The 288,358-nt window shown below is 39.3% G+C and overlaps 2 protein-coding genes across 4 annotated transcripts; both read left to right on the forward strand.

The window, feature by feature from the left end:
* Positions 1-23,199: 23,199 nt before the first annotated feature.
* Positions 23,200-186,962, forward strand: TMEM131L (transmembrane 131 like). 3 transcript variants are annotated; one of them, XM_007496214.3, is made up of 35 exons: positions 23,200-23,515; positions 24,518-24,588; positions 32,769-32,812; positions 101,034-101,102; positions 107,087-107,210; positions 108,730-108,846; positions 110,134-110,244; positions 115,532-115,609; positions 116,753-116,906; positions 119,116-119,174; positions 121,023-121,131; positions 122,196-122,295; positions 122,891-123,044; positions 124,021-124,191; positions 125,122-125,191; positions 126,792-126,909; positions 127,177-127,318; positions 129,337-129,446; positions 131,044-131,116; positions 133,611-133,753; positions 135,137-135,279; positions 137,851-138,037; positions 140,660-140,845; positions 143,568-143,717; positions 144,310-144,938; positions 157,559-157,713; positions 162,029-162,147; positions 165,193-165,350; positions 166,863-167,048; positions 170,034-170,112; positions 173,576-173,661; positions 175,509-175,629; positions 176,876-176,964; positions 181,199-181,362; positions 186,549-186,962. In XM_007496214.3, exons 1-35 carry the CDS (start codon positions 23,392-23,394, stop codon positions 186,825-186,827), a joined length of 4,872 nt encoding a protein of 1,623 aa, XP_007496276.1. In that variant the 5' UTR covers positions 23,200-23,391; the 3' UTR covers positions 186,828-186,962. The 3 variants fall into 3 exon arrangements, 2 of the variants coding, with proteins under 2 accessions (XP_007496276.1, XP_007496277.1); XM_007496215.3 differs by having other exon boundaries at positions 23,259-23,515; positions 173,579-173,661; XR_008912917.1 differs by lacking the exon at positions 176,876-176,964 and having other exon boundaries at positions 23,258-23,515; positions 186,549-186,687.
* A 33,641-nt stretch (positions 186,963-220,603) lies between these two features.
* On the forward strand, positions 220,604-236,651 carry TLR2 (toll like receptor 2). Its single transcript, XM_016423165.2, has 2 exons — positions 220,604-220,784; positions 229,137-236,651. The coding sequence occupies exon 2, from the start codon at positions 229,153-229,155 to the stop codon at positions 231,508-231,510; it is 2,358 nt and encodes a 785-aa protein (XP_016278651.1). The 5' UTR covers positions 220,604-220,784; positions 229,137-229,152; the 3' UTR covers positions 231,511-236,651.
* The last annotated feature ends 51,707 nt before the right edge of the window (positions 236,652-288,358 follow it).

A 288,358-nucleotide genomic window follows, 5' to 3' on the forward strand; every position in this document is an offset into this window, starting at 1 on the left:
GATGTTTTAAGGTTGCAAAGAGCTTTAAATCTATTATTTCACTTAATTCTTGAAACAATCCTATAAGGGATGTCCAATTAATTTCTCACCATTTTTTGAAAGAGGAAACAGATTAATTGACTTGCTCAAAGCCAGACAACTTAGTAGGTATCTGAGGGAGCATTTGAATATGGATCTACCTGGCTTGGAATAGAACCACTTATCTGACTTGTGAGAGTTTGATAGAGAACAAAAAAGTAAGTTGACTAGGTTCTTCTACAGCCCTTAGAAAAGAAGGAAGAAAATTCCTTGGGCTTATAGGTCTATTCATGCAAAGTTAACAGGCCCAGGAGCCTAAAATGTACATTTCTATCTCTGCATGGAATGACTGAACTGAGGAAATGCTAAGATCTAAATCTTAATATGATACCTGCGATTTGAGGATCTTAGAACTCATGGAGTTTGGGAGTCTGAAGGAGCCTTACAGATCATGTAATGTACCACTCCTGGTTTTTCTCCTTCATTTTACATTTGGAGAAACAAAACCCTGGGAAGAGGGAGGGAGCTAGACAAGCATTATTATCCCCATTGTATCCCAAAAGGTTAAATGACTTACCAAAGGAACAATTAATCATTCACATAGCAAGTGTTTATTAGATACCTATTAGATTCCAGAAACTATGGGGATAAAAAGACAAAAATAGAGGTCCTTGCCCACAAGAAGCTTCCATTCTATTTAAGAGGCTTAGTAGATGAATTGCCAGGTTTGGGGTCAGGAAAAGCTAAGTGCAAATCCTGACTAAAACACTTATGTGACTCTGGGCAAATCTCAACCTCTGCTGGCCTTAATTTCCTCAGCTGTCAAATGAGAATGATAAAGAAGATCAATCCAAGTGATATATGTGAAGCACTTTGCAAACTTTAAAGAACTATGTAAGAGGGTAACTAAGTGGCTCAGAGGACTGAGAGCCAGGTCTAGAGATGAGAGGTCCTGGGTTCAAATATGACATTGGACATTTCCTAGCTGAATGACTCTGGGCAGGTCATTTAACCCCCTTTTGCCTTGAAATTTCTGCTCCAGTTGCTTAAAAACCTTGAGTTGCAGGATCCCCAGGCACTGAAGCTACACTTGGCTGTGGGGGGACTGTGGAACCTCAGAAAGGGTGAGGCCTGGCATTCCCAGAAAGAGGAGACAGAGTTCTGTGGAATGGTCCACTTACCTTACATGAGAAGTGGCTGTATTTAACCAGCAATGTATACCCTGTAGTTTCCTTCCTGCCTTTAATACATAGACTCTCAGAGTTGGGAAGGACCTTGGAGTCCTCTGGTCTAATTCATTCTTGAAGAGTATCTTCTCCACATAAAACCTGATAATGTTTTTTGCTTGAAGACCTCCAGGGAGAAATAGCTTACCAACTCCTGAGACAGCCACAATTGTTAGGAAGTTAAAATTTGCCCAGATTTCCTGATATCAAACCTAAATTCTACATTTTACTCATTGCTCCCATTTCTGCTCTAGAGTTTGGTAGCATAAGGAACATGGATCTTACACAAGATATTCCTTCAAATATTTGAAGGCTGATGTCCTGCTTTCCCTTAAGTTTTCTCTTTTCCCAGTTAAACATCCAAAGTTTCTTCACCTGATTCTTATTTGATATGGACTCCAAGTTGTTTCCTCTCCTCCAGATGTTCTCCAACTTACAGGTTCTTGTTAAACTATGGCACCCAGACCTAAATAGAATACTTCAGATGTAGTTTGAACAGGACAGAGACTATCACTGCTCTAATTGTGGACACTTTGGGCTAAGGACTTCAAGTTCATGAATTAAGTGCAGGTCAGCTCTTGCTTCTTTCCTCAGAGAGAATACAAAAAATGTATATTTTGGCAGGGGGGTATGAGATGCTCAGGGAGGGGTAGTATCTTGGGTATGGAGGGCTTGTCGTGCCCTCCTAGGGCAGCTCTCCAGCCTCTGACCCTCACCTGACACCCAGCTCTCACTTGTGGCTCCCAGTAGCTGCTAGCATGCGGCAGCGGCCACACCCCGGGCAATGGCTTCCACAGGCCGGCTAAACCTTGTGAGGGTAGCCATCGGGTCGTCGACCCCTGGTGAACCAGAGCTTTGCTCTCCCAGCATGTGAAGCCTGCTTCGGCTGAACAGGCAGAAGAAACCAACAAGAAAGTTCAACGGCTGAGATGGCGACGCAGCAAAGCACTGTGGAGTGCTTAGGGCGTGTTGGAGCACAAAAGACAGCATGGCCATCCAATGCAGCTGAGGAAGTCTCCAGATGTAATGACTTTTTGTGCCACTGGACCCAGGCTTCCAACGCCGAGAGAGAGTGGGACTGTCTCTGTGCATCGACTTCCACTTAAATCTCCTTCATGCACAAGTGTTTTTGTGCACACTCATCTATCATAGATGAAAACACAGAAAGATAATCATCATCCTCAGTTACCGAGAGACTACTACTACTACTATGTTTTGGCAGGTACTGTGAACCTTTTTGGGCCTAGAGACAGCTAGATATCACAGTGATAGAGTATTGGATCTAGAGTCTGGAAGATATGAGTTCAAATCTATCTCAAATGCCTATTAGTGGTCACTTAACCCCTGACTGCCTCAGTGTCTTCATAAACTGAGAATAATAATAGCATCTATTTCCCAGGTTTGTTGTGAGGCTCAAAGAGTCTTTGTAAAGCACTTAGCACAGTGTTGTCACTGAGAAGCAATACTCATTCATGGAATCAATCAAGCAATAAGCTGTTAGAAATCATATAGTCTAAATGATCACTTTATAGATAAGAGAGATTATGACCTAAATAAATTCAGTGATTTGTCTAAGGACATACAGGGAGCAAAGGAAGTGGCAGGGCTAGGATTTTCATTTTGGTCCTTCTAAGTTTTAGAGTTTCCTTCCCCAGGAGTTCACTGTATCAGTGAAATCACAAATCCAGTCCCTATCTTCTTGACTCCAAATTCAGAGCAATTTACACAGTGTTCTCCAGTTGGTTAAGTGGCTTCAAATCTATCCTCTCCTGCCAGTAAACACAGAACTCTTTTTAAAAAATATTTTATTTTTAAAATTGTAACTTAACTGAATGAAATGAGCATTTCTTTATATAAGGTAGAATAGAAAAAAGTGTTATGTATGAGGCTATGAATCTCCAATAAAGACATAATTTGCTTTTCTTTTAAAATGTTTTGTAAATTCATAATAAATAAGACTAGAAGCTGGTATTTTGAAAAAACAAATAAAATAGACAAAGTACTGGTCAATCTAATAAAAAAAGAAAAGAAGAAAACCAAATTAACAGTATCCAAGATAAAAAGAGAGACCTTACTTCTAATGAAGAGGAAATTAAGGCAATCATTAAAAACTATTATGCCCAATTATATGGCAATAAATATGGCAATCTAGGTGATATGGGTGAATATTTACAAAAATATAAATTGCCTGCATTAACAGAAGAAGAAATAGAATACCTAAATAACCCTATATCAGAAAAAGAAATTGAAGAAGTCATCAAAGAACTCCCTAAGAAAAATCCCCAGGACCAGATAGATTCACAAATGAATTCTATCAAACATTCAAAGAACAACTAATCCCTATACTATACAAACTATTTGACAGAATAAGCAAAGGAGTTCTACCAAATTCTTTTTATGACACAAATATGGTACTGATTCCAAAGCCAGGCAGGTCAAAAACAGAGAAAGAAAATTATAGACCAATCTTCTTAATGAACATAGATGCAAAAATCTTAAATAGAATACTAGCAAAAAGACTCCAGCAAATGATCATGAGGGTTATTCATTATGATCAGGTGGGATTTATACCAGGAATGCAAGGATGGTTCAATATTAGGAAAACCATCCACATAATTGACCATATCAACAAGCAAACTAACAAAAACCACATGATTATCTCAATAGATGCCGAAAAAGCCTTTGACAAAATATAACACTAGAAAGTATAGGAATAGAAGGGCCTTTCCTAAGAATAATAACCAGTATATATCTGAAACCATCAGCCAACATCATCTGCAATGGGGATAAACTAGAAGCCTTCCCACTAAGATTAGGAGTGAAATAAGGTGCCCATTATCACCTCTACTATTCAACATTGTACTAGAAACACTAGCAGTAGAAATTAGAGAAGAAAAAGAAATTGAAGGTATTAAAATAATTAATGAGGAGACCAAGCTATCAGTCTTTGCAGATGATATGATGGTCTACTTAAAGAATCCTGGAGAATCAACTAAAAAGTTAGTGGAAACAATCAACAACTTTAGCAAAGTTGCAGGATACAAAATAAACCCACATAAGTCATCAGCATTTCTATATATCTCTAACACATCTCAGCATCATGAATTAGAAAGAGAAATTCCATTTAAAATCACCCTAGACAATATAAAATACTTAGGAATCTACCTGCCAAGACAAACACAGGAACTATATGAACACAACTACAAAACACTTTCCACACAAATAAAACAAGATCTAAATGATCAGAAAAACATTAACTGCTCAGGGGTAGGACAAGCTAACATAATAAAAATGACAATCCTACCAAAACTAATTTACTTCTTTAGTGGAATAGACTTGGCATAAGTGACCTCAGCAAGACCATCTATGATAAACCCAAAGATCCCAGCTTTTGGGACAAAAATCCACTATTTGACAAAAACTGCTGGGAAAATTGGAAAACAGCATGGGAGAGATTAGGTTTAGATCAACATCTCACATTGTACAAGATAAACTCAGAATGGGTGAATGACTTGAATATAAAGAAGGAAACTATAGGTAAATTAGGTGAACACAGAACAGTATACTTGTCAGATCTTTAGGAAAGGAAAGATTTTTAAGACCAAGCAAGAGTTAGAACAAATTACAAAATGTAAAATAAATAATTTTGATTATATTAAATTTAAAAGTTTTTTGTACAAACAAAATCAATGTAATCAAAATGAGAAGGGAAGCAACAAATTGGGAAAAAATCTTTATAACAAAAACCTCTGACAAAGGTCTAATTTCTCAAATTTATAAGGAGCTAAATAAATTTTACAAAAAATCAAGCCATTCCCCAATTGATAAATGGGCAAGGGACCTGAATAGGCAATTTTCAGATAAAGAAATAAAAACTAGTAATAAACATATGAAAAAAGTGTTCTAAAGCTCTTATAATCAGAGATATGCAAATCAAAACAACTCTGATGTATGTCCTCACACCTAGCAGATTGGCTTAACATGATAGCAGAGGCAAGTACTAAATGTTGGAGGGGATGTGGTAAAACTGGGACATTGATGCATTCATTACTGGTGGAGTTGTGAACTGATCCAGCCATTCTGGAAGGTAATTTGGAACTATTCCCAAAGGGCACTAAAAGACTATCTGCCCTTTAATCCAGCCATAGCACTGCTGGGTTTGTACTCCAAAGAGATAATAAGGAGAAAGAACTGTAAAAGAATATTCATAGCTATGCTCTTTGTGGTGGCAAAAAATTAGAAAATGAGGGGATGCCCTCCAATTGGGGAATGGTTGAACAAATTGTGGTATTTGTTGGTGATGGAATACTATTGTGCTCAAAGAAATAATGAACTGGAGGAATTCCATGTGAACTGGAATGAACTCCAGGAATTGATGCAGAGTGAAAGGAGCAGAACCAGGAGAACATTATACACAGAGACTGATACACTGTGGTACAATCAAATGTAATAGACTTCTCTACTAGTAGCAATGCAATGATCCAGAACAATTCAGAGGGACTTATGAGAAAGCATGCTATTCACATTCAGAGGAAGAACTGTGGGAGTAGAAACACAGAAAAACAACAACTGCTTGATAACATGGGTTGATGGGGATATGATTGGACTCTATGTGATCACCCTAGTGCAAATATCAATAATATGGAAATAGGTCTTGATCAATGACACATGTAAAACCCAGTGGAATTGCATGTCAGCTATAGGAGGGGATTGTTGGGAGGGGAAGGAAAGAATGTGAATCTTGTAACCATGGAAAAAATATTTTAAATTAACTAATTAAATAAAATTTAAAAAATAAAATATTTCATAAATTCAACATGTAACTTTCAAAGCTGTCCTGTTTGTGCCTCCTTCTGGTTTACCTTCTGTTGTTCTCTTCTGTTCATTTAAAAAAATGCTCCAATGACTGACCCTCTTTGCTTTCCTGTCTTTTAACTTCTCTTTGCCTTCTGTTCAAATTCACTGATCACCCGAGACCATATCCAGAAGTAAAAATGCTCTGGTATTCTAGGCACTAAAAACCAGTATGTGACACAGTAATGTCATTTTAGTGACTATTACTCAAGTAAATTGGTCTTACATGCAACACTGAGGCTACAATTCTTTCTGGCAGAACTCTAGCAATTTCAGTGAACTTAAAGACTCCATCTTCCCTCTCTCCCCCCAGAAGTGAACTTTAGGCTTTTAGATAGTTTATCAGGGTTTCAAGTCAACAGTCCTTTCTATTTCCCCCTCAACCTGCAACAAGTTTTTAGTATCAAGATCGAATATTCTGTATTCTTTGCTACTTATTACGTTTTCTTCCTAGGTATTAAGGGAATCAGTGAGGAATTTCTGATATTTTTTCCTAAATTACTAAAATTGTAATCTCTCATTAAGCTAGCAATTCTATAGAGCTTTAAGTTTTGCACAAAAAAACCCTTTTTATTATTGTCTCATAGTCTCCAAACCACCCTGGGAGGTAGGTGCTGTTATTTTGCCCATTTTACATAGAAAGAAACTGAGGCTCAGAGGCATCAGATGTCTTACTGAAAGTCACACATCTAGTGAGAGTGTTGGGCTACATTTGAGCACAGTTAGGTTTTCTTTTCTCCAAACCCAGTTGAGTACCATCTCTTTAAATATTATTTATTAAATAATATGGTGGAACTTCTTTCCACATATCCTTTTACTTGGAGTAGTATTTCCTCTTTGCATATATTTCTTAGATTATTCCTTACAACTTCCTTATTCTGCATTATCATCCCAATCACTTTATAGTTAATGAATTAGTGGATTTGCTTGAGGTTGTTCCTTGGTGGCAGTAGGACCCAGACTTAGAAGAATGACTGCCTCCAGGCTAGGAATCATCACATTTTTGGGTTTCATTGGTAACTTTTTTCTCTTTAAGGGCAACTGGCCTGTTTGTTGGTTGTACTCTTCTGGGTTCTTTTGAGTCGAGAACATTAGACTAAGAACCTTTATATAGTATGAGAGTCATGACTTCCAGCTGCACTGTTACCCTGCCCAACAAAGTTGACTTCTCTTGTTCTGATTTATTTAAAAAATGAAAACAATCTCTTTACATGTTCCAAGGAGCTCTTTGGAATCTTAAGAAAAAATATCCTATGTGTAAAAAGTATAAGCAAGTATTGTTGTTTGCCATCTGTTTTCAGATAGGATTAATGACATCATAAAGTGAAGTTTTGACTTATGCATAAATTAGATTGAAGTGAGGCAGAGTTGCACAAAGTCTTCAGCCGCATTTCCTCTTCCAAAGCCATCAAAGCCCAGTGGCCAGACAAGTCAGGGTGACTGTCCATGACCCAGGATGCAGTGGAATTGGTTTCTTTGATGTCTGACCCAGCTCTAAATGCCCCACAGTGCCTGCCTCAGCTGCATTCATGGCCACTGGAATGAATTGTTTTCATCTGTCCATTTTACCAGGGGAAGTCTTCATGGGCTTGGAGTAGACATTCTCTGAACTCACCTTAACACTACAAACAAGTATATACATACAATGTCAGTGCAGTCACCTTTTGGGGCTTTGTAGGCTTGGCTCTACCATTCATATCTAGGAGGCAACACCAAATAGCTAATAACATGAAGCTGTTTCATGGTACATAAGAGTTGGAAGAGCTCTCACAAGCCACATATTTTAAATTATATTTTGTTTCTCACAAAAGAATTTCAAGTACTTGAAGAAAAGGCTGTTTCCTATGTTACTTTGTATGCCCAGCACCTAGGACAGAGCCAGGCACAGCACTGGGAATTAATCAAGGCTGCACACACAATTGCTTGCTTGACATAGACCTAAACAGAAGTCCTCTTTTCAACCTATTTGCCAATGTGCAGACACTCCTTGAAAATCTTTGATGAAGAGATACTCATTACCTTCTATTCTACTTCTGGATAGCCCTAGTTGTTAGGGTCCTGGGCTAGGCCCTTCAGGGAGAAATGTTCAACTTGATAGGGCTTACAGTCCATGTAGAAGTGATATTAATAAACTGAACCAAATCTAATGTATCTGTAAAAAGAACAAATAAATAGTCTACTGTCTACTGCACATATCAAACATGAATGAATAAATGAATATTTATTATCAACATTTATTGAGCACTTTCTATGAGATTAGGACATGACTGAAACAACTAAGTAATGACCAAAAATGTGCCAGGAAATGTGCTAAGTACCAGAGGGACAAATATCAAACTAAGACAGCTCTCAAGGAGCTAACATTTTAGTGGGGGAGACAACACACATGGAAGGCTTTAGCTGCAAGTCAGATGGAAAAGTCCCATGATCCTTTGTGTGTAGCAGCAAAGTAGATGGTAATGCCTCTTATTTAATGTCATTTCCACTGATAAATCATTACTGGTGTATGGTACTAAGCTTTTTTGACAGCGCCAAGGTCTTTGATGGCAAGAATTTTCTTTTTAGAGTATATTACGTAATATGTAGGTTCCAAAGGAAATGATAAAATAATTTGGAAACGTTACTGATTTATTTAACTGTAACTTTGGAGAGGTATTGAGTACTTCCTTCACTTAGATAGTGTAGCAATCCATGGGCAATTTAAGGAGCTATCTTGGGTGCTGAGAAGTTTAAAAAAACAAACAACTCCTCCAAGGTACTTTGTGTCAGAAGTAGCAGTTGAACACACCTCTTCTGGACAACAAGGGTGGCTTCTTATTCACTACCATAGTTCTCAAATAGTTGAGGCTTCTTAGATTTCTTTTGTTTCCCCTGGAGTCCCTATTGTTCAGTCATATCCAACTCTATAACCCCATTCGGGATTTTACTGGCAAAAGATACTAGTGTGGGGGCAGCTGGGTAGTTCAATAGAAAGAATAAGGCCTGGAGATAGGAGGTCCTAGGTTCAAATCTAGACTTAGATATGTCCTAGCTGTGTGACCCTGGACAAGTCACTTAACCCCCATTGCCTAGCTTTTACCTCTCTTCTGCCTTGGAACCAATACATAGTATTGGTTCCAAGACAGAAGGTAAGGTTTTTTTTTTTTTTTTTTGGTAAGGGTTTTTTTAAATGTGTGAGTGGTTTGCCATTTCCTTCTCTAGTTCATTTTACAGATCAGGAAATTGAGGCAAACAGTGTTAAGTGACTTGCCAAGAGTCACCCAGCTGTGTTTGAGGCTGGACTTGAATTCAGGAAGATGAGTCTTCCTGACTCTTGACTTAGTGTTTTATCTATTATGCCAGATAACTGCCCTTATACTAGAAACATACTGAATTAAAAAAAATACAAATTATTTTATTTTTATTTCATAATAAATTGAGGTGAATAATCATTAAATATTCTTTAAAGTTTTTTTTAAATACTTATCTTCTGTCTTAGAATCAATACTAAGTTTTGGTTCTAAGGGAGAAGAGCTGTAAGGGAGGTAATGAGAATTAAGTGACTTGCCCAGGGTCACAGCTGGGATATGTTCAAGGTTCATTTGAACCCAAGAACTCCCATCTCCAGGCCTGGCTCTCTTTGTATTGAGTCACCTAGTTGCCCTGAACATTTCTTTAAGTTACAACTCCAACTTTGGAAAACCTGGATGTGTGGCCAGATTTAATTTGTAAAGAAGCAACAGGGAAAATGTGGAGGGAAGAGGGATACAGATTTGGGGTGGTGGGAAAATTGCAGTATTTGGTGTTAGAACACTTAGCCATAAGCCCTAAATCATTTAATAGTTATGTGCTGATGGGCAGGCTACTTAACCACTGTATGATCATTTCCCTAAAGTGGAATGAAAGTGCCTTGATTTCAAGGATTCTGTTGTTTTAATCTTTGCATCCTCAGTGCAGACTGTGGTGTTTTGCAATAGTAAGTGCTTAAGAAATGATTATTAAATTGAATCTGAAAATTTATACTATCTACTTCACTAGTTTATTAGAGAGAATAAAGGAGAGGCATTTATAAACAGTCTTAAGATTCATGAGGCATTTTACATATTTATTTATTTATTGGTCAAAACCTATGATCCACTGGTATGAGCAACTCCTTGTTCTAGGCAGATAACTCTTCTGCAATTCTGTTAAGAGAGTTGCTTGGGTCTCTGAGAGATCAAGCAGCCACCCTGGGATCATGAAGTCATTATTGGTTTGTTTTTCCCTACTCTGGAGAAGTCTCTTTCTACAATGCCATTGGATTGTTATTATCATTATATATGTTATTGAGTCAGTGAATATTTCTATGGATTTAAACCTTTTTTGTGTCATAGGTCTCATTTAGCAATCAGTCTGGTAGGGCCAGTGGATCCTTCTTAGAATCACGTTTTTAAATGCATAAAATAGTGTTGTAAGATATATATTTCATATAAAAATATTCTATTCTATTATTTTATTCTATTATATAATAATACATAACATATTTTACAAAATATATAAATATAAAATTAAATGCACAAAATTATAAAATATAAGTGCAAAATAAACAACTGATACTGAAATACAGTATTAATACAATGTATTTTTAAAGTCTTTCCTTTTTATTTTTTATTTTTTTCTTTATTAAAGTTTAATTAAGAATATTTTCCCATGCTTACATGATTCATGTTCTTTCCCTCCCCTTCCCACCTCACTCCCGTAGCCAACCTGCAATTCCACTAGGTTTTACATGTATCATTGATCAAGATCTATTTCCATATTATTAATATTTGTAATAAGAGTGATCATTTCGAGTCTACATCCCCAATCATATCCCCATCAAACCATGTGAACAAGCAGTTGTTTTTCTTCTCGATTTCTACTCCCACAGTTCTTTCTCTGGATATGGATAGCATTCTTTCTCCTAAGTCCCTCAGAATTGCCCTGGATCATTGCACTGCTGCTATACAATGTATTTTAAAAATATAAATATAATACATAAAATATATAAAAATATTAAATTGGAAACAAACCAGTTGACAGATAGATCCCAGGTTAAGAACCTCTGATGTATTCCTTTTACAGAAACTGATGCACTTGATCAGGGAAGAAAGAGACCTACCTTTTTTCCCCTTGTCAATGCAATTTTTAAACATTTACTTTCTGAAATTTTTCAATCCATGCTTTCTCTCTCCCTCCCACTCCTCCCCTTTTCACAAGAAGGCAGGCAATATGATGTAGGTTGTGGATATTTTGTCATATGATACATATTTCCATGCTCATCATATTGAGAAAGAAGACATGAATTGATTTCCCTAGACAAAAGTTCATGGAGGAAATAAAGTAAAAAATGGGATGTTTCAATTTGCATTCAGATTCTGTTCCTTCTATGGCAGTGGATATTTTTTTTTGTTCATAAATCTCTCAGATTTGTCCTAGATACTTCCTTGTTGATAGAGACAACTCAATAAGCTCACTTTTTCTTTGTTGAAATGAGCTATCAAAAGTCATAGTTTATTAATTTACATAGAATGGTCATTTGGCCATCCTTCTTTGCTATTCCCTGGACAAGGCACTCTCTTGTTCCTGTGACTTTTTACAGAGAATGGCCCATTTTTGGAATCTTAGAAAGCTTTAGCTTCCTTTGGAACCCTGCTCAGGTGCCATCCAACACTTTCAAGAATCCTTTCCTGATCTCCATGTCTTAGAATTACTTTGTAGTATTTTGTATGTACTTTGTATTGACTTCCTGCATTCATGTTATATTTCTCTACTAAGAGATAAGTTCTGGAAGGGCAGGAAGAAAGTTTTGATTCTGTTTGTGTAGAGATGCCTTTGTATCTTCAATGTTTAGCACAGTGCTTGGCACATTGGAGGTGCTTAACCAGTGTTTGACTGCCTAACATGTTTATTGAAATGGAATTTGTTTCTAAAGGTAGAAGCCCAGCTTCTTAACGGGTGGCTTTTTTGGAGGGGAAGGGAAGGGGTAGTTATTGGTATTGTTGTTGCAAAATGCAGTCATAGTTACAATCAAAGGACAAGGAGAAAGGAAGAGGTCCATGTTTCTCTAACAAATGAGGTGAAAATACTGCAAAGCCCCTTCTCACTTTTCTGAGGGCTGGAGATCTTGAATTAATTTGGGCTTCATGAAGGGTTTCTGCTTGGAGCACAGAGCCAAAAGTTTATCTTTCTCTTAGGATAAAACAAAGGAATTAGTAGTAGTAGTAGTAGTCTCTCCATAACCGAGGATGATGATTGTCTTTGGGAGCTTTCATCTGTGATGTAGATGAGTGTGCACAAAGACACTTGTGCGTGAAGGAGATTTAAGTGGAAAAGTCCATGCACAGAGACAGTACTACTTTCTCCGCGTTGGGAGCCTGGGTCCATTGGCATGAAAAGTCATTACACCTGGAGACTTCCTCAGCTGCATTGGATGGCCATGCAGTCTTTTGTGCTCCAACACACCCTAAGCACTCCACAGTGCTTTGCTGTGTCGCCATCTCAGCCGTTGAACCTTCTTATTGGTTTCTTCCACCTGTTCTGCCGAAGCAGTCTTCACATGCTGGGTGAGCAAAGCCCTGGTTCACCAGGGCTCTACAACCCTATGGCTACCCTCACAAGGTTTAGCCGGCCTGTTGAAGCCGTTGCCCGGGGTGTGGCCGCTGCAGCATGTTAGCAGCTACTGGGAGCCACAAGTGAGAGCTGGGTGTCAGGTGAGGGTCAGAGGCTGGAGAGCTGCCCTAGAAGGGCACAACAAGCCCTCCATACCAGAGATACTACCCCTCCCTGAGCACCCTATACACCCCAAAACAAAGGAATTACTAAGTCAATAAATAGTATAAATAAGGTTATTTGTTTAGTCTTCCTTAAAGGAAAGCCAACAAGTGGTTTTTAAGGGATTCTTTAGAAAGAGATTTGCATTTAAATAATAAATGTGCTAAATCTTTTCTCTTTATCTGTTAATGAGCTGATAAGCTTCTTAAAGAGTTAGACCTAGGAATCCTTCTATCCCTTTTAGGTCAGAAAGGTTTCCATGGATAGCTAGATAGAAAAAAGTATTTATTGAATATAACAAGGATTCCCTTCCAGTTTTTTCTGGGTTCTACATTTTTCATTCCCTTCCCTCTTCCAAGTAAAATAACAATTTTTTTTTAAGCAGGTACATGTTCAGGGTAGGAAATTAACACACTAATTCAATAATTTTTTTACTCCTGGGAAGCACAGTATTTAGACCTGGAGGGTTTGGAGGCTTTATATTGGTTGAATAACTAGACTCCTGGCTCAAAGTCAGTTTAGAAGAAGGTATCAAATCTTGGGCCGTTGTTGTTTAGTAGTAGTAGTAGTCTCTCGGTGACCGAAATTGACAATTGTCTTTGTGCATTATCATCTATTGATGTACCCTCATGTGGCTTTGGAGTCCAAAGACTGAGGCGCAGAGTTTGTGGCACATGGGGCATGGGACGCCAGTTTTTACGGGAGATGTGGTTGTGGCCTGATGTCAGCGTTCACGCAGAGTGGCAAGACGTCAACGTCGCTCATCTTCAAAGGTGGCGGCGGCATGGTGAATGTGGGTTCGCCAGCTGCTTCTGACAGAGGCAGCAAGTTCTAGTTGCTTTGGTGTCATGCCAGCCCACTTCAAGTTGGACTTTAGCTGATCCTTGAATCTTTTATTTGGTCGGCCTTGTTTCCTGAGTCCAGCTGACAGTTCACCATAGAATACCTGTCTTGGTATTCGCTGTGGGTCCATGCGGATGATGTGTCCAGACCATCGTAGCTGGGTTTTGAGGACCAGGACTTCGATGCTGGTGGAGTTGGCTCTGTCGAGGACTTCCTGATTGGTGATTCGGTCCTGCCATCGGATCCTCATGATTGACCGGAGGGAGCGTTGGTGGAATTGCTCCAGCTGTTTCATGTGCTTTCAGTACAGTGTCCATGTCTCGCAACCGTACAGGAGCAAGCTGAGGACCACTGTGTTATACACTTTGAGCTTCATGGCAGTGCTTACACCTCTGTGTTGGAGGACTTTGGAGCTCAGCCGCCCGAGTGCCTGGCTGGCCTTTTGGATCCTGGCATTACTAAGCTGCGTGCCGTCGATTGTAATGCACGGCTGGTTAGTTGCAGGTTGGAACAGCATCTCTGTTTTGCTGAGGCTGATAGTCAGGCCAAATAGTTTTGTTGCGGTAGAGAACCTGTCCACAATGGTTTGAAGATGATTTTCTTGGTGGGCCATGAGAGCACAGTCATCTGCGAAGAAAGCTTCCAGGATGAGTCTCTCTGTTGTCTTTGTTTTTGCAGTTAGGTGGCGAAGGTCGAATAGTGAGCCATTCAGTCGGTATTTGATGTAGATGCCCAGGCCTAGATCCATCACAGCATGTCATAATACTTGGGTGAAGTATAGGTTGAATATCACCGGAGCCTTGTTTCATGCCATTGGAGATGTTGAAGCGATAGGAAGTCTCTCCACCAGATAGGACTTCCCCTGTCATGTCAACATGAAAGAGCTGGATCAGTTTGACAAATTTTGCTGGGCAACCAAGCTTGCTAAGGATCACCCACAATGCGTCCCTGTTCACTGTGTCGAACGCCTTTGTCAGGTCTATGAAGACAATGTAGAGACTCAGGTTCTGCTCAAGGCACTTTTCCTGCATTTGCCTCACCGTGAAGACCATGTGATGGTGCTGCAATCTGGTTGGAAGCCACATTGTGATTCAGGCAGGTTCTGCTCTGAAACAGATGACAGGAGTCTGTTGAGTATAACACGGGCGAGGATCTTTCCAGCAGTGGAGAGTAGTGAGATGCCTCTGTAGTTGTCACAGGCTGCTTGTGCGCCTTTGTTCTTGTATAGGGCTACGATGGAGGCATCTCTGAGTTCTGGGGGCATGTCTTCCTCTTCCCATATGCTGGTCAGCACTATGTGGAATGCCTGGAGTGCCTTTCCATTTAAGGCCTTGTACACCTTGGTTGGGATCCCATCTTTACCGGGTGCCTTGCCTTCACTCATTTGTTTAATGGCTTTTTGTACTTCCTCTATTGAAGGAGGGACGTCAAGTTATTCAATGATGCGGTTTTGGGGGATCTGGTCAAGGGCACTTTGGTCAACTGAAGAGGGTTGGTTGAGAAGCTGACTGAAGTGTTCTTTCCACCTGTTGCTGATGCCTTTTTTATCTTTTATGAGAGTGTCACTGTCAGAGGATAGCAAGGGAGTGGTGGTGGGTTTTAATGGCCCATAGACAGTCTTGAGAGGAACTGAAAAATTGTTTGTAGTTTTTGGTATCAGCAAAGCGCTGAATTTCTTCTGCCTTTTTTTCCCACCATCGGTCTTGCATCTTCCTGATCTCACGCTGCGCCGTGGCTTGGAGAGACTTGAATCTGTCCTTTTTAGGAGCAGAGTTTGGGTTATTTTGCCACACCATAAAGGCTTTGTTCTTTTTGCTCATTAGGTCTTCAATAGCAGTGTTGTTCTCGTGGAACCAGTCCTGGTGGTTGCGTTGTTTGGGGCCTAGGACTGCCTTTGATGTTTCCTTCACGGTATCTCTGAACTGGTTCCATTTCTCGGTTGAGCTTCCAGTGATTGGTCCCTTGGCAGACAGCTTGTTGTCCAGGCAGGACTGGAATGTTTGCAAATAAGATGGATCTCTAAGACGACTCAGGACTCACGTTGTAAAATGTGCAAACTGTCTGGGCGCATTTTGGATGGCGAGGCGCAATGCACATTTGAAGAGTTGCTCTAACCAATTGGTGGTCTGTCCAGCATTCAGCTCCTCTCATGGCTCTGGTGATCTGTACATCCCGGATGTCTTGCCAGAGTACAATGATGTAGTCAATGAGATGCCACTGTTTTGATCATGGGTGCATCCACGTTGTTTTATATTTGTTCACCTTTCTGAACACAGTGTTCGTGATGGTGAGTTCGAACTCTGAGCATTTGCTGAGTAGCAGTAGGCCATTATTGTTCATTTTGCCCACGCTGTGTTTGCCGAGCACTCCTTTCCATCTTTCATGGTCCTGGCCAATGTGGGCGTTGAAGTCTCCCAGTAGTATCAGCTTGTCATTTGTGGACACTGAGTGTAGGACGGCACTCAGGTCAGAGTAGAACTGCTCGATGGTCTCCTCTGTGCTGGTCAGTGTTGGGGCATATGCGCTGATGATTGTGGCATACTGGTCTTTGCTGAGAGATAAACGGATCTTCATGAGCCTTTCGCTGATGCCCACAGGCAAGTCTGGCAGCTGTTTGAGCAAACTGGTCTTGATGGCCAGACCAACACCGTGGATTCTGTCTTCATTTGAGGCTCTACCTTTCCAGAAGAAGGTGTATCCAGTGGTGGGTTCGCTGAGTGATCCCTCTTCTGGTAAGCGTGTTTCGCTTAATGTTGCGATGTTGATGTTATATCGCGCCAGTTCTTTACGATTAGAGCTGTTCTTCTCTCAGGTCTTGGGGTATTCTTTCTATCAAGTAATGTCCTGATGTTCCATGCTCCTAGTAGGAGTTTCTTTGTATTTTGTTTTCTTTGATTTCGACCGCTTAAAGGGATGACCCGCCAGCCGTGGTGTGCTGACCGGTGTTTGTAGGGCAGGCAATGTTTGGGACACCTTTTCTAGTCCCCTCCCTTGATTAGGGTGAGCAGTGCTGTCCTAGAGTGGGCTCCTCAGTCACCCAGGATGCTGCTGAACGTCCCTGCTGCCCTACAGGTCCGCAGTGGTCACCTCCACCTGTTGCGTCGCCACTCCCCCATCGCCGCAGGTCTTGAAGAGGGTGGACGGGATTAGGATAGGATTAGGATAGATGAGTGTGCACAAAGATACTTGTGTGTGAGGAGATTTAAGTGGAAAAGTCGATGCACAGAGATAGTCCCACTCTCTCAGCGTTGGAAGCCTGGGTCCAGTGGCACGAAAAGTCGTTACACCTGGAGACTTCCTCAGCTGCATTGGATGGCTATGTTGTCTTTTGTACTCCAACACACCCTAAGCACTCCACAGTGCTTTGCTGCGTCGCCATCTCAGCTGTTGAACCTTCTTATTGGTTTCTTCCATCTGTTCCGCCGAAGCAGTCTTCACATGCTGGGTGAGCAAAGCTCTGGTTCACCAGGGGTTGATGACCCGATGGCTACCCTCACAAGGTTTAACCGGCCTGTGGAAGCCATTGCCCGGGGTGTGGCCGCTGCCGCATGCTAGCAGCTACTGGGAGCCACAAGTGAGGGCTGGGTGTCAGGTGGGGGTCAGAGGCTGGAGAGCTGCCCTAGGAGGGCACGACAAGCCCTCCATCCCAGAGATACTACCCCTCCCTGAACACCCCATACACCCCATACACATAGTGTTTTTATAAATGACTTATCAGAAAGTCTATGAATCAACTGTAGAACCTGGTAAAGTTTAATGACATCTGAGATTGCCATCATATTCAATAAGCATTTATTGTTGTTGTTGTTGTTCAGCCATTTTAATGGTGGCTAACTCTTCAAGACCCCCATTTGGGGTTTTCTTGGCATAGATACTGAATTGGTTTGCTATTTCCTTCTCCAGCTCATTTGACAGATGAGGAAACTGCAGCAAACATAGTTAAGTGACTTACCCAGGGTCACTGAGTGTTTGAGGCCAGAACCCAGGTCTTCCTGACTCCAGGCCTGGTGCTAAGCCCTGGGCATAAAAAGAAAAAAAGAGGCAAAAGACAGTCCCTGCCTTTCAGGGGCTCAAAATCTAATGACTACATTGCCAGAAGCAGTGTCTAGGATATCAAAGGTAAAAGTCCTACTGTTGCTGTCCTTTGCAGCTCACTTTTGTGGTATCATGGGGTAGGTATTGTGTTGAGGGTTAAGAATGCTATGGATCGTTTAGAGAGCAGCCTGGATGGTAAATGCCATTGGAGAACAGAAGTAACTGGTCTGATTTAGCCTAGGAAAATAAATGAACTGAAGGGGAAAGCTGAGAAGGGGCTGGTGACTGTTTTTAAGTATTTGAAGGGCCATCACTCAGAAGAGAGATTAGAGAGCAGAACTAGAACTAATGGGTAGAATTTTTTAAAAGACTAAAAACTTCTCAACAACTAGTGCTTGTCTCCTCTTCAGTGGTGATTTTCTTGGAGATGTTGGAGGACCATTTGTGAGGGATTTTTGTTTAGTTATATATGAGTGGGTCAGAACTCACTTCCAACTCTGAGAATCTGGGAGAGGTACAGAGGAGCTAATATACTGTTTAACTTAGAAGCTTAAAAATATAGGGGAAAAGAATAGTATAGCGGGAGAAAAAAATGAATCCCTTAGATGAGGACATAGGACAACATGTAGTTTTGGGTGCAAAGTAAATGATTTATTAGTTTAGAACTTGAGAGACAAGCTTGACATAGCTCTGTGGAACAAGAGGAAGCAAACTTTTAAAACTTTATTTATAACTTTTGTTTTCAGATTATATACATTTTGTTATAAATCTGCACAAAGAAAGCCATTCTTTATGACAAAGAATAAAAAAAAATAGGAAAACAAAATTCAGTAAAACACAGATATCAGACCTCACAGCATAGCTACACTTGACTTCCATAGTTCCCCAATTCAGCAAAGACAAGATAAGCACAGTCTCATGTGCTCTCTTTGAAGGAAGGAAACAAGCATTTACTAAATCTCTACTATTTGCTAGGCATTGGGGCAAGTGCTTATGTTTATGTACTATATAATTTGTTTAGCATTGCCCAATCAGTGACCATCTAATTTGTTTTTATCATTTTGCTGCCATGAAAAGCACAGCTATAAATATTTTTGGTATATATTGGAACTTTTCTTTGGGTACATGTTAAGCCAGGGGATCTCTGGATCAAAGACATGTACATTTTAGTTACTTTCTTAGCATAATTCTAGATTTGTACCAATTTACAACTCTACCAGCAATGCACTAGTATGCCTGTCTTACCACAGAGTAACTAACTTAAACACTCTTTACTTATTATTCTTTGCAAGAATTTGACAACATCTAGAACTGGGGTTCTTAACCAGGGTCCATGGACTGGGGATTTAGGAACTTGGATGTGATAAAATATATATATTATTAAACTTCTGTTTAGCATCTTCTTAACTTAAAAAAAAATCTGACAAGGGATCCATAGGTTTCACCAGACTGCCACAGAGATTCGTGGCACAAAAAAGGTTAAGAATTCTTGATCTAGAGCAACAGAGGAAAGGAGAGATACCTAAAAAACAACTATTCAGAGGGAGGATTTGGATTTGAATCATGACTGGCTACTGAACTTGTTTACTATCTATAAAACTAGATGGTCAAGGAAAGCAATATACATAATGACAAGGACAGTAAACAAAAACATGAAGAGCAGTTGATTTTGATAAGGGTTTTGAGAACTAAAGAATACACCCATTCTTTCCACTCAGAAGAAAGCTGGGGTAGTTTGGATATAGAATGGGAGAAATATGATGTTAGATATAGTTGCTTTATATCTGTCTGGGTTTGCTTCACATTTTCAAGTTCCCTTCTGGTTCAAAGGGGGAAGAAATAGGACTTAAGTGGCAATAACTGGTACCAGTAAAATGTAAATAAAATGAAGGGGCTGGACTGGATAGATATGCTGTTCCTTGGACTCACACTGTGCTCCTTAGAGTCAGTCAGGATAGAGAATAAATTCAGAGGAGAAGTCAGTGCTAACTAGACAGGTCAAATTTATCTAAGAAGACAGCTGTGTAATTGCTGTGTACCTAGCCCAAGCTATAGCATTGCAGACACACACAGGTGGCTATCTGGAAAGCAACAGAGAAACATGACATTACCCTCTGTGTCACAGGAAAATTACCATGGAACCACAAGCCTTCAACCAGAAAAATAAGCTGTTTTTTTAAAAAAATCAGTCTGGGAACACCAAATTTAATTAAAATGGGAGGTATGATCCCTAGTGGCCCTGCTGTATTTTTTCAGTCTAAGATGCTCTTGGCCATAAAACGCTTTCCCAGCTCTGACACCAGTTGGTTTGGAAAAGGCTGAACAAGTAAAACAGTTTTTTGCAGGGTTGCAACTTTTTCTCCCTCAAACAGCTTGTAAGGCCTCTGATCAATGTTTGGTGACATATTTAAGTAGTATCTTACACAAGAGAGATGAACAAACAGAACAAAAACAACCCAATGGGGTTGATTTTCCATTTTATAAACAAACTTTAAATGCAAAACTGTACTATTTGCTATGTGGGCTTTGTAGACATTTTCCTCTTTAGGAATTCACATCAAGTTCTAAGTGTGGGTACACTCTTAAGATTTGGGGGAATAATAAAAGCTTGGGGAAATGGAAAAGAGGAGAGACCTGGGGGGGGGGCACAAGGGAAAGTCTGCTGGCTCTAAAGTCAAAAGTCTTGTGTTCAAATTCTGGTTCTGATCCTTGCTGAATTTTTGGGCAAGTTAATTATCCTCCCTTGGCCTTCAGCTGTAAAATGAAGGGGAGATTGGACTAGCTGGCTTCTGAGGACTTTTTCAGTTCTATATATATGATTCTATTTCATTGGTGTGGCAGGGGTGATGGTGGGGTAGGGGAGTGGAACTATTAGCTTGGCTTTCAATAATGCAGAGAGTAACTTGTTGAAATTTAAGGCAGCTTCCTGGGACCTTAACTTGGCCAAGTAACAGCATTGTGTCAGAAGCAGAGCCTGAATTCAGGTAGTCCTCTAACACCTAAGGTGGCCTTCCATACACATGTTATGCTGCATCTAATGCAGAGAGAAAAGAAGGAAATCTCCATTGAAAAGAAGTAAGAGGGACACTTCCTAGCTGTGTGACCCTGGGCAAGTCACTTGACCCCCATTGCCTAGCCCTTACCACTCTTCTGCCTTGGAAGCAACACACAGTATTGATTTTTAAGACCAAAGGTAAGAGTTGAAAAAAAAATAAACAAAAGGAAGATCAATAACAGGAAGCCCAAGGTGAGTAAGGCAAACCCAACCAACCTTCCTTCCTTCCTTCCTTCCTTCCTTCCTTCCTTCCTTCCTTCCTTCCTTCCTTCCTTCCTTCCTTCCTTCCTTCCTTCCTTCCTTCCTTCCTTCCTTCCTTCCTTCCTTCCTTCCTTCCTTCCTTCCTTTCTCTCTCTCTTTCTTTCTCTCTTTTGGTTTGGATTAAGAAGAAATAAAAGAGAAAGGAGGAGGACTATTATATCAAGCTAGAATAGGAGTATAAAGTCAAGCTTACTGTATTTTTGAGTCACAATTTAAAACAATTTTTCTTCCCTCAATTACATATGAAAACAATTTTTTAAACATTCATTTTCTTTAAAAATTTGAATTCCAAATTCTTTCCTTCCTTTCTACCTGTTCCCATTCTCCCAGCTTTCTGAGATTTTTACATATGCCATCAAGTAGAGTCACAAATTTATACACTTTATCTTTCTTTTGGTTTTCTGCACTATTTCTGGCTTATGAATTTCACATCAACCTGGGTAGTGAAAAAGAGAGTTAGTTTCTATGTTCAGCTCTGTTACTAACTAGCTATATCCAAAGGGAAATTATTAAACCTTCTTTGTACCTGTTTCCACCACGAAGGGCTCAGAATCTCTTAAGGTCCTCCTCCTAGCTACAAGGTTTGATTCTTTTGGTATAAACTTGCCAGTTCTGGTATATGATGAGCTTATTTAACCTTGGTAAGAGTTATTACTGGAAGGGGTGCCTGTCTGAATTCTTAATTCTGTACTCTGCAGTCTGGGCCGGGCAGATTCATAGTTCATCTGGCCCTTCTTGTGCATCTGGACTCGAATGTATAAGACCACCACATTTTTGTTGTCTTCTGTTAGCCTCAATGTGCAATTAAATAAAAGATTACTGAAGTTCAACAGGTGTGCTGTTATTTTCCTTATTATCGATCAGCCCCAACAGTTTCTATTTGTTACTAAAAACTCAGGAAGCACTTTTTAGGGACTTCCGCAAAAAGATTTCCCAAAGCTTCTCAGTCATATTCGAGGAAACTGCTTGAGTAAAATCTACATTTATGATACAGACAAGGCAGAATGTTCCAGTAAGTGGAATCCTAGATCTTGGATTGATACTTGGTGATGGGGATGGGGGGAGGGGTACCGGAAAGAGGACTGGATAGTTCGCCCTCAGAGGCCGTTAGAAGAGAGGGTTCCTGGTCCTCTCCACTTTTTGCCTCGGATCCCTATTTCTGCAAATACTGGAAGAGGAATTAACATGATTTTTTTGCTGTCTCCCAGAAGAGGGAGATTTTTCTGCAGCTCCCAAGTTTTTGAAAGCCTGACTTAGCTGAGTTAGAAAGGCTTTGGGAAGCTGGGCAACACCTGTTCGTCCTGGACCATGTCCACGAAGGGCCCAGGGGCTCGAGGCCACCCTGATGCGTTGAGGTCAGCCTCCTGGGTCTTTGGAGAGCCCTCTCCTCCTCAATTACAGACCTTCCAGACACCGGATATCCTCACTGCTTTAACTGGCAGAGGCCACGCGGCTGCACGCCTGTTTCCTCTGACAACTACCACTGTATTTCCACTCTTGTACTAAGTCTGTAGCATAGTTCAGGAGTGTGTTGGGTGGGTGTGATTCTCTGTCCCCTCCCCCCAAATCGATTCCATTTATCCAGAATCAAATGGGAAAAGAAAATCCTCCAACCTCCTAGACATCAAATGGGAGGAGGACCTGGTATCCACGCCCTTGGGCCCCCAAGTCACCTTTCCCGAGGGCTCTAGGGAGGACGCAGGAAGGGGTTGGAGGAGATGGGGGCGAGTGGCCGCTTGGGGCCATGTGCTCTCCGGTCGTTCAGACGGGCCCCGGGGAGGCGGCCTCCTCATTGTCCGCGCCCCCCGCCCCCGCCCCTCATCGCGTTCTATCCCCCCTCCCTATCTGTGTCGCACACACGCGCGCGCAGCCCAGGAGCTCCGGCGGAGACTGGGGGTGGCCGGGCGGCGGCGGCGGCGGCGGCGGCAGCGGCGGGGCGGGCGGGCGCGCGCGGGCGGCCGCGGGGGCGGGGCGGGAGGGGAGGGGCCGGGGGCGGGGCGGGCGCGGGGCCGGGGCCTGGGCTGGGGCGGAGCAGTGCCAGAGGGAGAAGGAGGAGGAGGCGGAGGAGGAGGCGGCGGCGGCGGCGGCGGCGGCAGCTGCAGCGGCAGCAGCAAAGGCAGCGGCGGCGGAGGCGGCGCCCGCCCGCAGCCGAACCCGGAGAGGGAGCACCCGCAGCAGCAGCAGCAGCGGCGGCGGCGGCAGCGGCAGCGGCAGCGGCAGCGGCAGCAGCAGCAGCACCACCGGCAACAGCGGCACCAGCAGCAGTAGCAGCAGCAGCAGCAGCAGTAGCAGTAGTAGCAGTAGCAGCAGCAGCAGCAGCGGAGCAGCATGGCCCGGCTCCCCTGCCCGCATCCCGGCGCCTACTGCCGCGCCGCCACGGCCGCGAACCTCCTGCTGGGCCTCGTCCAGCTCTTGTGGCCCTGCTGCCGCCCGGGAGGGGCTCAGGGACAAGGTCAGCCCCGCGGGCTTGGGCAGGGAGGCGGGGGCGGCTGCAATCCGCTGCCCCGAGTAGGCTTGGACCACCGCATCCCCCCACCCCCGCCCCGAGGAGGGGAGAAGGAGAGGAAACGAAGTTAGGGGGTAGGGGGAATACTAGAAAGAGCAGCTAGCTGCACAGGGGGCGGGCCGGGCTGCGCTTCCCTCTTCTGCCCCATTCCCACCAACCCCCCCCCCGGCTTTGTGCATGCGGGGCGCCCCGCGTGCGTGCCTGGAGCGGGGCGAGCTCAGTCTCCGCTTTGTGTGCCGAGCGCTAATGGTGCCCAGCCCGCCGCAGGAGAAGACGGAGCTGCGGCCAGCCCGGCCCGGCCTGGCCCGGGCCCTACTGTCCTGTCCTGGGCTCTCCGGCTCCCCAGCCCTCCCTTCAGCTCTGCTTTGCTGCCCTCTCCTTCTCTCCGTTGACCTCTCCTCTCTTGTCGTCTTCTCTCCTGTCTTCTTCTCACTTCTCTCCTCATCTTAGCCCCTCACTTCCTGATGCATTCATTGTTCTAGCCGCCAGGGCTACTGCTGGCCCCCCTCTTTACCCTGAGGTTTGTAAATGCCAAGAGGCAGAAGCCCCCCACCTCCTTTCCCCCTGGTTATTAGGATCAGCAATGCTTTTTAGAATCAGTCATATAGCATCCCCCTCCCCCAGAACACAGCCATAAAAGCCCCCCTCCCCATGGTCTTTCTCCTCCATCTTCCCCCCCATTTCCTCCCCGAACTCTGGTCTTCCCCAGATACATTGCTGTACCTTCTTTCTGAGGTGGACAAGTGGCCCAACATGACTGAAACTTATCAAAGTGCAGACTGGCTTTTGAACTTTCTTTCCCTTCTTCTTTCTCATACCAGTGGTTTTTAAAAAATTTAAGAAAAATTCGGGCAATGGATGACTTAAGACAGGATTAGCGTAACCTAATAGAATATTATCTTTTTTTTTTGGCGATTTTAAAATGCATTTTTTTGGGTGTTCCTTTAGTCATTGAGCCTCTGCCCAACGTGGTTGAGCTGTGGCAGGCAGAAGAAGGGGAACTCCTGCTGCCCACTCAGGTGAGACAGTGATGGTTTTTTTCTGTGTGTGTGTCTCTGTGTGTGTTTTTTGTCTGTGGCCAGAGGGGTGTGTGTGGGGGTGTGTGGGGGAGGAGAAACCTGGCCAGCTACCCCTTGGCAGCCTCTGCAGCACCCATGTCAATTTGCAAAGCAAATAAATGGTGTAGCCAGACCAGAACACCTGGCAATAGTGTGGCCTTTCCCAGCCCCCCTCCCCTCCATGTGATGGGGCCTGTGAGTCATGTTGGCCTCAAGTTCAGGAGGTGGGATGGTGTATAGGGGCCACCTCACCAGGGCCATTGCCAGCCAGCCACAAGCACAATTAAATGGTGATAATCATGGAGATAAAAAAAAATTGCTGAGGGAGTAGATCTTGGATTTGTTCAGGAAGTCTATACAAACCAAGAGGGTTGTTCCTTTGGAATGCTGTCCCATTTAAAAAGGAGAAGAGACTAAGCTTCTCTGTCTCATTGGTTAGTGAGTGGTAGACCCCTGTTTGGACCAAGTGCAAAATGAGGGAGTATTGTGTGGATGGGTAGCACTGTAGGATGGGAGGAGATGAATTAGGAAGCCTTTAAGTGGCACAGAACTTGGAAAATGTTGAATGTTATGGTACATAAATATTAACAAGCAGTATTTTCCATTAGAATTAAGCAGTTTTAGTTTAAAGATATTTATTTTTAAAATATGCTAATAGCCTTTGGATTCTTTCCAAACTTCTCCAGTGAATTTTTGAATACACCCACTTAAGAACTTGAATTTCAGGTTTTTTTTTCCTATATGGTGATATAATAATGTATGCAAGGGAGAAAATAATTGCTCTAACGTTTTATGTCAATCTGTCTGTTACATAGCACAGGAGTTGCTATCATTGCAGATTCACTATTGCAAAACTTTGATGATTTAATGAGAAAAATACTAGGACCACAGAGAAATTATTTGGTTAGCAGGTTTTTGGAACTCTACTAAGAAAAGTGTATCTTATTCTTTGGGCCGGGCCTTAGGTTCTCATCTGTAAAGTGAGGGAATTGGACCAGATAGACTGACTTTCATTTTTTTTTTCAGCTCTTAGTCTGTGACCTTAGGCACATTCTTTGCCTGTGTGTCCAAGTTTATCAGCTTGGATTGTCATTTTAAAGATAGTATTTCTTGGTGGAAGCAATGTATTCTATTCTGGTGTCTTCTTCCTTCATTTCTGTTTCTGAACAGTAGGAAATTGAGATAATTTTACATGGAGTTAAACACACCTTGTGTCAAATCTGTGAGGAGTTCCTGCAAAGTATGCAAGAGGGCAACAATTTAGTTTGAGATTCATCTTTGCCAGTACAAATACAGACTTGCTACCATTGGGGCTAAGAGGTGATTTCAGGGAAAGTTTTTCTTGACATTCAGACTGCTGACCTCTAGTGAAGAGGATCAGTCTTTTGGGTAGCTGCCCCATTTAAAAATTATAAGAGACTAGCTTCTGCCTTTTATTGGTTAATGGTAGAGGCCAAACCAGACCCAGAAAGAGGTTAAATTATAGACTCTCCCAATGTATGGATCAGGATTTGGTGATTAAGTCACTATTCTCAGAGAAGAAAATGTCATACTTTGTGTCATAACAAAGAAATTATTTTACTAGCAGGTATTTGATTGACTATTTTCTTATTTGCGGTTTCATTAAGTAGAATATTTATATTCTATAACTGATTGAAATAATTCTTATCTTGAAAATATTTTGAGTGATACTCTTTATTCCCCTTCCCCCCACCCAAAACCTCCAAGTTCTAAAAATTCTATACAATCTTAGCGGTAAAGAAAGTGATTCGAAACAGTTAATCAAGTGTGATACCTTCACTTCCGTATGTGTACACATGGTGATCTGAGACAGTATTTTCACTTGCAAGTGCCTAGAAAAAAATAGTCTGTGACTGGGATGATTTCAGAAAGGGAAGTCTGTCACTCTAAAGTTAGTGTTTTCAGAATATTTTTTAAATGGCAGACCAGAAGTTCTTCCATTTGTGTCTAGAAGACCAAAAAAAAAATAAATAAAATCACTTCTGGGTATCAGTTCATTGGAACGGCTGAGTTTACGTCCTCTAGCAGTTAATAACTATCCTTTCATTTTTTTACAGTCAGGGTGGGGGAGTAAGAAAATTTGTCAAGTGTATTTGAGCCACTGCAGTGACGACGGGTTAAGAGTAAAATCAGTATCAGAAGAGATGACATTTAACTCAGAAAAGAAAGGCAGTGCCCACAAATATTTGCTGATGCTTATTATTTACACTGGCTTTATTTATTATTTTTTTTATGTATGTGGGATTGGATCTCCTTCTCCTTCCTTGACCCTTAAATATTCATACTCTTGAATAAGGATGCCTTAAAAAGAACACTGCATTAGGAGATAGAAAATTTTGGCTCTTGCCCCAGCCCCATCACTATTTAGCCAGCTTGTTGTGATCAGACCTTGGCCTGAAAGAACCTTAAAGATCATACAAGTTCAGTCTTTTTGAAAGGGAGGCTGGATGAGATTAAGGAATTTGCCCAGGAACACACAGGTAGGAAGTTGGGAGAGATTAGATTCAAGTTTGGGTCCCTTTGGTTCTAAATTCTGTGTCCTTTTTCATAAAAAATTTATGAGTGTTTTAAACATTAAAAAAAAACCAAAAGATTTTTCTTACAGTAACCCTGTAAAGTACATTGAAAACTTTCATCACTGCTATTTTTCATATAAGGAAAAAGAGATGTGGGAAAGTTGAGACTCAATCTCCTAACTAGTAATTGTCAGGGCCCAGGACAATCCCTAACCCTAAATTTGAGCCGATTTCTGTTTTTTTTTTTCCCCAATAGACCACATTATCTGCCTCTCACTTCCCTGGGGCATCTTAATATTAAGAGGGGATGATCTTACTTGTACTACCCATCTCACCTTGTCATGAATACCACATGAAATAATGAATGCAGTACTTCCCAAGCATGATAAAGAAGCCTGCTGTTCTACTAGGGAAACTCATGATGGACGGAGAGCTCAAATACTGAGGGGAAGGAAAGAGGGTACCACTCTTGGCATTGGATGGCAGATGCTCTCTGGAGGATTGATGGGAAGACAGATGAACATCTCTGTGATGCAAGCTCCTTTGGCAGAGGGGCTTCTGGCGCTGATTAGGCCCCAGATCTGTCTCATGATAGATTATTAAAACTAGTGGTTAGTATATATAAGGGTTAATCATTTAAACCTGATCTCTCCCTGGGTGTCATGGAGGGACTTTTAGCTTTCTGACAAAGGCTAGATCCGCACAGGAAATTTAAGCACCATTTGGTGTTTTTGACGTTGAAAGGCTCTCACTTCATGCCAAGTCTAGTATCTTTTTGTTATGATAGAAAATATTTTTGGCAGGTAGGACTATAGAGTACTTCCTATAGGGATGATTCAAGAAGCTATCTCCAGTTTTAGCCTGTTGCTATCTTGTTTGTGTGTGGCTATTTGCAGGTTGCTCACCTGTCTTGTTAGATTGAGCTCTTGAGAAAGGGACTGTCTTGGCATTCTGTGCCCAGCTTTTAGCGAGGTGCCTGGCATGTGGCAAATGCTTCATAAATGTTTGCTGACTTGAATCGAAGCCGAGAAAGAGGTGGCACTAAAGTGTCTTGAAAAGAACATTGGAGTAAGACTAATGATCACCTTTGGGATCCTGGGCACTTGAACTCATCGAGACTTGGTTTCCAGATCTCGAAGGAACGTAGATGAGATGATCTCTTGAGATCTTTTCCCTCCAAGCTCCGTAATTTCGTTTTTAGATTTGTTAGAATTTTTCCTCTTACTTAGGTATCACTTTAATAATGCTTAAAAATAGCTTAAATATCTGGAGTTTTGAGGGAGGTACTTCTTAGAAGTGACTTTAGGTCAGGAACACCTGTGTTCAAATTTGGTCTCAGGGAACAGCTTGGTGGTTCAGTGGATAGAGAGCCAGGTATGGAAATGGGAATTCCTGGGTTCAAATCTGGCCCCAGATACCTCTTAACTATGCCACTCTGGGCAAGTTGCTTAAACCCAATTGTCTAATTCTTACTGCTTTTCTGCCTTAGAACCAGTGGATTCAAAGATAGAAGATAAGGGTTTAAAAAAACTTGACCTCACTTATTATCTGTGTAGTCCTAGGCAAGTCACTTGACCTTTGTCTTAGTTTCCTCCTCATCAAAATGGAGATAATAATAACATCTACTTCAGAGGATTGTTAGGAGTTTAAAACAAGATAATATTTGTAAAGCACTTTACAAACCTTTAAGTACTAGCTATTTTTGTCACGTTGTTATTAATATAATAAAGGGGGTAAACATTTGTGCTCTCTGGAGACCCTGAAGATACTTGAACATCAGTGGTGATGATTTTAGAATAGGTTTTTAGTTAAGCAAATGTTAATTCACAATGTCAGTTGTTGTTAGGTACTGGTTAAAACAAATGGGTGAATAAGAGACTTGAAATAGACTTAAGGAACTAATGCAAATTCCTCTAGCAATTTGTTAGTTGTTTTTAATGTTTGCTCGTTGTTTACTTTTTATACTGTAGAGAGTTACCAATATATTCTTGTTATTCTCTTCTTTAGTTGAATTCTTTTTTCCTAATGACAACAAAAAATAACTGTGTAATTGAAGAACAAAGCAGTCAAGTCTAATGTGTGCTTCCACTTTTGTAACAAAAAGTGGAGAGTTGAAACCATTTGTTCTTCTGAACTAGGATTATTCATTGCAATTAATACTAGTTCTTATTTATTGATAAATAATCACTGCTTTTTACATGTCAATTCTGGAAACAATGCATTACTGTGGAACAGAGCACTGGATTTCGAGGCAAATGGTTTCAAATCTTGACTCTGTTAATTCCTGTTTGTGTAAAATTGGAAAAGTGATTTTACTTCTTTGTTAAATTTGGAGGTTGGACTGTGTCCTGTCAAAGATCTCCTCCAGCTCCAAATCTATGATCTAATGACCTCTCTTTGAATTCCCTTCCCTCAAAGCCCAACACAACCTGATATCACTCCACCTTGCTTAGAAGTTCAGGCTCTTTAAGCCTGGCATTCAATAGGCTTGTTACTTCTTCATGGATATTCTCCTGCTTTCTCCCCACAGTTAGTTACCCTCTCCTCTAACCAATCCATTCTACTCCTTGATCCCTGTACAGGTCCCATTTCTTCCCCCATTCTATGGTATAGTTCCCTGCATTTTCTTGCCTTATGATAGACTCTGAAATTCTTCTTTTTCTTTAGGCACCTACCCCAGCTATGTCAATCCTATAGCATCATCCTCTGTGGGTACCACTTATGATAACTAGGCTCTGCATCCTAGCTGTTGCTGCTCACCTTTGTTCTGTCTCCTTCAGAATGGGGCCAGAACACATACCTGTGTGCAGCCTTTGGGATGGTGCCCCAGACAGGACAGACATGTGGTCAGGGATGTTTGTTGGTGACAGAGATACTTAATCATTATTTCTCCTAAAGCCCCAATAGAGGCAAGGCTGTCCTTTTCAGCTATTTCCTTGGATCCCGATGCTTTTTCCCTTCTAGGGCGTCTGCAGACCCATTTTAAAGATGGCAGTAGAGTAGTCCTGAAATGTTCTGTAAACTTTCCTGGCTTTGTTCTGTAGGCCTGTTTTGAGAAGAGTGCATGTTAGAAACAAGAGTAAAATAACTCTCTTTGGTTCATTCAATCTCTCATCCTAAAGACCCCTCATTAATAGCCCTAGTGTGAGAGTCGCATGAGGGGGAATATTGAGTAGTATTGAGGAGGGACCATTTGTTCTGGGATGAGACTGGCCCCATCCTATAGAGAATAAATAATATGAATATATGGCCTTGAAGTAGCAGAAAGACTCAAGGATCTCACTTTATTTTTTCTTCTAAACTAAAGAATACTAGGTATTTAATTTGGTAGTAAGTTTTTATTTTTAAAAGAATACATTGAATTTAAGTAATTTTTAAAATATGTGTTAATTTAAATATCATTGGTTTTGGTCTCTTTTAAGAAAACCCATTTTTCTCTCCCTTGGTTTATAAGTAGTCTGTAAGAGGCTTTGATCTAACCTTAGTTTCCCAGCTGGAAAACAAAAATCTGTAGTCTGTCTATAGGAGAGAATTCAGTAAACTCCAAGGGAATGCCCCAGGTTTTTTCTTGTCGTAGTTCTTGTTGGCTGCACTAGGGATATTAAATTAAACATTTTTCCCCTGTGTGGACCAGTGCTTAGAAATCTCACTATGCAGTGATGTCTCTTTCTCATTCCTTAAAAGCACGAGTAATTGGTGCATTTCTGCACAGGGAGAGGGTGGTGAGCTCTGATGACAAAGAGCAGGGCTGGAGATGGTTTCTTCAGGAAGCCACTTCACCTTTCTAGTCTTCCCAGTTTTCTCATTTGTGAAGTGAGGATTATAGCATCTTCCTTCCTGTATTATTATGAGGATTAAATGAGATAATAGACGTAAAACACTTTATCAACTTTACAACACTTTGAAAACCTTAAAAGTATCCTGTCAATGTGGTTATTATTACTTCTGCTAATAATCATATGAGTCAGAAGAGAACTTGGACCCAGGTCTTCTTGGCTTCCAGGCTAGCCCTTTATCTCCTATGCCATATTGCCTCTGTAAAGAATGATTCAAATCACATTTGACCAAATATTAAGTTGTTTGGGTAGACATGAAAGGAATTCAGAGCATAGCAAATCCATTGAGGGCCAAGAGTAGTCAGGGAAGGGCTTACGGACTTATCAGAGGATCAAGGATAATATGGGGAGCACATTAAATATTGGGGGCTTAGACCTGGATGAAAAGAGACAAGGATGAGGAGGGCATATGGAAGGAGTCACGTAAAAGCTTGATCTGATGGTAAATGGTGGGAAAAGTTGGATAATGAGAGTGGGGAGGGGGAAGTTTGGGGGGTTTAAGGCTAAAGAGGTTGGAGGATTTCCTTAGTTCATAATAAATGAGTATTGGGCATGTACATGCTTAATAAATATTTATTCAGTCAATTAGGGATGTTAATTTGTCAGTGACACCAAGGGTAGATTGGTGCCAGAAGAGACTGAGAGAAATTAGGAAGCCTTTGTAATGGTCTAGGGAGGAAGTAATTTAAAGACCAAGGGAGAACATTTTGATTTGGACTATGACAATGGGAATGGAGAAGAAAGAAACATCTGACCCTAGAAGATTATATGTGAAGAAGGAAGGAAAGACAATTGCCAGATGACTGAAGTTTAAGCCTGGAAAAGAATGGTGCCATTTAAAGTGAACTCAAGTTATAATGGGGGGCTGTGATTAGACTATAAGTTTGGCATGGAAAGTTAACTTTTAGGAAATGATGGGAGAGCCTAGTGGAAATATCCTTTAGGCATTTAGAAAACCAGGACTGAAGTTTGGGACCATAAGAGTCGTTTGCAGAGAGACAGTAGTTGAATTAGTAAGTGCAAATAAATGCTTTAGGGTGAATCTCTGCCAGTAGATATTCATGCTTATGGGGAGGCAAGAAAAAGAGTGAGTTGGAGCATCATCCTCAGGAAATAGAGTAGTTTAAGAAGTCCAAGGAGAAAAAAGGATGGCTTGGTGTATGTTGCCGAAGTAGGAGAAACCGTCAAGACTGAATAATTTTGTGTTTGGAGAGAGTGGGCATGGGGAAGATACCAAACACTAGATGCCATGGCACTTGCTGCTTAAGATGACAGTGGCAAATTTACTAAATTGAGTAATTTTCAGTTTAAAGACCTTTTTTCTTTTTATGTTGCTATTACATTATTTGAGGTCAAAATTAAGTGATGAATTTCGAAGTGTGGTTTGGCCTGTGTTTACAAACGTCAACAGATATTTTTATAACTGGTGATTTAAAATTACAATGGGCAGGTATTTTTGGAATTTAATAGCAAGGCAAAAAAAAAAACCCTTTTACTCTAGTTTGGAGTTTTTATTTGCTGGCAGGCACTAAACTGGAAAACCATTCTTCAGAAGTTATAAGGTAAGAGTGAATTAAGGACTCTTGGTAGGGACGGCATTCAAGCAAGCAAGGATTGTGGCTTGTGGATTCTTTGTGTCAGTGAGTCATTGCTACAGATATGCCAGCCTGGTTGGGATTTAAAGAATTCTTGCTCATGTGTGTGGATTTTTGTTTTCTTTTTGAAGCTTCTTCTTAAATGTATTTTTCCCCTTTTTGTTTTTTAATAGGCTGATTCTGAAGAAGATTTGGAAGAGCATTCCCAAGAGCAAAGGTAAGAAGAAACAAAGAAATTCATCTTGATTAACTGGGAAATAGCTTTGCTCATTGTGGATGCTAACTGGAATATGACTGGGATTGATGAATGGATGTGGTCATTTGAGCACATAATATGAGATTCTTTTTCAGTACTTGACTTTGTACTCTTCTGGTAATGAATGCTAATTTCTAAATAACTGCAAAAAAAAAAAACTTTGAGAAATGCTCCCAATCATCTTTTTATGCTTCTTCTTGTGAATTTTGATTTTAATTTACATGTTGATTATATGTATTTGTAAAAATGGCCTCTTCTAAAGGGTAGAAAGACTTTGATTAGAAGAAAATGTCTTTGATTTTGTGACAAGATATCTTTAGTTTTATTTGTTTCAGGGAAATAGTACTATTCTCAAAAACCAATGATATTCATGCATGTATGTTTTTTAATAAGATGAGACATCATGACATAGTGACTAGAGTCTTGGAGCTAGGAAGATCTGAATTCAAGTCTTGCTTCGGATACTGTATGACTCGCAAGCCACTTATCTCTCAGTGTCCTAAGTAATCCAGAAAACTAGAGAAGTTGCAGAGAAAGTATTAATCTGTGTGGATAGGAGGAATTTCCTTATCTGGGAGTTCCCTATATAAAGTAAATTACAGGTCCAATCCTTATCCCTATGTTGTAAGAAGAGTCTTAAAATAATTATCCTGTTTTGAATGCTCATCATCCTCAAATAAAATGGAATTTTGTTTGCTCAATTCCTGGGAAATTGAACTAAGAGCTTTGGCATTTCTCTACAAAGAAAAGTTGTCCAGGATGTGTTTGTCATTTTCAAGTGTTTGAAGGATTATCACATGGAAGAGGGATTAGATGTATTCTCCTTGGCTCCTGTAAGGAGAATTGGAACAAATGAGTGAAAGTTAAAGGGCCCAGATTTTAGCTTTGATAGAAGAGGAAAAAAACCCCAATACTTTTTAAAATAGTTTTACAGTAGAAGAATGGGCCACTTCTGGGAGGTAGGAAAGTTCCTGGTTTTCACTTGAAACCTTCTAATTAGAGTCAGTTTCTTGTAAAAGGTGATGGTGAGTGAGGTCTGTACTTTAGAGGGAAGTTGGCTAGAGGGTGTCGGGCTGTGGAGATGGATGTTCTCACAGCTCCCCAGAGTCTCATTCAGTGGTCTCAAGGGACATCTTGCTCCAATTGCAGGCTTTTCTCTTGGGATTCCATCTGAGACGTTTAGAATGCTGGCCATTTTTTTCATTTGTCTTCTGTTCATATAGGCACAATTTTCCAGCATCATTAGGAGATTTAAAAACCTAGTAGAAAGATGGGTGATCATTATTTAATATGTCATACATTTATTTTCCTCAAATCTATAAATTTCCAGGTTTTCCAAAATTGTGTCTTTGTGGTGTTTGAAAATTATTCCACGTGTCATTTTGTTTAATTAATTAATTTAGAATATTCTTCCATGATTCCATGTTTCATGTTCTCTCCCTCCCCTCCTCCCACCTCCCTCCCGTAGCCGATGAGCAATTCCACTGGTCTACGGGTCACTTTGCCTCCCCCAAGAGAAGGATGTAGGCTTGATGTCAGGAAAAAATGGTTTTCACAATTAGAACTATAAGAATACAGCGGGTTGATGAGTCTGTTTTAGTCTGTACAGGTTATTTCCCTTGTCTAGAAGGGACTTTTATGTTTGGCTTTGTATCTCCAGAACTGTTGTTGCTTGAATGTTTGGCTGGGTTGTAGGGGGGATATATATGTGGCTATGATTTGGACTCAGTGGCCTCTGTGGTTCCCATTATGGCCCTGAAGGTTTCAGTCCCTTTGGTGTTCCCCGCCGCCATGATGGTAACATAAAATGGGTCCCAGGGTACCCATTTACCCTGGAGGTTGGCCTGCCAGTTTGTATTTGCTTTTTTCCTAGGATGCCCGGCTGGCTGGGCCCTTAGAGAGAAGATAGGATCGACTCTTTTTAAGTTTTAATAATGAAGAAGCTTAGGTGAGAGGCAAAGATACCATCCTGAGGTTGCCCAGAGAGCGGAGCTGACATCCCTCCAAATCCAGGGCTCCCACCGCCTGGGTCATTCGGTGCCATTCATGCTCTCCCTCTCCTGTTTGGTGGGTCTTTATGCTGTCTCCCTTCTACAGTGGGGTTCTATTTTCCGTGCAGAAATCTTCCCTGCCTGCCTGGGACATGGATAAGGGAACATTTCAGTTTGTCATCTGGATGCTTCGGTGGTTTCGTCTGCCTCCTGCAGAGTATTCGGGGATTTTCTGTTCGCCACGCAGGCATTTTCGCCTTGCCATTGCCCTCTTTTACCTGAGGTTCTTGCCCCCAAGGAGCGTGTCAGGAACAGGAGTGCGTTTTCCAGGGTGGTGGCTGAAGAGTCTGGATATCTGGGATTTTGTCCTTATGGGGAATCCCCAGTGAGGAGACTCCCTCTGCCAGTGTAGAGGAGCGCTGTTGCTCGTTATCCTCTTGGAAAGTCCCCTGGCTCAGAGAGGTTATGCCTTTACACAGCCCAGGCTCAGAGGCCAGCTCTCATCCATTCCCTGGAGCTGCCTCTCTCCGTCCAGCCATTATTATGTGCTACTATGTTCCCAATGTGGTTGGAGAGGGAAGGGGGGTGCAAAGGAGATTTTACTGAGGAAGTGGCATTTGTGTGGGGCTTCAATGTGAAGGCAAATAGGTTTGGGCACCTTTCCAGATATTCAACTACATTAGAGAAAAGGCTGCATGAAAGCTAGCCATTTGGCCCAAGACCAGACAAGTACCTGGGCCTTAAACTGGCATTTAAGGTGCCCAGGTGGTATTTGCCATTCAGGGCAGAGGACCTTAAACTGTACTCATGCAATAGGAAGCCACTGAAGCATAAAATAATAGCCAGCATTTATATAGCATTTTACTGTTTACAAAGCGCTTCACAGAAATGATCTCATTTGAAGAATTAAAAATGGTGGCAGTGGGTTGATCCAAGTGATCTGTGAGACATCTTCCAGCACTCGAAATTCTTTACCTGTTTGGGACCCTTCTGCCAAAATGCATTTTTCTCTTTCCTAAAGACTATGGAGAGGTCCTTGTTAATATTGGTGGCACTTGGTTTCCGCCCTTGATAGGGTTATTCATGAAGCCGTTTGTGCTTCTTTTATAAGCGGATAATGCTTGGCTTTCACAAGCTTCCAGACCTTCTGTGCCTTAGCATGCCTTTTGTTCTCTGTGGGATCCACATGCTGGGGATGGTGAGAGAAGGACGACTTGGGAATGGATGACAGATTGAAAGTCTACAGTGATTCTTTTTTCTTTCACTCTTGCTGGAGAGCTCAAGAAAGGGACTGGACCGTTTTCGGACTCCTGAGAAAGGAATGCCTTTAAGGAATGGTTTGCATTAATGGAGTCCGAAGCTGAAGATAATGTCATCAGGAAAAGGACACTGCCCAGGGCTCCCCGGCTTTACAGGTTACCCCAGAAACTGGCCCTGCTTCTTTTTAGCTCCTGGCTTCTGTACTAGAGCAGCCCCTGCAGAACCCAAGATTGCCAAGATCGGGCCAGAACCGGGTGCTACTTTTATCCTTGGAACCAGAATCTCTCCCTGATCCTATTATAGCGGATGATGATGTAGAAATCATTTATCTGCAGGCGCTGTCAGAGCTCTTTCATACTGAGGTTAAGATTCGTTTTTCCTAGGCACTTTTTTGTCATCACCTCCCCAAACTCAAAAATGACACTGTCCTATGGGGTAGGGAGTGTAGATGTGAGAAATTAGGCTATTTGGGCTTACCTAATGCTGCCCATAGACCCCTGCCATGAAATGATCAAAACTTATTCCTTCAGCTGTTGTTATCCTTACAGTTGTTCAGTATTTATATGGAGCATCTCCAGCCAGTCTCTAGGGAATTATTTAGTCTTATTGATTTGTTTGAAACAAGTTCATTGAGGGCAGACTCTGTTTCTGTCTCTCTCTCTCTGTCTCTCTCCTTTTCCCTTTCCCTTCCCCGACTTCTTCCTCTCCCCCCACATTCTCTCTCTCCCTCCTTCTCTGTCTCTGTCCCTCTGTCTCTCTCAGTCTCTCCATCTCTGTCTCTCTGTCTCTGTCTCTCTTTCTCTCTGTCTCTCTCTGAAGATGGTATAGTTTGTAATTGCAGACCAAAAACACTCTTTTGATTGTTTTCATCAGTACCACTTTTATCTTCTGGTTATTTTCAGATGTTGATAATAACTTGCTTCTTTGCTAGACAGGAATGAGGAATGTGGTCATAAGGGCAAATGGACTTCAGGTTTTTTGTAGATACTCTTGTTGGTAGAGCAGTGTGCCCAAATTCTTTGTGTATGTTTTTTGTTAGTATGTTGGTAATGTGTGAAATTTATTAGAACTTTGGCAGAATAACAGCACAGTGACATTTTCTTATTTCAGGTTTTTTTTTTTCAGGGTGATTGTCATAAGCTGTAGTTGTAGGCAATGATTAGTGTTGATGCCTGTTCAGATAGTTGATTTTATTTCAACAATAGGTTCTATGGTTAGTAACATTCAGAGCTTGGTCCAGCTGAAATAGAAGGGGAATGTTGTTAAAGGATATCTCCAAAAGAGGAGAAACGACCAATTTCTTATGCCTTATTTTATGATTTTTTTTCACAGTGTCTTTACTGGCAACTCAGATGTAATTTAACAAAGTTTATTTACAATTAGTCAGGGAATTTATACCAATGTTCTACTTCCGAAAAAAAAAGAGAAGAGAAAGAAAACTCAACTTTAGAAAGTTTTAAAAATTCAACAAATCCCAAGTCAAGTTTGGATGACATTTTCTGGCAAGATTTAGAAAACAGAGAAAACCACATAGGAAGCTCCTCGAAGATGGGGCCTGCCATTTATTTATTTTACCTTTCCACATTATAGGTACTTAATAAATGTATAAATAAGTGGAAACAGAAATGAAAACACAAGCAAGTTATATTTAAAAATGCCGTGAAATCTTGGAATAAATCCTCAATGAAGTTCTCCTTTTTTGGTACTGAAAAAGTCCCAAGAGTATTCTCTAAGAAGTGGATGGGATTCTCACTTACCATTGCTCCTTAGAGCTATAAAGATGGAACTCTGTTACCATTGTGACATTTTTCATGTCTGTAAATTAAAACAATGTGAGCAGCACTTGCTCAGTGTTAGTGAAAAAGAATTGAAGAGAGTTGGAGTTCCAATTCCATCCCTGCTACTTATAGTGGCTCTCTAACCTTGGACAAATCCACTCCTCCATCTTTAAAAAAAATTTTTTTTTTGGCCCTACATGAAATATTCCTAGGAACAGCTCTGCTAGAGTGGTAGCTAAGGTGGAGCAATGGGGCTGGCAGGAGTGTTCTGCAGTCTTTCTGGCGCCTGCTCACATCTCAGGGTGGCCGTGGCTGGACAGAGTGACCGTGGGTGTCCTGGAAGAGTTCTGCTGTGAGCGCTCTGCTAATGAGTCTTCTTTTCGGTTCTGGCGGATCTGGGCTCAGGAGTCATTGACATCCTTTTCCATTTGACAATTAGCTCTAGGCTTTTAACAGTGCCAAGCAGCATGCCAGAGATTAATAAACTAAAATCAACTCTTGTAGATAGGACCTCATGAAGGTTTCCAGCTGTCCTTGGTACTGCCAGGGCATGGCATCCCCACTCCTGTTTTAGACCACGAAAGGGAAGCAGAGAAGGAGACAGACCTTATGCCAGAGTCACTTCCCCGGGGTAGAGTCTTGTAGGCCTCGAGAGCTGGAATCTCTGCTTCTGGTTCCTAAGCGGCAGCTCCCTGCGGAATTCTTTCTGGGGTCATTACTGCTGTCTTCTGGCATTTTTCTTGGATATTGAATCATAGTTAGGGAAAGGAACAACCTATGCCCATTGATGTTTGTGTTTGTTTCCATTTACCTAGGTTCAGGGGCTTGGAAGTTGGCTCTTTATATTATTATTGATTACATTAATAATAATTATTACATGATTTTGGCTAGGATTCTATTCTAGATTGTATAGACTGTGGGGTGTCTCCCTGCGGGGGGCAGGTGCTCTGGGCCTCTCTTCATGGCCATAGTCAGGGCCAGGATGGATTAGTTCTGGTGCCACAGGTTCTTGAGACTCCCTGGCAGAGCCCAGGGAGTGCTGCCATCCTCATGGCAGCGGCTCTCTGAATTGTCTGAGGTGATGAGCGGCAACCCCACATGCATCCTGGAAGGTCTCTAAGATGATGAGTGAATGTTTGACCACTTGCTGGAACTCGGGGCCTGGGTGCGATCGGGCTCGAGCTGAGAAGCAGCTCTCTCTCTCCCAGGCACCTTTCCTTCCCTGCCCCCCAGTCAGACCAGAGCCCTGGTCTGGAGGCTCTCCCTGATGCCTGCCCCCTGGGGACCCCATTGTGGGGGTTTACTGGCTGCTGTTATTGGCCTTCTTCTTCTGCTCATCTGAAGGGTGAAGACACAGAAGCCAGCAGGGGGAAGTGACTCCCCCAGGGTCACTGGGAGCCAGGAGGGTGAGTTTCCATGACCGCTTTAGCACCTAGGAACTCAAAGGGATGGAGGGCCCAGTGCCCCTGCAGGGCTGAAGGAGCACTCACTGAGTTGGGTGGGCTCAGCCCTCTCAGGCCCCACCTTGGAGCCCTCGGGGCATGAAGAGTGGGTGATTGTTAGCCTGTCTGTGACTTGGAGGGCCCTAGGAGCACGCCTGCCCGTCTGAGGCCCACCCAGGGCACCAGAGGGTGGCAGAGTCCCAGCGCAGTGTTCTTTCTAAACACCCCTTCATGGAGAAGGCCCAGGAGGATGTTTGTGGCCCGGAGACCACAGCTGCACCCGGCCTTGTGTCCACATTTTAGACTATTTGAAATGTAAATATAAAACAAAAAAGGGGGGTGGGGGAAGGGGTGTCCTCCTTCCTAGCAGGATAGAATAGAATTCCTCTGAACTGTCCCCAGACAGGCTTATTCATCTGAACGAGGAGAGTCTCATGACTTTGCACCTTGTTGGCTCCCTGTTGGGTTACTTCCCACAGCGTAATAGATTTGGCTGCACATCACTAAACTGTGCACAAAGAGCAGAGACTTGCCCTAGAACCTCTCCTCAGGCCAGGGACGGCTAGTGATTTCAGAGGCAGGACTTGACCACAGCCCCATCCCCACACACAGAAGGCTGTTTCTTGGGCTGCTTCCCTACCTTTGCCTCTTCCCATTCTTCCCACACTGACATTATTCCTGAAGGCAAATAGGTTCCATTCAGTGAAGAGTGATGGGGAGACCAGGACGGGAGGAAGGGAGCCTGTGGGCCCTTTGCTGCATCCACAGTAGAGAAGGGAGCACAACTCACTTCCCGGGGGAGAACCCGTCTAAAGTGGCCTTCCTCCCCCCAGTCTCCTTTAAATGGGCCTGTCTCCCTCTCAGGGGCTGCCCTGCCTTATTCCCTGCTTCAGGAGGATAGACCGGCCACCGGAGAAAGCTGATGATTCCCTTGTGGGGAGACCCTCTGGGTCCTGATGTGGCAGAGCTGGACAGTGAGCCAGCAGGCGCTCTGAGAGATGGCCTAGTGCCAGATCTTTTGCTACCCAGGGCTGGAGGAGTTTGGGCCAATTATCTCGCCTGCCTCTTGGGGAGGGGGTGGCTTAGGCCTTCATTTCCTTTAGTAAGATGAGGGATTTGACTTTTTCTCTAGAGTCCAGTTATAAATCTCATAATTCCATGGTTTGTATTTATAATGCCCTTGAAAAAACCCCCAAACTCACTGAATATAACTCTTCCATTCTGGGGGAATGAACTTATTATGAAAAATTATTTCTCCATCCTGAACTGGATAATTCTACCCCAAAGGGAGCACCTCCCCAATGATAAGGATTGATAACACAACAAACGCCTAGTTGTTGTTTGTTTTTTTTAGCTTTAGCTTATGTGAGAATATAAAAAATTTATTTTGAATGAAATTTAAAATTTGTTTTTGTAAAACATCTACCATTATATTAATTTTATTATGAAAAAGTAGGACTTATCCCACGAGGGTTTAAAGTCTTGTGAAATTTGTTTTATATTTATTTAGAAGATGAGTTGAGAAGGAATTGGATTCTATATAATTTAGGATATAATCCTTGAATAAGCAGAGCTTCTTCTAGAAAGGAAGCCCAGTAGACTTGCGAATGGATTGTGGACACAAGGGTGTTCTAGGACTGAGGAGAACTGGCCAAGTTTGTGCCTTCTTTCTTGGTCAGAGTTTTAGTTTTCTTACTGCACAGTAATAAATAACACATTAATGTTTTGCTTTTCTGCTACCATATAGAGTGACTGAAGCATATGGGTTTTTTAATTTTGAATTTAATTAAAAATTTTTTTTCCCATGATTACATGATTCATGTTGTCTACCTCCCCACTCCCAGAGTTGACAAGCAATTCTACTGGGTTATATATATGTTATCACTTGAAACCCATTTTCATATTTTTCATTTCTGTAATAGAGTGATCTTTTAAAACCCAAACCCCAAATCATACACCAGGTGTGGTTTTTTAAAGAAAGGTTTTATTGATGTTTTTAAATATTCCCTTCACTTTCCAATAACCCCTAGCCCTCCCTCTGCCCTGGTGACAGGAGAGTCCAATTAAGCCAGATAAGCCAGTAGTGACCAGGCCAGGAGGATGGATGCTGTGTCTACAGTCTGGTCATTCTCTCCCCAGAGGAGACAAGGGCAGCAGGTAGCTCAGACTTTTTCTCATTGATCCTCTGAAGTCAGAGTTATTGATTACTACATTGATCAGAGCTCTGAAGCCTTTCAATGCCATTTTCACTATTAAATTCATCATATAAATTGTTCTTCTCTTTCCGTGTCTGACATTCAGGAAGCTTTATGGTTACACTTGGATCCCAGAGATTAGGGTTTAGATCCTGCCTTTGAGAATAGCCTTGTGACTTTGAGAAGGAGCCTTCATTTCAGAGTCTCAGTTTCTTGATCTGTAAAAGGGAAATAATATTTTTTCTGCCCACTTCCTAGGGTCAGTGACTAGAGAATTATAGAAGTGTTCCTGGTTATGCATGAATATATTAATTATATTTATGCTCCTGACTTTTTATCCCCTTCCCTTTTCCTTTTTGGAATTAGATATTAAGAGAATGGTAATCTGGAAAGTTGCCAGGGCTCTGAGGGTTTACAGAACCAGCAAGGTTCCATGTGGGAAGTGCTCCTGGCCTTAGGACCAAGGATGTCAGAGCTGAAAGGAATCTCAAAGATGCTGTCAACCTCTTCATTCCCAAGGAGCAGACTGAATTTCAAAGAGAAGAGGTTTGTCCCAAGTTAACAGAAGTGATAAGTAGTGATCCGACTTTGAATGGAGGCCACACAAATCGCAGGTTCTTCTAATCTGCTACTGTTTTGTTCATAGATTTCTATTTTCAAAATATCCCTCTAAGTGTCTGTACCATAGTACTTCCCCTTTCCATCCCTGGGGATTCATACGTTCTTGGGCTAGGGGTGGCGATGGGTGGGTCAGAAGTCATATTTCTCCCAGAACAGGGAGTTAGAGTGGCTTGATAATAATGCGCAAATAAAGCAGAAAGCTCCAAAATAAAATACCATTTTAATGAGAATTAAAATAAATGAACCTGGAAGGAGTCATAGTCAGCTGATTGATCTAACAAAGTTGCCAGAAATTTTTCTTAGCAAGGGAAGACACTTGGGCTGCTTTATACTTGTTAGCATATCTGTATCTCTTTAAGCTTTACAGAGATCTTATTTTTATCCTCACAGTCACTAAAGGAGGTAGGCACTCTTATGATGCTCATTTACAGATAAGGAAACTGAGGCAGACATAGACTAAGTAATGTGTTCCCAGTGATCCGGCTAGTGTTGTCAGCTGAATTTACATTTAGGTCTTCCTGACCCCAGATCATTGGTTCTGTTCATCACGCCTCCTCCTTATCTCTCTTTGAAAATATTTCACCTCAGAAGTGCAGCCTCTCATTCTCTCTTTCACACACTAAATATATATACATATATGTTATATGATTATGTTATATATGTGACCAGGGGTGGGCTTTGTTTCATTTGATGATGTGTTTGTTACAAAGGTTTGGTTTTATTATTATTTTCAATGGTGGAAGACAGAGAAAATTGATTTCTGTTCATGGAAAAATAAAAACATTCTCCTCAGCCAGTGTCGTCATTCACCTTAATTCACCTGGTTGTCTGAAGCCAGATCTTATGTCTTTATTGGGTTTTGTGTCTAATGTGTGAAATGAGAAAGTTAGGCTTTCTTTTATTAGTGCCTCATTCCAATTCCTCCTCTTTGGTAGATTTCTGATATCTTAATTAGTTAAATCCAGATGTCTAATGCTACCTGGTAGGAGTTATTTTTAAAATGGGTTTTTATGGATAGCTTATGTTTTGACTTATCCTAGATTTCCTCCTCTATACCTCCTCAATCTTTCAGAGTCATCATACAAAGAATTCCTCATAGAAAGAAAAAAGAAAAAGGAAAAAAATTGGCAAAATTGATGACTACATATAAAAAATCTGACACTAGGTGCTATGCTCCAGTGCCTTGACCCCTACCTTCCTTTCCTCTGGCAAAAGAAGGGGGCAGGTGTCTTCTTATAGGAGCTATTCTACTAATGATATACTTAATCCTTCACACCACTTCTCCTTTAGAGTAATCTACATCATTAACAGGTTTTTGTTTTTTTATTGAGTGGGAAGGAGGGAGCAATGGTTGGGGCCAGGGTAACTTAAACAGCAGATGCTTGTTTTGGGAAAATCTGATCTCTGATCCATGAATTGGTTATGGTTGGCATGCTTCATAGTTAATTAGGTTCTTGATATCTACTTCTCTGGTAATTAGTGATCCATCTTGGCAATTTGGGATGACATATGAGCATGACAATGAGGTAGAAGAAAACACTCGCTTTTTCTGTCTATTCTTTAATTTTGTAAAATTCATTTAATCCAGGTTATAAATTCCAATTTAGGTCTACTTTAAAATTAAGATTAAGCAAGGAGGAAAGAGGATTCATTAATTGGTTTTTATTTTGTACCACAGAGGGAAGTTTTTTTTAATTGTCTTAGGTAAACTTCTTAATGTGATCATACCCACAGTATAAAGGAGAGACCAATTATGTTTTTTTCTTACTGGAGGATGGAATTGGAGAGCCAATTAAAGCATTAAAAATGTGTATTCAGGGGCAGTGTCATGGGAGTTGATGGCATACATTCTGAAAGTGACAAATATTCATAGTCCGTAAACTACCCATATGTTTTCAGTTAAATGTCTCCTATCTTTAACTAGCCAGATGGGCCCTGCCCACATTCAGTGTTGATATGCTTTGAAAGTGAGGCAATGTAAATATTAAATTACATTAGATTTGGACCAAGTTACTAATCTTAGGACTACCTAGCAGGCATTCATGATTTACTTTTGTCTTTGTTGTTATTTTTATTGTTGAATAGTAACTTCCTAAGGAAAAGTTTGTTATAAACTTTAAAATAAACATATATAATAATCTTACTCAAACCCTTTACTAGTCTTTAACAAGACAAAACCAGAAGACTTTGTGAACAATCTAATTAAATGGGCTTTCCCCTTGTTTCCTTTTATTTTTCTTAAAAGAGTAATTTAGAAACTTCATATTAATTTTAACATATATAAAACCATCCTCATTTACCAGTCAACATACCCTTAATTTTAAAAATACTAACAATAATACTCAAATTAACCCCTTGGGAAATGTCCTTTATCGAATGATGTAGGTCCTTAATTTTTCATAAGGGAAGGGAGGATGAATCCTATCATTCCTCCCTGCCCATCTTATTTTTCCAGGATCATCTTATTATGGAATTTTATGACTGAAAGTGATGATCTGATACAGATTCCTGCCTTCAGGAGGCCCTAAGCCATTTAAAACAGCAAATTCTCTCTCTATTCTGCTTTCAAAGTTGTCCCTGGTTATAAACCCATGTCTTTAATCAGAACTGCATCTTAAACTGCCTTTAATTTGTAATTTGTTTGTCCTACTGGGACCTTGAACTGAGCATGTCCCAAAATGAGACTCTCATCTTCCTCTTGAAGCTACATTCACTTTTAATGTCTTAATGCCTTTATTATTCACTATATTCTCTCATCTTTGAAATCTGCTATCTGTCTAATTCTTCCTTCTCCCTCTCATATCCCATCAGTTACCAGACCTTGTCAGTAGCCAGCATCTTTCTTTCAAATCTGTTCCCATCTCTTGTGACCATTTGCCTTCTTTAGTATAATTGGTCTACCAGCAGGTCTTTTCTTTCTGCCAAAACATACTTCATACCAATCCCAAATGAATGGTCTTTATTATATAGATTAGGTCATGTTATTTCTGCTCAAAAATCATATTAACTTCCTTTTCCTTATTGAATAAAGTTCACTCCCTTTTGACATTTAAGATTTTCTCCAATGTGATGCCACTCAACTTTTCCAATTTTATCTCATATTTTCGGGAAAGTTTTAGAAATATTCTTGTTAACATCTTTAGATGTTTTTTTAAGTATTTAAAAAAATTTCTCTCTCCCATTAATATCCCCCTTACCTTTCATTGAACAAATTTGTTAAAAGTCCCCAAATAAAACCTTCAGTATATAGCCTGCCCAAACAAATCCCCACATTAGCCATCTCTGAAAATGTGTGTCTCTTTTTGAGTTCCTGGCCAGCAGGTGTGTTGTTTCATTCTTGTTCCTTTGGACTCATGATTTGATAATGTTGATCAGTATTCTGAAAATCTTTTGAAGATATTTCCCCTATAGTGTTGTCATTGTATTTATTTCCTCTTGTTCTGCTCACTTTGTATCATTTTATAGAACTCTTTTCATTTTTCTCTGAAAATGTGCATTTCATCATTATATGGCACAGTAAATCCCAATGCATTCATCATGTTCATTTTTGATTTTACCTTTTCTCCCTTTCCTTACCTTCTTTTGTCTCTTTTTAAAAAAATCAATTAAAACATTTAGACTTAAAAAACCCTTTTTTAAAAATTACATGTAGAAGCATTTTTTGACAATTGTTTTGAAATTTTGCATTTCAGATTTCCTTTCTCCCCTAACTCCCTGAGGCAGTAAATAATCGAATATAGGTTATATTAGTTCTTTTATGCAACACATATTTCCATAGTTCTCATGCTGTGACAGAAGACACACGTCACACATACAAAGATTGCTTGCTTTGATCTGCAGTCAGACTTCACCAGTTCCTTCTTTGGCTGTGGATGGCATTTTTAATCATGAGTCCCTTGGGGTTATCTTGGAACCTTTTTTGCTGATAATAGTTGATTATTGTATAATATTTCTGTTAGTGTAAAGCCTGTTCTTCTGGATCTGTTCGCCTCCCTTTGCATCAGTTCATATAAGTCTTTCCAGGCTTTTCTTTTTTTTTAAAAACCCTTACCTTCTGTCTTGGAGTCAATACTGTGTATTGACTAAGGCAAAAAAGTGGTAAGGGCTAGGCAATGGGGGTCAAGTGACTTGCTCAGGGTCACACAGCTAGGAAGTGGCTGAGGCCAGATTTGAACCTAGGACCTCCCGTCTCCAGGCCTGGTTCTCAATCCACTGAGCTACCCAGCTGCCCCCTCTAGGCTTTTCTAACCTCATCCTGTTTGTGTTATGACATAGCATTCTGTTACAATCATAGACCACCGTTCTTTCATCCATACTCCAATTGATGGAGACACCCCCAGTTTCTAGTTATTTACTACTACAAAAAGAGCTGCTATAAATATTTTTGTATAAGTAGGTCCTTTTCCCTTGTCTCTGATCTCTTTAGGATAATAGACCCTGTAGTGCCTTCTCACTTCTCTTGTAGCAAAGATTTAAAAAAAAAATTCAATTCAATAAAGCCACTTGATCTAGTGAGCACAAATGCAAGCATTGATTTTTCTCGTATCTTTTCCAGGGCCAGTTTTGGTCGTCATAATGGCACCTTTTTTTGGTGATGATTTCAGTTCTCTTTGTTATCATTGTGTGTCTTGATTTTTCCTGATTCTGCTTACTTTGCTCTTTACCAGTTCCTCAAAGTCTTTTTTTTGTTTGTTTGTTTCTCAGAATTCCTCATTCAGTATTTCTTCCTGGATAGTAAAACTTCATTATGTTCCCTTTACTCAATTCGTTTAGCTATTTTGGTGTCGCTTTCTCTCTTTGCTGTCTCTAGGGCTGACAATTAGCTATGTGACCTGGGCAAATTGCTCTTAGCCATAGCCATCCATAAAATCAGTGTAATTATATTTTCTATTTCATAGGGCTGTTATGAGGATCATATGAGATAATATTTACATTACTTTGAAAACTTTAAAGTGCTGTATAAATGCTACTTTTGTTATCATTATATTCTCTTGGCTTTGCTTCCTTCTTTTTGTATCATTTTTCATGTTTCTCTGCATTCCAAATGTTTGCCATTCCTTATTTTTCCAAAATACTTTTTTATATTCACATATCATATTTTTAATCTATTCTCCAATTTTTGTGCATTTCTATAACAAATATTGATGTTGCCATTAAGGGGAGAAAAAGGTTTTTCTAGATGTCGACCTCCTTGGAGTATTAGTACCAGTAGTGGAATCTTTGAGTCAAATGGAATGAACGATTTAGTAACTTTGCAGGCATGCATGATTCAGAATAGTTATCTTGAACTTGTTGACCCACTTAATAGCTTTAGAAGTTTCAAAAATGTTTATTTCCTTCAACCATTTGTCTTTCCAAAGAATAGCTTTTAAGTTTATAGGTTGTGTTTATAGGTTCCACGTGGATTTTGGATGCCAGACACGAGCAGTGGTGTTTAACATGATTTTTGTTCTTGACACATATCTTCTTATCTTGGTTATTGCCACTTTGAATTCATTTAGGCAAATACTCCTTTACTTTTTATATGATCAAAGTAATCTTTTTATATTTCATGCTCTTATTTTTCATTCTATGTTTGTTACAAATATTTATCTTATGAATAGTTATGAAAGATAAATCTTCCATTCCCTAATTTTTCATGGTTTGACATATTCATGTAGTTTGTCCATTTTAAATTTGTGATATATGATAGAACATGACAATCTCAACCTATTTCTCTCTCTTTTAATCAACTTGAGCTTAAGTTTTCCAATTATTTCTTGCTCAAACCAAGAGCCTTGCCCTGTAGTTTATGTTTTTGGGTTTATGAATCTCTACCCTACCCCCCCACCCCCATCTTTAAAAGCCCATTTCAAAAGCAACTTCTGCCAGTAAGTCTTCTACATGTCTCTACCAGTCAAGTCAGGATTTTCCTCTTGGGACCTCATATAGTTCTAAGGCATATACTGTGAATTATTGCTTTGTCTGTCTTATCCTCCCCAGACTGTAAGATCCATGAAAGCAGGATCATAAACTCTGTATTTCCTGAGCATCTACTACCACTCGGTCCATAGTAGGTATTTAATAACTATCTGCTGAATGATGGAATGAATGAATGAAAACATGATACAACTTATTAAAGGATAAAAAGTGGACTAAGGAGAATTCAGGTTCCCATGGTGTAGGGGAACACGTACCCAGGAGCCCAAAGAAGTGGAGGAGAAAAAGAATGCAATATATGTAATAAGAAAGTAGGAAAAAGAGGAGGCAATTGATAAGGCAATTGACCAGACATAGAGTGTGTATGCCCAAATTAAGAAAAATTTCTTACTTCAAGTAGAAATCCAATCTTTAAGTGTACAGTTAACTTAGAAAACAGTTAAATATAGTAAATCATCAGCATATTATATAATCATATTCTCTTGGCTCATTTCTGTTTCTATTCCTCTGTTATATCATAGTAATAAGTTTTGCTCAAATAAGTCTATGGAGGTCAGTTTTTAAAATGCCTTATTGTATCAGTAATTTAAATATTTCATAATTATTTTGCATATATTTAAATTTTCCTCACATTTCCTTTTCTTCCTCAGAAGGCTCTTTTGGGGACACTACAAGCAGTGAACATTTCTTTTCCAATTTTATGAACACTTTAAAATAACTTTAAAAATGTGTATTTTGTTGTCACATCACATTCTTTTCTGGGTCTATCTCTTCCCATACCCAGTCAACCTTTCCATGTAACAGATTAAAAAGAAAACATGTTCCACAAATCTAGCACATATGGATGGCATTAAATGGATGATGCCGTATTCCACACCCATAGTCTCCCACCTTTCCATTGAATAAAGGGAGGTCATCCCTCTTTTTAAACATAAATATACCTATACAGGCACATTATAGATGTTTGTTTCATGGAATTAAATCTTATTACTATAATTTGGCATTTTAGAAAATAGGAAGATTGTAGATCTCAAGAAAACATTCTAGTTTTTATTTTGTTTATGCTGCTAATTTCAGAACTGGCTTTTGAAATATTTTTGTTTTTGAGACATCAGTAGAGGAATGGTTCAATTTCATGCACATGTATCTTGATCACTTCATATTCTTTACAGGAAAATTTCTGTGACGTCTAACTTAAAGTGGAACTTTGATCAGTGTTTTCTCTTGAATTTTCTTGCTGAAGACTGAACTCCTCCTTACATAAAACTCTGTACCACAACCCTTGCTTCCTTTAAGACTCAGCCGTGGGGGACACCTAGGTGGCTCAGTGGATGGAGAGCCGGGCCTGGGTTCAAAAGTGACCTAAGATAACTTCCTAGCCATGTCACCTGGGCAAGTCACTTAATCTCCAGTGCCTAGCCCTTACTGCTCTTTCTACCTTAGAACCAATACACAGTAGTGGGTCTGAGATGGAAGGAAAGGGTTAAAAAAAATTGCTACCAAGAAAGAAAGGATTAAAAAAAAAGACTCAGATTTGATGGTCCCTTATAGGGGAAGGCCTTCCTGGTTGCCCCTCATTTTCATTGCTTCCTCCCTCCTCATTATCTTCTTTTTACTTATCCGTCTCCCTATGGCATCTCCTTTCTCTGTAATGCAACTTCCTTGTGGAAGGAAGAAAGGAAATGAGCATTTATTAAGCTCTTGCTGTGTGCGTAGAATTGTGCCAAGCTCTCATGATTAAATAATTAAATTCATGATTAAATTAATCATAAGATCATATTAATACTATGTTGTCTTATTTGATTTTCACACCAATACTGGAAGCTGATGTTCTTTATTTTAATCTTCATTTTACAGTTGAGGACACTGAGGCAAACACAGACTAAGTGACTTGCCCAGGGTCACATTCACGTCTTCCTGACCTCAAGGCCAGCTCTCTTAGGACCAGGGACTGTCGGACTTTTCTTTATAGCTTTCCTACCTGGCTGGCACACAGTAGGGCCTGGGCACTAATGCCCTTCCTTCCTCCTTGGGTGATCTCTTCCCAACTCTAGAGCTCTAATCATCTGCATGGGTATTACCCTCCTATTTGGGGCTCTCAGGGACTGTCCAAACAGCCCAGTTCAACCCTTATTCAAAGAGGGGCAAACAAACCAGGATTCAAAACGAGGTTTTTGAGACCAAGTCCAGGGACCATCTCCCTCTACTTCCACTTTTTGAAACCAAGTGATCAAAAATCAGGGGAGGGTGATTTAAAGCAGAAACGTCAGAAACACTGCTGGGCTTGTGGCCTGTGTACTGGAACTAGATTAATATGTAGTCAGGGAATATGGAATTGAATAAATAAAATGTGTTCAACATAGATAATATGAACATGTGGTTTTCTAAGTTGATATGTGGCCTGCGGGGATCCTTATGGGTGTTTTTATTTGAGTTTCACCCTCCTGATATTAAAGAACTAGTTAGGAAGGAAACTAAATTAAAAAAAAAAAAGAGGTGTACAATGTCAGTCCTTCCTTAGAGGAGATCCCCTGGTCCTAAGGAGTTAGTTATCTCAGGGTCACTACCATTTATGTAGTTTTACTTTTTTTTTCTTTACTGTTAATAGGACAGCAAAGGTGATGGAACTCTAAGGAAACTTGGGCCTGACAGGGTCATGATTTCAGCAGGGAGTTGTGAAAATGAGAAATATTTCCTCAGGCTCCAGGGTAGCCTCAGCCAGCAGCTATGATCAACTGCCAGGGATTTTGACATCCAGAAGCCTCAGAGATGTATAAAAAGGCCCGGGAGGGACTGATTACTAGGAGGATCAAATTTGAATTAGGAAGGAGTCCTCTAATCAGAGCCAAAGGAGAGGAATAAATACTAGGATAGACACTGGGTTTATCAAGTTTGCCTACCGCTTAATGCATGTCATCTCACTGCTAACTTGCTACGGTCCTGTGTAATTGATTCTAGAGGTATTAATATCCCCATTTCACAGATGTAGACTCTAATGTTTAAAACTGTTAATGGATCTCTTCATAAGGGCTAAAGGAAGGACTAAAAAGCCCAGCCTCTTCTGAGTTAAATCCTTTTAAAAAAACAAACAAACAAACTATTTTGGGGCAGTTGGGTAGCTCAGTGGATTGAGAGCCAGGTCTAGAGACAGGAGGTCCTAGGTTCAAATGAGACCTTAGACATTTCCCATCTGTGTGACCCTGGGCAAGTCACTTAACCCCCATTGCCTAGACCATACCACTCTTCTGCCTTGGAACCAATACACAGTATTGATTCTAAGATAGAAAGTAAGGGTTTTAAAAAAACAAAACAACTATTTTAAAGTTTTAAAATTTAAATTATAATAAATCAATATATTATTTATTAATTATAGTAATTAATAAATTAAATTTATTTAATTTTTAAAAACTTTTACTATTTAAAAAATATTTTTTCTTGTGTCTCCACTGGGATTAATAACTGTTGGAAATTAAAGAATATGTTGAATTCTATATATTGATCTCTAGGGTTATTTAACTTAAACTGAATGTAATAATATTTATGCATATTATAATATATGACAAGGAGGAACACGTGTAATAAATATAACATGTATTACATGTAATAATTATAATACATTATATAATACACCATAATATACAATAAATGAACATTTCTATAGTGCCTACAATATGCCGGGCACAGTGCTAAGTGCTTTATAAATATCTCATTTCGTCTTCATGACAGCTCTGGGTGGGTGATTACTATTTGTAATCCCCACTTTTACAGATGAAGAAACTGAGGCAAACAAAAGTCCAGTGACTCACTCAGGGTTACATAGCCAGTAAACATCTGAGGCTAGCTTAGAACTTGAGTTTTCTTGATTACAAGGCCAAACTGCTCTTCATTAAGTGATCCTATTAGGATAGGGATTTGGGCTTGGATCTCTGATTACATCAGAGTATGCAGCTTCCAGGGAGGAACTCCCTCTACCAATGATATCCATCATTTTCTCTGTCATTTTTATAGTTTCAGAGAGTTTCCTGGGGCATCCCAAAACGTACATGTGTGTAGGAATTAAATTAATGTCCAATACTCCAAGTGTTATATTTTACGAAGTTCATTAATAATCACTAGAAATAAAGTAATAAAAAGGTAATTAGCAAAATAAGACCATGTGACTAAATTCTCCTGCCTGTTTAAAACTGCTGGCAACTGCTGCAATTACAGGAAGAAGCGAGTGAGAGGCGGAGCTACACCAAGCTTATAGCCTCTCTAAGTCAGCACATGACCGGAGGAGAGAGGGGTGCTGGGAATCGTAGTTTTTAGAGTAGCAGATTCTAATTACACATGTGTCACAGGTAGGCCTTGAACCCCAAGGCTGTCTTCTTGGTTCCAGGCTGACTTTCTACTTGTCAAACTCTTCACCTCGCATTTCCTCCTGGATCTAGGTGACATCTCTGCCTGCTCTGTCTCAGTTCTAGAGGCTCCTGACTGAGCTAGAAAGGCTTTGAGTTGAGGTCTCTGACAGACTTTCTGTCTCGTATAGCACAGAGCCAAGAAGCTCTTCATCCGCAGTAGGGTCAGAAGTCTTTGGGCTCGAGATCTCTGCTGGGAGAGGAAGTCGTCGTCCCTGAAGGAGTGCTATGATGACGGCCATGTTGGGGAGGGCCCAAGGCTGCAGAGAGACCAGCGGCAGGGCACAGAGGGCCTTAAGTGGCTGCCTAAGGAATTTTGGACCAGGAATGATCTCAGAAGGCCTTTTGGTTGTGGGCACAGACAAAAGTGGGGGGCGTTGAGTGCTGAGCTCTCTTCAGATCCGTTCCGTTCTTTCCTTTGATGTTTTCATCCTGAGAGACTTTGAAAGAGGGCTTGGCTTTGAGGAATGGAGAAACTCAAAGCAGTGGGGTCTTTTAAGCTGCCCTTGCCCAGGCTCGCATCCGCCTTTTTTCAGGTTGAAAACCATGGGAAATGGGGGCAACCCGCCTTTAGCAGCGGGAGCATTTGTGGTCAAAGGTCGAAGGCCCGTCTGCTTCCACGTCACAGGGGGATCATCTTCGAGGTTTTGTCTCACTTTTTGGAAAGATTCCAGTGGTAGTAAGAAGAATTAGGCCGGAAGCCTGGAACTGGGGTAAAAGCCCAAAGCTGCCTGGCGCCTGTCCGGAGTGTGGCAGAAATTATACTCCGGAAGCTCTGGCCCATGCGGGGAGCGTGTGCGAGGAGCGTGTGCGGGGAGCGTGTGCAGGGAGTGTGTGCACTGACCATCTTCAGTCCTCGCCCAGGTACCCGATTTCCCTGGTGTTTCAGAAGTAAAAACTGACTTTTTTTTTTTTAAGCTTAGGACTAAGACATGGCTTGGGAACCTGGTTTGATCCCACCAAATCCTTGCCTAGGTGAATTGAGGGCCCAGGAGGGGAGCTTCAGCCTAAAGCAGCCTGGAGTCCCTGCATGCTACGGGGAGGAGGCTGAGCTCCCTCCTCCTGGGCAGTGCTGGCCTAAGAGGCCTGCTCCTGTGGGGGGCCCTGGTGCTCCGTAGGCAGGAGGCCCCCAGGCCCAGTCCAACCTCCCTTCATGCTTCTGATCTAGATGACCCTGGGCAAGCCATAAGCTGCCTGCTTCATCTGTCAGCCTCTGTTACTCAGCTGTGAAATGGGTTTGTTGGGAGGGTAAAATGAGATTATATCAGCAAAATGTTGGGTAACATCGAAGTGCTATAAATAGTGGCTATTAAAATGACCATCATTGAGTCGCTTCCTTTTTATTAGGCTCAGTTTCCCTCTTTCTACCCATAGCACCTGCTTCATAGGACTATGGAGTGGGCTAGAGGTGCTTCTCCGCATAAGGTCCTGCGGGCACTAAACGAACCCACAGGAACAGATTATGTTTATTTTGTTTTTACTTATCACTTGTGTTACTTTCCCCCAAAGGCCTCAAACATGCATCCTACCCTGTTCCTGAATAGACCAAAGGAGATTACATCAGAGCCCTGTGACCCTGGGCCAGTCCCTCACCCCCCATGGCCTTGCGCTTACCACTCTTCTGCCCTACAACCAATACACAATATTGATTCAAGATGGAAGGTCTTTTTAAAATAGGGTTTTTAATTAAAAAAGCAAACACACTTCAGGATGCGCCCTTTTCCTCTGTTGCTGAGGGTGTGATTTTTTCCACACCTGCCTCAAATGTTTGTTTCCCAGCAGGGAAAGGGAGTGGAGGGGCGGTCCCTGCCCTATCCAGGCGGGAATCGGAACAGGCTGGTCCTCAGCCGCCGCTCCTGTGCGGGGCCCATGCGGGCTTTTTGACCTCCTCCCACTTGTGGATGTGATGGACATTTGGGGGTGTCAGTCAGCGTTTATGTAGCCCCCTCCACGTGCCAGAGCCTGTATCTGATGCCCAGGAAGCCGGAGCTCCCCCAGGGGATGGGCCCTCAGAGGGGCAGGCAGAGGCAGCGCAGGGAGGCATCTCTCAGGGGGGCCTCCTCTCTGGCTCTCTGTCATGAGTGTATTCGTTACATCCATTTCTTGGGGGGCTGAGGAGGTGGCCCACTCACCCTGGAGGACGTCTCCCCTCTTTGAGCCTCCCCGAGAAGGAGAAACTGGATTGTAACCCATTCGTCGGGCCGTGTACTTCTCTTAGCCCTCGCCCGAGCCGCGCTGCACAGACGTCCGTCCCTTTGGCCTGGAGAGGAGAGCGGGACGTGCTGGGGAAGAGGAGGGAAACGACGCGTGTGAGAAAGGCTGTGGGGTTTGCACGGTGGCCGCAGAAATGAGTCTGTGCTGTAGGAAGGTGGAGAAGATTTGGGGGGGTCGAGCCTCAGTTTTGAAAATACAGATTTCAGGATGGTGGGGGACTGTTTGACCACATTATTGAAGATTTAACCTGTTCAGAGTGTTTGTCATTTTTTTCTAATAGGAGACTTCGTTTCCATTTTGAGGCTTAGACTCCCCAAACTATCAAATGAATTTAAATAGACTTTTTTTTTTTTGAGTGTATAATATTCTTTAGGCACTGTGTGAGCTAGCCACAGGAGGGAAAGAAACCCAGCTGGGAGGAGAGGCAGTATTTTGTAAAGGTAAGGGATTAGACCTGGGTTCGAATCCTTTACACTCATCGACTGTGGGATGCTGAGCCCCTCACTGATACCCTCTCACAACTCCCTCTGTTCTCCTTCCAGCTCCGCAGTGGCCTGCAGCATCTGGAGTGCCTTTAAGTGTAACTGGGAAATAGTGAACAAAATAAAAATGCTGTGTGACAGAGATGAGATCCCTTTCTCTTGGAGTCTGACACCGCCATTGGGCTGCACATTCCTTACTTACAAGGTTGTTGTGAGGAGTAAATACAATTGTGTGTGTGCGCACGTATGTGTGGTGCTCGGCAAACCAAGTGACTGAAGTACTTTATAGTTACATGGGAGTTGGAACCTAGGAGCTGTCAGGATCAGCATGGCACAGGAGTTTCTTTAAAATAGCAGCTAGCATTTGTATTGCTCTGTAAGGTTTGCAAAGTACTTTATGGATAGTTTGTCCTCATAGCAACCCGGAGAGGGAGGAGCTGTTTTACCCCCATTTTACATGTCAGGAAACTGAGGTAGACACAGTCACACAATCAGTGTCAGGGGCTCCATGGGAACTCAGGCCTTTCTGATTCAGGTCTGATATCTATCCATTGTACCACCTCTCTGAAGAATTGTCTTTGAATGGTTAATTTTTGTAATGCATTTTTTTTTGGGTGCACCAGGCCAGTGTTATCTTTGATACCCAGCTGTGTAGTCAGGGATGGCTTTCTTCTCCCATGTATGACAGAGCAGTCCTAGTTTCTGATGCAGTCACAGTTGTTGTTGAGGAGTGTTGGGTCCGGGTGGGAGAGGATTTTTCTTTAATATTCAGATGTTAATAAACACGCAAAAAATGGGCTTGGACATAAATAGAACACAAGAGGATTGGATGGGGAAGAATAGGCCTCTCCAATATCTCCAGCTTGCTTTTCTTTTTAAGTTTGTAAGAAGTTTCCCCGTTCGCTTTCCAAGCTGTCCTGCTTGTCTCTGCTGCTTTTGGGCCTTCTGCTATTCTCTTCTTCTTGGCATTTTTAAAAAACAAGATGCCTCAGTGATTGATTCTTCATATTTTTTTAATGTTGCTTTTCTTGTTTTCCCTCTTCTTTCTTGTTAGGGGAAGGAGGATAAAGGAAAGCACAGTCCTTATATATCTTATGTATACTTCCCCCTGGATGCAAATATATTGTTATAATAGCATATATAATTGTTTACCTTTATTTATAGAATTATATTTAATTGTGAGTATATTTTATTATAATTTATAATAATATATAATATAATAAATTATAATCTAATAGTGACTAGAAAATGATGACTATACATCTATACCCTATATCTATTATATAGAAATATAATCTATCCCTGGAGATTATCTCTAAGAAAAATAATTATAGCACTCCCCTTCCCCACCATATATGCACATATTCATATAGGTCTTCTCAGATTACTTTGGAACCTGCCACTTGCTCATTTATTATGGCATAATATTTTTTATATTCTCCTACCACATTAAAAAAATTTAATGATACTTTATTTTCCCAATTTTAAGAAATGACAGTTTCCAACAAATTATCTGAAATGACAAGATCCAAACTGTCTCCCTCTCTTTCCTCTTCCTTCTTGGAGATGGTAATCAATTTGATCTGGGTTATACATGTATTATCATGCAAAACTTGCTTCCATATTGGTTATTGTTGTAAGAGAAGACTCCTGTAAACCAAAACCCCATAATAAAACCATACATAAATTAATACAAAAGATAGTGTACATCGTGCCATTCCTTGTGAAGCCATTTTTCAAATAGGGAGGGGCCCTGGTTTTCTGGTTCTTTGCCATTACCAAAGGAGCCATTTTAAATATTTTTGTGTGCCTGTGGAGCCAATACACAGTATTGACTCCAAGATGGAAGGAAAGGGTTTTTGAAAAAAAAAAAAGGTCCACAGGGTTCATAACCCTGTGGACCCTATTTTCCATTGGGGTTTTCTTAGCAAAGCTACTGAAGTTGTTTGTCATGTCCTTCTCCAGTGGATTGTGTCTGAGAGCAAATTTGAACACAGGTCTTCCTGACTCCAGACCCTGCACTCTGTCTGCTGAGGCTTCTAGCTGCCCTTCTTTAATTTACATTTCTCTTAATTACTAGCATTTTTTCATAGATCTGTAAACATAGGTTGGATTTGAATCAATTCTTTATAAAGAAGAAACTTACTCTAAAAACACTTTCCCAGTTAACTTTTTGCCTTCTGATTATGTCAATTTTGTTTGTGTAAAAGTGTTTCAATCTTATACAATCAAAAAATCGTCCAATTTATTTTCTCTGACCCTTTCTCTTCCTTGTTTGGACATAAAGTCTGTGGAGGGATTTCAAATGCTGTTTCTATCAGTTGTACAATGGCTTTGCGTTTTAAGTACAGGATTGTTATTGGAGACTGACACTTGCCATTAGGAAAAGTGGGAAAGCTACACAATTCCAAGAATATCCAAAGATCATAAAATCATAAAGTCAGGGCTAGAAGGAACCTCAGGGTCACCAAGTCCAATTCCTTCATTTTACATTTAGGAAACTTAAGTCATAGATAATTTGTTCAGGGTTCACAGTATGAATCTGAGGTAGGATTTGAACTTGAGTCTTTTCAATCCCTAAGTTTAGCATTTTATCCCACTAAGACATATGTGTACTGGTTGAGTCCCCAACCTATTTAGTTGCTGCAGTTGAAACTTTTTCTGTGATCAGCGTCTAAGTATTTCATTCTTAGAGACTCATATTTGAGTTCATTGGTCAGAAAAGGTCCATGCTTCTCTATAGGCCTGCTGCAGCTTCCTGCATTTACCCTATGTCTCCTTCCTTACCACCTTTGCCTTGTTCTAATTTCCTCTCCCTATTTAGGATAGTCCATAATGTATCATCTTTTGAAACTTAAAAATAATATACAGTATGGGTCACTTTTAAAAATGCCGGCATTTTGATTATGTGTGTATATTTCAAGATCTCTTCCTAGCATTGGTTAGAGGTTGGCTATTAATTCTGTTGCTTAGATTTGTCATCAGCTTTTCCTGTTAAATTTCCCTGATGTTTATGTGCTTTGAAATCCAGCAGGGGCTCAGGAGAAGTGGGGTGGTGGAGGGCCAAGTGAAGAACTGCTATGGAAATCAACAAAGCAATGCTCAGTAGTTCCTTAATCTTGTAAATAAGACCCCTGTGGGCTAAGTGAATTTAATGGTATCTTCCACCTCTAAAATACTATGATTATGTATTTTTTCCCCAGTGACTCCCTAATAGTGACCAGAAAATCCTAAACTATTCCTCCCTATTCATCTTCCTTTTTGGGGATGCAAATGGTGGCTGTGGCAAGAGACTTTTTGGATATCTTCTCTCCTGTTAAATGTAAGATCCTGGAGGGCAGGGACTGCTTTTTGCCTTTTTGGGGATATATTTATTGCTAGGTATGCAGTAAACACTTAATAAATACTCATTGAATGAATGAGACCCTGTAGATTTTGGATGGTGTCCTGGTTCTTTTAGGTGCTTTTTTTCTTGGGGTTTTTCACTTGTTTTGAAAGGGATGTTTTCTACACTGTTATTGCTTTTTAGATAAGATTGCTTTGAACAGGTGAATAAAAAAAAAAGACAGATATGGAATTAAATAGGCAAAGGGTGGAGTAGGAAGAAATTAGGGCCCGCTTTTGAGTTTTAAAGGTTCTCTCTTAGTTCTCACTGCCCACTTATTTCTCTGACCACGGCAGGTAGAAGAGTTTGAAAGTAAATCAAATGTGTCCATTTTCTCTCCTGTAATTCAGAAAGGTGCTTTTTGATTTTCTTACAAGTGAAGGAGCAGTTCTCATTGGCATTATAAACAAACACAGCTTTGGGTCAGACCTTGTTAATGAATAACTCCCTTTGGCCAGAAAGACATAGAATCAAACAAGGAATTCCAGTAGTTCTGCTAAGTCTCTTAGATCCAGGGGAAAGAACTGTAGTCCAAAAGGCCACGATTTAATCTTGGTGGCCTTGAGAGAAAGATTCCTGCAAATACGAGTGACCATTCCCAAAATGGGCTTTTGGAAGTCAGGGGTTTTCCCTGGCCTTGAAGATCAGCTGCTTTTCTAACCTCCTTTTTAGGGAAATGTCAGAATGAAGACTTTTGAAAACGGAAAACAAGGAGAGCTTAGTTTCATCTGAATTTTTACTCATTTGTTAATGTTCCTCTTGAAAATAAAAGTGACTTCTGGTGATAAACAAACTTTATAAATTAAGTGTGTGAAAGGGGCAAGGCAAACTTTCTCTTTTAGCCTATTCATTGAGTTAGTATAGGCTAACTTTGGGTTTGAAAAAGGGATGGAATTTGACACAATTTAGGCCTCTTTAATATATTGTAGCAGTTGCTTAACTGTGTGTCTAATTTAGAGCATTATGGAAGATCATAGACTGTTTTCTATTTGAGTTTATTACCCCCCTGAAGCTCACTTACCTGTGTGACCTTGGTGTGCTAACCTTATTGGGGTTCAGTTTTCTCACCTGTAGAATGAGGGTCGGTTGAATGAGGCAGCTGCTAAGGTTTTTTCCAGCTCTGTCTCTGATCCCAAGACCACGGATTTAGTTATAAATAGAGTTTTGGTTGGGGATCTGGAGTCTTTTATGACTGATCTCCTTAACAGGTAAATGGTTTATTTTTTGCATAGAGGTTGTTTGTTCTCAATAGCTGTTGTCATCATAAATATAAGTTTTTCAGGTTCTTTAATAAACCCTATAGTGGACTCTTTGGCATTTAACCACTTAGGCTCATCACTTCAGACCTGGAGAGAACCTTAGTGTCTAGTCCAGTCCTTTTATTGATGATAAGCAATTTCTCCAAGGGCACACAGACATTTGAACCCAGGCTTCTTGATTCCAAATACCAGTGCTCCTTTCACTACATCATATTGCTTCCATTAAAAAAAATTCTTATGGATAGTTTTGTTATTATACTACCATCATTTCTCTGTGCACTTCCCTCTGCCTCTTTTGGACCTGACTGATCACAAAGAATAAAAAAAAGGGAAAAGCCAATTCTGTGAAACTTAACACCAGCCAAGTCTGACATTCTATGCACCCCACTTATATTAAATGCCTCCAGTTTTCTGCAAGTCTCCATGCCATCATGAATCCTTTTTCTAGAAACCAGCTCGGGGCCCTCTTCCTCCTTCTCTGAATTCTTCCACTTCCTCCTGCCTCTTCCCCTTTCCTCCTGCTCTCCTCAAGACTTCTCTAGAGTATCTTGTCAGGATTCCTCTTTTAGATTCATTCTTCGGTCTAGTTTTTGCACAAAGGTTATGCCCAGATAAGCTCCTTGAGAACAGGGACTGTCTTTTGCCCTTTCTGTACCCTCATCCAGCTCTTAGCCCCGAGAAGGTGCTTAATAAACATTGATTAATTGAATGATGTAGAGCCTGCTTTGGGAAGGTTTTTGGCATTCGTGATGAAGAGCTAAACTTTGAAGTTTGGAAGCTCCAGGCTTGGTGCTGCCTGTGTGATGACAGGCCATGTTCCCCCTGACCATCCTCTGTGTGGGCCTGGTGGTTCTCTAAGGCTTATATGTTGTAGAGAAGGTTCCTTACCTGGACTGTCTATTGTGCTTAGGTACTGAGAACAGAAAGAAACAATAAAAACAAAGTGGTTCCTATGTGAAGTTAGGAAAAATGGAATGAGCAGTACCAAGAGAGTGTTGTATACAGCAACAGAAAAATAGTTTGAAGAAAGGCTTCTATATGACTCTATTTCCAGAGAAAGAAGTGAGAAATAGAATTAAATAAGGCATTTTTATATGAACATATCTTTTTTATTTAATCAAATAATGCTCTCTCTAATGGGGGAGAGGAAGGAGGAGGAAGGGAGTTAACTGGGTATGTTAATGTAACAAACAAACAAAAAAACCAAAGCAATTCCTGTCCTCAACAATATATATTCTATCAGAAATGAAAAGTACTTGCTGTTTAGATGAAAAAATAGTGCCAGAAACAAGGAAAACGTAATTTTAGGATGCTCATGTAACCAGTACATCCAGAGGAAAAGCTGCTTTTCACAGATACTTGTTTTATTGAATTTTGCCTAATAATTCCACCATAATTAAACGTGCTGTTGTTTACAGCACAAACTTTTCTATAGTCACATTCCCATTTGTTCATGCTCGGGTCCTAGCAATGACTCTGTGAGGGCAAAGCGGAAGGAAAAGAACTGGAGTTCCATCTTTGGTGCGTGGTGTCCGCATGATCCTGAGCCACTCACTTAGCTTTTTGGGCTTGAGGCAGGCCCCTAAGCCAGACGGCCTTCAGTGGCGGCTGCTCCTCAGGGCTGAGGTCCCTTTACCCCACTCTGACCTTCCCCAGAGGAGATGCAGCGATCTGGTGGTAGATGCTGGATAAAGACTGGCCTTGGAGTTTGGAGGGTCTGCCTTCATGTCCTGGTCGGACACAGACTGGCTCTGGGACCTTGGAGAGGGACTCTTCATACTGCTCTGTCTTATAATGACCTGGTGTAGTGAGTTGAGGAAATAGCTGGCTCGGTGGTTAGAGCTCTGGGCCTGGAGTGAGGAAGATCTGAGTTCAAATCTTGCCTTTGACACTTACTAGCTGTGTGACCCTAGGTGAGTCACTTTACTATATTTGGCTCAGTTTCCTCTGCAAAATGAGCTGGAAAAGGCAATGTCAAACACTAGTATCTTTAAAAAAAAAAAAGAAGTGCAGATGGGTTCACAGGATTGGAACAACTGAACAAAAGTGAACTGGCCTTGGAATCAGATGTATTTGGTTCCTGTCTGCTTCAGACATTTATGGTTTTTGATCTTTGTGGACCTGTTTCCTCATCCATAAAAGGCATAGCAACTCTAAGGTCCCTTCCAGCTCCCAATCTATGCTCCTGTGCTTGAGACCTCAAAAATAAACCGAAGCTCACAGAATTTAAATGATTCTATCATCATCATAATCCCAGGGTCAGCGTCAGTGCTTGTGCCACGCGACCTCCATCTAAGGCAGTATCTGTTTGTTTTGGCCTCCCACCTCCCATTTGTCTCTTTCAGTCTACCCATTTACTGCTGTTTGAATTCTGTTTCTAGTGTCACATCTTGGGTAGAATCCTTCAGTGGCTTTCCATTGAGTCCCTCAGTAGAGTTTTGATCTCACTGATCATTACTGTCTTCATTGGCCCAGATCGGATGCTGTGCCCTATCACCTCAGGGAATAGGGTTCTACCCAGCATGCTAGAAGCTATCCTTTGGATCTTTGGGCATTCCATGGGCATTGTGCACCTCTGGCCTGACACTTACCTTTGCACTCACCAGATGACCGTCCTGCCCCCTTTTCTAGGGACACATTTTCTGCATCATGCCATTTTTTAAACCCGAAATATGAATTTGATAGATGTTGACCAACGTGAACATTTCTATATATGGTAAAAAAAAAAATCAAGCCACAGGAGATAATTCTATAATATGCATCAGGTAGTGTGTAGGATCTAGAAAACAGCATTGTTTTTGAAATGTCAAATACTTGTTTTATTCATGTGTTAAATTTAATATGGTAGCACTAACTCTGACCTCCTTGACTTTGTTCACTTTCTTTGCATTTTAAAATGTGTTGGTGATGCTCTTTTATCTTGAAATACCGTCCCTGACCCTTCACTTTCTTCCCTCCATAAACCCTTTGCCAAGTAAAATCAAAAGCAGTGAATTTGCACAATGGCCATGTCTGGGAGCATATGTAGGTTTCTACTCCTAAAGTCCATTTACTTGTCTGTCAATTGATGGGAAGGCATGCTTCCTCTTAAGTCTTGTGGAGTCAAGATTGACAATGGCATTGGTTGGAGTCCTTATGCCTTTCAAAGGGTTTTTTCCTTTATGCTATACTATATACATTACTCTTGATGTATATATATATATATATATATATATATATATATAAAACACTATCTGTTAGAGTAAATATTATCCTAGTTGTATCAGTTGTTGTCCTGCTTCTGCTCTCATTGCTTTGCTTCAGTTCATGTGTGTCTTCCTGTGCTCCTCTGATTACACCCTTTTTTGTCACTTCCTATCGCACACTCTTAAAGGGCTCCATACAGGTCATTTTTGGTACGACAGGATCGCTTGCTTATGCCTATCCTGTGTTCTTTTCATTGCCCTTGAGGTCACTGTGATATGGAAATCACATTAAAAGACTGATTATATATTAATTTAAGGTCGCCAAGGAATTCAGCTATGTAATTCCTAAATGAAAACTCAAGTCAGCAGTCAACCTGTTATGGAGTTTTTAATTACTAACAGGAGGAAGAAAGGTATTAGAGAGAGAGAGAGAGAGAGAAGAGAGAGAGAGAGAGAGAGAGAGAGAGAGAGAGAGAGAGAAGAGAGAGAGAGGAGAGGAGAGGAGAGAAGGGAATAGGGCTTAAATACCCACTCTGCTTAGGCTGGGCCAAAGACCCAAGGCCCAAGGCCTTGGATAGCCAAGGCAAAGAAAAGAGATCAGACCAAAATGGAGAAACAGTCTGAGGGCCTCCATTCCAAAGCACCAGGCTCCAACCACCACACTCTCCCTCCACACAGGAACCCCCAGCCTCCTCAGCTCTCCTCTACCTCACTTCCTGTGTCTCACCTGTGCCAATGGTGGCTCTAGCTTCACCCAGGACCGCCCAGAGGTCTGTCCCCTTTGCACATGTCTGTTGAAGGTCATATTCTCAAATAATTAAATCTTGAGTTTTGCTGCAGCCTTTCCTAAATCCTGTTACCTTGAGTAGGGTGGAGATTGTCATTTCCAAGACCTGATTCTGTCATTCCAAGTATCTCCATTGTTATTGATCAGGAAATAGCCAAATCCCATCCTCTAAAGAATGGTTTGAACAGGGTTGAGTAGTTTTGAAATTCACATCACTACACCTTTTCATCCTCAGTAGTTGCTAGCATTCTGTGATATAGAGTCACTGGGAGAGTTTTGGTGTAAAAAAATATGTATATGCAGTTAGGACTGTTTAAAGTGCTGTCCAGTGTCCCAGATGTCCTCCATTCCACTCGCCTCTCTGTGGGTCCAGGTCTTTGTGCCTGTCAGCGCCCAGTGAGGGATTTGTCCCCAGTCCTGGGGGTGATAGCGGAGGCCTGAGCTTCCTCATTCTCTTCTCTGCTCACCTTCCGGCCTTCCTGAGAACGTTTACCTGGTGGCCTCCTCAGCACCTTCCTAGCTCTTCAGTCTGGGATGTATAAACTGGGACTGCAGATCCTAGTCTGGATGATGGCCATTCTACATTGCTTTGCTTTTTCAAAAATCTGTGGATTGAGGACCAGTTCTTATGAGGATTACGGGACCACGGAAGAATTTGTCCTTTGATCATGTGAGTACCCTTATGAAAGGAGTCATTGAGAAGGGATGTGCTCACTAAAGGAATCCCTCAGTAGGAGTCCAAAGGAAAGAGATGGTTAGCTGAGAATAAGGTCTTGTCTTTTCTTTTCTCTCCTATTTTCCTTCTTAGAATTAATACCAGTATTAGTTCTGAGGCAGAAGAGCAGTAGGGGCTAGACAATGGGGTTTAAATGACTTGCTCAGGGTCACACAGCTAGAAAGTGTGTGGGAAAAGACTTGAACCCAGGATCTCCTGTCCCCAGGCCTGGATCTCAGTCCACTGAGCCACCTACCTGCCCTGAGTAAGGTCTTTCCAATGCTCTTACTTATAGATGATGTGCCTGTCTTACCTATCTTGAGAACATTTCAGGGTTCTCCTTGAACTCTAAAATAATGTAAACTCTGCCAGGCATCTAAGACTCCTTTACCTTTCCTGTCTCTGTATTTCCCTTCATAGTAACTTCTCCCTGGGCAGCCCTCCATGTTTCTGGGTCTGCTTTTGTTAGTGTTTCCTCTTAGTTCTGCTCTTCCAACTCCTACTCATTCTTTAAAGCGAGGTTCCAGTAAAAGGTTTCCTGCTGGCCTCACACCTTGTCTCTCTCCTCTCTCCTGACCAGAGTTCTCTTGGGACCGCAGAGCCGTCTCCCTTTTGTTGTCATTGGTGCTTGTATCTTTTGTCTCCTGCCAGCTCCCTGGGTGTGTGAGCCCTGTCGTACCCTGATGCGTGCTTCCCTGCAGAGGCTCAGCCCCTCTGCCATTCACGGGCTTCCTGCCCAACCAAAGATGGGGCTGTAAGATCCCTGGGAAGCCCAAGGCTCCGCAGCCCCTAGTTTTGGACAGCTCTCATTTTCAGACAGTTCTCTTTATTCCCACTTGAAATCTGGTTCCTTCCCTGTCAGTGATTCTGGGTCTCCATTCATCTGGCATAATATCATCTGTATTTGGGAGAAAGGCCTCTGTCCCTAGAGGGGATCTCTTCTTCCTTCATTCTGTCTGAGGGCTAACATGAGAAATCTTCAATTCTTCACCGCTCCCCATGAGGGATAGCCCTTTGGCTCTTGGCAAAAGAAAGTCACATCATCCTATGACCACATTCCCTCCTGCTTTTCTCTTGAATGAAAATTTTTTAACTCAACTTTTTTAATAACCTTGTTGATTCTTTCCTATGAAGAAGTGGACGTCAGCATCCATAGTAATTCTTAAATTAACTAGAGTTTTTAAAATAACTGTGACTTATATTTGGAATTCATCCCATTTCTGATCACATAAACAAGGAAATAAACACTATTGACCTCTCCTTAAATACACATAACTATTTCTATGCTTCATTTTTCCACTCCTTAAATGATGTCTAATTTGCAGGATCTTTCAGCACAAATAATACAAAGCTAAACGAATAGGTTGGGACAACCAAAGGGATATTTCTCACAGCTCACTACTTTTTCCTCTTAAAAAAAATGTTATGAATGACTCAAGACATGGAAGAACAATTAAATTAAGGCCAGGCAAGGGCAAGAGTGATCTAAAATAAAGTCCTGCTTCTCTTCACCTAATCAGTCATTTGTAGAGCGAATGGATACAGGGTTAGTTTACTCGATGGAAGTCTCAGTGCTCTGTTGTGGCCTCCTCTGCTTCTGGCTCCTTTCCTGTGGCTCCCCTCTTGAGTCATTCACACCTGTTAGTCATTCTTTTTTGGCTTTCTTTCCTTCGCCATTGTAGTGGCAGCCTTAGTCATCCGTGTGTGGCTCACCTTTTCCAGGGGCTCTGCCATAGTGAGGTGACCACTGCACATCTCTTTTTGGAGGCCTCCCAGAGGCGAGTCCCCCGACTTTCCTGCCCCTCTCTCAGGCCCTGCAGAGATGGAATTACAAGTGGGCCTGGGCTCACCTGGAGTGGGAAAGTCTTTGGAGCCTTCCTCTCCGATAGCGAGGTTGGAAGCTGGGGTGCAGGTGCTCAGCTGGGGTTGGATGAGCCAGTGTTGGAAATCTCCTCGCTCTCACCGTCATTATGGCAGTGGGTTTGATTGTTTCCCCTTAGATGCTTCGGCTTCTCTGCGGGGCTTTGCGATAGACATGTTGAATTTTTCTAGACATTTCCAGGGGAGTATTTTCCATGGTACGAGGTGTCGCAGCCATAGGACTTGGGGTGAGAAACGGAGGAAAGGGGGAAGGGAGAAATAAACACAGCGGTGATTTCAGGAAGTTTATTTTGTGCCTTGTTTATAAAGGGAGGATGCCCAACGCCTTAAGAGAGGCATGCTATTTTAGGAATGGAAGAAGGAGAAAGCAAGGTAGAAAGTAATTCAGGGTTGAGTGGGAGGAAACTGTAGCTGTGATGCAAGTGGGTGAGACCTGAGGGGGAAGGGAAGCCAAAAGAATTCAGTGTCCTCAGTGGTCATGCCATAGGGACAGAGATGTGGACTACTATTGCCTGACCACCATTTCATCAGTGTACTGAGTGCTCAGTCAGCCCCTTCTCTATGACTTTAAGAGTCTTGGAGAGTTGCCTAGGATGCCTGTATATAGATTGGAAATAGCACTTGAATTCAGGGTCTCCAGCCTGGAAAGCCAGCTCTCTTAACAGTGGTGCAGCCCTGCCTCTTACAGAACATACTCAAGATGCTGACAATGAGCTTTAGTCCATCAGTCTAGGGTTCTTGGGCTCCAGACCCCTGATGATGCCTGTGAAAGCCTCTGGAGCCCTGCTCAGAATGTTTTCAAATAATTTGAAGGAATTGTTAAATTTCAGTTAGAGGTCAGGGAAAATAAAGGTGAAAAAGCATTTTTTTTCCCTATTCACTTTCACAGATTTGGGCTTAAGAAATTAGGGTTTATTATAACACAGTAGCTAAAGGAAAGGTGGAGTTGGCCCAGAGTAACTCATAAAGCTGAGATAGAAAGCAGATCCTTCCTTTCCCCCTTCCCCTCCATTCCCTTTCCCTTCCATCCTGCCCCATCTAAACAACACTGGCTTTGGTAAAGTAGATTATTCTGAAACCTCCTTGTGGCATTTGATGGAATTCGGAGCTCTCAGTGTCTTGGCTAGCAGGATACAAGCTCTGGCAGACCCTACCAAACTAGAAAAGCTTTTAGTACAGGCTTATTAACAGATTTGTTCTAGGACAAGCTTGTTTTAAATATAGAAAGGCTCCTCTTCAGCTTCGCCGAATACTGACGTTTGTCTGGCTGTAGCAACACAATCTCTCTCATTGTGTGCAGGGTTTGTGATCTTCATTAGTTGGGGAATACCCCTGTGCTCTGCAGAAAATCTATTGAGAGAATGTAACCCTGAGGGAAAAATGTATCATGTTCTAGAGAGGCAAGGAGAAATTAGGGAAGTTCCTGCTGCGAATAGGAAATTTCTAAAATGTTTAATAATAACTTTTTTTTTAACCAAAAGCACCATGAGCACAAACAGAAAAGGCACAAAATCTTACCTACAGCATTAGTTTTAAAGAAGGCAAAGCCAGTGAATTAAATATAGTAAGCAAGCAAAAATAACGATTTAGAGTTCTTAAGTTCTGCTACTTCTGATTTTGATTTCTTTATTTTTTCCCCCTTTATTATTTTAAAAGATAGATTTGGGTATTTCTTATATATGGTAAAAATTATTACCCAACTTGGCATTTGCTACAGAATGTTTCATGTCTCTAAGAAGCAAGTGCAGGGATAGTTTTGACAGTGTGAGGTACGAGAGTCTCTAGGATTCAGGCCCCAATTAACAGCTCTTATTAAGATCATAGCATCATAGGTTTAGACCCTTGAAGGTCTTTGAGTTCCATTTTATTCAGGTACTGGGAGGCTTACAAGTCTTTTATAGTAGGTTTTTTTTGTTTGTTTGTTTTTGATTTCTCTGACTGTATGGAAATGTTAGCTGAGAGAAAAATTTGTCAGGTTTTGTTGTTCAGTTCAGTTCACTTATTTTCAGTTGTGTCCGACTCTTTGTGACCTCATTTGGGGTTTTCTTGGCAAAGATATTGGACTGATTTGACTCCTGGCTCATTTCATAGATGAGGAAACTGAGGCAAACTGGGTTAAGTGATTTGCCCAGGGTTATGCAATGAATAAGTTTCTAAGGGTAGATTTGAACTCAGAAAGATGAGTCTTGATGGCTCTTAACCTGGTACTCTAACTACTGTAGCGCCTGACTGCCCTGTCATGATTTATATGTCATTTCATGAGAGTTTGTCTTCTTTTCTCTATCGAATGCTGCATATCAGTGCTGTATACCAATTGAATTTAGTTATAAAGAGAATGAGGATATGAAAGGTATATTTTTTACTTGTTTTCTGGACCTTTAGTTTGCCCATTTTGCATTTTGTACCTTTTCTTAAATTTGTCAGCTTTTTTTGGGTTTTGTCTGGACATTTTTAAGCATTTCCCTCCTCCCTATCTAATTCCCCTTCAATGCCCCATTTTGTGTGGGATATAGGAGAGTGGAAAGATCACTCCAGAATCTGAGCTTTGGAATCTGAGTACCTAGATTCACATCATGTGACTTTTCTTCCATGACTCCCAATCCTTAGTTTTCTTCTCTGGGAATGGAGTGGTTTGGACCGGGTGATTTCTGAAATTCTAACTCAACATCTTGGACCCAAAATTGATATGAGTATTAAACTTACTAGTAATCTGTAAATTCTAGGACGGTAGTAGTCAAATCATCATAGGAAGGTTCTTTATAGTCCTAGAATTCCAAATTTGGAAGGGGCCTAAAGAGTCAAAGGATCATAGATTTATATCTGGAATGTACCTCATCTATCTATTCCACCTCTCTCATTTTCTTATAAAGAACAGCTCCCATAGGCAAGATTAGAGGTAGGATTTGAACCCTGGCCCTCAAATGACAAAGCCTGTGGTTTTTTGTTTTTTTTTTTGCCATACCACATTTCTGGTTTCCTATCCTTTCCTTTAAGTGATAAAGAAACTGAACTTTAGAGAAGTTTAAATGTTTTGAATGACTCATAGAAAGGCCCATTACTAGTTTGGGACAACTTAGCTAGAAGCTAATTTTAAGCCTCATTTTGAGGAACTATGTTTCTTAAAACTGCTTGAATTTGGGGAGCTTTTCTATTGATGGAAGCTCTGAAAATCATTAAGATCTGTCTTCATTTCCTGTAATTTCAGGAAGTTCATTTTATGGTGTGTGTAAAAAGGGAGGATACAAATTGAAAAGGGAAAGCTATTTTAGTACCAGAAGGGAGAGTTTTGAGGGGAACTAGTTCATTTGAAATTGGTGAGAAAAAATTGAAATGATGACGCAAAGAACTGTGGAGATGAGAAAAAATGGGAAATCATAGTAAAAGAGGAATTAAAGTTTTAGAAATATACAAGGTAACCTGACTGAAATAGAGGAGAGGAGGAGGAAGGTCATAATAATTGTTTAGAAGGTTATTTGTAGTTATTTAAAGATGAGACTTAAGCCAAAAACTGAGAACAGTGTTGCTATGGACAGCATTTTATGTTTTGTAATAGCCTACTTCTCTTGAATCAATGTGATTGATTGCTGCTATCCAGGAAAGGAAATAAAGTACTTTATTCTGGCATTCAAGGCCTTTAGACCAAATATCCTTCTAACCTTACTGCCAAATATTATTCTACATGAACAATTTATATGAGTCAGACTGGGATAACCATTTCTTTTAATACTTGCTAATCATTCCACCTTTCTGCCTTTACTTGTCCATGTCCCATCTGTGGAAGAAGTCATGATAAATTATTATTTGTTAAATGAATGGTAATTGGAGTTCTAATAAAAACAAGAGATTGAGGAATACTATGATACTACTTGTTTGGGACTCAGTGTAGCTGGGCCTTAGTGCTCTCTTTGCTTCCAAATTGCAAGTCTGTTGTTTTAGGGGTTCCCCCTCTCTAAAATGGGAGTAAAGAGAAGATGAACATTTGAGTTTCTCTTCAATGATTCTTTTATTTGTTCTACTAATTGTTTTCACCTGAATGTGGCAAAAATGAGACCAAATTTTCAAAAATCCCAGGGCTGGCAGGGAACCTCAAAAGGAAAGTTTGGCCCTTTCCTTTAGCCATCCAGAACAGATTTGACTTTTCAGAGTCAAAGAGCCCCCAATTTTCCTTGGTAAGTCGTTCAAGTGTTTTTGCTCCCTGGAGGTCAAGAACATCTGAATTCTCTTTTTTTTTTCCTTTTTCTGTTCGCCCGAAGTGTCACCTGTTCCCTTTTTCTGTTTGTTTGGACCAATTCTGATAAAAATCCTACACAACAGTGGGGTCACCTCTTAAACTTCTCTCCTATAGTTCTCTAACTAGTAAATGTGACTCTTCCAGGGAAATATCTAAGCTACTGGGTGCTCATGAACTTTCTCTTATAATTTCATTTGACTCTGCCCCTCCTCCTTAGTAATTTTAAGGTTTCAAGGAAATTTTTAGAAAACCATTTATATGTGTGTGTGTGTATATATACACATATGTATGTATAACCTAGTGGAATTAGAGGGAGACAACATGAATCATGTAATCATGGGAAAAAATTAAAAACAAAATTAAAAAAAAGAACGACTTTATTAAAAAGAAAAGGAAACCACTCATTAAATGGTTGGGGAACTTTCTGCTAGTATTTTTCACCCTTGAGCTTTTGATCACAGCATCTATCTAGTCTCTCCTTAATTACCTTGGTAGCACTTTGAAATAACTTTCATTGCTGGCCTCCCCTTAAAAAATGTGCCCATCTCTTCAGGGGCGACAGATGTCGACTGAGAAGTCTGCATCCTGACCATCCATTGCCCTTTTCCACTTGATATAAACCAGGACGGCCATTGGCTTTTGTCCAGACCGCTTCTGCTGTCTATTCAAGCTCAGCTTGTGGTCAGCTGTAGAATCTCATTGTCTTGGGGTAGGGAATCTTAGAGATCATTGTGATAACAGTGAGTGGAGCCGGAGGATGAGAATTCAAATCACAACTTTTGTCTCATTGCTATGTGACCCTGACTGACTTACTGCTTCTTCTGTGGGCCTCAGTGTCCTCAAGTGTAAAAAATGAAGGTCTGGCCTGGGACTAGCTGGCCTTTGAGATTTCATTTGCCCCTTCCCGTTGATGATCCTCTGGTTCTATAACAGTTCCTGTCTCTTTGACCTGCTTGACATGTGGCCAATCGAAAGGCAAGAGTTGAGACCACAACCAAGGAATTGCCTTTATTTTTTCTCTCTCCCATTAAAAAAAGAAACAGGACCTTTGTAATAAGTATACTGACTCAAGCAAAACAAATCCCTGTATTGTTCCTATCCAAAAATGTGCATTGTTCTGCATGTTGAGTGTATCACCTCCTAAGAGGAGCTGGTCAGGCTTGCTTCTTCATTGGTCCTCTGGAATCATAGTTGCTTCTAGTTCTTTCAGAAATTTTTCAGTTATTTGTGTCGTTAATTTGAGATTCTCTTTGTTTTTTTTTTCTTTATTCTACATTGGTTTATACAACTCTTCCCAAATTTTTATAAACCTCTCCCTTTTTTCTTAGGGCACAGAAATGTTTTATTACATTTATAAAAATTGTTAGCCATTCCCTTCAGTTAATTCCCACTAGTTCACTCTGTGTGTATGTGTATGTAGCCTTACAAATCTTAAAAGTATTAGATAAATGCTGTCATTATCATTATTATTGATGTACTAGCTCCAGTAGTAGCTACAGAAAGAACTGCTATAAATATTTTTGTAGATAGGAGTCTGTTCTTTTTCTTTGCTCTCTTTACAGGAGTCTCATTTTGTCTTAGTCCCTTGAGGTACACAGTGCAAATATTATCACCTCATTTTATGGAAAGGAAACTACTAAGTCTAAGAAAAGCAGAATAATCAGGGTCAGTTGGTAATCAGAGCTTAAGTTGGAAACAGGTTCTTCTGACTCAAGAGCCATTACTCCCCCTCCCCCCTCTAGATTTATAGAATCCTTATAGAATTTACTCAAAGACTTACCTTTCAGATCACTAGCTGTTCTTGGTTTGCTCCCTGGGTCAGGGTCTTGGTCTGATATCATTTGTATATCCCCTTGGACCTGAGGCTGTGCTCTGGATGTAGAATGAGTATAACAAAGGCTCCGTATATTTTTTTAATTACTATAAAATATGGTTAAACTTGTTGTTTTAGAGTATTCCATGGGAGGTAACTGCAGATCCAAATAGACATTATTGTTTTTCTTTGGACCGTCCCTCTAATTTAGGAGATTGTTTACTTGGCGTAGTTTTCCATGTTGATAGCTACATAATGTCTCATGCTTTCTAGACACTTGAAAGAAAGACCTGTAAACTTCAAGTTGGAAGATCTACTAGTTACTTTTTTCAAATTTACTTGTTTGTTGCATTAGAATTCCCTAGAAATTCTACTACTTATTGATACCATGACCCTGGACAAACACTTAAGCTCTTTCAAGTCTTAGATTACTTTTCTGTAAAGTGGGCCCACTGTGAAGTACACCTCAGAATTCCTCTTTAGCCTGGCAGATGTGTCTTCTGAATGAATCAAAGGAAATACATTAGAGAAAAAGCTTTTCTAAACCCATGTATGACCAAAAGGTAGGGTGAACCTATGACACACGTGTCAGCACTGACATGCATAGCTATTTTTGATGACATGGCCACATGCGGGCTCAGTTTACCTCAGGCCCAGGGAGGTGCCTGGGGCTATGGCCATGCTCTGGCCCACACAGTAGGGGAGGGGCAAGCAGCAAGCTGCCCATACAGCTGGGTTGTGTGGGGCTTCTGGGGCGGGCGCAGGGAGGAGGAGTGTGGAGCCGGCAGGCTGGTGGGTGGGTCTTGGGGCACTCCAGGATCAACCGGCTCCAGCCCACATGCAATGGAGGAGTGCCTGGAACTGATTACCAGATACTTTTAGCACCCTGAAAAATATAGCAATGGCTTTACTCACAATTTTTCCCTCTCCATACTTTTGTGAGACTTTGTTTTCAGTGTTAAATAATATCAAAACCAACAAAAGAAACAGATTGATAGGTGAAGTTAGTAGTGCTTGCTTGGGCTTGAAGTGTACAAAATATCAACCTTTAATTGAATATTTAGCCAATGAAATTCAGCAACAAAAACATCACTAAAAAGCAGGCTAGTTAAAGAATTCCCCTCCCTCTCACTTATCTGAATTCATGGCAACCCACACAAGTTAAAAAATATCAAGACCAACAAAAGAAACTGACTGACAGATGAACAAAGAAGTCATTAAGCAGGTAAGTTAAATAATTAGTTTTTGGTTTATTAAATACAGTTATATATTACAATTATACATTTTTTGTTATTTAGGCTATAAATATCACGAAATTATGTTTTTTTTCTCAAAGTGACATGCCACTTGAGTTATGCTTTTTTTTTGGCGAATTTTGACACACCAAGCTCAAAAGGGTACGCATCACTGCCTTAGGTTCTGAAGAGCCCTGGCCTTCCAGAAAATACACATGGCCCAAGTAATTCAGTAGGGAGAGAAATTGTATTAGTGGATGAACAGTACCTTATTTTGTGTTTTAAAAATTTGTCAGACACACGTTAAGTGTGAATTGAGCCAATGTGAAGATTAATCCAGTTGACTGGTCAAAAAGTTGGCTTTTTTGGGGGGGTCCAAAATCTTATTTTTCATCTTACCTACTAAAAATGTGTGACATCTATTTATCTCATGTTTGTGCAAGTAATCAATGCCTGTTTCTTATTTTTTTCTACAATAAATTTTTTTTGCATGAATATTCCGTGTCAGAATTTGAGAAGTTTTAAAAAACAAAGAAATACCTACTGTATTCAAGTCATCTTACAATTAGGTGCTCTGAGATTAGAAAGGACTTGTTCCCTGTGTTCTTCCAAATTAAGTGTGGTCACTGGTGAAACTATATCACATCACTTTGTTTTTTGAGTATTTCTAGGAATCCATCCATTACTTTTGCTTTATTTTGACAGCCTTAGGCTTTTAAAATAAAAACCCCTGGAATTTAATAAATTAATTCTTAATAAATTAATAAAGTTTAATTTTTAAATTAAGACAATTTAAATTGTGAAGATTTTAAATCTTTAGGGTTTATTGTGTACATCTTAGTGCTTTATCCAGAATATTGGCTTTTAGTGTTCCAAACGTTTCTTCTTGTATTGTAATTCAAAGTATATTTTTATCTTGTCCAGAAACCAAAGGAAGAGAAAGTTTTCATAATTCCTGTTTCTTACCTTCCCTTCTTCTAGTTTTTGTCTTTCTCTTAACTATTAATAGTTTTGTTTTCAGCAGCAACAAACCAACACAACCTCCTTCCCTCCTGTTTAATGATAATCTCTTCTCAAGTGATTACTGATATTACAGACATTACTGACAGAATAATTAGTTCATGTGCATATGGAGTTCCTTTTCCCAAGGAACTTAGCAAGTAAACTTCATTCCTGCAAGGAAATGTTGTCTATGTGCTCAGTACCTCTTTAAAGATAAATTTGAAATATTATTAAATAGGCCTAGATGTCATTACTATTTCCTATGAGCAGTTTTCAATAGTGACATGTCATTTTTAATGTTATTTTGTGAATCTGTTTTATAAAGATGATATCTCCTTTATTCTGTTTGTTTTTGTGCAAATATATTCATAAGCTCAGAGTTAGTGTAAAGTTGGTAGGGTTTTAAGACTGTAGAGAAATCTGCTTATTTTGCAGAGAAGAAAACTGAGGCTCATGGAGGTAGTAAGCATGAATTAATTAACATAATTAACTGAGTAATTTGATGCTTTTCTTGAGGCAAGTAGGTAGCTCAGGTAGTAGAGAGGGTATTAGGCAGGGAGTCAGGAAGACCTGAGTTCAGATCTGACCTGAGATATTTACCATGTGACCCTGGGAAACTCATAATCTCTGTCTCTATCTCTTATGTAAAATGGGGATAATAACAGCACCTGCTTCCCAGGGGAGTTGTAAGAATTAAATAAGATCATATTTGTAAATCATTCTGTAAACATTAAAGTTCTGTAGAAATGCTGTTATTCCCATTTACTCAAATGTGTTTGTTATTTACTTTCAAAAGAATATCAGCTCCTTGAAGGCAGAATTGATTAAAAAAAATCTCTATGTTGTTTCTGGCACATATTATACAGTTAATATATATTTGTTGAATGAATTAATTTGATTATCAAATATTAATTAGTTATTAATTTGTTTGTAATCTTATTTTTAAAAATAGCAATGATTTTATTTATTTTTTAAATGATAGTTGATCTTTGTCTACCTTTCACCCTTTCTTGGAAATTGGAAAACAAGAATTAGAAAAACAAAACCTCTGTAACAAACATACATTTGTTTCCGTCTGTCCCTTTGAATATATCACTTGTCAGGAGGTGGGAGTAGCATGTGTCCATTCATCATGGATCCTCTGGAATCTTTGTTTGTCATTGCATTCATCAGAGCTCTTAAGTCTCTCCTAGTTGGTTGTCTTTACAGTGTTGTTCATTTATAAGTTATTCTTCTGATTCTTTCCCCTCAATCCTGAATCAATTCCAAAAAATCTCTAAATCCATCCCTTTCATAATTTCCATAATATCCTTACCTTCATCCATTCCCCAAATGATGGCATCCCCTTGGTTTTTTGCAAAAAGAGCTACTATAAATATTTACGTATTTGTATATGTGTCCTCTTCCTCCTTTTTGATCGTTTTGTGGTATAGTCTTAGTCGTGGTATTGCTGGGTCAAAAGATCTGTATACTGTAATGCCTTTTGGAGCATGGTTCCAGATTTTTTTCCAGAACGGTTGTACCAGTTCATAGCTCCACTAGCAGTAAATATGAAGAATTTTAAACCTCTAGTTTTTAAGGGAAAAAACCCAACACCTTAGTGTATCTAACATAGCAATTAGATAAATTCATTGATAGAGATAGATTGAATACCAGTAGAAATTCAGGTGGATAAGGATAAGGTGGAAATAGAAGGGAGCCACTTATGTGTAATTTTTATGAAACCAAATTTTTTTTCTATTCATCTTCTTCCTACCTCATGTACCAGTCTGGTCAGCCTGCCTTCTCTTTTCTTTCTGCTTTGAAGAGATCTCTCATCTTTGTTGTTTCTCTCCTCTCCTCCTTGAAACCAAGTTTCTCAATTATATTGTATCCAACTTGTTATTTGAGAAAAGTTATAACGTGTCTCTAATGTTTCAGATAGTAATAAAATTCCTTCTTATGGGGAAAAAAATGACTGTCTGAGCCTCCTAGGAAGTGGAAATGGAGAGTGAACAGAAAAATAGGGTGGATTTTGAAGCTTTTAAAAGACAGCACGCACAGTGATTTATTAGCTGAAGATGTACGTAGTAGCTGACATCTGGCTTTTAATTCATTGTGCTGTTCCTGTTGGTAACTTCCTTTTCCATTCTAAGCTTAGAAGAATTGAATCCCAGGGATTAAGGAAAAGGAACCCATCATGTTAGTCATCCCATGCTGCTCTGTGTAACTGGTAATTTCCGGACTCTTTCAGGATTAATATTATCTTATTTTTGCCTGTGGGGAAATGACATTGGACCTAGTAGCATTGGTGAGTGTCCTCCACAATAGATGGAAATGTTCAGAATGGTTTTTTACATAGCTCAAATAAGTAGGTATAAATAGAAACAAGGAGAGGAAATACCATATATTCATGCATATATATGTATGTAAAATACATCTAAAATGTGATGTGAGGATGGGAAAGAACCCTCTCTTCCATGCATACATCAGAGAGAATTTCCCTTTAAAAGGAGTTTGACCAACTTCCCCTTTTTGTAAAACATTACAGAAGAAAAACCTTGTTCAGTCCGCAACTTTCCACCTAATGCAATCACTAAAAGTGAATATGTAAAATGAGTGAACTTTGTTTAGACAGCTTTATTTATAGGTGCTGCTACTTTAGGCTGGGGTGAGCAAAGAGAATCAATGAGAAGTGAAAATTTAATCCTCAAATGGGGAAAGCCATTTGTCTGATAAATGCCAATGCCAAGGTTTTAAAAGAGACCTTAAGCCAAAGGATGGGATGATTAGGAATGCCCTGACTTTTTTTTGGGGGGGGGGGTTGTTTGTGTGTTGTGTCTTTTTTAGACAAATTCTCATCCTCTATGGAAACTTTTTTTTGTGGAAGACTCTTTGGGAAAAAATATTTTTTTGCCCCTTTCCAAACACTTCATTATTTTCTACCCTCTGAACCTTCTCTTATAACAAAGAAATGCAGTTGTACAGGATAAAGCAGCCTCATTTTTATTTGTGATCTGCCAACTCTTTGCTAAAGGGAGCATGGAGGCTATATGTCCCTAGGCAGGATGGGTCACTGCATTCATCTGGTCTGGTGACCTTTCATGTTGTTTCCCTTTATATGATTGTGGGTATTGTTCTTTTGCTTCTCCCTGACTATGTGACCCTGTTCATACAGGTCTTCCCAAGTTCCTTCAAATTCTTAAAAACATATCTTAAGAAAGATCATTGTTGATAAATTAAAAAGAGATTATGGAAGATGTTACATAATTTAATATATACTCATGACTTCAAGTCATCTGTTCTCTTTTATTAAGTAATACCTGATTGCAGAAATGGATTCTGTGGGTGGTTACACAAGGTGTTACCATATGTTTGTTTCAACAGAGCCCACGTTTAAAAAAAAAAAAAACAACCTTTCTTATACTCATCATCCATTTCATTTAATTAGTTTGCTTTTATTGGAACTTTACACATAAAAGTGTTCGTTTCCACTTATTTAAAAAATTTATCTCTTAAAAAACCTGAAATGATTTCTGAAAACAGATAGGTAAATTGGTGGAAATTCTTTTCCTGGGAAGTTTTCAAGTGAATGACTTGACTGTTGTCAGAATGTAGAAAGGATTATCCTGGGTCAGATTTCAGGATTTCCCTCTTTTGTGAATTCCCGAGGAAAGGAAGATGTTTCAAAAGTATAATTGAGAAGTAGAATAAAAACGTAGCAACTTGTAATGAGATTTTAAGATAGAATTGAATTAGATATAATGTATTCTTATGTAAATCCCTTGTCTTCTTCTTTTTATGTAGGCATGAGAAAAAAACAGATAGCAGGGATTTCCTAATTCTAAGTAATTTCCACCAAAGGGGGAGATTAGGAGATTGTGAATTATGGCATTTGAAATTAAGTTCAGTTTTAAATGGCTCATCCTCCAAATATAGTAACCAATGCTGATTTGGTGCTCAAGTCTCTAGTTTTGTTCAGGCATTTCAGTTGTGTCCATCCCTTCATGATTTTATTTTGGATTTCTTGGCAAAGATGCTGGAGATATTTCCCATTTCCTTCTCCAGCTCATTTGAAAAATGAAGAAACTGAGGCAAACAGGGTTAAGTGACTTACCCACAGTCACCTAGCTAGTTCAAAGTTGATTTGAACCTGGGTCTTCCTGACTTCAGACCTAGTGCTCTATCTACTGTGCCACCAAGTTACCCTGTAAAGTAAGGGGTTCCTAACCTAGAATCTACAATTAAAAAATTGATAACTATATTTCAATATTATTGATTTTTTGAGTAATTTTATTTTGTACATGACACAAGAAAGGTCAAGAATTTTTGCTCTAAAGTTCCATTCTCTAGAAGTCTGGGGGGGCTGATATGTGGAGTGTTGAGGTGGTTGGGGCTGGAAGATGCTCTTATTCTCCCTCTTCTTGGGCATTTTCCTCCTCTTCTGTTTATCAGTCTCTTGTGGCTTTTTTTTTTTCCTTTTCATTTGTGAGGTTACACTAATAGCAGATAGAAGTTAACATTGCTCAGTTGTAATCATCATTTGTACTGTTCCCATTGGAGTTGATATTTGAGTAGGATGTGATGGTTATTGTCCTTGTGCATTAGGCTGGGCAAGTAAAGTTGTCTCCAGAAGGATAGGATTTTCTTTCTTTACAGCTATTCCTGCTACTTGACATTAGCTACAATTATTTTAGCATTTTTCTAACTGCCTGAAATTACTTTGCCAGAAAGAGGGGCGTGGGGGGGAGAGACAGAGAGGAGACAGACAGACAGAGAGAGAGAGAGAGAGAGAGAGAGAGAGAGAGAGAGAGAGAGAGAGAGAGAGAGAGAGAGAGAGAGAATGGGGGAGAAAAAGGAGGTAGGAAAGCAGGATGAGCTTTGGTGTCTGACAGAATTGGTCAACTTTTGGAAATATTATGGTATGACTATAGTTGTTTCTTGTGAAAATGTCACTTAAAAAAACCTGATGGGGACTCAAGTTTTCCCAGGCTGATTACTGAGCCCTCCCTTCTAACAAGAAGTGTTTCTGTTCTCATGAACAGTCAGCTTGATAAAATATCATGCTGTTTCACTTTCCAGAGAGTCATCAAAGGTGACCTATTTCCCTGGCTTTTAGAGGTGCCCCTGTAAATTATAATATTGCTAGGGCAGGTTTCATCTCTCTCTTTTGTATACCACAGAGCTTATTTTTCCTTCATTTACAGAAGGTTAGAAATGAGCTGATTTGTGTAAAAAGCCTAAGCAATTTTAAGAGTCTATGCCCATTTCAGGTTTCCGTTTGAGTCTTTTAAAAACATTTTTATAAAACATGAAGGGTTCTGTGGGTTGTCATAGTAGGTGTGAGTAAGCAGCAACACCTAAATGAGGAATGGCAGCAAAAATGTGGCATAAAGATTATCATCAGAAAAAGGTATTACTGGAGAAAAAACATGGATTAGACCCATGCTCTGGCAGTATCCCTGAAATGTCAAGTGTTTGAGGAAGGGCTCCGCTGTGTTGGCTGGCTCTCCCTTACACCATTTACACAGCCTGGAGTCCCAAAGGAGGGAGGGATAGAGAGGGAGGAAAGCGGGTGAGCTTTGGGGTACATTTGGGATCAGCAGGCATGGAAGGTGTCTGAGTTAGAGGACCCGAGTTCCAATCTTCCCTTGGACTCTGAGGGCATTCCTATAACTGTGGGCCTTTTGCTTGCTCTTCTTTGGCTTTGTTCTCTTCTGTAACACGAGGGTCTTAGACTGCAGGGCCTCGACGTTGCTTCCCTCTGTGAGCCTGTGAACCTATCATTTCTGAGGAGCCAAAGGGATCCATCTGTCAGAACTAGAGTGGTAATCAGAAGGCTCAGGGTTCAGTTTTAAAAATTTTGTCATTAACTAGTTGTAGGAGCTTGGGCCTTCCTCTTATTAACTGTAAAGTGAGGGCTTTGAGCTACGTGTCTTCAAGGTCAATTCTGTTTGGGGAAATTCTGGGAAATCTGGATGCGTTTTTCTCCTGGACTCTGGTCAGTTGGTATTTGATTGAGCCATCTCCTTTGTTTTTTTATTTTTATTTTTTTGGTTGTTATTTTGTTATTTCAGTGTTATCTGAACCTTCATGACCCTATTTGGGGTTTTCTTGGCAGACCCCAGAGTGGTTTGTCATTTCCTTTTCCAGCTCATTTGACAGATGAGGAAACTGAGTCTACAGGATTCAGTGACTTGCCCAGTGTCACTCAGCTAATAAGTGTCTGAGGCCAGATTTGAACTCAGGTATTTGAGTCTTACTGACTCCAGGCCTAGTGCTCTATCCACTGGGCCACATAGCTTGCCATCTTTTTCTGTACTGAATAAGAAGGAGCATTTTGTCCTTTTGGTTATTGGGGAACTACCAGACCCTGTGAAATAGGTGATGCTCTCCCTATTTTAAGTTTTCTTCACTTATTATTTGGGTTGGACGGGGTGTAACAGCTGCCCTTTGTGGTTCTTGGGCTGGAAAGGCACAGTTGAGTTGTAAGGGAGGGATAGTACAGGTATGAAGGGGCCTGGTCTTTGTACCTGAAGTTTTCCTCGAAATTTTCTGTCTTTTCAAGGAGACAACTCCACAGGGAGTAAGATTTCTTTTTGATGTTGGCTTTAATGCTGGCTTCTGTGTGTGGGCACTTTTTAATCAACCAATACACAAGATAGATTATTTGGGAAAGGACTTTACTACTAATTAAGGGAAAGAGGTTAGAAATAAGGCAGAGGATGGAATTTTTACATTCATGAGCAATGAATAGAAGTTGCAGAGAGACATATTTTGGCTTGATAGAAGGAAAATCTTCATAACAATCAGAACTCTCCAAAAGGGAAATGGGATGCTTTTAAGAGGTAATGAATTTCCCTCAGTAGAGTTTTTAATAATAAAAAAAGGCAGCTGGCTGGTGCCATAGATAGAATGCCAGTCAGGAACTCATGATTTCAAGTCCTACTTCAGACACTTTCTAGCTCTCTGTGATCATGGACAAATTTATTCATTTCTCTATCTTAATATTCTCAACTTTAAAAGGAAGATAATCATAGCATCTACCTCCCAGGCTGGTTGTGAAGAATAAGAGAGGGACACTTTGTAAATCTTCAAGTGCTATAGAATAATAACAAGGACAATATAATATTTTAATAAAAACTTTATCCAATTACATGTAAAAACAATTTTCACCATTCATTAATTTTTTTTTGAGTTCTAGATTTTCTCTCTCTCATCCCATCCCATCCCATCCCATCCCATCCCATCCCATCCCATCCCTCTTCCCTTCTTGAGATGGGAAGCAATCTCATGTAGATTTTACATATGCCATCACAGAAAACATTTTTCTATATTAATCATTTGGTGGAATTGATCTCAACCAAAATTAAAAAAAAAGAAGAAAGTGAAATATACTGTGTTTTGTTCTGCATTCAGACTCCATCAGTTCTTTCTCTGGAGGAGATGACACTCTTTTATCACGAGTCTCTGGGATTGCCTTGGATCACTGTCTTGTTGAGAATAACTAGACCATTCACATTTGTATATTTATTGATATATAGCATTACACACATAATATAATGTATTATTATTATTCTATAGCACTTTGAGGCTTGCAAGGGGATGTTGTATAGGAAATTGCCATTTACACTTGGAGATAGAAAAGACTTGAACAGTCCTGGGAGCTAAGAGACAACAAAATGATGATAGCTTTAATTTAAAAGTTCTTCCTCCAGGAAATGGATGTCAGATTTAAAACCTATTTGATTCATATTCAGTTTTTTAATATCTAGAAGGTGTCGTCCTCTAATGATTTGACATATATTATTGTCAGAGGTCCTGCCTTTGGAATTCCATTGTACTTTACTCCCTGTGTGATCCTGGGGCTAAGTCCATTAGTCCTGGGTTGCTTAACCTCTTACCTTTTGTCTTAAAATCAATACTGTGTATTGATTTCCAGGCAGAAGATAGCTAAGGGCTAGGCTGGGGGGTAATCCTGTCAGGGTAGGAAGTATCTGAGGCCAGATTTGAACCCAAGATGTCTCCTCTCTAGACTTGACTCTATCTTCTGAGCTACCTAGCTTCCCCCTTCTAGTCTTATTTTATGTGCTTTCTATTTCAGAGGTGACTTGTCAGGGTAAATAGCCAGCTGGACATTGGCAGGAAGACCTGAGTTCAAATTCTACTACTGGTCATGCTATTGCATAACTCATGGCACATTCCCAGTTACTGTGTAGGACCAAAAATTGCAGAACAGTTACCTGAGTGCTCTGGGGCAAGGAGTTGCCTCATGGGAGGGAGTTACCTATGTCAGTAAAATTGCAAGTCCAAACAAAAGGAGTCAAATCCAGCCAAGCTGGACTTCTGCCATCTTCCATTCTTGTGCGACCTTTCCTGACTGGATGCATTTGCACCTCTCCCCACCCAGTGCCTGGAATCAGTTCCCCCTTTCTTTCTGCCTGTCAAAATCTTTTTCTTCCTCCACAGATGAACCCTGGGATGCCAAGCCTTCTTTGAGCTGTCCATCTTAACATGATTTCCCTTCTTCACATCCTTCTGGCCCTCTTTTCTGCACTCCGTCCATTTTGCTTTTATGTTCCATTCCGGCACATTGCTACCCTCTTCCCTCGCCCATCCCTTTGGCTTCTCAGGATCATGGGATCAGGGAGGCCAGGGGGACCGTGTGTCTGTGCCTGGCTTCAAATCCCTATCGGTTTGCCCACAGAAGATGTTTTGTGGACGCCTGGCAGCCGTCTGTCCCCGTCGCTGTGGGGCCTTGGGTCCCGCCCAGCCAGAGGTTATAGCCAGGCTCCACACCAGGAATATTGTTAGATTCTTGGCCAACTGGCTTGGACGCGTCTGGTGAAGTTCTTTGCATGGTCTTTTCGGTCGCTTCTGCGGATCTGTTTTTACTATTTCTTTCTCCTTAAGGGTACTGAAGGATGTTGGAAGCCTTTGTAGGCAGGCTTTAGTTTGACAAAAGCCAAATGAAAATGAAGCCGGGCATGTTATCTGGTGAAGAAACCTTGTTTGTTAAAACTTGGTTAACTTGTAAAGGTGGAAATTTCGGGTTCCTATCTACAAAGGAAATGGTTATGGGCCCTGTTTAACAAGAGTGTAACTTCCTATTACTCGCCAGCGTTTGAACCCTTCAGCGTTTCCTGTCGAGGAGAAGGTAGGTTTATGTTCGGTGTAGGAATGAAGTTGAAAAAACGAAGTTGCTTCAAGCTTGTTTTTTTTTTTTAGCATTTATTTTTCCTACTAAGGAAAAAAAATAGATTATTTCCTCTGTGTACAGAAACTTCTAATCAGAGGTGTGCTTGTAAATGTTTAACCTCTGGCTCTCCTCTCTGTTATTAAGAATAGAGACTTGGAATGAAATAAAGAAAACTAAAAAGATACATACATCTATAAGCATACCCACACCGGACTTTTAAGCTTATTCTGCGTTTTATTAACATTTCCTCCATCGCTTTATTAAAAATCAAAAACATCCAGCCCCGATGGGTAGCCTTTGTACATTTGTTCATCCTGCCTAGAGCAAGCCACGCCTGGTTCTTCTGTCCCTCCCAAGCAGCTCAGTGGGTCGGAGGGTAAGAGAGCAATAAAGAGGGGATGGAGCACAAATGTTGATCATTGGCTTTTTTTTTTTCATTAGAGCCTTAAAGCTTAACAAACATACATATTAAGTGTAATTTGTCAGGCTTGCTCATTCATTTGAACCTGAACACCTCGTGAGGTAGGTGCTTTTAGTGTCCTCCATTTTACAGAGGAGAAAACTGAGGCTTAGGTTAAGTGACTTGCCCAAGATCATGTAGATAGTGAGCATTAGAGGTGAAAGTCCGACCGAGGACCTGATTCCACTCCCAGGAGTCTGCCCCCTCCTACAATAGCTATGGAGTTCAAAGGGGATCAAGGAAAGATGGGGAGGAAGAAGAGGGATCTAGAAAGGCTGTAAATGGTTGCACTCTTGTATTTTGTGACTACATCACAGCTAGGTGGGTAGAGTGCCTGGCATTTAGTGTTTCTTTCCCGAGTTCAAATTTTGACCTCAGGCATGTTAGTAGCTGTGTGACCCTAGGCAAGTCACTTAACCCTGTTTGCCTCAGTTTCCTCATCTGTAAAATGAGAGAAGGAAACGGTAAACCACTCTAGTATCTTTGCCAAGAATGCCAAATGAGGTCTTGGAGAGTTGGACATGACTGAAACAACCCAGGAATAAATCATAGATTAACTTTTGAGCCTAAGAAGTCAATCAAGGAGGTGTGTGAGTTTGGATGGGAAAACATTTTCATTTTTATTTTCACTAAGCTCTAAGGGAAATTGAGCATTTTCTTCAATTATAAATAGAGACATTGGACATTTTGAGAAGGGGGCCTGTTTAAGAATGTAAGAATTTGGTTGAAAAAATGAAGTTGCCTTGAACTTATCTTTTTAAAAATATATTTTTCCTATTTGGAATATACCCATTTTTCCCATGTATAGTAGCTTTTACTAGAGGGTATGTTTGTAAATGTTTAACACTTGACACTTATTAAAGAAAATGAACACAAGACTTTTAAATATAACCTGCATTTTAGCTTCACTCTCCTGCTGTGAGGAAGGAAGAGGAAGGGACTGTTCTACAACATAAGTAACATTAAGAACTCTTATCCTAAATGATAACAATATAATACTTATAGCTGATTAAGTAGCTTCTGGGTCACTTTGAACAATCAATGAAAAAAATAAAATAAAATTTAAAACAAACAAAAAAAAGCCGTATAACCCAGTAAAATTGCTTGTCAACCCTGGGAGGGAGTTTATGGAGAAAATTTAAAATGAACAATGGACACTAAAATTTGCAAAGGAGATTTTGCTAAATCTTCCTCTCTTGCTGCTGTTGTGATTTATGTGAAGAAGATAATAGAATCCTTCTAGAGGTAGAAGGAACCTCACATCATTTTGTCCAAATATGCCACTTTACAGATGAGAAAACTGAGGCCTAGAAAGGTTTAATGCCTTCCTCAGTATTACACAGTTAATAAACCTCATTCAGTCTTTTGAAGTTGTGACTCTTCAAAACTTTAGTTAGATTCTTAGATTTCCTGTGAAATGGTCAGATGTTTTACCTGTGTGGTGTCATTCTTTGGTTGGGTGATGACTTTTGGACTTTGCTTCTCTGTCTGTAACCAGTTTCCTGTGGTCAGAGGAAGCTATTTAGGCAAGCTATAAAGATGCTAGAGACTTGGTTAGGACCCCCCCTCCCCTTCTGCCCCCCAACAGTGCTGCTGTTAATATTGTTTATAAATATAGCAGCTTTTTCAAAATAATCATGTGCTTATATTTAGATGGAGAGAAATATGGTTTCTTTAAGGCTGTTTTTATTTCTAAACCCCCAAGACAGGTATTATGGCTTAGTGGAAAGAGAACTAGTGTGGGAACTAGAAAGACTTGGGTTCTAGTCCCACCTCCAACACCAACTGACTGTGTGACCCTGGACTGGTCCCTCTAGGCCACCCTCAGATGCTGAGGTGTATGCCTGCATTTGGGCAGAGATTTTCCTTACACCAGTGAAATCACAGGCATAGTCCCTACCTCGTATTCCTTCCTGCTGGATGGATGCTGGATTGTCTGTTAGATTCATTAGGGGACCTGAGGAAAACTGGGGATTTGTTCAATAAAATCATAAAATTGTAGATCTCTTACTTCTTTGAAATGTTTTATCTAAGTTTTAAAAAATTAATTGATTAATAGAATTTATCGATAAGTGTTACATCTCCTCCCATTCTCCCTGCATCCCAGGAGATACCATCTGGGAGACAGACGTGTTCATACAAACAAACACCTTTCAGTTCACTCTGGAGGGTTTGTTCACATTTGTTCTTCTGGGATTAATTCTGGAGCTGTGTGTGTTGTTCTCTATTATTGAAGTTTTTAAAATTTTCAGTAGATTATAAAAGAATGTAAATCGGAATTGTCTGTTACACACTAAAGAAAGCATTTCAGGTTCTTTCGAAATTATTGTTCTGCCCCATTCCTCCTGCCCCAGAATTTCACTATTTAGGAAATAAGGGAACATCCCATCTCTGCAGAGTATCCTCAGGCATCTCTCCCCACCGACAGGGCTTTGTCTGGGGAGCCCCCCCCCTCTCCCCCCAGCCCCTGTCTCTTTGTGCCTCATTTGGCAAACCTTCCTGGCTGCTGATACACATGCTCCAGTCATCCCAAGCCAGAGAATAGGGATAGAATATAGCTTTAATTTTGGGGCTGCTTCAATGGGGATTAATTTCTGTTAAGAAGGCATCATTGGAGTGGGGGTCTGATATGATCCAGGAATATAACTGAGTCCTCCAAGCAGTGAGGTGTAAGCTCCCAGCCCCTGGAGCTGACAGGAGCCTGCCTCACTGGAGATGGAACTGAACCATTTCGTCCAAAGTTGCCTCTTGGCAACTTTGGGAATCAGAAGATGACTCATTAGATTTTTCCATGCTCTCTCCCTCCCACTCCTTTCCTCTCCCCATGAAGGCAGGTAATATGATACAGGAAGTCCATATATTATCATATAATGAATATTTCCTTGTTCATCACGTGAAATGAGACACATAGTGCTCACACTGGAGAAAAGTTCATGGAGGAAAAAAAGTGAAGAATGATGCATTTCGGTCTGCTTTTGGACACCATCTATTCCTTCTATGGCAGTGGTTGTCCTTATTTGTCTTGAGTCCCTTAGACTTGGCCTGGATCCATGCATTTCTGATAATAATTAAGTCCCTCATAGTTGATCATTGTACACTCTTGTCATTCCTGTGCACAGCCTTCTCCTGGTTCTGTTCACTTCACTTTGCATCGCTTCAGAGAAATCTGCCCAATATAATTTTAAAGTACCTTGTTTGGAAAAGAGACTTTTCAATGCTGTTGGATGTGAAAGTCTCTCTTGAAAACTTAAGAATCATTTCTAAGTGGTTCTCAGTCAAACTTGAAGATATTTAGAAACTCCAGTGAAAATACTTAGGATCTGAAGTGCCCTTATCATACAAATGACTTGAATCTGTCTTTATAACCATTCATAAAACCAAACTCACCAGCCTGCAAAAACATTCACTACTTTGCTCATATGCCTGCAGATATTAGTGGAACTGGGGAGAGGGAGAATAAGAAGTGCAAAAGATATGTCTCCTGAGCTTCTTCTCACTTTCATTATTTTCTCCCTTCCTTAAAGATCAAAAGGATGGCAATTTGGAACTATGCCCAAAGGTGCTAAAAGACTGTCTTCCCTTTGATCCAACCATAGCACTGCTGGGTTTGTACCCCAAAGTGATAATAAGGAAAAAGACTTGTACAAGAATATTCATAGCTGCACTCTTTGTGGTGGCCAAAAATTGGAAAATGAGGGGATGCCCTTCAATTGGGGAATGACTGAACAAACTGTGGTATATGTTGGTGATGGAATACTATTGTGCTAAAAGGAATAATAAAGTGGAGAAGTTCCATGGAGACTGGAACAACCTCCAGGAAGTGATGCAGAGTGAGAGGAGCAGAACCAGGAGAACATTGTACACAGAGACTGATACATTGATACACTGTGGCACAATCAAATGTAATGGACTTCTCTACTCGCAGCAAAGCAATGATCCAGAACAATTCTGAAGGACTTATGAGAAAGAACGCTATCCACATTCAGAGAAAGAATTGTGGGAGTAGAAACACAGAAGAAAAAACATCTCCTTGATCACACGGGCCAATGGGGACATGATTGGGGATGGAGACTCTAAATGATCATCCTAGTGCAAATATTAATAATATGGAAATAAGTCTTGATCATTGACACATGTAAAACCCAGTGGAATTGTGTGTTGGCTATGGGAGGGGGAATGGGAGAAGGGGAGGGAAAGAACATCAATCATGTAACCGTTGGAAAATTCCTTTAATTAATCAATTGAATAAAATTTAAAAAAATTAAAATTAAAAAATAAAAATTAAAGATCAGAACGAAAGAAGGCATGTGGGAGGGAGGAATATAAGGAACATAAGGGCCTCTGGCCCAGGAAAAGAAGAGCTAAATGGTATGCTGTGGATGAAAGGAGCCATCGGACCTGTTTAAGTAAATGCGAATTTATCCTTTTTCCTTTCTGTTCTTTTGGGGTTGGTCATTTGTTAGCACATTGCTGATCTGATCTTTTATATACACAGTTTGTAGTTTGTATGCACATAGTGTATTCATAGGAATTTATAGTAGAATGTGAGCTCCTTAAGATCAAGGACTGTTTTTGCTTTTGGATTTTTTGGCCTTCATTTCCCTAGTACTTAGCACAATGCTTGGCACTTGCTTGTGCTGACTTTATATATAGTGTTAAATAAATGCTTTTTGATTCATTTCTGATACAGTAAATGGACAGGTGATGAAACATATGGGAGGCCTTCCTTGGCTGTTGCTTGTCCTCACTTCTCCTGCTTTTTAGTGAAGCCTTAGCTCCCTAAGCCTGCAGTTTTCCCTCCCTTTAGACATAGTCATAGTGGAGGACTGGTGATCAGCAAAAATATTTAGAGAGGAAATGGAAACGTCAGCCTTGACATCAGTACCACCTTGGCCCTGTGCCTTCTACCATGAGACAGCTAGCTCCCTGGGATAAAATTCTAAGGTGTGATGCCTGTTACTCTGTGGAGGCAGGCTGTTTGAGGGAGACACCCTAGCAACCACATGCATCTGTATATTCCAGGGGAAACTTGTCAGGCTGGCCTAAACTCAGGGAAAGGGCTCTCAGTCATGCTACCTGTGTAGGTTCAACACTGGTCTTGAACCTGAGACACTTCCTGTCTTCCCTACTTTCAGAAGTTCAAAAGCCCTAGACTTCATAGGAAAGGTTTAAATCTGTTTAGATTCCATTCAGTGATTTTTTTAACCTTATATTTTAATGGAAGAAATAAAATCATCTGGACTTTGACTCTGGAGTTTATAAGCTTCACAGCTCCTTGATCATGGGCAAAAAATGATTTCTGCTAGGGAAGTAGAAATATGCATGAGTTTCGGTTATCATTCTGACCACGAACCTTCTGTCAAGGGTGAACTGACACATTTTTATTCTCATCCATCTTTTCATGGTTAAGTGTTGAATTTGTAGCATGCTGGCCTACCAGCAGGCATTTATTAAGTACTGGCTATATGCCAAGCATTCCACCATACACTAGAGACAGAAAGACAAAAATAAGACAGTCCTTGCTCTCAACATACTTACATTCTGACAGGGTTAGGTGATATCTATATATGCATTTATTTTTATTTTTTAAAAAATCCTTACCTTCCTTCTTAGAATCAACATTGTGTATTGATTCAAAGGCAGAAGAGCAGTAAGGGATAAGCAGTAAGGGGTTATATGACTTGCCCAGGGTCATATAAATGGGAAGTGTCTGGGATTAGATTCTAACCCAAGGCCTCTCATTTTAGGCCTGGCTCTCAATCCACTGAGTTATTCTAACTGCCCCCCTATATGTAAATTTATAAGTATGTACAAGAAATACACAAAATTAGCACATTAATAAAATCAGAGCTAAAGGGATCTTTAGAGATCAGTGGTAGCAGATATCTGATGCCCATGGAAGAAATGTCAGAGTGAAAATATTTAGGGTGGAAATGCTGACCATGTTACTTGCCAGCTGTATCATTTTGGACAAAACCACTTTGAACCTGCCTCAGTTTCCTCATCAAATCAAATGAGCCCATTGGGTTCAGAACTTCTTGTTCTAAATCTGCGAATGAGCTATGCCATCCTATAATCGGCTCCAACCCATTTATTGGAGGAATGAGGAAGCTGAGACCCAGAGAAGTGAAATGACTTATCTGGGGCCCCATAAGAAGTTTAGTTATCCTCATGATAACATCAATAACTCCAGCCTGGGAGCTGTCCAGAGTTGGGTTCCTTGTCTGTGTCTGGTGTGTCTTCAGCCTGAGCTCACAGTGTACATAGCAGCAGCCTTAGAACTGGGGTCTGCTTTGAGTCCTTGGTGTTTGCATAAGGGAAAATACTTTAAAATTTTTCTTTCCTTGTGGATGATTAAGTTCTGGAGTTGGAGGTCCAAGGGCTTGGGGCATGATGGGAGGAGAAGGCAGGGCAAGGAGACAGATTTAGCCCACTGTCAGTTGTCTTTTTTTTTCTTTTCCATTTTGAGTTCAGTTAATTGCTTTTCCATGTCTTTTAGCAGCAAAGTTCAGAAAGTGGTGCTATCTTGTCTAAACATTAGCACATCCAAGAAAAAGGGTTGGCTAGGTCTGATTGGAGATGTCTGTTCTCTTCAGGCTAGAAGATGGTTGGTTGTAGAATTGGACTTAGAATACTAGGCTATCAGTTCTCAGTGTTCTTGCTGCCTGCCTTCTCTATCCTCCCTCTTCCTAAGGTCTAATCTAGATCAGATAGTTTAGCCATATCTTCTTCTTGGCTAACTAGCCTCAGTAGTCCCTGGTCACTAAGGAGGGAGAAGATGGTAGGATCCTTTGTTCCAAGCTCTACAGATACTCATTCCTATAGAGAGCTCACCACCCCATACCCTCAGGTTTTTATATGCACCAGGAAATGGGCTGTTGTAAAAAGCTCTTCATTTGACAAACATTTATTCATACCAACACAAAGAAGATACTGGGTGCAAAGACAAAAAGAGTCTTTGGACTCCCAAGAGCTCATAATCTCTTCAGTGTGATGATAGTAATTATGGATCCCCCAAATCAGTGTTTCCATAGTAATTCCAAACCTGCTCTTGTCAGATTTTAGTGGGAGGGGCTTTGATTATGGTTCTAAATATGGAAGACAGATCAAACTAGAATAAACAGGTAAGCAAATGCGTCTTTCTCCCTGATTAAGATGAATGTATTCCTTTTATTAAGAAAACAAAACAAAATGGATATAGATACCCCCATAAGCAATTCCTAGGCTACACTGATGTCAAAGCACCTCTGATTTCAGAGGAGTCTGAGAAAAGCCAGGTTAATAGTAGCAATGTACTAGAACTCAGTTTAAGAAGGGTTATGTACTGCTGACTGATTTTGTCAGTTTTAACCCAACATACTCCCCCTCCCCTCTTCTTTCCTCTCTTCTCTCTCCTTTCTCTCTGTGTCTCTCTGTCTCTCTCTTACACACACACACACACACACACACACACACACACACACACACACACACACACACACCTTTTCCCTCCCCACCCCCAACATGTAGAATCAATTTTTGGCAATTTTTTTCTGACATTATACAATTTAGATTTTCTTCATCCCTCCTCCCAAGGCAGTAAATAGTTTGATATGGGTTATATTATGAATATTGTCTTGCAACATGTATTTGCATATTCCTCATGTTGTGACTGAAGACAAATGTCATATATGCAACCAGAAACCCATGAAAGAAATAAAGTGAAAGTCAGCATGCTTTGATCTACAATCAGATTCCAATAGTTCCTTCTTTGGCTGTGGATGGTGGTTTTTTAATTTAATTTAAGTCAAAAATCCCTTGGAACCTTGCTTTGCTGATAATAGTTTAGCCCTTCCCAGTTGATCATTGTACAGTTCTCCTGAATCTACTCTTTTCACTTTGCATTAGTTCATGTAAGGTTTTCCATGTTTTTCTGAACGTATCCTGTTCATCATTCCTTATGGCACAATAGTATTCCGTTACACCATTATGCCATAACTTGTTCACCCATTCCCCAAGTGATGGACAGACAACCCCTCAGTTTCTGATTCTTTGCCAATATAAAAAGAGTTACTAAAAATATTTTGGTATAAATAGGTCCACCCCTCCCCTCCCCCAATCTCTGATCTCTTTGGGATATAGACCCAGTAGTGGTGTTGCTGGGTCAAGGAGTATGTATAGTTTTGTGGCCCTTTGAGCATGGTTCTATATCATTCTCTGGAAGAGTTATATCAGTTTATAGTTCCACTAACAGTGCATTAGTGTCCCAATTTTCTTGCATCCTTTCCAGCATTTATTATTTTACTTGTTGGTCATATTAGCCGCTCTGATAGGAGTGAGGTAGTATCACAGAGTTGTTTTAATTTACGTTTCTCTACAATAGTGATTTGGAACATTTACTCAAATGACTATAGACAGTTTTAGTTTCTTCCTCTGAAAATAGCCTGTTCCATTCTTTGACCATTATCAATTGGGGAATGCTTTGTATTCTTGTAAATTCGGCTCAGTTCTCTATATATTGAGAAATGAGGTCTTTGTCAGATATATTTCTTATAAACCCCTCTTCCCTAACTTATTATTCTCTTCTAATCTTGGTTGTATTGGTATAGAAACTTTTAAATTTAATGTAATCAAATTATGTGGTGCATTTTTCAAAATATTCTTTTGTCTTGTTTAGTCATAAATTCTTCCCTTATCCATAAGTCTGGCAGGCATTTTTTTTCTGTGCTCCCCTAATTTGTTCATGGTATTCCCCTTTATTTCTAGATTAATGATCCATTTGGACTTTATCCTGGTGTATGGTGTTGGATGTTGGTCTATGCCTAGTTTCTGCCATATTATTTTCTAGATTTCCCAGAAGTTTTTGTCAGATTGTGAGTTCTTCTCCCAATAGCTTGAGTCTTAGGGTTTATTGAACACTACATTACTCTTGTTATTAACTACTGTGTGCTGACTTCCTAACATATTCCTCTGATCCACTACTCTTTTTCTTAGCCAGTACCAAATTGTTTTGTTATAGTATAGCTTGAGATTTTGTTCTTTTAAAAGCTCTTTGTGTGTGTGTGTGTGTGTGTGTGTGTGTGTGTGTGTGTGTGTGTGTGTAGATAGAATTCTAGGCATATGGTACTGAATAAACACAGAGGCTAGAGAAGAGGTAGCCATAGGAAAATGGGCTGGATTGAGAGTTAGGGGCTGGGGTTTGAATCCCAATTCAATGTGTTGCTGGGCAGGTCTTTTAATCCTCATGTGTAAAATGAGAGGGTTGGTCTACATGGTTTTTGAAGTATTACCTTCTCCCTCTGAATCTGTGGTCCTTTGTGGACCAGATAAAGGTTGGGAAACATGAGTAATTTATTTTTGACTTGGGTGGATAAAATCCGAGTAATAAAAGATGGAAAAGGAGGATCTATTTATTTTTATTTTATTTTAAACTTTTTAAAGCATTAAAATTTATTCATTTAATTAATTTAGAATATTTTCCCATGGTTACATGATTCATATTCTTCCCCCCCCCCCTTCCTCCCTCCTCCCAGAGGCAATGAATAATCCCACTAGGTTTTACATGTATCATTGTTTAAAACCTATTTCTATAGTATTAATATTTGTAATAGAGTGATCATTTAAAGTCAACATCCTCAATCGGATCCCCATTGAGCCATGTGGTCAATCATATATTTTTCTAATGAGTTTCTATTCCCACAGTTCTTTCTCTGGATGTGGATAGGGTTCTTCCTTTAATTCAGAATTTAGTTCAGAATTGTCCCGGGTCATTGCATTAGGAGGATCTATTTCAAATCTTGTTTTTAGTCCAATTACCCTAAAGACTTTGCTGGATCCCTCCCCTGTAAGGTCATACTATTTTAGAAAGTTCAAAATGGGGAAGCTCAGCACAAATCCATATTGTATGACATTTTATGCAACAGTTATGTGTTTACTGTGATGGTCCAGTGCATTTCTCAGCATTTCCTTTCCAACCCTCTTCTTTGTTTGAATTGGTCATTATGGTCTTAGGGCTGTGTGAGAGCTTTTTTGGGCACTGCTGCCTCCAAGGAATTGTATGTAATTCTCAGGCTTAACTTGGGCATAGGCTGACTGGGCAGCCAATTCTTGGTCATCCATCTAGTTCCAGTTCTAAATCTTTCTTGCAGAATGATTTTTTTTTTAATTGGTTTTGGGTTCAGTGGAGAAGTAAGAAGGTGGGAGCATTAGAGAGGGGAAGAAAAGCAATTATCTGAACTTCTTCCTGAGCAGGCCGAGTCTTAGGGTGATTCATGGATTTCCCAATGAAGAGATACCAAACTGATTTTTTTTTATGTAATTGGAGTGGTTCATAACAGCTGATGAATTTAGTTCTTTTGTCTTTGTGATGAATAATTGTATTTAGGAATCTCTGAAATGCAATTGATTGCACATAAATTACAATCTGAAAATGCCTGTGACTACTCTTATCCTGATAGTAAAGGGGGGAAACTCAAGTAGGCCTTGTGTTAGAAGTTGAAGTTTTAAAATGAAAAAAATCTTTCACTTTTTGTACATGAATATGTATTTATCTGTATATATGAATATATGTGTTGAACATACATAGATTGAACAAAATACACATTCTTTCAAAATAATTTGACTTGAATTTTCTTTGAACTTTATTGCTGTAGGGGAAGTTTGCATGAGACTTGTGTGACACTGGGCTCTGTTCCTGTTCCCAGCCCACCCACCCCCCAAAAAAAAGAAAAGAGGAGGAAGGAAGGGGTGGGGGGCACTACCCCTTCCTTCCTCCTTCTCTCTCTTTTCCTTTTTTTCTATCTTCTCTCCTTCAAATTTTCACCCTTGGGTTCTGCACTGCTGAAAAACACGACCCCATGCCATATGAATTTTCTCTTTTCCCAAGGAGATGAAAGACTTTCATTAAACTTAGAACCCCAGAGTATTCATATCAGGAAAAAAACCTCCCCAAATTTTGGAAGACATTTGTGTAATAGAAGCTTACCTAACTAAAACTGTACATTAGGTTAACACTTTCATTATTAAAATTTTTATTGCCATCTTGTTTTTATATTGCCTTAAATTACCTTCTATAATTCCTACTCCATTCCAGAGAGCAGTCCCTTATAAAAACATTTTTTAGCAAAAGGACTTACTTTTTTAAAAAGAAAAATAATCCAGTAAACTTGATGAATAGATATGAAAAATTTGACAGTATACTGTGTTCTTTACCTCCTGTGTCCCTGCTTCCCCACACACCTCTGCAAAGGAATTGGAGGTGTCTTTTCATCTCTTCTTGGGAGCCAAGCTTATTTCTGAAAAAATACCCTGATTTTGAAGCGAGGCTTACATTTGGAATTGTGGCTTAACTCAAATAAGATTGCCCCAGATCTTCCCCTCTTTTCATCTTCTGTTGAATTCTGGATTCCTAAAAGTAGAGGAAGTTAGACTGACCCTGACTTAAGATATTCTTCAAAAGAACAGCACTTTGCTAAGGTATACTCTGAGAGTCCTCACAGACTAAGTCTGATATCTGGGAGGTTTGTGGGAAGTCATTTATTTTTCTTCTGTTTTCATGGTTAATGAGAAATCAGCAGAGTGATTTCTCTGAAGCTGCTGACTTATTTTGAAATGGAAAGAGAGAGAACATTTATTTCTATTCTATTCTATGAAAGAGAGAACACATGTTCTAAAACAGACATCAGAGGACCAGAGTTGGTAGCTTGGGAGGTTCTGTCGTTTCTACTCTTTTTAGCACATACTTGAGATTTGTGTGGATGGTTCTCCCATTCTCTCCCTGCCTACCCCCAATTTTTTTTGAATGAGAAAAGTACTCTAGTTTAATGATATTATAACAAAAATTACTTTATTTCCAAAAACATACCTTTAAAATAGTGTAATCAAAAATGCTCTTTTAACTTTATTAAAAAATTTTTTTTGAGTAGTAAGGCCAAATCTGATTTGTAGTATTGGGGGGGGGGGCTGTCTGTGATAGTGGATAACAGGTGGGCCTTGGAGTCGTTAGGTTAAAAACACTTGAATTTTAAGTCTCAGTTTTCTTCTTTGTGAAATGAGAGAATTAGACTCATTAGGACCTCAAAGATTCCTTCTGGTTCTGAATTTTTGATTTGATTCCATGATGACAATTTAGGAAGAGAAAAATGGATAATGTTTTGAAACTTTCACACAAATGATGTCTTTAAGTTTCAGTTTTTGGATTTGGAAGTCAGAACAGACATCAGAAGTTAGAGGGAAGATTTTATAGAGGAGATAGTCCTCTACAGATAGTTAGATTAAGCTGGTTTATTAGGCCTATTCTCTGAATTTTTGCTATTTTAGTAATTTTTGTTTTTAATTGTTCCTTTATTTGTTGCCTATATCATTGACTCTCAGATAATGACTTGTTCAAGGTTATGTCGCAGCATCAGTATTTGAACATTTTGGAGTCATCAAGCATTTATTAAATGCCTACTATGTGCCAGGGGATGAGCTGGGCACTGGGAATACAAATACAAAGATTGGAACAATTTCTAAGCTCAAAGAGTTTATTTTATGTGGGCAAGACAATAAGGCCATATATAAATAAATCAGTACTTACATGTGTAAGATGTACATTATCTTAGTTAAACAGAAACTAGTTTGGGAGGAAGGGCACTGGCAGTTGGGGGATCAGAAAAGGCTTCCTGTGGAAGATGATGCTTGAACTGCCTCTTGATGGAAGAGGGAGGTTCCTGGAGGCAGGTTTCAGGTGTGGAGCATTCTGGTGGAAATATTGGGAGAGAATGTTGTCTGTTGACAAGGTTGGAGTGCAGGAAAGGGAATAATATCCAACGAGGCTGGAAAGATAGATTTGGGGTTTGGTTGTAAAGATTTTTAGAGGTTTTTAACAGTGACATTTATATTTAATCCTGGAGGTTATTGGGAACCATTGGAGTTTATTGACTAGGGGAGTGATATTTATCAGATAAGGGAAAATCATTTAAGGAAAATCATTTCAATGTCAGTGTGTAGGATGGATTATAGCAGGGAGATACTGTTAGTGGAAAAGAAGACTGTTTTGTCTGTGTCCTTTTAGTGCAGCAGTTCTTAACCTCTCAATTTGTAGCAATGAGAATACATATGCATATCAGGTATTTACATTCCGAATCATAACTGTAGCAACATTACAGTTTTGAGTTTGGTTTGGGGTCACTGCAACATGAGGAACTGTATTGCGGGGTCACGGCATTAGAAAGGTCTTGAGAACCACTGTTCTAGTGCCTGAAACTGTCTCACACATGGTAGATGTTGAATAAACAGTGGCTGAATTAAAACAGATTGTAAATGGCATTATCTCTTTCCCTTAAAGAGGCTAGCTTTGAAGGCCTTGTTTTGTTGGGAGTGAGGAGGGAATTTTTGCACCTTCCTCTTTTTCTAAAGGTCTAGGTTGACTTCTTCCAAGAGAATTACTGCTATTTAACATTTCACCAAAGAAGTTAATATACATATTAGGTTTACACTACCCTGTGATCTAACATTTCTGTAGGATCCTGGCATTCCCCACAGTGTCTTTGGGGGTTTTAGGAAAAAAATGCTTAAGGCTAACGGTGTTTTCCATTCTGAAATATTAAATATAAAATTATGAATATACAAAAATACTTGTGAAAACTTTTTAGGATGAAAATAATATCTAGTGTTTACATAATGCTTTAAGATTTACAAAGCACTTTGCAAATACTGGATTTTATCCTCACAACATCCCTGGGACGGTGTGCTATTATTTTCATTTTATAGATGAGGAAATTGAGGCAGACAAGGACAGACCTGCTTACCTACCATCCCACTGCTTTTTTGTGTTTAAGGCTAGATTTGAACTTTGGTCTTCCTGACTCTAGATTCTGAAGTTTATCTACCATCACCTTTTTTAGTTCCTTTATTTCATATATCTTATTCCAAAATTTCCCTTAAATCCCTTCTCTCCTTATCTAGCAGTGTTTCTGTAGCTTGATATAACACATAACAGCATTTAATGGCTTCCATTTCTCTCTTATGTCTGTCTTACTGTCTGTCCATCATCTGTCTGTCTGTCTGTCTATCTATCTATCTATCTATCTATCTATCTATCTATCTATCTATCCATCCATCCAAAAATGTTCTGAGTCCAAAGTATTTTGGGGGAAAAAATGTTCTAAGGCAAGCCAGACTTTCCCCCCTTTCCAGCTAGATCACAAAGGGTCTCTGTCTCTGTCCCTTCCCCATCCCTCTTGGATGTCCTGGGGCAAATGACTAAACCCTTGAACCTTTGATACCCCTCACCAGGAAAATGAGGAGTTTGGACTCCATAACCTTCTGGACCTCTTTCAGCTCTTGCCCCAGGCTTATCTGCCTTGTATGTACCTGTCATTGTTGGCTTGCCTGCACACAGCTCTTCCCCCCTCTAGCGCAATCTAGCACCCCTGTAATAAGTGCCCTATTGTAGAAAACATTGTGGTAGGTGCCAGGCGCACAGAGACCCAAGCTGCCTAGGCCATGCCCTCAGGGGGCCCGTTCCCAGGTCCAGCTCCTCCCCTAGTAAGAGGAATGCAGCCATGCAGTCAGCAGGACCACGTGGAGCCCTGGGGATGCTGGAGCTGGAAGGGGATGATAGGGATGGGGCCAGGTGTTTCTTCCTGGGCCTTCCTCCAGGAGTCCCTTCAGCCCAGCTTGCCTCCCATTCATGCTATGCTGCATTTCTTTTAGATTCAACTTTTAAAAATGTCTTCTCACAGGAGAAGGTGAGCTCTTTGAGGCTAGAAATGTTACAAACATCCCAGGACTGAACACATAGTCAGTCTGGAGTAAATGGTTGTTGGTGGGTGGGCTGCTTCTGACTCCTCCTCCCTCTCTGATTCTTCCTCCCTCTCTGACTCTTCCTCCCTCTCTGGCTCTTCCTCCTGCTCTTAGGTCTCCAGCCTCCTGAGGGCTGGGTCTGGGCCTGGGACAGTTCCTCCTTGGGTCTCCTCCCCAGGGGTCCCTTCCAGAAGAGTACTCCATGCGCCAGAGAGAAAATTAGCCAGATTTTCCTCCTGTTTTGAAGCGATTAAAGAGTAGTATTTCTCTCAGGTCAGATTCTTTTTTTTTCCATCTTCAATTTTTGCAGAGACCTGTTCTGGGGGGTGGGAGTGGGTGGGGTAACTACTCAGTGCTAAACCATTTTTCTTAGATTTTTCATTTTTAATCTATTCTATCTTTTTTTTTCCCTTTTGAGATAAAGTCCTGGGACAGGCCATTAAGAAGAAGTATATTTGGGAGCAATGGCAGCTGGGTGGCTCAGAGAGCCAGATCTAGAGATGGGAGGTCCTGGGTTGAAATCTGGCCCAAGACACATTCTCACTGGGTAATCTTGGGCAAGTCACTTAACCCGAATTACCAAGCTCTTATCATTTTTCTGCCTTGGAACCAAGACACAATATTGATTCCAAGACAGAAGGTTTAAAAAAAAAAGTAGAATATGAATTTTCAATTGTGAAATAAAAAGAAATCCTTTATTATTCTTTCTTAATTAACATTAATAGTAATGTTGGCAGGACTTTTTTTTTTTTAAGGGAATGTGTAATATCTCTTGACTCAGTGAATAGAACACCAAGTCTGGAGTCCGGAAGACCTGAGTTTAAATGTAGCCTCAGATACTTCCTACTTGTATGACTCTCACTTTATTTACCCTGTTGGCCTCAGTTTCCTCATCTGCAAAATGAGCTAATAAAGAAAATGGTAATCCATGATAGTATCTTTGCTGGGAAAACATCTTTTGGTGAATGCCTATGAAAAGGCAAAAAGATCTTACAAGGTTTATAGCATTTATTAAAACTTTTTGAAAGGTTTCTTTTATTTGGATCCAGAAAAGAAAACCTGTTATAAAACTTCCCAATTCCTCTTTTTTGTCCATATGTGTTTCAGGAAGCTAAGCCCTACATTAGATTTTTCTTGTTCGTTTTGATGAGACATTAGATTAACCATGATTCATGAATAATGATTCTTGCCTAGCCAGAATTTCTACCCTCGACTCTGAGAACATTTTATTGTACTGTTGGTTATTTTTAAAATTCTATTTATTTTTTAAAAGATATTTCCCAATGTTTACATGATACATTTTCTTTCCCTCTCCTCTTCTCTCCCCCCTCTCAGAGCTGACCAACAGTTCCACTGGGTTGTACAACTGTTGGTCACCTATTTCCATGTTATTCATTTTTTCTGTAGAGCGATTTTAAAAGTCCTAAACCCTAAATCACATACCCATATATTCATGTGATAAGTGATGTCATATGTTTTGCTTTTGCATTTCTACTCCCATACTTCTTTCTCTCAATGTGGATAACATTCTTTCCGGTAAGTCCTTCAGGAGTGTCCTGGCTTGTTGCATTGCTACTAGTAACAAAGTTGATTACATTGGATTGTTCCACAGTGTTTTACTCTCTGTGTACAATGTTCTTCTGGTTCTGTTCATTTCACTCTGCATCAGTTCATTGAGGTTCTCCCAGTTCATACAGAAAACTGCAGATCATCATTCCTTATAGCACAATAGCATTTCATTATCATCATATACCACAATTTGTTCAGCCATTCTCCAATTGAGGGACATCTCCTCATTTTCCAATTTTTTGCAATGTTGGTTATTTTAAAAGCATTTCTAGAACTTGGCTCAAAATATCCTTATACTTGGGAGAGTTTTTATCCATATAAGGATCTTTAATGAGTTTGGTGTATTTGTCTTCAAGTTCATCAGGAAAACTTTAAAAGGATAATAAAATTAATTCCTGTTTTCTTTTTCCTTTTTAGATTCTCAGATAAGCTATCTAGTGGGAAGGATTTATATTTTCGGCCTTCAGCCCTAGATTTTGGAGTGCAGTAAGTATCTGATCCTTTTTTCCTCCCTCTCCCTTTATACATTTTGTTATTAGCCCCTCCTCCTTCAGTTTTGATTTTATTACAGTCTTAATAATATATATCATGTTGGTTGTCTTCTATCACATTTTCTGTGTATGTACATAGGCATTATATTACATGCAGTGTAGCATGGGATATTTATAATAGTCAGAATTTACATTGTGCTTTAAGGTTTGCACAGGTCTTTAAAGATAGTATTTAATTTGATCATCATACTAGCTATATAAAAGAAAGACCACAATTCTTGTTACCTCATTTTTCAAGCAAATTAACTGAGTCTCATAGAGTTCTAAAAGGCCATATAACTGATAAATTTCTGAGGTGGGGCTCAAACCTAGATCTCCCTGGATGTTATAAATTTTAGCCTAGTCCTTTTCCCATTAAGGAAAATGAGAGGAGGGGAAAAAAGGATATGAAGTAGGATTGAAAATTGGAGAAAAAAGGTTGTAAAGGAAATTTTAAAAATGTATCAGCATCAGATATTTGAAGGATCTTAACTACTTACTCTTAGTCACCCCTGGGATACAGTCTTCTTTGTCTTTTGAAACTGAACTAGTTCATTGAAAATAACAACTGATAACTTTAAGAATTATAAAACGTTGGTGCTATCATTTCTCCTTTTAACAGATGTTTATTTGACTCCTAATATGTGCTGTGCTAGGGCCTGGGCATGGACAGATGACCAAACACCTGGCCCCTTTCCCTCCAAGAATTTTTAAAATAGCAGAAGCAAGAGAAGTCTTGGCTGCCCCACTTACTGAATGTGTGATATTGAATAAATTTAACCTCCTCTTAGTCTCATCATCTCTAAAACGGGGTGATGTGGCTAGGCTATATCATGGGATTATTGGGAAGAAGGCTCTCTGTAGAGTGTGTGGGATCTACCCCTCTGGGTGCTTCCTCTCTTAATGAGAGGAGTGTTTTAGATGCTGCGACCTTCAGGGTGGCTCATGGAAGTTTGGGGGTTTTGCTTGCTAATAGTTGAGGTGGTGTGACGTAAAGAGGTCTGTGGCCAGTTCCTCTCTGGGTCTTAGTTTCTTGATCTGTAAAATGGGAAGTTGGAGCGGGTAGACCTCTGTGGTCCCTTTTAGCTCTGGATTTAAATATTTATTACTTTAGCGGTATTGAAACTGCCTTCACAAATGAAGATTGTAAGAGGTCTCTCATTTATAACTTTGGAGAGTACCCAAGGCTCAGGAGGGATGCAGTGATTCACTCTCAGGACACCTTCTCTTTTATTCAGTGAAGCTGGAGGAAGTCTTAAAACTGTGGATTGTGTCTCTGATAAGTTGTCTTTTATAAAATCTCAGCTGGGACCTCGCTGCATCAAGGCATTCCTTTTATCCTTTCCTCATCAAAGCACCTCACCATCAATATTGCAGACCTTTTCATCCCTTCTCAAGCCTTGGTGTCCCCAAGGAGCTGGCCTTCCTTAGAGCTGCCCCCTCCTCTTCCCTCTCCTGGCTCCAATGCCTCCACTGTAGCCTCCTCCTTCTCCGATGTCTCAGTGAGAGGAAGCCCTTGCGGGGCAGGGCTGTCTGCCGCAGAGGCCCCCTGCCACCTTGTTACCCCCTGCTGCCCTCTGAGCTTCCCTCCTCCCTCCTCTCCCTTTCAAGAAAAGTTCCTGGCTTCTCCACAGTCTGGCTTCTAGCCCTATCCCTTGACAAGGTTCTCTGCAAAGCCACCTACGGCTGTCCGATGCCTGTTTCTGTTTTTTGTCTCACTGTTGCTCTCCTTCAGCTTCTCTTTTCTCCAGGTGTTTGTGGCCCAGGTCTCTTCTCCTTTTCTCAGGCCCCCTTGCTGGATCCTCATCCAGGTTGCCCTCCCTAACTGGGTGCCCCCATAGGCCCCTTCTGTAGCCTCTCTTCTTCCTCCTTGCTCCATTCTGACTAGGTGACCTGGACTGTTGCAGCAGGCTTCTGCTTGGTCTCCTGGCCTCCAAGTTTCTTCCCCCCTGCATTCAAGCATCCATTCATCGGCCATGATGATTTTCCTAAAGCTCAGATCTCATCCTTTCAAACTGCATCTGCTCTGGTGACTCCCTATTATTTCCATACAAAACACTGGACATTTAAAGCCTTCACAGTCTGTTCCTTACCCATATTCTGGTGCCTTACTTCCCACTACATGGTCTGACATTCAGGGACACTGGCTTTCTGATTAGTCCTTAAAGATGCACTGGTCCCGGGTCTGTGCCTCTTGATGGGCTATGTGTTGGGCCTGGGATATGCTTCTCTTTCATCTCCCCTCACTAGCTTTTTGGCTTCGTCTTACAACAACTCAGACCCCATCTTCTACAGGGTGTAAGAGAGGAGTAATCTAGTTGGTACAAGGAGCAATTGCACAGATTGGATTACTCCTCTCTTACAAGGGGACCACATCTGGTATTCCTATTCCCTGCTCCCTTCTGAGATTAGCTCCCATTTATAATCTGTAGACATTTCATGGATGCAGTATACCCGTTTAAAAAAAAATGTTTTCTCCATTAGAAAGTGAGATCCTTGAAGGTAGACCGTTTTTCATTTCGTGTTTCTAGCTCTTAGCCCATATCCGTGCCACAGAGTAAGCACTTTATTTTATTTTGTTTTTAATTTACAGTTTTGTTATTTTCATGCAAAAACCCCTTCCCTATTGGTCATTGTTGTAAGAGTACACTCTTACAGAACCAAAACCCCCAAATAAGACCAAAGATACACTGATGTGAAAGACGACTCCAAAAATGTTTGACTCGCCCACTAACAACGGAATATCATGAAACTATAAGTGAAACGACTCCAGTTTATGATTGATCAATCTAACATAACATGCCACAAATCTAGTTCTCTATTATAAATGAATGAATCACTGGGGGCATAAACTGGAGGCATTCAAATAATGGCTAATTCAGTCTTTGTTGTGAATGATTTCATTTTAACTTGGTTTTGCCTTAATAATAATAATGCCAGCCTATGTTCAAAGTGACTTTGTGTTTTCATTCATATTCATTATCTTATTCTGTCTTGTTAAATAAACAGTTTAAGTATTTTATCACCCCCCCCCCCCCCTTTTTATGCCAGATTGGGAAAATGATGCCTATTTTGCTGGCCAAGGTAACATAGACAGCACTACTGGGAGTAGCATCTTTGTCACTGAGATTCTGGTTTGGCATTTCCCCCCATTATATTATATTGTCTTATTGGTGATTTTCTCAGAGTAAGAAATTTGTTTGATTTTTTTTTTACCCAAAGAAATTTATCCACGGCACCTAATGGCTACGCATTCCAAATCAGCAGAGTTGATATGAGTGAGGCTTTAATGTATGTGTAACAGATGGGAGAAACTGAAGTGGTAGAGAAAGGGGGAAGGGTGCAAGAATACCTTTCTTTGACTACTTTGCAAAGTGGTTCCTGTTTTTGATATTGTCATTTAGTCTGTGGACCTTGGGCAAGATCCCTTTTCTCCTTTGTAGCTTAGCTTTCCTGTATATCAAGCAAGGATGATATTGTTTAATCACCCTTGACTCCACAGGAGTTTTTTAAGGGTAGTCTCATGGGCAGGCAGCTTTGAAGTAGAGGGTGCTAATTATCCTGAGAAGAGGGTGAATTGATAAGGTATAACATTCTGAGATTTGCTTTTCAAAGAGAGAACTTCCCTTCTGATTGTCCTTTAGACTCTTGTAAGTTAAGGGCCTGGCAGTTGTCTCTGGTAAAGGAAATTTAAGATCCTCATAGCACTTTAAAAATAGCTGAGTGATAACTACTCCGGATCCTCAGCCAACATTCCCAACTGGTTGATTTGTGGTTCCAGACTAAGCTTCTGTGGAGGATAGAATGGCTGTGGGCTCTGGTTCTCCCCAATGCCCTTGGTTTTTGTGCCCTGGGGAGATGTTTTACACTTGTGGGTGAAGTGTTATATGAAACCAAAGGCTGTACTCCTAGCCTTGTTGGTAGGATATAAAGCATTTACATGTAAGCATTAACGACTCAGTTAATTGATCCCTTTTCCTTGGAAATTAAAAACTGAGAAAATCATTGCTATTTAATTCAGTGAGATGATAGTAGAGCTTTCTTCAGTCACAATGGCAACATTCTTTGCTGGGTATGCTCAGGAAATATACTCTCTTTTTATAAGAGCACTTGAAAAAAGTAATCTCACTGGAAAGTAGGTCCTTAAAAAATGTTTATTGGTTCTAAATTTAAATTCTAGTTTGACTTAAAGAAGGGAGAGAAAAGCAAATGATTGCCACTTTTAGAGATAGTGTTGACTTTTTCTGTGCCAGACCTGTGATTTCATTGGTGTGAGGAATCCCTCTGTGGAAGTATCCTCCATAGATGTGGTTTGGCAGCTACTCTCTGGAATACTTTGTCTTTGATTACATCTCCAGAGTCAAATCTAAATCCCCTCCTCCCCCGATTCCAAGGATGACCCTCCATCTATTACAGTAGCCCTAGATTATAAGAATATCTTAGTGCAATTAAGGGAAAGCACACAAGTTCTTTTTTTTTCTTAAGGAAAACAGAGAACTAGTACCTCTGAGATTTTTGTTAAATTGAGAGGACAGTTGGATTTCCCCTAACCCTTGCTAAGAACTATTGCTCATTCCAGCTGTCTTCACTAGATCTACTTGAAATGGCACCTATGACCTCAGTGAAGTTTCTGGTAGCCATTTGTGTTGTCTATGAGAATGTTACTGGGCTGATATCTAGCACAGTGCCTAATGAGCACTTAATTTCTCTTTATTGAATTGAAGGCTGTTAATTATTGAAGCAAGGACCAGTATTGCACTTGGTGTTTGGAGGAGAGTAAGAGATCACCAAGGAGACTTGGTGAAGGAGTAACTCATTCTTCAGGTCTGTCTGTCTGTCTGTCTGTCTGTGTCTGTCTGTCTTATCTATCTATCTATCTATCTATCTATCTATCTATCTATCTATCTATCTATCTATCTATCTGTCTGTCTATCTATTCGTCTGTCTGCCTGTCTATCTACTCATCTTCTTCTCTCCCTCAGGGGAGTTATGATTAGAGGTAGACAGTGTGAAAAAAAGTAACTATAGTCATTGTAAAACAGTGTATTATGATACAGTTTTTTATGTTTTTACCAAGGCAATCTTTTTAGCATCAATTAAGTAATTCTTTTGCCAGAACTACCAAGAAATAAATATCCCTTCTGTAAGTTGATAGAATACTACTTCCAGAAGAGTGGAATGTTCAGCAAATAGCCTTTACACTTATTGCCCAGGAAACAAAGCCTGAGAGAACTGGGTTTTCATGGAAGCAAGCAAATTTTCTATATTCTAAATATGATTTATTTTCATTTGAATTATGTGTACAAGTTGGAGAAATACCTATTGCCTAATGTGTATTTCTCATAAAAGTTTAATGGTCCCCTTGGATTCATGTAATACAAACTCCAGTGGGTATGAGATTTTTAGGTAAGAGCTGAGAGCTCCTTGGTTTGGGGGAATCACATCCTAGGCAAACATTTCAGCCCCTTCTCATCTTGTGTGTCTCTTACTTAGGTCTTTTGACTTTAAATAGATCTTTTTGAGAATTGATTCAACAGATTGGAGGTCTTAATCCTTTTTTGTTTTTGTTTTTAAACTATATTGAGGTGGGGGATGAAAAATTAAAATGTATTGTGTCAACATAATGTATCAGTTGCTTCTCCTGTTTTTGACATGAGTAGAATCAAATTCCTTATCATAAATGTCCTAAATGATAGCCTTTTTTTTCTCTCTCTCTGTGGCCTATGTATAGCTATCCCTTGTCTTTTCCCTTGCCCTTTGGTTTGAATTAAGTTTTATAAAAGGAAATGCTATTTCTTACTGTTTTGTTGATATGTTTTGATGGAAGTAGGAGTTGTGGTTTTCTTAACAGAAGGTAATGAAAATTGATCTCTTGTGAATATATGTGCAAAGCTCTATGCAATATATATAAATAATATTTTTCTCATTTTCCCCCCTTAGGTTATTAGGACTTCCTACAGCTAAAATATTATATGCTCATAACCCTAGTAGGGATAAAGAAGTTGTAGTGAATTCAGTGTTTACAGCTTCTAGACATTTTCATGTGTCTCCTGTTCATTGCAGGGTGAGTGTTGATGTACTCTTGGAAACTATGTGGTGGAAGCCTGCCAGGGTTTCATGCTTTCTTTGGCCTAAAGTTTTCATTTTCTGCTTGTCTCCCAAATCCTTGCTAATAACCTTGGTCTCTTTCAGAATGCCTATTTTCTCTGCTGTTTATTTTTTCCAGAAGTTTTTTTCTTTATTTTGAGGTGGGTCTTGATATTAACATATAAGGGAGAAAAAGTTTAGACTTCAAACCAGATAGCTGAGTGTACACATATCAAAGGGCCTTTATTCATTACTAAGGAAATCTCATACTGTGAAGGTTTAGTTTACCAAATTCTTAATTACTCAGAATTTAGAAAAAAGTTTACAGCCTTTGTTTCTTTCACCAGATGTGGTGAAAATTACTTCCAAATTCAGGCATAGAGGAAGATGGGAAGTAAGTCAGTATAAACTAGAAGGCCCGAGCTCTTAACTCACATAGGGCATCTAGTTGATTCAGTGGATAGAGTCTCAGGACTCTCATCTTCCTGAGTTTAAATCTGGCCTCAGACGCTAGCTGTGTGATCCTGGACAAATCACTTAACCCTGTTTGCCTCAGTTTCCTCATCTGCAAATTGAACTGGAAAAGGAAACGGCAAACCACTAGTATCTTTACCAAGAAAACCCCAAATAGGAATCACAAAGAGTTAGACAGTACTGAAAAATGACCAAAAAAATGTTCTTAATTTGAATGTTATTATGTTTAAATTCCAACTAGTTAGAAGGTTGTTGTTGTTGTTTTTCCCCCATGCTTGCTTATATACACCTTAAATTTTGAACTTTTTTCATAGTAGAGGGCCTGGGGTCATGGTAGGAGAGAGACCAATACTGTTTTTATTTCCTTGACATAGTCAATAACAACATTTCACTTATTTGACTAAAGCATTTGAGTGCTTTTATATACACATATACATAATACACACACACACACACACACAAACACACACATAGTCTTTTCTCTATATTTAAAGATGAAAACTTTGGTGAAGAGCAAAGATTGTTAACTGAGGTCCTTAAACATAAAAAAAAATTATTTGGAAATCATTTGTTTCATTTGAAATTCTGTGCATTTTATTTTGTGCATTAAAATAGTTTTGAGGGGTCCATTGGCTTCACAAAACTGCCCCAGGGGTCCATGTCACCTAAAAAGTTAAGAATTCCTGGTGTTGAAGAAAATTTTTAAAAAATTTGAATTTGAAGTTTGAGAGGAAAGATATTTAAAAAATATATATATAAGTGGTTCATGTAGGGGCAGACACACTATAATCCCAAATGAAAGTTAAAGGATTTGAGGCCTCTGTTGCCAGTAAACCCATTGGCATGTTCTTTTTAAAAGTGTCCTCAGATTGGGGATTCTGAGCTGTTGTAGAAACCCAGAGGGGTCGTCATCCTGACTGTGTGGGTTTAAGTAGCACAGGAGTTGTCTAAGCAAAGAGATTAGAAAGATACGTTAATTATTGGTTTTGAGCAGGTGAATTTAATGTATGCCTGTCTTTCAGGTGATTCCAGCAATGGGACAAACTTCCTTCAGAATCATTTTTTTACCAACTGAAGAAGGGAGCATCGAAAGTTCCTTATTTATAAATACATCCTCTTACGGAATTATTTCCTACCAGGTGGAGTACATTTTTCTTCTCATATTCCACAATGTTGTGAAGTGTAGGTGTTGTGCTCCCAGCCACTTGTGTTCAAAGACCTAAGACCTTTAGTTACTTTAGCCTTTCTCAGGTGACCCTTCCCCCCCCCCCCTCCTCTTTGTGGACATAAATCACTGACTGGTTCTTCTGTTCTACAACTCTGACATAGGCTCACATATGAGTGATCTCCTATCTCTGTCTTCTGATTTTTGACGAATACTGGAATAGAACCCCAAACTCCCTTGAATATTCCATTTTTATATTGCAAAAGGCTTTTGTTTATAAAGCAAACTTGAGAAGTCAGTGGCTTTGCTATTCACTTTCCCATGTCTCTTTGAAAATGTGGAATCTCTTTTCTTACACTGAGGAAATCAGAAGCAATTTCCTTAACTGAGTTAAAGAAATAAATCCATTCAGACCTTGTCTGTCGCAGTCTTTGAAATGCCAAAGTAAAAAAGATAAAATTCAAATAACAAATACTTGTCATGATCTTCTAAACAAAGGAGGCTCTTTCCCCAGTTTTGGAGCCATGCTGCATTTTAAAAAAGAAATAAAAAATGTTTTCCCTCTCAATTGCATGTAAATACAAAGTTTTTTGTTTTTTATAATTTTTGAGTTCCAAATCCCCTCTATCCTTTCCCTTTCTCCTCTTTGAACAGTTAAACATTTTGATATGCTATAAATGTAAAGTCATGCAAAACATATTTCCTAATTAGTGTAATATTTAAAATTATGAGGCTATTTGTAGCTTAGTAACTTTATTATTCAAAGTAGTATTAGTAGTAAAGAGAGGGAAAGGTAGGGGAGAGGTGCCTCAAGTCATATTAGCTTACCTGCAAAAGATACCTCTTTCCCCCCCAAAACAATAAAAATAAAGAATGTAAAAATTGTTTGCTTTGGTATGCATTCTGACTCCATCCATTCCTTCTCTGGAGGTGGAGAGCACTTTTCACCATAAATCCTTTGGATTTATCTTGGATCACTGTATTATTGAGAATAGCCAAGTCGTTCACAGCTTTTCTAGAAGACGTTTTCCTTGCTCTCATGTAGTTTACAGTCTACAAAGTACAAAAAGATTCCGCTGGGAGGCCTCTGGTTTGTGGTTTGCTGGAGAGGATGGTGTTTTAGAAGCTGGGATCCTTACCTGATGAAGCTCCAAGAAACTTACTATCAGGAATATAGACTTCATCTGGAATAGTCAGAGATCTTTGATGACTCAGTATTTTTTCTCTTCATAATGGTATCATTTGCTGTTTTTTACGCCAGGTCTTTGGAACTGGAATGCCACGATTCTCCCCCGAAGGGTCTACTAAACAGTTACCAAATGCTCATTTGCTGCTTCCCCATGTTCAGAGCATCCAGATTTCACAAACACAGGTAATTTTTTGAGAGTAGAAAAATTATATGGAGCCCAGAAAGGAACCACTTCACCAGTCATTTGTGCTCCTTAAGTAAAGACGGTTCCTGGGCATTCTTCTTTAGCACCTTCCTGGCCATCGAATACGGTCATTAGGGCGGTGCGTGCTCCGCTTCGCAGCTCGAAGGACCGGTCAGGGAAGGAGGTTATTCCTGTGCACCGTAGCCTGGAGAAGCTGTCCTCGCGAAGGGAAGGACAAGCGGCTCCCCGAATGGGCTCATGGAGACTCGGACATGTCCACAGGGCTGCCCCCAGACTGGATGGCAGTCCTTGGGAGAGCAAAGACAGCACTCCTATCTTGTCGCTGGGAGGCACCGATGACCGGATCAGTTCTCAGGGCGTCATTTTTTTTAAAGGTGGCACCTTCTGTCTTTGCATCGATACTCCGTATCCATTCCAAGGCAGAAGAGCGGCAGAGGCTAGGCAATGGGGGTGAGGGCCGCACAGCTGGGAAGTGGCCGAGCTCTTCCTTTGCTTTCTCTCCAAGTAGCACCTTGGCATTGGTTTCTTCGCTACATGCTTTCTGCTCTGTTTTTAAAGTTTCTTTCCAAGAGCTGTACTTTGAACACTTTGTTACTTTTCCCTCCTGTGATTATCTTTAACTGTCCTAGTGAAGTTTGCAGGCAGTGTTTATCATTATTAATAAAGATATTTCACAACGTTAGTTTGAAAACCCTTTGGGGAAAGCATTCATTGCCAAATGAAAGATTAAAATTCATATGATCACCCCCCCCAGTCCCGCACACCTCTGCCCCTTTCCTCTTGTGCTCCTCTTCCCTCTGTTAATAAAGACATAATGGTTGAATGCTGTTAAATTTTAGTAGGCTGCCTACTGACAGGGCAGAGAGAAGCTGGAAAGAGAAACCGAAGTAGGAGCTTTTTTCTCTCTTAAGTCATAGAAGTCTTTGCCACAGGATAAAATCAGGATCTTGGTGTAGAGCTGGAAGGATGAACCCCAATCTCTTGTCCCTTCCCTACTCAGGCACTTTGTCATGCTCTCAGGGGCCCTAGCAGAGCGACCTTTCTCCCTCCTTGGACCTGTGCCCACTGGGAAATATTCTGGGGTTCCTTATCATGTTTCAGCGCAATAATGCCCCCATCACCCGAAGTTGCTGCCATTTATTTTGGTATTTTATTCGATTCATGAGCTTGGTTGACATGACCATTCTGAGGTACATTGGTTATCATTCTTTTTAAATTAATTCATTTATTTAGAATATTTTTCCATGGTTACATAATTCATGTTGTTTCCTCCCTTCTTCCCTCCCTACTCCCTGAACTGATAAGCAATTTCACTGAGCAATTTTTTACATGTATCATTGTTCAAAACGTGTTTCCATGTTAATAGGTTTTAATTCTTTTTCTAGAGTCTTCCTTTTCAGAGTTTTCTTCTCCTTAGATACTGTATAAAAATGCCACCTCCTTCTTGAAGTCTTTTTTGATTGATGGAATGGAAGGCAGTTTACCAACTATCCCGTCTTCATTTTAAGGAAAAAATCTGAAAACTGAGCTTTTAAAGTGGTTCATTGCCCAGGGCTTTTTACATTATTGTACAGCTTTCCCCTCCTTCCTCATGAATGTCCACAAGGGTGTGTGTTTCTGTGTCTACATCCCCTCTCCCCAAACATATCTATATATCTTTACCTTAGAAGCAAATCTAAGACAGAATTACTGTAAGGACTAAGCAATGAGGGTTAAGTGATTTGCCCAGAGTCACACAGCTAGGAAGTGTCTGAGGTCAGATTTGAACCCAGGACCTCCTGACTAGACCTGGCGGTCTACCTCCAAGCTACCTCGCTAACCCATGGGGTATATATTTTAGACCAAGGTCAATTGTAGGTATCTGGATCAAATATGATTTGCTTATAAAAAAAGTTCGGATTTGGAGTTGAGTAGCCTGATATAGGCTAGACCTCCAGCTGTTTGATATTTTGCAATACTATCTAACTTCTCCCAAATGGAGTTGCTTCCTATATGAAATATATGTAATAATATGCTTTTCTTGGTCCCCTGACATGAAGACTATTGAGTGACCGTCTAATTTGTGAAGAACGGGACTACACACTATTTTAGACAGACAGACAGACAGACACACACACACACACACACACATACACACACACACACACACACACACACACACACACAATGTTAAAGGTGGGATTTGAACTCGAATTACCAGGCGGAGTGTCGCCTTTCCAATAGTATCATTCTGCCTCACTAGCTCATCCAGTAGTCACTTCAGAGTTTTCTAGGTTATTTAGTGCTGTGATGTAGGTCATGTAAATGCCATCCTCCTTTTGCAGATGGAGGTCCCAAGTTACATATCAGAACTGGGACTAACTGGGTCCTATTCAATTCGGAGGCTTTGTAAAGTATTTTGCTACAAAATGTAAGCTGTCTCTAATGTTAGTAACACGTCTTTGCTCTGTTAGTTAATGCAGCTAATATAGGACACTATTTTAGATCTCAAACATTATTTGATTAAATTTAGCAGGATAATTAGCCAATATTGTAAAATGAGATAACATATTTAAACTGTTTTGCAAACCTTAAAGTGACATATAAATGTTAGCTGTTATTATTTCAGACCTGTGTGTGTGTGTGTGTGTGTGTGTGTGTGTGTGTGTGTGTGTGTGTGTGTGTGTGACAAATACTGCTAATCATACAAAGAAAAGTAAGAGAGAGTCCTTTCTCTCAAGGAGCTGAGACAACCAAAAAGTGAGACACAGCCTTCTAGGACTTTTCATCCTGAAAATGTTGCTGATCTTGCTCTCTGTCCCCCATAGGGGATTTTCTGCCCCTCATTGGAGAGCCCCCTTAGATCTCCTCAGAGTAGGGGTGCCATAATAGCACATAGGCTCTTTGGATGCTTTTGTGCCATCTTTCTACAAAATTGACTCCCCTTGTTCTCTGGTCAGATAACTGCTTATCTTTTATTCTTATTCTCATGCCATTCTTCATTGGTAATAGGTTTCAGCCTATTCACATCTACTGCGACCCTCACAATTGCTGTGTCTCCACTTAGGAATTTTTCAGAGTATGGCATATGATTGGCAACCATGCAGTGTCATTGGAAGCTGATTGATGTGGCAAAGATGAACTCAAGACTATTTTTATATTGAAAGGGATAGGGACTGTACCTGGGAACCTTCTGGGTGCAGGCATTTTCAGATGATGAAACTTCCTCTGTCATTCAGGCCAGCATCTCTCCTGCAGTTGATAGTCTTATGGGAGTTAGCAAAAGCAGTGAAAAGTTGGAGACTTGCCCAAGTTGGCACAGACAATAAGTACCAGAGACAAAGCTTGAATTCTGTGTTTCTGCATCTGTCATACTTTCTCTCTACTATACTACGCTGCCTCTTTTAAGCTACATTTTTTGTTATTTCTGTAAATGATATAAAGGAAGTTTGGAGGTGCTAGAACTCCCTCTTGTGGATTCTATAATTTTTTTTTTGCAATTTGTACTGAAATTTTTTCATATGTCTTCTTAATATGGGATATATAACTTTTAAACAAATCTCTTAAATAAATATAACTTTTTTCCTTACTCCTTTTAATATTTTCCATTAATGGAAAATAGTAAAGAATACCCATTACCAAGAAAAAAAAAGTAACCAAGTACCACAAAACCTAATATCTCTTTCTATAAAATTTTCTGACATATTTTAATATAACACATTGGAACTGGAAGATGAAGTTATATTTGTCTGTCTGTCTATATAGATAGAGATACACATACATTGAAATAGAACAAGAGAGAGAGAAGATATGCAAGAAGCAAATTTAGAAAAGAATAAATTTTACTCCATGGCTCTATGATCTCATTGCTATTGCTATCCCAGAGACACAGATAATCAATTTTTTGAAATACCCATTCTGTTCCAGACATTGTGCTAAGCATTGGGGGTATAAAAAGAGAGAAAAGATAGTCCTTTCCCTCAAAGGAGCTCCAGTGGAATAGATCTGTGCCTCGTGACTAGATAACTGTATCCATTCATGCCTTCTCTGCCTGTTCATGTCTTTCTGTAAATCTTCGGGATGGGCAAGTGAAAGAGCAGAGAAGCTTTAATGTGTTGAACCAAGATGGCTTTATACGCCCTTGGTACCACTGTGACCTCGCTTAGCTTTCCTTCTTTTCTGCTTGTAGATCTCCATCTTTTCTTTGTGCCATTGACATCTCATGGTTTCCAGAATCCAGTTTTTCATTGATAAATGGATGAAATCTAGTCTTGGCCACCATAGGAAACTAGCATAATATTTTTTGGTGGTAACTAAAATATATTTTATTAGAGTAACATTCTTGAAAAATTAAAATAAAAAAAAAATTATCACAAGCTATTTTCCAATTTGAAATGATGACCAGATATTCATATTTTAGGTAATAGTTGCCAAACTTTTCTTTTGGGGTATTTTCTGTCCTTTTGACTTTTCTGCCTTTTCCAATGGTAGCTCGCCTAATAGTTTTTATAGGGTTTTGCTGAATTTAGATGAAAGCAATGAACTCTTCTCAGGTGGTACATCATGTAAAAGCAATTGGTGGTGGTTGTTTTTTAATGGTCTCTTCACTGTATGTGAGTGCCAAGCAGCAACATTCTAATCTAGTGCCATAATATCTCTTCATTTGAGCAAAGCTGTGATTGTGGTCATGTAGTCACTGTGTTGGGGCAAGTTTTTATCCATTTCTGTAAATTCTTCTATTGAATTTCTGCTGAAACCAGTAGATGACTTGCCCTGGTTCTTGCAAGGTTGGGCTATCCTATTCATTTATTATGCCTTCATCTCCCTAAGTAACTGCTCTGCCCCCTTTTATATCTTTTGTACCACTTCTCCTAAAGTCATTTTTGACATGGTACAACCTCTTTTACCCAACATTCGTCTTCCTAAGGCCTTCATGTCCCCTGCAATTGTGAGTCTAGGAGGACTGTGGTTTTCCATGACTTTGTGCTGTTGACATCTCTGAGTAAATTAGTGTTTTAAAAAAATGGATATTTGTAACCATGCGCTGCTGAGAATCATTTCAAGTGCACCATGCAATTTTGTTAATGTGATCTAGCTCTTAGGTCATGTTAAAAAAGTGGAGGCAAATTTTAAAATGGAACTTTACATTGTCACATTCATTTTGGGGTTTTTGAAAAAAAAAAGGAGCTCAAGATTATGCAGTCTTAATCCCCATATAACTAGGAGCTACAGAAGTTTTACCAAGATTTCCTTTTTAAAAATATTATTTTCTTCTTATTCTTCTAGGCAGAAACCACTAATACTAGTCTCTTGCAAGTTCATCTAGAATGCAGTTTACATAATAAAGTGTGTCAGCACCTCAAGGTAAATGTGCCCCTCCCTTTTTTTAACCAGTTAATATTCCTTTATTTTCCAAGATACTTGATTTGTTCTCAAAATCAAGAATACTGAGCTTTGAGCAGCAAACATATACATATATGTGTACATGCAATTATAGAAAGTATTAAGACAAATAATATATATTACAGATAAAAACATTTTCAGATATTTTGTTTTTAAAATAATTTTCCATATTTATTGTGTAAGATTTAAAGTTAGGTTTGACTCAATATGAGAGTAATAAAAGTGAGATTGTGGTCGCCATTTATAAAATATTAGCCCTTAAGTCAAAAATGACTGTTAGCAGCTTTTATTTTCAACAAAGTAGAGGTATTGGAAATGAGAAATGTAGGAAGGAGACAGAGCATTGTCTAGTCTACCAGCCTAAGTGCTGATCTGGCGAAGTCCGTCTCAGCCCCAGGCAAGGACTCCCTCAAGTCCCAATCTCCATGTGGAAGTCCCCGTGGTGTCTTCAGCCAGAATCTGACAACTCAAGCCTCTTCCTTCAGCCCGAGTCACTCACCCAGCAAACCTCTCCAGCGTAGAAAGCTCCAGTCAAGGACAAGTCTCAGACAACATGACCTCTTCCAAGAATCTTCCTCTAGTCTGGCTCACCAATGCATAGAGAATGAATCAGTCCTTGGGCTTGGCCTTTTATCCCCCTTTTCCCACATCATTTCCTGTCTCTCCCCCTCTTTACAGGAACCAATTGCAGTCTCCCAATTTGCTCAAGGCAGGACAGTGCTTGTGGCCTTTGGGAGTATAAAGTTTTATCAAAAGGATTCACAAGCTCCTAAACTGACTGAGTTAAAACGGTAGAACACTCTAAAGTACTTGATTAAGTTAAGATAAAGAAATTCCCTTTCCCAAATGCTAATTAATTTTGTAAACCTGATCATTTAAAGAAATATGTTCAAATAATTTATTCCATAAACAAAAAGTATCTCTATGACATGCATATATATGTAAATTTTCTCCCCCCAGAAGACATGTATATTTAAGAACTAAAAATTAGCCTGTGTTTTGGTTGGCCTCCCCTGTTTGGGGAGAATTTTTTGAAGTCACCAGATTTATGTACTTATATGATATGATAAATTTCTCTTCCCTTTTTCCCCCACTCATGCTCAGAGTTGCTACTTGGAATCAGATGATCCTTTGCTGCTACAAATGAGCATAATTCTAACCATGGAAACCTCCCCCGAAGAATATGAGGAGAGCAGACAAGATTTACTAGATAATCTCTCCATTGTTTATGTAGCAATAGATAAAACTGAGACCTCAGGTAAGGTGAAATCTTGAATCTTCCATTATAATTAAGCTTGGTGGGTATAGAAGCATCAATTGCTTTAAAATGTTCACTTGGTGGGGATAGTTATTCCACCATGCAAAGGCAGAAAGTCCTTTACTTTATTTACTCTTACCTGTAAACAGGGTGAAAGGTTCCATCATGCCTACACATTATGTATGTATTGTACATTATAGTTTGGGGGGAAAGGTGGCAGTTGCTGCTTGAGTATGTTGTTTTTTCCATCCTTCTAAAACAAAAGAAAAAAAAGGCATTCCATTCCCCATTCCATTGCCCTCTGTAGTCACGGATTATTTAACATCCATTCTATTTGTTTCTTTTTCATTGCAAATGGAAGTTCTCTTGACCTTGTGAGTAGAAGAATGGTGTACTGGGCTTGGAATCAGGAAGGTGTGGGTTTGACGCCTTCCTCTTTGACACTTATTTACCTTGTGAAAATGGGAAAGTCTCATGCTCTCCAAGTCTTTGTTTTTTTTCATGGAAAATGGACACAATACCTCTTAGAATACCTACGTCACTGGGTGGTTATGCGGACCAAATGAGATGCTGTGTATAAGGAATTTTGTGAACTTTAAAGTGCTGTATAAATGCCCATTAATATTGTTATTATACATATTCAGTGAATTACCAGATTATAGTAAATTAGAGCCAGAGGTTCCTGGACACCTGTGAATAATGTTGTCTGTGAAGCTTGACCCTGGAAAATTTGACTCTTGCCTAACAGTATTAATTTTACTGCCCCTTAAAATATGGGTTTCATCTCCCTATATATACTTAGGGGATAAACACCATTTCTCAATCTATAGGCTCCATCATGCCAAACTGCCTATAACTGCCTGTTAATTGATGTATTTTACGTTATTTTGGAAGAAGGAAATCAGAAAATAATGTGATCTTACTGTTTCTGGAGACAAGGCTTGGTGGCAGCATAGATTTTTGAACCCTCAGAATTGATTTGTTGTAGTGAATTAACAAGTATTATTGTAATGTTTGTCATTTATTACAGTGTTTTAAAGTTTGCAGAGTGTTTACACATAGATTCTCTAGGCCCATTAGGCAACTAGCATTCATTCTTTGCCAAACGAGTGATAGCATTTTCTTTGGTTATTTAAGTCATTCAAGGTTAATCTTTAAAGAGAGGGACTAACTCACTATATATCCAATTTTGACAAGTTAAGGTGAAAAAGAGCAGGCCAGCATTTTGTAGGCAGTTTTAGCTTATTTAATTGCAAGAGGTTTTTTACCTGGACCTACGAACCCTTGAGAAATCCTTGGATAGTTTTCATGTACTTTGTGAGCTTGGATGGGGAAAAGTGACTTCTTAATTTTCACTAACTTGTCATTGAAATTTAGCATTCCTTTGAATTATTTGAAAGCAGGATTCTGAGGGGTCTGTAGGTTTTACCAGATGACCAAAGGGGTCTCTGACACAAAAAGTGTTAGAGCCCTGGTGTAGAGACATTAAGCTCTATTTTAATCCATCAGTATGTGATATAATGTTGCTTCCTGGAGGCAGCTAGGTGGTCTAGTGGACAGAGCCCTTTGACCTGAAGTCCAGGAGCCCCTAGTTTCAGTCTGTCCTTAGATACTTAGGACATAGTCAATCCTGGGCATCCATGTTAACCTCTAATAACATATTAACTTCTGGCTATCTTAGTTTCCTCCACCTAAAATGGAGGTGATATTAAAAAAACCTCACCTCTCTGGATGGTCATGAGGATGAAATGAGATAATGTTTGCTTAATGTTAATCACCTACATAGGATGATGATGAATAAAACTGGTGACTTAAAGGACTCAAAGTAGGTTGCTTATTTACTGAGTGCAAAATAATAGGCAGGTAGCCCATGCTTATTCTTTTCCCTGAGTCAATTGTCTTATAATGGCTGCCATATCTTTTGATAATTCTTATTGAAGCTAATGAAGTTGGTCAGATTTGATCTCCTTGACCACAAATCTCAAATCTTTTAATTCTGTATTTGCTGTTTTTCATTTTTTGATGACTTATTCTAACTGTCCTTTTTTCTGTCTACTTAGAAAAAAAAAAGTTACAGTAAGAAAAAAATCCCAATAGAAATCTATATTACAACTTTGACAGAAATTTAAGTTATTTCAATACCTCCTATAAAAGTATATGAATTCAGAGAACTTTGTTTTAATTTAGTCACTCTGGTTGTTTTTGACAGATGATTCTGCAGTAAATATGTATGTGTTACATTCAGGAAACAGCCTTCTGTGGATACAGGTGATGCATTTACCTTGTTGACTTTATCTTCTTACATCTTTTTATGTTATAACCTACAATATGTGTAAAAGTTTTTGTTGAATTTACAAAAGTACATTTATCACAGTCATTTATAGTTTCAGATTTTAGATTTTGATCTAACCTTGCTTGGGAGGTTATGGATTGATTCTTTTTCTGCACATCTTAAAAATGTAGGAAAGTATCTTTCCTGTCTTGGTTGATTAAACTGATAGTTTTTTATCAGAGACTGCACTTATACAAACTCTCAAGTCTCTTTCCAGCCTATTTATCCTATAGTTCATTTTTTTTTCTCTAGTCCATCTATGTAACATCATTTCTCAGATATAATTTAGAAAATGAGGATGTTTGGCTTAAAGAAAAATGTTGTAGTTAACATTAATAAATTAAGAAAATGAATGCATTGTGCCCAAGTATAAATATATACATATACCTAAGTTTATCAAGAGATGCTTGTTCATTTATTCCAGATAAGAGAGATGTAGAGCAAGAAACAATTTCAGGTTTGCTTTCAGAAAAACTGGCTCCCAATTTTAGCTCATTTTGTTAGTCACTGTGTGACAACAGGCAAACCTCAGTTTCCTTATCTGTAATATGTAGTTAGGAAAGTGCTTACTCCATTCATAATAAGTGCCTAAATGTATATTGATGAATGAATAATGTTGACTTTATAGGGTTTTGAGGACCAAATAAAATAAAGGTGATCATTACATTGATGGTCAAGACAAAGGAGTTTTTTTGGCAGAAGGCAGAGGAAGTGTCTAGACCTATGATTTCATTAGGATTCTTACTTCCATTGAGAAAACTCCCTCCATCAATGCAGACCAGCATCTGTTTTATATATATTCTTAAAGAATTGCTTGGGACTCTGAGTGATGGGACTTTGTTAGAATGCAGTAGCCATTCTGGAGCTGAGGTGGTTCTTGAACTCAGATCTTTTTGACTCCAAGGATAGCCCCTTTGTTCACTAAACCATGCTGCCTTTCAAGCTTAAAGGATATCATTGAAGAGATACATGATCAGAAAAGGTGAAGGGGAGCAATAAAGTAGTGAGAGCAGAGGGATTACGGTGGCTCCCCTGAGTGCCCCATTGGTACCCACAAAGTATTCACATGTGGAGCGTTCGTCAGCTCCTTCTTGGTAAGGGGGTGAGGATGCTGGGTTGGAGAAAAAGAAGAGTTGAGACTCAAGCAGAATGAGACAGTGTGATCTGTGCCAAGAGAAGGGGGAAACCGTGTGCACCTGCGTGAGGCTTTGAATCTGATCAAGTAACCAAAGATTTAGGATAAGGAAGGATAAAACTGCTGTCCTTGAGAACTTGAAAAGATTTTCCTGTTGACTAAGTGCAACATCAAAGAGCCCTCGAATTTGTCATTGAATCAGAAGGAATCTGGGCAGGGGAGAGTAATGAAACTCTTGACTTGAGCATTGGAGATATCACAATTCCCCTAACTTTTTGACCCAAATGCTTTTTTCTTTCTTAAATCCTTTTGGTTGGCTTTCTTTTTAGGGTGACAATAGAAGCATTCTCTTTCCATTAATATTCAACAATTTATTATCTTTTGGGCAGTTGTTCTGCAGTCATCCCTCATGCTGCTCCTTCACCTGTCTAGATAATTTGGGTCACTCCTTAGCTTTTATTTTCCCCATCTGAATCTTTCCTCTTGGGAACTATGATTTCCTACCCCTTTTCTCTCCCAGTCATTTTTGTTTTCCTGTTCTGCATTTTTCAGGTTTCTTTGCCTCCTTTTGAAAATATGTGGAGAGAAAATAGATACTCACTAGTCATTTTCCAAAAACAAGGCCAATGATGCTTATCTTTTATTTCAGGATGTACATCATTTCTCACGAAGAGATTCTTTATCTCTGCAATTTGAACCAGTCCTGCTACCCTCTTCTACAACCAATTTTACCAAAATTGCTTCTTTTATTTGTAAAGGTACAGTATGTTTATGTTTTACATCTGTCTCCTGTTTACTTCTGTTGCCTAAGCATATCTCTCATGAATTTCTATCATTAATACTGTTTTCCAAGAACACCATTAATATATAATGGCCAAATCCTGCGGTAATGTCTTGAAACTCTGCCATCATGCCATCTAACTAATCACCCACTTGTACTATTGTTCCTGTGGGACTAACTTTTTCCAATTTTTGTCATTTCACTTGAAGCCACATTTTCATGAAACTAGTTAAAGATGTTAGATAGAGTATGCTTATATAGCTGATATAATGATGATAATTATTGATGTCTCAGTGGAGTGATTTTCTTATAACTGCAGATTAACTTAAGGAGGAAGATAATGAGTTTGGGTCCCATTGTGCAAGGATTAAGAGTTTTTAGAGTTTGCATAAGGAAAGAATGCCAATACTATTTATTTTATACGCTTTAATGTGAAATTTTATATTGGAATTCTTGATTTAGTAGTGATAAGGGGCTAGGAATAATCAAATTTCTAGGATACTTTTTCCTTAAAATTTTTTTTAAAATCCAATTTTATTTTGTTTTAGCTTCACATTCTTTTTTCCCTCTCATCTTTGTCTCTCCTTTCCTAGATGGGGTATTGAATGGCACAAAGGATACCATCATTAACCCCCCTTACCTCCCAAAAAACAATTCTTGCTTGCCATGTAGATTTTATTCCTTTCATACTCAGTCTTTCTAGTGCCCTTCAATGCTATTTGCCACCCAATTTAGCTACTGTAGGCATAAGGACTTTTTTCCTATTAACTAAGAAAAAGCAGAGCTTTGTTGTGGAAACACTATGAAGTGTGGAACTTGATTTTTTTTCCCAAGAAAATAAAGTAGATGTATTAATAGTTTGGCAAAAGAAGCATCCAGGTAGTAGGCTGTATTTTGTAGAGGAAAGGAGCCAGAGAATCAGTAAAGAGGAAAAGCATAAGGGCATCTATTGGAACTCCACTTGTGATTCTCTTCGGCTTTCCTGGAAATCAAGAGATGAGATCTGTGCTTAACCCTGCCTTTTTTTCCATTTCCAAAAAGCTTCATCATGTCTCAGTGAAACTGATTATCGTGGGGAAGAAAGAAGTCAGAAAGGCATGGCCTCGTTGCAAGCATGTCTCTCTCGCCCTGTGGTGCAAGGGTAAGTTCTGTCAATCAGGTAGTCCAGTATTTATTAAGCACCATCTTTGGGCCAAGTTCTCTACAACATGCTGGGAATAGAAAGTCAAAAATGGAACAGCCCCTCCCTTGAAGGAGCTCATAAATCTTTTGACAGCAGGTTAATTCAGTTTTCATTCTATTTTTCATTAAGAGTCAGGGAACAGTTTCTTAAAAGGAAAATCCTTAGGGAGGTTTTAGGTAACTGTCTATTTTTAATAAGTGAGATCTTAATTCCAGCCCCATCTCTGGTAGAGCTACTAAAATAACTTTTCATCCCTTCACAAACCCACGTCATTAACTGATGTGGTTCTTTTTGTCTCTTTCTGTTCTAATGATTTCTGGTAATAATTAACTGAGCCATAGTAGGATAGTAGGAATTGGGGAAGGATGGGGAGGGGGCGATTAGAGCAGAAAGGCAAAGACAGAAGAATATCCACAGGCCAAAAAACCCAATCCTGAAGAACTAGAATTTCTGACATTTTTTAAGTTGAGCAAGATCAGTGTTAGCCCTTCCCTCAAGAGTGTTTGTAGCAAGGCCCGAGATTCATCCTTGTCTTCTGTGTGTCCTTTCATAGATATTTTGCGATTGACCCTTCCGCCATCCAGTTTCACCTTGAGCCACACTGGAATGCATCAGGAGTTTGGTCAATCTGGTACACTAATCGTTTTAGTCCCAGTGTTGTTGTAAAGGACGTGCTTGTTTCCAAGGAGACCAAGCATATTTTAAAGGTAGGTATGGGCAGATATCTTTTGAAGTTAGTTTTCTTCTAAGTCAGGTACTTATGAGCACCTCCTAGGTGCTCATAAAAGTATTTTATTTTTCGTAATTTCAAAATGATTGTTTCAGGAGATAGTCTTGGGAGGTAGAGTATTGCAAAGCATTTGAAGACAGTTGACGGTTAGGATTTTGACAGACCCTTTAATCCCAGTAATCTTTGTTTTTCTTCTCTGTAAAGTGAAAGAGTTGTACTGCATGGTCTACAAAATCCTCTTCATCTCTAAAATTATTAATATCGCATGTTCCTGTTGCCTGCCCATTCATAGGATTTTTTTCCCCAAAATATAGTATTGTGTGAAATCCCTACAATGAGATCAATTAGTGAGGGGGAAAATAAATCAATATACAGCCAATTATGGGCTGCACTTGGATTTTATTATAAGCCCTATTAATGGTAGATTGTCCCTAATATTGAGCTATAAGTTGTTTTGTGTCTTTCTGCAGATTATTCTGTAACTATATGTATCCAGAGCCTTTTTTAAAAGGATTATTTGCTAATCACATCAAGGCATGTCATTAATGTGGTATATACATGATTTCATAGAAGGTAACAACAAAGATGATGTGTGTTTTGCACTAAGAAAATTATTTTTCAGAAAAAAGGGACCTGTGGGAATAAATCCATATAGCACATTATTGAGGGGGAAATGCTGCCATTTGTGAAATCTTTCAGATTACTTACATGAAGTTATATAAGCATTCCTTAAAATAATGGGCATAGGACAGAGTTCCAAACAGATTTATTTTAAAGTATTTGATCTTCCCACACTTAATTTGGCAAGTCATCTTATCCAGTCTTTCCTTTACAGTTAAAGAAGAGATTTTTAAAAGGAAGAGGTGGTCTTAGATAATTTATCTTTTTATAAATGAGATTTTAATAATTGTTAGCTGTAGAAAAAAATCCCTTTTTTTTTTCTTTCCTTTTAGGTTCAGAATTTCACTGGCCCCTTATTTCTACCTCCAGGATGTTGGAATATATTTTCTTTGAGACTTGATGTTAAAGACACTGCAGTAAATATGTTCACCCATGTGTCTTTGACCACAAACCTAGGTGCTACATTTGTAATACCTCTTCAGATTTATTCACCTCCAGCCAAGGTATTATTTTATTGCTGTGTATGTGTATGTGTATGAAAGAGAGAAAAAATAAGAGAGAGTGAGTGTGTATGATTAGACTTCTTCAAAGATTTCCTTACGTTCTGTTATCCATCAGCTTTTGACTATTACACAAAAGAGGGTTAGGTTCTTTGATACTGGTCTGAAAGTTCAGCAATATTAAAATATCAGTTTCTACTTGATATCTGTTTGGATAGGCTAAATGTAAAAATATTCATTATTAAAGACTAGTTAATAGTTTGATTTTCCTAAGCAGTTTTATATCATCAGTTTTTTAGAGAATAGAAATGCAACAAAATATCCATGAGTCAAAAAGGATTGAACTTTTCTTTGGTTTAGAAGTTACCTTTAAATTCTTGGTGGTGGTATTGCTTGGGTCATTCCTTTGGGGATTGGCTCCCACTACATAGATTGAAAGATGTAGGAAGATGGAATGGAATTTGTACTTACCCCATGAAACAGAACAAATATTCTTTATTTTATTTTATTAAAAACCTTTTCTTTCTGTCTTGGAATCACTACTAAGTATAAGTTCAAAGACAGAAGAGTATGAAGAGCTAGGCATTGGGATTAAGTGGTTTACCCAGGGTCACACACCTAGGAGGTGTCTGAGTTCAGATTTGAACACAGGACCGACCACCTGACTCCAGGCCTGGTGCTCTATCCACGGACCTACCTAGCTTCCCTAGGTGTTGTTTTTTGAAATAACTTCTGATCATTGTTAACTTTCTCATTAAAGTATAATTTGGATGGGAAGAAAAATAAATATATTTTTTTAGCATTTTGATTGCTTGATTTCTCTAGAAATGGGTATTTACTGTAGGTGCAGGCTTCTATGTGTTTCATGTGCAAGTGTTTTGGGCCTTGATTTTTGATGACACTTTTTGAATTAATTATTGCCTTTCCATGTAGATGGGGAATCTGGGCTCTGAAGTGATAGCTCATTGTGGCATGCACTATTACATGGCAAAATTAAACAGAGGTAAGAGTTTTATTCAGTCTTGCTGCTAGAACTGAAATGAGGGTGTAGAATTGACATGTTCATCTCTTATATTAATATAGTTGTACCATATGTTGCTACTTTTTAAAAAATGGTCATTCATGAAATGCTTTAAAAGAGATTCTCTGTCAGAATTCAGCAGACTTGACAATGATGATAACCCCTTAAATTTGTGACACCTTTATTTGTTTTCAAAGCTCTTGTTATCTGTATCTGTTCATTCCTAAACTCTGTTTTTAATAAAAAAAAACAATGAGGCATCCCTGGTTTCATGTATAAAATGACATATTTCCTGTGACATGACCTCCCACCTGGTAAATTTGGACAGCGGTTATGCTAGAAGAATTAGAGAGACTTGGGTTATTTTGATAGTCAGCAACCATTTTCACAAGGATTAAACCTGGCTGAGGACTGGAATTTTGGCATGGAGGCCATTTCCAGACTTTCCCTCAAACCTTGAGTTCAAAACACCATTTTCCAAGCAACTATCACTTTCAGAAACTTGTCAGTTGCATTAGATTCCTATACTGATTTTATATCACCCTCTCAAATGCTGTAAAAATAAGAGGGAAGATGGTAATTCAATTCTTAGACCAAGCATTTCAGGATACTGGTCTCTTGCAAGTAGCAGCACCATCTTTTTTTTTTTTTTAAATAATCCCTTTCTGGTCTCATTTATTGATGAACACTCTTGTTGGCAGTGAGATAGTAAGGACCCTGGGAACTGACATTGATGGAAAATAGGATTTGTGTAAAAATGAATAATGGTTGAATTGTAAGCTAAAATTAATAAAAGCTTCACAGTTGAAACAAAAGATAATTTATTGTTTATTCACAAAACTTCTGTTGGTTATATGTGATTACCATAAAATCGAATATTCTGTTAGACTTTTAAGAAGTATGCCAAGACCTGTGATTTTTTAGATTTAGAGAACTCGCTGTTCCTTAGATCCTGAGAAGCTTGACTCATAGAATACTTACTTAGTGACTTTCACTTACACAGTAAGTATGTGTCAGAGTCAAGACTTGTACTGAGCCTAGAACTCTTTCAACTCTCAAGGCCAGTTACAATCCACTGTGCCATACATACAGTTAATATGTTAGGGGTCCATACCTTTTTCTGTGCATTGGATCACTGGGCCAGTCTGGCAAAAAACTATGGACCCTTTCCCAGAATAGTGTTTTTAAATACATAAAAATAAATAGGATGACAATGGAAGCCAATTATGATTGTCAAATATGGTTTGATATTGAAATATGGTTATCAACAATCTTTTTAAAGGTCACTGCCCCAAATTTAAGAGCTTCTGGTCAAAATGGATAATTTAGATGGTTAAATATAGGTGATTCAGTATTAAATTCAACTGATTCTGAATAGATGGAAAGAAATAATGAGTAGACAGGAGGTAGCAGTTTGCTTCCTTGAGTAAGAGAAGCCATACATTCTCAGAAAGTCTAATATCTTCCATGGCAGTCTTCATTTAGAGTATTCTGGAAGTCATGTGGGGCTTAATTTTAAGTGTCAAGTAAATTGATTTATGTTTTCTGTCATTGCCAATAAATAACTTGATTTCATTTCTAGGAAGTCCTCATTGGCAAGGGGGCTTTCCTTTGGACCATCCTACTTGGAAGGTGGATTCTCAGCTTGCAAACAAATTTTATCAGAGATGGCAGAATATAAAAAGTGGTCATGTCTGCAGGTGTGTCCCAAGGTTCCACAAACTCTTTCCTTTATCCATATGACACTTTGTGAAAATTGCCTTTTATGCAATATTCTCTTTGCTACAAAGAACTCTTAAAGTTTGACATATTTAAATATCTAGTATGTAAATTCATGGAAGAAATAAGAATTCCTCCCAGTCAATAAACAGTATTGGTGTGGGTGGATCAGTGCTGGGGGCGGGATCATTGTACCCCCAGTGTTTAATATAGTACCTGGTAGATATAACTTTTTCTTTATTAAACAGGAGGAGTTTTTCAGGAATGACTCCATTTGTTTATCCAAAGAACTCTGAAGAATCGAGGTCCTTTGCTTCCTCTTTGCCACGTTTAATCACAGAGCCTGGCCTTACCTTGAACTTCAGTGCATCTGCTCTCAGGAACAGTATGGTGAGGATAATGGCTTTTTAAAAAATATCTTCCCAGTGGTTTGTTAGCATTGTGAGAATATATATGCATACGCATGCACACATATATGTCTCATTATCCTAGAAAAGAGTATGAAATGTGAAAGAAAATGAAATTTACTTAAAAATGTATTTTATTTTGACATATACATTAGCTCAAGAAAAGCCAAACCAAAATAAAATATGTGAAATTCTTAAAAAATAGAGTTTGGAAGTCACAGTCCTTTACCATATTATATACCTATTCAAGCAGGGTTTGATTTTATTTAGATAGACTTCCTATTTTTTAATCAATTACTTTAGTTGTATTTTTACTTTTTTTTTTTTACAAAAGTTTATCTTTAGTGCATTTAAATTAAGATAGAATTGGAGAGAAATAAGTTCAAGCCAAGTCATATCCCAGCTTTTTGTGATCTTGTTCCAGTCATATCCCTTTTACAAAAATGATTAAGAAAATAAGCATTAATATTTTTATCTTCGCTCAAGATATCACTACCTACTAACATATTGACATTCTTCAAATGAAGCCTAATATTTCTAGGATTTCTTGTATTCCTTTCTGTTATGTTATGGGAGAGCACTTGGCAAATCATGAAAAACTAGACTTAATAGATTTTAACATTTCAGTATAATTATACAAATATCCAAAGAACAGGAAAAGAGGATTGTGTATGAAAATGTGAACTTTAGCTTTTTTAGACGTTTATGTTCAATTTAACATGTTAATGTCATCTTTGCCCCTTCTGAACTGTCTTCTGTTCTTTTCCTTGTATCTTATTTCACTCATTCTCTTTTCTTACATCAATGTCACAAATCACCTATTCCCAACCCACAACTCCTTCCTTTTTCCTTCCCCACAAAGTCCTTCTTTGTAACAGATGCAGTCAAGCAAGGCAATTTCACATTGACGTTGTTTTAAAATGATATCTTGTTCTGAATCTGTAACCCCAGCCACAGTTGGCCTAGACTCTTAAATAGGAATCTTCTGCAATCATGATTTGTTGTTGCATTATTTGGAATACAATGCTCTTTGAAGTTACTTTCCTCTGTGTCATTGTATTAATTGTATAAATTGTTTTCCTGCTTCTGCTCACTTCATTCTGCATCATTTGATATAATTTTTCTTTGTGTTTTTTTCAAATTCATTCTTTTTCTAATTTCTGGTAGTACAGTATTCATTACATTCCAATATTGTAATTTGTTCTGTTATTTCCCAGGGGATGGACACTCACATTAAAAATTTTCAAGGTGAATTTTTCTTCACTAAATTTTATAAGACATTAACACTCTCACAATTCATGAATATCTTCTTCTCCCGTAATTTTGTGACATGTGTCAGTATAGTTACCTGATTCTATGACTTTCATTTCATTACTTTTGGGTCCAAAATGCATCTTTAAAAAAAAAACACAACAAAACCCTTACCTTTTGCCTTAGAATCAATACTGTGTATTGTTTCCAAGGCAGAAGAGTGGTAAGGGATAGGCAGTGGTGGTTAAATGACTTGCTCAGGGTCACCCAGCTGGGAAGTGTTTGAGGCCAAATTTGAACTGAAGTCCTTCTTCTCTAGGCCTGGCTCTCAGTCCACTGAGCTACCTAGATGCTTCCCCCAAATACTTCTTCATCAGTTCTCCCTTCTCTTATATTTAGAAACAAACAGGACATGAAACAAACCATGCTGTTTGTAAAGGGTACTAATTGAATGATTGTGACAGTTAGTTGTCAGTCCTTCCTCTTGTGATCATGTGTATAATTATCTACTAAATATTGTGGTCCTCACTCATCAGGAAAACATGAGGGGCTTGAGGGTAGGGATTATTTTTATATTGTTTTTCTATTGCCTCCTCCCCCAGCACAGAGTCTGCCTTAAATACCTGTTGGATTGGATTGGAATGGAATGATCCTTCTTAGGAGTTTGTAAGGCTGCTCCTCAGTTGACCATTCTGATTTCCTAATGTCATCACATAAAGGTGTTTTCATTTAAAATTTTCCTCTATCTAGGTGAAATATTTTGTGCTGAAGAATCCCTCATCTTTCCCAGTTACTTTGCATCTGGTGCCTCTGTCTTCATATTCTAAACCTGAATGGGCATTGAACCTGCTCCATAAATGGTAAAGTACTTAATCTTGCAAAGAAACGTGATTCTTAAAAAAAAGTTTATAATGCTTTTATATCACCATTGTTTCTAAACATTTTCCTTATATATAAATATGTATATGCAAATGAATGAAAATAAATGAATATACTCTAAATACATACTCAATAAATAATAAATAGTCTCCCTCCCTGAGAGTCATTCGCTGTAAGAAAGAGTAAAACTGTTCATTCAGCTGAGCCGGGCAGTACGTATGGAAGGTGGCAGCTTGCTGCTCACCTGTGCAGAGAAGGGAGGGAGCAGAGCCTTCTCACCTCTTCTCGGGCTCTGAGTGAGGGCTGCCCTTACAGTTACACAAGAATCGCCTCAGGAAGGCATGTCTGCTCTTCCTTGGGCCCTTCCCATCATTCTCCAGACAGGGAGGTCTGGGAGGTAGACAGAGTCTGGAGGGAACTCTGCTTTAGGAAGGAGGCAGAGGAGTAGCGCGGATCTCAAGGTCCAAATTTCAGGCATCTCCCTTGCTACCTGGGGCTCTGTTTTCTTATCTGTTATTTGGAATACTTTGGCCACATTAGGAGAAGGTAGGGCTCCTTAGGAAGGACCCTGATGTCCAGAAAGGCTGAAGGCAAGAGGAGGAGGGGATGTCGAGGCTGAGATGGATAGTCAGTATCTTGGAAGCAACAAGCATGAGCTTGGACAGACTGGGAGATAGTGGAAGATTGAAAGGCTGGATCTTGGAGGGTCCCTGGGATCCTAAGGACTGGCCATGACTGAACAACAACCAGAATGGTCCCTTCTAGTTCTAAATCAGAATCTTGTTTTTCTCTACAGAAAGTGCAGATTAACTTGTGTGCCTGGGGATTAGGGGACCCTCCTGCTCCCAGCCCCTGGGTTGTGATTATTTTTTTGAAAGTGGTAACTGATGCCTCTGCTCTAATGATGTTTGTTATTTGACACTCTCTGCGGGGCCTTATAGGGTAACTCGGCCTGGAATCTGGTTGTGCTTTCAGCACCTTGGTGGTAATGATATTATAAAAATTAATCCTGAATGAGAAGATATCGGCTTGCATCTAAGAAGTTCCCTTAGCATGAGCAATTGGAAAATATGAAATCCTTTAATGAAATAAAATGAGTCTAAAAAGTTTATTATTTCTCACTTTTGCTTCATGTAGATGATAATCAACTCTAAATAGTCTTTTAGGCTATTTTTTACTCATGGTGTATATAGTATTTTTACTCTTCTTTTTTTTCCCCATGAATTATTTTGTAACTTCATGATCAGATTTAGAGCTACAAGGGACCTTTGAAATCCATTTATTTTACTTCATGTTGAAAAGGAGGAAATTGAGGTACACAGAGGTTATTTAATTGACTTGCTATTTTCCACAGAGTAAAAGATGGGTCTATCCTAGGTTTCCTGAGTTCTATCCACTACACCACCTAGCTGCCCATGATAGTTATGCATAAACAAAATTGGATGATTAGACGTCACTAGGACAAAGGTGGAGACCAAGTCATATTTCTTTAAAAACATATACCATTCAATAATCTTTTTATAAATTTGAATAAAATATTAATTTCTTCACACTTTTTTTCCTTTTCTTTCTCCTCAGGTTTGATATTGATGTCCAACTGATTAATTTCACAACTAGTGAATTCCAGCTTACTGAAATGTGCCCCCATCTGGTAAGATGCTTATTTTAGGCAAAGATAGAATTATTCTAGGAAACTAAGAAGAGAAAACACTAAAGGATTGGTCTCACTGAATTATGTTGAAAATATTATATAGTATGCTATCTTTGGTATTCGTTTTTATTTTTGTTTTCTGTCCTTAAAGTATTATCTCAGATTTATTAGGAAACTATGATTTTTAATATGTTGAATTTAAAAGTGTCTCCAGACCAACTTTAAGTCACATTAAATGTTTTTACTGTTAGTAATCCTAGTCTTCTAGTTTTTTCCCATTCTTCTGCAGTAGTGAGTCTGTTATAGTGGTTGGCTGAAATGAGTGATTTAATAATTGTAGTTTTCTTCATCACTTTGAGTTGAGTAAGTGCTCTCATGTGCCATCATTACTCAGTGTGGATCATAGTAAGCCAGACCCATGCAGGGCCCCATTGTTGACCCCTGTGTGTCTTTAGTAGGTCACCTAACTACTAGTTAGGTGAGGGTTACAATGTACTCTTAGAAATAGGAAGTGCTTGATGTGTTTATGGCTAGTACTGATTGTGCTGTGCTGAGATTGCTTTTTGTTTATTGTCTTATATTCAATTTTCATTTGTATGATTTTCTATCCCTTTGAAGATAAAATATTCACTCTACTAAGTGATTTATCTTGATTATATGAAATCTATTCTAGAGCATTGCATTCTAAAGAAGTACACATGCATATCTCCATTGTCTCACCTCTATCCCCTTGTTTTTCTTCATATTTTTTTTAAATAGTCCTTACCTTCTCTCTAAGAATTAATACTAAGTATTAGTTCCAAGTCAGCAGAGCTGTAAAGGATGGGCAATCGGGGTTAAGAGACTTGCCCAGGGTCACACAACTAGGAAGTATCTGAGCTCACATTTGAACTCAGGACCTCCCATCTTTAAATTTGTATCTTTATCCACTGAGTGACCTAGCTACTCCCAATACCATTTTTGTAAAATGAACTAATTGGATCAGAATTAAAAAGTTAAAACATAGTATGGAAAGTCATATTTTTCTTGAAATGCATTTGGAAATCATTTAAATTAAATTTTGTCCCAAATTGCACAGTTACTGACTTTTTCTTACCTGTTCTATAATGGCATCAATACTAGATATAGTTTGCACTTGTACCAGACTGGACTCAGGCTATGTCTGGAGTGTTTGTAGGATATCCTGGACCTTCCATTTAAAAATATTTACAAATAAAGATGATTCACAACTGCCTTGGGTGGGGAGGAGGATGGGGCATCATCGTTTATATTGTGCTTTACTGTGGGTCAGGCATTTTACAATTTTTATCTCATCAAGTTCTCCCAACAGTCCAGGAATGTGGAAGGCTCTAGTTAACATTCCCATTTGATAGGTGGTTTTCCTAGAGAAGGGAAGCCTGAGAATTGACAGTTTAGATTTCTTTAGTTTCCTGGTTCTTTGGAAGATGGATTAGTTTTCTGTATTATATCTGGATACAATATTACACCTATAAAATACATTATATGTATCTCAATACAACATTATATCTCTTCAGTATAATATAGATAATATATTATATTATAATATATTATTATATTATATTATATCTATATATATTATATATAGATATAATATAATATAGATAATACAGATAGTGAGATGTAGATAGAAGTAGTTAACAAAACAGATAGATGACTTGCTGGATAAAGTTCTGGGCTAGGAGTCAAGAAGATTGGAGAGTTCAAATGTGTCTTTAGATGAGTCGTTTAACCCTGCTTGCTTCAGTTTCCTCTTCCATAAGATGATCCAGAGGAGGAAATGGCAAATCATTCCATTATCTTTACCAAGGAAACTCAAATGGGATCACAAAGATTCAGACATGACTAAATAACAGATAACTAGATACTTAGATTGTTCCAGATTGCAGTAGAACCAGTGGGTGGAAGTTCCAAATTTAAGCTTCAACCGAAAAAATAACTCTACTAAGGAGAATTGTCCTTTTTGAACCTTTAATTTTTGAATTTTTAAAAAGGAAATTTCAAGCATCATTAAATTTGCTGTATATTTAGTTATCCCCACCCCTCTAATTTATTATATTGCTTACTCAGTGGGGGATTTAATCACTGTCTGGTTCCATATAATCAGATTGGGCTGCACTTGTGAACTAATGAACAACCTACAAGCAGAGACTTGTTTTGACAACCTTTGGTCAGGGTGGTTACAGAAGAGGCTGGACTCGGTAACCGCTGACGTCCTATCCAGTGATCCAATTCCTGGTTCTGTAGTATTGAACGTCGTTTTATTTAAGGGAACAAACATTGAACACAAAATTGAGGGACACCCCATCCTTGGATGTCAACTTCTGGATCAGTAAGCCCCATAGATGGTGTCACATTTGGAAATTACATCATCCCTAGCGATTGCTTCACAGTAGGTTTCTTTAGCAAAGCTAAGCAGCAGATGCTTCATCTGTGTGATTTCTGCTCTCATGACCTGTGTGTGAATGATTTCCAGGATGCCCATGCCCATGATGATCTTTCGGTGACCTCCCAGTCTGAGGAAGTACACTTGCATTTGCAGCCCCTGGAAAGGAGGAGGGTGGGTGTTGTTTTTACACCCATTGACTACAAAAAAGTAACCTCCATTATACTCATAAGGTAGGTTTTTTCTTTGAGGGTGCCTGCATTGATTGTACATATGTAAAAGATGTTAGTTAAATCGAGCACAATAGTTTACCTTGTTTTCATTTATTATTGGAGGCAGCTCTGTGACTCATTGGATCAAAGACTAGACCTGGAGAAAGGAGGGCCTGAATTCAATCATAGCCTCATACATGTACAAGATGGGTGACCTTGGGGTAGTCATTTAACCCATGCTTGCTTGCCCCAGTTTCCTCATCTCTAAAAAGGAAATGCTAATAGTACCTACCTTTTAAGGTCATTGTGAGGATCAAGCAACATGATATTTGAAAAGCACTTAAGGAGTATAATGCATACCTTTCCATGTGTCTTCCCCTCCTTATTAAATTATCGACTGAGATTGGGGTCTATCTCCTTCTCTTCACTTTTGTATACCCACTTAATAAATGTGTTGAATGCAAAAAGTTAGGAAAGAATAAAAGAAAAGCACTTAGCCCACTTCTTGACACATAGTAGTTGCTTAATAAACAATTCTTCCCTTCCATTTCTCTTCTTGTATTAAATATTATTTTAATGGCAGAGGACTATGGCTAAGTTCCTCTGGTAAATGGGATGCCATTTAAGTGTCTTGTCCTTAAGGAGGATGCATGGCTGCCTTATCAGCTTTCTTCTCTTTAATGAAATAATAGCTGTGAAATGATCCTAAAATTCCTAATTTTGCTCTATAAGGGTAAAGAATGAGGAGGTGTGGTATAACTATGCAAATGTTATATTTAATCTTTCTGAGGCTCCTATAATTCTCTGAAACTCTAAGGGACCCAAATCATACCCAGATGAAATCAAAGATTTAAAAAAAATTAATTTAGTCAATTTAGAACATTAGTTACGAGAATCATATTATTTCCCTCCCTGCCCTCCCTCCACTCTTCTTGTAGATGATACGCAGCTTCATTGGTATTACATGTGTCCTTGATCAGAACCTATTTCCATGTTGTTGGTGTTTGCATTAGGATGTTCATTTAGAGTCTACCTCCCCTCGACCCATATATTCAAGCAGTTGTTTTTTCTTCTGTGTTTCTGCTCCCACAGTTCTTCCTCTGAATGTGGGTAGTGTTCTTTCCCATAGATTTCCCCAAGTTGTTCAGGATCACTGCATTGCCACTAATGAAGAAGTCCATTACATTCAGTTGTACCACAGTGTATCAGTCTCTGTGTACAATGTTCTTCTGGTTGAAATCAAAGATTTTTAACATGTTGATACCGTGTTATTGTGATGATGGGCTGACCAGAGCCCTTATGCATGAGACGTGTTTTTCTTTGGTATTTTGGAAATAGTATTATAAATTAGTTTTGTTATTTAGAAATGAAAGGCTTTACGTTTGTTTTTCTTCCTCTCTAAAGAAATAACTTGACCATTTTCGACATGGTCACTGTGGAAGGCTTTGGAGCAAGAGAATTACTAAAAGTTGGTGGAAGGCTTCCTGGAATGGGCGGATCACTTAGATTTAAGGTGCCTGAATCCACTCTCATGGACTGCCGACGGCGTAAGTATTGCGGATTGTCATTCTTAAGCAGGAACGGAGATTGTCATGAACTGTTTAGAGTTGAAGTCAAGAAGTTTCCTTAACGCTCGCTAAGAATAGTTATAGCCCAAACAGGTGTAATCTGTTTCTCTTTATAGTACAACCAGAGAGTGGTCTGATAAACATAATTATGAATTGTCCAAAGTAGATTTAAATGCCTAAGCAAATTAAAATTTCAGAATGGTATTTATATCATAAAGAAAGGAAAATAATTTTTTAAATCACTTATCTGCTTGTGGAAAATGAGACAAAAAGATGGTACAAAAAACCCAGCATGCATTTAGAAGTCTTTTTGGTAGGGAGTTAGAAGCCAACCATTCATTTGGACTTGAATACATTTGAATGTGAACCTAAAACATTTACCTAAACCCTCATTTTTAGGTTCCATTTAAAATTTAGTGAAAATGGATTTTGAGGAATTACTTGAATGCATGTGCACAATATATATTACATGGTTTTAGCACTAGGAACTTATTTTGGGGGAAATTTGAACATTTATAGGTGTATGTATCTTTTTTAAGATCCATAATTTCTTCTTACAAAATTCATATGCAACAACCTAAACCTGTTCTATATACCAACTCAAAAGATACTTATTACTCATTTTTGTTTAAATGAATTAATCATCATCATTTCTATTTGACTCTGCTAATGGGCATATTTCATAAAATTTGACTTGACTCTTCCAGACAAGAAAGAGGGAATCTAGCCGGGTCTGGGGCCAGGCCTCCTAGTCTTGCCAAATGGAGCCAGCTCCTCACTTTCTCACACTTACTTTCACAGAGACCTAACAAAGCCAGCATCTCAGCTCTCCCAGGATGCAGGGGACTGACTGATTCCAGGAATTAGACTTGGAAGGGGCAAGTTCAGACCATCTAAGGATGAATTGTTAGAGCAGACAGGAGGAAGGTTATTCATTGTAATGAGCATGGAAGTCCTTGATTTGCAAAGCTCTACAAATATTTCCAGAGAGAGGCAGCTCAGTGGATAGAGAGCCAGGCGTAGAGATGGGAAGTCCTGGGTTCAATTCAGACTTCAGACACTTTTTAGTTGTATGACCCTGGGCAAGGCCCTTAACCCCCATTGCCTAGCTCTTAAGCTGTTCTGCCTTGGAACCAATATGTAGTATTGATTCTAAGATAGAAGGTAAGGTTAAAAAAAAATTCCCAGAGAGGAACCTACCATATCAATGATAAATAGTCCTCCTCCCTCAACCCCTAATCTATAGTATTAGTGTAGCCAAGCTGCAAGGTCCAGCTTAAACCTTCTCCATTATTGGCCTTTTTGTCGGCTTCTGCCTTAAATAAGAAGGAGCCACTCTGTTGAGATCTAAATGTAGCATATGAGGTAGATCTAGCCTTTCCTTCAGGAAGATCTGGTTTCAAACTAGCACTTAGAACAGTGCTAGTTATTAAACAACATAGTGCTTAATCATAATGAATAAATTAACTATTTGAATCACATTTCAGACATTTAGTAACCAATTAGTTATTTCATCTCCTCTATATGATGCTTTGAAATCTGTGCATATTGTAGCAAAATGTATATCAAATCATTGGCCAAGTCTTGCTGATTCCACCCCCACCACATCTCTTCCTCTTCACACACAGACTTTTTACTGTTATTCATTCCCTTTACTGTCTCCTACTGAGGCTCCTAATGAATCTCTCTCATTCTGCTCTCCCCTTAGGTAGAGATGAGACCATTAGACTCCCCTCCTCACACCGCAGTGGCTCTGCATTGACTCTAGGATAAAATACAGACTTCTCAGACTGTTCATAAGTGATAATTCAATAATTATTAAGCACCTATTCTGTGCCGGACACTGCTAAGTGCTTGGGGTAGGAAAAAAGAGCAAAAGATAGGTCCTGCCCTCAAGAAGCTTATGATCTAACAGGGGAGGCCACACATCACCAGATAAATACAAGGCAAGTTGCATACAGGATAAGTAAGAAACAATGAACAGAAAGAAGGCTCTGGAATTAAGGAAAGGCTTCCTGTTCCTGTATTTCTAACCTTATTTAATATCTCATTATTTAGTTTACCCGCCATCTCCTAAGCTTCAGACTCTTCTTCCATAACTATATACTCATATTTTCTTCTCTGGTCCTCAGAATCTTTATTTTCCTTAAAGGCTCAGCTCAGGATTGACTCTGGTGCTACCTCCTCCATCCATTGAGGCTTCACTGATTCCCTTCCTCTTCCCTACTCCCACAGCATTTGGATTTGGGGGCTCTCTTTCCCCTTAGATTATTTTACATTTACTAATTTTAATTTGTGGGTCTATCACCTATCCCTGTTTTGCACGTAGGAAAGCCAGATTGTGAAGTGCTTCAAATATGTAATTCTTTGAGATAAATAGAACGTGATGTCATTCTGATGGCTGTAGGCATGAAGCTGGCACTGTACTTTGTATAGTTCATGATTGATTTTGATTTTGCAATCAGTGTTTACAACTTCCAATGATGTAAAATCATTTTCTAAATAGTTCGCACTTTCTTCCTTACCAGATATTTCTTTTGTCTTCTTTAGAATTGAAAGAAAGCAAGCAAATCTTATCTATTACCAAAAACTTCAAGGTTGAGAATGTTGGTCTTCTTACCACAACGGTTTCCTCAATGAAGATCAATGGGTATAATTGCCAAGGCTATGGGTTTGAAGTGCTGGGCTGTCGAGAGTTTTCCCTGGATCCAAACTCGTCCCGGGAGATCAGCATTGTGTAAGCATGGGGTTTCAGCAGTGTTTCACTTTACAGGAACTGTGAACTTTGCCTCTTACGTTAAAATAGTAGGAGGGAAACCCCAGGAGGAGCGTGTTTTGAAATCTGTAGGTATTGTATCAAGGAGTTAAAAACATCATAACACATCACTGTGTAGTCTTCTGGGCAAGATATATGTGACCAGGCATGATGGGGTTTGAGCAGGTTAAAAAAAAGTCAGATTCCTCTTTTTTCCCACTCTGAAATCTGGCTCTCTTAATTTATTTATTTACTGCTCTTCATAGATGGTTCTGTATTGATTGAGAAAGGCTCTGGGGTGCTATATATTCTACATTCTCATAACCCCAGTAAATAAGAAAGCTGGTCCATTTCCCTTGATAGCAGCTGAGAGTGGGCAATTTGAAAAATCTCAACAGTTCATTCAGCAGTAATCACTCATTGGACAAACTCGAAAGATGTAATTTTTTTAAAGATTAAACAAAATTATAGGCAGGAGAATTTTTTAGTTGAATAGAAGCCCATCAAATGGCTCCTGACTAGTTCCATCAAAATATGGCATGTTTGTTTTGAAGTGGGTTTTATGAAATGAGTCATTTTTTGTTTAAAAAAAAATAATCTTGCCATTTTGGGCCACCTCTGTGTTTCTTGATTTCTTCATCCCTAAAATAGAGAAGAGTAAGAAAGGGAGGAATTCAGTTATCAGTTCAGAAAAAAATGTTTAAACCAGTCTCCTTTAATTTAGTGATATGTCCAAGAAATCCTAAGACCCTTAATCATATCCTGTATTATCTACATTGGCAGCCACATGTTTCAGTCCATAACATATTTGCCTCAACCTCGTTAAAGATACTGGGCTGGGTCAAAACAATCCTGAGCAAAATGGTGAAGTCTGTTTTTTGTTGGTATCTTTGGGGGTAAAGGCTAATAACAGCAGTTGAGGTTTATATAGCACTTTGAAGCTTTCCTTAAATCATTTCATTGGAATGTCACAGTATCCCTGTGAGGTTCATATTCTATATTTTATTATCCCTGCTACATAGATGAAGAAAGTGAGTCTCAGCAGAGGTTAGGTCACTTTCTCATGATCACACAGTGAGGCAGAGCTTTCCTGACTGCAAGGACAATGTTCTTTCTGTTTTTCCATATCTTTTGTCTCACCTCCTCTTCCTCTTAATCCTCCTATTTCTGACCCCTTTTTAGTTCTAATTTTTAATTCTAAAAGATAGAATGTTGGATTCAGAATTATGAGCCATCTAGTCTGATTCCTTCATTTTACAAATGAGGAAATGGGATGAGTTGACTGTTTTGCAGATTTAGTCACTATAAGCTTTTTAAAATTTTCTAGCTGAGAAATTCTTTCACCCCTTATTAAAGGGATTTAAACATCATTAACTAGGACAAAGAGTTTCCTTGAAGTTATGATCCTTATGATTCCAGATTTAAACCTTGGAAAGCTTGCTTAGAGATCATTTAATCCAACTTTCTCATTCTATATGAGAGGAAGATGGAAGAAAATACGGCCTGTGGATTAAGACTTCTCATTGAACCTCACTTGCCTCTTTCTCATTAGGCCTTCTTGAGGTTGGCCCTGAAAGGAAACCTGACTTGTTGCTTTGGAGTGGCAGAGAGGAGGGAGGACCATCAGGAGGGGATGCTCTTTTCTCAAAACACTCTTCTTCCTCTGAGGATAGCCTGAAGGCTCGATTATTATTGGCTCGATATTGTTGGAACTGTTCCAGGAATGGCTGAGGAGTGGTAGCCCTTTGGCTGTCAGTTTCTTTAGGGGTATACAACCTATTGTGCCTACTTATCTTCCCAGCCAGAGCATGGGTCCTCTCTTTTCTCCCACTTTGCTAACCTAGACTCCTGTCCTATTTCTAGTGATTCTGATGGTTTTATTAGAGTGATTTTTCATATAACAGATATCTTCCCATATTTTTTAAAAACGAATTCATCCTTATGTCTCCTAAGTCTCTCTCACTTTTTCTACTGGCACTGAAGTTTCTGACAGAGAAATTTCATTTTGGGAGTGGGAAGAGGCACATTTTCTTACTTAATGGTAATATTATATAGGGCTGCTAGCTAAAAATTCAACAGTGATAGTGATAGAAGGAAAGATTACAATGTCTGGTCCATTAATTCCACAACTTTAAAAGTGACGGGGAAGGCAATTGGGACCAGTCCTCCCACAGAGATAGTTGGCCCATAAAATTGGGAAGAGGTACTATTTTTACATATCTGAAAGATACTTTATTAAGCTGAAAAGAAAACTTAATTAGATTAGCAAACGAATTCCTAGAGAATAATGGTACCATTGCATTCTGCTTTAGTCTCAGATCCTAGGTCTTTAGCCCTTTAGAAGCCTGATGAAATTTATGGATCACTTCTCAGCATAGTATTTTTAAATGAATAAGGTAAAATACACAGAATTTTAAAGGAAATTAATTATATAGTTACCAAATATATACCGTTATCAAAAAATATATTCAGAAATCAAATATATACAGTTATCAAAATATAAAAAAAAAGAGATTTATGAACTCTATATTAGGGACCCCCCTCCTAAATTATGACAAAGGAAAGCCCCCATGAGTGGAAGTTAATAATTCTTTTTATTGGCAGGTTTACTCCTGACTTCACTTCTTCCTGGGTTATTCGGGAGCTGACTCTTGTAACTGCTGCAGACCTAGAATTCCATTTTACTCTCAATGTCACACTTCCTCATCACTTGTTACCCCTATGTGCTGATGTCGTGCCAGGGCCCAGCTGGGAAGAATCTTTCTGGAAACTCACAGTCCTCTTTGTCAGGTAAACTGCTGGCTTTCCATGTCCATAATTTCCTCTGAACCCCCTTCTTAGGGAGTGGAAATTGTCAGGTGAGTACCTGCAAAGTGCATGAACATATGGTGTCCTCATATAACGAGTAATCAGAGCCTGTACAATTGACAATTTTATATTGCTTTGAGCCCTCTACCATACTGATGGGTAAGCAAGCAATATTAAGACAGCAATAACCTCTAACTGTCTGTTTTCTTTTTGTTATGAGGACTTAGCATAATAGTAAGGAATTAGTGCTCAGTACATGTTCATTTGTGATAAATCAATCTAATAAAATCTAATATTATATTACCTCATTGCACAAGAAATTTAATACTGATTTAATCCATTCATTCACAGACATAATTCTCTTTGTCATTTTGCAACATCTCACACTCTTTCCTTCTCTTTACTGATTTCTCTTTAATTCAGTAATCATTGAGCACTTATTTGTAGAGCATAGCATTTACAAAAAAAAAGAAAGAAAGAAATCATCTCTCCTATTATATATCCATAAAATAGTAAAATAGTTATCCTTTGCTTAAGGACCTCCATTGGAGGTAAACCCACTGTCTCTCAAGCCACCCCTTTCCAATTTTGGCATGTTGTTAGGAAGGTTTTTTCCTTATCTCAAGCCTAAATTTTCTTTGAAACTCCTCCATTGTCCCTTAGTTCTTTCTTTTGAGACCTGTCAGAGCCTTCCCTTGAGTTTTGGTTCTCCTGGGATATGGTTTAGCTTCCCTTGATGTTTGTGACAGCATATTTTCCTGGTTTTATTCTTTCACTGACTACTTTTCTTAAACTCTTAATGTAATGTAATCTTTAAGGGTTTTGTATTTTTCTTCTCTGTGCACCCTTCCTTGGAAGTTTTATCTGCTTGTTTGGGTTCAGCTATTTTTTCTATGGATGCTTACTTCAAAATATATCTCTCAATCTGACCTCTCTTCAACTCCAGATTTGTATTTCCAACTTTTAATTGGTTAGTTTTTTCTTAATGTTTCAGCAGCCCCTCAAATCCAGTGTATCTGAAATATAACTTGTCTTTTCATACAAACCAAGTCTTCCTTCTAACTTCTCTGCACCCTCAATGGCACCACTCAAGTGATCAAAATCTGTCATTGTATTTGACTCTTCCCCCCCCCAACTCTTGCATTATCTTTCACATTTGGCATAGGATTTTAAATTTAGATTCAGAAGGAACCTCAGAGATCATCAAACCTGTCCTCATTTTATTGTCTCCTTTTTTCTTTTCTATCTTGGTTTAAGCTATTGTTTGGTCAGCTTCAGTAGTCTTTTTCTGGCTACTTTTGTCTTTCACCCTGTTCTACCATTTAAAAATGTCTGTCATATTAATCTTACACACATATCTAGTTAAATCACTCCTCTATTTAAATTCCTTCAATTAGCTCCTTATTACTAACCAAATAAAATCCCATCTCCATAGCTTGACATCTTCTTAACAAAAACTTTATTATTATGAGTTGAAAAATTGCAACAAGTTTAACCATATCCATATTTGGACCAATTTTTTCCCAGATGAATGATGATAGGCTATATTGCTTTTCTTTCTTTTGAGAACTGCTTGTGTGTGTGTGTGTGTGTGTGTGTGTGTGTGTGTGTGTGTGTTACACATAAACACATACATACCCATACACACATTTTTAAATATATTTGAATCAATCACCTTTCTCACTTGAATGAGATTTGCTATAAAGATTTTCCCAGTTAAATTTTTTCTCTCTGAATTTTTACTGAAATAATTTATCTTCATATCTAAAGTCCTCTTGGTCCATCTCTACCTACCTTTTCCTCTTTACCCCATCCTTTTACCCTGTGCATGGACTATGCTCTAACCAAAATTGAATAGTTGGCATTTTTGTACTCTGTCTCTCCTCATCTTTGCTTCATACTGCCACTTTGTAATTGCCCTTTCCTTATCCTCTTCTCAAAAGTTTAGCCCCGCTGCCATTTTCAGTCTCTTCCCTGAGTTCTTCCTCATTTCTTCCTACATTGTAAATTGGTCTTTGTTCCTCTTCTCTCCCTTCTTGCCTCTTATACAAAGAGGAGGGAGGGTGATAATAACTTCTTTTCTCCCCTTTTTCTCATGTTCCTCTCTCAACTTTGCAAGACTGATCTTGAGACAGTACCAGGACCATGCGCTGAGCCTTTCACCTTGGTTTCTACCCTGTGCAGCTTGTTACATTGGCTTTGCTTTCTAGAACAAGGCTTATTTCCACCCTCCAGTGAGCAATCAGAGTGAGTCTTTGGCAGAGTCTCTTTCCTAGGGCATCCTGCCTCCTAGTTCCTATTCAGTTACTGTATGGCATCTCATCTTTGGGTGCATGCATTTCTGTCATGTTTTCCCTGCCTTAGTCCTTGATTCTGTGTGTCTTGATTAATCTTTGTAGTTCTCTCAGACCCTAGTACAAAGCTTAGTTGCTGCCAAATAAGCCTGAAGTTTTTGTTTTATTTTATTTTTTTCAGAGAAATACCACCTGTATCTTACAGTTATTTTTGTTTTTAGAAACTTGAGCAGATTTGGGGGAACATGTTTTAGAGTGTTCAATTTCTTGGGTTGTTGGAGAAATTTCACTTAAAGTACCTTGAGATTTACTTTAGCCCTGTGTTTAAATATTGCTCTCCATCATGAAGCAGCTCTGCTTTTATTGTCTTAAAGCGGTATAATTATAAAGCTTATTGCTTTCTTCTTCAGCTTGTCCCTGTTGGGTGTGATCCTAATAGCCTTCCACCAGGCACAGTACATTCTAATGGAGTTCATGAAGTCCAGACAGAGACACAATCCTATTTCATCTTCACAGCAGAATAGTAGTCCAGTTGATGTAATCAGCCCTGACTCTTACAAGTAAGAATGCTTGTGGATGTTTCTTTTTCCCATCCCAGAGCTTATTTTCTGTGGTGTATATATAAAGCTTTGTATTTTAAGGTTAATATAAACTTTTATGTTAGTAAATTTCCCCAGCTAACACATAAGTGATTGGATTTATTCCCTTGTAATCCGGTATCTACCACCGTAAAGGCTCAGTTTTATTTGTTCTTCTATTGGCAGAAAAGAGAGGTAGTTTGTGGCAAGTGGGTATTTAAAAGTGGGGAAAGCAGAAATCTGTTAGTATTTAGGGGATAGCCATGGATTTAGATCCAGAAGACTTGGGTCAAATTCCCAACCCTTCGTTAAGCTATGTAACTTGCACAAGTCCACTACCTCCGTGACATTCCATTTCCTCATCTGGAAAATAGGAATGGTAATACCTATGACATTATAGATGTGTGCTGCAGGGCTTCATTTTACAAACCTTCAAGTATCCTCTCAGTGCCTGCTCTTTTTATTTAAATTATGCCAATATAATCCATTACAGATTTCCAGATAAAATGCTGAGAAAATTTTGTTGTGTGTTTTTCTTTTTTTGAAAGCAAAATGTTTTTCCTCTTCAATTCAGAAGCAGCTGTAAGACATTCCTGGATTCCTACAGTCCTTCTGATAAAGGCCGAGGGAAGGGCTTCCTTTCAGTCAGCAGTGCCCCACCAAACAGGATCCAGAATGCCACCAAGAGAAGTCCTGCCACATGTACCCACACTCAAAAGAAGCACAAGTGTTCTGTGTACTATAGCAAACAGAAAGCCAGCCCGTCAGGGGCTTCTCACACCAGTGCGAATCCTGATAATAAGCAGAGCCTGATGCCTGGAAGCTCAGCATCTTCCCCAAAAGAGGACCATGGCACTGATGCCACTAATGAGAGCTGGATTAATCTAAAATATGCCAATGGCCTCAATGTGAACCTGCAAAAAAATTTAACCCTCCCAGGAAATTTTCTGAATAAAGAGGAAAATGCCCTGAAAAATAACCTAATTGTGAAAAACCCTTCTTCAGAGAGTGATCTGAAGGAGGAAGTGCAAAGATGTATGTTTCCTAAGGAAACGGAACTTAAAACTTCAGAAACTGTATCTGAGCTCAAGCAAAGGGAGCTCTGTCCTCTGAAGACCTCAAAGAAGCTACCTGAAAATCACTTCCCCAAAAACTCACCTCACCACCCATCAGACTTGCAAGAAATCTCCAGGAAAAATAATGGTAATCTTTCCATTCTTGTGGTAATGATCTTCAATAATGATAATGATAATGGTGATAATAATAATAATAATATATGTAGATATTCCAGATCCAGATGTTTATAATAAGACCCCGTTTATGTGTCTTTCTTTTGGTTTGGGTTATGGCATTAGATTTCAAAAAGATTTTTTACACAGAAAATTGTAGCCAAGATATGACTGTTTAGAACAAGTTTCCTAAGATGGAAAGTTTCAAGCAATATGTATTAAGAAAAAGTCAGTTCTGCTGACTGTCATAGACATGCAATCTTGATTTGTTTTACATTTGATAGGGATGTGTGATTCTTTTTTTTCCAAGAGGGGAAGTGGCCACTTCTTTTTCTTTTAAATTATCTCTTGGTTTAGGTTTGCAAATGCATATTTTAAAAATAAGGATATTCAGAAAATGTCTTTCCTGCTCACTAAGTTAGACTGTACCTCTACCATGTCCCTACTGTCTATGTGTCTTCTGTTCTCGATGTCACTTAAGAGACTATCATTTGCTTGTATTAGGTTTTTTAGAATCTTCCCCTAGACAGATACATTTGAAAACAAACTGATTTGTAATACCAAAAGAGACTCTCTTAAAAAAATATCCTTCTAATTTTACTCTGATTTTCATTTGGCCCTGAACTGATTTCCATTAGATCTCAGGTGTAACAATCAGTGAATACTTGGGACTCTTTTGAAATCCATATTTCTTGGTACGTTAATCAGTCCAATTTCTAGCTTTACAAAGCAGAAAAAATCCAACCTGTGAATTTTTCCTGGGACGAGTCAGGCCCTTACCAATTGTAATGAAAAAGTTTTATAGTTTTTTTCTGTGATATAGAAAGAGGTGCAAACATATTCTATGTAGAAATAATTGAGATCGGATGATTTTCTTAGAGCAAAAGCCCAGATCTCTGATGGGAATTTCAGGCATCCTTTAATGGGGCATGTTGGTAATAAATGCGTCTAAGAGGGAGCCTCTTGGGATGCTAAGACCTCTGTTTGGTCAGTGCATGTGTATTCCCAGCTGTGAGTGCACCCCACTGATGCCCCTAGTTCCAACCTGTTTGCACTATTTCCCTTGGCAGCAGTGGGGCATGCTTGAAGTGGATTCATATCTGCAATGTTGACACTGTACACTTGTGTCTTCTCCACCTGTCTGTGTAAGTATGCCCTCTGGAATTATGCTTTTTAATTTTATTATATTTTATTTTTTTCCAAATCATAAGATAAACTCAGTTTACCTTGCCTGTGGACTTTGGGGGTTGGAGAGAAGGCTATGTTTTTGTTTTGTTTTTCAGGCAGGAACAATCAGATAGTGTCTGAAAGGGATCTTAGACAAAAGTCTCTGAAATTCTCATACTATTTATTAAATAAGATGGTTTGCAAGCCATTAGCAACAAAAATGGTGAATGTGAGGAGCCAGCCATTGAATGGTCCACTCAAAACAAATCAGGCCAAACTTAACATCATCCCTTTTGGGGGGGGGGTAGGATTGTGGTTAGACTATGGTAACATTTCTCTTAGCTGTAAACCTAATGTATTAAGAATTTCTGTAACTAACAAATCTCATGAAATTCTTATGAATAATATAGAGAAATGCTTACTGGTTGGAGTTCTATGGATTTTTAGTGGGTTGTATTGAACTCAAGAGTTTTATTTCATTTGTTTTTTTTCTCTCAGAGAGAGATCTTGAGTTGTAAGCCATAGAGCTACCCTTGCCCTCTTCTTTTTGATTAATGACTCTGATTGGCTTTCTGATGTGGTGAGCAGAGCATCGAAGTAGGAGGGAGAACCAATGTAAAGGATGAGGGAGATGGGTTTGGACTTTTGACTATGTGAAAAAGACTTGGGCATCTTAGTTGACTACAAGCTTGAGTGTGCCTGGTCAGCCAAAAAAGGTAATGGGAATGGAACAAGCATTTATTAAGCACCTACTACGTGCCCAGCACTGCTAAGTGCTTTGCAAATGTTACTTCATTTCAGTTGACATTAATAGATGTGTGTCAATCAAGATGAAGGAAGGGATGGTCCCACTGCAACCACAGTCTTCATTCTCTGCTTGGTGTCCTGTTTTCATTTCTTTCACATTCCTTTTAAAGAGATGCTGACATCCTCAGGTCTAGAAAGCAGTCTGGAAAATACATCAGGTATTGAATAGTCTCAAATGTAATCTTGAAGGAACTGCAGAAGAAATGGGGTGGGTGGGAACTTGACAGCTGGCCCTAAGTATTTAATGGGCTGTTGGGTAGAAAAGGAGCTTAGGCTGTGGAGAGAACTAGGCAGGAGTAGGAGAAAGAAAGGTATGGGGAGAAATGAAATAAAGTAATAAGTGAAAGGAAGAATTTTCCAAAAGCAAAAGCTGTCCAGAAATGAACTTCATTGGGGAATGACTTCCCCATCCCTAGCAGTGCTAAAGGGGAGAATGGTTAAGTGAGTCAGAGTGAGTGTAAATATTTCTGCATCATGTAGGATATTAGACTAGTGAGTTCCCTAAGATTTTTTCCTGCCAACATGCCCCATAAGCTTGTCACTCCTTGACCCATCAGTCAATGTGTTTGGGAAATAGTTTTTGAGGCTGGGCATCTTTAGGAAATGCTCAACTCCTGAAGACTTTGGGATAATACTTCAATAATACTTCAATACATCAAATGCAACAATACTTCAAACACAATACACACACATACATACATACACATATATTTCAAATATATACATATGTTTGTGTGTATATAAATCTATTTGTCCATCTCTTTGTCTAGGAATCTCATCTATTTTGTCTAGCCCCTTAATTTTATCAGTGTGGAGAACTCTCAGTGTTGAAGTCCTCTCCACGAGTACACTAACCACTCATCTATAATTTAATAATTATTAGTAACTATAATTTAATATAATAATAGGAAAGCTGCCTAAATCACTGAAAGCTATAGTGTTTCACTCATGGTCAACAGAACTTAATATTTGTCAGAGGCAGACTTTGGACAGTCTTCTTAACCCCAGGGCCAGCTCTGTCCACTATGACACACTGCCCATCTGAATAAATATGTCTTAAAATTTAACTGTGAGGTTAATTGGCCATGGCATTGTGTATCTTTATAATACGGTCTTCTGTCAAGGTAACACATTACTTTGAAAGCTTGCTTGACATGCAGGAGCAGAGTTTGGCTAGCGGGGTCAGAAAAATCTGCACTGCCCTGCCAAGATCCTGCTTCTGATGGTGTGTCCAATACCTGATGTTTACTGCCAGTGTCTGAGTCAAGTTTGCCTCGTGATTCAGCTAAACAGCTGTGAAGTAATTAGAGGTGGAAATCTAATAAGCTTTATGGTTTTAGCCTGCCTTGTTATTGTTTTGTTTGCATGGCAGATGATCTGTCTATTACTTGTTCAGTTTTTAGTGGGATTGGCTCTTCTCCTGTTCCACTGGCTCTTGCACCCTTGCTCTTTCCTGCCCTTTCCCTCACTCCATAAAGGATGTCACAGGGATTTTAGATCAGCAGAGACAGTGAGGAAAGGGCCTTGATTCTGCCCTCTTCAGACATGACGCCCTCAAAGAGACTGATTTCAATAGTCTCTTGAGTTTTCTTTCGCTGTGTGTCTGCATCAGATTTCACCTCTGTTGGTTCATTCTTTCAGAACCAGGTAAAAGTTCTGGTTTGCCCATGGCACTGTACTAGGCAAATGCAAAACAATAAGAAGAAATATCTTTTTTTCCTTCAAGGATCTAGTGAGGGAGATCCAGTCAGACATTAAAAAAAGAGAGACAGAGCAAGGGGAGGGACAGAGGGAGAGAGATCCTTATTAGCACAAGCACAGAGAAGAATCACAGAGCATCCATTCCTTGATGTGAAAATAACCACCGTACTGCCTTCATGTATCCAAGGCTCTCATAGTCAGAAATGTCCTCAGAGATCACCAGGTCCAGTATTTGCCTGAACAGAAATACTTTCTTTCCTTAACACCATTCCCGATATGTCTTCCAGCCTCTGCCTTAAAAATCGACCGACAGAACTCATTACCTGATGAAGCTACCCATTTTTGGCAACTGTAGTCATTCTGAAATTTCCCCCAACCACAAGGTGCTTTTCTGAATCAGGGGTAACAATTTTGTCAGCAGTTAGTGCTATTTCAGTGGAACCTGGTCCAGTGGTGATAGGGTGGTCCTATTTCCCCTCTCCCTCCTTTCCCCTTCTCTTTCTCCCCTGGTCCATCTCTTTGCATAAATGTTCTTGCATTTCTCTAAATTCTTCATATCACTCATCTCACTCATCTCACTCACTCAGAGTATAACTGTCTATTACATTGACTTGTAACAATTTATTTACTCCATTCCCTTAGTCGGTGGCACTACTACCTTCAATAGTTTTAATCTTTTTCAGCCAATCCATTGTTCTGTTCCCAACATACCCAAATATACTCTGGAAACAAGCCACGGTTAGGTGTCTTCTTTGGGGGAAACAAGAGGGTGCTGGTTCCCTCCAAGCAAGAGAATCAATCTCCTTTCTGGGTGCCTTTAAGCATTTGGAGGCTGTTTTTTTCACCTCACACAGCAAGTGAGAAGAAACTGTTGAGGAGGTGTAGCGATGGCTGTGGTTCCATCATCAGGCATTGGCCTGTTGCTACTGAGGGACACACAGCATTTTCTGAAGTCAGTGTCTGAGCCGCAAGCCACCATCTCTCCTCCCTCAGCAATTGCTGCAGGCTAGTGAATCGTATCTCCAAGTTCTTCTCACACTTGTGAGGGTTGTCATTCTCCAGCCTCCTGAATAGCGTCAGGCAGCTCCAGTTAGAGAGCAGGCGTCCCTTCTGAGGAGAAGTATGTTAATAGCTGGGAACGAAGGTTGGGGATATTATGAGAGCCACTTGTTTACATAGTAATCCAAATGTGTCGATAGTAACACATCATCCTTCATTAAATAGTTTTGAAACAAAGTGAGGCTTTAAATTAGACTAGTGTGCATGTATGCCTATTGGTCAAACATGCTTTAGAGCGGCTAGGTGGCACAATGCCATCCTGGAGTTGGGAAGACTCAGCAGGCTGAGTACAAATCCAGCCGAAGACCCCCTGGGCAAGTGGCTTCATGAACCCTGTTTGCCTCAGTGTCCTCATCTGTAAAATGAGCTTGAGAAGGAAATGGCAAGCTACTCTGGTACCTTGGCCAAGAAAACCCCAAATGGAGTCATGAAGAGTAGGACACAACTGAACCACAGTGACATACTGTGTGTTATCCTTTGTGGGCACCAAACGCTAAAAAGGAGCAGAATTCAGACTTCTGTTTAAATAAAAACATAGTGAAGGACAATACTTTTCTGGCTCATGTCTTAACTTCACTACACTATTATCTGAGCTTGGGTATATTCAAAAATATGTGAAATTGAAAACTTTTTCTTTGAACCTGAACCATATTTTTTTCATTTATTTACGTGTTCCAGTGTCCTCAGAAAAGGCTAGATGTATTTCTTAAAGCATAAATATGATTAGTTTTGACAATAAAAGTTTAATCAAGATCATGATGCCTTTCTAGCTACTTGTACTTCCCATGGATCACTGTTTGGTTTTTTGGGGGGTACAATACATTCATTCTTGGCATCTAATTTAAAGATTAAGAGGTTGTTTTGAGCTTTGGATCAAAAAATATGAGTATATCTTTGATGCCTGCTGAGTGCAAAACACTTTTCTGACTGTTGGAGATGTACCCCACATATAGCTTATGTTCCAAGCAAGTAGAGGTAGCTAGCCTTTTTTCTTTTAAATGTGGACAACACCATCCAGTAATTCTGAATTTTAAAAAAAATGCTTTTTAATAGGAATAGTTTGGAATTCTGCAACAGGAATCAACCTAAAAAAGACAAAAAATAAACCTTTCAATTCAATTTCTGTTTCTGTACCGATTTTTGGCAGCAGAGGGCATTACTGATTTTCCAGGGTTCTGTGGTTTACTTCTCTTTATTTTTTTGGAAGTAGTCTAGTCCTGAATATTAAATCTGGATTCCTTCACTACCAAGAAAGTTTGAGGACTAATACTTTATAAGTTATATTCTTGGCATGAAGAATCACTAAAGCAATGATATCTCTCCTGGATTATATCTTTAGAAAAGGAATTAGTCTTTTTTTTTTTAAATCCATACCTTCCATCTTGGAATCAATACTGTGTATTGGTTCCAAGGCAGAAGAGTGGTAAGGGCTAGGCAATGGGGGGTAAGTGACTTGCCCAGGGTCACGCAGCTGGGAAGTGTCTAAGACTAAATTTGAACCTAGGACCTCCAGTCTCTAGGCCTAGCTCTTAATCCACTGAGTTACCCAGCTGTCTCCCACCCCAACCCCTTTTTTTGATGGAAGCATCTAAGTCTAGTTTTAGTTTTCTCATCTCCCCTGTATACCATGGAATGCTCTCACTTCTGTTTTTGTATTATTTGTTTTGTGAATAATGCATTCTGCTTTTTGTAACTTTTTCCATTTTTTCTTTTTGGGGATAGTGGTTTTGGTTTGTTTCTTGCAATTGCTCTTCATCTAGGTCAAGCAATAAAAATCAGTTAAACTTCAAATCTCATGTATTTGAAAATGAGTCACATTTTAAAGGTATTCTAAGGGAGAATGAAAGGACTTTCTTGGGTAACTTGGACTAATCAAGGTTCTTGCTTTTTTTTACTAACTTAAATCACAATACCTGGGATGGCCTCATCACTATTAGACCAGGTTCCATTTATAGGTCAGACATATGACCACTGAATCTAGAAAAGTTCCTTATAGTAGGAAAAACTGAATGCATTTTTAATGATCATTTCCCCAAAGCATCTAACTGCTTCACTTTGCAATTGAGAAATTGCAATATTTAAGTACTCCTACACCTAGAACTAGAGGGGAACCCGAGATCCATCTAGTCCAACGTGTGTAAGAAGAGGCCCACAGAAGTTCAGTCACTTGCCCAAGATCACATAGAGAATGGTAGAGATGGGCCCTGTCCCTGCCATGTTGAGGGAGTTTTGTCCCTAAACCCCTCAGGCAGACCATGCTTCTAAGAATGGGGACTTATCTTACTATTACATTTTTTAGGGCCCGTTTCTTTTCTTTTTTTTAATTTTAGTCAATTTAGAACATTATTCCTTGGTTACAAGAATCATATTCTTTCCCTCCCTCCCCTTCTCTCACCCTTCCCATAGCCAATGTGCAGTTCCACTGGGTATTGCACGTGTCCTTCATCAGAACCTATTTCCATGTTGTTGTTTACACTAGGATGTCCATTTAGAGTCTACATCCCCAACCATATCCCCTCGACCCATGTAATCAAGCAGTTGTTTATCTTCTGTGTTTTTACTCCCACAGTGTTTCCTCTGGATGTGGATAGTGGTTTTTCTCGTAGATTCCTCCAAGTTGTTCAGGATCACTGCATTGCCACTAATGGAGAAGTCCATTACATTCAATTGTACCACAGTGCATCACTCTCTGTGTACAATGTTCTCCTGGTTCTGCTCCTCTCGCTCTGCATCACTTCCTGGAGGTTGTTCCAGTCCCCATGGAATTCCTCCACTTTATTATTCCTTTGAGCACAATAGTATTCCATCACCAACATATACCACATTGTGCTCAGCCATTCCCCAATTGAAGGGCATCCCCTCGTTTTCCAATTTTTGGCCACCACAAAGAACGCAGCAATGAATATTTTTGAACAAGTCTTTTTCCTTATCATCTCTTTGGGGTACAAACCCAGCAGTGCTATGGCTGGATCAAAAGGCAGACAGTCTCTTAGTGCCCTTTGGGCACAGTTCCAAATTAGGGCCAGTTTATTTTCATAAGCTATACTCTTCTTATAATTCTAAATTTTAAAAAATCTTTTCAAAAGGAGCATTTTCAGGAACATGATTCTTGGCTGCCTTTGCTTCTAGTGCTTCACAAATGGAATTTTTTCCCTAATTATTCAAAGTATTTTGGTGTCATGTTGTGGATTAAAACTTACCAGAAACTAAAATTGCCATTTACGTAGTGTGTGCAGATTAGAGAGCGTATTGCAGAGTGGGCATTCCAGGATGAATGACTAAATGGGTGATGGTGTTTATGAAGCACTTGTTCTGAGGGCTCCTTGTCTTGGGGTGCTTCCCCTCCCCCTAGGGAAGGGTCACTGGAAAGGAAGGGGAGTCTGGGGGGGATGGTCGGATGATGTATGGAAGCACCATGTTGCCAGGAATGGGAATATGGACTGGATTTGCTGACTATTCCCAGAGAGGATAAGAAGCTGGTCCTGGAAAAGGACCCTCATTCCATGACCTAGATGGATAGTCGAAAAGGTTTTTGAGGGGTCTTTTAGTCCTGCCCCTTCCTTTTACAGATGAGGAAATCAAGCCCTGTAGGCATTCACTGATTTGCCCTTGTTGAGAGAGGTAATGGGGGTCTGAGGCAAGCTGATTTATTCCCTTAATCTAGAGAGTAAATAGCCAGTGAGCTCTTGTGCTCAGGAGCACTGTGTGTATATAAAGCTTTGGACTTGGGAGTTAGCAAAACCTGAGTTCAAATCCTAACTTAGAGACACTGACTAGCTATGTGACTGCGCAAATTTCTTATTCTCTGCCTTTCTCAGTTTCTTCATCTGTAAAATGGGGATTCTACCTAATAGCACCTTTCTCCTGGGGTGTTTGTGAAGATCTCAATGAAATAATCATTGTAAAGAGCTTTGCCAAGCTCAGAGGGCTTCTGCTGCTAGTTGGGGAAGGAAATGGCAAAGCGGCCCAGTATCTTTGCCAAGAAAACCTCAAACAGGTTTTTTGGCCCTTTGGTTGGTATGTACCTGAGATTTATTCAGTGTGTATATTCTTAGGCTCATCGTTGTTCAGTTGTGCTGACTCTTTAGGGCCCCGTTTGGGGGGTTTTCTTGGCAGTGACACAGGAGTGGTTTACTGTATCCTTCTCCGGCTCATCTTACAGATGAAGAACTGAGGCAAATAGGGTTCAAGGCCACACAGTAAGAAAGTATCCGAGGCTGGATATGAACTTGGGATGAAGAGTCTTAACTGACTTGAGGCCACTGTGCTGCCTAGCTGCCACATGCTCTGTTGTAGGGCAAGAATTCACCTTTAGTCAGTGAGCGGCAGAGTAACTTACCGTAGCCTAGGAGGCATCAGAGTCCTCTCGACTCCAAAGGTGACCCTCTATGCCATAGAGACCTTTTTTTATTTTATTATTTCATTTTTTTATGTAGCAGTTTTTTTTTGATTAAACATTTATTTTCCCTCCCATCTCTAAGAAGTGGGCCAGGGAACCTCCTGTAATAAATATGCTATGTGATTTTTACCCAGAGAAGGTAAAATGAGTAATATCTTTGAGATAATGCTTACCTTCCAAGAAAGAAATGTTTAATATCTCAGAACTGAGCTTAGCATTAAAAAAAAGAATACATTTTCAGTAAGTTAGGCTATTTCCTTTCTTGTTATTTCATGGAATAACATGATTTTCTATCCCTTTTCAGAAACTTTTCTCAGTCAGGATGTTTAGTTGCTTTCATATATATATTAAAATATATATTAAAAGGTATATATCTTTTAAATGTTAAAATTATTTACTCTACATTCCACTTGGATTAAGCTAATAAACATTTTTTTAGTTTTAGAAGGGTGTGATAGAGACATGAGAGAGAGAGATTTTGCAGGATTTGTGGACCAAGATGTAACAGTTTCCATTCAGTTTACTTCTTTATTTCAAGGGTACTTTTAGCTTAATCTTAGTTTTAAGAGGTCCATAAATTTGGATGTCAAAAATAAAAATACATCTTTATTTCAGTATAATTGGTTTTCTTTGTCATCCTGCATATTTATTTTATAAATTTGAAAACATTCTGAAATGGGCTTGGCAGGTTACACCAAACTGTCAAAGGCATTATTGACACTAAACAAAAGTTAGGAAATCTCTACTTTCACTCCTTCGTTTTACAAAAGAGAAAACTGAAGTCCAAATGGGTAAGTGAACCTGTCTGAAGGTAATAAGACTAGTTTAGTGGCAGATTTAGAAGTTGGGCCCAGTGTTCTGGATTCTGATAGTCTTTCCTCAATATGACATTACTTTCTCTTTATAGGTTACTTGAAGTTTTAATAGTGAAGTTGTTTTTAGATATTTTTTCTTTATTAAAAAAAAAATTGAGCAAATTCACCAGAATTCTTGGTGCTGATTTTATTTTTAATTCAAAGATATTTCATTTTCCCAATTACATTATATTTTTCAATATACGTTTTTCAAAATTATAAGATCTGAACCATCTCCCTTCCTCCCTTTCTTCCCCACACTCAGATCTAAGCTATGGATTTATTATCATTCAAAACACATTTTCATATTGGTCATTGTTGTAAAAGCATACTCATACATAACCAAAACCCCAAAATAAAACTGTAAATACCCGGACGTGAAAGATACAATGTTTTTACCTGTAGCCACCTGACCCCCAACAGTTCTTTCTCAGGAGTCATAAAACATTTCCCCATCATATGCCTTTCAGGATTGTCCCAGATCATTGCATTGCTGAGAGTAGCCAAGTTTTCACAGATAATAATTGTCCAATATTGCATTATTGTGTACAATGTTCTCCTAGTTCTGCTTATTTTGCTCTGCAGTTCCTGCAGATCTTTCCAGTTTTTTTTTCCTGAAATAATTCTATATATTATTTCTTAATAGTATTCCATTTGGTGCTGGATCTTAATTATAAATGTTAGGCATTAAATTGGAAGACTTCGATAGTAGAAGATATTTTTATGTTAGCTGGGTAAGAAAGGAACAAAAGTCTTTTTTTTTTTTAAGTAGTACAGCGTCTAGATTTTCAGGAATAAAGTATTTTGAAATCAATTGAAATGGAAACTATGTCCAGGTTGTATTTCTTATCACCCAATCAGAACATATCCTACTCTGTTTATGACCCAATTATAACAGGACACTGAGATAATAACAGATCTATTTACATAGTGATTCAGAATTTACAGAATTCCCTTGCCTGAAGTTGTGAGAAAGAATAAGTACTTTCTTCATTTTATAATATTATGGACCAATGATCCAGTGATGGAGTCAGGACTAGAACTCTGGGCTCTCTGGCTCTATCTTCTAAGAGAGGGAATGTAAGCATCCTACTCCCTTGCTTCCATTTTCTTAGAATGAGTTACAAAATATGTAGAATTCTCATTTTTTAAAAAATTTTTGAGAAAAATTCATATTTTTAACTGAATGTAAGAAAATAAGCAAATCTATACAATGAGAGATAAAAACTTATTAAAATTCCTCTCCTTTAACAAAGTAAAACCAAACAAATGATCAGAAGAGTAAATCAAATTATTTTCATTGTAATTCTTGTTTCTATGCTCCTGCTTGAAATCTTGTTACCTTTAGTCTTCTTTTTTCCCTTCATTTTTTCTTCTTATACTGTGGTAGTTAGTTCTTATGTGGTTTTTGGTTCTGTTAATTTCATTAATCATCATCTAATCCCAAATTTATCATTTCTATTACCTTAGCGAATTCTGTTAATAGTCATAATTTACTTGACCATTTTCCAATTGGTTGACAATATAGGTGGCTTCCAATTTTTTTTTCTTGTTCAAAATAGAAAATTAACAATTTTCTATGTTTTCAAATAGGCCTTTTTTCACTTACGTGATATTTTTAGGAGGTCCTCACTAGTGTAATGACAGATTCACTCCTTGTGAATGTTGCCTTTCATGGTTTTTATGCTACCTTATTATTATTAGACTTTGACCTAGCCAACAATTTATCAGTGTGTCTGTTTCCCTACAGTCAACATTGGATTTTATTTTATTTTTTTTGACCAATCTAGTTCAGATAATATGGTAGCTTACAGGTGTTTTGATTTGCAATGCTAGGGAATTTGAGTATTTTCATGTGTTAAATAGCACATATTTATTTCCTCTACTAATTGTCTTGTCTTTTGACCATTGCTCCATTAGGGTAAAGTGTTTGTTGTTAATTTGTATCTATCTGTCAATGGATTTGGATATATGAATTCTGGATAGCAGACCTTTAAGTGACATATTTATTACAAATATTTTTCCTCATCTGTCTCTTTGCTTTTGATTTTTAGATTTGCTTTGGTTGTGCAAAATGCTTTTAATATAATAATGAAATTCACAGATTTTTATCATCATTGAATTCTTCTGTTTAAAAAAGGTTCTCCACATTTGCAATATTCTTTTTCTTCCAGTTTGTTAATACTTCTCTGGTCTAGATAGTTTATTATCATGTGGGATGTGAAGAATGTATCCAATTCCTTTTTTGGTCAAATTGCTATTCAAAGTTTTACTAAATACATATTTGATTCCCCCATATTTAAGTGTGGGTTTATCAAATACCCATCTTTTATCTATACTGGGTTCTGAGCTCCTTATTTCACTGATCAGTTTTACTGTTCTTCTCCCATCATCAGTTGTGTTTAAAAAAAGTATTTAGTACTTTCAAATGAAGGTTCCTTCAAAGGAAGGAACACTATTAAAATGAGAGTAGCCATCCTCCGATGAATGAATGTGAAAGCAGAAGGCTTGAGGCTATAAGTAAGTAATGTGACCAGGAGGAAACCAACTCCTGGGAAATGAATTGAGCTGATTACTCAGATGTCGAATCATTTTTATTTATTTAAGGGAATAACCAGCAAATGGCTATTAAGAATGAAGTAGAAAATTGTGAAACTTTGAAAAAACAGGTTGATGTGAAACCTTCCTCAGAAAAGAAGATTCACAAAACATCTAAAGAAGACACATGTTGTGGGAAACAGGACATCCCTTCTTCAGTTGAGGTCTGTATTCAGCTTTTCTCTCCTATTTAAAAGTAATTAAAAACATAATTTAAAAAGCAAAACCCTTACCTTCAATACTGAGTATTGGTTCCGAGGTCTGAGTAGTAAAGGCGAGGTAGTGGGGAGTTAAGTGACTTTCGCAGGGATCACACAGGTAGGAAGGCTTTGAGGTCATAATTGAATCCAGATCCCCTCGATTCTTGGCCTGGGCTACCTAGCTGCCCCCTCTAAAAGCATTTATTTTTTTTTTTTAAATATATTTTATTTGATCATTTCCAAGCATTATTCGTTAAAGACATAGATCATTTTCTTTTCCTCCCCCCCCCCCCCCCCGCCCCCCATAGCCGACGCGTAAGTCCACTGGGCATTAGATGTTTTCTTGATTTGAACCCATTGCTTTGCTGATAGTATTTGCATTAGAGTGTTCATTTAGAGTCTATCCTCTGTCATGTCCCCTCAACCTCTGTATTCAGGCAGTTGCTTTTTCTCGGTGTTTCCACTCCCATAGTTTATCCTTTGCTTATGAATGGTGTTTTTTTCTCCTGGATCCCTGCAAGTTGTTCAGGGACATTACACCGCCACTAATGGAGAAGTCCATTACGTTCGATGATACCACAGTGTGTTTGTCTCTGTGTACAATGTTCTCCTGGTTCTGCTCCTCTCGCTCTGCATCACTTCCTGGAGGTTGTTCCAGTCTCCATGGAACTCCTCCACTTTATTATTCCTTTTAGCACAATAGTATTCCGTCACCAACATATACCACAGTTTGTTCAGCCATTCCCCAATTGATGGGCATCCCCTCGTTTTCCAGTTTTGGGCCACCACAAAGAGCGCAGCTATGAATATTTTTGTACAAGTCTTTGTGTCCATTATCTCTCTAAAAGCATTTATTAAGCACCCACTATGGTCTGGGCTCGATACGAGGGACACAAAGAAATACAGAAAACAGTCCTCGATCTCAGAGAGCTCCGTCTAATGGAGAAGATGATGTGCAAGCCTCCAAATACACACCAGATAGAGACAAAGTAAATTAGAAATTACAAACTGTGTTTTAGGAAGATGTTCAGGATGGACTGGAAAAGAGGAGATAAGATGCGGTTGCTGGGAGATTACTGTAATGCCGTGGGCTTCAATTGGGACCTTGCCTAGGGTTATGGCCAGGAGGTATGTGAAGAAAGGACAGATTGGAGAAACACTATTGAGAAAAAATAAACAGGGTTTGGTGGAACTTAATGGCTTGAGAGGTGGAGAAGAGCAAGCAGTAGTTTTCTTCATTTCTTTGCCTACATCTGTCTGTACAGTTGACATCCAAGTCTTAAGTGTGTTTGTAACCAGGTAAGTGGCAGAATGATGGGAGAAGTTCAAAAACCAGGAAAGATGGCTGATTTGGGGGCAAAGATTATAGACCTCCAATGTGGAAGGGTCTCTCTCTCTCTCCCCCACCCCCATTTCACTCTACCTTTTTCCCTATCTGTCTCCCTGTCTCCATTGCTCCTTCTCTCTCTCCCTCCCCTGCCTCTCTCTCCCCCCCATCTGTCTGTCTGTCTTCCTCTCTGTCTCTCTTTCTCTCCCTCCTCTTCCTCCTCTGTCTCTCCCTCTCTGTTTCTCTGTCTCTCTCCCCCTCACTCTTTTTTTTTTTTTGAGGAAGACCCAATATACAGGATTAAGGGTACCAGAAAGACATTCAGGCTTGGAAATATCCAGTAGACAGTGGAAGACACAGCTTTGTTTTAGGGGAAAGGTTAAGGCTGTAGATTTAGGAATCATCTACTAATTGGTGACAGACAATGTGATTCATACAGGGGTGTTATTCTTAGAAATTGTGATTGTTAAGAAAGGGAAGGAAATTGCATAGTCTTAGGGGATATAAATAGTTAGCAGATGATGGGAAGAAGACTGTGAGGAAGAGATTCTTTGAGGCCAGGAAATGGTCATAGAATTAACTGGAGGTTTGAGAAAAATGTATGGATTTGAACACGGTAGATTCTCAGAATTGGCAAGGACCTCAGAGAGTCAATCTGACCTGTACTTGAGCAGGAACTTCTGAGATCCTCAAAAAAATCATCCTGACTCTCCTGTAAGACTTCCTTTGAGGAGGAACTAGAATTCATCCTGAAAAGCAGACTCTTTTCATTTTTCTGATGGTTAGAAAGTTCTTTATATTAAACCAAAATCAGCCCAGCTCTTCCATTGTGACATCCCAAGCCTAGTTCTGCTCTCTGGGGCCAAGCTGAACAAGTCCAATCGGGGGTTCCTGAGCGATGCCCTTTAGGTACATGAAGACAACCCTCATTTCCCTTTTTTAGTCTTACTTTTCTCATGCTAATTATAGGTTTGGATTGGGCAGAATGTCTTCAATACATTCTCATGTAGTTTGGAGTTCTCTGACCATGGTGGCCATCTTTCTTTGGCCGTTCCCTGAGTCCTTTCCTAAACTATGGAACCCATACCTAAACATGGTGATCCAGATGGGGCTTGACCAGGGAAGAGGCTGATGGAACTAACTGGAAACTTCATTCTGCTCTCTCTACCTCCCCATATGTGGTCAAAGGTCACATCAGTATTTTTGATTTCCATTTTATTTTATTTTTTAAATTAATGTATTTAGTACATTTAGAACGTTATTCCTTGGTTACGATAATCACAATATTTACCTCCCTCCCCTCCACCCACCTTTCCCCCAGCTGACGCACAGTTTCATTGGATATTACTTGTGTCCTTGATCAGTGATTTCCATTTCATTAATTTTTTTAACATAACACTTTTTATTTTTAAAAATTATTTTATTTTTAATTATTATTTTTTCAAAAATTATATGTAACAACAAATTTTTGCATTGTTTTCCCAAATTATAAGATTGAACTCATTTCCCTCCCTCCTTCCCTTTCCCCTCATGGTACTGGCAGGTGGTTGGACCTGGGTTATACATGTATTATTTGATTTCCATTTTAGATTGAGCTTGCATGGCACTAAAATTCCTCCATGCCTTTTTCCAGATACACTATTCTTCATATCTTCTCCCTGTACTCACGTCATTGGTGTTTTGAACCTTAACGTTCCAGACACTAAACTTTATATTAATTTAGAGCTAGAAGAAGGGTCATTGAAGCTGTGTCATCCAACCCCCTCATTTTACAGACAGTGTCCATCAGGCCTCCTCCAGATGGCTGCCTGAGCTTTTCCCCTCAATTGAAGCCTGTACATTAATTTTTGGAGTCTCATGCAGCCCAGCTGCTCTCTTGGTCACCCCTGCCCACTTCCCAGGCCCCAGGCCTAATGCTGATGACTTCTTTGCCCTCTGACCTGGGGCTGGGGGTGTGCCTGCATCTCAGAGCTGCAGGGACACTTCCCTTTTCTTCAGTGAGCTGCAGGGGGCAGCGGCTGACTGTGCCTTGGCCATTGGTGTCTGTTTCTCCTGCATCCTTTTAGAGCACAGCCACAGACCACCTCAACAGGACTGTATTCAAGCCCCATACACGGTCCCTCCCTCATGAGAATAAATGTGGCTCCCTTGGGGGCAGGGACGGTTTTGTTTTTTGTCTAGACACATAACACCTGCTTTTTGTCTCGGCATATAGTATTGGGATAAGGCCTGGCAGCTTTATCCAGGGTGCCAGCCTCAGGAGAGGAGACCCTATGAGTTTTATTCATGTTTTGTTTCTTCTCTACATTTAGAAAAGTTTGTTGAATTAATATAGAATAAAAACAAATCATATCTTTAGGAACCTAGATCCCTGTTCTGTTTACCCAGAAACGAGGGTGCTTAGTTGTTTTTTTAACCATCTAAACAATAAAGGCTTGCTTTTTATACTTAACTCCCCCTTTTCCCCCCAATAAATAAAAAAGTAAATTCCCCCTGGGTTCTATTGGAGTGATTGCTGGTGGTGCTTCGGTAGTAATTTATGTGAATTGCAGGAACAGAGCCAACAGGTTGGGGGGGGGGGGGATTTATTGCAGGAGAATTTAACAGCACCTTGACCATAAATCTAGCAGATGTTTCTCATTTTTAGCCCATTAAGAATTTTTATAGACCAGGTTTTCTTCTCTCTTGAGGGACTGAGGGAGGTGGGGAAGGGAGGAGAAGGCAAACATACCAGAGATGGAGAAAGTTATGCCCAAATTTCCAGTGGTTAAAAAGGACCCAAATTCTGGGAATTTAAGTGGAATGAGGGCTTGAAAAGGAGAGGATGATGAGTGAAATGGTGCATCCAGAGGCAGGCAATCATTGGTTCAAGTTAAACCACTGATGAGTTTGTATGAATTTGTTGGTCTCTGACTGATCCCTATCACTGTGGCTATTGTCTTTACTTTGTAGCAAGAAGAGAAGAAGAAGAGACCTCAAGAAAAAAAGGATGGCAATCTCCCAAATCTAAATTGGAATAAAACTAGAACGTCTAGAAAGAACAAGAAAAAAGGTGTTACTGCATCTGCAAGGTGTGTTGGGTGTAATTTCCTCCATTTTCTTAAAAATGATAACCAAAAAACCCAAACCAAATTCCAAACTGTCATGGCCTTATGTTATTTCTTGCCTTATCTCCCCCTTTTCCTCTCTTTCCCATTCTCACCATTCTCTCCCAGGGTTACCTGAAAGTACACCTTTTCACTTTTGAGATGAGTGAAATAAATCCTCAGGATTGTAAATTTCTTTGATTACAGGTGCTTATTTTTTATGGAGTTTCTTTAAAGTTTTATGGAGAACATGCCATATTGTACTCCCTTGTTTAAAAAAAAAATCCTGTGCTTGAAATTCTTTTACTCTTCACTAAGTGTAGTATATTTTTAAGCCCACATCTTCTGTCTTAGAATTGACACTAAATATTGGCTCCAAGGCAGAAGAGTGGTAGTGGTAAGGGCTGAGTAATTGGCTTAAGTGACTCGCTTATAGTCACACAGGAAGTGTACAAGTTTGGTTTTGAACCTAGGACCTTCTGAATTCCAGTCCTGTTCTCTATTACTGAGCTATTTGACACTATATATGACACTTAAAAAAAATTAACCCTTACTTTCTGTCTTTGTAAGAACTTTAAAAAAGAAGGGCAAGGACCAGGCAAATGGGGTTAAGTGATTTGCCCAGGGTCACTCAGCTAGGAAGTGCCTGAGGCCAGAACTGAAACCATGTCCTCCCAAATTCTAGGCTTGGCCCTCTATTTGCCCTGCACCTAGCTTCCCCAAAGAGTGGCATTTTAAAAAAAATACACAAAATACATGCATATGTGTATAAAATCTTTTTTTCATCCCACATTTGTCCATATCTAGCAACAAACTTAAAATAGAAAAGGAAGACACTTTGACTTTAATATATTTCCTGCTTTGTGCTAAATTTTCCCTACAAATATGCAATTTGCTTTATTAGAATTAATTACTTGAATACCCACAGACCTGTTCCTAAAGAAAAAAGGAAAAACTCTGACTGCATTTTCTTGTTCCTACCTTTAACAGCTGTGGGAAAGATGGAGATAGGAATAGAGAGGTGGCTTTGGTTTCAGAAAGACCCAGACCTGAGTCTCTCTGCCTAGCAAACTTGGCTTCTCTCAGAAGACTCAGCGGCCACTCCCCCTCCCCCTCTCAGTCTCTCAGCCTTTAAAAACCTGACTTTCCAACATAGGCAGGTTAGGAAGAGGGAAACGTTTTAAAGAGGAATTAAAATGTAGTTTCACCAATTAAATATTATGGCTCTGCGATTAACTTTAAAAGCAGAAGTCTGCGGTGCCTCCAACATGGGGCGAAACCACTTGATTTGGTCTGTGGTTCTGTAGGCCGTGGCCTTGGAGGCTGTGAGGACCTTGGGTGCAGGGTATCTGACATATGGAGCGCCACCAGGGCCAGGTTTCTCAAAGGCTCCCCTCACCCCTGCAGAGCCACAGCGACCCAGTGACCTGGATGGGGCCCCACGAGAATGAGTCAGAGGAAGAAAGAAAGCCGGTGTCATGTGCTCCATTTCTGGTTCATTTCTTTCACCCTGTGTAACCGTCATGCTTTAGACTCACGGGATGCTGTGGCTCTCTCCAGGTCACCTTCCTGCCTCTTCGTTCTTGCCGTGCTGTTGTTTACAGACATGCTTCTTAACAGCATTCTCTTAATTCTAAATACCTTTCTTCTACCTTCAATCTGATACCAAAGTCCCTAGCCTTGAAATAAGAAAGGGTAGCCACCTCAGTAATAATAACAGCTGCTGACATTTGTAGAGAATTTACCCTGTGCCAGACGCTGTGCTTTACAGTTATTATTTCATTTGGACCTCACGACAACCCTGGCACTAGGCGCTAATATCATTTCTGTTTTATTTTATAAATGAGGAAACCGAGGCAAACAGATTCACCTTCCTGACTCTGTGCCTGGTGCCAGATCATTGCCACCTCTACTTTCATTCATTGAGCATCTCTCCTTTTACATGGTTTAGGGGGAAAATGAACACCTGACCTGGCTCAGCGTGTACAAGTTGTGAGACAAGTCACTTCAGGTCTCCTTTTCTCTGTAACATGAGAAAATTGGTCTCGGTAAACTCCAAAATTCCCTAAAGAGTTATTCCTTTCTCAGACCATCAGAATGCTTCTCTTTACAGTTCTTCCTTCTCTATCTTGTTATCTCAGGTCTTACTTTACTTGTGTTCCCAAAATAAAAGATCAAGTACCATTCTTTTTTTCAACTTTTTGCATCATGGGTCCTTTTTTTCCAGTTTGGTAAAATGAATGGACCCAGGATCCCTCCTCAGAATAATTACCCTGAATGTATAAAGGAAATATATAAGATGTAATATACATAGTAAATACATAATTTGTTCATCTATAATATAAATATATAAGATTATAACGGAAACCCATCCTATTGAAATAGTTATAAACTATTTTTTAAAAACAAATTCACAGATTTCAGATTAAGAACCTCATACATAGATGTACATACATGCATATATGTGTAATTATCTATATGTGTACATGTAAACAGGTATATGTTTATAATTACATGTGTATGCATGTAATATATAAACATTTATATATTAGATTTCACATACCTATATAATGTATTAGTATATAATATAATACATAGTATATATATTCTTATTATATATAATTCATTGATATGTGTTACATATTTTGTTTTATGCTATATATGGCATGCCATATACCATATATATTACAATGTTATATAAATATGTTAGAATGTCATGTGTATCACACATTTTATTACATAATACAAATATATTACACATCTTATTATATAATACAAATGCATATTACATATTTTATTGCATTATACAAATACATATTTTATTATGTAATACAAATACATATTACACAATACAAATATATATTATATACTTTATTACATAAAATATAAGTGAAACAGGCCATGAATATGTGATGATGATAGCATATGTTATACTATACCATGTTTAAATATGTCCCCATATATTTTGTTTTCTATAATAATTATACGTACGTGACGAGGACATTAATGAGGTGTTTGTGGCTGCTGTAGGGCTCCTGAACAGAATGAATTAAAGCATGCGTGCAGTGAATTTGAGAGGCCCGAGCTGAGAGGTAACCCTCCTCTGAGGAATTGGTGTACACCGAGCGGTGCTGTGGACGTGTGTAAAACAGAATCCAAAATGACTTCGGTGGCCCCAGGAGAAACAGGTATGTCGTCATCCTGCAATGCAAGAGGGGCATTCATGAAGACTCTCCTTTCCTCCTTCAGGAAGCATGTAGGTTCAGAAAGACCGACCCCCTGGCTGAGCGGCGCTCCTGGTGGCTTTTGGGGTGCCAGCCAGAGTACTCATCAAGCCAGAAAGCAGGGTTTGTTCCCAGAACCACAGAAAAATCAGGAGTGCCACCAGATGATGTTGAGTTCAAAGCCTCCCTCCCTGGCTTCCACTCCCACTTTCTGGTACATCAGAGAAGGGAAGGCTGGGGCTCTGGGACCAGGTTCAGTCATCCCCTGAGGGGATCGGTGGGGTGGTACCAGCAGGAAGGGGCTGGGAGAGCCTCAGGCAGCCCCACTGATCAGGGAATCCTTATCAGGACACTGCCTTTGCAGTGTGGGAGAGGGGGGCATATGGGGACCCTTGGGCCAGAGCTGGAAGGGGCAAAAGAAGCTGGAAAAACCAAACCCCAGAGCCAGGAAGCAGGTATTTGGCCCTCCCCTTCCTGTTTTCCTTTGTGTGGGCTGGCCTTGCCCCGACTGAGGGGCTTTCCCCCAGAAAGTGGGGCAGTGAGGAGGAGCAGGAGGCTGCCAGCTTCACTCTTTCTGCCCGTCCTGGCTCCCCCTGGCTCTTTCCCTGGGTCGGATGCTGCTTATCAGCGGCCACCTTGCCAGGCTTTCCAGAACTCTTCTGCTTGCTAAGATGATAGATTGCTTTTTACTGGTGTGACTTTAAATTTTTTGGCCAAAGACTATTTAATTTTGTGAGGGTGGGAATAGTTGTTTTCTGTGAGGCGAGGCTCTGTGTTAGACATAGGCATATTAGAGAGCTGTCTATAATGTGTGATTTGAAGTCTGAAAGGCTCCCCCACCCCCAAGATTTCTCCTACCTACATGAAATCCTCTTATTAAATAACTCCATCTTTTCCTTCTCACCGAAGACCTCTTGTAGAAATGTTCCCTGATGGACTATATTTTTATATCATGATATGTAAATATCAACATGAAGCCTTTCATCCCAGTGTGAATGGGGCAGCAGCAGGCCTGGAGTCAGGAGGTCCTGGGTTCCGATCCGACCTCAGACGCTTCCTAGCGTGTGGCCCAATTACGTAGCCCTTACTGGTCTTCTGTCTTGGAACTGAAACCTAGTATGGATTCTAAGACAGAACATAAGGATATAAAAGGAAAAAGAGCTCAAAGAGCCCAGAATAGCAATGTGAGTGAGTTTCCTCAGAGGCTCTCTGGGCCTCTTCTAACAGGCCTCTAAGAAGGGATTCTTCAGGTACATGGGAGGGTAAGGAGGGAGGCCTAAGGCGGAGATGGAACTGGGGAGAAAGGGGCCCGAGCTAAAGAAGAAATCGACTCCTTTCAGCGTTCCTGAGGGACAGGCGCTGAGTTCCTTAGGAGGAACAGAAGAGTCCATTCATGAAGCTCAGCCGGCCTTCCGTGCAGGCAGTGGTGAGCTGCTGGGGAAGACCCCAACACTCCTTTCTCTCTCCTTCCCCCAGAAGGTCATTACCAGCGGCCTAAGAAGAAATGCGGAGACAAGTTTTGTTCGGATTCCAGCTCAGACTGCAGCAGCTCTTCGGGGAGCGTCCGGGCCAGCCGGGGCAGCTGGGGCAGCTGGAGCAGCACCAGCAGCTCAGATGGGGACAAGAAACCCTCGCTCCCTAGCAGGCACTTCCTGCCCTCCCGTGAGTGCTGCGCCGCCTGCATTGGCCTAGAGGCTGTCTGTTCAGACTGGGCCTCAGTACATGCCCTTTTAATGACTCCCCGAGCATGACAAAAGGGAAAAAAAAATCTCTTTAGTCAATGAAACTTTTCTCAGGCCTTTTCTTCTCTAGGCTTCCTTTATGGTGAATCCCCATCTTTTAAACAGTCCAGCTTCCAGGCAGCTAGGTAGTTCATGGGACAGAGTCAGCAAGAACTGAGTCCAAACCCAGCCTCAAACATTTACTAGCTTTCTGACCTCGGGCAAAACACTAACTTCTCTCTGCCTCAGTTTCCTTAACTGTAGAATGATAGCACCTGCCTCCCAGGGTCCTTGTGAAGGAAAGAGCATCGGTCAAAGTGCTTGGCATAGAGTCAGCACTACAGGAAGGCCCGTTTCCTTCCTTAGCCTCCCATTATCCCTGAGTTTTTTGGTCACGCTGAACTCCGGGAACCTGGAAATAGAACTGGAGTTATTCGTTTTCTCTCCAAAGTTAAATCCTTGAGACAAATAAAAAATTTTTTCAATACAAAATAGAACGTATTTCTCATGGATCCGCTGAGAGATTTCTTTTGAGGCTCTTTGCTGACATCTGGAGTCAGCTGACCTGGAGCAAAATTCATACTCGGCCCACTCACCACTGGTATGATCCAAACAAGTCATTTTACCTCGTTTTTGGCTTGGTTCCTTCTTCTGATTGTAAATGGACTTCCATATTATCAGATGCCTCTCTATTCCTTTCCCACCCCAAACCATCATCCTATGATCTCTGTGCCTATAGAGACATTTACATGACTGCTTTTTGAATAAATCTGGGAACCTGATTAAATGACTAGGATGCCCCGTACCTGCCTATAGGAGTCATTCAGTAACTGCTTGTTGACCATGATCTTGAGACTGTGCCTGAAATCTGCATTATTCTGTCCTGACCTCTCCAGTTAGGGAAACTGTTAAAGAGGACCCATCGATAAAAGCAGCACTTTACAATTTTGTATTCCTTTAAAATCATCCAATTAACCTATGCCATTTGGAAGTTTTTTTTTCTCCCTTCCTAAAAGAGTAGGAGTGGGAGAAAATTCATTTTCAAAGGAAAATGGGGCCAAGCATTTATTAGACACCTTCTCTGTGCTAGGCATTGAGCTAAACACTTTCCAAATATTACCGTATTTGATCCTTACAACAATCTGGGAATTTAGTGCTATTATTATCCTCATTTTACAGTTGTGGAAACTTTGACAAAAGTTAAATGACAGGTTCACACAGCTAGTAAATGAGGCTAATTGTAACTCGGGTCTTCCTGGCTCCAGCCAAAGCTCCGTCTGCTCCGAAGTCTGCTGTGTCCACTTTAGCTGCCTAATTTTTAAAGCATGCAGGTATTGAAGGTTGGCAGGATCACCAGGTTGGGAGTCAGAACAACCCATATTCTGTCTGACTACCAAATTCTGACTTTGGGCAAGGTGTTCCCTGTTCTCAGTTTTTGTTTTCATCAGGAAAATGAGGCTTTTGGACACTGTGCTGGTGTGTCTTCAGGGTCAGGTTGCCTTAATGAATGACATGGCAGTTTGCCTCGGAGCCAGCAAGGCCCGAGTGTGTCGCTTACGTCTCCAGGGTCTAGGCATCTCCCTAAGGCTTGGGCAGTGGTGCAAAAGTTGGCCTTCCATTGCTCAGTAGAGGGATTTTTCTCACCAGAAATCTCAGGTCCAGCTCCCGTATCTTTTGCTGCTTTAATTTTATTGTGACTGTCACACATCCACTGGAAAATCTTAAGATTCCTGTCCTGAGGACGTACTGAGGATGGCTCTTCCCAACACAGATCCTAAACTCTGTGTACTTGCCAGTACCCTGCCAGTGTCTTCCTTCCATCGCCAGAGCCTTCAGCACCCCCATGTTCTCTCCATACTGTCATGAGCTTGGAGAGCAGCACTGTAAAGGGGGACTTTAAAAACGACCCAAAAAGTCAACTTGGAAGTAAATGTGTCCCTATATTTTAACATAGACCATTTCTATATCATCTCAGGAAAGTGGCCTAGAGAGTCTGAATATAAAACTTGAAGGCTCAAACCAAGACTTTTCCCTTATCTTCAGTAATAACATTTTAATTCTCAAAAGGTATTTTATTTATATTACCCCTGCGGGAATGAGGCACAAGCAGCATGAGGAGGAGTATTATCTCAATTTTACAGAGGAGGGATTCGAGGCTCAGAGAGGTCATGGCTTGTTCAGGCTCTCATGACTAGATCATAATGTATCAGAGACAGAATTTAAACCCATCTTCTGAATCCACATCCATCAGCCTCTACTACTTTTCCATGAGAATGTAACACTTAAGAAAATAGCAACAGACCTCATTTTAATTCCACTTTTGAATGCCAATTTAAAGTGGGTAGAAATTTTTGATGTGAAGCTAAAAAAGGAATATCCTTAAAGTAGATTATATAGAACTGAAGTTTTAAAAAGTCTTTCATTGGTTATCTTACTCAGGTGAGAATATCTTTTTTTAAAGATCTCTTAAAATAAACAAAACACCTATCCTTACAACAAACATGCAGAGACCAGTAAAAACTAATTTCATACTCATCCATTTTCTAGTGTACATATCTCATTCTGAATGTTAAGTCCATCTCTTCTCTGACAGGAATATGATTTATCTTCAGTCTTATGGGTTGGATTTTGGTGGTTTCTTGTTGCATTAGTTAGCTATAGTCTTTCAGAGTTATTATTTTTTAATGATATCATCATTGTATAAATTATTCTCCCAGCTCTGCTCACTTTTCTCTGTCAGATCATAGAACTCTCCTAGTGGTCTCTGAAACTGCCCATTTGGGCAATATTCCATCATGCTCACCTGTCCTAATTTGTTTAGCCACCCCCCAAAAGTGGACATTTCCTCAGGTGGATGCTACTACAGAAAGAGATACTAGAAATATTTTTATAAATACTAATCCTTTTCTGCTTTCTTTGTTGTCAGGTGAGAATGTTTCACAAAATGATTTTCCATCTGAAACCCCCATTACTTTAAATCTATCCCACAACATCTGCAACCCCAGGTAAGTTACTTTTAAATTATCTGTAATTTTTCAGTAGCTTGGGTCTTCAAAGTAATCTCTTGCCTTGGGAAATGGGAAATTTTTTTTTCCTTTGGTTTTAAGGAAAGTAAGTGAGTCATCCACATGAATTAAGAATTGCTTTCTCGACTTGGCAGCATTTTATATTATCTTTTCCTCTTGGACACTGCAATCTAGCCAAACTAGCCTTTTCTGTATTTCCCATAAAACATTCCATCTCTTTATGACACAGCTGAAACACCATCCTGCTCATGAATCTTTTTATGATCGCTTTGCCATGTGCTCCCTCCCCATTACCCTGTATTTAGTCCCTCTTTGTAGTTTTCCTAGGTAGATATTTTCTCTCTTAAATATAATATAGAAATAATATAATAATAAATTATAAATAATTTGCTATTTTGTGACATAAAATAGTTACCTACACATATCTGTTCTTATTTTATATTTACATCTATGTGTATATGTATTGTATCTGCATAAATCTATATTTATTTGTATTACATCCATACATTTCTTTCCCCCAATGGAAGGAAAGCCCTTGAGAGTAGAGATTGTTTCATTTTTTATATTTGTTGCCTGAAAGTCTAGCACATTGTAAGCCCTTAGTTCTTCTTGACTGATTAATAGGCAAGTATCCTAGTTTATCCAATTATCCAAGAAAATTTGGTGACAGGCTTCCTGGTTTTAACCTAGTGATTCTTTTTCCCTTAGAGCTTATCAATTCTATGATTGTTTATTAAGTACCTCCTATGTACCAGTCTGTGCTGGGCGTTGGGGATACAGTGATCCAAATGAAGCAGTTCCTACCTTCGAGAAGGCTACAGGTTTAAGAGGTGGTGGTGGGAGGGAGATATAACATTTAAAGATCAATGTAGTACATACAAGGGAATCTCTAGTGTTGGGGAAGACTGATCAGAGGAGATTTCAGGGGAGGGAGTGGTTTGTGCAAGTACGCAGAGGCAGGAGATGGTTTACAAATTTCAGAGACTGTCTAGTAGTCCAGCTCGGTTAGCATGTGGAACCCACAAATGGAAGTAGGACAATCTAAGAGTGGAAAGGGAGGTTGAAGGGGGATTTTGGAAGTCCTTAAATTGCAGGCTAGAGAGTCAGTCTTTTATTTTACAAAAGCAGTGGGAAGTCTTTAAAAGTTGATGAGCCGGTGACCTCTTTGTTAAGATGATTTTTAAAAATGGGTGAAGAATGAACTGGAATGAAAGGGATAGATTAGGAGGGCCTTGTAGAATTCCAGGGTACACATAGTAAAATCCTTCATTAGGGTGAGAGTAGAAAGAAGGGGACCAATAGGAGAGCTCCAGAGGCAAGAAGGCCTCGCCCCTGATTAGGTAGATTGTGGATGAGAGAGGTGGGGGGAGGCTCAGGGGTGACTGCCATTTCCAGCATGGGGGATATTCCAGCTAGAAATAAAGAAGCGTGGCACAGGGTTGGGTGAAAGATATAAAGGCTAATAGAGGGTAAGTGACAGAATGAATTAAAATAAATGCTGAGACTGGATTTGAACTTGGGGCTTTCTGACTCTAGGCCTAGCATTCTATCCCCTGTGCCTTCATCTAGGAAATGACCAGAGCCTCACCCATTGGCATTTTCCATGGGGATTGAATGGTGATTTCCCTAGACAAAATAGGCCGGTCGCTGGGGGGGTCAGGAAAGAGACGGAAGCAGGGTTCTCTGCAGCCTGTCCCTGTGGGGAAGGGAAGAATGGGGAGTACAACGCTGACTTTTTTTTGGTTGTTGTTTGTTTGTTATTTGGTCGATTTCAAACATCATTCCTTGGTTACAAGAATCATATTCTTTCCCTCCCTCCCCTTCTCCCACCCCTCCCATAGCCGATGCACAATTCCACTGGGTATTACATGTGTCCTTGATCAGAGCCTATTTCCATGCTGTTGATGTTTGCGTTAGGATCTTCTTTTAGAGTCTACTTCCCCAATCATATCTGCCTTGACCCATGTGATCAAGCAGTTTTTTTTCTTCTGTTTTGCTACTTCCACAGTTTTTCCTCTGGATGTGGATAGTGTTCTTTCTTGTAGATCCCTCTGGGTTGTTCAGGGTCACTGCATTGCCACTAATGGAGGAGTTCATTACATTCGATTATACCACAGTGTATTAGTCTCTGTGTACAATGTTTTCCTGGTTCTGCTCCTTTCGCTCTGCATCACTTCGTGGAGGTTGTTCCAGTCTCCATGGAATTCCTCCAGTTCAGTATTCCTTTGAGCACAATAGTATTCCATCACCAACATATACCACAATTTGTTCAGCCATTCCCCAATTGAAGGGCATCCCCTCATTTTCCAATTTTTGGCCACCACAAAGAGCGCAGCTATGAATATTTTTGTATAAGTCTTTTTACTTCTTGTCTCTTTGGGGTACAGACCCGCAGTGCTATGGCTGGATCAAAGGGCAGACAGTCTTTTATCGCCCTTTGGGCATAGTTCCAAATGGCCCTCCAGAATGGTTGGATCAGTTCACAACTCCACCAGCAATGCATTAGTGTCCCACCTTTGCCACATTCCCTCCAGCATTCATTACTTTCCTTTGCTATACATCGATGATTATTAAACAGGACCCTGGGCTAGTGTTGTGCTATTGCAGAAGCGTGTTTTGTTGGGTCACTAGGAAGGAGAACGGCCGTTTGCAGCTTGGTGGATTTGGAACTAACAGGTTAGCCACAGCTTTTAGTTTTTCTTCATGCAGCCACCTTTCACCAGGGCTTTTTGTCAGACTCAGTGAACACAGAAGGAGCCTAGTTGGCCCTTCTCCCCCATAGCCCTGAGGCTTCTCTTGAAACCTTCTCAGCTCTCAGAGGAGGCCTCAGGCCATAGTGAAAACTTTCTCTTCCAGAATGAAAATCACTCCAGCACTTCCACCGCTGGCCCTTTCTCCCCAGCTCTGCCTTGTCACAGAGCAGCGGCCCCTAGAAACCTCCCATAGCCTCCCTGTGTCCCGTGATCATTCGGTGGGCAGCCATTGTCCGCCACTGCGCTAAGTGCCAGGACTGCAGGGAGGCCCAAAGGCCCTGCCCCAGGGAGCTCATGGCCCGATGGAAGAGACCCCGAGCAAACATGCCTGACACACGGGTGACAGATGGGATAAATAAGGAGCTCTTCAGGGACGGAAGAAGCTAGAAGTGACAGGGAGGGAGGATGGGCCGCCTGGGGCCAGGAGCTCTTGCTCCAGGAAGCTGGGGAGGGCTAGGAAGCCTGGGGCAGCATGTGTCAGCTCTCGGTCTTGTCCGCAGTTACCTCTTCATTTCTTCTGCTAGTCCATATGGTGAGCCAGCCTCAGGCCCTGGAAAGAGGGGTGAGAGAAGCCGCTTTCCCTCAGGGCTGGCGCGAGGGTGCCAGCATTCTCCAGGGGCCTTCCTACTCCTCATCCTTGGCCACTGAGCTGTCTGTTGCAGGGGACTCACTCATCTCTCCTTTCTCAGCAGAGACATGAATACCATCCCTCAGTATGCAGAACCCCTTTGTTCCGACTTCCCAGATGTGACTTCAGATCCTGACAAGAACAAAGGTGAGCCGCCTATTGAGCGCACTGCACCAGTCCTGGGGAACAGGAGTGTGGAGGCTGAGCCTGGAGAGGAGGGGGCAGCCTCTTCCTGTCTGCTGTGACCCCTCCTTGGGTGGGCCTGGCTCTGTGCTGCCTGGAGGCGGGGCCCCCACATCTAAGAGGAAAAGGGCCAGGCAGGGGAAAGAGAGTGGCCTCTGGCTTGGGTCGTCCCGCACGAAATGCATAGTTTGCGGAGCACCTTGAGCTGAGTGTTCCCTGGCATGGAGCACATAGGTGAGAGGAGGGTGGAAAGTGGAGTCTGAGCACCACTGGAAAAAATCCTCAAAAGCCGAGAGGGCCTTCACTGAACACGTAGGGCAAGGGGCACCTCGGTGGCTCAGTGGATCGTGTCGGGTCTGGAGTTGGGAGACCCTGGGTTCACATCTGGCCTCAGATACATACATCCCAGCCGTGTGACTCTGGGCTAGTCACTTCACCCCCACCGTGTAGCCTTTGCTGCTCTTCTGTCTCAGAACTGATACTAAGATGCAAGGTAAGTTTTTAAAAAACCCAGACACGTAGGGCAATGTTTTATTTTCCAAAGTTAAAAGCAATTGGGTCGGCAGTTGGTTATTTTCAGGCAGTCAGCCTGCAGACTATGTCAGGTCCTATGCTGGGTGTTAGGGATGCAAAGAAACTAAAAGGCATATGTGCATATCTGTGTTTTTAGAAGCTTATGTTCTAATGGGGGAGCTGGCACATAAGCAATCATCTACATGCAAGATAGAGTTAATAAGTAGGGCGGGAGGAATTTCTCAATTTTATTGATAACTTTTATGTATAGCATGGTCATTGCATATCCCTCCCCTACCTAGCAAGCCATCTTTTGTAACAAATATTTTAAAATGAAGGGGGGGGGGTGAAAACGGATCCACAATGACCAAGAATTCATTTTTCCTTCCTATTTGTTATAAAAAGATTACAGAACGTCTGTGTCACATAAGCAGACTCAAGCAAAACAAATATTCCCATGGCTCATGTCTAAAAATGGGTTGTTTATCCTGCTGATGAGTTCATCATCTTTTTGTGACGAGGTCATCATTATAAGCCCGCTGGAATCATTCTGTGTAAAGCCTGTCTTTCAGATTATTCCTTTTTCCAGTATTGATAACTAAAGTAGAAATTGATTTTCTGGCTCGGATTGTCCTATCCATCTGTTCACACAGATTTTTCCCCCACATCGCCTTCAAACCCTCTTTTACTTCATTTCTTAGAGCACAGGAGCATTCCATTAGAGTTTCGGGCCATTCTAGTCTTGCTCTACTCTCCCTCAAATCTCCCTTCTTTATAGTCCTGGCTCGGCAGCTTTCTGGCTGGGTAACTTTTGGCCAATAACTTCACCTCTTTGCCATCCTCTCCTCTGTGCTTACATTTCGATGCTTTAGGGAGCTGTCACTGTGTCCGGGTGTGCTCTCCATCTCCAGATATTCGCCTCAACTCCTCTATATCTCCGTGAGCTGTCTTCCAAGTGTGGCTGGTTAGCTGCAGCGTGTTTAGTTAGTCATTTCTCCAGACTCAGCCAGGCAGGTCCAGACAGCTTTGCCTTAGTCTCAGTCACGGCAAGCCTTTATGGGTACAGGATGGGTCAGTGCCAGCTGAGACTCCCCTATGAGGAGGACCTTGGTTCTGGGACATGAGCCAGGAGGGCAATTAGGAATTAGAAGACAGAGCAACCTGCTCAGACCAGGATAGTCAGGGAATACTGAGTGGGGAAAGATAAATTTGAGCTGAGCCTTGAAAAGCAAGGCAGAGGCGAATAAACAGAGGGAAAGAATTCTGGCATCCTCACAGGTCATTCTTTTCTCCTTTAGGTCTCTATCCCCCAGGCGATTTGTGGCCTGGCCAGCCAGTGTGTCCAACAAACAGCTTAAATTACAACCTTGAGAACAGTATGCCTTGCATGATCCAGGAACCCCCTCCTGTTCAGAACAGGTAAATTTTTTTCCTTTCCATAATTTTCATAATGTTCATCTTTATGAATGTTGCACTACAACATAATGCTCATTCACATACTTATACACACACATGCATTATAGATTTCTTATTTGTTCATTTGTCTTTTCATTTTGCTTCCTTGACCAAAAAAGTACTTTTTATTTGAGGATTGAATATGATTTAGACATCTCTCTTCCAAATGACTTTTTTAAGACTGATGTTTGTGGAAAATAAAGCCAGAAACAGGAAAGAAAGAACCAGGAAGGGAAATTACTAAGATAGTATGAGCTAAAATAGATGGTAACTGACATCAGTTTCCAAAAGGCTTAAAAGGAAACAAAAAACCAAGAACAACAACAAATGATTTAAATATTGAATAATTCATTGTCAAGCAAGATTTAGGTCCTGGAATGATGACTTGATTATAATAATGTCAGTATGGAAAGGATTGATTTCCCCATAGGAAAACCAGAGAAATTGACTTGTGCATTTTGTTGAATCCCTGGACCTATATGGATAACTCTTTGTTTCCAGTATTTTATGATGCATATGTGATTTTGCTCATGGTTTGCAACATTTATCAAAGGTTACTTACTAAGAAGGTTCTTTTACTGTCATGATTTCCCTAAGAGGAATGCTGGCCTGATTCTCTGAAGGAAATCTGGAAACCGAGGTAGAACTAGATTTGTTTATGAAGCCAAGGTCCTGGATTTAGTTACCATCTGGAATTAGGTTGGCAATTACAGAATGCACCCCTAACCTTAAGTATAGTTTGTGTAGATGTATGTTACTGGTCACAAGGTGCATTGAGAGAGAGGATGAATTATTCTGAAAAATCCATTACCCACCCCCACCCACCCCCCATGGCAAAAACAATGAGATGTGCCCAGGTGATGGCAGGTCAGCTTTCTCACCATGCCCAGTGGGGTATTACTATGATACTGAGTTGCCTTGGAATTTTCCAATCTCCTTCAACTAACTGTTTATAATCCTGTGACTTTCTTAAGGAATTAGATCAGGCTTTTTAGGGGTAAGAATTATTGGCGAGAACAAGATGGAATCCATTTGTAAGGACTGTTTGTGGTGTATTGTGGAGTGGAGTTGTTTGAAGACTTAAGATTTTGGAAAGATAGTCTTTTAACAATTGTTCATGTTAACATTCCCTTAAAAATGGTTTTGTCTTTCCCTTCTTGATATCTGGCTGTCGTGTTTCTGAAACTAGGTACCTTTTTTTTTGTCACAGTTTCATTGACTGGAATACAACTTGTGAAGGCCAGTTTCCCAATGTGTATTGCCCGCTAGAAGTGAACGATTACAACGGCTTTCCAGAAGGTAAAAACTGTGGAACTAATATAGGGAAGTTGATCAGGAGAAGTTTAGGGTCTAGAGCAGGGGTTCTAAGTTTTTTTGTCTCATGGATCTCTTTGGTAGTTTAGTGAAGCCTGAAAACGTTCTTAGAAAAATGTTTTTTTTAAATATGTAAAAAAAAATGGATAGAATTTCAAAGGAAACCAAAGGTTAGTGAAAATAAATATTTTTTTTTCTGTCCAAATTCATGGATCTCTTGAAGTCTGTCTGTAAACCCCTAAGTGGGTCCATGGACCCCATAGCAAGAAACCCTTGACAGAAAAGATTTTACATTCAGGTGACTGACCTGTATAACAGATTTAATAAACATAATGAATGGCACTGAGATATTCACTAATGTGCCGTGAGGATTAACCAAATCATGAGACACTATCATGAGTCTTTCTTAAATGGTTTTTAAAAATTGGGACACAATCATCCAGAGCTGCCACCACCTCGAGTGCTAAGATTCTCTCTGAATTCTCTGTGTTCTACATGCTTTTCTCCTGCCCAACTTGAAATGAAAAAAATTAGCAAATCCTGCTATTTAGGACAGTGACAACATAGAAGTAAGGAACATTCTATTTAGACCCAGGAAATAGGTTCAAATTCCATTTCTGTTCCTGTGGCTCCCAGTAGTGAGAGTAGGCCCCAGTAAAATCACAGCCATAATCTTAGATAAAGCCAAACACATCACCTTGGCATCACATGAATCCCCCAAATTCCTACTTTCTAATCCCTTTCTGCTGTACCTGGCAACAACTGGCTATCCTTTTTCTACCCACTGAAGCAAATATTTCTCTGAGAATCTGGATTAGATGGTTACATATTTACCTGTGATTTATTATCCTTAGTTTTGGTGAGCTTGCATAATTGAAAATCTGTTATCCTACAAAAGAACAACATTTCCCAGGAGCCCATTGACTTCCTGTCATTACATGTTTCCTGTAGAAAGGGAATATTAGGTGGGGACGTGGAAGGTACCATCTCTTTACTTCCCATCCCCAGCTTGGTGGTGGTAAGGTGGGGTGTTTGAACTGGCTGATCAGCCATGGGCACGTGGTTTTTATTTTGTACCCTCTTTATTCCTTGTTTTCTAATGATACTTAATAAACCTCCTAAAGTTTAATATTTTTATTTTTGAGATTTAATTTTAACTTTTACAAAGTAAACTAAGTTATTGTATTAAGAGTGTAAATCATTACTAGCCATTGTCCCTGCAAAAGGCTTACCTAAATCCCTTAGCCTTCATCACTTTCTCTATGAAATAGTACCTGAAATCATTAAACTTTGTCCCTGATCAGAAAGAGGCCTTGTGTCTGTCTGTAAGTCTTGTGACCCTCCTAATCACAACCACAAACCCTCTTATCCCATTCCAAGACCTGTGAATGACTTGATTGACATCTGACATGTTCCTTAGTAGCTATATGATCTTGGGGCATATCATTTACTCTCTCTAAATCGATTTCCTCATTTGTAAAAAACAAATGATAATTTTTTAAAATCGTTGTTCAGCCTTCACTCACGTCTGACTCTTTATGACTCTAAGGACTGTACTGTCCATGAGGTTTTCTTGGCTGTTATTAGACTGAGTAGTTGTTCATTGTGAGTTAAGGCAAACAGAGGAGAGTGACTTGCCCAGCATTACATGCTGGATTTGAACTTGAGTCTTCCTGACTCTAAGCCCAGCACTCCATCCACTGAGCCACTTACTATGATATAGGGAATAAGAAGAACACATATAGTGCTTCACAGGGCTCTTGTGAAGGTCCTAGACAGACAAAAAGACCTGACCTGAGTTTAAATTCTGGATTTGTTACACCCTCTATAAGTACACTTTTTGGCAAATTATGCATAAACTTTATTTCATTTATTTAATTTATTTAGTCAGAAAAACCACTCTTTAATTAAGGGTTCAGTGCTTTATTCAAGGTCTCCATGCAGTGCTGTGTTACATACTCATGCAGAGTCCCAAGACTCTACATACTCTGGACACTAACCCCTGGGAGAGCCAACTGTGCTAAGTTGACTACTCCCTATGCATAAACTTTAAGAGCTTCAGTTTTCTCATCTATAAAATAAGAGGTTGTATGAGATGATTTTGGGGTGTCCAGGTGGTGCAATGAAGAGAACACTGGGCCAAAAATCAGAAAATTCTGCATTTTGATTCAGTTTCAGACACTTAGTAGCCACATGACCCTGGGCAAGTCACTTGAACTCTTTTCCTCAGTTTCCTCATCTGTAAAATGGATATGATAACAGCACCTACCTCTCAGAGTTGTGGAGACCAGATGAGATAATTGTAGCATTCTTAGCACAATTAAATAAATCTGGATGCACACATGAATGGACACATAATAAACGTGATAGAAATGTTTGTTGCTTTTATTATTATCATTAGTACCTCTAATGTTCCATCTAGAAATCTTATAATCCAATTGTAAACAAGATAATCTGTGAAATGCGCCTCACTGTTGGGCCATTCTTATTCATGGCTCTCTTACTGTATCCAAGAGTGAACATTCAGTGCATCTATATCTTTCTCCTCCAAGATGTCACACAGTATCTTGATATCTCCAATCCATTCAGTTTTCCAAATTTCCTGAAGCTGAATTTTTTTCATGAATTATAAAATAAAACAAATTGGATTTAAAAGGAAGGTTAATGAAAATAAAGTTTTTTTTTTTTCTGTCTAAACTTAAGGATCTTCTGAAGTCTTATCTACCAACCCATAAGGGAATCCACAGCAAGAATCGTTGATAAAGAAACATGTACATTCAGGCAAAGTCATCGCTCAGGGAGTCCCATACATTCTCCCCGTTTCTGAACCCATCTGGGCACTTTCTCTCCCATGTGTGCGCAGATGACTAGCTACATATTCATTGAGAAGCTCACCTACACCACAGGAAATAAGCATGCCCCAGTTTCTTGTTCTGAGTCCTGCCAACTAAGGAGGATAAAAGGAAGGGGGGGCCTGTTGTAGAAAAGAATGGCAGAAAACACTTGATTTCTGCTGTCTTCAAAAGTGACCCCACTATCCCTGGGACAGCCCGGGAGGCGTGTCACCATGTCCTTCCCCAGGTGGGCTCCAGAGAGTGGTCCGGGGCTCCCCACATGCCGGGCTTGCCACAGTATGCTCAGGGTCAGTAATGCTGTCTCTGTGGGATTCTCAAGGCTCGCACTGGCTGTACCTAACAGTGGCTGACAGTGTGGTCAGAATTTTGGTGCTATTCATGCAACAGACTAAGGTTGGTAGTAAGGAAAATATCAAGGACTGGAAAAAGTTTTTTAGGTGATCATCAAAGTAAAAGTGATCTTTGGTAGGGGAAACTACTTCATTTGTTGTTATTAATTGTAATTATGACAATAATAATAGCTTGTATTCATTAAGTACTTTATAATTTATAAACAACTTTCTTTACCCTGTCCCTAGTTTAAAAAAAAAAGTTGATAAAGTTGGTAGTAGAAGGGGTAGAGAAAGAAGCAAGCATTTTATTAATTGCCTTTTATATGTCAGATGCTGTATGGGTATCAATGTTATCTCATTTGACTCTCACAACTACCCTGGGAGATGGGTGCTATTATGATTCTTATTATTCTTATTATACAGATGAGGAAACTGAGGCAGAGGGAGATTTTTTTTTAAGGAATTTGTCTAGGGTTCACCCGCCTGGGTTGTGTCTTAGTCCAGATCTGAATGCAGGGAGGGCTTCCCAACTTCCAAGCTCAGTGCTCTATCCCCCAGGCCACCTGTATTCCAGAACATTCCTACCCTGAATATGCGGATTCTTTTGTACTGTGTCCCAAGGCTCCAAGGATGTATCATTGAGTGCATCAACATCCTTCTCCTCCTGGGTGGCAAACAATATTATTCCAAAGCCCTGGACTGGTAACATACCCATGATATTCTTCCCAGTTGGCTCTACCTGGTTTAAAAAAAAAACAAAACAACAAAAATCAAACCTCTAAAATGCTTATTTAGATTGACAGTTCTCTGGGAGGCATGCCTGCTGCTGAGTGACATAGAGTAATAAGGACTATCTCTTCTATTTGGTAGAATGGAAGCTTCTGGAGGGCAGCAGAAGTGCCTCTCCTTTTACCTTCATTTCCTCAGGGCCTGGGATATAATTGGTCTTTCCTAAATGCTTGTCTAATTGAATGGCTTTGAATTAATTTCCTTATTTGAAAAGAGCCTCCTTTTTCTTCCTTTTTTTCACAGAAAACATGAATTACCACAATGGCTTCCCTTGTCCAACAGAAGTTCCAAGCACAGCCTTCATCAGTCATAGCTCCCAGTCATCTTGGAGTACCCCATCCACTGTGCCTCCTGCCTGGGAACCTGCAAACTATGTCAGCCCTTCCGTCAGTGATCCTGAGTTTACAGTGAGTTCTCATTATTTTAAAATAGTTTCAGTAACACACTAGAGGGCATTGATATAAGTAAAGATGTCTTTAAAATGATAACGTCGTAGCTATCTAAAACCATCAGCAAGCATTATCTGTAATGGGGACAAGCTAGAAGCCTTCCCATTAATATGGGGTGAAACAAGGATGCCCATTATCACCACTGTAACTCAGAATTGTACTAGAAATGATAGTTCTAGCCATGAGAGAAAGAAAAGACATGGAAGGGATTAGAAGAGCTAATGAAGAAACAAAACCGTCACTCTTCACTGATGATAAGGTGGTGTGCTTAGAGAATCCTGGAGATTAAACAGAAAAATTAGTTGAAAAAGTTATCAACTTCAGCAAAGGTGCAGGATATAAAGTAAATCCACAAAAATCAGTCAACATTTCTGTACATTACCAATAAAGCCTAGCAGTAAGAGACAGAAAAAGAAATTCCGTTTACATTAAAAGTGGTTAGTATAAAATACTTGGGAGTCTACCTGCCAAGACAAATCTAGAACTGTAAGAACTCAATTACAAAACTCTTTTCACACAAGTAAAAGTCAGATCTAAACAAAAATGACAATTTAACCTAATTTACTTATTCAGTGCCATCCCAACTAAAGTATTCAAAAATTATAGAACTAGGAAAAAAATAACAAAATTCATCTCAAGAACAAAAGATCAAGAATATCAAGGGAATTGATGGGAAAAAAATGTGAAGGAAGGTGGCTTAGGAGGACCAAAATTCAAGCTGTATTACAAAGCAGCAACAATCATCAAAATGATCTGGTACTGGCTTAGAAATAGTGGTGGATGAGTGGAATAGATTAATCTGGTAATAAATAGTAAGCACAAGATCCAAGTGATAACTAACTTTGTGACAAAAACTTTTTGAAAAATTGAATAATAGTATGGGGATAGATCAACTGAGATAGACTAAACATATCACACCATATGCCAAAATAAGGTCAACATGGGTATATAGTTTAAACATAAAAGAGTGAAACAACAAATTAGGGGAGCATACAATAGTTTACCTATCAGATCTATGGATAAAGAAAGAATTTAGGACCAAATGTTAAAGGATGTAAAATGGATAATTTTGATTATATTAAAATTTTAACGTTTTATACAAAAAAGAACAATGCAGGCAAGATTAGAAGGAAGACAGAAAGCTAAAGAAAAAAAATTTTATACCACATATCTCTGCTTAAAGGTCTCGTTTCTCAAATACATGAAGAACTAAATCAGATTTGTAAAAATATAAGTCATTCTCCAATTGATAAATAGTCAAAGGATATGAGTAGGCAGTTTTTGGATGAAGAAATCAAATCCATCTATAGTCATATTAAAAAATCCTCTAAATTGTTCTTGATTAAAGAAATGCGAATGTAAAAAAATCAGGTGCCATGGCACACCTCAGATTGGCCAATATGGCAGAGAAAGAAAATGATAGTTGAAATAGATGTGGGGAAATTGGCACACTAATGCACTGTTAGTGGAGTTGTGAATTGATCCAGCCATTCTGGAAAGTAATTTGGAACTATGGCTGACTCTAGGTCTGTATCCCAAAGAGATCGAAACAAAACAGGGAAAAGAACCTATTTTGTCCAAAAATACTGGTTACAACTCTTTCTGTGGAAAATTGGAAATTGGGGGATCATCTGCCAGTTGGGAAATGGTTGACCAAGTCATGTTGTATGATTGTGATGGAATACCATTGTGCTATAAGAAATGACAAGCAGAATAATTTCAGAAATATTTGGAAAGTTTTATAGGAACTGTTGTAAAAGGAAGTGAGCAGAAGCAGAACATTGTACACAGTGACAACAATATTATTAGATGAGCAACTATGAATGACCTAGTTATTCTCAACAATGCTGTGATCTAAGGCAATTCTGGAGACTCCTGGTGAAAAATACAATCTGCCCTCAGAGAAGGAATTGATGGAGAATCTGAATGCAGACTTAAATGCGCTCTCTTGCGCTCTCTCTCTCTCTCTCTCTCTCTCTCTCAATTCCACAAAATGACTAATATGGAAAAATGTTTTATCTTATCATACATATAAAATCTATATCAGATTATTACTATCTCTGGGAGGAGTGGGGATGGGAAAAAAGGAAGGAATTTAGAACTCAAAATTTCTTAAAATGAATGTCAAAAATTGTTTTTATGTGTAATTGGGGGGGAATAAAATACTTATTAAATATTTGCCAATTACCTGTGAAAATATTTTTGAGTTCTAAGTTCTCTTTCTTCCCCTCTTCCCTGCTCCTTGAGAAGGCAACCAATTTCTTATACATGTGAAATAATGAAAACATTTCAGTATTAATCATATTGCAAAGGAAAACACAGACCAAAAGAGCCCAAGAAAAATTGTTAAAAAAGAATAATTACTCCAAGTTCATCAGTTCTCTTTAGATAGAGGTAGGTAGCCTTTTTCATTGAAGATCCTTTGGAACTTTCTTAATCAGAGTAGCTCAGACTTTCACAGTCAACCATCGTTACAATGTTGCTATTACTGTGTACAATGTTTTCCTAGTTCTCATTTTGCATCAATTTGTATTAGTCTTCCCAGGTTTTTCTGAAACCATTCTGCTCATCATTTTTCTACCACAATAGAACTCCATCTCAATCATATAACAACTTGTTCAGCTATTTCCTGGTTTATGGGCATCCCTTCAGTTTCCATTTCTTTGCCACCACAAAAATAACTGCTATAAATATTTTTGTACAAATAGATCCTTTTCCCTTTTATCTCTTTGAGATAACAGGCCTTTTAGTTGTATTGCTGGGTCAAAGAGTGTAATTATAATTATTATTTTTTAATACTCTATGCCATTCTCATACCATTCTGCTGCCATTCCTTGTGCAGTAATAAATTGGTTAGGTGCTCCAGTGGCACTATTGCTAATAAATTATCCGATAGTCCTCAGGAATTGTTGTGACCAAAAAATGCCTCATTCTTTCCCGCCACCACCCCACCCCCACCCACCCCTGCCCCCCAGCTTGGTATTGAGCTTTCTATACTTGGAATAACTAGAACCAACATCACCAGGCTCATCCTTGAAGTTTTTCCATTTGAGAGCAGCTGCTAGATCACAGCTACTTCCCTGCTAGAGAACCCACCGTCCTCTCCATTGCAGAATGAGGGATCTGTTTTGGAGAGGTATTGTGTCATGGAATGAGCTGGGATACTAAATTTGGAGTAAGAATTCTTGTGTTTGAATTTCAGCTCTGCGGCTTCCTCCTTTTTTGTGACACTGAATTACTTTGCCGTGGCCTTCAGTTTCCTCATGTACAAAATGAGTGGGTTATGCTACTAGATAATCCCTCCAGACACAGGCCCCTAGTTGGTGAACATCATACACATTTTACATAGAAGTTATTTTCCTCTCTTTTAAAAAAATTCTCTTTGAGATATAGTCTCAGCAGTATTCCTGGGTCAAAAGGTATGCCCAGTTTAGTAACTTTAGAGGCATTTTTTCTAGTTGCTTTACCCAATATCTGGATTAGTTCACAGTTCTACCAATATCACATTTGTGTACCTGCTTTGCCACATCCTCTAGCATTTGTCACTTTATTTTTGGCGTCCTAATAGGTGCGAGCAACCTTAGAGTTGCTTTAATTTATATTTATCTAATTATAAGGGATTAAGATATTTTTTATATAGTTGATGTTAGCTTGGAAATTACCATTTATCAATTAGGCACAGTGTCTCTTATAAATCTGAATTTTGTATTCCTACTCAATTAGCAGTTAAGTACTGCAGCCAGGCACTATTCTAAGTGCCAGGGTACAAAGAAAAAATACCTACCACATATTTACATCCTAATGGGGGAGACGTTTCAATAGCTAGATACAGCCAGAAACAGAGAGAGTGAATGGAAGATTACCCAAGCTTGTCTCAGAGGGAGGACCAGGAAAAGCAACCTCCTGCAGAAAGTAGGATTTGAGGTGAATTTTGAAGAAAATTCAAGCAAAATTAAGGATCCGAGGTAAGCGGGAATAGCATTTTGGGCATGGAGACAACCAAAGCAGACATATAGAGAATAAGAGATACAAACTGTTGTGTTTGAGGAACAACAATTAATTCCGTGTAGCTGGATTATATGGAGGAGAGTAAAGTAGAAGCTATTAAAAAGGTAAGAAGGATCAAAGTGATAAAGAGCTTTAAATGCAGAGCAGAGTTATAGTTAGTACTGGAGGTAATAGGGAGCCCCTGGAGTTCATTGGATGTTGAGTTTGTGATGGGAAATCCATGTTGAGATGTCCAAAAGAGATGGCTGATATTGAGGGGGCTGGAGCACAAGAGATGAGACGAGAATTGTCTATATAGATCTGAGAATCATCTGCCTAGGGCTCATCATTTAACCCCTGGGAGCTGATGAGATCACCAGAGAGACCATGTAAAGGGACAGTGGAAGAGGCCCCAGAACAGAGACTTCAGGAATCCCCAAGGTCACTGGCAATGACATGGGATAGCTTACATAGACTTCTCTGAATACCCCATAGTTAATCATGCCCCTCCCAGGTGCCTCCTTCCCCATTCCCCTACCTATCAGATCCCTTTTATGTATATGTTGTTTTTTTACCATTAGAATATAAGCTCCTTGAGGCTAAGAGCCATCTTTTTTCATGTATTTATCGTCCCAGTTTTTAGCGCTCAGTGTCTGGCATTTAATGAATGCATAATGCTTGCCATATCCCTATTGCAACAAAAAGGACCACTGACCCTCATTTTAAAGCTGTGTATTAACGTCCCTAGTGACCTTTTCAGTCTGTGTAAATAAGGACCCAAATTATCAACTGATCAAGTTAAACTAAAGGTTTTGAAGCCCTTTATTCTTGGATCTTTCCCTCATTTAGAAGGTTCTTCAAAATTTTCTGTTTTTGAAGAAGACAAAAAGAAAAATAGGAAATCCCTCTGGATTTCTGATAGCCTATCTGAATTCTCCTTGGAAGAATGAAGGTATATCAGGAGAGTCTGGCAAGTATGATTCCCTGGAGAATGTCATCCTTTCTTAATTTTAGGAAATCCTCTATTTAATTGGTTTGTCTAGAAATAGGTTGCATCTTGCCCATACAACTAGAGTAGACACCATGAGTGCTTTTAACGTGTCAATTCCTTTCCAAGTCTGCTGGCTCTTCACAGTGGCTTTTGTCTTCTGTTCCAGCCCTACCTCGCAAGCACCAGAAGCTTATCCCCAATGTCTGGACTTTTTGGTTCCATCTGGGCCCCACAAAATGATGTGTATGAAAGCTGCTGTTCCATCAGTCCCACCACCCAGCATTCCACTCACATGGAAAACCCAGCAGTGATGTGTAAGCAAGAATATTACCCAAGGTTTAATCCTTTCCGTGCCTATATGAACCTGGACATATGGACTACCACAGCAAACAGGAACACAAACTTCCCGCTCTCTAGGGACTCAGGTTACTGTGGGAACGTGTGAATGGAATTTGGTTTTAAACAATGTGAATAAAGATGCTTGTGTTTTGATTTCTAGAGTAAGCTGGTTGTTGAGATAGATGGCAGTGTTGGTGAATATTTTGGCACTTTTATATGGAAAATAAATTTTTTTAATGAAGCCTGAATGCTCCATTTTTTTAAAAAACAAAACTTTTTTTAAAAAATGAACACGAGAAAGAATCTGAATATTCTAACTGTAGAAATGTGCCAAGTTTCCCAAAACATTACATAAGTAATTCTGAGAAGGTGGGCATCAAGAATCTCTGCTTTTGTCAGCTGAGGTGACCTCAAGCCTCTCCGGCTTTGGGGGATGCAATTCCAAGGGCTGGAGAGTGATTTGAGAAACCCTGAATCAGCATTCCTAGGGACAACCAGGGGCCTAGAATTCTCCTCTGCAATGCTGATTCTCCACCTTTCAAGGAATTGTCAGTGTGAAGGATCACAAGCCAGAAAGGCCCCATCATACAAGTAAGTATTTCTTTTCCCTACTTAACTCTGTTACCCCCAAATCAGATGACTTCAGAAGGGTGCAAGGTTGGTGCCCAGTTGTCTCTGTGTTATATGGAACATTTATTGTAAGAATACATCTTAGGCAAGGTCCATTTGTGCAGAAATACCCCTTTTTCCACTAAGCAGAGGAGTAGAAAAATTTGCCCTTCCTTGAGAGATATCCTTTTGCAAATGGCAGGAAAACCCTGCCTCATTGCAAACTGGCTTCCACTGTCCGCCTCTTGGCAGTTTTGCTGTGTCCGTGTTAAGGTGTTTTTGTAAACTTCTTGAAGGATTTTCAAACTTTTAATAAAATAGTTTGGTATTTTCACATTTGGTATTGTCTTTTCTTTATTGGGAAGTCATAGAAGGCAGGGACTAGAGAGAGGGTGGTTGTTTAGGTTTTATGTTCCCAACCCCTGTTTGGGGCGGCTCCATGTTGGGGACAGAGTATGTGGGTCCCAGATAAATAAGGATTGTTTGCCCCAGGACCATAGTGTAGGGACAACTGGCTGGAAAACCTTTGACTGCAGATGAATCCCTGCTTTGGGTCATGTTTTATTTTATTTTTCCCAAAATATTTAGTTTTTAATTTTCCAAAAAATCTGTAGCATTTCCTATTAAAATATACTTACATGAACTTAATACAGTGCGGCATCTTCAGTGATCCATCAAGTAACAGAGCCTGAATGCCTGGATTTTCCTCTTCAGAATAGGAACCATTGGGACCTCCCCCCTGTGTGTATGGATGAAGGCATGTCAATACTGAAATGAGTTTTTGCTATATCTTAACTTGGACTTCATTGGATTATGTTTTCAAATAAATAATGTGTTTTCCTTATAGTCATAACTCAAAGACTAATCAAGAAAAAAATCATCAAGACACCTCTTTGAAAATAACATTTTCAGAAGATTTCTAAAAGTTAGGGAAAGTGTTCCTCCTTGACAGAGATGCTGTTTCTGCTCTTGGGCTGAAGTTGCTAACAAAAAGATTGGGAATGCAGTTTGTATTTGGACATCTAGTTCCTGTCTTTTATTAGGTGCTGATCTTCAAGTGGGTCATAACCTCATTTCAATGAAATCTGTCAGTCGTAGTATCTGGGATTAAGTTTTGGCCTGACAGATTTAATAGATTGTAGGATCTCAATTGTACATCCTGGTCTTTACCCTGGTCTCAGACTGAAGGGTGAGATGTTGTAGTAAGAGTAGTAGTGATAATAAGAGCTAATATTTACATACAGTTTTTGTTATCGAATCTCATTTGACACTCACAGCAACCCCAAGAGGTCACCATTTTACAGATTACTATTTATTATTATTAATCCCCATTTTATAGATGAAGAATCTGAGACTGGTGGGTGAAGTGACTTGCCCAGGCGAGGCAGGATTCAAACTTGGGTCTTAAAAGGCTCTGAGTCCAGGATTCCACTATGTAACCTGGCTGCCTTAAGACGTCAATGCAGTATTAGATTTGAAGTCAAGAGAACATAGATTCTGGTCTTGGTTTAACTTTATCCTTTAGCTTCTTTGGGACCCAGTTTCCAGATCTGTAAAATAAAATTGAACCCAGAGATTGCTAAAACCCCTTCTACTTAGAAATTCTATGTTCCTATGAGGATATTGGAGGCCCCTAAGTTTGATCTTTCTATTTCTCATCAGTCTCTTCTTTCATCAATTCATTTAGCATGTGTATATATGGTGGTACCTGGGTTTTCATTGATAATCTGTACAATAGGCAAAATCCAAAACCAATGAAAACAGGCAATTATTACCATATAAATCAATGTAAATCCAATTAATTCATTTTAGATACTCCACTCCAAAATACACACCAAAAACATTTTATAGAGAATAGTGTTTAATATTAAAAACAACAGGAATTTCATATAAAATGAATATAAAAGAGTAATGTCAAAAATAAAAATATTTAACATGGCATTCACCTTTCTGAAGACTCTTCTTGGCATATGGAAGATGGCTAGGAGGGGAGAGAGAGGCTGTTCTTTGGAAGGGGAATCCCCCTCCATAAGGACCTTAGATATCAAGGCACTATCCGGAAGCTTTCTTTGTCCCATGATGGAGTTGAAAGGAAAGGGCAAGCTTATTAGCAAGGGAAACACTTCACAGGGACCAGGAGATTTGAGCAGATGTAATTTTATCTTATCTCTGAAAAACGCAAAGTAAACACATTAAGCTGAATACTGTATGTGTAGTAATCATATACAGGTAATTGGAGTATTAGCACTTGAAATCAACAAACAAAGCACAAAACACTGGAAAGCAATGGAGTTGTTTGGCTGGACTTGCAGGGTGACATTCACACAATGAGAACACCACACGGAGCAGGAGACTGGATACCGTGTGGTTCGCCTTTTGTTTTCCCAAAATTGGCAGAGAAGTCATGTGGGCACGCTGAAAAAATCCGAGGCAACCGACGAAAACCAAGACAATTTTTCATGGAAAAAAAATTGACAAAACCTAAAACCGATGATAACCGACATCAACAAAAATGGAGGTATCACTGTTTGGGACATTTTGGCTGCTACCAAGTACTGGAGCTTTTGTGCTGGGCTCCATCCTAAATTCTCATGTGTTTGTGCTTGACCTATGGTAGAGCCTTGAGACCTCGCAGTGTTCTGATCAGCCCCAGTTGGACACACTGTCCATTGACTCCAACATAGCAGTGCCATTTTGGTCCTCTTAACTATGAAGGACAAATCACCACCAACAATCTTATTCTATCTCTGCTATGAGCTGTTCTTTCTAGGTATTGTGGAAGATAAAAGGACAGACTATGAAGATGTTGTTTCCTGCCCTTTGGATTCATGAAGGAAGGTAAGTGTCCTGCCCTAAACCTTAGGGCTCTCCACTTTTTTTTTTTTGTTTGTTTGTTTTGACCTAGTTGATAGCAAGAGCAAAAGGCTTGACTTGCTTGTACTTTGTGGGATCTAAGGTTGTGATTTTTTTTTTTTTAACAAAAGACAGATTTGGAGACCTTATTCAAAATATGATTTTCATCTTGCCATGACAAAGTCGATAAAGAAGAGCCTTTTCACCATCCTGGAATGTTTAAAAGCCTAGCTTAATTTTTCCTCTTTCCTGCTTTAAATAAATATGTTTTTTAAAAGTTCTTTTGTTTTACCACTTGACAATCTGCCCTCCTTCTAAGAGACACCCTTGGTGCTCTTGGAAATCCTGTCCCTGTTGTTGGTGGGAGGTGACTGAGTTTGTATTTGGGTAGAACTCAAAATGATAAACTCCAAATATCAAAATTTTTACCTACTTAGAGAATTAAGATCATTTGTTTTGTACTTCAGAGCTTCATGTCACAATTTAAGTGTGCTTCTTAGCTTCTTTGCCATCTGATAGAATAACTAAAACAGTGGCACCCCAGATTTTAAGTTTTAGGCATTCTTTTTTCCCATATTAAACTCTTTTAATGGTCTTGAATTTATGTGACAGATTTTTGGTGAAGTTGTTTTCATTTAAAAATAGCTGGTAAGAACTTTAAACTGGGCTCCACATGGCCCCAGTACCAATACCACCCATTGTGTAGACATCTGGGTGGATGTAGGGGTGGCTTTCCTTACAGATGGCTTTCCATCCCTTAAACCAAGGCATATGAAAGCTTAACTCCAGCATGTTGTCACCGTTCCAACCTGAAACTGGCATAAAAGTGACCGTGCCAATTTTCCTAATATAGATAATATAGGTAAAGGACAACACGGCCATCCAATGCAGCTGAGGAAGTCTCTGGACGTAACAATTTTTCGTGCCACTGGACCCAGGCTTCCAACGCCGAGAGAGTGGGACTGTCTCTGTGCATCGACTTTTCCACTTAAATCTCCTTCACGCACAAGTATCTTTGTGCACACTCATCTATCCTAACCCTGTCCACCCTCTTCAAGACCTGCGGTGATGGGGGAGTGACGACGCAACAGGTGGAGGTGACCACTGGCAGTTGTAGTCACGATCCTGCACGTAGGCGGCCCACAGACCAGTGGTCGCTCAGCCCTGTGGGTAGCAGGGACGTTCGGCAGCATCCTGGGCGACTGAGCAGCCCACTCTAGGACAGCACTGCTCACCCTAATCAAGGGAGGGGACTAGAAAAGGTGTCCCAAACATTGCCTGCCCTACAAACACCGGTCAGCACACCATGGCTGGTGGGTCATCCCCTTTAAGCGGTCAAAATCAAAGGAAAAAAAATACAAAGAAACTCCTACTAGGAGCATGGAACATCAGGACATTACTTGATAGAAAGAATACCCCAAGACCTGAGAGAAGAACAGCTCTAATCGGTAAAGAACTGGCGCGATATAACATCGACATCGCAGCCTTAAGTGAAACACGCTTACCAGAAGAGGGATCACTCAGAGAACCCACCACTGGATACACCTTCTTCTGGAAAGGTAGAGCCTCAAATGAAGACAGAATCCACGGTGTTGGCCTGGCCATCAAGACAAGTTTGCTCAAACAGCTGCCAGACTTGCCTGTGGGGATCAGCGAGAGGCTCATGAAGATCCATTTGCCTCTCAGCAAAGACCTGTATGCCACCATCATCAGCGCATATGCCCCAACACTGACCAGCACAGAGAAGACCATCGAGCAGTTCTACTCTGACCTGAGTGCCGTCCTGCACTCAGTACCCACAAATGACAAGCTGATACTACTGGGAGACTTCAACGCCCACGTTGGCTAGGACCATGAAAGATGGAAAGGAGTGCTCGGCAAACACGGCGTGAGCAAAATGAACAACAACGGCCTACTGCTACTCAGCAAATGCTCAGAGTTCGAACTCACCATCACGAACACTGTGTTCAGAATGGCGAACAAATATAAAACAACGTGGATGCACCCACGATCAAAACAGTGGCATCTCATTGACTACATCATTGTACGCCGGCGAGACATCCAGGATGTAAAGATCACCAGAGCCATGAGAGGAGCTGAATGCTGGACAGACCAATGATTGGTTAGAGCGACTCTTCAAATGCACATTGCGCCTCGCCATCCAAAACACGCCCAGACAGTTCGCACATTTTACAACGCGAGTCATCTTAGAGATCCATCTTATTTGCAAACATTCCAGTCCTGCCTGGACTATAAGCTGTCTGACAAGGGACCACTCACTGGAAGCTCAACTGAGAAATGGAACCAGTTCAGAGATGCAGTGAAGGAAACATCAAAGGCAGTCCTAGGCCCAAAACAACGCAACCACCAGGACTGGTTCCACGAGAACAACACTGCTATTGAAGACCTATTGAGCAAAAAGAACAAAGCCTTTATGGAGTGGCAAAATAACCCAAACTCTGCTCCTAAAAAGGACAGATTCAAGTCTCTCCAAGCCATGGCACAGCTTGAGATCAGGAAGATGCAAGACCGATGGTGGGAAAAAAAGGCAGAAGAAATCCAGCGGTTTGCTGATATGAAAAACTACAAACAATTTTTCAGTGCCCTCAAGACTGTCTATAGGCCATTAAAACCCACCACCACTCCCTTGCTATCCTCTGACGGTGACACTCTCATAAAAGATAAAAAAGGCATCAGCAACAGGTGGAAAGAACACTTCAGTCAGCTTCTCAACTGACCCTCTTCAGTCGACCAAAGTGCCCTTGACCAGATCCCCCAAAACCACTCCATTGAATAACTTGACGTCCCTCCTTCAATAGAGGAAATCCAAAAAGCCATTAAACAAATGAGTGCAGGCAAGGCACCCGGTAAAGACGGGATCCCAACCGAGGTGTACAAGGCCTTAAATGGAAAGGCTCTCCAGGCATTCCACATAGTGTTGACCAGCATATGGGAAGAGGAAGACATGCCCCCAGAACTCAGAGATGCCTCCATCGTAGCCCTATACAAGAACAAAGGCGTACGAGCAGCCTGTGACAACTACAGAGGCATCTCACTACTCTCCACTGCTGGAAAGATCCTCGCCCGTGTTATACTCAACAGACTCCTGTCATCTGTTTCAGAGCAGAACCTGCCTGAATCACAATGTGGCTTCCGACCAGATCGTAGCACCATTGACATGGTCTTCACCGTGAGGCAAATGCAGGAAAAATGCCTTGAGCAGAACCTGAGTCTCTACATTGTCTTCACAGACCTGACAAAGGTGTTCGACACAGTGAACAGGGACGCATTGTGAGTGATCCTCAGCAAGCTTGGTTGCCCAGCAAAATTCGTCAAACTGATCCAGCTCTTTCATGTTGACATGACAGGGGAAGTCCTATCTGGTGGAGAGACTTCCTATCGCTTCAACATCTCCAATGGCGTGAAACAAGGCTGTGTCCTCGCTCCGGTACTATTCAACCTATTTTTCACCCAAGTATTACAACATGCTGTGATGGATCTAGGCCTGGGCATCTACATCAAATACCGACTGGATGGCTCACTATTCGACCTTCACCGCCTGACTGCAAAAACAAAGACAACAGAGAGACTCATCCTAGAAGCTCTCTTCACAGATGACTGTGCTCATGGCCCACCAAGAAAATCATCTTCAAACCATTGTGGACAGGTTCTCCACCGCAACAAAACTGTTTGGCCTGACTATCAGCCTCAGCAAAACAGAGGTGCTGTTCCAACCTGCACCAGGGAGGCCAACGAACCAGCCGTGCATTACAATCGATGGCACACAGCTTTCTAACGTCAGCACTCTCAAGTACCTGGGCAGCACCATCACCAACGACGGGTCCCTAGACCACGAGATGAATGCCAGGATCCAAAAGGCCAGCCAGGCACTCGGGCAGCTGCGCTCCAAAGTCCTCCAACACAGCGGTGTAAGCACTGCGACGAAGCTCAAAGTGTACAACGCAGTGGTCCTCAGCTGTGCGGTTGCGAGACATGGACACTGTACCAGAAGCACATGAAACAGCTGGAGCAATTCCACCAATGCTCCCTCCGGTCAATCATGAGGATCTGATGGCAGGACCGAATCACCAACCAGGAAGTCCTCGACAGAGCCAACTCCACCAGCATTGAAGTCCTGGTCCTCAGAACCCAGCTACGATGGTCTGGACATGTCATCCGCATGGACCCACAGCGACTACCAAAACAGGTATTCTATGGTGAACTGTCAGCTGGACTCAGGAAACAAGGCCGACCAAAGAAAAGATTCAAGGATCAGCTAAAGTCCAACTTGAAGTGGGCTGGCATTACACCAAAGCAACTAGAACTCGCTGCCTCTGTCAGAAGCAGCTGGAGAACCCGCATTCACCATGCCGCCACCACCTTTGAAGATGAGCGACGTCGATGTCTTGCCGCTGCGCGTGAACGCCGACACCAGGCCACAACCGCACCTCCCGTAACAAGTGGCGTCCCAGGCCCCATGTGCCACACACTGTGCGCCTCAGCCTTTGGACTCCAAAGCCACATGAGGGTACATTAATAGATGATAATGCACAAAGACAATAGTCATTCTCGGTCACCGAGAGACTACCACTACTACTACTACTACTAGGTAATGCCGTATTTAACAACTTCCTCATCTCTCTTCTGGCTGTAGGCTACCATCAATGAAATTCATTTTGTTGACACCAACAATCATTTCATACCTTGTGTGTAGGCCAGAAGGACAGGCGCCAGAGTCTGCTCATTCTTTGAGATGTTGTTCAGTCATTTCAGTCATGATGTCTAACTCATTATGACCCCATTTGGAGTTTTCTTTCTTTTTTTTAAACCCTTAGCTTCTGTCTTGTATTGACTCCAAGGCAGAAGAGTGGTAAGGGCTAGGTAATGGGGGTCAAGTGACTTGCCCAGGGTCACACAGCTGGAAAGTGTCTGATGTCAGATTTGAACCTAGGACCTCCCATCTCTAGGCCTGGCTCTCAATCCACTGAGCGACCCAGCTGCCTCCTGGAGTTTTCTTGGCAAAGATAGATAGTGTAGTGGTTTGCCTTTTTCTTCTCCAGCCAATTTTACAGGGGAGTAATTGAGGCAAACAGGGTTAAATGACCTGCCTAGGGTCATGCAGCTTGTGTCCGAAGCCAGAGTTGAATTCAAATCTTCCTGACTACCAAACCTGATTACATACAACTTGTTGTTCTCAAATTTCAATAGGGAGGTATCCATGGTAATACCCCACTCATGTTCAGCCTTTATGCTATCTAAGATCTCTGAAGGAGCCCTTTCCCATCTCAGCAACCTCCTTTTCAAACTTCTCACTGATTCTTTTATCAATTTTACAATGTTTGTGGCCAGTTTGGGATGTATTTGCTAGTTTATATGTCCAGTGATGACATTGCTAAAGTGAGTCTTTTATTTGCCCATTTTTGTGGAGGTTTAGCAATGATTTTCACACATCTGTGTTCTAATAAAAAACCCTTTGCTAAAATGTTAAGGCATGTGTTCACTAGGAATTTTGTGTTTTTTTAATCATTAATGTCTTTTGTTTCTTTGTTATCATACTTATCCTAATCATCTCTTTCCAGAGAGCCAGCCCATGTAACAAATAGTATTTTTTCAAGAGAAGAAAAAAATCACAGTGGTTCAATACATTGAAAAGGCACCAAAACAGATATATTGTGTAACAGCTATGGGTCTCTTACCTACAGAGGAATTTGGGGGTGTCTTCTCCTATCTTCATTCATATTCTGCTTGATCTTTTTAATTTTGTTACATTGAATTTTGGTTTTTGGTGTGTAGTTGTTTTTGCTATTTATACTATTGTAGTTATTATATGTTGTTTTCTTGGCTCTGATTGTTCTACTGCATCAGTGCATATATACATGCTTCTTTGTATTCACTGTACACATAATTTCTTCCATCACAGTAATATTCCTTTTTTTTAAACCCTTACTTTTCACCTTAGAATCAATAAAGTGTATTGGTTCCTTGGCAGAAGGGTGGCAAGGGCTAGAAAATGGAGACTAAGTGACTTGTCCAGGGTGACATGGCTAGAAAGTGTCTGAATTCAGTTTGGAACCTAGGATCTCCCATTTTAGGCCTATCTCTCAAACCACTGAGCCACCCAGCTGCCCTCTATCACAGTAATAATATTCTATTATGTTCATGTACCACAGTTTTGTTGGCCATTCCCCTGCTGATAGACATCTCCTTTGTTTTCAATTCTTAGTTATAAAAAGTGCTGCTATAATTACTTTGAAGTATATGGGGACATTATTTAGTCTATGACTTACTTGGGATATCAGCCCAGCAGTGGAGTTTCTTTTTCAAAGGGTGTGGACATTTTATTCACTTTTTTTGCATACTTCCAAATTGCTTTCCAAAATGGATTGTACCATTTCCTAGCTCTACCAGCAGTGCACTATTTTTCCACATCTCCAACATTGACTATGGCTCCTTTTTTTTTCTTCCAGCTTTACTGATTTGTGAGATATAAGGGGAAATCTCAGAATTGTTTTGAATAGCATTTTTCTAATGAACAATTTGAAGGATTCTTTTAAAGTATGATTATAAATATTTTGTAATCTTTTGAGAATTGTTTGAATCCTTTGACCATTTATCTGTTGGGAAATAGCTATTGCTTATAGATCTTGGATAACAAACCCTTATCAGAAATTTGATGCAGACTCCCCTCCCCCAACCCCATTTTGCCACTTCTTTTCTTAGGTATGTTAATTTTGTATAGAAGCGTTTCAGTTTCAGGTACTCAAAGTTATCTATTTTTATCATCTGTATTTGGCCTCAATCTCTTGTTTGGTTAAGAATATATCTCCTGCCCATAACTATGACAAATATATAATCTATTTCTCTTCTAATTTTAAAAATAATCCAATCTTTAATATTAAGGTTATATATCTAATTAGAATGCAATTTGGAACATAGGGTAAGATGTTGGTCTAAGCCTTATTTTTACTAGACTGCTTTCTAGTTTTCCTGCAGTTTTCATCAAAAAAGAAGTTTTTTTCTAGGTAATTTGTTTTTATTTTATTAAACATTGGGTTATTGATTTCTGTTGTTTCTAATTCATGCTTGCCTAATCTATTCCATTAATCTATCTCTGTTCTTTAACCAAAGCATATGGTTTTGATGCTTACTGCTTTATAATATAGTTTGAAATCTAGAAGTGCTATTTCCCCTTCATCCTTACTTCTTTTCATCATTTTTATTGATAATTTAGATATTTTGTTTCTCAAATAAATTTTGTGATTATTTTATCAAGTTCTACAAAAATATCCCCTTGGTAATTTGGTATAATATTTAAAATATAATCAATTTTCATAGTACTGTCATTTTTATTATATTAGCACAGCCTAGTCATGTACACTGAATATTCTTCTAGCTATTTAAGTTCTTTATTTCTTTAAGGAGCATTAAATTTTTTTTTATTTAATTAATTTAGAATATTTTTTCATGGTTACATGATTCATGTTCTTTTCCTCCTTCTTCCCATAGCCAATGTGCAATTCCATTGGGTTTTACATGTGTTGTTGATCAAGACCTATTTCCATATTATTAATATTTGCAATAGTATGATCAATCATATCCCTATTGAACCATGTGATCAAGGAAATGTCTGTCTTCTGCATTTCTACTCCCATGGTTCTTTCTCTTGTAAAGATAATTTTAGCACTGTGACCTAAAACTATATTTAATTATTGGTTGCCATGGGATATCCCAAATAATAAAATATCCAAGTTAGCTAGAAATTATGGTGATTTTAATTAATATAGAGAGAAGGAATTAAGGAGGAGAGAGAGGAAAGAGTTAATTTAAACTGCTCCGGCTCAGGCTAAGCCAGGCAGGACTTAACAGCCTTGGCCAAGGGGTCTCCCTTGAGCACCAAGGGAAAAGGGAGTCAGTCTTATCACTCACCACTAGGCCGTCTCAAGGAAGCTGTCTGAGGGAGCTCCTCCAGGCTTGAGTTCCAGGATCAAACTGGCACCCAGGCCTGCTCACAGGAAGTCACCAGCCAGATCCACCTCTCCAGGGAAAGAGCCTGAAGAGAGGAAGTGATGCACCCTATATAGACGGTTTTACATCACTTTCCTGCATCTCATTTGTACCAATGGTAGCTTAGCTTGACTTAGGACAGCCCAGGGGTCTGTCAGCTGTTTCTGCACATGTCTGTGGAAGGCCATCCTCCTAGATACTTAATCCTTAAGTATGGGTACAGACATTCCTAACCTTGTTATACTAAGTAGGGTGGAGCAATGTAAAATTCACAAGACATTCCTGATTCTTTTAGACCAAGTGTCTCCATTGTTACAATCAGGAGATTACAACTTTATCTTCCTCTAAAGTACGGTCTGAGTAGAGTGGAGTAGTTTTAAAGTTCACACTCTGGATGGTGGATAGTGTTCTTTCTCATAAGTTCCTCAAAATTGTCCTAGATCATTGCATAGCTAGTAGAGAAGTCTAATTGCACCACAGTGTATCCGACTCTGTGTACAATGTTCTCCTGGTTCTGCTTTAAGGAACATTTTGTAAGTGTGTGTGTGTGTGTGTGTGTGTGTGTGTGTGTGTGTGTGTGTAAGCCTTTTGTGTACTTTGGGAGATTTATCCCCAGTTATTTTGTATATAATTAATAATCATTTGGAATGACATTTTCCATTTTTTATTGCTTTTTGTGTTTTATTTTTATCATATAGAAATGCTTAGGAAAATACTAAAAGGTCAAGTAGATAGATAATGTTGAGGAAAAAAAGATAAATTCAGGAGAGGTAGATCCTAGGGGAAGATGGGATGATAGATTTTGAATAAAGACATTTGAGTATCCTTGATTATGGAAAAATGGCCAATTCTTATGAGTATGTGAGGTAGGGTGTATTGGGACTTGAGGAAATTGAGGAACTTCTGGGATCTTAGGATATTGGAGCAAATATCTATTGAAGTGCCCTATTAAAGAGGAACAAAGTTGAAATGGAGAGAAAAGATGAGTCAGGTAGTGAACTTATTGAGAAATGAGGAAAATATTCTGGGATGTTGGTATCCAGTGTAAACCTTAAAATTTCTTAGACTTATAAATGTTGGAAATTTCACCGTTGGGAAATTTCATACTTGAAAAATTTCCTATTGATAGTGGGAACTCTATTGGAATGTGAACCCCATTGGCATGGGAGGTTCCTCCTCCTCCCTTCTTAAGATTACTTTAGGACAGAAACCTTTTGCTGAACAATGGAAAGGGCTTTGACCTATGCTTAAGCATAGAACAGGAATTTCTTTGAGTCATGATTGATTTTAGAATTGATACAATAGAGATACTTGGAATGACAGAACCAGGTCTTGGAAAATACAATTTCCACCCCATTCAGTCCTAACAGGATTTAGGAAGGGCTACAGCAAAGGATCAAGATTTAATTATTGAGAATATGACCTTCAACAGACATGTGCAAAGCAACAGACCTCTGGGCGGTCCTGGGTTAAGCTAGAGCCACCATTGGCACAGGGAAGACATGGACAGTGATTGGTAGATGTGAGAACTGAGGGGAGGGAACTTGGATGGTTTCCTTAAAGATAGAGGGGTCTGAGGACTGAAGGTGGTTGGTTGGAGAGGTTTTTGGTCTGAGAGGTGGTGCTTTGAGGGTTGGCTCTGAAGGAAGCTGGAGGTGGAGGCCCCTGAGACTGTTTCTCCATTTTGATCGCATGAGTAATAGGGACTGATCTCCTTTCTTTGCCTCAGCTATCTAAGGGCTTGGGCCTTTTGGCCCAGCCTAAACAGAAGGGGTATTTAAGCCCTATTCCCTTCTCTCCCCTTTCTCTCTCCCTCTCTCTCTCTCTATCTCTAATTCCTTTCTTCCTCCTGTTTGTAATTAAACTCTATAAAAGGTTGACTGCTGACTTGAGTTTTCATTTAGGAATTACATAGCTGAATTCCTTGGCGACCTTAAATTAATATATATCAGTCTTTTAAAGTGATTTCCTTGTCACACCAGGTTTCCAGGATCCAGATTAGATAATAAATTTGGATAGAGAGAAATTCAAAGGAGGAGAAGTTTCTGAGTAGAACTTGTTAAAATAATAACAAAATTAACCTGGAAAGCAAAAATTCTAGAATATTGTCATAGAGGGATGTGGTATTTAAAAGAGTATTTTGAGTCTCTCTTTAAGACCAATGAGTCAGAAAATCACAGAAATGGTACAACCAGTTCTAGGGAGAATGGTCAAGGTCTCCTGTAGTGGGCCTAGTATCATTTGGAACCAGTAGATAGATTGATGGATAAAAAACATTGACTTGCTATATGCCAAGTAATGTTTTAAATGCTAAAGATGGAAGTAAAAAAACAAGACAAGGCTCCACTCTCAAGGAAGTTACATCCAATGAATGGACACAACACATTAGGAAGTGAATTATGATATGAGGTGTCCAAAAAATGCTCTTTTCAGAGATGGGGGGTAGTCTTGTTTTGATGACAGTTTTCAAAGCAAGAGGTTGAAGGGGCATGGATTGGATTACAGAAGGATACCTCTGACTGCAGATCATGAAATAACCCAATAAATAGAGCTTGCATGGTCTTAGAGAGCATTCGGAAAGACTTGGCACCTCTAAAACAACGTCTCTGAATGTCCAAAGCACAAGGGGAAAAGATCCAAAATGAAAGATATTTGTTAATTAGTAGAGTTCAAAGTCAACAGCGATTTGTTAAGTGCTGATATATTATTCCAGGAAGATGCTAAGCATTGGGAGTATACATTAAAATCAGGAAGAAAGACAGTCCTAGCACCCTAAGTGTTTATATTCTTAAGGGGAAGGCTATGTAAAAAGTAGTTAAAAAGAGAATTGAGGCAGTTGGAGTCCAGAGAGAAATGAAGAAATGAACACGAATAGCTTGGGAGTCTCCTCCTTAAAATGGAAAACTCAGAAGGAAAAGAACAATAAAAGAAAGGGACCTAAATATGTCTTCTAGGGTGAGAAATCTGCTAGAAGTCCAGAGAGTCAGGAATGGGGCCCTGAGGAATGAAGGAATACATATGGGTGCAGAGGGCCCAGACAGAAGGACAGACAGATTCAGAGTGGGACCCTGTGCCTGTGGGAATAGGTTGAGGTACATGAGGAATGAACTTTGAGATTTTTCCCTGTTTTCCTGGCCACTGTGTTTTCTGTACTCATTGGGAAGGAAGGTACTATTTAGTATCCCAAAAATACACATGAAAAATGTATTCAATTAATTCTCTTTTTGATCTTTGTCTCTGATCACCAGATATTTTTCCTTTTTTGTCTTTGTAGAAGTGGACCTTTGTCTAATATGTTGTAAGTGCTTTAATGTTTGGTAGAATAAAAGAATGAATGTCATGGAGTGGGGTAATTTTACATCTTCAAGGGTTTTGGAATTGGTCATGATTAATGAAAAATCCCTGGGAGGAATCTGTATGGTTCTGTATTTGTAATTCAAGCACTAGACCCAAGAGAAAATAGGAGAATAAGCTCTTGATAAATAGACACTAAAGCTTTAAAACAGCAATTCTTTCATGTAACAAGCCTAAAGGAGACTGAGTTATGATAAAGAATTATGCAAATACATGAATAAAAAAAGCCAAGGCGAGCAGTACTAATGACATTCACTGTATATCCACTGAACACTGTAAGAGAAATTGTGGGAGTTTATAAAGGAGACAGCATGGGAAAGCACCAAAAATATACACATGATATGTAAAAATATGATGAAAAACAATGCTATGTACCTAAGTGCACAAAAAGAGTGGAAATTACCAGGAAAAACCAGAACCATTATAAATCTACAACCAGCTATTATATTATTTTACCCAAGTATGGAGTTCAATAGAGTGTGATAAAATTAGGTAGGACAAGCTTGTGGCTAAAGTAAATGAAAAAGGAGAATTTTGAAGAAGGCAGATAATAACAATAACAACAGCTAGCACTTCTATAGCACTTTCTGGTCTGTACGTGATCCCCCTAACAGCCTTGTGAGTTTCTATTGCTGTTGTTATCCTGTTTTGAAGAGGAGGAAATGGGTTGAGAGCTATTGAGGAACTTGCTTAAGCTCACCCAACTAGTGTCTAAAGTAGGATTTGAACACAGGTTTTTCTGACTCCCTTGTCTTAGCTGCTTAGAAAAGGGGTTCTGTGGAAGGTTTCCCTGACTTGTTGAAGACCTAATAATTTAGTGCAGAGGTGACAAACACAGCGTGGGTCAGCTCAGGAGTGGGGCTCAACCAGATTAAAATGTAATTGGGAAATATTTAACAAAATAAGTAAAAATGTAATAAAACAGATAATATCATAATGGTTTTCTAAGTCAATATGTAACCTGCAGGAATCCTTGTATATGGTTTAGTGGCTTAGGTTTCTCTTTGAGTTTGTCACTTCTGATTTAGTGAGTCATAAAACTAAGGAACCGTAATTTTTAGGGAAAGTCTTAGAGCTCATGATTACATGGCTTTTGTGGGTATCTGACAGAGAATGACAAGGGATGTGATTCTTAGGTCATTCTAGCTCTGGAGATAGGACATATAGCTAGAAAGGGTGAAAAAAGTAGAGGCCAGGAGGCTGTTTCAGTCATCTGAAGATAATGGATATAACGCTTAAATTGAGGGAGGGCTGTAGGAATCAACGTGAACTCGCACATGGGAAATAATGAGAAGAGGGCAAAGGAGCTGTCCAAGTGAAACTGGATACAAGATGGCAGAGATGAATTAGAGTACTTCTAGGCTATGATACTGGGAACCCAGGAAAGTTACCAAACGCCTGAAATGTAATAGATGAGCAGGAGAAAGTTGGGAAAGTGTTTGCCAGGATCTCATAGAAGTGGCACATAGGTAGAGAGGAGAGCTTAGAAGTCTGATCTTAGAAGAACTTGCCACCAGCCAAAGACTACAACATTCCCATCTGCTTTTGCTAATGATTTTTGTTAAGTCAGATACATTACTAGATTCATCCCGAGGCATGTATGGCTGAAGGAATTTGAAAGGAGGGTAATTATATGGACTGGACCTGTGCTTTCATCTCAATGAAAACAATCAAACTGTTATTAAAAGGTGCTTAAAAAAATAATATTTTATTATATAATCTATCATATAATAATATAATATAAAATAAAATTCATTGAGTAAAGGAATAGTATTATCAAATACCATTATTTATAATAATATTTTATTATCTTATATAATCTATCATGATACTATAATACAAAATAAAAGTCATTGAGTAAAGGAATAGTATTATCAAATACCATTATTTCTAATATTATTTTATTATCTTATATAATCTATCATATAATAATATAATACAAAATAAAATTCATTGAGTAAAGGAATAGTATTATCAAATACCATTATTTCTAATATTATTTTATTATCTTATATAATCTATCATATAATAATATAATACAAAATAAAATTCATTGAGTAAAGGAATAGTATTATCAAATACCATTATTTATAATAATATTTTATTATCTTATATAATCTATCATGATACTATAATACAAAATAAAAGTCATTGAGTAAAGGAATAGTATTATCAAATACCATTATTTATAATAATATTTTATTATATAATCTATCATATAATACTATAATACAAAATAAAATTCATTGAGTAAAGGAATAGTATTATCAAATACCATTATTTCTAATATTATTTTATTATCTTGTATAATCTATCATATAATAATATAATACAAAATAAAATTCATTGAGTAAAGGAATAGTATTGTCAAATACCATTATTTCTAATATTATTTTATTATCTTGTATAATCTATCATATAATAATATAATACAAAATAAAATTCATTGAGTAAAGGAATAGTATTGTCAAATCTAAACTTCAGGAAAATCCCATGGCATTGGTTTGCAGGACATGTGTCTTTGAGTGAGGAGAAATTCAAAGAGAAATCAAGAAGCCATTGCAAAGATTCAGGCAGGAGGTGTTCAGAAACCAAATTAAGATGGTGGTTTTGTGGAGGTGGGAGACAGTGTATGAATAGAAATAGCAGTTTTGGCAATGGATCAGATATCAGAGGGGAGAGGGGAGGAATTGAGAATAATGCTGAGCTCACAAATCTGGAAGACTATAGTAAGTTTGGAAGATGGGTGAGTTGCAGCATGGGTGTAGATAAGTTCTTTCTTTTTTGACCCTATTGAATCATTAGCACATCTAGTTAAAATGGGGACTAAGGCTCAAGAGAAAGACAGGCCAGCTATACAAACTGGCATGTCATCTTCATGGATGATTATTAAGACCATGGTGGGGGGGAGAAAAAGCATTTATTAAGCACCTACTGCCAGGCACCCTTTGCAAATATTCTCTTAGTTTATCCTCACAGCAACCCTGTGAGTTAGGTGCTATTGTTATCCCTAATTATTAAGGAAACCCAAGTAGGCAGAAAGTATCAGAGGTTACATTTGGTCATTCTCAGGGCTCTATCCCTGTACTACCTGGGTTTCATCTCTTTTTACATAGTATGAGGAGAATAAACACTTAAGACTTGGTTATGTGTGGTTTGTGTGTGTATATAAACATATACACACATGTGCACATTTATAACACAAATAGTTTATGTGTGTAAGCCTACATGCAATACATACATGTTTCAGTATGCCGTTTATACCTACATATGTATGTGTCTGTATATTACACACACTCCAATAAAAGCCTAACATCCCAATCACGTCTAAAATCCTACTGCTACTTGGGTTCAAGGTTGGGGCAGGGTGGTGGTAATAATTGGCTGGAGCTCTCACCTAGTGTTTTCTCTACTGGAAGAGCAGATAAAGACTGATCAAACGTTAAAGATAACAGGGAAATTCATAAATGGAATCATCCTCAATTTCCTTCAGTACACAAATGGATCCAGACATCTGGAGATGCGTGCGGATGGGGAAAGAAGCGGCTTCCCCCAAAATCGTCCAGAGCAAGGAAGGTTTCCAAACTCGGTGGCACCCGTCCTGCGTCATTCCTGGAAAACTCTTCTGGTTTGAATCAACACGGCTACACTCCGTGTCTGGTCTCATCAAAATTGGCAAATTCACTCTGCGTGCCATTTATTCCCACGGCTTTTGGCTCTCATCCCTGCTGGGTCTCCTAGGTGAGTTCTGAGGCAATGGGGAGACTTCCCTGCCTCTCCCTCCCTGCAGACGGTCTCCATTCCTCGCACCTCGCTGAGGTTGAGGCAAGTGAATTCCTTGCTTCGGGGTACAGGAGACCCCCCAGGGTACAGTCAGCTGCTCTCATTGATTCTTGGGTTGGGGAGAAATACTCTCAGCCCTTTCCTTTGTTCCTTTTAACCCCCGCCATGCTATGGGGCAACCAAAACCTGGTCAGCCTTCAGTAGAGAAAACTCGAAAGCTTAGAAGGAAGGTCACATCGCAAGAGGAAAGAGCGCAACTGGCACCCTCTGCTTCTCCTTGTCTCCTCTCCTCACTTACAAAATTGCAATGTCTGAAAACTTACCATGAATAGTTCGTATGCCCATAGCAAAAATGTCCATTGTTTTACCTCAACATTAAAACACATATATGGGCACAAAGGAGAATTGCCCAAAGTATAATGGTAACGCATACATGAAAACATATGATACATCATAACTGTGGTGTGCAGTATTAAGTGGCAAAGTTACATGCAGTAAACCCAATACAGGGATCACCTACGTGTGTATGGGAGTTATATACAAAGTGCATTTCATTTATTTATTTTTGTTTATTCATTATTTATTTTTGTTCATTCGTTCATTTATTTATCCACTATTTATTCATTCATTCATTTATTTGTTTATTGATTTATTTATTTGAGACCTTTACCTTCCTTCTTGGAATCAATACTGTGTATTGGCTCCAAGACAGAAGAGTGGTAAGGGCTAGGCAATGGGGGTCAAGTGACTTGCCCAGGGTCACACAGCTGGGAAGTATCTGAGGCCAGATTTGAACCTAGGACCTCCCGTCTCTAGGGCTAGCTCTCAATCCACTGAGCTACCCAGCTGCCCCCACAAAGGGCATTTTAAATACCCTCCAGTACTGGGAACCATCTGGTGATCCGGATTGTCACTTGTTCCCATGGGAGTATCAGATGTCAGCTTGGAACCCGGCCAGATCATTCTGGCGTGCCTCAGGGATGACCTTTTTTGGTTTTGCATCTGGTGTTTTCTCAGACCCACATAAAAGGTTCAGGCTGAATGACATGATCTCTAGCTTGTAAAGAGTTAGACTCTGTAGGTGGCTTCCACTCCCTTGGATTCAAAGTAGAGGTTTGGGGGTTTCTAGGTTTGTTTGTTTGTTTTTGTCTGCACCCATAGGTCCTATTGACTGTAGGCAGTCTTTGTTCCTTTGGGTTCAACACAGGTAGAGATTTTGGAGTTTGGGGTTTTTTTGTTTGTTTGCCTATTGGCTAGGGAATTCAAAGGGTGAAAACACTACTAACTAATGCAAATCGGTGTCTTTTCTGCAATGTATAACATTATAGACTTCCTTGGGAGCATAGAGAGCTTAAGTGACTCAGCTGGTTTTTAAAATTGCCTTTCTCATTATAATGTCACTGATTTTTTAAAAATGGCTATTTCAACAGTCATTAACAGAACTGAGGATATGACTGGAAGAAACTATGAACTTCTGTCATTTATAGTTCATGTTTGTTTTGGATTGGTTTAGTTTACTTTTAGAGCAACAAAAATGTGTGTGTCTGGGTTTCAGTATGGTCTTGTTTGTACTGTCTTGGAGCCAGGAGGAAATAGAATGTAGATGCAATTGTTACCTTTTTTCCTTATTTCTCTATAGACGTTTGCATTGCACCACTCTTAGGTCTGTTTCCTAAGGTGATTAGAGAAAAGGGAAAAGAACTTCTGTGTTCTAAAATATTTATAGCAGCTCTTTTGTGGTGGCAATGAAATGGAAATGAGAGGATGCTGGGGAATCTAACATGCTTGTCAGATACTTTTTTGGTCTGTAATTGGATTAATCACTTTTGCAAGACATGAAAATTGAAGCCTCTTTTGCATTTAGCCCCTGCCAACTGCCTTTTTCATGGATAAGGGAACTGAAGTTTTCAGAGGGTAAATGATTTGCTACAGGTCAGAGAGCTGATCAGGAGAAGAGGCCCAATCTGATAGGGAGCCCAGATTCCCTTTTTTTTTTTATTTTAATATATTTTATTTGATCATTTCCAAGCATTATTCGTTAAAGACATAGATCATTTTCTTTTCCTCCCCCCACCCCCCATAGCCGACGCGTAAGTCCACTGGGCATTAGATGTTTTCTTGATTTGAACCCATTGCTTTGTTGATAGTATTTGCATTAGAGTGTTCATTTAGAGTCTATCCTCTGTCATGTCCCCTCAACCTCTGTATTCAGGCAGTTGCTTTTTCTCGGTGTTTCCACTCCCATAGTTTATCCTTTGCTTATGAATGGTGTTTTTTTTTCTCCTGGATCCCTGCAAGTTGTTCAGGGACATTACACCGCCACTAATGGAGAAGTCCATTACGTTCGATTATACCACAGTGTATTAGTCTCTGTGTACAATGTTCTCCTGGTTCTGCTCCTCTCGCTCTGCATCACTTCCTGGAGGTTGTTCCAGTCTCTATGGAATTCCTCCACTTTATTATTCCTTTTAGCACAATAGTACTCCATCACCAACATATACCACAGTTTGTTCAGCCATTCCCCAATTGATGGGCATCCCCTCGTGTTCTGATTTTTGGCCACCACAAAGAGTGCAGCTATAAAACATTCTTGTACAAGTCTTTTTCCTTATTATCTCTTTGGGGTACAGACCCAGCAGTGCTATGGCTGGGTCAAAGGGCAGACATTCTTTTATCGCCCTTTGGGCATAGTTCCAAATTGCCCTCCAGAATGGTTGGATCAATTCACAACTCCACCAGCAATGAACTAATGTCCCGACTTTGCCACATCCCCTCCAGCATTCATTACTTTCCTTTGCTGTTATGTTAGCCAATCTGCTAGGTGTGAGGTGATACCTCAGAGTTGTTTTGATTTGCATCTCTCTGATTATAAGAGATGTAGAACACTTCTTCATGTGCTTGTTAATAGTTTTGATTTCTTTATCTGAGAACTGCCTATCCATTTCCCTCCAGATTCCCTTTTAATGTCTCATTGGATCTGTTAAGACCCTGCCAGCTGTATGCATTCACTTCAGGACTCACAAAAGCACTCTTCTCCTAGGGCTCTTCCCCCTGTTTCATGCTACCTCTCTGACCCAAATGAGAAAACAGGAACAGCATGGATGCCTTGGATACGCACAGGTAAAGATCAATGGAAGCAGAAACAAGCGAGCTTATCATTCAACTATGCTATAATCCACCTTGACACAAAGAGAATATAGATGAAGAGGGTTTTAAAAATTATTTTAAAATTTGTTTTATTTTTATATTTTATTTTTTCAATCGCACATAAAAATAATTTTAACATTCATTTAAAAACTTTGGGTTTCAAATTCTCTCCCTTCCTCTTCTCCAACCCCCCTTCTAGAGAAGGCAAGCAATTTGATATAGTATACATGTGCAGCCATGTTGTAAAAGGAAACAGAACAAAACAAACAAACAAACAAAAATATATATATAGGTGAGGAGTTTAGGAAACATCAACCCTGGCACAAAGAATGATATGGTAATGCTGGATGACTTCAGTTATCCAGACATCTCTCTTCTCACAGCAGAGCAGCTAATAATTCCTTTACTTGCCTTAGTGATAACTTCATCCTTTAGAAGGTAGAAAAACCAATGAAGGGAAGTTGCTAACTCACCACCAGGAGGAACTTGCTTGAGTAGAAATGATGAGAAACTTGGCAAGGAGTGTCCACTCAATTGTAGAATTTATGATGTGGAAAGAGAAAAAAACTGGCATAATTCAGCACTTCAGATTTGTGAAAGCAATTTAAAAAGGATTCAGGGAAAGGAGATCCAAATTATCCCATGGACTAAAGCCCTACAGGGAAGAAAGCCTAAGAGGAATGAAACTACTATGATGGAAAAAGAAACAATCCCAATGAGAAAGAAAACAGAATTGTCTAAGAGGTCGGGATGGATACAAAGAGAACCAACTCAGATTTGCAGAAGGCGTATAGGTGATGGAAGCAAGGGGGAGTTATTAGGAAGTACCAAAGTAACAGAATCCTATGAAAATAGAGACAGGAGGAGCTGAGGCAGGCAAGTCAAAACGTATAGACAAAAAGGAGTTTACTTTGCATCTGTTTGGAGGAAAAGAGGAGGATCAGCGACAGCCAGAACCCCTGCCCAGGATATTTGATTAGATGATGACTGCTGTTGATGGAAAGAAGGCAGAGCTACTCAGTAACCATTTTCCTTTTATGGACAGAATGCCTAATGGAGAGACATTTTGTGATGTATATACTCAGAACACACTTTATCTTTGTAAGACCACTGATCTAAATGAATTTATGAAAATGATTTATCTTAGGAAAATAGAAATTAATTTACGGGATGAGAGCTGGACCCTTTTCCTCCTTCTTACCCACCTCCCTTCCCTTCTTCCCCAGGGATAGAAGTGCTGGAGTGGGAGTATTTGGGAAACTGATGGTTAGAGGAAGCAGATAGGATCAAAGAGCCATTCCTCTGGCACTTAGCAACAGTATATCTTTATAAATCTATATCTAGCTAGACTCAATCAAGATTTGTTGAGAGACTGCAGTATGGAGGAGAAAGCCTTGGCTTAGAGGGAGGAAAGGCCAGGGTAGGATCTGGGCAGAGGGATGGAGTCCTGGATTAGTCAGAAGAGCTAGCTTGGTCTCTTGACTCCTGTGTGACTTTGGCTGTCACTTTCTTTTCTAGGTTTCAGGTTTCTAATCTGAGAAATGAAAGGGATGGGTTTGATGGTTCCCTCTATTTCCCAATCTTTGAACCTATAAACGTGGGGTGGGTTGAGATTCACCTATGACACTTGATTTCTTTAGATCTGTTTCCCCACCTGTAAAATGTTATTACAGTGCTTGGATTTTCTACCTCACAGGCTTGTTGTCAAGAGATTAAAAAAAATACTAAACCTTAAATTACTACATGAAATGCAGTTCTGATGACTGCTTTTGCCTCCAGAGTAGATTTCCTCACCACTCAGGGCTGCCACTTCCTGAGCTCTGAAAAGTTTGAGCTTTCTTTACCAGTAATTTTCATCACCACACTTCAACAATTTCTCTTCAAACAGTCTTATGCAAGAGTGGGATTTCATGGAAGTCCTATGAAGCCTGGACAGACATACCCATTGTGAAAGTTCCTTTCAGAGCTGACACTTGAACAGGCCCAAGTGTTTCTGAAATTTCTGAAGTGCTTCTCTTACTAAATGGGAATATTTCCTGTAGGCAGAACCCAGTGAGCTGAGAGGATATCTCATTGTCCTTTTGAAGCAGTCTATTGCCTCTGTTAGCCAACTTTGGGCTTTCCTGGTACTCCAATGACAGCTCATAGACTTAGGTCCTTTTGGACTTTAGGGGTCATCAAGTCTAACCCTTCATTTTATTTTAATTTAATTATTTTTTTCCTGTGGTTACATGATTCATATTGTTTCCCTCCCCCCTTCCAGAGCTGACAAGCAATTCCACTGTAACCTTTCATTTTAGGGATGAGGATAACAGAGAAGTTAATTAATTTGCCCCAGATTACATAGGAAGTAATCAACAAAGCTGGTGTTCTCTGACTCCAAATCTCACTGTTTTTCCTGATACCCCAGTGACTCTCAGGTTTTTCTTCTATTATTAAGAAAACTCCCCCAGATTGGAGATGGAGCCGTCTAATGAAAGTTCTGAGGGAGCCTGAGTTTTTCTGAGTTTCTGGTTGTGGCTCTGCAACTTCAAAAGAATGTAGTCAAGAGTCTGTGAAAGACTCAGCATCTCCTTGCCTGTGATTTTTTTATTAAAACAGGGATAGCAGTAACTGGATTAGGAGCCAGAACAATAACTTTGTTCCTGATTCTTTGCTCTCTCAAAAAGAACTGCAATGAATATTGTGGAGTATATGGAGACTTTCTTCTTATCAATGGCTACTTCAGAGTAGAAGCCCAGTAAAGGAATTGCATACTTCCAAAATGCTTTCAATTTCCCAGCTCTCCTAACAATGCATCCATCAGTGAGCCTGTATTTCAATCCCCACCCCCCCACCTGTATTGATTATTACCATTTTTTGTCATCTCTGCCAATTTACAGAATGGGATTTGAAACCCAAGGGTCATTTTTGATTTTGATTTTTCTTGTGATTTGATTCCTTCATGTGATTATTAATACTTTATAATTACTCATCTATTGAGAAAGATATTGATGCTCTAAAAAAAAAAAAGCTACACTTTCTAATGGTTTCCCCAAAATAGATCTTTCCTTAGTATCAAAAAATTAGTCAAAACAAGTCAACACAATGGACACTTCCCATAATATATGACTCATTCCGTGTTTTTGTTATTTCATTGTCAGCCCTGTAAAGTCATAAAATCCGAACCTCAACTTTCTCTGAACTCATATTTGCTGTTTCTTATACCACAATAATATTACATATTTCATTATTACATAATCAATAGATATTTTCCTTCCAGTTATGTGCCATATAATAAAGCACTGCTATAAATATTTTTGCCTTTTTATTATTAAGCATAGTGGAATGAAAAGAATTCTAGGCTCAACTTTGCTACTGATTCAGTGTTCATGTCAGCAGGCTTCTTGGTTAGTCCCATCACATTTGTGGATTTCTGTTTCTTCATCTATAAATGAGGAGATCGAACTAAGATGGTCCCTAAGGTCTTTTCTAGACCTAACACACTATGAACTTGGATTTAAAAGCATGAGCAATGAATGGCAAATAAAGTGCCTGAGTCCACCTGAGCAGTTTGGGGAGTCCAAGGATTGGGACTGGATTTGGATCTCTTTGTGATCCTCATACCCCAGATCCTGGATGAGCAATACTCTTATTACTTTCTCCATCTCCAGGAAAGGACATCCCTGCTATAGTAGCCATCTAAGGATAGGAATAACTACTAAAAAGAGTGGAAGAAAAAAACAAGGGAAACTGAACTTTAAGAGATTATTGAGATCCTCTCTTCCCCCCAAGTATAAATTTCCTCAACTCTCCTCCTTCCAAACATAACATTATTTGGATTTTAGACTGCTCATGATAGGCCCAACCACATGGTCAGGGAAAAGTCCACAAGAAGAGATTCAGCACTGATTGGATTCTTGTTGCTCAGATTCTTAAAAGTCTGTGCCTGGAGCAAAATGAGGGTGAGTGAGTTCTCATTGTGAAAGGAGATTAGCAGAACTTCTGGGAACCAAATGGAATGGAACACTTGTGGTCTGAAGTGAATAGGGCCTCTTCCTGATGGCATTGTAAAGAGTTTTAATTAGATAATCAGAGAAACATACATTCCAATATGGCAACCAGGGAGTAAACCTCAGTTAAAATGTTTGTTTCCAGGGATCCAAGGATCCTTTAATAAATTTCTCTGATTAAACTCAGTTCAAAAACCACAAATATCATGACAAAGTTAGCGGAAGAGAAAGATATTGGTGAATAAAAAGAGAAAATAACAAGATCCACGGGTCATCCATTCAGTAAGTTTTAGTGTGATAGCCAAATGGTTATTCAGAGAGGATAACAGATAAACAAAGTTCTCCAAATGAGAATAGGTCTTGGGGCAGAAGTTCATAAAGTTATATTGTTATAAATACAATAAATTATACTATATTAAATTACATTCATCAAGTTGCCTAGTTAGCTTGATCTTGTCAAGTTTATCAGTAGCAGTTGAGTTAGGGGCCAGGCCATGATGCCAGGTTTGCACTATTTTTATTTGAAAGCATCATTCATGCATTTCTAACACCCTGATCTTTTTTTTTTCCCCTGGGTAAATATCTTTAGCTAGTTTGGTTCAGTAATCTGTTCATTAAAAACGGTCATTAAAAAACTAAATGGATCAGAGGAAAATGCATATTTTACATAAGAAATGAATGATGGGCTATCATCAGTTTTATTCCTTGGTCCAAACATTTGTACTAGGCTTTCCTAGTTATCAGAAATTGCCTAAAAGCAAGGCCAGTTTTTTTCATTTAATAAATATTTATTAAGTGCAGGAAGAGTGTGATGTCGGCCTTTTGTGTAGTGAGGCTTGTGTGACAAGAGCTTTGTCCTTATATGACTGGAAGGGAGGAGGAGTAGACATTTCTAACCTCTTCTCCCTCCATCCTTCTCTAAGGGAATTCCATTCTTGCCAAGAAGGGAAGTAGGAAGTTTAGGGTCAAAAACCATCACTCAGCCCTCGTTGGAGAGAGGGGCTGCAGAACTAGAAGTATATCTACTCCCTTAAATATAATTAGTCTAGGAGATATGATTGGGTTCAATCTAATGTCTGATTGCTTTGTCATTTGGGTGGGGGAGGACCCCTAGCTCTATATTTGAGGCTTGACTCCTTTCCCACCCAATACCAGAACATACAAAGAAACTCATTTAACCAAATCAGAACAAAATAGAAACTGAAGAAGGTACTCTTGGGAGAAAATGTACCAGACAATTCAGAGTGAAGGAGCTCTCCCTTTGGGAGTGAGATAACTCAGCTCAGCCAAGAGAGAAGGTCTTGGATTTCATCCATAGAAAAACTCCCTAGAGTAGCTAGTTGGAAGTAGGGCCATGACAAAGACAACCATATTCCATTATGTCTTCCCAGAGTCTTTTCCTTCATCAATTTAAAATTGGGTTAGCCTCTTCTATCTTTCCTCTAGAAGTTGGAAGTCAAGCTTAAAGAATACTGAAGAAATGTGATGAGTCCCAAGGGGACCCTGAGGAGTCCTATGGGGGATTTCTACTTAAGAATCCCCAAATGAGAATGGCAAAGGTTAGAGCTCTCTTGCTTCTAACCAGCTGTTCTCCAACCCTCAAGCTAGGCAGGACCTTCATTTCCACCAACAAGAAGAAAGTAGCTTGTCAATGGGCTTTGAGACAGGACTTACTTAACAAATAACTAAATTTTGCAACTGGTGTGTGATCTGTGCATCAGAGGATTGCAAAAGCAAATGCTGCAAAACATCTGAAGAGAAAGCTCATTCCTGATTTTAAACTTGAGTATTGAAGTGGAAGACACAAATCATTCTCTTATTAATTCACTTCCCACTTAGACTTAAAATAGTGAATGACATTGCTTTAGGGAAGGCTTGCGTAATCTATTTCTGCAATCATGATTTAAAGGAATCTAATACCTACAATGTGTATATAAACATTGCAAAATACCACCTTTACCACCTTAAAGCCTCCTACTCAATGAATGGAAAGGTCTAGCACAATTTTCCTAAAGGAAATTGCTCTATCTTTGGGATGGATATTTCAGCTATAGTGTAGTTGGGAGTTAAGAGAAAAACAGGATTATTGTATTTGAGAACTGCAGGCTACCTTGGGAGACACTGGGGTAGATAGTGGTGGATAGTAGATAGTGAACTAGTTAAAGTCTTGAGTTCAAATCTGCTGGTAACATATGCTGGCTATGTGTTTATGAGCAAGTTAACTAAGCTCTCAACATCCCCAAGCAACTTCAAAGATGGTGTCATAGAAGAATTATTGCTCTGTGTCGGTAAATGAAGTCTCCAAATTGGAAAATCACAAATATAACCTCATACAATAAATAGACTCAATAAGGCACCTTAGAAATCATCTAGTCTAGCCCTCTCATTTTATGAATAAGGGAAGAGAAGATGACAACTGAAGTCACAAGGGTAGTTGTCTTTAGAAATGGGACAGGAAACAGGCCCCCTGACGATTAGTTGAGTGCCCTTTCCACAGAGTAGGGAAGATAATTTAACTTTAAATAGGTACATAGGAATTTTGGCTATCTTCTCAGAAGACTGGGTTCTTGATTTTTTTTTCTTTTTCTGCTTGTAGTTGTAGCCCCTGGACAATGAGACATGTCAGGTGGACAGTGTGGGTCTTGTGGGCCATACTAAGCAGGATTCTCTATTATGTGATCCCCCTGGTGTCTGTGATGGCTTGTGAGATGGGTTGGGTTGGACCTGTCCTCGAACAAAATCTCACACACCAGAGAAATAGACCTTTGGACACTGTGTCAACCTGGAATGATTCTTTTCTTGTGTATGTGAATCCCAAGACATGGGGATAGGGAGGAGTGAATAGTTTGATGGGCCACCTCCTAATTAGCTATATATTTACCAGTTAGAAATGTCTTGTGATATTCAAGGGAAGAACTGAATAATGAGCTCCCACAAGTGTATTCAGGTACTTGATCCAGGTCTACTAATATCCAAAAGGGTTAATGATCTATATCACTATATTGGTTATAATGCTAGCCTAATCAACAAACTCATATTCCTTCCCCAAATCAGTCTCTTGATATAATTGGAATATCTCTATATTTATTTGGTCAACTTGGGCTGCTTCGTATTGCAGATCTAGGAGACACCATGTTGAAAAACAATTTATAAGGTAGTATTTTATTAAATCAGATGCTTTTTTATAACCAACAAATTAGACCTTTGGGATTATATTTTCTACATTTTTAGTCAATTAATAGTAATTTCACATGGTAAATTCAAATGGTCTGTTGATGAACATTGAATGCCAAATGCCTGCTTGTTTCCTACTGTTGTTGCTCATCCTTTGTTTTTAGAGAAGACCAGTGACATCACAGGACGATGACTTGCACGTGAATTGAATTTAAGTGAGGAAGAGTTACCCAAAGTCATCAGCTTTACCCTCTTATAGTCATCAAAGGCCATTAAAGAGAATGACAGTGAGGAGACAACATACCAAAATTTATTGAATGCAGCCAAAGATATACTTAGAGGGATTATAACTCTAATTTTTTTTGTTGTTGTTGGATAATTTTTTCTTCATTTCCTTTCAACTTGATAAACCTTTTCCCTGAAGCAGAGAAAAATGCTCTCTACTTGTTAGTATCAATAATTTTCTCGATCCAAATTCCTTATTTTTTCAGGTTAAAAAAGGAATTTATAATTTTTGCGGGGTGGGGAGAGACAAAATTTGATTTTCTACTGAAGGGTAGGAAGATAACTTTTCAGATTGGTGACTTTCCTGCTTTTTTTTTTTAACCACCTTCTATTTTATTTGTTTTCAATTGAAATAAATTTTCTCCCTTACTCCCCCAATCTGTCTCGAAAAAGAAGGAAAAACAAAATCCTTGTACCAAATATCCTTAGTCAAAAAAGACAAAAACCCAGTGCTTTTTTTCCAACACAAAGAAGGCTTGACGCCTGCCTGCTTTCTTTTTTTTTTTAAACCCTTACCTTCCGTCTTGGAATCAATACTGTGTATTGGCTCCAAGGCAGAAGAGTGGCAAGGGCTAGGCAATGGGGGTCAAGTGACTTGCCCAGGGTCACACAGCTGGGAAGTGTCTGAGGTCAGATTTGAACCCAGGACCTCCCGTCTTTAGGCCTACCTCTTAATCCACTGAGTTACCCAGCTGTCCCCCACCCCAACCCCTTTTTTGGATGGAAGCATCTCAGTCTAGTTTTAGTTTTCTCATCTCCCCTGTATACCATGGAATGCTCTCACTTCTGTTTTTGTATTACTTGTTTTGTGAATAATGCATTCTGCCTTTTGTAACTTTTTCCATTTTTTCTTTTTGGGGATAGTGGTTTTGGTTTGTTTCTTGCAATTGCTCTTCATCTAGGTCAAGCTGGGAAGTGTCTGAGGCCAGATTTGAACCTAGGATCTCCCATCTCTAGGGCTGGGCCTGCCTGCTTTCTTAAGCCCATCAGTAAAATAGAGAGTGAATCAATCAAGGAATTGGACATGCAACTAAAAACCAAAAACAAAACTAGAACAAGAACAAATGAAAAATTCCCAGTTATACACCAAATTGTACATCCTGAAAATCAAAGGAGAAATTAATAAAATTGAAAGTAAGGAGACCACTGGAGTAATAAAACAAAGAGCTGGTTTTGTAAAAAAGTAAATAAAATAGACAGACTGTTGGTTAATTATCTGATTACAGAAAGAAGAAACCCAAATTGCCAGTATAAAAAATGAAAAAAGGTGAAATCACAACCAATGAAGAAGAAATTAAAGCAATCGTTGGAAGTTATTTTGACTGACTCTATGCCAATACATCTGACAATCTAAGTGAAAGAGATGAATATTCACAAAAATATAAACTGCCCATATTAACAAAAGAGGAAATGAAATATTTAAATAACCCCATCACAGAAAAAGGAACTGAACAAATCATCAAAGAATTCCCTAAAAAAAAGACTCTAAACCCAGTTGAATTCACAAGTGAATTCTACCAAACACTCAAGAGGCATCAAAAACCAGAGACAAAAGACAGAATGACTAATGATGGCTATAAGGACCGGGCTGTAGTTCCTGTATGATTTTACCTGTGGGTAATAACCTGAGGAGAGAGGGACTAAGGAAATAGGTGAATAATAAAGACTCAGAGACAAGTTAAAACACATGGGGAGTGGTGCGAACTCCTTAATGTTTCCCTTGGATAATTAATTAAAGGGAAACATGAGGAATTAGAAAACACATGGGGAGTAACAACTCCTTAATGCCTCCTTTGGACAAGAGAGTCCAAGCCTTAATAGGAAGCATGGGGGCGACAGCGTCATGAGGAAAGAGAAATAAATCAGTAGGAAAAGATAGGATAGAGCACTTCAAAGATCCAGGGAAGTGAGAGAGGAAGAGAAGAGAAGGGAAGAGAGAGAGAGAGCTTTGAGCTTGTTCCCCAGCCTTTATTGGGGACCTTCAGAATGTCAAGTGGGAGGTGATTAATGAATATGTGACATGATATAGGTTTTTACATTGGTAGCACTGACAATGATGGAATCAAAGAGATTAATCCAATCCGTGCTTTGCAAATGAATGTACTCTGAGCCAGGGCGAGTGGCTATCAAGGCCCAGCCCAGGAATTTGCCCAAGTCCTTTGTACTGTTCCTTTCCATACCATGTGTCTGGTAAACGAATATACAGGATACAATATCAATACATCAATCATACTTCCAAGATGCTAAGATGCCTGGTATGCTACAATGGCCCGCCCAGGATGTAGTGGATGTCCTTGGCATCTTTGATTTCTGACCAAGCGCTAAGAATTCCGAAGCACCTGTTTCAGCCACTTTCATGGCATTGGAATTGTTCTCACTTGCCCATTCCACTGCAGGAAGTCTTTATGTGCTTGTGGTAGGCATACTTCTAATTCACTGAAGAATCCGAGGCCTGTCTGTTATCTTCAATCTGATTTAGCCTATTTTGCTGACATGATTTTCCTGGGATAGGGCCACTGTGTATGCAATAGCTTCTTGGAGTCGCAGGTGGGAGCTGGGTGAGAAGTGGACACCAAAAGTGGGTAAGTAGCCCTGAAAAGGGCTCAGCAAGCCCTCACACCAGAGATGCTAGTCCTCTCTGAACACCGAATTCATGCTACTATTACCTCATCAAGGATGTCCTCAATTCATGTACAGATGACTCCTATAACAATTTTGAATAGATAGGAAAGTAGGCATATAGTCTGGCAGTTACTGCTGGCTTTCTTAGCCACCTTTTTAAAGGCATTAATAGGAGGAGAGACATTTTTCTCTATATATCTTTTAAATTTATCCCTGAAAGTCCCCACAATCGTGGCATCTCAGCAGGGATCTCTTTTCTAACATACTTGGTTCACTAATGCTACTTTTCAGTCTTTTTTTGTCTCATTTCGCCCCCCCCCCCCCCCCCCCCCCAGGAGGAAGCTAGGAGAGTTCAAGGATCCTGAACACGGATGAAGTGCTTTCCTCCCAGACTCTCTTGAGGAAAATAAAGGAAGCACTGATACCCTCATTTTCTATCTCAGAGACGCTAAGTAGCATGCCTGAGGGAGCTAGGGGCTCACATTCAGATTTTCCCTCTTCAAATTCAGTGTTGTGGTTGATTACAAAGAAAATTTATTTTATTAAGTTCCAATGAATTAAAATATATTGATGGAAAGTTAATAAAAGAGCTAAACTTTTTTTCTTGTTGCTGGATAATTTTTTTCTTCATTTCCTTTCAACTTGATAAACCTTTTCCCTGAAGCAGAGAAAAATGCTCTCTACTTGTTAGTATCAATAATTTTCTCGATCCAAACTCCTTATTTTTTCAGGTTAAAAAAGGAATTTATAATTTTTGCGGGGTGGGAAGAGACAAAATTTGATTTTCTACTGAAGGGTAGGAAGATGACTTTTCAGATTGGTGACTTTCCTGCTTTTTTTTTTTAAACCACCTTCTATTTTATTTGTTTTCAATTGAAATAAAATTTCTCCCTTACTCCCCCAATCTGTCTCGAAAAAGAAGGAAAAACAAAATCCTTGTACCAAATATCCTTAGTCAAAAAAGACAAAAACCCAGTGCTTTTTTCCAACACAAAGAAAGCTTGACATTGCCTGCCTGCTTTCTTAGGCCCCAAAGGGCTGAAGTTTGGAGATTTTTTTTTTCTTAGCACGAAAACGGTAGGTGGTGAGTGAACACTTGAGTGTAGATTGTAAACAAGAAAGGAGACGAACCAGTGTCCAGGGGCGGAATGAGGTACTGCGGAGGGAGAATTCAACTCGAGGGCAGAGCCCAGTCTTTCCCCGTGAAAGTGTGTGTGTGGGGGAGGGAGGAGGTGGAGGAGAAAGAAGAAGAGGAAGGCAGAGGGGGTACGGGAGGCTTCCTGGTTCCGCACAGTTGGCCCCACGAGGTTCTCCACTAGTAAGATTACTTTTGGCTTCATCACAGCCTCCTCATTTGCCTGGGGTCAAATTCTGTCAGTGTCCGAGCTTGGGAAATCCCCCAGAGGCTTGGAGCCTGGCTGTCTTTTTTCCGTTTACTGAGACAAATCCCCTAAGGATCTAAGAAGTAGAGCTGGAAGTCTCCTTGGAGAGAATCATTTAGCGCAAGTCTCTCCTTTTACAGCCACCTACAGCGAGCCAGAGAGGAAAGGAGCCTAAATGCTTCGAAGCTAGTAAGTGGCAGAATCGGAATTCGAGCCCAGGGCACGCCGCCTTCTCCCCAGTTTGCCTTTGCTCCAGTTTCTAGCCAGGTTTAGAGGGGAACTGGGGACTGGGGATGGGGTAGGACTCACCAGACTCCTTGTTCCGACATTTCCAATTTGTTTTTCCTTTTGGCCCTGCTAGAAGAAAGTGTGGAAATAAGGAATGCCCCCGGAGCAAGTGTGGGATTTGGACTCGGCATCTAGGCGGGGAAGGCTGAGAGAAGTAGAAAGTGTGGCTTCTCCCTCAAGTATCCGAAAGGACTGCGGGTTGGATGCCCCGCTGTGGGCGAGGAGGGAAGGAGACTTCTGCCCCTGCCAGGACTGTGGGTCCTTTCCGTCCCCCTTGCGGCTACCTTGCGCTGCCTCCTCCTCCCTAGGCACTGGCAGCCCCATATCTGGAGGAGTGATCCAGAGGAGGCAGGGCATAGACAGACACCCCGCCCCACCCCCACTGCCTCCCACTCCCCACCTCCCACAGCTGTATCCCTCACTCAGGATGTATCCTGCAAGTAGCTGCTGCCAGCGCTCCCGCCTCACCCGGCTGAACCCTGCTCACCTGGATCTGTACGGCGGCGGCGGCGTCTACTGCCTTCTCCTGGAGCTGTACTGAGGGTGTCTTTGAGGAGGCGCCAAGATCAGGTGGGCTCGGGAAACCCCCTGTCAGAAGCGGACAGTGCTTAGTTATTAGCATCTCTAAGGACTGAGAGAGTGAAGGCAAATGACTGACGCTTCAATTTCCTTTCTGTGGTAGTTTTAAAAAAATCTCTATCCTGGGTTCGCTTCGCTGGTGGAAACCGGAGCCTTTTCCTTTTCCTCTGATAATAGAAAACAAATCAAACGGGCACTCGGAGCCTATCCTTGGGTGACCGAGGACTGGGGTCAAACCTTGGATTTAGGGCATTGTCAGAGAATGTGGAAACGAAACCGAGGACCAAAACAGGGCCAGAGATTTAGAGCTCAACGCTTTCCGTTTAATGTAGTTTAGGGAACTGAAGTCCTAGACTAAATCAGTGACTTGCCCAAAGCCATACAACTAGTAACTAAATGTTTACATTTGTATTTATAAATGTTTGTGTTCTGGCCTAGTTTTTCTTTCTCCAAATCAGGTGATTTTCCCACTGTAGGATCAAAAGTTCAGAGAATATCCAGGCCAACAGCCTCATTTTGCAAATGCAATAGCAACCATTAGTCATGGTCAAACAACTACCAAATATTTCTGTAACTGAGTGAGGCGTCTTCCAAATAGGAGGGACTTTAAAAAATTGCTTGTATGTTGGGATGGAGGTGCAAGACCAACAGAAGAGAAGACCAGGTTAAGTGTAACCATTTTGGTGTAATGGAAAGAAAAAAACGCCTCCAAACTATGGGATTAGAAGACCTGAGCTCCGGTTTTTGTCTTGGTTTGCCCTGTAATTTTGTGCTTGGCAGGATTTAAATCCTGTTTCAGACACTTAAGAGCTGGGCAAGTCACTTGCCTTTCATAGCTTCAGTTTCCTCATCTGTAAAATGGGGATAATTATAGCAACTAACTGGCAGATTTGTTGCTCAGATCAAATGTGATATCAATTAAATACTTTGCAAACCAAAAAAATTATATAAGTGCTAGCTATTATTACTTACTATTCTTCATTATGCCTCAGTTATCTTACCTGTTGAAGGGAAGAACTATTGGATTTGAAGTTAGAAGACTGTGAGCTCCTCTAGGACAATGATTGTCTCTGACGTTCTTAGCATAGCACATTGGCTGGATTATAATAAGTATTTAATAAATATTTATTGAGGGGTAGCTAGGCAACTCAGAGGATAGAGAGCCATGCCTGGAGTTGGGAGGACCTGGGTTCAAATATGACCTCAGATAATTCCTAGCTGTGTGATCCTACATGTCACTTAACCCCAATTGCCTAGCTTTTACCACTTTTCTACCTTGGAGTCAATATTTAGTATTGATTCTAAATCAATTAAAAAAAAAGACAAATGTTTATCGAATGACTAATTAGCTCTGCCACTTCTTTACTGGGCGATCTTAGGTAAATCAATCAATTAATCAATAAATAAGCATTTTTGAGATATTTTACTATATTCCAGGCACTATGCTAATGTGGATACAAACAGACATGAAACAGTCCTTGTCTTCAAAAAGCTTACATTCTAAAGGAAGAGACAATATATATATATAAGTATAGCCATAATGCATGTGGAATCAATACAAGGTAATTGGGGAAAGGATAATAGCAATTGAAGGAGATAAATGTGGGGGAGGCCACTAGGATAGGTTTCATAGAGAAGGTAGCACTTACTCTGAGTCTTCCGAGGAAGCCAAAATTTCAGTCAATTAAGTCCTCTGGGTCTCAGTTTCCCCATCTATAAAATAATAGGCTTTAGACTCCATGATCTCTAAGATCTCCTTCAGCTCTATAGATCCCTTAGTACACTTCTATAAAATAAAAGGATTGGGCTGGGAGGTTTGTAGTCTAAACAGTCAACAACTCTGCCTCTGGACCATTCCTGATTAATTAGAGCAAGTAGAGGAAGCACAGTTGACCTTGATTTGCTTTACTTGGGACAGCCAGAGACTCTTGGAGGAAATAGAGAAAATTTTCTTACTGTTTCTTTTGCTTAGAGGAAATAGAGAAAGTTTTCTTACTGTTTCTTTTCTCTATGCTTTCTCCCACTTTTGACATTCCCTTCCTTCTTCCCCCTTGTGATCAGCCAAAGATTCTGAGGGGTAGCTGGGTATCTCCGTGGATTGAGAGGCAGACACAGAGTCAGGAATGACCTGGGTTCAAATTGGACCTCCAACACTTCCTAACTGTATGACTCTGGCAAGTCACTTTAACCTCCATTGCTTAGCCCTTACCAGTCTTCTACCTTATAACCAACACACATTCTAAGATTTTAAGATTCTAAGACAGAAGGTAAAGATTTAAAAAACAAAAACAAAAACTGATTCTGTGGTTAGCTGTCATATTGAAAGGATTTGTCTAACATGTCCAAGCCAGGGTCTTAATAGCTGACAAAATTTAGGGCATCATGTTTTATTTCTTAATTTAAAAAATTTAAACCCTTACTTTCTCTCTTTGTAGCAACTCTAAGATAGAAAAGCAAGGGCTGGGCAAATGGTATTAAGTGACTTTCCTGGGCATTCAATTTTTTAATGGCATTTTCTGAAGTTCCCCTTTAAGACTTCCTCTTCTCAGAATTAAAATTTGTCTATTGGTTGAATTAGATGGAAATTAGAGATGTCACATGTCTTTACTGGAAACAAAAAGTTGTGTAAGATGCTTAGCTAAGGGAGACGACTGGGATAGCACTGATGCTTCCTGACTCCTTTTCCTCTTATTTGAGGTCCCCCCCCCCCAGGAGGAATATAATGAAGTTTCACCCAAATTGATAGACATAATATTAATGATGATGAGTACAGATCCATTGTTTTGACTCTGTACGGATCTTTTAAGTGCATAGTTATTTGCATGTCTCCATTAGACTGTGAGCTCCTTGAGGGCAGGGACTGTCTTTTGTCCTTCTTTGTATCTCTGGTATTTAGTACATTGCATACTCTGTAGTTAGTACAAAGTAAGTGCTTTTGACTCAATGACTGATCTGTATAAATGATCTTATTTGATCCTCACAGCAATTCTGTGAGATAATAATCCCTATCCATTTAACAGATGAGGAAATAGAGTCCCTTGAGATGCTGGGTGATTTGTTCAAGGTCATAGAACTATTAGCAATAGGTTGTGAAACTACATTTTATTGGGACTGCTCATTTTAAAGCATCTGTTCCTTCTCTTGGTGATTACAGCATCTCTCCTGAACTCTCCCTTATGATAACAAAATAGTCTAGACTTCCTTTCACTTCATCTTACAAGAAGCTGACAAAATGAATGGAAAAGAGTAAACAAATATTGTAGTAACTTGGGGAATAACATTTATTCCTTTTTCTTGCTATAATAGAATGCCGGATTTGAGTCCCAGGACCTCTGCCCAAAATCATTATCAGTGTGACTTTGGGCAAAAAGACTTCTATTATAAAAGGAAGACTTTGGAGCAGAAGACTTTAAGCTTAAGACTTTAAGAAGGTTTAAGTCCCTTCAAACTCTAAATATGTCATCCTGAGATAATGAGGATGTGCTTTTGGAGACTTCAGTCCCCAGCATGGGCAGTAGGAAAGGACTCTGGGTTTGAAGTTAAAGGATTTTTAGTTTAATTCTTGAATCTACCACTTGTTACTAATGTAATCCTGGGCAAAATATTTCAGCCCTCTGGACTTCATTTATCTCAACTGCAGAATGGACTAGAATAGTGGGTTCAGCCTTAAACAGAAATGGGGGGGCACTATTGAGGGATAATTGCGGCAGCATACTAACTTAGATAACCACATAGTATTGTTATATTGTATTTTTATTTATTTTGTGAAATATTTCAAAATTACATTTTTAATCTGGTTCAAGCCATGCTTGGAAGTATTGTGGCACCCACTGACATTGTTTTATATCTCTGGACTAGATCTCAAAGAATTCTTCCAGCTCCAAATCTATGATCTTATATCGAAAACAGAATTGGCCAGTTGATAAAAGAGACACAAAAATCCATTGAAGAGAAAAGCTTCTTGAAAGGCAGAATTGGCCATATGGAAGTTATGATAGGCATTTTCTAGTATTTTAAGGACTATTATGTGCAAAAGGATTAGAGATATGTTCTCCATAGAGACAAAAATATGGATCACAGCTTTTTGTGCTGTCAAAGAATTGTAAACTGAGGGGATGTTCATCAATTGGAGAATGGCTGAACAAGCTAGTCTATATGACTATAGTGTTTTGCCACAAGAAATGATGAAAAGGATGACTTTAGAGAAACCTGGGAAGGTGTGAATTCATACAGAGTGAAATAAGCAGAACTGGAAGAACTCTTTATACAACAACTATAGTATTACAAAAATAACTTTGAACGATTTAAGGATTCTAATCAATGAATGACCAACAATAATTCCAGAAGCCCTATAACAAAACAGACAGAGAGGATGGGCTGCTGTGAATGTAAAGTTCCTAGTTGCTAGAGGTTTTCAAATGAATTCTGAGTGATTGTTAAAGATTTTGGGGAGGATATTTCCATTCGAATCCATTGATAATCAGTCATTTTTTAGTCATGTCTGATTCTTTGTGACTCCATTTGGGGTTTTCTTAGCAAAAACACTAGAATGGTTTGCCATTTCCTTTTGCAGCTCATTTTATGGATGAGGAACTGAGGCACACAGGGTTAAGTGACTTGCCCAGGGTCACTCAACCTGTAAGAGTCTGACTAGATTTGACTTCAGGAAAATGAATCTTGTTGACTCCAGACCTGGCACTATCCACTGTGCCATCTATCTGCCCAGTCAATTGATGAGGTTGTGGGGAAATAAGTAAGAATTTTAAAGAGCAACCAGTTATATGGGCATAAAAGCCCCATAAATCCCTGAAACAAACCACTAAATACAAATCTATTTTAGTACTGTTTGTAAAGTATTTTAGCATCTATCCTGACATTCCAACAGATAAAGCCAACAAACATATAGTAAGCATGGGAGAGGAGGTGTATATATATATATATATATATATATATATATATATATATATATAAATACAAAATAGACTGCTATTTGGAAGAAATTTGGTTTCAATTTTCTTAAAGATGTCTGTCTCATTATTTCTTAAGTTAATCTCTTGGGAGTGGTTTGTAGGGCTGATATGTTAAGTTACTTGCCCTGAGTTATGCTGCCAGAAGGTGAGTTCCTAGCTTTGCTTGATGGTCATAGCGGAAGTCGACCTAGCCCTAGAGTCTGGCCCTCAAACTTCAATCAGATTGGCTCATCCTCAAAGCTGACTCTAAGTGCTGAGGCATCTTATCAGGCTTTCTTGGCCTGATTTGTTATTCAACAAATGTTAATGGCATCTCTGTATTGTGGCCCCACTTGGCTCCAGTTTTGGTTTTGTAGTTGAAAGAGCAGCCAAGCTCTTGTTTGCTTAGAGCAAGGACCAGTTTTGTTTTTTGTTTTTGTTTTTTGTCTTTCTTTGTATCTCCAGCACTCAGTAGGACCTAGTAAATGTTAGCAAACAATAAATGATGGGATTGACCAATGAAGTCAGGAAAACTTGGGTTCGAATCTCACCTCCCCCACTTGAAGCAATATGATTTTGGGTTAGTTGCCTCTATAAAATGATGCTGATAATAGCTCTGATGCATGCCTCCATGGAGAGTTTGTGATCCCTTAAAGAGATCATGTGTGTAAAACACCTATAAATGTTGGCTGTCTTTGTTGTACCTTCAAGCCAGCGAATAAGGACAGAGCATTGGTGCTTTGGGTAGATTTTCACATAGCTAGCTGTGCTTCGAAGACATTTCTATGTAGCTGGCTGTGATTCTCTGGTGTAAGTGATGGAGCTAATTCTAAATGAGAATGACAAGTAGAGCGGTAGAACAGACACAGTGCTAAATTAAGAGTCGGAAAGATCCTGAACTCAGCTCTCACTAAGGCTGTTTTCTTGGGGAAGTCACTTTAGGGAAGGAGGGAAGACAGGCGAAGAGTTTTGCAAATATTATTTTATTTGTACATCCTGGGGGGGGGGGTGCTATCATCATACCATTTGAGACAATAGAGAGGTTAAGTGACTTGCTCAGGGTCATGAAGTTATTATCTGAGGTCACAATTCGAACTTTCCCTGATTGTTGGTTCAGCACTCTATCCATTGCACCTCCTACTTGCTCCTGAACAGTTGAACATTTGTCTGCCTCGTTTTCTCTTTTCCTATGCCCTTTACAGCCTGCTGTTAGACTTGCCAAAGTCTGAAAGGGGCACAACCTTACATGAATAATTAAAAACAAACTATATGTAATGAGAGGTCACAACTTTTGCATCCTGAAATGTTTATTTTAATTTTCGATGTTCATAATAAAAAGAAAAAGACTTACAAAAACCTCTAAAGTTGATAATAACTCATTCATTGATTTTAAAGCACTTTCATTCATTCAATCTATCTTTATTTCTTAAGCACTTACTATGTGTCAGGTACAAAGACTGGGAAATCTGAGTTTTATTCATAATACTACCTCATTTTTCTTTCTAATGTGCCAACTGTACTGTTTGATTTCTAATAGAGCTCAGTGATTTGGGTTTTTTCAAGTCTTTTTTCTTATTCCTTTGTCCTGACAATCCTAGGAACATCTTCACATTCCCTGTCCCAGAGCAGCTTTTAAAATTGAGATAATTAAAATCGAGAATATAAGCTTCATCTTGTCTAATAAGCAAAAACTAGTTTTAGTCAAATATGCCCTGAGGGTGCAGCTTGACTTACCCTTGATTCCTCCACTGGGATGAATGGGGGAAAGTCAATCTTGGCCAGGCCAACTTGATTTCTTCATCTAGATGGGCATATTAGAATCCTATGACCAGGCATGAGATTTTCAAACCCATCATTTTGAGGGGTTCTGGGAGGGACTGGAAAATATTAGCTTACTTTCTCATGTTATCCACCAATTAGAGATGTCTGGGGAGGGCTGAATTCTCAAATTGTATTTTATGACTCAAGATGCTGAATGATTTGGCTTGTTTACCGAGAAAGATCATGGATCAATGAATCTATCAGTTATTGCTAGCCTAATCAATAAATTGATTTTTCTTACCCCAGAGCCCAGTACCTCAGAATTTTTACTCATCACAGAACCAAAACGAGACATTCCTCGATCAAAGTGATTTTACTATAATATAAATCCACTCATGTCATCCCCCTATTCGGTAAATTTAGTGGTCATCTCTCACTTCCAGGGTCAAATACAAAATCTCTTCGTGACCCAGAGCTCTCCTACCCTTCCAGTCTTCTTACACCTTACTCTCTACCACATACTCTTTGATCCAATGACATTGGTCTACTTGTTTTTTGGAGAAAAAGACACTCCATATCTCTGCTCTGGGTAACTTCTCTGGCTATCTCCCATACTTAGAATACTCTCCCTCTTCATCTCCACTTTTTGCTTTCCTGCCTTTCTTTAAGTTCCAACTAAAACCCCACTTTACAGGAACCTTTTTCCAACCCCTCTTATTTCTAGTGCCTTCTCTCTCTTGTTTTTTTGTGTCCTGTAATAGAGCATGTTTGTATACCTTCGAACTACACAAAAGAACTGTCTTTTGCCTCTCTATCCCCAGTGTTTAACACAATGCCTGGCAAAGCGTAGATGTTTAACAAATATTTGTCAATAAACAAAACCCTCATATTCTGCCAAGGAGTGGGAAACAGCATGTACACCGAAAACCAAGCACAATCCAATGTTGTGGGTAGGAGGAGACCACCAGCAGCCCATTTATTATTTTCCTCATTATTACAAATGATGAAACTGGATCTCAGAATTAAGTGAGTTGCCTCGGGGTCATTTTAATTCCAAGTCTGCTACTATCCCTGTGCCACACAAATCTGTGAAGCAGGCAAATGACATTTTCACTGTGGGAAAACTCCTGGCAGGTCAAAACTAGGCTCTGATTTAGTTTTGATGAGTTTTGGGGTTAATTGAGGCAGACAAAATCACTTTGATCAAAGAATGTCTCATTTTGGTTCTGTGATGAGTAAAAATTCTGAGGTACTGGGTTCTGGGGTAAGAAAAATCAATTTATTGATTAGGCTAGCAATAACTGATAGATTCATTGATCCTTGATCTCTCAGTGAACAAGCCAAATCATTCAGCATCTTGAGTCATAAAATACAATTTGGGAAGCTCATTTATTTATAGGAGACCATAAAATGGGTAAAGAACTTTTTTATTTATTGTTTTTATTAATTATTATTGTTAAGCAAACATTATATCATTTTAGCTTCCCAACCATCCCAAGGAGAAATATCAGAGAGTTAAGAAGCAGCTTAGGACCATTACAATACTGCTGGGATGTGGTTCTTGGTTTTGGTGAATGCTATATTGGGGTAAAAAAGAGTCACTCATCCTGATCTCTCTCTCTCTCTCTCAAAGACTGAGCTGCTGTACAATGAGACAAATCAGGTGGTCAGTGTGGATCTTGTGCACCATAATCAATTTCTCAGAAGAAGATGCTCCTAAGCAGACTTCTCTGTCATGTGATCCCGCTGGTGGTGTCTGTGATGGCCATTCTAGGTCTTTGGACACCATTCCTTCAGACCTGACAGAGGCTGTGAGACAGCTGGACCTGTCCTTCAACAAGATCTCACACATCAGAGAACTAGACCTTCGGAATTGTGTCAACCTGGAAGCTTTGTTGTTGCAGTCCAACCGAATTCGCTCAATAGACCCAGATTCTTTTCAGTTCCTGAGAAATCTGAAACATCTGGATTTGTCCTCCAATAGCCTATCCTACTTATCACCTTCCTGGTTTAATTCTCTCTCTTCTTTGCGGGTTCTATATTTGCATAAAAATCCCTACCAGCGACTTGGGCAAAGTCCTCTTTTTTCTCATCTTCCCAGTTTGAGGGTTCTTAAAGTGGGGAGCTATGACAGATTCTCAGAACTTCAGAAACAAGACTTTGAAGGGCTGCGTGAGCTGGAGGACCTTGAGATTGAGGCAGCTTATTTTCAGAAATATGAACCAGGGAGTCTAAAATCCATTCATAAGATAAACCACTTGGCTCTCAGCATCAGGAAGCCAAACTTACTACCTGACATCTTAGTTGACCTTGCAAGTTCTTTGCAGTATTTGGAGTTTAGAAAGACTAATCTGGGAGAATTTAATTTTTCAATGCCCCCCAATACCCCCAGCCCACTTATTGAGAAGATTATATTGAGAGAAGTGATAGTCACAGATAAGAGTTTTATTGACATTCTTAAAATGTTTTCCTATGCTTCTGAGTTGTTGGAGATTGTGCTGGAGGATTGTATACTTAATGGACTTGGCCTTTGGGAAGAGGATTTCATAAGTGAAATTCATCATGAAGTTAAAGTTGAAACAATCATCATACGGAGGTTACGGATTGGAAATTTTTTCTTATTTCGTGACCTGAGTCCTGTGTATTCATTATTACAAGGAATCAAGAGGATCACCCTCACAAGTAGCAAGGTTTTCCTTGTCCCTTGTGATCTCTCCAAAAGTCTGAAGTCTTTAGAATATTTTGATCTCAGTGACAGTTTGATGAGTGAAGGTGCTCTGGAAAATTCAGCTTGTGAGGGAGCCTGGCCTAGCCTGCACACCTTAAACTTGAGTCAAAATAAATTCGAATCACTGAAAACAATGGGGGAACTCTTGCTGACTGTGAAAAACCTGACTCACCTTGACATTAGCAAGAATAATTTGGACTCTATGCCTGACAGTTGCCAGTGGCCAGGGAAGTTGAAATATTTAAACATCTCCAGCACAAAAACCTATACGGTGACTTCCTGTATTCCCCAGACCTTGGAAATCTTAGATATCAGCAATAACCAGCTCAGCGATTTTAATTTAAATCTGCCACACCTTAAAGAGCTTTATCTTTCCAAAAATAAGCTAAAGACCCTACCAGATGCTGCTCATTTCCCCCACTTGGTGGTAATGAACATCAGTCAGAACACACTGTACACCTTCTCGAAGGCACAACTAGAATCCTTTCAGACAACGGAAATCTTGGCAGCAGGAGGCAACAACTTCATTTGCTCTTGCGAATTTCTGTCTTTTGTTCACCATGAGCAGACCCTGCTGGTCAAAGTTCTGACAGACTGGCCGGGAGGCTACCTCTGTGATGCTCCCTTCCAGGTGAGGGGCCAACGAGTGCAGGATGTCCAGCTTTCCTTCTCCGAATGCTACCGAGTGGAGCTGGTGGCTGCCATCTGCTCTTCTCTTTTCTTGCTTGCCTTGCTGGCTGGGGTTCTCTGCTACCAGTTTCATGGCATCTGGTACATGAAGATGATGTGGGCATGGCTCCAAGCCAAGAGAAAGCCCAGGAGAAACCCAGACCGGGAGATCTGCTATGATGCCTTTGTTTCCTACAGTGAAGGTGACTCACACTGGGTGGAGAACTTCATGGTCCAAGAACTGGAGAACTTTGATCCGCCTTTCAGACTGTGCCTCCACAAGAGGGACTTTGTGCCTGGCAAGTGGATCATTGACAATATCATCGACTCCATCGACAAGAGTCACAAGACACTCTTTGTGCTTTCAGAAAGCTTTGTCAAGAGTGAGTGGTGTAAGTATGAGTTGGACTTCTCCCACTTTCGTCTCTTTGATGAGAACAATGACACAGCCATTCTGATCCTCCTGGAGCCAATTGAGAAGAAGACCATTCCCCAGAGGTTCTGCAAGCTTCGAAAGATCATGAACACCAAGACGTACCTGGAGTGGCCCAGGGATGAAGGTCTGCAGGAGGAGTTTTGGTTCAACTTGAGAGCTGCCATAAAGTCATAGACCTACTCTTGCATCTGTTCCTCCTTTGCAAGAACAGTTTATTCCAAACCCTTTGGAAGGGGACATGGTACAAATCAGACTCTCTGAATTAAAGAGAATTGTGATCTATGCTTACAAGAGGTGAGGGAAAGATAAGACATCAAAACGTGCTAGAATGGTGCCTGCTATTCCCAGTGCCATTCAGGAATCAAAAGGGGAGGCAGGGGAATTTTTTACTGTAGGAAGAAAGGGTATGTTGCCTGAAATTGTAGAAAAAAGAAGTAGGATTTGAAGTAGAAGTCTCTGTGGTCTTGATCAGCATAAAGGTGTGGGGAAGAGAAGGGCAAGAGGCAATGAGGGATGAGTTCTTTCAGCCTGACTGCCTTGATCCTTTTGTTTTTGCATACTCAGTGCCACTCACCCATACTCTCCATCTACATGAGCCACACTACCATCATGGTAGGAAGAGAATGCTATGATTGCTTGATTGTTACTGATGCTTCCACCTTTGTCTTGACCCATCTTTTGCAAAAACATATTTATGTTGGGTCATAATAAGTGGGAAGCCCTCACAAACCCCAAGATTATACCTTAAGCATGTAATTGTGGGACTCTTGTCCTTGGGACATTTTTTTCTTCTGATCCCTCATCTCTTGTGAACTTTCTGAAGAGATTTGCTGTGCAAACTTGGAAATGGAAATATTAGTTTGAAAATCTCTGACCACTCTGTGCCTCTTCTTCTCCTCCTGTTGGGGAATTTCTTAGAACCACTCAGGAAATCTAGGGCTCATACCCCATACTCCTTCCCAGGATCCCTGACATTTTGGGGAATGGTTTCTTTGAGATGGTACTCTTAAGGAGTGCATCCCCAGTAATCATCCCCAAAAAAGACAATCCTTCTTCAGTCCCCCTTAAGTCAAGAAGCAGAGATAAGCATCTCACTTGTTATAATTTATGGTATTGTAAACTAAGAGACTAAATTTGTGACTGAAACATCACTTCTCTACTGTAAATTTCCACATTGTGGTTTAAATATATTTTTTTGTAAATACTGAAATATCTTAATGAATTTGGGGGTGTCCCTCTGTAGAATTGGTTTAAAGGAGAAATAAGAATAGTAGATAGTAGTAGTCTCTCGGTAACTGAGGATGACGATTGTCTTTGTGCGTTTTCATCTATGATAGATGAGTGTGCACAAAGACACTTGTGTGTGAAGGAGATTTAAGTGGAAAAGCCGATGCACAGAGACAGTCCCACTCTCTCGGCGTTGGAAGCCTGGGTCCAGTGGCACAAAAAGTCGTTACACCTGGAGACTTCCTCAGCTGCATTGGATGGCTGTGTTGTCTTTTGTGCTCCAACACACCCTAAGCACTCCACAGTGCTTTGTTGCATTGCCATCTCAGCCATTGAACCTTCTTATAGCAGTACTCAGGGGGAAATTTATATCCTTGAGTTCATATATAAATAAATTAAGAACGGCAGAGGTCAATGAATTGGGCATAGAAGTTAAAAAACTAGAAAGTGAAAAAATTAAAAATTCTCAGATGAAGACTAAATTAGAGATCCTAAAAATCAAAGGAGAAATCAATATAATTGAAAGTCAAAGAACTATTGATTTAATAAATAAGACTAGAAGCTGGTAGTTTGAAAAAACAAATAAAATAGACAAAGTACTAGTCAGTCTAATTAAAAAAAAAGGAAAGAAAAAAACCAAATTGACAGTATCCAAGATGAAAAGGGAGATCCCACCTCTAATGAAGAAGAAATTAAGGCAATCATTAAAAACTACTATGCCCAATTATGTGGCAACAAATATGGGAATCTAGGTGATATGGATGAATACTTACAAAAATATCAATTGCCTAGACTAAAAGAGGAAGAAATTAATTACCTAAACAACTCCATATCAGAAAAAGTAATTGAACAAGCCATCAAAGAACTCCCTAAGAAAAAATCCCCAGGTCCAGATGGATTCACAAATGAATTCTATCAAACATTCAAAGAACAACTAATCCCAATATTATGCAAACTATTTGACAGAATAAGCCAAGAAGGGGTTCTACCAAATTCTTTTTATGACACAAACATGGTACTGATCCCAAAGCCAGGCAGATTAAAAACAGAGAAAGAAAACTATAGGCCAATCTCCCTAATGAATATAGATGCAAAAATCTTAAATAGGATACTAGCAAAAAGACTCCAGCAAGTCATCACAAGGGTTTTCCACTATGATCAGTTAGGATTCATACCAGTAATGCAAGGATGGTTCAATATTAGGAAAACCATCCACATAATTGACCATATTAACAAGCAAACTGACAAAAATCACATGATTATCTCAATAGATGCAGAAAAAGCCTTTGATAAAATACAACACCCATTCCTATTGAAAACACTAGAAAATTTAGGAATAGAAGGGGCTTTCCTAAAAATAATAAACAGTATATATCTAAAACCATCAGCAAACATCATTCGCAATCAAAACTTGAAGCCTTCCCAATAAGATCAGGAGTAAAACAAGGATGCCCATTATCACCTTACTATTTAATACTGTACTAGAAACACTAGCAGTAGCAATTAGAGAAGAAAAAGAAATTGAAGGTATTAATACAACTCTGTGAAAGTTACATAGAAACAACACACTTGTTTAACATCACTTTCCTTGGAGAGCAACAGATTGATTGTTTGGGTGCAAGGGGGAGAGATGATTTCACTGATTAGAGAGAGAGAACAGAAGCTAGTTTGAGAGCCAGCCATGTCAGTGAAGTTCCAAAGTGAAGAGTGGATAATTAGTTTGCAGTTTGCAGTTTAAATTTATCTGGGACTTGAGAACTCTTTATTATTAACTCTTTTCTAGAAACTTGTTTAGATCAGGAACTAACTTAAAGTACCAAACATTTAATTTGGAAGAATGTTTTATGTTATCATTAGATTTTCTTCTGCGAATGATATAATGGAACTTCATTGTTTAGGTAAACTAGAAGCAAAGTCACCTAAAAGTATCAGCACAGACTACATGTTCATAACATTTTAAGAAACTCAAAAACAACAATATTTATTGCATAATAAAAACTTGTACCAAATCATAATGGAAAAACTCAGTGGAATGAAGATTAGTTCTATAGTAGCCTGGGATATGATTGGAAAATAAATACTAGAGGAATTAAGCAAGTAAGAGAAGTTTTGGATCTGAATATAAAAAGGAAACAAGAAAGGTCCATTTTTAAAGGGCATTGATCAGAATTTACTGAAGGGACATATAAAGAAAGGAAGATAGAAGAAAAAGTAGAAAGTTGGAGTCTGTTGACATGGACACTGTGAATGGAGAGTTTAAAAGAAAGAGTTTTGAAATTTTGGAAAGATTTGCGATAAGGATATGAGAAAAGCTATGCAATTATTCTTCTTGATATAGAAGGTATTATAATGAAATAAAAAAATTGAATAAAAAAGTAAAATAAATAAATAAATTGAAATGAAAAAAAAAAAAGTCTTGAATGCAATCAATAGAAAATACCCAAAGGGATAAAATGAATGGTTTTGCACATAAGATAATTTGGAGATGCATTTGGCTGAATTGATGTTACTGACTGGTATTAAGTTTTGTTTCATGTTTATACACATAATAACTGCATGTTATTATTATGTTTTAAAATTGTTTTTCTCTGATAGTGAAATTTGGGAAACCATTGTATCAGAAATACTGTTGGCAAAGTAACTTCTCTTTTAATCTGGATGTCATTAGATTGTGAATTGAGCTGTTAAGAGAATGTGGTAAAATATTGGAAAATGGATAAAATATATTAGGGCATATTTGCTAAAATGGATAATCTTCATCATCATGATGTAAAAGCAAAGATCTCTTTGAGTTATGCTTATCTGAGGGGTTCCTTGGGACTTTTTACTTGTGTGAGCTCCCAAGATCCTATGAGCCCTGTTGGCTGGCTGCACGTTTTAAGTTCTTTTTTTTTCCTTTTAAACATTATTTTATTTGGTCATTTTCAAACATTATTCATTGGAAAAAAAGGATCATTTTCTTTTATGTTTTAAGTTCTAAAGGACTGAGGTTTAAGAAACTACACCAAAGTGGGGGACTTCAGGTTTGCTTGTAGTAATGAGTGGGTTTTGATCAAATAGATTGTTTGACCATAACTTCTGAAATTGTATATGTTAATAAGTAATATGTATTGAAATTGCATCTTTCGCCAACTAACTAATAATAGACCTTGGATTCAAAGTTTTCAATCTTGTCTTGGGGGTTAATACACAATGCAGATAGTGGTGAGTCTTAAGGTTTACAGTAATGAGCAATTTCCTTGGGGTTTTCGAGTTAACTATCAGGTATTTAGCGTACATATATGAAATTCCAATGTTGTTATTCTTAATTTATAAATAAAGGATAAATGAAACGTCCTTATTTTTGCTTGTTGTCAACTGTTGTTGCAACATGAGAAAAATAAAGACAACATTCTAGTCCTACACTGTGATTAGTGAAGTTTTGCTATTTGAGGTAAAATCTCATGGGACTGGAATTTGATATTGTTAGAGGTTTTGACTTCAGAGATGATTAATTGTCATTAAACCAAATTCAAAACAAATGTCATATGTTGCCTACAGCAGAGCAGTCTGAGGACTGCTATAGGTGGATGTCTGTCTAGAAATGTTGACAGGACAACTTTGTGAAGGCAAAAGTAGAATTCTGTTGATTCAGGTTCCCCGTTGTGCTACTTCTTTTCTAAACAGGGAATTCCCCCCAATCCCCTGTTTATTTCTGAGTCTGGCTTTTGAAATCCTGTAAATAAGATCATCTATCAAATATGACTCATGCTTGGAATCAAACAATTAAGAATCTTTCCCTTGTTATGGTTTATGATAGGTCAATTTGCGCCCTTGAAGGGACAGTCTTGATAGTTCTAGAATATGCCCCCCCTTTTTTTCCTTTCATAGCAGATTTCAATAATAGGGCCAGTAAATGTAAAAGTTTTTGCTGTTTGTAATACTATATCGTTTTAGTTAAAAGATTGAGACTAAAAATCTGTTAGTTGTTATAATAGGAGGCAAGTATGAAAGATCTTATTGCTTTCAGTCTGATTTTGCAGCCAATTCTATATCCTAAGCAACTAAGTAAATGAATTCTCAGGCTTACCATCTACTTGCTAATAATTATTATATTCTCGTGTAAGATAAGGTTCTTGAACTATTTCATTCTTTCAGGGTGATATGGGGATAAGATCCTCAAGCATGGAGGAAATAAGACACAGATATGAAAGTTCTCTATCTAAATGGAGTAGTAAATTTTGAGAAACAATAGGATTAGGCCATTTTCTCTAAGAACTAGGATGTGTGTCTATATGTGTTTATAGCTGTTGTTGTTCAGTTATGTCTAAATCTCAATGACTCCATTGTCCATAACACACCAGGACTATCACTCCTCCACTATCTCTCAAAGTTTTTCCAACTTTATGTTTGTTGTTTCCATGACATACCATCTATCCATCTTATTCTCTGCCATCTCCTTTTCTGTTTCCCTTCCTAGTCTTTTCCAGTGAGATCTTTCTTCTTATTATGTGGCCAAAGTATTTAAGTTTCAGCCTCCATATTTGACTTTCAAACAAATAGTCTGGGTTAATTTCTTTAAGTAATGACTGTTTTGATCTCCTTGATGTCCAGGGGACTTTCAAAAGCCTTTTCCAGCACCACAAGTCAAAAGCACCAATTCTGTGGCACTAAGTTTCCTTATAATTCAACTCTTATAGCCATACATTACTAATGTGGCAACTGGATTGGAAAAGATCAGTTTATGTTTCAATCTTAAAGAAGGACAAAATGTGTGCTCATTTCACACACCAGACTGCTTATGCTTAAAATTCTGCAAGCTAGGCTTCAGTAGTATGTGAACAGTGTGGAAAGGAAAACTGAAGCAAGTTTTGGACTTCTGCCACTCAGGTGGAACAAACAGCAGTTGGAATATGAGAGAGAAGATATTGACAAGAATGACAGTTGGTGGGGGGAGGGGCACTTGGAGTGGCAGTTGGTCTTGTGTGTCTCTCTCTCCTGGTCCTAAGACTGGAAGGAGCTTCTTTCCCTGTCTCTGGATAGAAGTTCCTCTATTCCTGGATATTTCCCAACTGTGTGCTCTACCTGGATTCCTGTGATCATGCCACCGAACAAAAGGATTTACAGGGAGTGGTTTGAAATGTAAGGCCTGAAGAGAAAGGCCTAACCAGCTCTGAAAGCCAGAACCTTTTCTTCCTCTTGCTGTCTACTGCTAAGACTTTGAACTTAAGAAAACTAGCATAGATATAGCATAGACAGGAATAAAAGAAACCCTCCACCAGCGTGAAAGGCCTGGCCTCAGCTCAAAAGCTGAGAGAGACTCAAATCCAATATAGGGAAATCCCTCTTCCCTCTTCCCTGATACCTCTCAATCCAAACTTGTTATTAAATTCATCTTTATTTGAATACCACACTCAGATAAGAGGATTATATTTCAGGGGGACATAGAGGGAGCTGAACCCAAGCACAGCCATTCAACCATAAGTGGTCCTTATTGGACCCCTGCCAGGTGACCTTGGTCTGGGGGGAGACTTGTCCCTCAGCAGGGTCCATGCTTACCTGCTCTGGGGTATCTTCAACATCAATCAATAGAGAAGACATTCCCTCAGGCTATCATAGGTGGCCCATTTCTTAGGAACCCAAATTTTCAAAGATAGCCTCTCAGCAAGGGGGGTATCTCTCTCCTTTTACCTCATTGGCAGCCATATTCCCTCTACCCCTTCAACCCCTCCATTCCATTATCCCCTGTACTACTTCTTCCCTCAACAATTCCTTTAACTATTACAGTTTGGAGGGGGCAATGGATAGGGGCAACGGGGAGTAAGATGTCAGGATCTGAAAAATCAAAGGTAGTATCCTCTGATTCCTGTGCCCCCCCCCACCTCTCCATACATCTTCATAATATTTGGGTAGTTTTTTGGGCTCCCTCCCGAGAGGCAGTAGCACCCTGGGTGGTTCAGGGATGAGATCCACTCAAGATACACTGCTGTGGGGTCATTTGGTATGAGTTGTCAGGTGCCTGATTTATGTCCCTAGAATTATTATTATCAATTCTAAAATTAAGATTCCTGAAATTACTATTATAATTATTTATTTCTAGAATTGTTTCTTTGATAATTTTCCCAGGGGATATTGTTTCTTACTGCCTGAAACAAAGTCTTATATTCCTTAATTTCATAACCCTTCCTCTGACAGAAGCTGCAGGTTGGGGGCTGATAGTTAGATTCTTGGAGAGGGGCTAGTGCCATTGGTTGAGCATCATGCCCTTTGTCATGTTTATCAAGCCTATCCTTTAAAGATTTGATTTTTTTTCAAGGTTTCTATGGCATTATTAGTCTCTTCCTGTTTTTCTTTTTGGTCTTTAAATACATAAGCAGCAGTGTTCCTCAATTCTCCAAGCTCCATCTGAGGCCACTGTAGGCAATGTGTCTTAAAATAATCTTGGACCACCCTGCAAGAGTTGTTGACAAAATGCCTCTTTATTTGCTTATATCTTTGTCTTTAGAAATATCAAGGTCTGGTTACTGATCCTCCCCCCAAGCTCAATGAGCTTATTCATGAATTGTGAGGGTGTCTCATCATCTGATTGTCTAAAGCTTTCAAATTTTGACTATGCTTCTGTATCCTTGGAGCATTCTTTCATAGCTGTTATAATCACCTCCCTACAACAATTTAATATCAACTGGTTCTCCACACTGTTATAATCCCATTCAGGAGCCTGAGATGGCCAGTGTGCCACACCATGCCCCCTTACCTTGTTAACATGAGAGATGATCTTATTTTTCTCACCTTCCAATAGAAAAGCATTGAGCAAATTCTCAACATCCTTATAGGATGGGTCATAGTGATAAAAAAATATTAGCCTTTTTCTTGGTTACCACGAGAGGTTCACATTCAAAACAAGGTACATTGTATTTCAGTTCTCTTATTTCTTGAGGATTGAAAGGTATATGGTGTCTTAGAGTCACTACATTCACATTGCATCCTATTTTGGGCACTTTCCTTAAGGGAAAAAGGAATTAATAGGAATCATTTGATGGCTGTGGTCCTTCAGAAGTTGACTGTGGGGATTCCAAGACAATATGGGTAGGAACAGGTACTGTAGCAGGACAAGATTTCTTTGGGGCTGGGACTGGTCATGAGGTGGGATAAGGGACAGGAGAGGATTGGAGATTAGAAGAAGGATCAAGGTAGGTAAGATCAGCCAGGAGTTGCAGAGCATGAGAGAGATGTTGTAAAGCACGAGAGAGAAGGATCTGTACCTGATGTATACAAGAGGGGTGCCTCATCTCCATTTTGGGAGAAATAGGATGGTCCTCTATTTGTGGTTCAGGACCAGCCTCACAAAATTCAGACCTGTTTTGGATGGGATTAGTATTTTTCATTAGATCATGTAAGTGAAATTTTTTGATTGAATTTTCCTTTTGGCCTAAATTTCTGCCTTAACCTCTCATATAGTAGCATTTTTTGTCTTAATATTGAAGATCAGAAAAATAAAATTTCCTAGGAGTACAAGGAGAAGGAGGGAATTTGACATCTTATGTGCCTCTAATTGGGTAAAAAGCAGAAAGCTTTCATGCACAGTAGTATTTATGCTGCTTAGCATTTTGATCAAAAAAGAAAAAAATGTATATTTTTATTAATTTATTTTTTAATTATTATTATAAGGGGTGGGGTAGAGTATGGTGAGGGTATTTAGGTTATTTTACTTTATTTTTTATGATCTGATTGGATTTTTAGTCATAAAAAAGGGAAAAATTTTTAAAAATTATTTATTTGTTGTTGCCCACTAGTGGCAGCAAATAACCACTGAAGCTACGCAGTAAAAGGAAAAAAATAAAAGAGGGAAAAAGAAGAAAATAGAGAAAAAAGTAGGAAAAAAAATCAGTGCTCAATATTGACCTCTAGTGGCCAAGAGGCAGCACTACAACTGGTAAGAGTTAGGGGCATGGTTAGGGGTGGATTTCAGGGTAAGGGGTATAGTTAGAGACTGCCAGAAACCAAAATGGAGGATATGACTACAAAATTGGGCGGGGTCTGAGAGAGGCAAATAAGGCAGGTTTGGTAAAACAAGGAGGGGGGTGGGGTTGTTGAAAGAGGGCCAGGACCCTTCCTGCCAAGGGAAAAAGCATGGTAGAGGCTAACAGGCAACCAGGTGTCCATTGGGGGAAAGGGGGCTTACCTTCTGTGCTGGGCTGGGGAAAAGGGCAGTTTATACTCACCAGCTAGAACAGAAGCAGGTTGGCAGAGTGGCAGAAAACTCAGGGGTATGGCAGCTGCAAGAGTGGCCAAGCCAGGCTCTACTAGACTTCAGCAGCTGCAGGAGACAATAGCAGCACTGGGGTGGGCCCAGGGTGCAGAGGCTGAGGTATCAGTTCAAGGCAGTGGGAGAGGAGTGGGCCTGCAGCTTAGCTGGGGTTTGGCCAGACTGTGGGCAGGAATGGCTAATCAGGTAGATCAGGCTGCTCTCCAGGCCATGGACAGGGAGCAGCTTCTCCATTAAGTTCCCCATATTCAGGCACCTGGTTCAGTAGGAGAGTAACTAGCAGCCTGGGGTGGAAATACTCACAGCTGTCAGAGGCTCAGAAGGCAGAAGGAGAATTAGAGGAATGAACTGCAGCTGGGTGACTGGAGTTGGAGTTTGAAAACTCCCAACAGAAAAGCAGCTTTTGGTTGCAAACCAGTAGCAGTTTTAAACAGTGGGGTATAGGTAAGCTGGTGCTTTAATGCTGATTGCTAACAGCTGCTGTAAACAGCTGCTCTTTGGTCATGTAGTCAGGGCAGAAACTGTGGGCTTTTAAAAAAAAGCTCTGAGTTCTAAAGTTTCTTTGTGGTCGCCAATAATGTAAAGATTAAAATTAGTATTTAATACTCCAAGTATTATTTTAATACTATTTATTAAAATCCACTTAGAGTAGAGAGAAATTAAAAACAACCAGAGAAATAAAAAAAGGAAAAAAAAACTGCTCCCTCCTCCACACTGATACCAGCTAGAGAGACATGTGAGAAAACGGAAAAACCCCAATCCACGTAAGGAGATACACAAACAGGAAATGGCAAAGAGGATTGTAGGAAATATAGACTCTAAGGTTCAAGATTCTAAATCAATACAATTAAAAGATACTTGCTCCTTGGAAGAAAAGCTATAGCAAATCTGAACAGCATACTAAAAAGTAGAGACATTACCTTGGTGACCAAGGTACATATTGTCCAGAATTTTAAATAGTCTAGAAGGAATTCTGTCACCTCATGGTTACTGGTAATGGTAAGCTCTTTCTTGTATAATTCTTCTGTGCATTTTGCCACCTCTTCTTAATCTCATTGTCACCAGCTTACAATTAAGGGTTTCAATTTTCAATATTATCCCTGAACCCATGATGCTGTCAGTCCTTTAACCATTATACCATTTTCCCCACCTACCAACTTCTGTTCTTTGTCCTATTCTTATAAAAAAAAAAGGGCTGCTTCTCCTCTTCCAGGTTCTTTGAGCTCACCAAAGAAGCCAGTGACTCTATTAATAAATTCATCCTTAACTAATAAACCAAGAGTGATCTGAAAAAAAAGTTTATGTTCCTGCCATTTTTGTTTTGTGTCATGCCCATTTTTGCATGAAGCATTCTCTTAATTATCTCTAATTTTCTTGAAAAGATGTTTTATCTTTCCCATTCTATTGTTTTTTCTAATTCTTTGCTTTGCTGGTTTAAGAAAACTTTCTTATCTCTCATTGTAATTTTCTGGAATTCTGCATTCAGTTGTGTATATCTTTCTCCTTTACCATTCACCTTCCTTCTTTCCTCAGTTATTTGTAAGACCTCATCAGACAGCCACTTTGCTTTCTTGCTTTTCTTTTTCTTTTGAATATTTTTTTTGGTTGTTGCCTCTGGTACAATATTGCTAACCTCTGCCCATAGGCCTTCAGGCACTCTGTCCACCAGATTTAATCCCTTTAATTTATTGATCTCTTCCAACTCATTTTCATATATTTGTATGTTTGATGGTTTTCCCTACTTTCTTCAATTTAAATCTGAATTTTACGATTAGAAACTCATAATCTGAATGGCAGCCAGCTCCAGGTCGTTTTTTAAACTGACTGTAGAGAACTTTTTCACCTTTGGCTGCAAATATATAATCAATCTGATTTCAGTATTGACCATTAGGTGATGTCCATGTATAGAACTGCATTTTGGGTTTTTGAAAAGTGTGCTTGCTATGACCAATGAGTTATCTTGTCAAAACTCTGTCAATCTTTGCCTTGTATACCAAGACCAATTTTGTTGTTATTTAGTTGTTTTTCAACCACGTCTGACTCTTCATGATCCCTTTTGGGTTGTTTTGGGCAAAGATCCATAAGTGGTTTGTCATTTCCTTCTCTAGCGTATTTGAAGAAATAGTAGCAAACTGGATTGAGCGAGGTGTCCAAGAAACATACAACAACTGTCTAAATCTTGAATTTGGGTCCTCCTGATACCAGTCCTGACCCATTATCCACTGTGCTACCTGGCTTCCATACTTACCTATTATTTCAATTATCTTTTAAATCCCTACTTCAGCATTCCAATCCCCTAAGATGAATGTGTTGTCTTTTTTTGGGGGGGGGGTGTTATTTCTAGAAAATATTATAGTTCTTTTCTTCACAGAACTGAGCAATTTTTTTTTCAGCTTTTCAGCATTAGTGGATGGAGCACAGATTTGCATTATTGTGATGTTGGAATTAAGAAGATATCATTTGGTCAGTTTTCAGATCATACCCCTGTACTGATTTTCTCACCTTTCAGTGCACTATGAGGGCTACTCCACTTTTGCTAAGGAATTCTTGTCCTCTGTATCATATGTAGTGATCATCTGCCTTGTCGTGGTGGAGGGGCTTGTGCAGCTCAATAAAACTATGAGCTATGGCATGCCAGAATACACAAGATAGACAGGTCATGGTAGAGAGTTCTGACAAATGATGAGCCACTGGAGAAGGAAATGGCCAACCATTCCAGTATATTTGCCATTTAAACCCCATGGACAGTATTAAAATGATAAAAAGAGATGGCATCAGAAGATGTTCCATTTGGGGTAGCATGGAGGTAACTGCAGGTAGCTCCTTCAGCCAAAGTCAAAAGAAATTTCAGCCATGGATGTGTCTGGTGATGAAAGGAAAAGTCCAATGTAGTAAAGAACGACATTGCATAGAGACCTGGACTATATCTCTGTACCTTTAGATGTACCTACGATTGGCTTCCAAATGTTTCTAATGGAGTATTCATGCCCTGATTATGTTTTAGTAATAAGTTCTCAAAATTGGATTAAATATTTTATATACAATGATTACATTAGGAAAATAGCCACAAATCAAAATCAAAAGGAGAGGATGTTTATATTAGCATACACATATAATTTACATATTTTTATTAAATTACAAACAATGTAGAATTTGTGGTCTTTTTTTATCTTTTTATGCATTTATTCAGTTAAAAATGTTTTTTTTTGTTTTTGATGGTGGTTAATTTAAAAAAATAGCCTGATCTTTATCTCATTCAGTGTATTTGGACCATAACATAGAGAAAGATGAAAAGGAACTCATGGGCCAATACCCCTACATTTAACCACTAACCTATCCTGAGTTTTCTCTCCCTCTTCCTCTCTGTCACCCCTTTCCCCTCTCTTTCCTCTTTCTCTCTTCCTGTGACTTTCTTTCCCTCTCTCTTTCTCCCCCTCTACCTCTTAACCTCTCTCTTTCCATCCCCTTCTCTCTCAACACAAAGAGAGGCTTTATCATCCAAACAGGAAACCAGCTTGATCAGTTTTTCTAACCATTTTCTGAATGTCTTCTCTCTGCTGTCAATCATGCCATACTCATCCTTTACAGACCAAGTCAGATGTCACAATCTGAATTTTATGATCTTCGCTGTTTCAAGATAAAAGCCAAAATCTTCATCTTGTCATTTAAAGTCCTCCACAATGTGATTGACACCTACTTCTCCAACTATTTTCTATCACTCTTCTTGGTGCATTCTCTGTTGTAGTCAAACTGGTTTCTATGTGGTTCCCTAAACAGGACATTTAATTTCCTGCAAGAACAACTTTGCAGCCATTCTTTGTGTTTGTAATTTCTCCCTCTTTTCCTCCTCCTGTTAGAACTCCAAGCTTCCTTTACAGAATATCTCAGGAGCCACTTCTTAGGTGAGGTCTTTTCTCAAAGCCTTGGTTGTTAGTTTTCTCTCTCTCTTAAAATTACTTTTAATATACAGTTAAACTTAATTTTACACAACCAATATGTTTCAAGACCTTTTAGGTAAGTTGAAAATAGTTTATTATAGCAAACCCCATTATTTAATAAGTATTTCTTATGAAAACATACCTAGGCACTTTACAACATTTTTTAGGCTTATTGGAGTTACCAACATCACTATTCTTGTACTTTGGGGCCATTATTAGTAATTAAATAGCATTAGTGAAATAAACAAACACTGCTCTGTTGTGAATAGGACTTGTTACAAGGGAGAACTCTGGACAAACACAGAAGCAGGAGCAAAAGTTTTGCATAAAACAATGTGATTACTAACACTTCTCAGAGCAAGAATGAACGTGATTAAAAGACTGCCCTTTGATCCAACCATACCACTGTTGGGTTTGTACTCCAAAGAGATAATAAGGAAAAAGACACGTACAAAAATATTCATAGCTGCACTCTTTGTGGTGGCCAAAAATTGGAAAATGAGGGGATGCCCTTCAATTGGGGAATGGCTGAACAAATTGTGTTATATGTTGGTGATGGGATACTATTGTGCTCAAAGGAATAATAAAATGGAGGAATTCCATGGAGACTGGAACAACCTCCAGGAAGTGATGCAGAGTGAGAGGAGCAGAACCAGGAGAACATTGTACACAGAGACTGATACACTGTGGCACAATCAAATGTAATAGATTTCTCTATTAGCAGCAATGCAATGATCCAGGACAATTCAGAGGGACTTATGAGAAAGAACTGTGGGAGTAGAAACACAGAAGAAAAACAACTGCTTGATCACATGGGTCAATGGGGATGTGACTGGGGATGTAGACTCTAAATGATCACCCTAGTGCAAATATTAATAATATGGAAATAGGTCTTGATCAATGAGACATGTGAAACCCAGTGGAATTGTGTGTTGGCTACAGTAGGGGATTAGGGGAGGAGAGGGAAAGAACATGAATCTTGTAACCATGGAAACATTTTCTAAATTAATTAATTAAATGAAATTTTCCAAACAAACAAACAAAAAAAAGAATGAATGTGATTGAGTGAACTGCTGTGAGACTTTATGCCTATGTCACTTGGGAAAATGACATAGATTTAGCACATAATTTAAAAAAATTATTTTACATATTTTTCTGTCTTCATTTATTTTTCATTGCCAGTTGTGTATACCTGAATTTGCTTGGGTTAAATTTATCTAAAACAAGGTTCTACTGTACTTTGTATTTATCTATCTGTGTACATGTGCCTCCTACCCATCAAAAATAGCATAAGCTCACTGAGTGAAGGCACTGTTTGTTTTTGCCTTTGTATTTGCCTGGCATATGAAAGTGCTTAATAAATACCTGTTGAATTGACTACAATTTTTTGACAGATTTATGTTTTGGTTTTTTTTTAGATTTTTTTTTTAAATTTTAAACATTTTATTTGGTCATTTCCAAACATTATTCATTGGAAACAAAGATCATTTTCTTTTCCTCCCCCCCCCCTCCCACCACCTTTCCCTCTCCCATAGCCAACACACGATTCCACTGGTTATCACATGTGTTCTTGACTCGAACCCATTTCCCTGTTGTTGTATTTGCATTAGAGTGTTCATTTAGAGTCTCTCCTCAGTCATATCCCCTCAACCCCTGTAGTCAAGCAGTTGCTTTTCATCGGTGTTTTTACTCCCACAGTCTATCCTCTGCTTGTGGATAGTATTTTTTTAGATCCCTGCAGATTGTTCAGGGACATTGCATTGCCACTAATGGAGAAGTCCATCACCTTCGATTGTACCACAATGTATCAGTCTCTGTATACAATGTTTTCCTGGTTCTGCTCCTTTCGCTCTGCATCACTTCCTGGAGGTTGTTCCAGTCTCTATGGAATTCCTCCACTTTATTATTCCTTTTTGCACAATAGTATTCCATCACCAACATATACCACAATTTGTTCAGCCATTCCCCAATTGATGGGCATCCCCTCGTGTTCTGATTTTTGGCCACTACAAAGAGTGCAGCTATAAACATTCTTGTACAAGTCTTTTTCCTTATTATCTCTTTGGGGTACAAACCCAGCAGTGGTATGTCTGGATCAAAGGGCAGACAGTCTTTTATCACCCTTTGTGCATAGTTCCAAATTGCCGTCCAGAATGGCTGGATCAATTCACAACTCCACCAGCAATGCATTAATGTCCCAACTTTGCCACATCCCCTCCAGCATTCATTACTTTCCTTTGCTGTCATGTTAGCCAATCTGCTAGGTGTGAGGTGATACCTCAGAGCTGTTTTGATTTGCATCTCTCTGATTATAAGAGATGTAGAGCACTTTTTCATGTGCTTATTAATAGTTTTGATTTCTTTGGCTGAGAACTGCCTGTTCATGTCCCTTGCCCATTTATCAATTGGAGAATAGCTTGACTTTTTGTACAATTGATTTAGTTCTTTGTAAATTTGAGTAATTAAACCTTTATCAGAGGTTTTTTATGAAGATTGTTTCCCAATTTGTTGCTACCCTTTTGATTTTGGTTACATTGGTTTTGTTTGTACAAAAACTTTTTAATTTGATGTATTCCAGATTATTTATTTTGCATTTTGTAACTCTTTCTAAGTCTTGCTTGGTTTTGAAGTCTTTCCCTTCCCAAAGTCTGGCATGTATGCTATTCTGTGTTCGCCTAATTTTCTTATAGTTCCCTTCTTTATGTTCAAGTCATTCACCCATTTTGAATTTATCTTGGTGTAGGGTGTGAGGTGTTGATCTAAACCTAATCTTTCCCACACTGTCCTCCAATTTTCCCAGCAGTTTTTATGAAATAGTGGATTTTTGTCCCAAAAGCTGGGATCTTTGGGTTTGTCATATACTGTCTTGCTGAGGTCGCTTGCCCCCAGTCTATTCCACTGATCCTCCTTTCTGTCTCTTAGCCAGTACCAAATTGTTTTGATGACCGCTGCTTTATAATATAGTCTGAGATCTGGGACTGCAAGGCCCCCTTCCTTTGTATTTTTTTTTCATTATTTCCCTGGATATCTTTGATCTTTTGTTCTTCCAAATGAACTTTGTTATGTTTTTTTCTAAATCAGTAAAAAAAAATTTTTGGAAGTTCCTTGGGTATGGCACTAAATAGATAGATGAGTTTGGGTAGGATGGTCATTTTTATTATATTGGCTCGTCCTACCCACGAGCAGTTAATGTTCTTCCAATTGTTCAAGTCTAGTTTTAGTTGTGTGGAAAGTGTTTTGTAGTTGTGTTCATATAGTTCCTGTGTTTGTCTCGGGAGATAGATTCCTAAGTATTTTATTTTGTCTAAGGTGATTTTGAATGGGATTTCTCTTTCTAGTTCTTGCTGCTGAGCTGTGTTGGAATTATATAGAAATGCTGTTGACTTATGTGGGTTTATTTTGTATCCTGCAACTTTGCTAAAGTTGTTGATTATTTCGATTAGCTTTTTGGTTGAATCTCTAGGATTCTTTAAGTAGACCATCATGTCATCTGCAAAGAGCGATAATTTGGTCTCCTCCTTGCCTATTTTAATGCCTTCAATTTCTTTTTTTTCTCTAATTGCTACTGCTAGTGTTTCTAATACAATGTCAAATAATAGAGGTGATAATGGGCATCCTTGTTTCACTCCTGATCTTAATGGGAATGGATTTAGTTTATCCCCATTGTAGATGATGTTGGCTGATGGTTTTAGATATATACTGTTTATTATTTTTAGGAATGATCCTTCTATTCCTATGCTTTCTGGTGTTTTTAGTAGGAATGGGTGTTGTATTTTATCAAAGGCTTTTTCTGCATCTATTGAGATAATCATGTGGTTCTTGTTGGTTTGCTTGTTGATGTGGTCAATTATGTGGATAGTTTTCCTAATATTGAACCAGCCCTGCATCCCTGGTATAAATCCTACTTGATCATGGTGGATGACCCTTCTGATCACTTGCTGGAGTCTTTTTGCTAGTATCCTATTTAAGATTTTTGCATCTATATTCATTAGGGAGATTTGTCTATAATTTTCTTTCTCTGTTTTTGTCCTGCCTGGTTTTGGAATTAGTACCATGTTTGTGTCATAAAAGGAGTTTGGTAGAACTCCCTCTTTGCTTATTATGTCAAATAGTTTGTATAGTGTTGGAGTTAACTGTTCTTTGAATGTTTGATAGAATTCACTGGTGAATCCATCAGGCCCTGGGAATTTTTTCTTAGGAAGTTCTTTGATGGCCTGTTGGATTTCTTTTTCTGATATGGGATTATTTAAGAAATCTATTTCTTCTTCTGTTAGTCTAGGCAATTTATATTTTTGTAAATATCCATCCATATCACCTAAATTGGTATATTTATTGCCATATAGTTGGGCAAAGTAGTTTTTAATGATTGTCTTAATTTCCTCTTCATTGGAGGTGAGATCCCCCTTTTCATCCTTGATGCTGTTAATTTGCCTTTCTTCTTTCCTTTTTTTAATTAGATTGACCAGTACTTTGTCTATTTTGTCTGTTTTTTCAAAGTACCAGCTTCTAGTCTTGTTTATTAGCTCAATAGTTCTATCACTTTCGATTTTATTAATTTCTCCCTTAATTTTTAGGATCTCTAGTTTGGTTTTCTTCTGGGGGTTTTTAATTTGTTCATTCTCAAGTTTTTTGACTTGCATTTCCAATTCCTTGATCTCTGTCCTCCCTAATTTGTTCATATATGCACTCAGGGATATGAATTTTCCTCTAAGTACTGCCTTGGCTGCATCCCATAAGGTTTGAAAGGATGTCTTGCCGTTGTCATTTTCTTCAAAGAAATTATTAATTGTTTCTATGATTTCTTCTCTAACTATCCAATTTTGGAGTATCATGTTATTTAATTTCCAATTAATTTTCGATTTGGCTCTCCATGTACCCTTACCGATCAATATTTTTATTGCCTTGTGATCTGAAAAGGCTGCATTTATTATTTCTGCTTTTCTGCATTTGAGTGCCATGTTTCTGTGACCTAGTGTATGATCTATTTTTGTGAATGTGCCATGTGGTGCTGAGAAGAAGGTGTATTCCTTTTTGTCCCTATTTATTTTTCTCCATATGTCTATTAACTCTAATTTTTCTAAGATTTCATTCACCTCTTTTACCTCTTTCTTGTTTATTTTTTGGTTTGATTTATCTAAATTTGATAATGGTTGGTTCAAATCTCCCACTAATATGGTTTTACTGTCTATTTCCTCCTTCAGTTCTCCTAGTTTCTCTATTAAAAATTTGGATGCTATACCATTTGGTGCATACATGTTGATTAGTGATATTTCCTCATTGTCTATACTCCCTTTTAACAGAATATATTTACCTTCCCTATCCCTTTTGATCAGGTCTATTTTTGCTTTGGCTTTGTCAGATATCATGATTGCAACTCCTGCCTTCTTTCTATCAGTTGAGGCCCAAAAGGTCTTACTCCAACCTTTAATTCTAACCTTGTGAGTGTCAACCCGCCTCATATGTGTTTCTTGAAGACAACAAATGGTAGGGTTTTGGGTTCTAATCCAATCTGCTATTTGTCTATGTTTTATGGGTGAGTTTATCCCATTCACGTTCAAAGTTATGATTGTCATTTGTGGATTTGCTGGCATTTTGATATCTTCCCCTAGTTCTGACTTTTCTTCTTTAGCTATCTCCTTTTGAAACAGTGATTTACTTCAGGTCAGTCCCCCAAGTCCCCTCCCTTGATATGCTTCCCTTTCTAGCCCCTCCCTTTTTATGCTCCCTTCCCCTCCCCCCTCTCCTTCCCTCCCTTTTTATACTCCCTCCCCTCTCCCTCTCCTTTATTTTCCTTTCTTTCTTGCCCTAATGGATAAGATAGAATTCAGGATCCCACTGGATCTAGATGTTCTTCCCTCTCAGATTTGATTTCACTGAGAGTAAGGTTTAAGTAATTCAACTTCACGCTCTCTTCCTCTCCTTCTCATATGAGAGTTCTTCCCCTCCCCTTCCCATGTGTATCTTTATATGGGAAAGATTATTCTATTAAGTCCCTCCCTATTTCTTGAAGTAAGTCTTAGTGTTATCGACGGTTCCCCCCTCCCTTTTCCTTTCTTTGCCCCCACTTTCCCCAAATCTTCTTAATGCCCCAATCTTTCCTTATGCATGTTTCTTCTAACTACTCTTATGATGCTACAATTTATGAGAGTTACACAAAACATTTTCCCCACATATTAATATATATATTTGATGTAAATGTAGTCCTTATAGAAGAGAGTTTGACTTAAAGAAGAAGATAAGATTTATCTCCTTTTCCCTTTCTTTCATATTTACCTTTTCATGTTTCTCTTGCTTTCTGTGCTTGGATATCAAATTTTCCACTAAGTTATGGTCTTTTCTTAGCAAATGCTGGGAAATCTTCTATTTTGTTGAATGCCCATACTTTCCCCTGGAAGTATATAGTCAGTTTTGCTGGGTAGTTGATTCTTGTTTGGAGACCCAGCTCTCTTGCCTTTCTAAATATCGTGTTCCATGCTTTGCGGTCTCTTAGTGTGTTAGCCGCTAAGTTGTGTGTGATCCTTATGGGAGCCCCCTTATATCTGAAGCTCCTCTTCTTGGCTTCTTGTAGGATTTTCTCCTTTTCTTGGAAGCTCTTGAATTTGGCAATTACATTCCTAGGGGTTGTCTTTTGGGGATTTAGTATAGAGGGTGTTCTATGAACCCTTTCTATTTCTATTTTGCCCCCTTGCTCCAGAACATGTGGGCAATTTTCTTTTATAATCTGTAGAATAATATCAATTTTATTGTTTATCTCTGGTTTTTCTGGGAGACTGATAATTCGGAGGTTGTCTCTTCTTCCTCTGTTTTCCAAATCTGTGACCTTTTCAGTGAGATATTTCATGTTTTCTTCTAATTCATTAATTTTTTGGGTTTGCTTTATTGATTCTTGCTGTTTTATGATCTCACTTTCTTCGAGTTGCTTAATTCTGGTCATTAGGGACTGGTTTTGCTTTTTAGCTTTGTCTGCCCTTCTATTGGATGCTTTGAGCTCTTTTTCCAATTGAGCAGTCTTATCTGTCAGACTGCTGATCTCTTTCTCCCATTTTTATTTCTAGGTTTCCATCTTTTGGATAAGTTCCAGTTTGAGATCTTCCAGAGCTTGTTGATAGTTTCCATTTTGGGAGGCATGTTCTGATTTTTTTTGGATTTCATCCCCATTCTCTTCTTTTCCTTGGGTACTTCCACCATAAAAGTTTTCAATAGTCACCTTTTTCCCTTTCTTCCTGGAGGCTTGATTTTGGGCCATGTAAGCCATCCCTTTGGTGGTTTTATTCCCCTTTCCTTTTTGGTCTGGGGTCTGGGTGATATGGGTGGGTTTTCTGTGAATTTAGGTTGCCTCAGACTAGTTCTTCCCAGCCTCCGAGATTTCTTAGAGCGCTGGGCCCCTGATCACAGCCAAACTGCCCAGGTGTTCAGCTCCGCCCAGATAATCAGCGCGTGGTCTGCCCCTGGTTTTTAGCTCCGCCCAGATGCTCAGCGCAATGCTCCCTGGGCCCCTGTGCTCAGCGCAGTATTCTCCCGTGAAACTGCCCTGAGACGTTTTTTCCTGGCAGTCCCCAGATCCCAAGGACCCTGGAGTGCCCCCCCCCCCAGACAGAGATGTTCCCCACTCACTCGCTGTCCCAGTGAGCACTCCGGTAGCTCACTCTGGTTTGGTGGGGAAGGGGGGGGGGAAGGGCGGCTCAGTTCACGTTTTTGTGCAATCTTTTCCTCCTTCTTATTATAGTGTGGAAATGTTCAAACTCCATGTACCTTCGCCTCTGTGGAGTACTGGGGAGTCCTTCTGTTCCTCCAAAGGTGATTTTTATGTTTCTTTGATGTAGTCTATTTCATTCGGTGCTGGGGAGAGGAAGTGTGTGGCGCCTAGATTGCAGCCATGATTATCTGGAAGTCAGATTTATGGTTTATAAGTTACTTTTCTCATAATCTCCTGATGAGATACCTATTTTATAGATGATAAAATTGAGGTTTATTTGATGAAACTTGCTCAGGATCACATAATCAGTAGACGTTGGTCCTGGACTTTTGACTTATAAGTCAACTACAAATGACTTCTGTATTAGTTATATCCCTCTCTGTATGTTTGTAAGTAAAACAAAAACTTCAAGCATGGTCATCATGGCTCTCTTAGTTCATTTACATTTTTAAAGTAGCACAGTTTAAAGGTTCTTACCGTGGGGTCCAAGGATGCCTTGAAGGTCAATGGGTAGATTTCAGGGGGTCCATGAACTTGGATGGGAAAAATAATATCTGCACCTTTTCTGATCTCTAACTCTGAAATTTAGCTTCTCCTTCAACCATGAATACAGCCTAGAAACATTATTCTGAGAAGTGGTCCAACTTTACAAGACTTCCAAAGACATCCATGATACAGAAAAGCTTAAGACTCTGATGTGGATGGAGTCCCTCCATCCAAACTTAAACCCTGGATCCATTAGCAGATTTTTCTTCTTCTCTGAGGGACAGTGAGGTGACCCAGTGGATAGAGTGCTAGACCTAGAGGCAGCCAAGACCCATCTTCATTTTCTAAGTTCAAATCTGGACTCAGACACTTACTGGCTATATGACTCTGGGCAAGTCACTTTATGCAAAGAAAGCCTTACATGGGGTCAGAAATACCATACAATGATTCTCCCTGGATATGGCTGCAATGACTGAACAACAACTATGTCTCTTAAGACAGTGAAGTGATCTTAAAGTATTATTATTTATTGTGACTAGATACTAGTGGAGATGATGGCAAATTGGTGTATGGTCAAAATTGAATTAAAATCTTTAGCCTTTGTGTCAGACTCTCATGACATTTGACCCTCCTCAAATTTGGGGGAGGTGGGGTGGAAAGGGACATATTTTTCAATTTCTTACTTAGCTCATTGCCTTAATTTAGAAAAATGAGAATAAGTATACATGACACACTCTTGTCTCCAAGTTGCCTGAATGCCCATTTGGAATTGGAAGCTAGGTGGTGCAGTGGATATAATGTTAGGAGGGTTCATCTTCCTGAGTTCAAATATGGCCTTAGATTTTTACTACCTGTGTGACTCTGGACAAATCACTTCACTCTGTTTGCCTCAGTTTCCTCATCTGTAAATTGAGCTGGAGAAGGAAATGGCAAACCACTCCAGTATCTTTGTCAAGAAAATCCCAAAAGAAGCCATAAAGGATCAGACATGACTCAAAAACGACAACAATGTGGGTAATTCCCAATCTCCCAGAGAGCAATTTTATATTAAAGAGGAAGGAAAAAAAAGATATCCTTGACTAAGCAACCATCACATGTAAATCCAAAATGTGAGTGATTTTCTGTTTTCCTCCTTGCCAAGTCCTTAGACTGTCATTCCTTAGGAGTACAAGGAGTGTGGACCGCATTTTTTCTCACTGCAGTTTTTTGCCATTCTGCATGACACTCCTAGACCTACAGTATAGTCACTCAGCCCATTTATTTCTTAGTAAAAATGGGGGTCAATCTTTCAGCTTTCAGCACCATTACTCCATTGTTAGAGGCAACAAAACCTCCAGTCTCTTTCTTTTTTGGTTACCACCTCTTCTCTTCTTTTTGCCTCTTTTAACATTTTCTCCCTAAGGGACTCAGTGGATTGAAAGCCAAGCCTAGAGACACATAGTCCTGAGTTCAGATCTGGTCTCAGGTACTGCCTAACTGTGTGACTCTGGGTAAGTCACTTAACTCCCATTGCCTAGCCCTGCATTGGCGAAGCTGTGGCACAAGTGCAGAGTTGGCACGAGAGGAGCTGCTCTCTTCCCTCTCTTCCTAGCACCCAAGGGCATTTTTTGCATGCCGCACCCCTCTGTCAAATCACCCAAAGCAAGCATTTTCTCCTTCAGCTTTCTTTGGTAATCTGGGGGCTCATAGACAGCTTGAATTTGTCCTCTGGGCACTTGAACTGGGGAAAGGTTTGCCACTGGACCACTCTTCTGCTTTGGAACCAACACACAGTATTGATTCTAAGATGGAAAATAAAGGTCTTTATAAAACAGAAAAACAGACATTTTCTCCCTAGGACCCATCCATCACTAAGAATGCCCCTATTTATGAAAATGTCACTTATGTTCACAAATCACTCAATTAGTAGAGAGGGAAGAGAGGAAAAGATTCTTATTTTTTTTTTTGCAAATTCAATATTAGAAAAAGCTGTGTGGTAGGAAAGAGGATTCTTTTTTTTCTTATCATCCACTTGCTCTCTCACACTTTTATTTTCACAGGAGAAACACTTCTTCTGGCTCTAGCGCGGTAAAATGTTAGGAACAAAAGTTGGGAGCCTGCAGAGGAGATCATGCAGTCTAGAGTCCTTCCTGTATGAATCTAGGTTTTAGCCTAGAGAGGAGGGGAGCTAGAGGGGCCACCATTACTGTTTGTCCTGGTCAGACCACAAAGACATCATCTGGTCAGTCCATTTTTGGAAACTCGTTGATAAACTGCAAAATGTCAGATGAAGGTTATCCCAAGGCCAAAAAATATAGAGGGGATAAACAAATTAGCATCATTACTTCTGATAAAGTACTTCTGTATAAGAAATATGTATGGATAATAATAAGAACTTTAAATTGTGCTAAATGCTTTATGCATATTATTTTATTTGATTCTATTCATGTCACATATAACCACATTATCATACATGCCATAAACATACCATGTGCACATGATATGTGCATGTGCTAGAATGTGTTACATGTGTGTTTTATACATTTGTGTGTTTGATCAAGCTTTTACACTTTTAAAAGGGAACTAAGACTTCTGAGAGCACCTCTATGGGGATTTGGTTATATATACAAAGTGCATATATATGTGTACATATAATCCAATGAGATAATGTCTTTAAGGCATTTTGCAAACCTTAAGGCTATTATTACTATAAACATGGCTTTCTTATAGAGAAGCACCTCATGGAAAGTAATGATGAGAATTTGTTCAGTTATATATTTTTTGTCTTTGGCATCATTCTCATCTGAATGCTCTTCATTTTATCAATGTTCTTCCAAAAAAAAATGCTGGCCAGATAATCTATTTGTAACCTTACCAGGACAAAAACATGGGTTGCCCCCTCCATGTCTTCTCATTTAAGTTTTAATAGCTTAAAGAAACCTTAAAACAATAGTAAACTTTTGGGACACCAGATAAAGTGGGTCTTGGAGCCAGAAAAGCCCGAGTTCAATTTCCACCTCTGACTCATATCAATGATGAAACCTTGAACATGCCACTTAATGCCTTTCTGGGCAACTCTCCTAGACTCTAAGTTGCACAAGAGTTGGTATGCTTCATGGGTAGAAAGTAGCTTCTCACCTAGGGCTCCCCATACCAAAGTGGCCACATGACCAAAATAGATATAACTATAGATTTGTATGTAGAGTTAATAATAAATCTTGGTTCATGGACTTTTTTCTAAAAAAGAAAATTATATTACATTATTATGCAAAAAATTCTGTCCATATGTAGCTTCATCAAAGCCACCACATTTTTCCTTTTCTTACCCCATGTCTCCCAAATCCTGCTCTGGTCTTTTTTTTTAAACCCCTACCTTCCATCTTGGAGTCAATACTGTGTATTGGCTCCAAGGCAGAAGAGTGGTAAGGGTGAGGCAGTAGGGGTCAAGTGACTTGTCCAGGGTCACACATCTGGGAAGGGTCTGAGGCCAGATTAGAACCTAGGACCTCCTGTCTCTAGGCCTGGCTCTTAATCCACTGAGTCACCCAGCTGCCCCCTCTGATCTTTTTATCAAGGACTTTGGAGTGAGAAGGGGAGAAGAGTAAAAAGGAGAAGAATAATCAGGGCAGACTCACAAAATCTCAAAAATTGAAGGGATCTTGGTGGTCATCAAGACTTATAAATGACCAAGAATCCTCTCCATAGCCTATTTGACAAGTAGTCAGTCCCCTTCCTTGAATGCCTTCAGTGGCAGGTCATTACCTGTAGTACTGGATTCCCCTATAGTACTGGGCTAATTGTCCTCTAAAGTTTCCTTATTAGGGGAGGACATGAGGGAAATAATATTTAATGTTAGTTCTCATTTTTAGTTTTCAAGGCTTCCACTCTTTTTTTTAAACATTATTTTATTTGGTCATTTCCAAACATTATTCAATGGAGACAAAGATCATTTTCTTTTCCTCCCCCCACCTCTCCCCTAGCCGATGCGCGATTCCACTGGGCATCACATGTGTTCTTGATTCGATCCACTCTTTTTTTGACCTGATGTCATTCTTGAGTTGCGGCACAGTAGATCTCATGGCTTTTTGGGAACTCCCAAGTGACTAAAAGGACCCCAAAGGAGTGGTCAAGAAAGATCAGTTTTATGTCTATCATCTATGAATGATGGATGTGAGTGAAACTGCTAAAGTCCTTCTAGCAGTTAATAATAAGAATGCCATTATTATTATTTTTAAAAACCATAGCTTCTGTCTTAGAATCAATGCCAAGTATTGGTTCTAAGGCAGAAGAGCTTCTGTATGAGGATATGTATGCTGTTGAAAATATGAGCCCAAGGAGAGAATTCTGTTTTCCATTATTATGACTAATACTAAAATAGCTAATATAGGCTATACCATAGGTTACCATCCATTTATGAAAGCATTTCTCTCAGACACTGTGTGCTAAGGATATAGAAAACAGAGAAACATGATGGAACTCATGCAAACAATGATGCACTTATATACAGAACAAATGAGAGGTAATCTCGGAGGGAAGTAGCAGAAAGGACTTTATTCTAATACTTGATAAATGAATCATAATTAGATCCAGGCTAGACATGGAAAGTATGGAATTCTATAAACACCATCATTGTATCCTCCACTGTAAATCTGAGTAGTAGGAGGACAGGGAAGGGCCTCTTCCAGAAAGGAGGCTGAGTGTTGAAGAAACCAGGGAAGCTGGAAGGCAGAGATAGCATTCCAGACTTGGAGGACAGCCAGTGAAAAAATGGCACCCACAGGTAGTCTAGAGATGGATGTCATGTCCAAGGAATCATAAGAAGGCCAACATTGCTCCCTCTATGTGGAGGAGAGTAAAGTATGAGAAGCCTGGACTGTCTGGGATGGATAGTGCTTTTTAATGGACCATGAGTGACAATATTTTAGCTTTTATTGCTAAGGTCATGGCATGGAGTAACTCTGGGTATTCAAAGGCCACGTAAGCAGAATGCAAGTTCTATTAGATCTTTCCAAGTTGTATAGACCAGGCAATGGACTGTGTGCCTGTTGAAGAAAGACCAGGCGTCAACAGATGATTTTTTTTTCAGCCACAGCAACTGATGAAGATTTTGGGCTAAGGTACTGATGGATTAAGATTGGCTTTGGTAGAGGGGTTGATCCAAGCTGATGAAATCACAGGTCCTCAAAGGAAGAGGTAAACATAATTTAAGCAGTGGAAAAGTGTATGGTGAGTGTGAGTGAGATTAGAAATAAGAAAGTAAGAAAGATGTAGAATAAAGGAAGTCATAAGAGATACATATGAGTAGAGAGATCACAAGATAAGATAGCAGAAAGAGCTCTGCACCTAAATCCAAGAAGACCTGAGTTCAAATCTGGCCTCAGGCACTTTTACTAGCTGTGTAAACTGGGAAAGTCATTTAACCTCTGTCTCTTTCCATTTTCTCAACTATAAAATGGGAATATTAATTATACCTTATACTAATACCTAGTATTTACAGTACTTAGTGTTGTGAGGATAAAATGGGACCACATGAGAGAATATTTTCAAAGCACTTAGCATAGTTCCTGGCACATAGTAGGCACTTAATAAATCCAGGCGTCCTTCCATTTCTTTTCCCAAAAGAAGATGGGCATGTCTCATGCCAAGGATGAGCAATAACCAATAGACCATCTATGTTCACCATTGGTCTCCTTGCAGTTTTGGTCAGTAATTCAATCATTCAATATTTATCAAGTTCTTATTATATGCCAGGCACTGTGCCAAATACTAGGAATATAAAGAAAACCCCCCCAAATAAAAAAGTTCCTTCCTCAACGATTTTACAGTCTAATGGGAAAGACAATATGCAAATAATAAAGCACAGAGTATACACACAGAGTCACTAAGGGGAAGACATTAAGGGGAAAAGTCCTCTGTACTCTGGGGGAACTCCCAATGGGGAACTTATGTGAGGACATGAGTAAGAGTTGCATAGGATGAACAAACAGGGATGGACAGAAATCGGTACCACTGGGGACATTACCCACACAGATGAGATCACAAATCCATTGGAGCAGTTGGTGTATATTCAACATTTCAGATGCACATGCACATATAATCCCAGAGGGCTTTTGAAAGAGAGAGTTATAATTTTCTACCCACAAATGACAGAAGGGCTTTTATTCCAATACTTGAAAAATGAATCATAATTAGACTGGGGCCAGACATGGAAAATTTCAACCAACTCTGATAGTTTTTTTGGAAAGTTATCAGACTGAAAACACGCCATGGAATTCCATATGTAACATCATTGTATCCCCTACTCTAAATCTTAGAATAAGAGCTCTGGTTACATTTGAGATGTATTTAGCCTAGTTTCCACTATGTAGATTGAGTAAGTGGAAAACTGCCAGGCTGAACATAACTGGAAAGTAGTCAAAGCCCAGCTGGGATATCACTACCCAAATCAGGTGTGGGGAGGAAGAAAAAGACGTGGACTTTGAGTTACTTCACAGGTGTAAACAGATCACCTAAGCCCTAGGGTATGCTACTAAGATTGGAAGATGGATATTATAGTAGGAAGAAAAGATTCCTAATATCATTCCTGCATTAGGGAACATTAACTGTGCCATCACATCATTGAGAGCCAACAAATCCAAACACAACATGGGTTTCCATGGTTACAAGTTCAGTCAGTAAATGATGCTTTCTTTAAGGGTCTCTGATTTGGTTGGGTGTCTATTGGCACTCCCATCCAATCCAGTCTATTCCAAGAACCATTTATTAAGCACATGCCATAGGCAAAGGCACTGCACTAGGGGCTGGAGATGCAAAGATGAAAATGAGACAATTTTTGCCTCTAAGCACGTTACATTCTACTCAGGAGATACAAACATAAACTTGTACAGCTCCCAGAGAAAACTGGCATATGGGCTGAAATTTAAAGGATGTTAGGGATTGTAAGAGGTGAAAGTGAAGAGAGAATGCCACATATGGGGGCCAGTCTCCACAGAGATAGAGAGGGAGGAGATGGAATATTAAATCTGTAGAAAAGCAAGTAGACCAGTTTCCAAGATTTGTCAGTGGTTAACATCTTGTGAGGTTTACTTCCATTGTGTGGCTCTGGTGTTATTGATGATTGCCACCTTCAGGGAAGGGAATCGGGGCTATTACAGATAATCCTTGTGGAGCAAATGATCAGGTAAGGAAAAAGAGATGTATAGGACCCCCCTCTCTGGGTAGCTCCCAAGACAGCCTGGGGAATACGTGGGAGAGAAGGTACTTATAGACCCCTTGTGCCAAGGTTCCATCTTGTTCCCCAAAGTAGAGCTGATGATAGTGGAGATTCCTCTGCCCTCTTACATTTGCTTCTCTCTCAGACCTGTGAAGGTTTATTTATTCCTTTCCCTCCTCCCAAGTCATTTAAGCCTCTGTCCCTTTCTTCATAAAGGTCTACTTTACTGTCTCATCTGTTTAAAAAAAAGATATTAAAAAAGAAGTTGGAAAGGGAAGGGATGTACCCCAACAAGAGGGAGATTTGGGCCTTTGGTATGGAGAGAGGGAAAGAGAGGAGAACTCCCTACTCCACAAAGTGGGGTACTGGGGAAACAGAAGATGTAATGGGTTAGCTCAGAGAGAGGAGAGGGGGTTTAAAGATTTCCCCCCTTCTGCCTTCCCTTCTTAGCTAAAGCTGCTCTCCCCAATTCACTCTTGTCCCTTTTGTAGCCCCTCCAATACCTGAGACTCAAACGTCTCCCCTAGATCCATTCACTCACACTCAGCTTGGGGAACAGGTAACTTTTAATGTTAACTCAGATCAGATAATACAAATGGAATAATGGGCAGGGAAGAATGGGAAAAGGAAAGTGGGAAAAGGGGGTCCCTGTCTCTATCTAAACCCCTTTCCTCCCTCCTCCTAGCTGGTACCAGTAATAAATAGTCACAGTAATTAATTGTGTGACCCTGGGCAAGTGGCTTAGCTTTGCTTAGATTCAGCTTCCTCGTCTCAAGGGCCTCTAAGGTCCCTCATAGCTCAAAATCTATGATTGTCTAGTTTAATGGACATAAATTAGCTGCTACAGTGGGGACAATTAAGTGCCCAGAAGGCAGCTTAGTCAGCAGATGTCTGATTTACTTGCCAAAGGAGAAGGCTGCAAAAGGCAACACTAGCCTAGAGCATAAACCTATGAAGAGTGATGGATGAGTATTAGCAGTATCATCTCATAAAGCAAAAAGAAGCAGTGGAGGGTAAAGCCAGTTGAAGGAAATCTTGGTAAAATATCCAGCTAAGCAAAGTCATCTCAAAGCCATTCGAGACTGAAAATGGAGGGAGGATTACAACTGGAAGAAGATTTGCAGATATATATGTATTTGTCTATATCTATGTCAATAAAAATGTGTTATATTTGTAAATATGTATATATGTGTGTGTGTGTGTATACACATACACATTTCTATACCAAGGACCCTCCAAATTTAGGTAGCATTAACTTCATAGTCCCAGACATGCTTATTAAAGAGGTAAGAGAACTGACTCCAAGGTCAACAAAGATGGGAAAAGCAACTGGAATGAACCAATATTTCAAGTGGAGATTTATGCTGGCTTGTGTACAATTATGAGGGCTTTGAGAGATTGATATACATGATGTCTTAAGGGAGAGAAGACTCTAAAAATGTTGAAATATCTCAGTAATATCCATTTTAAAAGATGCCTTAATTACCATTTTTTTCATATCTCCTGAGAATTTCTGAGGTACTAACAGTACAAACTTCCTGGTTCATATGCTGCTGTTATTGAAAGCAAGTGCAATAATAATCCTACTGCATTTATAAATAATTGACACACCATATTTAAAATTTAAATAACATAAAATAAAACTTAAATTTAAGTGAAATAAAATTGAATTTAAATAAAAATTTAAAGATCATTAATAACTATTAATCTGTATATTTTGTTTCTTATCTATACAAAATCTTTGTGAGAGACAGAGAGTCATGTATAGATATACATGACTCAAAAGTATTCTTTTTTAAAAATTAATTAACTTTTTTAGAATATTTTTTCCATGGTTCCATGGTTCATGTTTTCTCCCTCCCCTCTTTCTTCCCCCCTCCCACAGCTGACAAGCAATTCCATTGAGTTATACGTGTTCAAGGGTACTCTTGATGAGGGTACCAGTAGGAAACAAGCCAGCCTTGTAAATGGTATTCAACAATGTACCTTTACTATCTTAAAATTAACTGAAAAAAAAATAGATAAAACAAGATCTCATTATGCTGGTTTGTGGAATATGATCAAGCATTTAATTAGATAGAAGAAAATGTCACCTTACAGGTTTATTTAAAAAGAGATGACTCCCATTTCCAAATTGAGATCATCCAAAATTCCTTAGAAAATTTAATAATAAAATTAACCCCATTCAATGATCATCATTAGGTGAGGTATAAGATAGATGTCCACTACTCTCCAAAATCATTGTGATAGAGGGAATTGAGTACAGAGTCCAGGTTGAAGAGGAAATTCTCAATGGATGGTGAGGGCCCCCAGATGCTCCTGTTTGTTGTCAGCTGCACTGATTGTATGAATTTCCAAAATAATGCAGAGGCTGCTGGAACGCATTTATAGGAGTTTGGTCTGTCCATCCACAGAGGAACACCAAATAAAAGAAGAATATCTATTGTCTACATATGAATATGAATGGATGCTCTTTAGAGATTGTCAAAAAGTATGTCTATTCGGGGCAAACAGTACAGATAGACAAAGAACTGGGTCCAGAGTTGAGCAGAAGAACAGACTGCATTGCTTTGGAGAAGTTACAAATCTGTTTTACTGGTACCAAAGTCCTTCTTTTCAAAACTAGCATTTTATTAATGATGCTATATGGCAGTTAGACAAGTCACTGGAGCCTATATTTCTATATAAAAATAGAAAACATTTAAAATATGGTCTGTCAATCATTTATATTCTTTTCCTCAGTTTTACTAGTTATGTGGTATGCAAAACATATGGATGCTACTGAAATGGAAATTTTTGTCCAGTGAAAGAGATCTTTGTGACCTCATGTCTCAGATCTCTGACCCAGCAACCAGAAGCAGACTAAAGCAATGTAAAGACTACTGAAGGGCAGTTTCTGGCTAAGTCGGAATCAGGGAAGAGTCTTAGCACCAAGTGGTATGCACCAAGCACCAAGAGGAGTCAAGCACCAAGGACAGCCAAGTGGAGGAAGTGAATACATACATGCAAGTTTCCAAGCAGCCTGACTGTACTGAGCGCAGAAGGTGCAATGGCAGAAATAAGGAATTCCAGAGGGAGGAATACATTTGGCATCTCGGTCAGTTTTGTTGCAATTAAATGCCATGGACCTCTCTCAACATACTGGATGGACTGTTTTCTTCATGTCTCAGTAGAGCATGCATAAAATAATAACTCATCTTTTTCATTGGAAAAAAGAACTAGAGGATACAGGGACATTCATATTCTCTAAATACTGGGATCTGGTGTCTTATGGGTGCCATGAACCATTAGGTGTGAAATTACTGGCCTTTCTGGCTCTTAGTTCTCTGGGCTAAGTTTATCTGATCCTGATACACACACCTCATTGCTAAGCATCAACAACAAAGCGTGCACTAGAAAGGTGAGTCATTCTGGTTGAAACCACTACTATATTTGAGTGTGATGAGGCACTTGACATACATTATCCCATTTAATCCCCACCAGGATCTTGTAAAGTAGGTGCTTTTGTTATCGCTTTGATAGCTGAGGCTCAAAGAGTTTCTGAGACTTACTCAGGGAACTAGTAAGTATTAGAGGCAGGATTCAGACGCAGGTTCTTCTTATCTCCTCTGCTCATTATACCATTCTGTCTCTTGGATGGTGATAAGCATAACGATACCTCGATTCTCAACTTACCATTTCCTCTGACCAGGAAGCTTCCTTTTCACCTGCCCAGTTCACCTTCCCACTGCACAGTGCCCCCCACTCCTTCTCCCCTTCCACCTTTCACCCTTAAAATTGTAGCCAAATCAGCACTGTTATTTTCTCTGGAAAGATATTGGCAACTGATTGCTCAGTCTGACCCCTAACCATCTTTGTGGCTCCCAAGTCCAAATGCCTTTCTCTGGCTACTCTATATATGGTCTCCTATATTAGACTATGAGTTCCCCAATGGCAGAGATTGTCTTGTTTTTGTATCTAGATTCTCAGAACTTAGCACAGTGCTGGGGGCACATAGAAAGAACTTAATGCTTTTCATTTATAATAAATTCATACCTTCATTTGAAGACCTAAGATTCTTTCAAATTATCTTTAACTACATTCAAAATACATTCCATAATAATTAAAATTGGTTACCAAGTGTAATAATTAAAGATTTGGTTTGACAAAGATAATAATGGTTAAAAAAAGAATTGTTGTGGTTGCTATTTATAAAAGTTAAAGTTAAACTATGAATCAGTAGGCTGTTAGTAGCTTTATTTACAGCAAGGTAGAGATATAAAAGTGGGAAATATAGGAAGGAGGTAGAAAATATCACCTAGCTAAAAATGCCCTAAGTCCTAATCCTAGAGCCTCCAGACTACAAATGCAAATTTCACCAGAATCCAAAGTCTGTATCAGGAAGCTGAAATTAGAAGAGCCAAAGACACTGAAAAACTGCTGAGAACCTTCAGGGCACATGAGGCGAAGACCACCACGAATCTCACCAGAGCTCATGTTCCCTAAACTAAAGGCCACCAAGAATGAAGAGCCAAGAATCAAAAGAGCCCTAGAATGTACCTAGCATGGAGAGACTCTCTCTCAGGCTCCTGCTTATACACAGTTTTCTCCTCTTCTCTTCACATCTCAGGAATCAATTACAGCCTTTCAGTTTGCCTAGTACTGGGTAGGGGGAAAGGGGGGAGGCTCAGGCAGAGAGAAGCTCTTTCATTATCATTATTATATGAAACAGAGACACAAAAACATTATCTCTCCCTCCTCCCTTCTCCACCCTGCCAACTATCTCTCTCCCTCTAAGATTTAAAAAATAATTACTAATTTAAGAATAAAGCTCAGGAAAGTTCCCAGACATTTTCCTAAAAATAAAATGAATTAAATTCATACTATTAAAATGATCTAAATCTTTATCATCAAATTTTCTCAAGTATTTTTCCCTCAAGTGAATTTTTTCCTTATAAGTTAGAGGAGTAAATGAGTTATTCTTTTCCTCCTCTTGTGGCCACTTTTCAGAAAATGACTGATAAGAGAGTCATGTTTGAATCTAGCTCTGCCATTTACTGAAAATCATTCCCCAGTCTTTCTGGTTCTCTGTTTTCTTCTGTGTAAAATGAGAAGGCTGGCCTGGATGACCTCCCAGCTCCAAATCTTTGACTCTCTTACCTCATGTTCTTTCACAACTCTCTCTTGCTTCTAACCAACCTATAATCAGCTGGAGAAACACATCAGAAAGCATATGCCATGGGATGCTAGCATTATGTACAAGCAGATTGTTATTATACATCATCTGATTTTTAAAGTGACTATAGTCATTGAAATTGCTAAGAGAAAATTAACTATCTCTAGAGATTTATCATTCAAATATCTATTAAGCACACAATATGTGCAAGGCACTAGAGATATAAAGATAAAAATAAAGTACTCCCTAACCTGGAAGGAAATTGCATTCTTTTGGGGTTCTATAACAAGAAAGTAAATGCAAATTCTATACAAAGTAATTTTAAGAGGGAGGGAAAAAGAGGGAGAGAGAGAGGCAGGGAAGAAGAGAGGGAAAAGGAGCAAGAAAGAGAGAGATAAAGAGAGAGATAGGGAGCTAGTAACTGAGAGGTGATAGCATGGGAATTTGGAAATGTTCTTAGAGGAAATGGCACCTGAGCTGTGCTCAGATGGAAGGTAGGATTTCCTAATTGGAGTTGAGGAAGGAATAAATTCTAGGCAAAGTATGGCAGTGTGAGAGATAGAATATTACGGAAAGGGAATAGCTGGCAGCTCAATTTGGAATGGAAAAAATTGGGAAATTTATGACCATTTCAGTAAGAGAAAGCTCATTTGTCCTTTTACTGTCACAACTCCTTCTTTTACCTTCTCTTCCTCCCCACAAGCATGAAAAGAAATCTGAGTCCTAATCCTTGGCTTGATGCACTTGAAAATTTTAATGACCCTGTTAACTTTGTCCCCAGGAGGAAGAAATCCAGCTAAAAATAGAAATACAAATAACAGTCTAGAATTTCTTAAACTGGTTTCAGTTTTGGTTCCTGTTCTCTTTAGACTCTGTCTTCTTCTTTTTTTTTTTTTTAAAACCCTTACCTTCCGTCTTGGAGTCAATACTGTGTATTGGCTCCAAGGCAGAAGAGTGGTAAGGGCTAGGCAATGGGGGTCAAGTGACTTGCCCAGGGTCACACAGCTAGGAAGTGGCTGAGGCCAGATTTGAACCTAGGACCTCCTGTCTCTAGGACTGGCTCTTAATCCACTGAGCTACCCAGCTGCCCCCTAGACTCTGTCTTCTTAAAAAATACACATTATTTTTTCTAACTCATAATAATTTATCACTTTTCCTTTCACCCCCTCTCAATTGAATAAAAATAAAAATGCAGGCAAACCCTTGTAAATATGTCAGTCAAACCAACCAAATTTTCTTACTGGCCACATCCAAAAAATGTATGTTTCAGTTAACACTTCTCTGTCAGGAATGGATAGCGGGCTAATTCTTCATCCTTTGGGATGTTGGCATATCATTGCATTGATCAGACTTCTAAAGACTTTTAATGTTGTTTTCTTTTATAATATATAAATCATTCTGCTTCTGTTCACTTTATTCTGCATCTCTTCAGAGAGGACTTCCCACTTTCCTCTGAAACAATCCATTTCATCATTTCTTATGGTGCAATATTCCATTTCTAAATCATAACTAATTTAGCCATTGTGTTTTGTTTTTGCTTTTGATACTATGCAAAGAACTGCTATAAATATTTTTGTCCATGTAAATTTTTTTCCCTTTTTCTTGGACCTATAGCAACAAACTAGATTCTTAATTCTATGAGTAGCAATGGAAAGGCACTTATTTGAAAGGGCCCATTCCCCATTGGGTGAACAAGTAATCATGGAATTTATCCTGAGCAATAGGAAAATAAAAGAAAATACTTCCTCTCGTTGGTAGAAAAGTAGTAGATTATTAAATGTGAAATGGGACACAGTTAATCAGCTTGTTTTGTTTAATTGTATTTTGTATTCTTACAAAAGAGAAATTCTGTTGAGTATAAGTAAATGATAGCACTTAAAAAATTTTTTTTATTTAATAAGATGATTTAGAATATTTTTCCATGGTTACAAGACTCATGTTCTTTCCTCCCCCTCCCCCCCAACCCCTTCCTGTATCTGATGCACAATTCCACTGGGTTTAACATGTCATTGATCAAGACCCATTTCCATATTATTAATATTTGCACTAGGATGATCATTTAGAGTCTACATCCCCAGTTATATCCCCATCTGCCCACGTGATCAAGCAGTTATTTTTTCCTGTGTTTCTTTTCCCATAGTTCTTCCTCTGGATATGGATATTGTTCTTTCTCATATGTCCCTTTGAATAGTTCTGGATCATTGCATTGCTACTAGTAGAGAACTCCATTACATTTGATTGTACCACAGTGTATCAGTCGCTGTGTACAATGTTCTCCTGGTTCTGCTCCTTTCATTCTGCATCACTTCCTGGAGGTTGTTCCAGTTCACATGGAATTCCTCCACTTTATTATTCCTTTGAGCATAATAGTGTTCCATCCACCAACAGATACCACAATTTGTTCAGCCAATTTCCAATTGATGGGCATCCCCTCATTTTCTAATTTTTTTTGCCACCACAAAGAGCGCAGCTATGAATATTCTCATACAAGCCTTTTCCCTTATTATCTCTTTGGGGTACAAATCCAGCAGTGCTATCATTGGATCAAAGGGCAGAGAGTCTTTTAGTGCCCTTTGGACATAGTTCCAAATTGCCCTCTAGAATGGTTGGATCAATTCACAACTCCATCAGCAATGCATTAATGACCCAACTTTGCCACATCCCCTCCAGCATTCATTACTTTCCTTTGCTGTCATGTTAGCCAATCTGCTAGGTGTGAGGTGATACCTCAGACTTGTTTTGATTTGTATCTCTCTGATTATAAGAGATTTAGAACACTTTTTCATGTGCTTGTTGTGCATGTTCATGTTGATAGTTTTGATTTCTTTATCTGAAAACTGCCTATTCATGTCCCTTGCCCATTTATCAATTGGGGAATGGCTTGATTTTTTGTACAATTGATTTAGTTCCTTATAAATTTGAGTGATTAGACCTTTGTCAGAGGTTTTTGTTATAAAGATTTTTTCCCAATTTGCTGCTTCCCTTATAATTTTGATTGCATTGGTTTTGTTTGTACAAAAGCTTTTTAATTTGATGTATTCCAGATTATTTATTTTGCATTTTGTAATTTTTTCTAAATCTTCCTTTGTCTTAAAATCTTTCCTTTCCCAAAGGTCTGACATGTATACTATTCTGTGTTCACCTAATTTATTTATTGTTTCCTTCTTAATGTTCAAGTCATTTACCCATTCTGAGTTTATCTTGGTGTAGGGTGTGAGATGTTGATCCAAACCTAATCTCTCCCATACTGTTTTCCCATTTTCCCAGCAGTTTTTGTCAAACAGTGGGTTTTTGCCCCCAAAGCTAGGATCTTTGGGTTTATCATAGACTGTCTTACTGAGGTCACTTAACCAAAGTCTATTCCATTGATCCTCTTTTCTGTCTCTTAGCCAGTAACTTATTGTTTTGATGATCACTGCTTTGTAGTATAGTTTAAGAGGTACTGCTCGGCCACCTTCCTTTGCATTTTTTTTCATTATTTCCCTTGATATTCTTGATCTTTTGTTTTTCCAAATAAACTTTGTTATTGTTTTTTTCTAATTCCGTAAAAAGGTTTTTGGTAGTTTGATGGGTATGGCACTAAATAAGTAAATTAGTTTGGGTAGGATGGTCATTTTTATTATGTTAGCTCATCCTACCCATGAGCACTTAATATTTTCCCAATTATTTAGATCTACTTTTAATTGTGTGGAGAGCGTTTTGTAGTTGTGTTCCTGGGTTTATCTTGGCAGATAGATTCCTAAGTATTTTATATTGTCTAGGGTGATTTTAAATGGAATTCTTCTTTCTAACTCTTGCTGCTGGGATGAGTTGGAAATATAAAGAAATCCTGATGATTTATGAGGGTTTATTTTGTATCCTGCAACTTTGCTAAAGTTGTTGATTATTTCTACTAACTTTTTAGTTGATTCTCTAGGATTCTTTAAGTAGACCATCATATCATCTGCAAAGAGTGATATCTTGGTCTCCTCATTGCCTATTTTAATACCTTCAATTTCTTTTTCTTCTCTAATTGCTACTGCTAATGTTTCTAATATAATTTTAAATAATAGAGGTGATAATAGTCAATTTAGAACATTATTCCTTGGTTACAAAAATCACATTATTTCCCTCCCCCCACCCTTCCCATAGCCAACGTGCAATTCCACTGGGTATTACATGTGTCCTTGATCAGAACCTATTTCCATGTTGTTGGTGTTTGCACTAGGATGATCATTTAGAGTCTACGTCCCCAGCTATGTCCCCTCGACCCATGTAATCAACCAATTGTTTTTCTTCTGTGTTTCTACTCCCACAGTTTTTCCTCTGAATGTGGATGTTTTTTTCTCATAGATTCCTCCGAGTTGTTCAGAATTACTGCATTGCCAGTAACAGAGAAGTCCATTACATTCGATTGTGCCACAGTGTATCCGTCTCTGTGTACAATGTTCTCCTGGTTCTGCTCCTTTCACTCTGCATCAAATCCTGGAGGTCATTCCAGTTCACATGGAATTCGTCCAGTTCATTATTCCTTTGAGCACTATAGTGCCTCCATTACCAACATATACCACAATTTGTTCAGTCATTCCAGTATAGTATTTTTTAAAGAGAATTGATAAATTATTTTTCTTTTAAAGAAAGAAAGGAATAAACAGAGTAGAATCCCCCAAAGGAAGAAATCTAAATGCAGATTTTGTTTTTTTTAAATGAAGAAGCATGAATAAATAATGCACATCAGTGGTATCCTCTCTAGGAAGATGGCTCTGAAAAGTATGTTACTGGTAATAACTGAGAACATCCCTTACATAGCCAGAAAATGACACTGGTAAAATTTGACCATAAAATACAGAAGTCAGAACCACATGTGTTTCAGGGTCACCAACAGTCAGAAAAGTATAGGGAACAGCTTTTTAAACTTCCGTAGGTCTAGATTAGTACTGCTGAAATAGTTTAATTCAATAATTTTTGAGAAAATAAGTAACCTGCTCAGCATCAGGCTTTAGACTTCTTAAATTTGTTTTGTCCAGGAAAAGTCCTGGGTAGAATTGAGGTGACAGTTCAGATCGCTCAAGAGGAAAAAAAAAGCAGATGCCAAATTCTTTTTGGCTTGTATTCTATGGAAAGAGACAACATGGTGGAGTGTATTGAACTTAGGGTTAGGAAGATCTGAGTTCCCACTACAGACTATGCGCTATTAGCTATGTGGCTTTTCGGTAAATCACTCTGAACCACAAGGTCTTCATCTATAAAATAGAGATAAATAATAGTACCTGCCTCACTGATTGTTGTGAAGATGGAGTAGACAATATGTGTAAAGCATCACAATGTTTTTAGATTTTAAATGAAAATACTACACTACTAGTATAATAGTAAAACTTTACTAGCTAGAATTTCCTTGAATCTCCTCTTGTGAATAAAACATTGAGTGTGGAGTCATCAAGAAAAATTTAATTTTAAATCTGGCTTTAATCACTTACTAGTTTTATGACACTGGGCAAGTCACAACCTCTGTTTGCCTCAGTTTCCTCAAGGGTAAAATGAGGATTGCCAGGCACATAGTAGAGTGTTATATAAATGCTTATTCCTTTCCTTTATTAACAATAGTATTGATCTTCATATTACTCTAATTTTATAGATAGGGAAACCAAGGCTGAGAGAGGTTAAGTAGGGTCACCCAAGTATTAAGTATCTGAGGTTGGATTTGAACTTATGTATTTCCTGATTCTAGCACTTTCTCTTTCATATCACCTTGCTGCCACTTGTTCTTCTCTCTGATACCTGACCCTTCCAACTAGTCCCTGTATGTTCTGCCCTTTTGGTTCCAGATCTATGATTATGTGACCTTCTGCTGGGTGTCTCAGGACATTGGCATGATGGTGTCCCAAGATAGACCAAATATCTGGGATAAGTTTCGTGCCATAGAGATGTTCTTTGAATGTAGAGAAAGGTCTCAATCTAAGTGGTCCTACTTTTGATGAACTTAAAAAGAAATCAGAATACACAGAACAACATCATAGTGATGGTAAGTTTTTTGGAAGCTTGTGGCTTATCAGGGTTGGGAATAACCATTTGCCCTGGATGAATAGGAGAGAGCTGATATCATCAGGTCTGACTTGGAAAAAATGTGTATTGTGGAGACATTTCTGGTTCTTATTTAGAAGACTTCTGATTGTAGGTTTCTGATGTAAATAGCTAAAAAAAACTTGGCTGGACCTAAGAAGTAAAATAAAAGTCAAAATCCTAGACATACCTTCTTCAATTCTTACTAAGGACATCCCAACTAAGAACACGTCCCAGCCCTCTTCTATTTCACCCTCACCCATCCCTAAATGATCTCGATCTAACCTGCTCCACCATCGATCCTACTTCATCTAAATACTGTTTACATGTACCATCCTTACAGAGACTTTCTTTAAACGTGCTATTCTAAAGCTGACTTTACACACATATTTACATGTAAGCCTACCCAGCACACAAAGACAAACACAATAGGAGAACTCAAGGCAAATATCAGAATTCAAGTCAATAAATAATCACGAAATTACTTAGAACCCATTTTATCCAATTATAATGTATTTCCAATGAAAGTGTTTGGTTTATGTTGGTCTGGATGATTTAAATAACAATTTCAAGTCTTCTCTCTTGTTTGGGGATGAATAGAGGCAAAGAGATAATGAGGATAAAAATTGTGAAATTCTAAACTGGGGCCAAAAATGTCTACTATTTCCTTTTGAGAAAGGTGTTAGATGTTTCCTTTTATCAGAGGTGGATATGTGAAATTTGCCAGAAGGGGCCGTCCACCTATCTGGACTCTCCAGCAGACAGAGGAATACCTTTTATGTACCTCAATAGTATCCAGTCCTGCTTCATTGATCCCTACATTATCCAGTCCTTCAAAATCCTCAGAGCCTTTTCTGTTATTGATCTGATAGTTCATTCACTATTATATTGATTTTCTGTGTCCTATATGGTAGATTAGCATCTACTGCACATGAGGATCAAATATGATAATATATGTAAGTGCTTTGTTTAAGTATTGGAACAGTTTTGATAATATTTTATTTTATAAGTCATCAATTTTTTTACACTATTCGAGTGTGAGTTTCTTCTTTTATTGAAGAAATATTTTAGCCAAATCCAATTAGACTGGGAACTCCTTGAAAGCAGAGTAGACTCTCTCTCTCTCTCTCTCTCTCTCTCTCTCTCTCTCTCTCTCTCTCTCTCTCTCTCTCTCTCTCTCTCTCTCTCTCTCTCTCTCTCTCTCTCTCTCTCTCTCGCTCTTCTTTGTATCCTCAGAGCTTAGCACAGTACCTGGAATACAATAGATACTTAATAAAGGTTTATTGACTGGCAAACTCTTATGTTTCCAGCACAAAACCTTGCACAAAGCAGGCACTCAAGAAATATATTTCTTTTATAGTTTGCATTAGAGAGGGGTTGCAATCTGTTTAGGTGGAGGGAGTTCTCCCAAGTGTAAAATTATAGATCCTTGAAGGACTAAAGAAAGAAAGAAATGGACATTTGATACACTTGTTAAATTAAAAAAACCTTGTATTACAAAAGAAAATGGAAGAGTACTGACTTCCTATAGAGGTGATCCAATAACTATTTATCATTCTCATTTTATTTCCTTTTTTCTGTTTTAAGATTTGATTTGAAATGTCATAGAACACTTCAAGAACCATCAACTAGTCCCATCCTTTTTACAATGAGAAAACTAAGCTCTGGACAGGGGAAGTGATGCCTTTCATAACTCTGGACAGCAGGGACTTTTTCTCTATCCTTGTATTTCTAACATCTAGTACAGTTCCTCATACTCAATAGGTGTTTAATAAATGCATATTAGATTGGATTGTTTTTAGCTCAGACACTCTCATTTTGAAACTATGTATTGATTCCATACTCCGCTCTCTTTTGCTTAGATTTTCTATCACAAGCCAAAACTTACCCAACTGTTTAACGTCCTCAAATTCATGGAAATAAACAGTGACTGTGAGTATTGATTGGCAAAGAAATACACACACATTCTAGCCTTCTCCCTTTGGAGTTATATAAATATAGTCAATTTCTTTGATATCCTAACTTTCTTAGTAGATGGCTAAACTTAAAGAGTAACAGGAAATATTCTCAGTTCATAGGCATGCTATTTTTAAAATGAAGGTTTTCTAGATCACAAACTAGAAACAAGAAACCATGATCATTGGAGAAGAACACAAAGACTTAATTTTTTAACCATTTTTAATTGTATGCCAAAGAGCCCCCCCCCCTTTTTTAACATAAGAGGGGAAAGGTCAGAAATCTACATTGTAGATTCCAAATTAGAGTAGAAGAGGCCATTGTGAAAGAGTTCACATTTCATAGCAATTAAAAAGATTCTTTATCAATTTCCAGAGCAGTTAAAACTTTTCATTTTTAATAGTAACTGCCACATATAAGACGCAGGAATGTTCAACCCCGTAAATAAGCACATGAAATATGGGAAATCTGGTTCTGTACATGCAAAGGAGAAAGCTTGGTGCCTGGAACCCATTAATAATGCAAGAGGGGTCACCATCTGGACATGGACGTATAAAAACACATCGGCATTACTGGTGAATGGCAGCTCTAGCATCTGGATCATATTACTCCATATTTTCTTCATCCACACATCAGAGCAGAAGGAATTTCCTGTCAAATCAGACTGCTGCTGCCCAAAGGTACACGAATTTAAAAAGACCTTGAAGGAAAGGGAACATTGAATCTTTCTTTTCATTTGTCTAATGGTATTGGATGATGAATGGGCCACTTAATAGAAAAAAGCAGCATCACATGATGTCTCTTGTGGCCCTCACTTTGCTCCATAATTCCACAACAAATTACGGTCTTGAATTGGTGCCACCAGCAGGCTCAAAGCAATAGTGTCAAGAAATGACACCAGAGAGTGTTGTTGTTACATCCTTTACAAGTTTGGGGTTAAATGCGTGGTCCTACATTTAATGGTACCCATGATCTAGCCATGAATGTGTATGGAGGAATTTGACCACCTGTTCCTATTAAGCCCAGAACTTTTACATTTGGAGTTTTGACCATTCCTACTGTTTAGGGAGCTGGTTCGGACTGAAGGGGTATTGAATGAGGGTCATAGTCTAGACTCAGTGTGTGACACTGCTGGACTTCTTTCCTTTACCCACCTTGATTAAAGGCTCCATAAAGTAATGTTGTAGGTAGGATGAGTCAATGAGATTGTGCTGGAAGGGACCAAAGGAAAGGATTAAGAAAGTGGAGACTAATGTTAAGAGATCTGATTGGTAGTCAAAGACAAGTCCCTGGACACAGAAGTTATAACTCTATCAGATTCATTCAGGGTAAATGATATTCAGCTTGGGGTCTTGACACAGGGGAACAGGTAACTTGCCCAACACCCACAATACCCTTAAAAATAAAGTTAGGGCACAGAAATATCAACTGGATCTTTTCCTTTCTTTTCTTTTCTTTTCTTTCTTGTTCTTTGTTTGTTCTTTCTTTGTTTCTCTCTCCCTTCCTTCCTTCCTTCCTTCCTTCCTTCCTTCCTTCCTTCCTTCCTTCCTTCCTTCCTTCCTTCCTTCCTTCCTTCCTTCCTTCCTTCCTTCCTTCCTTCCTTCCTTCCTTCCTTCCTCCCTTCCTTTCCTTCCTTCCTCCCTTCCTCCCTTCCTTCCTCCCTTCCTCCCTTCCTTCCTTCCTTCCTTCCTTCCTTCCTCCCTTCCTCCCTTCCTTCCTTCCTTCCTTCCTTCCTTCCTTCCTTCCTTCCTTCCTTCCTTCCTTCCTTCCTTCCTTCCTTCCTTCCTTCCTTCCTTCCTTCCTTCCTTCCTTCCATTCTTATGTGTTATACTTTAGAGACTTAAAAAATTTATTCTGAGAAGTGGTCCATAAGCTTCACCAGACTGCTCAAGGGGATCATTACACAGAAAGGGTTTTTTAAAAAAAGCTTTCATCTAGTACTATACCTCTCATTTTGCAAGTGAGAATATTAGTTTGGAAAGACCCTCAGAAACATCCCTAGGCTTTAACCCTATTCCCAAATAAAGGCAGATTACTTTTGTCACTGCTATTTTAAAATGGATATTCTCTGGAAAAGAAGATTGCTACCCTCAGCTGGAATGAATTGTTCTTGCCACTGAACTTCAATCGCTCTGAAAGAGAGTGAAACCGATAATTTTGTGTAATTCTGTCTCATTTTAATCCAATTTGCTCCCTTGTCAAGACTTCACTCCATGATATCCTGGGTCCCCTTAGAAAAGGAAGGATGAACAACAACAATAAAAATGAAGACAATATTAGTGCCTCCTTTACATGGTTCTTGTGAGCATCAGGTATGATAATTCATGTAAAGTGCTTTGAAACCTTTAAAATTTTATATCTCTTAAAGCAGTAATAATAAAAAGTAGTGACATTTATTTCTGAAACAGGTCTTAACTTCTCCTTGCCTTAGTTGAGAATGTTTGTGAGACTAATGTTAAGAATCTGATTGGTAGTCAAAGTGACTACCAAATTTCTCTAACCAAAAATATTCAGTATGTGTCCAGGCCTGTGTAGATAAGCTTCTGAATTGAGCTAATCTTGTTTTCAGAAGATAAAGTTCATCATTGGACTTGTTCTTGTACTTGTTCTAACAGTTTTTTTTAACATTTATTTTTATTTTTACATATATAATGTAATATAATTTATAACATAAAATACATATGATTTGTTACAAATTTATAATTAATTTGTTGTTGCTGTTTAGTCATTTTTGACTTGTGTCTGACTCTTTGTGACCCCATTTGGGATTTTTTAGCAAAGATACTAGAGTAGTTTGCCATTTCTTTTCCAGTTCATTTTACAGATGAGGAAACTGAGGCAAATAAAGTTATGGCTTGCTCAGGGTCACCCAGTTAGTAAGTATCTGAAGCCAGATTTGAACTTAGGAAATAATTTTCCTGACTCCAGACCTGGCCTCTTTTCCAATGGGATAGGATCTGTAAGAGTTTGTGTTCTACTGGCACATCCTTCTAAGACACAAAGACAGCTTCATGCCACAATGATGGAAGGACATCCAATGGAAATTGAACAATGTCGTAAAATATTTTGATATATAGCACACTTTATTCTCCAAATAAAATATTAATTTCTTTTGTATCTTATATCCATTGCTTAGCTGCCTTTTTTCCTCCAGCTGCTTAAGACTGCTGGTACAGAATACAGGCTGGTCAGCTCGATACAGGATTGACTTCAGAGGAAGGATATATAAAAACAAACGACATGTGTTGAGTGCTTTAAGGTTTGCTTAAACTTTTAACATATCTGATCTTATTGGAGTCCCATGACATTGCTGTGAACTAAGTGCTAAAGCTATTTTGATCCCCCTTTTATAGATGGGGAAACTCAGACTCAGAAAGATTAGTAAGAGATTTACACGTGGTCACACAACTCATGAGTATCAGAGAAAAGACATGAATGTAGCTGTTCCTGACTGCATCAAAGGACCACGACTCATGGTATGAGGCAGCCTCTCTCACTGAAGAACATGCCTGAAAAGATAACAGACTTCAAGGATCAACTTTTGACCTCTGAAGACCTAGCTTCAAAGTTCAGCCCAAAGAAAATGCGAAAATAGTATTTGAGGGTTGTACTCTGTCCCTGTATATGAGTATATGACTCCACTTTGCATCTGCTGCCTTGCCTGGTTTCACCTCCAAAGAACAGGCTGCCCCTGGTGTCCCATCCCTGCCCCAGTTCCAGTCTCCCTTTGAGTACTGCCCCTTTCTTTAAATTATAAGATCATTGATGGCAGGGACTGTCTTTTTTGTTACCATTTAAAAATATATAACATAATGCATAACATTACAATAATATAATGCATATGACTTGTCATACATGTAATAAATCATAATAAATATGCTTATCCAAGAGAGACAAATTTTCACATTAGTAATGCTCATAAATCTATTTGTTTCTTTTTCTTCCTCCTTCCCACTCCTTCCCCTATCCCCAAGAATGCAGGTTATATAGATTGTACATCTACTATCATATAATATGTATTTCCTCATTAGTCATTTTGTGAAACAAAACACATATTGCTTACAGTAGAAAAAAATTTTGGGAGGAAATGAATTGAATAAATAGTATGTTTCAATCTGCATTCACACCCCTTCTGTTCCTGCTACCCTTTTTTTTTGTCAGGAATGGCTTGGAGTTGTCCTGGATCCTTGACTTGTTGAAAATAGTTAAGTCATTCACAGTTGATCATTGTACATCACTGTGGTTACTGGGTACTGCATTCTCCCCCTTCACTTTATATCACTTCATATAAGTCTTTCCAGGATTTTTATGGTGATCATTTTATTTGTCATTCCTTATGGCACAGTAGTATACCATTACAACCATATACCACAACTAGTTTGGTCATTCTCCAGTTGATGGACATCCCTTCAGTTTTCAGTTCTTTGCTAACATAAAAAGAGCTGATATAAACATTTTAGAATATATAATTTCTCCAGGAGTGCCTGGAACATAGCAGGTATTTAAAAACGCTTATTGATTGTGGTAGGTAAAAAATAAATCATTAAAACTTTGTTAAAAAGAAAAAAGTATATATATATATATTTCCCTTTTTTCATGGCTACCTTAGGAAATAAACCTTATAGTGGTATTAATGGGTCAAAGAGTATAAACAGTTTTATAACTCTTTGAGTATAATTCCACTTAGCTCTCAAAAATGGTTGGCTTAGTTCACAGTTCCATCAACAAGTATTAGACCTCCCATTTTTCCACATCCCCTCCAACATTAGTCATTTTGTCCTTTTACCAATTTATCCAATCTGATAGGTGTGAGAAGATAGGTCAGAGTTGTTTTGATTTGCATTTTCATAATCAACAATGATTTAGAGCAACTTGTTATATATAGCTTTGATCTCTTCATCCAAAAACTGTTCCAATCTTTTGACCATTTATTAAATGGAGAATGGCTCACACTCAGATATTTGAAAAAGTTCTCTCTATATTTTAAATATGAGACATCTACCCAGGAAAATGTATAATCTTTTCCCCTCCAACTTACCGCTTTCCTTCTATTCTTGGCCACATTAGTTTTATTTGTATAAAAACTCTTCAGCTTATTTTTTTCAAAATTATCCATTTTACAACTCACAATTCTTTCTATCTCTCGTCAACTGACAAATTATTTTCCTACCCTTTTGTATCTTTATTTTTTTTTCACTTTAAACATTATTTTATTTGGTCATTTCCAAACATTATCCATTGGAAACAAAGATCATTTTCTTTTCCTCCCCGCCCCCCTTCCCACCACCTCTCCTATAGCCCATGTGCAATTCCACTGGATATCACATGTGTTCTTGGTTCGAACCCATTTCCATGTTGTTGGTATTTGCATTGAAGTGTTCATTTAGAGTCTCTCCTCAGTCATATCCCCTTCCCCCCTGTAGTCAAGCAGTTGCTTTTCATCGATGTTTTTACTCCCATAGTTGATCCTCTGCTTGTGGATAGTGTTTTTTAGATCCCTGCAGATTGTTCAGGGACATTGCATTGACACTAATGGAGAAGTCCATCACCTTCGATTGTACCACAATGTATCAGTGTATGTGTACAATGTTTTCCTGGTTCTGCTCCTTTCGCTCTGCATCACTTCCTGGAGGTTGTTCCAGTCTCCATGGAATTCCTCTACTTTATTATTCCTTTTAGCACAATAGTATTCCATCACCAACATATACCACAATTTGTTCAGCCATTCCCCAATTGAAGGGCATCCTCTCGTTTTCCAATTTTTGGCCACCACAAAGAGTGCAGCTATGAATATTCTTGTACAAGTCTTTTTACTTATTGTCTCTTTGGGGTACAAACCCAGCAGTGCTATGGTTGGATCAAAGGGCAGACAGTCTTTTATCACCCTTTGTGCATAGTTCCAAATTGCCCTCCAGAATGGCTGGATCAATTCACAACTCCACCAGCAATGAATTAATGTCCCTACTTTGCCACATCCCCTCCAGCATTCATTACTTTCCTTTGCTATCATGTTAGCCAATCTGCTAGGTGTGAGGTGATACCTCAGGGTTATTTTGATTTGCATCTCTCTGATTATAAGAGATGTAGAACACTTTTTCATGTGCTTATTAATAGTTTTGATTTCTTTGGCTGAGAACTGCCTGTTCATGTCCCTTGCCCATTTATCAATTGGGGAATGGCTTGATTTTTTGTACAATTGATGTAGCTCTTTGTAAATTTGAGTAATTAAACCTTTGTCAGAGGTTTTTATGAATATTGTTTCCCAATTTGTTGCTTCCCTTCTGATTTTAGTTACATTGGTTTTGTTTGTACAAAAGCTTTTTAATTTGATGTATTCCAGATTATTTATTTTGCATTTTGTGACTCTAAGTCTTGCTTGGTTTTAAAGTCTTTTCCTTCCCAAAGGTCTGACATGTATACTATTCTGTGTTTGCCTAATTTTCTTATAGTTTCCTTCTTTATGTTCAAGTCATTCACCCATTCTAAGTTTATCTTGGTGTAGGGTATGAGGTGTTGATCTAAACCTAATCTTTCCCACACTGTCCTCCAATTTTCCCGGCAGTTTTTATGAAATAGTGGATTTTTGTCCCAAAAGCTGGGATCTTTGGGTTTGTCATAGACTGTCTTGCTGAGGTCACTTACCCCCAGTCTATTCCACTGATCCTCCTTTCTGTCTCTTAGCCAGTACCAAATTGTTTTGATGACTGATGCTTTATAATATAGTCTGAGATCTGGGACTGCAAAGCCCCCTTCCTTTGTATTTTTTTTTTCATTATTTCCCTGGATATCCTTTGCATCTTTCTTAATATTAATTATATCCCTAGCACTTAGCATTGTGCCAGACACATAGTAGGTACTTAATAAACATTGATTGGATTGGATTGTCATATACAAATGGATAAATGTATGCACTACGTGTATGCAGGTACAAGGTATTCCAAACATTTTATTGCAGTTTTAAGCTTTAATAACTTCAGCAATATAAATACTACAAATTTTTACAAACATATTTTGAAAACCTCATCATTTCTATTTTTAATTCTTATTTAGTCTTTGAATTTTAAAGAATAGATTTAAATTTTAAATTTTCATTAGTTGCAGCATCTTGTTATGGTTTTTTTTTGTGTGTGTGTGTGTGTGTGTGTGTGTGTGTATAACAATTTCTGAGACTGGTGGAGCGATAGAAGTCTTTTTGGCTGACCACTTCCTGTGCCTCATCTGTCACCATTAGACTTTTTCTTGTGGACTCTATTTTGTGATGCCATGTAGACTTTAAAACTTCATCCTCTGGATGATTTTAAGGCCAAGATTATAAATGCAGTCCTTTTAGTCACCGAGTGGCATCTGATGAAAGATTTTTACAACATTTAAGAGTTGACTGGAGCTATGTAAACCATAAGACAGTGGTTATGTTGAATTTTAACAAAAACATTATCTATTTAAACATTTTAAACAATTAATTTTTTCAAAAATCTCCCCCAAGTTTCTAGCATTTATATTTCTGAAGTTATTAAAGTTTAAAACTTTCTGGGACATCCTATATATCAAGTCTCTCATGTAGATTAGGAATCCTTTTTCAGAAGACAAAAAAAGAGAAGAATAGTAAGTGGTAAGTGCCAGAAGATAGATGTCATAAGGGCCAATGTACTTTGCCTTTGAATGTTCCAATGGGTTAAAATCTCTGTTTTCACAAAAGATACATCAGCAGGGGAGAATTCACAGGATCTTTACAAAAGAGCTGAATGTCCAGCCCTCTAGATTGTAAGTATTTTTGTTATTGTTTAGTTATTTCAGTTGTCTGATTCTTTGTGACCCCATTTGGGACTTTCTTAGAGTGGTTTGTCATTTCCTTCTCCAGTTCATTTTACAGATGAGGAACTGAGGCAAACAGGGTTAAGTGAATTGCCAGAGTAAACATCGAGGAAGTGTCTGAGGTCAGATTTGAACTCATGAACATGAGTTCCTGACTCCAGGCCCAGCACTTTATCCTCTGCACTACCTTGGCACTCCAAATTGTGAATTTAAATTCCTTCATTTAGAAGGAAAAATATTATATTTTGTTCATCGCTAAAAGACCCCCTCTGCCCCAATAAGAGGGGGGGGGGAATAGGTCTATATAACATAAGATTGCAATAAAAATAAATTTATTTTCTTGAACTTTTTGCTTAAAAACTTATCATGACAGTGTCTTCCTTCTCCTGACCCTGATTTCTCATGGGACAAGAACCTGAGGAAACAACAGCTTAATTTACACATAACCTAACCTAAACAAAAAAAGTAAAGTTTGTAAAGTTAAACCAACAGATAACTAGATAGACCTAGACAGATGGATAGATAGATTAGATAGATAGATAGATAGATGAGAAGAGAAAGACAGAGACAGAGATAGAATATGATGGATGAATGATAGATGAATAGATTAGATAGATACATAGATGAGAAGAAATAGAGGCAGAGAATAGATAGATAATAGAATAGATAGATAGGTAGATAGATAGATGGAGAGGAGGAGATGGAGAGACAGAGACAGACAGATAGATAAATGAGAAGAGATAGACAAAGATAGAGATAGATAGATAGCTAGAATAAGATAGATAGATGGATGAAGGATAGATGAATAGATTAGATAGGTAGATGAGAAGAAACAGAAGGAGGAAGAGATAAGTAGATAATAGACAGATAGATGAGAAGAGACAGAGGTAGATAGATAATAAATAACTAGATGGATGGAGGATAGATAAATAGATTAGATAGATAGATGAGAAGAGACACACAGAGGCAGAGATAGATAGGATAAGATAGCTAGATGGATGGAGGATAGATAAATAGACAGAAAAGATAGATAGATGACAAGGATAGATAGAGAGATAGATGGATGGATAGATGGATGGATAGATTAGATAGGATAGAATAGAATAGATAGATAGAATAGTTAATAAGATAGACAGATGGATAGAATGAGACACTGACAGATTGCTAGGTAGATAGACTGATAGGTTGATGGATAGAATAGTAGACAGATTTACAGGTTGACGGGTGGAGAGACAGAACATCTATTAAACATTACTATGTGCCATGCACTGTGCTAAGTGCTGGGGGGAAAACACAAGCAAGTATGATAGATGTTGCTTACAATCTAATGGGGGAGACAATATGCAACCGAATATATTCAAAGCAAGTTCTATACAGGATAAATAGGAAATATTGCCAATATAAGGGGAAGGCAGTTGAATTAAGATCAAGTTCATTGCACTTAATTGTGCTATTTAGAAACTTCATTCATCCAAACAATTCTCTAGGCTGATGGATGGAAATCTAATATCATCAAGTGTCAAACCCACAAAGACCCACACCAAACAAATTTCCTTGCCTTTTTTGAGTAGGAAGTTTTGGAACTGATTTATCATGTTTTATGTTTCTGAATGTGGGGCCCTGTTTGCATTAGCTCTTTCTCAGGGAGGTATAGAATGGAGGAACTAGTAGAGAAGTCGGAGTTAGAAGAACTGGATTTAGAGGATCCTCTGTTGTTTTCTACCTGTACAGCATCAGGCAAGCCTCAGTTTCCCCGTTTGTAAAAGGGAAAGTTGGATTAGATGGTCTCAAAGATTTCTTCCAGTTGTAAATCTATGAGTTCTCTGACATAATGTGGACAATAAATTTCAAGAAGGCACATTGTTAGTGAAGCAAAAGAGGACCAGCACAAGTCCACATGTGTTCCCATTAAAAGGAAACTCTGACTTCTTACAGTCTAAACTATACTCATAGAGAAGCAGAAATGACTTCATTTAAATGTAGGCAATTACATTGGATATTTTTCATTTCTGAATCTGACAAGACCTGGAATCAGGGGCAGCTAGGTGGCATAGTAGATAGAATGTCATACCTGGAATTGGAAAGATCTGGGTTCAAATGTAACCTCAGACACTTCCTAGGGTGTAAGTTTGGGAAAGTCATTTAACCTCCAATGCCTAGCCCTCGCCTGTCTGTCTTAGAGTTATTACTAAGACAAGAAGTAAGGGTTTTAAAAAAAAGAAATAGTCTATGCTATTGCATTTACAAAATTGGAGTATTTTCACATATACAAAGAACTCAAAAAGAGGATTCTATATAAAAATCTGGACCGCAATTGTTTCCTACTTGCTTAAAATATATTATATATTTATTAATATGTTATTATATAAATATATAAAATATAGATATTAATCTATATTAATATCAATTATTCATAGATTAACATTATATATGAATATACATATATAATATGATACAGTTAAGTGGCTCAGTGGATTGAGAGCCAGGTCCAGAGATAGGAGATGCCAGGCTCAAATCTGGCCTCAGACACTTCCCAGAGATGTGTGACCCTGGGCAAGTCACTTAACTCCCATTGCCTAGCTCTTACCACTCTTCTGCCTTAGAACCTATACATAGTATTGATTATAAGATCGAATTTTTATTTATACATAATACATATACATGAGTATGTTTATATAATTGTGTGTATATCTGTATATATGTGTTATCTATAAATATAATTACATATAAATTGTAGCTTACTTTTGAAACAGTCCAGCTTGTCTCTGTGCTTCTCTCTGAACTTACTACTTCTGTTTCATTTTAAAAAAATATTTTATTTTATTTTTTATTTAATTTAATTTTTTTACTACTTCTGTTTCTTAAAAAAACATCTTGGTATCTTTTGTTTTAATGTCATCAACATGTTCCAATGAATCTCTCCCCTCTCCCTCCCAGAAAGCTCTCTCTTATAATAATTGAAACAAGATAAAAAGTTAACTAAAGCAAAAAGCTCCCCAAAGCCTGGCTTTCTGTGCAGCAGTACACATCTGTGGTTCCCCTCTGAAGCCTCTTCCTTTCCCTTTTCTGGGACCAGGCTTTATTTCTCTGCCAAAGGACTTCGTTTCAGTGGCGTTGTTGTTCCTCCTTCTAGACTGTCCTAGCGTATTTCATTTTGTCCCTTCCAGTGCTTCTTTATGGTCATCATTTCTTACATCAGAGTAATATCTGGTAACAAATATTTGTTTAGGCATTCTCCAATTGACATTTTGTAACTATGCAAATTGTTGTCATAAATATCTTGGTTTATCTGAAGCCTTTCTTTTTGTTATTGACTTCCTTGGGGATCTGTTCCAAGCACCGGGATTTCTATTCATTCCCTTTACATAATTCCAGGTTGCTTTCTAGAATGATTGAACAAATTTGCAGTTACACTAACAATGCAGGGAATAGTTATGTTTAATGCCAGAAACAACAGTCTTTGTGGTACTTAGGTAACAAGTGTTACAAAGTCTCGCTGCTAGACATATCAATCAGATTAGCAAAAATAACAGAAGATGGGGTCAGCTAGGTGGCTCAGCTGATTGAGAGCCAATTCTAGAGATGGGAGGCCCTGAGTTCAAGTTTGACCTTAGACACTTCCTAGTTGTGTAACCCTGGACTAGTCACTTACTTTTCTTACCTAGACCTTATTATTCTTCTGCCTTGGGCCCAATATACACTATTGATGCTAAGATGTAGGGTAAGGATTTTTTTAAATGACATAAGAGGAAAATAATAATTATTGGAAGATATGTGGGAGGATATGTATACTCATACAGTATTGGTGGAGCTGCAGACTAACCATTCTGGAAAACAAATTGGAACTATACCCCAAAAAGTCACCAGACTCATCAAACTTCCTGCTCTGTCAAAATTTTTTTTTTTTGTCCAACATATGAACACTGCACTTAAAAAGTTGCCTTGTGGAGAACTACTTATGTTCTATCCAATCTCTCTTCTGAACGACTGAATTTCCATTATATTGGAATACATATCTAATATATATCCCATTATATATAATAATAAGTGACATTTACACAGAGCTTTAAAGTGTTCAAAGTTTTATCTGATTTCCTATCTTTGGAGCTTTATAACAACCCCGAGAGACAGATATAGGTATGATTATCTCCATTTTACTGGAAAGATAACAGGCTAAGTGATTTGCCTGAGCTGACACAGTAGTAGACACTATGAAATGAAATACTTAATGAAAATCAGAATAATCTCTTTGCATGTAGACTTATATCTCCAGTTTGTCACATATAACTTCTCTTCCTGAATTATGTATATTTGCATGTTTATACCTCTATTTAATTAACTTTTATTATTATATTTAAAGGTGCTGAGATACCTTAGCAACACTTTTAAATATAACAACAAAAATTAATAGCCGAATCAAGGCCACGTAACTTTAGGTCCATAAAGTAAGTTTTATATGTCAAAGGACAAATTATAATTAGAAAAGTTAGGCTTATCAATACTCAGAAAGTTAGACTAGGAAGGGGCCTTAGATACTATCTTGTCATATATTTAATTAAAGTTTACAATCAAGAGACACAGTGACTAGAGTGCAAGGCATAAAGTCAGGAGAACCTGAGTTCAAATTCAGTCTCAGACACTTACTGTGTGTCCCTGGGTAAGTCACTTAACTCCAATTATCTCGTTCTTCCTGCTCTTCTGTTTTGGAACCAATATACAGTATTGATTCTAAGACAGAGGGTAATGGTTTAAAAAAATCATGGCCACTTAATCACACAAATAGCTAGTTTTTCATTAACTCAGGATAAGAATGGGGACAGATGTGAGAAGAATCATTTCTTCAGTTAGAAATTTACTTGCCTTCCTACTTTTTGGGTAATTGTTATTATCATGGGTTCTGCATCTGTCTCCTTAAGGAAAGTGTGCCATGGAGATTCCTATAAGGATAAAGAGTATGTCTTTGCTAAAGTGTGTAGTCTTGGCTAGTAGGGCTCACTGGATTTTAATGTAGAATGAGCAATGAATGAAAAGCCAGGAGACCAGCCCAGCGTGGCCCCTAACTTGCTATGTCACCTTGGATCTAGACATTAAACTTCCTTAAACTCATCTAGAAAATGAGCAAGTTGGACCACATGAGTTCTGAGCATTTCCTGTTTGAAAGGGCTACTTTTTGGAATCTCCAGGAGTTTTGTGGCTATTTAGAAGAATCCAGGTGATGACCACATATTTTTAATTTTTTATTTGAATCTCTGGTTCCAAACTGGCAAAAAATGGAAGAGAAACCTGGGCTGCTGGGACAGGTTTGGGTGAGAAAGATGAAGCAGATATGAAGATGATGATGAATATATAAGTTCGATACCACTTTAATGTTGAAAAAGTTGTTTCCCTCACAAATATTATCATCTGCTGTTTACAGAAGTTCAGAGAAATAAAATGACTTATCAAGGATTACATGGCTAATAATTCCCTCTTGAATTATGAATAATAATTCAATTCTTCATGACCCAATTTGGGGTTTTAAGATACTGGAGTAGTTTGCCATTTCCTTCTCTAGCTCATTTTACAGATGAGGAAATTGAGGCAAAAAGGGTTAAGTGACTTGCTCAGGGTCACACATTTAGGAGGTGTCTGAGGTCAAATTTGAACTCTCAAAAATGAGTCTTCCTGATTCCAGAGATTCGATCCACTGTGCCATCTGGAATTAGTGTGGCATCATATCTTGAGAGCGGGTATGGAAGGGAGGAAGTCCTGGGTTTGTTTTCTGCTCCCTCCATATACTAATGGTGTGATCTTAAGCTAGTCAATAAAAGCTCTCTAAGACTATGTGTCCAAAGAGAAGCTGAGATGCATTGTTTGAGGGATTTTTCTCACTGGAAGTTCCTAATACCAATGAAATCACAGGTTCTAATCTCTATCCTTTAAGGTTTACAAATGTATGACTCTACAAGGTGAGTCCTGCCAGTGTTGTTATTCCATTTCATAGAGGGGAAGTGATGTGTAAAGGATCACACAACCGGGAGGGTCAGAATCCAGATTAGAACCTTGAATGCTGACCTTTTGACTTCAAGGCTAGGACATTTCCCATTCTATCGGGAAGTTAGATGCTCTGAAGTGAATGCTTTCCACTCCCAGGACCTTCTTCTTCTTTGAGCATCAAAGGAGCACATCCACATACCCCTACTGAGTCCTATATCTCTCTTTCAAAGCAACAAATGGCAAAGGGACTCTTTCGGAGCCAAAGAGGAAGAACAGCTGTGGGATATGGGTGGCATCATTCTGCCCTACTGTGAGAGAGTGACTTTTTAATGCCCTCCCCGCCTTGATATTCCTGGATGTTTGGGTGCCTCCTCCATTGGGATGATTTCTCCTGCCCAGTTGAGAGCAGAGAAGCCTCAAACCACTCTGGAGAGGAGTCTCCCTGAGATGCTTAGGATCATCCCTTCCAAAACCTTTGCTCTTGGAGTGCCCCCTGCTGGAGAATGCACTCATTATCTTTCTGGGAGGATGGATGGTTAAAGGAAAGGTAGAGAGATGAAACCAGAATTTTTGAGTTAAGACAAATGGTTAAGGAGTATCTGCTCCATCGTCCTCATTTTACAGATGAAGCAACTGAGGATTAGAGAAGTAAAGCAATTTGCCCAATGCCACATGAGCAGTAGGGGCAGAAGTATGATGAAATCCGTTATTTTTCTAATTCCAAATCCATTGGTCTTTCCACTATACCATTCAGTAAGAAAGCAGGGTAGAAAGGGAAGTCCAGGGTACCTAGGTAATACCTAGCAGAGCCGGGGCTCACACTTGGTCTTCTGACCCCAAGTCCTTTGGTTTTGCCATTATATATCATGCTATATTTACTTAGATGTGGAGAATCAGCCTCCTGTGTGGTGTTGTCTATGCAGTATATATATATTATATGTATATAATATATATACATTATATATATATTAAAAAATTCTCAGTAAGGTCCAGCTTATAGCTTTTTTTCTCTTACAACTATACATAGCTCCTTAGGAATACTTTCTAAATTCTAGGACAGCTGGAATTGATTCAAATAAAAAAAAAAAAACTTTTATCAAGTATCTCTGATGAAGCACATGAGCAGAGAGTGTGAGCATGGCAGTACAGGGTCTGTGTTAGAATGAGGAAGACCAGGGAAGCTAGATAGCACAGTAGAGTGCCAAGCCTGAAGTCCAGAGGACTTGGATTCAAATCTGACCTCAGATACTTCCTAGATGTATGGCCATGAGCAAGTCACTTAACCCTGTTTGCCTCAGTC

The sequence above is a fragment of the Monodelphis domestica genome, chromosome 6 (genome assembly GCF_027887165.1).
Source record: "Monodelphis domestica isolate mMonDom1 chromosome 6, mMonDom1.pri, whole genome shotgun sequence".
In the NCBI taxonomy this organism is placed as follows: Eukaryota; Metazoa; Chordata; class Mammalia; order Didelphimorphia; family Didelphidae; genus Monodelphis; species Monodelphis domestica.

What these genes read in the sequence shown, in the direction of transcription:
- TLR2 (XM_016423165.2), top strand. Translation starts at nt 229,153, where the DNA reads ATGAGACAAATCAGGTGGTCAGTGTGGATCTTGTGCACCATAATCAAT.
- TMEM131L (XM_007496214.3), top strand. Translation starts at nt 23,392, where the DNA reads ATGGCCCGGCTCCCCTGCCCGCATCCCGGCGCCTACTGCCGCGCCGCC. An exon ending in GGTGGCCCCAGGAGAAACAG is followed by an intron (nt 165,351 to 166,862) that starts GTATGTCGTCAT and finishes TCCTTCCCCCAG; the next exon opens with AAGGTCATTACCAGCGGCCT. An exon ending in CCCCCTCCTGTTCAGAACAG is followed by an intron (nt 175,630 to 176,875) that starts GTAAATTTTTTT and finishes TTTTTGTCACAG; the next exon opens with TTTCATTGACTGGAATACAA.